The sequence below is a fragment of the Pongo abelii genome, chromosome 13 (assembly GCF_028885655.2).
Source record: "Pongo abelii isolate AG06213 chromosome 13, NHGRI_mPonAbe1-v2.0_pri, whole genome shotgun sequence".
NCBI lineage: Eukaryota > Metazoa > Chordata > Mammalia > Primates > Hominidae > Pongo > Pongo abelii.
In genome coordinates, this window is record NC_071998.2 from 128,153,065 (window position 1) to 128,367,716 (window position 214,652).

General features: G+C 56.6%; 13 protein-coding genes, 1 long non-coding RNA gene and 2 pseudogenes across 40 annotated transcripts in view; 11 read left to right on the forward strand and 5 right to left on the reverse strand.

Annotated features, from left to right (window-relative positions):
* LCN8 (lipocalin 8) overlaps positions 1–445 on the reverse strand; it is a 4,372-nt gene extending 3,927 nt beyond the window's left edge. Inside the window, exon 1 of one of the 2 annotated variants that reach the window (XM_063714128.1) lies at positions 322–445. In XM_063714128.1, the coding sequence (XP_063570198.1) occupies positions 322–408 (87 nt within the window). In that variant the 5' untranslated portion in view covers positions 409–445. Of the gene's footprint in view, positions 114–321 lie in introns of those variants that run through there. The other variant, XM_063714127.1, reaches the window with a different exon arrangement.
* A 912-nt stretch (positions 446–1,357) lies between these two features.
* On the reverse strand, positions 1,358–6,339 carry LCN15 (lipocalin 15). Its single transcript, XM_024252804.3, is given in 7 exon segments — positions 1,358–1,617; positions 3,634–3,700; positions 4,034–4,135; positions 5,189–5,299; positions 5,544–5,614; positions 5,687–5,826; positions 6,209–6,339. Coding segments are annotated over 6 exon segments (555 nt in total). The 5' UTR covers positions 6,305–6,339; the 3' UTR covers positions 1,358–1,617; positions 3,634–3,665.
* A 26,425-nt stretch (positions 6,340–32,764) lies between these two features.
* On the forward strand, positions 32,765–34,751 carry TMEM141 (transmembrane protein 141). 3 transcript variants are annotated; one of them, XM_063714553.1, is made up of 5 exons: positions 32,765–32,916; positions 33,118–33,269; positions 33,440–33,523; positions 33,744–33,851; positions 34,313–34,751. In XM_063714553.1, exons 1-5 carry the CDS (start codon positions 32,863–32,865, stop codon positions 34,422–34,424), a joined length of 510 nt encoding a protein of 169 aa, XP_063570623.1. In that variant the 5' UTR covers positions 32,765–32,862; the 3' UTR covers positions 34,425–34,751. The 3 variants fall into 3 exon arrangements, with proteins under 3 accessions (XP_063570623.1, XP_002820449.1, XP_063570622.1); XM_002820403.5 differs by having other exon boundaries at positions 32,769–32,916; positions 33,203–33,269; XM_063714552.1 differs by lacking the exon at positions 33,118–33,269 and having other exon boundaries at positions 32,818–32,916; positions 33,270–33,523.
* Positions 34,752–34,867: 116 nt separating this feature from the next.
* CCDC183 (coiled-coil domain containing 183) lies at positions 34,868–49,009 on the forward strand. 2 transcript variants are annotated; one of them, XM_063714548.1, is made up of 14 exons: positions 34,868–38,053; positions 40,677–40,798; positions 41,270–41,347; positions 41,562–41,729; positions 41,949–42,053; positions 44,227–44,349; positions 45,730–45,855; positions 45,979–46,033; positions 46,566–46,666; positions 47,346–47,506; positions 47,772–47,940; positions 48,025–48,135; positions 48,239–48,335; positions 48,840–49,009. In XM_063714548.1, exons 1-14 carry the CDS (start codon positions 37,984–37,986, stop codon positions 48,956–48,958), a joined length of 1,605 nt encoding a protein of 534 aa, XP_063570618.1. In that variant the 5' UTR covers positions 34,868–37,983; the 3' UTR covers positions 48,959–49,009. The 2 variants fall into 2 exon arrangements, with proteins under 2 accessions (XP_063570618.1, XP_063570619.1); XM_063714549.1 differs by lacking the exon at positions 48,840–49,009 and having other exon boundaries at positions 48,063–48,135; positions 48,239–48,340.
* A 127-nt stretch (positions 49,010–49,136) lies between these two features.
* RABL6 (RAB, member RAS oncogene family like 6) lies at positions 49,137–80,939 on the forward strand. 3 transcript variants are annotated; one of them, XM_024252793.3, is made up of 15 exons: positions 49,137–49,592; positions 63,517–63,651; positions 65,719–65,766; positions 68,436–68,488; positions 69,334–69,425; positions 71,656–71,796; positions 72,390–72,495; positions 75,552–75,655; positions 77,125–77,441; positions 77,638–77,791; positions 78,666–78,878; positions 78,979–79,243; positions 79,438–79,609; positions 79,898–79,956; positions 80,067–80,939. In XM_024252793.3, exons 1-15 carry the CDS (start codon positions 49,463–49,465, stop codon positions 80,265–80,267), a joined length of 2,190 nt encoding a protein of 729 aa, XP_024108561.2. In that variant the 5' UTR covers positions 49,137–49,462; the 3' UTR covers positions 80,268–80,939. The 3 variants fall into 3 exon arrangements, with proteins under 3 accessions (XP_024108561.2, XP_063570616.1, XP_063570617.1); XM_063714546.1 differs by having other exon boundaries at positions 49,191–49,592; positions 72,387–72,495; XM_063714547.1 differs by lacking the exons at positions 49,137–49,592; positions 63,517–63,651; positions 68,436–68,488 and having other exon boundaries at positions 72,387–72,495.
* Positions 50,516–63,602, forward strand: LOC112134983 (iron-sulfur cluster assembly 1 homolog, mitochondrial-like; annotated as a pseudogene).
* On the reverse strand, positions 53,941–62,483 carry LOC134759817 (nucleolin-like; annotated as a pseudogene).
* Positions 80,940–81,032: 93 nt separating the features above from the next.
* AJM1 (apical junction component 1 homolog) lies at positions 81,033–88,554 on the forward strand. The gene is made up of 3 exons (XM_024252794.3): positions 81,033–82,359; positions 83,964–84,047; positions 84,124–88,554. The coding sequence occupies exon 3, from the start codon at positions 84,183–84,185 to the stop codon at positions 87,111–87,113; it is 2,931 nt and encodes a 976-aa protein (XP_024108562.1). The 5' UTR covers positions 81,033–82,359; positions 83,964–84,047; positions 84,124–84,182; the 3' UTR covers positions 87,114–88,554.
* Positions 87,112–91,205, forward strand: PHPT1 (phosphohistidine phosphatase 1). Of its 3 annotated transcripts, none has more exons than XM_054519548.2 (4): positions 87,112–89,629; positions 90,189–90,313; positions 90,679–90,736; positions 90,931–91,205. In XM_054519548.2, exons 1-4 carry the CDS (start codon positions 89,470–89,472, stop codon positions 90,963–90,965), a joined length of 378 nt encoding a protein of 125 aa, XP_054375523.1. In that variant the 5' UTR covers positions 87,112–89,469; the 3' UTR covers positions 90,966–91,205. The 3 variants fall into 3 exon arrangements, with proteins under 3 accessions (XP_054375523.1, XP_024107577.2, NP_001127500.1); NM_001134028.1 differs by having other exon boundaries at positions 89,453–89,629; positions 90,682–90,736; positions 90,931–91,199; XM_024251809.3 differs by lacking the exon at positions 90,679–90,736.
* Positions 91,206–92,568: 1,363 nt separating this feature from the next.
* MAMDC4 (MAM domain containing 4) lies at positions 92,569–101,290 on the forward strand. The gene is made up of 23 exons (XM_063714109.1): positions 92,569–92,614; positions 93,234–93,449; positions 93,525–93,698; positions 93,785–93,910; positions 94,017–94,147; positions 94,232–94,577; positions 94,780–94,917; positions 95,003–95,343; positions 95,487–95,571; positions 95,664–95,852; positions 95,954–96,070; positions 96,240–96,371; positions 96,932–97,048; positions 97,200–97,591; positions 97,660–97,879; positions 97,952–98,089; positions 98,272–98,390; positions 98,473–98,833; positions 99,006–99,140; positions 99,292–99,419; positions 99,496–99,604; positions 100,200–100,378; positions 100,886–101,290. The coding sequence occupies exons 1-23, from the start codon at positions 92,569–92,571 to the stop codon at positions 100,925–100,927; spliced, it is 3,981 nt and encodes a 1,326-aa protein (XP_063570179.1). The 3' UTR covers positions 100,928–101,290.
* A 1,149-nt stretch (positions 101,291–102,439) lies between these two features.
* Positions 102,440–107,066, reverse strand: EDF1 (endothelial differentiation related factor 1). 2 transcript variants are annotated; one of them, XM_003777500.5, is made up of 5 exons: positions 106,660–107,066; positions 104,148–104,199; positions 103,616–103,776; positions 103,234–103,327; positions 102,440–102,672 (listed from the first exon to the last, which is right to left on the reverse strand). In XM_003777500.5, the coding sequence occupies exons 1-5, from the start codon at positions 106,840–106,842 to the stop codon at positions 102,611–102,613; spliced, it is 552 nt and encodes a 183-aa protein (XP_003777548.4). In that variant the 5' UTR covers positions 106,843–107,066; the 3' UTR covers positions 102,440–102,610. The 2 variants fall into 2 exon arrangements, with proteins under 2 accessions (XP_003777548.4, XP_063570620.1); XM_063714550.1 differs by having other exon boundaries at positions 102,440–103,327; positions 106,660–107,043.
* Positions 107,067–111,715: 4,649 nt separating this feature from the next.
* On the forward strand, positions 111,716–123,107 carry LOC134759810 (uncharacterized). The gene is made up of 3 exons (XR_010136628.1): positions 111,716–111,834; positions 114,222–114,331; positions 123,033–123,107. It is a non-coding gene; the product is annotated as an uncharacterized LOC134759810 (long non-coding RNA).
* Positions 123,108–126,888: 3,781 nt separating this feature from the next.
* TRAF2 (TNF receptor associated factor 2) lies at positions 126,889–165,730 on the forward strand. 3 transcript variants are annotated; one of them, XM_003777497.4, is made up of 11 exons: positions 126,889–126,953; positions 138,451–138,669; positions 139,354–139,432; positions 140,172–140,270; positions 147,840–148,001; positions 149,390–149,464; positions 156,012–156,086; positions 159,679–159,960; positions 160,477–160,654; positions 162,985–163,133; positions 164,818–165,730. In XM_003777497.4, the coding sequence occupies exons 2-11, from the start codon at positions 138,482–138,484 to the stop codon at positions 165,034–165,036; spliced, it is 1,506 nt and encodes a 501-aa protein (XP_003777545.2). In that variant the 5' UTR covers positions 126,889–126,953; positions 138,451–138,481; the 3' UTR covers positions 165,037–165,730. The 3 variants fall into 3 exon arrangements, with proteins under 3 accessions (XP_003777545.2, XP_054377216.1, XP_054377215.1); XM_054521240.2 differs by lacking the exon at positions 126,889–126,953 and adding an exon at positions 134,095–138,337; XM_054521241.2 differs by lacking the exons at positions 126,889–126,953; positions 140,172–140,270 and adding an exon at positions 134,094–138,337.
* A 13,877-nt stretch (positions 165,731–179,607) lies between these two features.
* FBXW5 (F-box and WD repeat domain containing 5) lies at positions 179,608–183,956 on the reverse strand. 2 transcript variants are annotated; one of them, XM_063714554.1, is made up of 9 exons: positions 183,785–183,956; positions 183,029–183,244; positions 182,498–182,655; positions 181,925–182,099; positions 181,703–181,851; positions 181,208–181,628; positions 180,707–180,854; positions 180,421–180,633; positions 179,608–180,341 (listed from the first exon to the last, which is right to left on the reverse strand). In XM_063714554.1, exons 2-9 carry the CDS (start codon positions 183,219–183,221, stop codon positions 180,101–180,103), a joined length of 1,698 nt encoding a protein of 565 aa, XP_063570624.1. In that variant the 5' UTR covers positions 183,222–183,244; positions 183,785–183,956; the 3' UTR covers positions 179,608–180,100. The 2 variants fall into 2 exon arrangements, with proteins under 2 accessions (XP_063570624.1, XP_024107689.3); XM_024251921.3 differs by having other exon boundaries at positions 183,732–183,877.
* Positions 183,939–186,309, forward strand: C8G (complement C8 gamma chain). 6 transcript variants are annotated; one of them, XM_054521245.2, is made up of 7 exons: positions 183,939–184,253; positions 184,458–184,619; positions 184,853–184,989; positions 185,147–185,217; positions 185,303–185,410; positions 185,683–185,784; positions 185,869–186,309. In XM_054521245.2, the coding sequence occupies exons 1-7, from the start codon at positions 184,221–184,223 to the stop codon at positions 185,997–185,999; spliced, it is 744 nt and encodes a 247-aa protein (XP_054377220.1). In that variant the 5' UTR covers positions 183,939–184,220; the 3' UTR covers positions 186,000–186,309. The 6 variants fall into 6 exon arrangements, 4 of the variants coding, with proteins under 4 accessions (XP_054377220.1, XP_054377217.1, XP_054377219.1 ...); XR_008510165.2 differs by having other exon boundaries at positions 183,941–184,619; positions 185,655–185,784; positions 185,869–185,907; positions 185,989–186,051; XR_008510164.2 differs by having other exon boundaries at positions 183,942–184,619; positions 185,655–185,784; positions 185,869–185,907; positions 185,986–186,080.
* Positions 186,310–189,516: 3,207 nt separating this feature from the next.
* On the forward strand, positions 189,517–196,675 carry LCN12 (lipocalin 12). 10 transcript variants are annotated; one of them, XM_024252502.3, is made up of 8 exons: positions 189,517–190,233; positions 191,745–191,944; positions 192,154–192,275; positions 192,710–192,846; positions 193,346–193,425; positions 193,494–193,610; positions 193,800–193,901; positions 195,195–196,675. In XM_024252502.3, exons 1-8 carry the CDS (start codon positions 190,217–190,219, stop codon positions 195,221–195,223), a joined length of 804 nt encoding a protein of 267 aa, XP_024108270.3. In that variant the 5' UTR covers positions 189,517–190,216; the 3' UTR covers positions 195,224–196,675. The 10 variants fall into 10 exon arrangements, with proteins under 10 accessions (XP_024108270.3, XP_063570625.1, XP_054377221.2 ...); XM_063714555.1 differs by having other exon boundaries at positions 191,093–191,944; positions 193,800–196,675; XM_054521246.2 differs by having other exon boundaries at positions 193,800–196,675.
* Positions 196,676–214,652: the final 17,977 nt, after the last annotated feature.

Below are 214,652 nucleotides of genomic sequence, written 5' to 3' on the forward strand. Positions count from 1 at the left end.
CTGCATAAGCGCCATCCGGCCCTGGTGACACCCACGCCCACCGCAGGGGTTAGCCTGGCCTAGACAGCAGCCTGCCCAGCCACCCTCCTGGTGTGTGGACAGCGGTGGACGCTGCTGGGGCCGTCTGGGGGCCTGAGAGGAAGAGGAGCTCCACCCACACTACCTGGGGCTTGGTGACCCCCACCCCACATAACACTTGTTCTTTTGGGCTCGTTCTGGCCTGCGCTGCAAGGGCTGTGGGCACTGATGGGCAACGGACCAGAGCCTCCAGCACTTTCCTGTGCCACCCCCACGCCCGGCCCTTTGAAATGTGTGCCAGACACAGTGGGCAGTCAGAGCTCCGGAGGCCAGAGGCACAGCGCCAGCGACCAGAGTGACAGTGGGGAGGGCCTCTGCTGCACCAGACATCACCACCCGCGGGCAGTGCGGAGCCCGGCCCTGGAGCCTGATCACCCAGGCTTGCAGCCAGCCTTGCCTCTTCCTGGCTGTGCAGCCTTGGATAAGTTACCCAACCCTTCTGTGCCTCGGTTTCTTGATTTTTTTTTTTTTGAGACAGAGTCTTGCTCCAGCGCCCGGGCTGGAGTGCAGTGGCACAATCTCGGCTCACTGCAGCCTCTGCCTCCTGCGTTCAAGCGATTCTCCTGCCTCAGCCTCCTGAGTAGCTGGGACTACAGGTGTGCGCCACCACGCCCAGCTAAGTCTTGTATTTTTAGTAGAGACAGGGTTTTGCCATGTTGGCCAGGCTGGTCTGGTACTTCTGACCTCAGGTGATCCGTCCGCCTCGGCCTCCCAAAGTGCTGGGATTACAGGCGTGAGCCACCGTGCCAGGCCAGTTTCCTGATCTTTGAAACGAGGAGTACACGGGGTACCTACCTATGTCTGTGGGTCTGCTGTGGAGCTCTCAAGCTGGCTGGCAGTCCCCTGGCCACAACGGTGACTCATTTTCAGGGGTGTAAACCAGGTGCCCACGATCATATCAGTGGGGGGGGGGAGTTAGGCCCCAAGTGGGCCTAACTCCCCAGGCTCCTGCAGCTCCCCCAGCTCCCCCCGCGCACCGGGCCTGTGTGCCCAGCAGAGCCCCAGCGGCCGGGCCGTCTTCACAGGGTGCCCAGTTCCCCACAGCACTGCAGACCCATAGGGACTGGGCCAGGATGCTCCATTCCTCCTGTGGGTGCAGCCCCCACACAGGCCAAGAGTGGCTGCTGCCTCCTGCCCCTCCCCAGGGCCCCTCACACCTGTCCCCTGCCTCTTCACCCAGGGATCCTCACCCCTGTCCCCTGCCCCCTCACCCAGGGCCCCTCACCCCTGCCCCCTGCCCCTCCCCAGGGCCTCTCACCCCTGCCTCCTGCTCCCTCGGCCAGGGCCCTCTCACACTTGCTTCCCTGCCTCAGTCTCCCCAGCAGTGCTGGGGTCAGGCAGGGGCCCGCTTTGCCCTCCCCCAGGGCATGTCCAAAGAGGTGAGGGCCATAAGCCTGCGGCATCTGTTTATTAAATAGAAAGCGGCATCCCACAAGGCATCCCACAGGTGGGGGGCGGAGGATGGAGAGGCTCCAGGTGGTCCCCGAGGGCTGTGGGTCTTGACTCCAGGGGCGAAGGCGCCTGCTGCTTTGGCTCCACCTGCGTAGAAAATGCACGCCTACTCCATCACCCACTCCCGCAACAAACATCCTTCCTGCTCCCCACAAGCTGGGCATCACTCTTCCAAAGCCACCACCGACAGGCCAGGGAGAGCTCATTCTGCTCCCAAAACTCCTGCAAACCTGGAAACACACACCAGCTACCACTGCTGCCCCACAGGCCCCAGGCGAGAGGCTGCCCCAGAGGCCGTCCCTGGCTCCAGCATTTCCCCACCTTCCCCGGCGGGGGAGGACCCAGCACCATGCCCCAGTCCCTAGCTGAGTGGCAGTGAGCCACGGCCTCTGCCTGCTCCTTGGTGAAGAGGGCTGCGTGGCAAGAAAGCCCCGGAATGTCCATGAAGCCACCACAGAACCCACAGCCTCCACGGTCACCCGTGGTGGCCCAGGCGGGGCACTCTACCCCGAAAGCTGCTTCTTCAAGATCATGGGGGGATGGGGCTACATGTTCTGCCCACAGAACCTTCTAGAGGAGGGTGATTTGGTGTTGACCCCCATGTTTCCCAACCCAGCGGGTGTGTGCAGGGAGACTTTGGTGCAGACTTGTGCAAAGCTGAACAGCCCGTGTCCCCAGACAGGACAGCGAGTCTCCAGGAAGAGGACCCTGGGAGTGGAGGCGAAGCTCATGGAGAGGCGCAGAGATGCAGGAAACGCAGCGGCAGTACAGCAGAAACACAGGAGAAACAGCCCTGCCTCAGAGCCCCCCACCTCCTCCCACCAAGCCAGGAAGGGCCAGTGTCCCTCCAGACGCCGGTGACTGTCATGTCCGACACGTGACGTGTGATTGTGTCCAAATTCTTGGCGGTGAGCCCCGGCGAGGGACGCGGCGGTCTTCCAGCGTCTGGTTTAGGGGGAAGGTCTCCCCAAGACCCCACCCGCACGTGGCTCCTGTGATGGGCACTGCGCGCGAAGGCTGTGGTCTGCCCACCTGGGCCCTGTGAGAGAGGACAAGGATCCCACAATTCCAAGGCAGGACGCTGCCCTGGGGAGGGAGCCAGGGGCATGTGGATACAGCGGGGACACAGAGCCGTGGATTGAATAGTGTCCCCAAAACTTCAGGCCCACCTGGAACCTCCGAACGTGGCCTTATTTGGAAACGGTCTTTGCAGATACCATTAGTTTAGAATCTGGAGATGAGATCGTGCTGCATTTACAGCGGGCCCTGAATCCAAGGACGGGCGTCCTCATAAGAAGAGGGCCGTGGGGTGCTTGCTTCAGCAGCACAGACACTAGGAGGGAAGTTTGGACACAGATGCACAGAAGGAAGGTGGCCGTGGGAGGACGGAGGCAGAGACAGGGCTGATGCTTCCACAGGCCAAGAAACGCCCAGGACAGCGGCAGCCGTGGGAGCTGGGGGGCGGTGTGGGAGGGAGTCTCCTTCAGAGCTTCCGGAGGAACCAGCCCTGTGGACATCTTGATTTTGGACTTCTGGCCTCCAGAACTGGGAGAGATAAACTTCTGCTGGTTTTGTTTGTTTGTTTGTTTGTTTTGAGATGGAGTTTCTCTCTTGTCACCCAGGCTGGACTGTAATTGTGCGATCTTGGCTCACCGCAACCTCCGCCTCCTGGGTTCAAGTGATTCTCCTGTCTCAGCCTCACAAGTAGCTGGGATTACAGGCATGCATCACCACGCCCAGCTAAGTTTTGTATTTTTAGTAGAGACGAGGTTTCTCCATGTTGATCAGGCTGGTCTCGAACTCCCGACCTCAGGTGATCCGCCTGCCTCGGCCTCCCAAAGTGCTGGGATGACAGGCATGAGCCACTGAACCTGGCCAAACTTCTGCTGTTTTAAGTCGCCCCATTTGTGGTACTCTGTGATGGGTACCTTAGGAAATCAAGGGAGGCTTACTGGGAGAGGTGATGTCTCAGCTGAGGTCTGAAGCATGTGGTCGCCAGGCAGAACAGCGGGGCGGGCATACGGCAGACACAACCAGACATCAAGCTGCGATAGGGAGGGGAGAGGCAACCAGGGCAGCCCGTGCAGGGCCTGGAGAACCCACCTGGGAAGGGCTGGGGTGGGGCTCCGGAGGTGTCAGGGCGCTTCCTTGCTCTCAGGGTTGCATGCATCTGTGGGGAGGAGACATCTATGAGATGCTGACAGCCAGGACTGCCCTCGCTTCCCGCAGCCCCCAACCCCTGGGTGCCAAGGGCCACTGGACAGCTCCACCATCCCCAGAGAATAGAGCCCAGAGCCTCCCTCCCAGCGCTGCCCAAAGCCTCTCCCATAGTCTGTTCTGGGGGAGATGGGATAGGGGCTGCAGGGGCTGCCAGCCCACCCCTAGAAGAGAAGACCACTTGCTGCTCGCACACTTCCTGTGCTGTGAGGGGAAGGAAGGGTGGGCTCATGGGAAGGGAGGGCGAGGCTGGAGGGCGTGGGACGGGCAGGGCTTGCCAGGGTACCTGACTTGGGCAGCATGACCATCATGTCCTCGGGGAGCCCCAGGGTCGGGTAGAAGTCCTGGAAGGCCTTCAGAGCCTGGGGACTCGCGTTCTGGGTCCGGCCTGGGCAGAGCAGAGGTCACTGTGAACCCAGCAGCTCACAGGAGTGCAGTAGGGGGTCTCCTGGCCTCACTCTACCTCCCTGAGGGCTGACAGCAAGGCCGCCACCCTGGGCTGGGCAGGTTGTGCACTGCATAAAGCTCCTGCCTGGCTGAAGGAAACTTGGGGCCCCATTCCCCAAATCACACCAAGATGTCCGGGAGGTTGGGGTGGTCTGGCTGTCCTCCTGGGCCCCACTCCCCCTTGAGCATCTTTCCCTGCAGCCTGGAAGCCTCCAGCCTCACTCCGTCGGCTCCACCCGGGGAGTCCCCAGGAGTTAAAGAACCTCAGCCCCAGCCGGGTGTAGAAGCTCTCGCCTGGAATCCCAGCACTTTGGGAGGCCGAGGCGGGCGGATCACGAGGTCAGGAGATCGAGACCATCCTGGCTAACGCGGTGAAACCCCGTCCCCACTAAAAATACAAAAAATTAGCTGGGCGTGGTGGTGGGCGCCTGTAGTCCCAGCTGCTTGGGAGGCTGAGGCAGGAGAATTGCTTGAACCGGGGAGTCGGAAGTTGCAGTGAGCCGAGATCGCGCCACTGCACTCCAGCCTGGGCGACAGAGTGAGACTCCGTCTCAAAAAAAAAAAAAAGAACCTCAGCCCCAGCCCCAGAACTCAGGCAGCGAGGCCAGGCAGGGAAGCGCGGGGCACCACTCTCAGGAGGCCAGAGAGGAGCATGCACCGCGGGCCCCACCCCGCCAGCCAACCTCCTCCACATCCAAAGCACCGCGGGTCCAGCTCCCACCCCACCTGGTCCTGGCCAGGCCAGGAGTGTGTGAGAAGGTCGCAGCAGGAGAGGGCACGGGGCAGCACCAGAAGCGGAGGGCCCGGGGATGAGGAGGCGGGGCCTAAACTCGGCCTAAAAGGCGGGGGGCGGAGGAGGTAGGGCGGGGCCTGTGAGGAGGTGCGGGGCCGGCAGGCGGGCGGGGGGGGGGGTGGAGGGGGGCAGAACGGGTGGGGGCGGGGCCTGTGGGAAGTGGGGGAGGGGCCAGTGCGGGGAGGTGGGACAGGCACTCAGTGTAGAGCTGCACCGTGGTGCTGCGGGCCCCCTCCAGCTCCTTGTAGATGTAAAGGACGGCGAAGGAGCTGTAGTCTGTGTCCACGATGCGCACGTCCAGGTAGCCCAAGGCTGCGGAGAGGCAGGCGGCCGATCAGGCTGGAGAAGTGGATGGGCCCGGGCACCGACCCCACCCATGCCTGCCCCTGCTGCTGGGCTGTGAGCCTGTTCCCCGAGGACAGAGGAGGGGCGGGGAGGGCGGGCAGGGGGCTGGAGACTGGGATGGACAGCTGGAACCCGGGTGGAAAGTCAGCCCCACGTCACCCCCAGAGAAGCGGCATCTAGCACCCCTGAAGGCGGATGAGGCAGGACCTACCCGGGCCTCTGAAGTGTCCCTCGGAGCCCACCTTCAGGTACTCGGCATCCACCTGGTTACAGCCGTCCGCCCTGGGGGTGCACAGCCGGCTCACTCATGGCACCCAGCTACCTCGGCTCCCCAGCCTAGCCCAGGCAGCTCACTCCAGGGACTCCATGTGGACGTGGAGGCCACCCTCCTCTGTGGGCCTGATGGCCCTGGTGGACATGGACAGGTGGTCCTTCTTGCCCAGGAAGACCTTTCAGTCAGATGCCATGGAGACCACGTACCAGAGGCCTGAGAACTGCCGGGGGCTTAGTCACCCTGAGGCCAGGACAACCAGCAGCAGGGCCCTCCTTGCCCAGGGACCCAGGGGACAACTCAGAAGTCACACAGCAAGGGGTCTCGGAGTGGCCATCTCTTGGGTGTGAGCTGAGCCCAGGTGGACAGGAACTCATCTCGGGCAGGTCACAGTGCAGCTGTGAGCCTCAGTTCCCAGCTGTGAAGTGGGTGCCGTAATAATCCATTCACAGGTTGGTTTAGGATTAAGCGCAGAGCGGGTCTATAGCACGTGCCTGGCCGGGCACAGAGCAAGCGCCCCAGGAAGGCAGTTATCACAATTATCACGTTGTCTCCGGCAGGGGCCCAGCTCCCACCCACCGCAGGACAGCAGAGGCCCCTGGTACCTTTTCAGCATTGAAGTCAGGCTGCAGCAGAACCTCAGCCTGAGCTGTGGGCGCCCAGAGCAGGGCCAGGATTGCGCTGAGCAGGAACGACATCATCCCCTCCCCTGCCCTCCAGCCCCTGGTGCTGAGTCCCCAAGCCCCAAGGGGCCAGCTTTATAGCCCAGGCCACCACCTGCGTGCACCTGCTTCTGGGCTGAGCAGATGGAAGCGGAAGGCACTTCGGCTCTGAGACTCCAGCCCCCTTGTCCATTGTTTGGCACAATCACTCGGATGTCCCCCAGCCTGGGGGGTCATTTCCTGGAGGGCTCCAGACAGCCAGGCTCTGGCCTGATGCACCCGGGCTGAGGATTTTTCCCCTAGGCCTGCCAGACATGTCATCAATCACGGGGCCACTGCCAACCCACAGCAGAGACTTGTCCTAGCTTTCCTGGACTCGCACCCAAGCCCCTCTGTCCACACTCTGTCTGGCTGGGCTGAGCCAGGGCCCTTGGGGTGCAGCTGCAGGCAGCTGGACTGGGGTTGGTCTGGCTAGGCCCCTTTCCTGGGGTCTGGCCACCCAGAAAGCCCCCTTCTCTCACTCCCAACATGGGGGTAGGGTCACACTGGCAGAGTGTCCAGGGCAGAGCTTGTGCCTCCACACTGTGAGAGAGGCCTGGGCACCCCTCACTCCAGACCCACACGACCCCCGATACAGCCCCCAGCTGGGCTCCCAGCAAGCAGGCCAGGGACCAGACGGGACCGGACAGGGCTGGGCTGGCCCTGGGGAGGATTACGGCATTGGATACTGCCTTATCACTGGTTGTATAAGCATGCAGGGGGCAATGACACCAGGAAGGCACTGCGGTCTGGCAGAGGCTGGAACCTCCCAAGTGACCTTTCTGTGTCCCTACAGAGCACCCAGGGACACTGGGCAAGGAGCAGCAGGTGGCCTCGGAGCATGCCACCCAGACCTCTCTGGACAGGGGCAGGAGTCCTGCCAGGGGGGCCAGCACTGCCAGTCCTCTGGAGTGAGAGTGAGGCAGGAGAAGAGGGTCTGGAGGCAGGGAGCCTAAGGGCGTCCTAGAACCAAATCAAATGGAAACACCAACGATGGCGGGAATGTGAATGGCTTGTACCTTCACTCCATCCTCTCCGTTTACATAGGGCTCATACCGAGTACATGACTTCGTTTTGTTCATTTGTTTGTTTTTTGAGATGGAGTTTTGCTCTTGTTGCCCAGGCTGGGGTGCAGTGGCGCGATCTTGGCTCTCTGCAGCCTCTGCTTCCCGGGTTTAAGCGATTTTCCTGCCTCAGCCTCCTGACTATCTGGGATTACAGGCATGTGCCACCACACCCGGCTAATTTTGTATTTTTAGTAGAGATGGGGTTTCTCCGTGTTCGTCAGGCTGGTCTTGAACTCCTGACCTCAGGTGATCCACCCGCTTCAGCCTCCCAAAGTACTGGGATTATAGGAGTGACACTGTGCTCAGCCGAGAAAATGACTTTGACTTCATCCTCTTCATTTACATAGGGCAAACACCAAGTAACCAATGGTAAACCGCCAGACGATATTGAAACACCAGAAAATTCTGTAACTGGGGCCCTTGAGCCACTTGCTTGGTCCGCTCCCACCCTGTAGAGAGTGCTTTCATTTTCAATAAATTTCTGCTTTTGTTGCTTCATTCTTTCCTTGGTTTGTTTGTGTGTTTTGTCCAATTCTTTGTTCCAAATGCCAAGAACCTGGACACCCTCCACTGGTAATGTGAGGGGGGACAGTGTCAGAGAAAGACCCTTGGCCCCCAGCATCGGGGAAGGGAAGGAGCCGAGGGCTTCTGCTTGTGGCCTCCACTGGTCTTCAGGAGGTTCCAGTTCCCAGCCACGCCCCTGCCAAGTTCACCTGAGTCAGCAGTTAGAATAGAGCAGGAAAACTGTGGGCAGCAAGCCACCCAGATGCCGAAGCAAGAGACCGAGGGCACGAGCTGTTCCAGTATAATAAAATATATAACATGAGTTATACTACATATAGATCATAGATATGATTATATATGAATATTATTAATCATTAGTTTGTAGCAATTACTCTTTATTCCAATATTATAATAATCCTCGCTCTACAATTATAACTTAGGAAATACCAGGCCATACAGAGATAGGAGCTGAGGGGACATAGTGAGAAGTGACCAGAAGACAAGAGTGCGAGCCTTCTGTTATGCCCGGATAGGGCCACCAGAGGGCTCCTTGGTCTAGCGGTAACGCCAGTGCCTGGGAAGACTGGGAGTCTCCCTTTCCCCGGGGGAGTTTAGAGAAGACTCTGCTCCTCCACCTCTTGTGGAGGGCCTGACATCAGTCAGACCCACCCGTAGTTATCCAGAGGCCTAACCGTCTCCCTGTGATGCTGTGCTTCAGTGGTCACGCTCCTAGTCTGCTTTCATCTTCCATCCTGTACACCCAGATAAGAGTAGCAAAATTAGTGAAAGTACTAGAAGTCTCTGATATGCAGAAATAATGGCGTAAGCTGTCTTTCTCTTTGTCTCCTCTCTCTCCGCCTCGGCTGCCAAACAGGGATGGGCCCCCCATCCGGTGGACACGTGACTCGTGTGACCTTATCAATCATTGGAGATGACTCACACTCCTTATCCTGCCCCTTTTGCTTTGTATCCAATAAATATCAGCGCAGCCAGACATTCAGGGCCACTACCAGTCTCCGCGTCTTGGTGGTAGTGGTCCCCGGGCCCAGCTGTCTTCTTTTATGTCTTTGTCTTGTGTCTTTATTTCTACGCTCTCTTGTCTCTGCACACAGGGAGAAACCCACCGACCCTGTGGGGCTGGTCCCTACAGAAAACGTCTACAAAACACATACACCTGAGACGAGACTGAAATCCAGCATCCATGAGGAACTCCCAAGACTTAGTAATAAGAAAACAAGCCACTCCATTAAAAATAAAGAAGCGGGGTGTGGCGTCTCACGCCTGTGATCCTTGCATTTTGGGAGGCCAAGGCGGGTGGATCACCTGAGGTCAGGAGTTCGAGACCAGCCTGGCCAACATGGTGAAACCCTATCTCTTCGAAAAATACAAAAATTAGCTGGGCATGGTGGCAGGCGCCTGTAGTCCCAGCTACTCGGGAGGCTGAGGCAGGAGAATCGCTTGAACCTGAAGCGAGGTGGGTGGGGGGAGGTTGCAGTGAGCCGAGATCATGCCATTGCACTCCAACCTAGGTGAAAGCAAAACTACATCTCAAAAAACATAAAATAAACAAATAAAAATAAAAAGACAGACAAGAGATCTGAAAAGATACTTCGCCAAAGAAAACATCCGAACGGGAGATGAGAACACGCTCAGCATCAGTCGGTGGGAAGACGCAACCTGGAAGCTTTTGGAGACCCCTCTGCACACCTCACAGACCATGGAAGGTGTTCCACAGAAACGCGCTCAATCCCTAGAGCCTGTGAGGGCCAGGAGTCAGCAGAACTACCACCCTCTGTGGGAAGAACAAGACGGGACCACACTGCAAAACTTCTTGGCAGACTCTCACGCAGTGAAACATTCCACCACCCTACCTACTAACGGAGGTCTCTACCCAGGAGAAATGAAAACTATGTTTACAGCAAACTTGAGCATGTCTGCGTGAGTAGCACGAGATGGACACTCGGGGGTAAAAGGAACAAAGGTGACTGAATCCCAGGTGCACCCTGCAGAGGGACAGAAGCCAGGCGGAAAAGGCTGCAATCTGCGACTCCTTTTATACGACGTTCTAGGACAGGCAAGCCCACAGGGCAGGGGGCTTCCCAGTGGCTCCAGGGGCTGAGGTGCGGGCAGTGATTGACCGCAAGGGACCTCGAGGAAGCTTTTTGGGCACCAGAGCTGCCCTGTCGCGCCTGCAGTGGTTCCGTGAACATTTACATTTGTCTAAACTCACACAACTGTGCCCCCAAAGGGGCGAATGCAGCTGTACATATATCATACCTCAGTTTTTATTTATTTGTGTTTTTTTCTTTTCTTTTCTTTTCTTTTTTCTTTTTGAGAAGAAGTCTCGATCTGTCACCCAGGCTGTAGTGCAGTGGTGCGATCTCGGCTCACTGCAAGCTCCGCCTCCTGGGTTCACGCCATTCTCCTGCCTCAGCCTCCCGAGTAGCTGGGACCACAGGCACCCACCACCACGCCCAGCTAATTCTTTGTATTTTTAGTAGAGACGGGGTTTCGCCGTGTTAGCCAGGATGGTCTCGATCTCCTGACCTTGTGATCCTCCTGCCTCGGCCTCCCAGAGTGCTGGGATTACAGGCGTGAGCCGCCGTGCCCGGCCTTGTTTTGTTTTTTAAGACAGGGTCTCACTGTCACTCAGGCCGGAGTGCAGTGGTGCAATCTCAGCTCACTGCAACCTCCACCTCCCGGGTTCAAGCGATTCTCCTGCCTCAGCCTCCCATGTAGCTGGGATAACAGTAGCCACCATGCCCGTCTAATTTTTTTTGCATTTTTAGTAGAAACAGGATTTCACCATGTTGGTCAGGCTGGTCTGAAACTCCTGACCTCAGGTGATCTGCCCGCCTTGGCCTCCCAAAGTGCTGAGATTACAGGTGTGAGCCACTGTGCTCTGCCTTTTTTTCCTTTTTGACATAGCGAACTGGGGTCCTTTCACAGAGCTCAGTCTCCTCCCACTCCGCCCCATGCACTGCCCCCCCCCGGCCACCCCGCCACCCCCCCACCCCTCCCATGCACTGCCCCCCCGCCCCCCCGCCACCCCCCCATGCACTGCCCCCCCGCCACCCCGCCACCCCCCCACCCCCCCATGCACTGCCCCCCCGCCACCCCCCCACCCCCATGCACTGCCCCCCCCCGCCACCCCGCCACCCCCCATGCACTGCCCCTCCCGCCACCCCGCCACCCCCCATGCACTGCCCCTCCCGCCACCCCGCCACCCCCCCATGCACTGCCCCCCGCCCCCCCCCCGCCACCCCTTCCCCTTGAGCTCTCGCTGGGCTCCTGGCTCCTGCCCTGAGAGCTGCTCCGGTCCCCACCTGCTTGTTCTCCAGCCTCTGCTAATCCTCTGAGCTCAGATATTTTTCCAATAAATTCCCAATGGCTTCGGTTAGCCAAGGCAGCCACTCATCTGTCTCCCCCACGCCAGGCCTCGCCCCCACCTCGAGTGGCCCAGGCCCCTGCCACTGCACCCTGCCCCTAAGAGCACTTCCTAACCCAAGACCTCTGCCCTCAGAGGAGGAGGAAAAACCTTCCTCTCTCTCTTTGCCCTGCTGAGGGGGCCTGACCTGCAGGACAACACCAGGGCCCCGAGCCCCCTCCCCTTCCCTGGACAGCATCATCTCTCCCGCAGCCTCATCTGCATGGCTCCCCTCCGCGTGCTGGTGGCGTCCCTCCATCCTTCCACCAGGGGGCAGTCTGCTCTGCTCTCTGGGCCCCGGGCTCCCCGCACCTCGCCTCCCCGCACCCCGCCTGCCCGCACCCCGCCAGCCTCTGGGTACATCGTTTCTTTGGGTTGGAGCTACCCCTCAGCGTCCCTCCTGAAAGTATGTCAGCGCTGAGCCAGGATTGGAAAAAGAGATCGTCAACGTTTTATTCTGGTGATAATCCTCAAAATAAAATCATTACGAAGTCACGAATTCTTCCTGAATCATCATCTATAAACTTTTTTATCTTTATTTATTTTTAAAATTTTTTTGGAGACAGAATCTCACTCTGTTTCCCAGGCTGGAGTGCAGTGGTGCGATCTCGACTCACTGCAACCTCCACCTCCCGGGTTCAAGGGATTCTCCTGCCTCAGCTTCCCTAGTAGCTAGGATTACAGGCGCGTGCCACCCGGCTAATTTTTGTATTTTTAGTAGAGACGGGGTTTCACCATGTTGCCCGGGCTGGTCTCCAACTCCTGACCTTAAGTGATCCGCCTGCCTCGGCCTCCCAAAGTGCTGAGATGACAGGCGTGAGTCACCGTGCCCAGCTTATTTCTTTACTTTCTTAATAAACTTGCTTTCACTTTATGGACTTGCCCCAACTTCTTTCTTGCACAAGGTCCAAGAACCCCTCTCCTAGCGTCTGGATCAGGACCCCAAGAATGAGAGAATGGGAAGGTGCAGGGCGTCCGACAGGACTATCCGAGAGCATGTTTGCCTGTCTCCAGGTGGGCCCTGTTGGAAGCTGGGTCAAAATGAAAGGCAGCTGCCAATTACTATCCATGTCCTGGCCACGGGGGCCATTGCTCCGGGCTTGCTGTGGGCTTCCCGCTGGCTGCTGGAATCAGAGCTCTGTCCTGGGAGGGTCTGCTCATTGTCCATTTGCATATTCCCATCTCTCACCATCTAGAAAACAATGTAACAGGAAGGGCACAGTGGCTGACGCCTGTAATCCCAGCACTTTGGGAGGCCAAGGTGGGCAGATCACCTGGGGTCAGGAGTTCGAGACCAGCCTGACCAACATGGAGAAATCCCGTCTCTACTAAAAAGATACAAAAAAAATTAGCCAGGCGTGGTGGCTCACACCTGTAATCCCAACACTTTGGGATCAGGAGTTCGAGACCAGCCTGACCAACATGGTGAAACCTCGTCTCTACTAAAAACATATAAAAAAATTAGCCGGACATTGTAGTGGGCGCCTGTAATCCCAGCTACTCGGGAGGCTGAGGCATGAGAATCACTTGAACCCGGGCGGCGGAGGTTGCAGTGAGCCAAGATAGTGCCACTGCACTCCAGCCTGGGTGACAGAGTGAGACTCCGTGTCAGAAAAAAAAAAAAAAGGAAACAGTGTAGCAGGCCAAGGGTTGATTTCCACACCGAAGCCTAACTCTGAGAACATGGTTTTCTTCCAGATTCTCTCTAAATACTAATTTCAGGGAAGACAGGCCCATTCCCAGCCCTCCTGGAAATCCTTCTCAACACAGATCTCGAGTCTGTGGTCCCTCCCATGGTCCTCCCCACCAGCACTCTGCTGTAGGTCTCAGGCTGCTCTGCCACCTCCTCTCCCCATCTACCTGCTCAGGGACTGGCCCGTTTGCTGTCTCGGATGGAAGGGGCAGTCCTGAGCTCTCGTCTTCAAAGTGACAGTTTAATTCTCCACCCCTTAAATCTTGGCGGGAGGGGCACCTTGTGACTGCTTTTGTAACCGAACACACGTTCAGCTGCTCAAAAGCCAAAACTCAAGAGACAGGAGTTGGTGGGAAGAAAGCAATTTATTCAGACAGCCGGCAAACCAAGAAGATGGTAGATTAGAGTCCTAATGTGGGTACAAATTTCAGGCTCTTTTTATGTTAAGGGCAGAGGAAGAGAAGGTGGTTAGGATCAAGAAGTGATCTACGGTCGGGTGCTGTGGCTCACGCCTGTAATCCCAACACTCCCACTTCGGGATGCTGAGGCGAGCAGATCACCTGAGGTCGGGAATTCAAGACCAGCCTGACCAACATGAAGAAACTCCGTCTCTACTAAAAATACAAAATTAGCCAGGTGTGGTGGCGCATGCCTGTATTCCCAGCTACTCTGGAGGCTGAGGCAGGAGTATCACTTGAACCCAGGAAGCAGAGGTTGCAGTGAGCTGAGATGACGCCATTGCACTCCAGCCTGGGCGACAGAGCAAGACTCCGTCTCAAAAAAAAAAAAAAAAGAGGTGACCTACATCTGGGTGGGATGGCTCAAACCTGTAATCCCAGCATTTTGGGAGGCCAGGGCAGGTGGACCACTTGAGCTCACGAGTTCAAGACCAGCCTGGGCAACATGGTGAAACCCTGTCTCTACAAAAAATACAAAAATTAGCCTAGCATGCTGGTGTGCACCTGTAGTCCCAGCTACTCAGAAGGCTGAGGTGGGAGGATGACTTGAGCCCAGGAGGTGGAGGTTGCAGTGAGCCGAGATGGCACCACTGCGCTCCAGCCTGGGTGATAGACCTTGTCAAAAAAAAAAAAAAAAAAGCGGTGACCTATGACCACAGACATCTGGGCACCAGCAAGAGTCTGAGGAGGTTGGGAACTTCTTTGTCCTTAGTCAGGTCACAATGCTCCTATACATATTTAATAAAATATTGTTAGTTGTTTATATACTTTCAACCTCAGAGTTAGTTTTTAAAACTACATGATTACTATTTTTGCATATTATCTCAGTGCTCCAAAATTATCCTAGCCTACGTGCAGGATGGGTAAAGGCCCCTTGAACACAAACGGAGTGAGTTATGTTTGTTGTACTGTTTCACTGTTATACTTTGGCCAATTGAATACGGTGGAAGGGATGCTGTGCCAGTTCGGGGAGTGGCCTGGAAACTGCTAAACTGGCCTGGAAACTGCTACTTCCTGTGTCTTCGAAGGCCACTGGCACATGAGAAGTACAACTGCTCAGAGGCAGCCATGTTGAAAGGAAGCCCAAGCAGCCACATGGACACCCTGGTTTACAGGCCAGCAGATCCCCCAGCAACAGCCGTCGTTAGCTGCCAGCTACTTCCTGCAACAATGTGATCCTAGATTCAGCAAAACAAAACAAATCCTGTTGCTGGTTTCTCCTGCTCAGGCCTGGAGGCATCCAGACCTCACCAGAACAGACACACAATATAGTGGAACTGATGTGTAGACCCAGTCAACACACAAGAACAACCATCACCCAGGGAGTCAACCCTGACCCCAGGGCTGAGGAGACCAGCAACTCTCTCCCATGTCCTCTCTCCCCTCAGCCTCAGGAGTGACCCACGTGGGCACTGGCATCCAGGATGAAGACTACACTTCCCAGCATCCCTTGCAGCAAGCAGTGGCCATGTGACCAGGCTGTGGCCAATAGGGAGGTGAGGCCTGTGCACAGCAGCTGCCTTTAGAGGAAGGAAGGTTTGTGCCCTCTTGTCCCCTTCTCCTCTCCCTGCTGGCTGGCAGGAGACAGGATGGACTCTCAGGGGGAAGCTACACCCTAAGGAAGTCAGAGCAGCAAGATGGAAGGAGGCTAAGATCCTAAAAACTGCACAGAGAAGAATCACCCGACTGACTTGGACTTTCATATGAAAGGAATGAACCTCTGTCTTAGTTAAGCCACCGTGATTCAGGGTCCTTGTCACATTCAGCGAGGCTGTAACCTAATTGGTAGAAAGAACAGGAGTGGGAGGGGAGATGGAGTCAGAGAGGCAGGCAGAGGTCAGATCACATCAGGCCTGCAGGTCAAGATGGAGGAAGAAACAGGCGACGTAGGACTCAAGGACCACACCTGCTCCCAGGCTAAGGGAGTTTGCCATGGGTGCCCTTCCCTGTCTGCTGGAGAAAGCTAATTTGACCCACTTCCCTTTAGGACTTTGCAAGATGCACATCACAGTCACAGGTACTTGTTTCCTAAGAGTCTTTTCAGGGGAGCTGCCCTGCCTATAATTAACTGAGCCTCGGGTATTCCTTTATAGCAATGCAGGTGGACTGACACATATCTTTAGTGTCGAGAGACTGTGACAAGAGCAGGAAAGAACCCTCGTGTGCATCCCTCTGAGCGTTGGGAGCTGTTGTTGTAGCGGCTGCTGTTACTCATCCTGACTGATAGACACCTCCAGTAGCCCTCTCTCCTGGAAACGCCATGTAAGTTAGGTGAGGCATGACCCAGGAAAGCTCTCAAGCTGACTTCTCTCTTACCCTTAGGGCTGCGGAGCAGGTCCCTCATTATCTAAGATCAGTTGGACACCTGTACACCTGCCATGGCCTGGAGTAGGTGCCAAGCACTGTGGAAGATGAATATGAGAACAGCATCATCCCTGACCTCCTGCAGGTGACTGGCCAGACCGTGGGATTCCTCCACAACCACCTCTGCACACACAGCTCATTCATGTTGAGCAGGAAGCAGAGCTTGGGATCACCTGACCCGCTTCCCTCACCTGGGAGCAGCTCATATAGAAGCACCAGTAGTTCACACAGGGCTGGTGGTTCCAGCTTCCAAGACGCCCCGAGGCCTCCTCGGCTGCTTGGTAATCAGACCAGGTACGTGCAAAGAGGCTTGACTCTTTATTTTCAGTCAACTGAAAAAACCACATCAGCAAAGAGAGCATCCAAGCTCAGTGGCCCTTTCTCCCCACAACAGTGACCATTAACATTTTAAAAGATGCCTTATGGGTCATTTGCCAAACCTCCTTCTTCAGGCCGAGGTGTGATGAGGCTCATAAATAGACCAGACTTGGGAGGGGACAAACGCGAGCAATGCCACCAATGAGAGGCCCAGGCGGAGCCGGTCTCGGGGCTGCCCAGCCACGTGTGCACCAAACACGGAGGCGTCAGTGGCCACGCCAGGAGTCAAGCTCTTGGCCAGGGGCCTCTGGGTGGCCAAGGCCAAGTCTTGTTCAAGAGGTGAGTTCAACTGAGCCAACCATGGCAGAAATACATAAGGGAGACCCCATGGCTCCTCTGGGTAAAATCCCCTGCCAATCCCACCTGGCTCAGAGGAGGAGCCACATCCTCACAGCAGCCTGCAGTCCCCGCCTGACTCGGCCTCCTCTCGGCTCTGATTCTCCATGCCCCTCTACCCCTCTCTGTCTCCTCTCCCACCACAGAAAGGGGGTCCTGCAGGTTCGTCCTGGTGGATTCAAACCCATCTTTGCCACACAGATAGTCATCAGAATGAATGGGCATAATCTATAAAGAGTCCCCTTGAAAAAGAAAAAGGCAGGCCAGGCACGGTGGCTCACATCTGTAATCCTGGCACTTTGGGAAGCTGAGGCAGGCAGGTCACCTGAGGTCAGGAGTTCCAGACCAGCCTGGCCAAATGGTGAAACCTTTACTAAAAATACAAAAATTAGCTGGGCATGGTGGCTCACGCCTGTAATCCCAGCTACTCTGGAGGTTGAGGCAGGAGAATCGCTTGAACCTGGAAGGTGGAGGCCGCAGTGAGCGGAGATTGTGCCATTGCTCTCCAGCCTGGATGACAGAATGAGACTCCATCTCAAATAATAATAATAATAAAAGAAAAAGGCGCCAGGCACAGTGACTCACGCCTGTAATCCCAGCACTTTGGGAGGCCGAGGTAGGCGAATCATGAAGTCAGGAGAGCAAGACTATCCTGGCTAACATGGTGAAACCCTGTCTCTACTAAAAATACAAAAAAAAAAAAAAAAAAAAAAATTAGCTGGGCATGGTGGCGGGCACCTGTAGTCCCAGCTACTCCGCAGGCTGAGGCAGGAGAATGGTGTGAACCCGGGAGGCAGAGCTTGCAGTGAGCCGAGATCGCGCCACTGCACTCCAGCCTGGGCGACAGAGCGAGACTCCATCCCAAAAAAAAAAAAAAAAAGAAAAAGAAAAAGGCAAAAATTCAGACAACTAAACAGAAACTGGGCAAAAGAGTTGAACCACCCCTGCCTGGGTGCAGTGACTCACACCTGTAATCCCAGCACTTTGGGAGGCCAAGATGGGCAGATCACGAGGTTAAGAGTTCGAGACCAGCCTGGCCAACATGGTGAAACCCTGTCTCTACTAAAAGTACAAAAAATTAGCCGGGTGTGGTGGTACATGCCTGTAGTCCCAGCTACTCAGGAGGCTGAGGAAGAAGAATTGCTTGAACCCAGAAGGTGGAGGTTGCAGTGAGCCGAGATTGTGCCACTGCACTCCAGCCTGGGTGACAGAGTGAGACTCCGTCTCAAAAAAAAAAAAAAGTTGAACCCTTCACAGAAAAGGAAATGTATAGGAAAGGACAACATGAAGAGGGTCTCGGGGTCTCAGCTAACACGGTGAGGTATCACGTGTCACCCGCCAGACAGCAAAAATCCCACAACCCAATCGATGCAAGGGCTGGGAAGAATGGAGAGCAGCAGGAACCCTCAGCCACTACTAAGAATGATTGTGAAATTGTTTTTGGTATCCTTGCCTATGAAAGGGTGTACTTTGTGGGTTATGAGGAAAATTACATTTCCTACCTGAGATGAAATTGTAAAAACTGAAAGCTACTGACTGACCAGAAGAAACAGGCACCTGTGTACAAAAGAAATGCCCAAAAGCGTTCCCAGCAGCACAGTCCTCAGGGCCCCTGCCTGGCTGAACCCTCATCCACAGGAAGATGAAGACGTTTCCCATGCTCCGCTCAGACGACTGGAGATCGTGCAGCAATGAAAAAGACTCATGTCAGTGTGGGTGGGTCTCAGGAAGAGAATGGAGACGGGAGATCACGCAGAATGAAAATGAACCACGTCAATGTGGGTGGGTCTCAGGAAGAGAATGGAGGACAAAAATAGACATCAAGCAGATGCTCAGACCCAACGCAGCGCAGGAGCAGCCACACAGGAGAATTCCTTCACATCAAAGTTCAAAACTACAGCCGAGGCAACAGAGCCCTGTCTCAAAAAGACAACAGAAAGTTGAAACAGAAACTAGAACAAGTCTGAGGGTTGTGGAGCTGGAGACCCGGGGAGGAGTCAGTGCTGCTGTTGTAGTTGGCGGGTCATGGATCTGGAGACCTAGGGTGGAGCTGGTGCTGCTGTTGTGGTTTGAAGGTTGTGGAGCTGGAGACCCAGGGAGGAGCCATTTGAACAGCAGCACTGGCACCTCCCTGGGTCTCAGGCTCCACGACCTTCAGACTTTAAAAGCTGTAATACCAGCTTCTCCCTGGGTTTCCAGCTATATAACCCTCAGACATGAACCGCAACAGCACTGGCTCCTCCCTGTCTCCAGTTCCATGACCCTCAAACTACAACAGCAGCACCAGCCTCTCCCCAGGTCTCCAGATCCACGACCCTCAAAATAGAACGGCATCACTGCCTCCTCCCTGGGTCTCCAGCTCCCAAACCCTCAAACTTCAACTGAAGCAGTGGATCCTCCCCACAGTTGAACAGCAGCATGGGCTCCTCCCCCAGAGCTCCAGATCCACAACCCTCTGACTTAAGTGGGGGTAGCACCGGCTCCTCCCTAGGTCTCCAGCTCCATGACCCTCAAGCTACACAGAAGCACCATCTCCTCCCTAGGTCTCCAGCTCCACGATCCTCACACTAGAACACCAGAACTCGCCCCTCCCCACTCTCCAGCTCCGTGACCCTCAGACTTGAACAGCAGCAGTGGCTTCTCCCTAGGCCTCCAGCTCCATGACCCTCAGACTTGAACAACAGCAGCACCAGCTCCTCTGCACAACTCGAGCCACATGACCCTCAGACTTGAACAACAGCAGCACCAGCTTCCCACAAAGTCTCCAGCTCCACAACCCTCAGCCTTAAACAACAGCAGCACCAGCTCCTCCCTGGCTCCATGATCCTCACACTAGAACAAAAGAACTGGCTCCGCCCCGAGTCTTCAGCTCCACGGGCCTCAAACTAGAACAGCAACACTGGCTCCTCCCTGGGTCTCCAGCTCCACCACCCTCAGAATTAAACAACAGAAGCACCAGCTCCTCATGGGTCTCCAGCTCCACCATCCTCACACTAGAAGAGCAGCACTGGCTCGTCCCCAGTTCTCCAGTTCCATAACCCTCAAATTTAAACAATAGCAAACTGGCTTCTCCTAAGTCTCCAGCTCCACGACCCTCAGACTAAAACAACAACGCTCCTGCCGAGGTCTCCACTCAATGAGACTCACACTAGAACAGCAGCACCAACTCATCCCTGGGTCTCCAGCTCCATGACCCTCAAACTAGAACAACACCAGCTCCTCCCTGGTCTCCAGCTCCACGACCCTGGAACTAGAACAACACTGGCTCCTCCCCATGTCCGCAGCTCCATGACCCTCAAACTAGAACAGCAGCACCAGCTCCTCCCTGGTCTCCAGCTCCACGACCCTAAAACTAGAACAACACTGGCTCCTCCATGGGTCTCCAACTCCAAGACCCTAAAACTAGAACAACACCTGCTCCTGCTCGGATCTCCAGCTCCATGACCCTTAAACTAGAAAACCACTGCTGCCCCTGGGTCTCCAGCTTCACGACTGTCAAACTAAAACAACACCGGCTCCTCCCTGGGTCTCCAGCTCCACCACCCTCAAACTAGAACAACACTGGCTCCTCCCCATGTCTGCAGCTCCATGACCCTCAAACTAGAACAGCAGCACCAGCTCCTCCCTGGTCTCCAGCTCCATGACCCTCAAACTAGAACAACACCAGCTCCTCCATCGGTCTCCAGCTCCACGACCCTAAAACTAGAACAACACCAGCTCCTCCATGGGTCTCCAGCTCCACGACCCTAAAACTAGAACAACACCAGCTCCTCCATGGGTCTCCAGCTCCACGACCCTGGAACTAGAACAACACTGGCTCCTCCCCATGTCTGCAGCTCCATGACCCTCAAACTAGAACAGCAGCACCAGCTCCTCCCTGGTCTCCAGCTCCATGACCCTCAAACTAGAACAACACTGGCTCCTCCATGGGTCTCCAACTCCATGACCCTAAAACTAGAACAACACCTGCTCCTGCTCAGATCTCCAGCTCCATGACCCTTAAACTAGAAAACCACTGCTGCCCCTGGGTCTCCAGCTTCATGACTCTCAAACTAAAACAACACCGGCTCCTCCCTGGGTCTCCAGCTCCACCACCCTCAAACTAGAATAACACTGGCTTCTCCCCAGGCCTCCAGCTCTTCGACCTTCAAACTAGAACAACACCACCATCTCCTCCCCATCTCTCCTACTTGCACGTCCATTTATAGGCTCTCTGCAAGAAGAAAAATATGGCTCTTTTTGCCCGACCCCACAGGCAGTCAGACCTTATGGTTGTCTTCCCTTGTTCCCTAAAAATTGCTGTTATTCTGTTCTTTTTCAAGGTGCACTGATTTCATATTATTCAAACACACATGTTTTACAATCAATTTGTACAGTTAACACAATTATCACAGTGGTCCTGAGGTGACTTACATTCTCAGTTTACAAAGATAACAGGATTAAGAGACTAAAGTAAAGACAGGCATAAGAAATTATAAAAGTATTATTTGGGAATTGATAAATGTCCATGAAATCTTCACAATTTATGTTCTTCTGCCACAGCTTCAGCTGGTCCCTCCATTCAGGGTCCCTGACTTCTTGCAACATGCTGGCATGCACCTGTAGTCCCAGCTACTCAGGAGGCTGAGGCAGAGAATTGTTTGAACCTGGGAGGTAGAGGTTGCAGTGAGCCAAGATCGCTGCCACTACACTCCAGCCTGGGCCACAGAGCGAGACTCCGTCTCAAAAAAAAAGAAAGAACTGGAGGCTGATGCAGGCCAAAGAAGCAGCTCAGGCTGAAATTGAACAGTACCACCTGCAGAGGGAGAAAGAGTTGAAGGCCAAGGAACCTGCGGCACTGGGATCCGCGGCACTGGGATCCATGGCACTGGCAGCACCGAAGTGGAGAAGGAGACCCAGAAGATGACCATCCTCCAGACCTACTTTCATCACAACGGGGATGAAGTCTGGGATAACCTCTTGGCTTTTCTCTGTGACATTCAGCCAGAAATCCACGAAAACTACTGCATAAATGGATAGAAGAAGAGAGAAGCACCTGTTCTTTGGATTGGCATTTTAGATGCCCTCATGACATATGAAGCTTTAGCACAGCTCTAGTTATACTCTTATGAAATGGTGAAAGGGGCCTGTCACTCCACACCTGCGGGTATTTCTCGCAAGGTGGAGATGAGAGACTGAGAAAAGAAATAAGACACAGAGACAAAGTATAGAGGAAGAAAAGTGGGCCCAGGGGACTGGCGCTCAGCAAGTGAGGACCTGCACTGGCGCTGGTCTCCGAGTTCCTCAGTATTTATTGATCACTATCTCTACTATCTCGGCGAGGGGGATGTGGCAGGACTATAGGGTAATGGTGGGGAGAGAGTCAGCAGGAAAACATGTGAGCAAAGGAATCTGTGTCATAAATAAGTTTAAGGAAAGGTACTGTGCCTGGATGTGCACATAGGCCAGATTTATGTTTAACTTGACACAAACATCTCAGTGCAGTAAAGAGCAGTATTGCCGCCAGCATGTCTCACCTTCAGCCACAGGGTGGTTTTCTCCTATCTCAGTAAATAGAATGTACGGTCGGGTTTTACACCAAGACATTCCATTCCCAGGGACAAGCAGGAGACAGATGCCTTCCTCTTATCTCAACTGCAAAGAAGCCTCCCTCTTTCACTTATCCTCCTCAGCACAGACCCTTTATGGGCTGGGGGACTGTAAGGTCTTTCCCTTCCCATGAGGCCATATCTCAGGCTGTCTTGGTGGGGGGAAACCTGGACAATACCCAGACTTTCTTGGGCAGAGGTCCCTGCGGCTTTGTGCAGTGCATTGTGTCCCTGGTTAATGGTGAATGGAGAATGGCATTGTCTTTTACCAAGCATACTGCCTGCAAGCACATTTTTAACAAAGCACACCCTGCACAGCCCTAAATCCATTAAACCTTGAGTCAACACAGCACATATTTCTGTGAGCACAGGGTTGGGGCTAAGGTTACAGATTAACAGCATGTCAAAGCAGAATAATTTTTCTTAGTACAGATCAAAATGGAGTTTCTTATGTCTTCCTTTTTCTACATAGACACAGTAACAGTCTGACCTCTCTTTCCCACACATTTCCCCCTTTTCTTTTTGACAAAACCGCCATCGTCATCATGGCCCATTCTCGATGGTCACTGTCTCTTTGGAGCTGTTGGGTACACCTGCAGACTAACAGACAGAACAGGCACACAAGGATTAACACGAAATTTACAATAGCGGAACTTCCAAAGGTTTTAACGCAAGTGACAGGGTTAAGACTTGCGAGGCCGGCTGGGCATGGTGGCTCATGCCTGTAATCCCAGCACTTTGGGAGGCCAAGGTGGGCAGATCACGAGGTCAGGGGATCGAGACCATCCTGGCTAACAGAGTGAAACCCCATCTCTACTGAAAAAATACAAAAAAATTAGCCAGGCGTGGTGGCAGGCGCCTGTAGTCCCAGCTACTCAGGAGGCTGAGGCAGGAGAATGGCATGAACCTGGGAGGTGGAGCTTGCAGTAAGCCGAGATAGTGCCACTGCACTCCAGCCTGGGTGACAAAGTGAGACTCCATCTAAAAAAAAAAGAGAGAGAGACTTGCGAGGCCATCAGCAACTCCCGCAATTGCCTCAGTTCCTGGTACCCAATTTCAATCGGCTTTTGATGCTTCAAAAATTTGTTCTTTTAATATCACCATTCTGTTCATCTGGTGAGTCAATGGAGCTCGATTGCGGTGTCTCCATCTCTATGGAGGTGCTTTTCTTTGCATCTCCGATGGGTTCATTGTAGAACTTTAAATGTCTAGTGAGAATCCAAACAGGAAGCTGATTTTCTCCTGGTGAAACACAAGCAAAACCTCTCCCCCACGTTACCACCTTCCCTATTTCTCATGTCTTATTTTTGTTGTCTTTCCACCAAATCAGTTTTCCTTCATGTGGGCTGTTTTTTTTACCAGTAAGATGTTGTTCTGCAGAGGTAGTAGTCTGATTTCTATAAAGGTTTAAAAAATTTAAAGTATAGAGTGCTAGGTTAAGTTGCATCTGAAGAGTGGTATACTCCTTACTGTCTCCCTCTTTTCTTTGTTTAACCGATTGAGTTTTTGGTGTTCTATTAGTTCTTTCAACTATGGCCTGTCATTGGGAATTATAGGGAATTCCTGTTGTATGTGTAATTTTCCACTGATTTAAGAATTTTTGGAAAGCTTTACAATATCCTGGTCCATTGTCAGTTTTAATTTTTTCTGGAACTCCCATGACAGCAAAACAAGATAATAAATGTCTTTTAACATAGGAAGTACTTTCTCCTGTCTGGCAGGTTGCCCATATGAAATGTGAATAAGGATCAACTGTCACATGGACACATGATAATTTTCCAAATGAAGGTACATGTGTGACATTCATTTGCCATAACGCATTAGGACACAGACCTCTGGGATTAACTCCTGCCTCCTGAGTGGACAGGTGTAGGGCTTGACACTGGGTGCAATGCTGTGCAATATTTTTTGCCTGTTTCCATGTGATATTAAATTTATTTTTTAATCCTACCACATTTACATGAGTCAAAGCATGAAGTTCTTGTGCCTCTACTAATGCAGATGATACTAGCAAGTCAGCTTGTTCATTTGCTTTAGTTAAAGGCCCTGGTAAATTAGTGTGTGCGCAAATTTGAGTAATATAAAATGGGAAATTTCTTTTTCTCACAGTTTGTTGTAATAAATTGAACAGCTGTTTTAACTGATCATCCATGCTATATTTGATTAGGGCTGTCTCAATATCCCTTGTAGCTTATACTACATATGCAGAATCTGATACAATATTAATAGGCTGATTAAAATCTTGTAACACTGTAATGACTGCAACCAACTCTGCTCTTTGAGCCGAATGATATTGAGTTTCAAGGACTCGTTCTTTTGGCCCAGTGTAAGCTGTTTTTCCATTGCTAGAACCATCAGTAAACACAGTCAGAGCATTTTCTAAAGGTTTATGTCTGGTAATTTTAGATAAAATCCAAGTAGTCAGTTTAAAAAACTGGAAGATGTTTGTTTTTGGGTAATGATTGTCAATAATTCCCACAAAATCAGCAAGACCAGTCTACCATGCACCAGCATTGATAAAGGCTTGTCTAACCTGTTCCTTGTTTAAAAGAACAATGATTTTATCTGGGTCACTTCCACACAGTTAGATTATTCATAATCTTGCCTGGCCAATTAATGTAGCCATTTGATCCAAGTACAATGTAAAAATCTTAACTGTACTGTGAGGAAGGAATGACCACTCCACAAGATCTGTATTTTGGAAAATGATGCTTGTTGGAGAATGTGCAGTAGCAAAAATCAAAAGTTGGAGTGGAGCCAAGGGATCTGTTCTATTTACTTGTGCTAACCAAATTTTTTCTTCAACTAATTCAATTTCTTTTGCTGCCTCTGGGGTTAATATTCTTTTACTATTTAAGTCCTGGTCCCCTCTTAAGAGAGAGAACAAATTTGACATGGCGTAAGTAGGAATGCCTACAGATGGCAGAATCCAATTAATATCTCCTAGCAATTTTTGAAAGTCATTTAATATTTTTTTTTTTGAGAGGAGTCTCGCTCTGTCACCCAGGCTGGAGTGCAGTGGTGCAATCTCAGCTCACTGCAAGCTCTGCCTCCTGGGTTCACACCATTCTCCTGTCTCAGCCTCCTGAGTAGCTGGGACTACAGGCTCCCGCCACCACGCCTGGCTAATTTTTGTATTTTTAGTAGAGACGGGGTTTCACCATGTTAGCAGGATGGTCTCCATCTCCTGACCTTGTGATCCACCCGCCTCAGCCTCCCAAAGTGGTGGGTGGCGTGAGCCACTGCGCCCAGCCTCATTTAATATTTTTAATGTATCTTTTCTTATTTCTATTTTTCTATTTTCTACCTATATCCCTAAATAATGAAAACGAGTTGTTGTTTGAATTTTATCAGACGCTATCATCAGTCCTGCATTGGCAACCTCTGTCTGCAGAAATATGTAACAGTCAGTTAATTTATCTCTCGTTTCTGCAGCACATAGAATATCATCTACATAATGAACAATATAACAGTCTGAAAACTTGTCTCTAACTGGTTGAAGAGCTCGACCTACGAAAGTCTGACAAATAGCTGGGCTGTTTAAAATTCCCTGAGGTAACGCTTTCCACTGAAACCTGGTGGCTGGTTCCTTATTATTTGTGGCTGGTATAGTATAAGCAAAATTTTCAAAATCCTGCTTCGCCAAAGGAATGGTAAAAAAGCAGTCCTTCAGATCAATTATAATTAAAGGCCAATCTTTGGGGATCATGGCCGGAGAGGGCAGCCCGGGTTGGAGAGGCCCCCATGGGTTCAATTACGGCATTAATGGCTCTTAAGTCATTTAGCATACACCATCTGCCAGGTTTTTTCTGAATTACAAACACAGGAGAATTCCAAGGCGAGAATGAAGGCTCAATATGTCCCTTTTCTAATTGTTCCTTTGCTAATAAATGTAAAGCCTCCAGTTTCTGTTTTGGTAGCAGCCACTGATTTACCCATACTGGTTTTTCTGTTTTCCAAGTTAATGGAATGGGTTTTGGAGGCTGTACAGTGGCCGCCCCTGAAAAGGATACCCTATTCCCTTTTTTTCCTTGATTTCCCTCAGCCTCAATTGGGACTTTAATGCCGTTTTCACTGTTTCTGGGTCCCTTTTCTGGTACACATCCCATTTTAGTCATGATTTTTTGACTCGTGGGGATGGATAATGGAGCGGGCATACTGATTTCCATACCCCATTCTTGTAATAAATCTTGACCCCACAGATTAACAGCAATTGGAGTAATCATTGGCTGAGCAGTACTTTTTTGATTATCTGGCCCTAAACAATGTAAAATCATAGTACTTTGATACACTTCTGAGGCAGTGCCTATGCCCACCAAACTTGCAGCCGTCTTTTGTTTTGGCCAATTTCTTGGCCACTGATGCAAAACAATGATAGAGACATCCACCCCAGTGTAGGGTCCAGCCCTACAAGGCCTTGTGAGTTTCCTCTTCATGTGCGGAGATGAGAGATTGTAGAAAAATAAGACACGAGACTAAGAGATAGTAGGAAGGACAGCTGGGCCCAAGGGCCACTACCACCAGTGCGCAGAGTCCGGTAGTGGCCCCGAAGGCCTGGACGCACTGCTATTTATTGTATACAAGGCAAGGGGGCAGGGTAAGGAGTGTGAGTCATCTCAAGTGATTGATAAGGTCAAGCAAGTCACGTGTCCACGTGACAAGGGGCCTTTCTCTTTGTGGTAGCTGAGGCAGAGAGGGAGGACAGCAGACGTCAGCATTTCTTCTATGCACTTATTGGAGAGATCAAAGACTCTAATGCTTTTGCTAATTCTGCTACTGCTATCTTCTAAGAACTTAAGAGAAGCAGCAGGTGTACAGGCGGAATATGAAAGTGGACAAGGAGCGTGACCACCAAAGCACAGCACCACAGGGAGACGTTGAAGCCTCCGGATGACTGCAGGCAGGCCTGGGGAATGTCAGGCCCCCCACAAGAGCTGGTGGAGCAGAGTGCTCGCTAATTCTCCCAGGGAAAGGGAGACTTCCTTTCCTGGTCTGCTAAGTAACAGGTGCCTTCCCAGGCACTGGCGCTACCGCTAGACCAAGGTCTGCTAAGTAACGGGTGCCTTCCAGGCACTGGCGCTACCGCTAGACCAAGGTCTGCTAAGTAACGGGTGCCTTCCCGGGCACTGGCGCTACCGCTAGACCAAGGTCTGCTAAGTAACGGGTGCCTTCCCAGCGCTACCGCTAGACCAAGGTCTGCTAAGTAATGGCTGCCTTCCAGGCACTGGCGCCACCACTAGACCAAGGAGCCCTCAAGTGGCCCTTATCTGGGCGTGACAGAGCTCACACTCTTGTCTTCTGGTCGCTTCTCACAATGTGCCTTCAGCTCCTAACTCTGTACGGCCTGGTTTTTCTTTGGTTATAATAATAATACAAAGGTTAATACAGAAAACTAATGATTGATAATATCCATATATAATCATCTCTATATCCTATTTCAAATATAACTTTCTCTTATCCTAACTATTTTCTTGATTATGTTGGAACAGCTTGTGCCTTCAGTCTCATGCCTCAGCACCTGGGTGGCTTTCCACCCACACCCCAGGGTCTACTAACCCTTCAAACTGTTTTTCTTGAATAATGGCCTTACACACAGGTCTGCTTTCTGAGACCTGACTTGCCCAACATGCAGCCTTTCCTGCCAGATCAGTGCTTCCAAACCCTCCTGTTCTTTTTGTCTCACTGTTTCCAACATTAATATAAGGTAGGAGTAATAATTGAGCAATTCCGTCTCCTGGACTGGCACTCCAAGGAATTGAGGAGCTAATAACCAATTGAATTTCACCTTTGTAATCTGAATCAACCACACTAGTATGAATTTAAACTCCCTTTAGATTTAGACTTGATCTTCATAAGACGGGTCCTACAGTCCCCTCGGGCAGTGGGCCATATACCCCTGTGGGGATTTTTTGTAGGGGCTCCCCTGGAAGCAGAGAAACTGCTTGTATAGTACATAAATCTACTGCTGCACTGCCGCTTGTGGTGGGGGACAATTGTTGTATTGTGGTAACTGGCCCATTCCCTGAGGCAGTTGTGACAATGGAGGTTGTTGTCCCTGAAAACCCTGAGGAACAAAAGGCTGAATCAGGAACGCCCCAGTTTGTTGCGAGGCCTGAGGCTGGCCCCTCTTCCAGTTTTCTGACAACGGTTGCCCATTTTTATCAAATTTAGAACGACATTGATTAGCCCAATGTTTTCCTTTTCCACATCTTGGACATAGGCCCGGTGGCTCTTTATTTTTTGCTGTAGTCGTTTGATTTGTTATATTTTGTTTATTTGAGACTGGGCAATTCTTTTTTAAATGACCGATTTGACCACAATTATAACATTTTCCCCCAAATGTTCTAACTTGTCCTCCTAAAGCGACCGCAGTTTTTGCTTGAGCCATAAGCATAGCTTTATGCATAGCTCCTCCAATTCCATCACAGGCTTTTATGTACTCTGAGACTACATCTGACCCTGCCGGGACCTTCCCTTTTAATGGCTTAATGGCTGATTGACACTCAGGATTGGCGTTTTCGTATGCCATCAACTCCACTATGACCTTACGGGCATTCTCATCGGTAATTGACTTTCGAGCAGCATCTTGGAGCCTTACCACCAAATCAGGGTACGGGCTCTTTAGAGCCTTGTCTTATTGTATTGAATGAGGGGCAGGCGGTTCCTGGATCTTGGATTTTTTTCCCAGGCTCTAAGGCAGATAGCTCTAACTTGCTCAATGGCCTCCTTTTGCATTATTGCTTGTTGATTAGTAGTGCTCCAGTTTTGACCTGTTCCTAATACTTGATCTGCATCTGTGTTAACTGGAGGATTGGCAGCCCTATTTTTTCGGACCTGTTCTTGTGCCCCATCAATCCACCAGCTCTTAAATTGTAAAAACTAAGAAGGTGAGAGTGATGATTTGGCCAAAATCTCCCAATCATAAGGAATGAGTCTACTTCCATGAGCAATGGAATCTAATAATGTTCTTATATAAGGGGAGTTGGGTCCATACTGTTTTACTCCCTCTTTCATGTCTTTCAGCATTTTCATAGAAAAGGACTCATTTCTGGCATCAGCTCGGGGAGGCGCTCCCTCTTGGGCCCCTTCTCCAGGTGGTATGGGTTCTAATATTACCGGGATCTGCCACGCCTCAGTATCTCCTTGTTTTGTCTTTTCAATATTTTTATGTAATGCATTGACCCTGTCCACTAGGTGGTGCTGTAGGATTAAGTCTCATAGTGGGCAGCTGCGGATACAGCGTCCTGCCCTGTGGTGCTGGAAACGTTCCTGGCTGTCCATACTGATATTCTGGGGGCGGCCGATACTGAAGTTCAGCTGGCGGCCAGTATTGATAGGCTACCGGCGGTTGGGTCTTATTTTCTACCAGCTGATATTGTGGATACTGTATCTGGATTGGCATTGCTGGGATGGAGACTCTTTCCTTTTCTATTTGATATTCTCTTGGGGTTTGTACTTGTCTAACCTGCGTTTGAGGTTGTAATGTTACGGGCATCTGAACCACGAGAGGAGAAGTTGATGGCCATCATGGTTTAGACTCTGATGGCCCCAATAATTCTGGACCTTTTCCCCCCAATTTTAATGGTTCAGAATATATTACCTCCTGTAATTGATTGTAGTCAACATTTTGCGCTGACCGAGCCGTTACAGACTCTGCTACATATTCACAATGTGAACTTTCCGTTCCTTTCTCGAATTCTGTCCCTGCCTCTTCTTCACAATCTATTACACAGCTTTCAGGGGCATCAGAAACTGAAACGCTATCTTCTCCTGTTTGAAACGATTCTAAAGCTACTTTAATAACGGCACAATCATTCCATACTGTAAGTGGGATTATTTTACCTTCCCTATTTGCTTGTTTTAATTCTTTGCCAATTTTTTCCCAGTCTTTTAGATCTAAAGTTCCTTGTTCTGGAAACCATGGGCAGAATTGCTCTATTGTTTGAAATAACGTAATTAGATTTTCTGTACAGGCTCTAACTCCCCCTCTTCTTAAAAGGATTTTAATGAAGCTGAGATAAGAGGCATATTTACTTTCAGTTTGTCCCATTGTTACCCTGGGTTCCTCCGAGCGCACAAGCTTACTGTGAAGCTGACTGCGGACGTACTCATTTTGTCTTCAACTATCACACCGTACCGTAACTTCACCTTAGAGAACGGAGCCCATGATGGGTGCCAGATGAAGGGGGCCTGCCCCTCCACGCCTGGGGGTATTTCTCACAAGGTAGAGACGAGAGACTGAGAGAAGGAAATAAGACACAAAGACAAAGTATAAAGGAAGAAAAGTGGGCCCAGGGGACCGGCGCTCAGCAAGTGAGGACCTGCACCGGCGCTGGTCTCCGAGTTCCTCAGTATTTATTGATCACTATCTCTACTATCTCGGCGAGGGGGATGTGGCAGGACTATAGTGTAATGGTGGGGAGAGGGTCAGCAGGAAAACATGTGAGCAAAGGAATCTGTGTCATAAATAAGTTTAAGGAAAGGTACTCTGCCTGGACGTGCACGTAGGCCAGATTTATGTTTAACTTGACACAAACATCTCAGTGCAGTAAAGAGCAGTATTGCCGCCAGCATGTCTCACCTCCAACCACAGGGTGGTTTTCTCCTACCTCAGTAAATAGAATGTACGGTCGGGTTTTACACCAAGACATTCCATTCCCAGGGACAAGCAGGAAACAATGCCTTCCTCTTATCTCAACCTTGAGGGGCCTCCCTCTTTCACTACTCCTCCTCAGCACAGACCCTTTACGGGTGTTGGGCTGGGGGACCATCAGGTCTTTCCCTTCCTACAAGGCCATATCTCAGGCTGTCTCAGTGGGGGGGAACCCGGACAATACTCAGGCTTTCTTGGGCAGAGGTCCTGTGGCTTTCCGCAGTGCACTGTGTCCCTGGGTAATTGAGGATGGAGAATGGCGATGACTTTTACCAAGCATACTGCCTGCAAACACATTTTTAACAAAGCACATCCTGCACAGCCCTAAATCCCTCATACCTTGATTCAATACACCACATGTTTCTGTGAGCACAGAGCTGGGGCTAAGGTTAGAGATTAACAGCATTTCAAAGCAGAATAATTTTTCTTAGTACAGATCAAAATGGAGTTTCTTATGTCTTCTTTTTTCTACATAGACACAGTAAGAGTCTGATCTCTCTTTTCCCCACAAATGGCATTAAATTATTTCCATATATTATAGAGTAGGTCCTTCCACTTTTTGGAGAGTAGCAAATCTAGCTTTTTTGTACAGACTTAGAAATTATCTAAGGACTTCAGCTTTTTTTTTTTTTAAACAGAGTCTCACTCTGTCGCCCAGGCTGGGGTGCAGTGGCACGATCTTGGCTCCCTGTAACCTCCGCCTCCCAGGTTCAAGTGATTCTCCTGCCTCAGCCTCCCCAGTAGCTGGGATTACAGGCACCTGCCACCACGCCCGGCTAATTTTCATATTTTTAGTAGAGACGCGGTTTCACCATCTTGGACAGGCTAGTATTGAACTCCTGACCTTGTGATCCACCCGCCTCGGCCTCCCAAAGTGCTGGGATTACAGGCGTTAAGCCACCACGCCTGGCCAAGATTTCATCTTTTTACCTCATATTTCTTAGGAATTTAATGGTTATATGTTGTCTTTTTTCCAACACCTTTTGGCTCAAGCAACATGTATATCACTGTTGACTTTTTCTTTCTTCGATCTAGTTAAAAAAAATACCAGATAATAATTCTTTGAAGAAAGGAAGGGGTTTTTTCCCCTAGCACTTTCTTGAAGATCAGGGACTTTATCGACGAAAAAGTAGTAAGTAGTTATTTGTAACCTGTGTGAAGCAGCAGCCTGCCTTGAAGTCGTCCGTTCTTGCTAATGGTTACACCAATGAATACTAGTGGGATTGTTTGGGCTGATTTTAGTTTCTCTTAATCAGAATTACTAGATGATAGAATTCAAGAACTTGTACATGTTATTACTTGGTGTATCTATAATTATTTAAAAGTAAAGACTCTGTCATGCAAAAAAAAAAAAAAAAGGGAGTTTGAGGCTCAGCTACTAAGCTGCTGGTTACAGAACCACTTTGCTAAACAGTAATTTTATACATCCCCACTCCGCCGTGGCTTATGAGAAATTCAATCCCTGATTGTAGTCCTCAAGCAAAATAACACTGACAATCATTAGGCCTCTCCAAGTGTGGGAGTGAGGCCCGGCCGTGGGGAGGAGCGCGCGCTCTCAGCCACACCCAGCCCAGTGCCCGCCTTCGCCCCGCCCAGTCGTCGCCGGAGGTCACAGGGCACAAGCTCCTAGAAGCGTGGCCAGGCCCCAGGCCCCACCCCTCTCCCCTGCGCTCTAGCAGGCTCCGCCCCCAATCCGAGGCCCTGGCCCCTCCGCCTGCGGGCAGGCCCCACCTCTTAGAACCCGACACCTCCGCCTGCGCAGGCCCGCTCCCAGGTCCTGTCTCTCAGGCCCCGCCCCCAGGCCGCGTCTCCAAAGTCCCGTCTCTCAGGCCCCGCCCTCAGATCACGTCTCCCAGGTCCCGCGCCCTCCGCCTGCTGCCCCGCAGGCCCGCCCTCAGTTCCCGTCTCCTAGGCCCCGCCCCCTCCGCCCTTTCCAGCGCGGGCCCGTCCCTAGGCCACGCCCCCAGACCCGGGCCCCCGCCCCTCCGCCCGCAACTGCGCAGGCCTGTCCTCTAGGCCACACCCCCAGGTCCCCCGCCCCGCCCTTCCGCCTGCGCCTGCGCAGGCCCGCTCCCCGAGCCCTGCCAACCATGGTGAACTTGGGTCTGTCCCGGGTGGACGACGCCGTGGCTGCCAAGCACCCGGTGAGAAGGCCGGTCTGGGACGCGGGCCTCAGACCCCAGAAGCTGACCTGAGCGAGGTGGGGGGCTGGGGCGTGGGGGTGCCCTCGTCAGGGAAGAGTGGCGGAGACTGGGGGCACTCTCTTGCTAAGGGGCTCAGGGCGTCCGGGCGGGCATAGGGGAGGTGGGACGTGTCCAAGCGCCCAGGGTCTCACTCCTCCACAGCCAGGGTGTGCCCAGAGGAGGGACAGGAGAGGCGGTGAAGGAAGAGGGCAGGGGATCGAGCCTTCACCCGCCTCTGCCACCCCAGGGACTCGGGGAGTATGCCGCATGCCAGTCACACGCCTTCATGAAGGGCGTTTTCACCTTCGTCACAGGTAGGCTGCGTCCAGGTGTCCTGCGGCTGGGAGAGAACGCACCCTCCTGCCCCGCCCTGGCTCCCCAGCAGGGGGCGCCAAGTCACCTTGCCCGCAGGTGCTGGGGGCCTGGCAAGGTGGGCCCCGGCCTGTCCCGGGTACAGGCTGATGGGGACCTCGGCTCTTTGCAGGCACCGGCATGGCCTTCGGCTTGCAGATGTTCATTCAGAGGAAGTTTCCATACCCTTTGCAGTGGAGCCTTCTAGTGGCCGTGGGTGGGTACTCCAGGGCCCGTGCCTGGGCTCTTTGAGGGGTGGGTTTCTGCTAGGGTTGGGGCTGTGGTTCTGCGTCCCTGACTCTGACATGGAGCCCCAGGTCTCGGCGGGATCCCCATCTGAGTCCACCCACCACGTCTGTCAGGAAGTAGCCTGTGCCCCGTTCTCTTAGCCTGAGAAGCACAGAGGCTGCAGCCCTCTTCCATTTCCTGCTCCACAGTTGCAGGCTCTGTGGCCAGCTACGGGGTGACAAGAGTGGAGTCAGAGAAATGCAGCAACCTCTGGCTCTTCCTGGAGACCGGGCAGCTCCCCAAAGACATGAGCACAGGTGAGAGAGCCTGGGGGTTAGCGAGAAGTGAATGCCACAGCTCCAGCGCCCAGAGTTTTGGGCAGCCAAGCCTGGGTGCCCCATGCGATAGGCTAGACAAGGTCCCTTCCTCTGGCCCGGCCTCCTCAGCATGTGACTCCCAGATGGGTTGGAGCTGGGGGTGGGCGCAGCAGACAGATCTTGGAGAGCTCCCTTTGCAGGAGAAAGAACCAAGAGGGGCTGGGGTGCCCCTGAGATTGAGAGGAGGGGTGCAGAGTGAAGGGTGTGGCAAGGCCACAGCAGCCACGTGGACACCCAAGAGGAGTAAGGCTGGACTGAGACGCCCTGCATTGGACTCAGGCCTGGCCCCCATGGCCTGTTGTCCTTGTTACGGAACCCAGTTTCTGCCATGATAAAATGGGCACAGGGATGCCAAGCCACGACGGATGTGGTTCGAGCTTGTCTCTCTTTGCCTCTTACAGATCAGCGAAGCTAGGAGAGCTCCAGCCGGGGCACGGAGGATTGGGGGCAGGAGGAGTCTGGAACACAGCCTTCATGCCCCCTGACCCCAGGCTGACCCTCCCCACACCCTAGGGTACCCCAGTCGTATCCTCTGTCCGCAGGCATAGCCAGGCCTGACAAACCCCTGCAGACGGCTGCTGCCGCAACCTGGGACCTGCCCAGGAGGTTGGAGCAGAAAGGGCTCTCCCTGGGGTGGTGGTTCTCCTCTAGGGTATCGGGACGCATGGTCTGCACTGCCAGCAGAGAGGGTGTGTCTGGGGGCCACCACCTATGGGACACGTGGTAGAAGGGGCCTGTGCACTCTGTCATTTCCTTTCTAGCTCCTGCATCTCCGATAAGTCCAAGGTGACAGCTGGTGCTAGGGGTGTGGGGTTAATAAATGGCTTATCCTTCTCTCCACCCAAGTTTCCACCTGACCAGGTGAAAAACAAATCAGAAGGGTAAGATGATGACAGGTCACATGACACCTTTATTACCCTACAGTTGATATATGAGGATCACATGCAAGTTACATACCGAAGGTGTACAGGGAAGTTCCCAACACTGAACCCCAGAATTAGACATTCGCACCAGCCCTGTAGGCCACGTGACACCACCACAGCCTCTCTGTATGGGGGTCTGCCTCTGTAGCACTTGGCACGTAGGGGCAGAGCAAAAGGGGCCAGGCTGGCCAGAGCCTGGCTGCTGGGAGAGGAGGGACTTGTGGGCCACGCCCACCTGCCTATCATTCCCCACTCATCTATTAGCCAAAGTCACTCCCCAGAGGCAGAGCTAGCCTGTTGTAGTCGTGTCTGTGTGGAAGGAAAGCTTCTGAGTGGGCAAGTCTACCCACAGCCCCGAGCCCCAAGAGGAAGAAGAGGTGGAGACCAGATGGAACCTCCACACGTCCATCACCGTTACAGCTGCCTTCCCTGCAGCACCGAAGACCCACAGCATGGGCCCTGCTGCCCCAGACCCAGCTCAGTTCCCACACCTCACCTTGCCAGACACTGGAAAGAAAGTTTATTGAGTACCTACTGGGCTTTCAGAGTGACAGGAAGCTCAAGGTGACAGTGGCTTCAGCAAGATGGAGCTTTATTTTTCTGTTTTTTGTGTTGTCGTTGTTTTGAGACAGAGTCTCGCTCTGTCACCCAGGCTGGAGGGCAGTGGCGCGATCTCAGCTCACTGCAACTTCCACCTCGCCAGTTCAAGCCATTCTCTTGCCTCAGCCTCCCAAGTAGCTGGGATTACAGGCACCCACCACCACACCTGGCTAATATTTATTTATATATTTAATTATTTATTTTGAGATGGAGTTTCACTCTTGTTGCCCAGGCTGGAGTGCAGTGGCGCAGTCTCAGCTCACCGCAACCTCTGCCGCCCGGGTTCAAGTGATTCTCCTGCCTCAGCCTCCCAAGTAGCTGGGATTACAGGTATGCGCCACCACGCCCAGCTAATTTTGTATTTTTAGTAGAGACGGGGTTTCTCCATGTTGGTCAGGATGGTCTTGAACTCCCAACCTCCGGTGATCTGCCCGCCTCGGCCTCCCAAAGTGCTGGGATTACAGGCGTGAGCCACTGCGCCCGGCAATTTTTATATTTTGAGTAGAGACAGGGTTTCGCTATGTTGGCCAGGCTGGTCTTAAACTCCTGACCTCATGTGATCTGCCCACCTCAGCCTCCCAAAGTGCTGGGATTATAGGCATGAGCCGCTGGGCACCGCGCCGGGCTGAGCTTTATTTTTCTTTCATGTAAAAGTCCAAGTGAGTGGTCCAGGGTTGACAGGGAATCAGGGACCAGGCTCCTTTCAGTCTGCCCCTTGCTGTAGTGGCCTCTGTTCCCAAATCTGCCTCATGGCCCCAGGTGGCTGCACCAGCTTCGGCGATTGTGTCTTTATCTCATTTATGAGGCAGGAGAGAGGGCAGCTTGCCTGCCACTGCTGCTCTCACTCTGTTGGCCTGAACGAAGTCATCAGGCACATCCAGTGCCAGGATGCTCAGGAAGGCAGAGTTGCTCTGGGCAGCCATGCGCCCACTAAAATTCAGGTGTTTTATATGTGAGGAAGAAGGACAGCAGGTAGGCTCTGCCTCAGCTAGATTCCAAGCCTGGCCCCCAAGAACAAGGGGGAGGTGAGCAGACCACACCCTTAGCAGGACATCCCAGCACCCTGAGGGTGAGGCCTGGGTGGGAGGGAGAGAAGGGAGAACCTGGAGTTTGCCTAGACTGGCTTTCCAAAAACAGTGACCAGAAAGGGAAGGGATCTATGTGACAGCACATGGGCGAAGGCCATTGTTGGGCTGGCTTGGGTCCCTGCAAATTCCTGTCCCCCAGGACCTCTGCGTGTCTCTGTATTTGAAGACAGGGGCTTTCCAGAGGTCATTAAGGTAAAATGAGGTCATTGAGGTGTCCTCGTAAGAAGAGGAAATTAGGACACAGACACACAGAGGGATGGCCACGTGAGGACACGGAGAAGACAGCATCTGCAAGCCAAGGAGAGGGGCCTCAGGAGACACCAGCCCTGCTGACCCATGAGCTCAGCCCCCAAGCCTCCAGGCTGCTGTTCACACCCCCAAGTCGGTGGCACCTTATATTTGTTTTTGTTTTTGTTTGAGATGGAGTCTTACTCTGTCATGCAGGCTGGAGTGCAGTGGTGCGATCTCAGCTCACCGCAACCTCCACCTCCTGGGTTCAAGCAATTCTGCCTCGGCTTCCCAAGTAGCTGGGATCACAGGCACTCACCACCACACTGGGCTAATTTTTGTATTTTTAGTAGAAATAGGGTTTCACCATGTTGACCAGACTGGTCTCGAACTCCTGACCTCAGGTGACCCACCCACCTCAGCCTCCCAAAGTGCTGGGATTACAGGCGTGAGCCTCTGCACCTGGCCAGTGGCACCTTGTTATGGCCGCCTGAGCCTACTAAGGGCAAGGCTGGGAAAAAGTATCCCATCTCGTGTGTACCCCATCTCGTGCATACCCCACAGAGTTCCAGGCTACCTGGTGCTCCAGGCACTCTCCTCTAAGGGAAGGGTGGAGAGGGTGCAGAGATGGAGAACTTACCCCTTCTGGAGTGACACATGAACCCAAGACCCAGTAATTCCCAAAGGAAAGTGGGGGTGAAGCAGGGTGGGCTCCAGGCAGCACAGAGAGGTCAGGGACAGAAGTCAGAAGAGATAAGGCGGGGGTGTCCCAAGAGCCAGGTTACCCAGGGCATGGAGTTCGGACTTGGGGCTGGAGGTGCGGGGTGAAGAGGGAGGTCCCGTAAGGCAGTATCAGAATAGTTTTGGGAGACTCGTCCTGCTGCTTTGTGGAGGACGGCTTGGGGCATGGGAGGGGCCAGGGAGGGAACCCAGTGCAGGTGTGATTGCTGCAGACCCATCACAAACCTCCCCGTCAAAGAAAGCACATCCGCCCGGCAGAGCTCCTAAGCCTCAAGCAGCTGCCAGGAGACTCACTGGAGGCCACCCCAAGGTGGCTGGGGGCAGAGTGGGGCAGGAGGCCCTGCAATTCCAGGGTTGCCCAGGCACTGAGAATCCTGGCTTTCATCATAATGGGCTGAGGTTCTGGGGACAATCTGAGCGGCGGCTCTGAGCAAGCTGTGCCCAGGGAGGCTTTGAGGTACACAGGGTCCCTCGGGGGGCCTGAGAGCAGCCATGAGGAGGCACAGTGAGACAGACGTGGAGGAGCAGACCCAGGAGCTGAAGACCATCACTCAGCTCCAGGGTGAGCCTGCACCGCTGTGACCAGTCTCCCTTTCCCGTCTGGGGGTTTCTGGGTGCACAACTTTTTGTGGGGAAAAGAGAGATCAGATTGTTACTGTCTGTGTAGAAAAGGAAGACATAAGAAACTCCATTTTGATCTGTACTAAGAAAAATTGTTTCTGCTTTGAGATGCTGTTAACCTGTAACTTTAGCCCCAACCCTGTGCTCACAGAAACATGTGCTGTATTGAATCAAAGTTTAATGCATTTAGGGCTGTGCAGGATGTGCCTTGTTAACAATTTATTTACAGGCAATATGCTTGGTAAAAGTCATCGCCATTCTCCATTAACCAGGGACACAGTGCATTGCAGAAAGCTGCAGGGACCTCTGCCCAAGAAAGCCTGGGTATTGTCCAAGGTTTCCCCCCACTGAGACAGCCTGAGATATGGCCTCGTGAGAAAGGAAAGATCTTACCATCCCCCAGCCCAACACCCATAAAGGGTCTGTGCTGAGAAGGAGTAGTGAAAGAGGGAGGCCTCTTTGCAGGTGAGATAAGAGGAAGGCTTCTGTCTCCTGCTCATCCCTGGGAATGGAATGTCTCAGTGTAAAGCCGACCATTCCCATTCGTTCTATTCTAAGATAGGAGAAAACCGCTCTGTGGCTAGAGGCAAGATATGCTGGCAGCAATACTGCTCTGTTACTCTTTGCTACACTGAGATGTTTGTGTAACGTGAAACATAAATCTGGCCTACGTGCACATCTGTCATAGTACCTTTCCTTGAACTTATTCATGATAAAAATTCCTTTGCTCACATGTTTCCCTGCTGACCTTCTCCCCACCTGTTGCCCTGCTACACTCCCCTCACCAAGATAGTAAAAATAATGATCAGTAAATACTGAGGGACTCAGAGACCAGGGCCGGTGCAGGTCCTCGCATGCTGAGTGTGCCAGTCCCTTGGGCCCACTGTTTTTCTCTATACTTTGTGTCTTTTCTTTTTTTTTTTTTATGAGATGGAGTCTCGCTCTGTCGCCCAGACTGGAGTGCAGTGGTGCGATCTCGGCTCACTGCAAGCTCCGCCTCCCGGGTTCACGCCATTCTCCTGCCTCAGCCTCCCGAGTAGCTGGGACTACAGGCACCCACCACCGTGCCCGGCTAATTTTTTGTATTTTCAGTAGAGACGGGGTTTCACCGTGTTAGCCAGGATGGTCCCGATCTCCTGACCTCGTGATCTGCCCACATCAGCCTCCCAAAGTGCTGGGATTACAGGCGTGAGCCATCATGCCCAGCCTCTGTGTCTTATTTCTTTTCTCAGTCTTCATCCCACCTGACGAGAAATACCTGCAGGTGTGGAGGGGCAGGCCCCCTTCACTTTTAGGGGATGTTTGTTTGGAGACGGAGTCTCGCTCTGTCATGCAGGCTGGAGTGCAGTGGCATGATCTCGGCTCACTGCAACCTCCACCTCCCGGGTTCGAGCGATTCTCCTGGCTCAGCCTCTTGATTAGCTGGGACATCAGGCATGCGCCACCACACTCAGCTGATTTTCGTATTTGTATTTTTATGTATTTATTTATTTTGAGATGGAGTCTCGCTCTGTCACCCAGGCTGGAGTGCAATGGTGCAATCTCAGCACACTGCAACCTCCACCTCCCGGGTTCAAGTGATTCTCCTGCCTCAGCCTCCCGAGTAGCTGGGATTACAGGTGCCCACGACCACGCCTGGCTAATTTTTGTATTTTTAGTAGAGACGGGGTTTCACCATCTTGGCCAGGCTGGTCTCAAACTCCTGACCTCAGGTGATCCACCCGCCTCGGCCTCCCAAAGTGCTGGGATTACAGGTGTGAGCCACTGCACCCGGCTTATTTATTTTTTTGAGACAGTCTCATTCTGTCGTCCAGGTGGAGTGCAGTGGTGCAATCTCAGCTCACTGCAACCTCCACCTCCTGGGTTCAAACAATTCTGCCTCAGCCTCCTGAGTAGCTGGGACTACAGGCACACACCAGCACGCCCAGCTAGTTTTGTATTTTTAGTAGAGATGAGGGTTCACCATGTTGGCCAGGCTGGTCTCGAACTCCTGACCACAGGTGATCCACCTACTTCGGCCTCCCAAAGTGCTGGGATTACAGGTGTGAGGCACTGCTCCCGACCTAGGACTTTTAGTTTTAATACCAGGACAATCCAGGACATGGAGGGGAAAACAGACCCCCCTAGTGCCCACTCCCTGACAGAGCTGGGAGAAGGGATCAAAGGGACCTGCATGGAGGGACTGAATCAGAGAGAGGGGCTTCAAGAAGACTTGTGAGCATAAGAGCAACACGGGCCCCAAAGCCAGAATGGACAGGAAAACACCCGCCTGCTTCCATGGGCAGCAGATCTGGAAGGGACCACAGGACCCTGCCATCCCTCTCCTTTGCCTCACCCTCCCCACCTGTCCACCTCCCCGCACCTGTCCACTGAGAGCCCTTCAGACAGCTGCTGCTGGGCAGTGGAGCGGTGTCCCCCAGGACAGGGCGGGAGGAGGGATCTTGGCCATGGAGGTGGCATCCCCCTGGACCCTGAGGCCTCCCTGATGCGAGCCTCCCCCAGGGGATTCCAGGCAAGGCCCTTGGCCCAATCCTGGCCACTGTGTCCCCTCCACCTGCCCACAGAGCAGTGTCGGGCACTCCAGATCCAAGGGATGAAAGAGAATACGGACCAGAACAAGGCCACGCTGGCCCTCTTGCGCAGCAACATCCGCGGTGGGGCCCAGGACTGGGCTTTGGCCAAGAAGGTGCACAAACGCCGCCCCTCCCCTCTGCCTGGGGAGCAGGGCAGGAGCTGAGTACACACACACTTGGAGGGCGGGCACCTCTTCTCCACCCCCACCCCAATCTTTCTGGATCCAGGGGGCATGTGAGGAGGGGCTCTGCTAGGACCTGTGCCCTGGGCTCCAGTCACCCCAGCATCCGGTGGGCAGGTTTCCCACCACCCAACCCGGAGGGCTTGGCATCTGTGAGCCCACATCCTGCAGCAGGGGCCCCCTCTGGCTCTCCGGCCAGCTAGGGGACACCCGGGCCCTCCTCTGCATACCCCCCCCCCACCACCACGTCGCCTCTGAACTTGGATGGCCATGATGGGGTCCCGCGGCTCTCTGCTCCTCGCGGGAGCAGGGATCTCGCTACTGGGCTAGCGTGGGATACAAGAGGCCCTGGGGAGAATGCCTGGAGGGTCCCGCTGTAGCTCAGCCGCCGCCGCTCCGCAGTATGACCAGTGGACCATCTCCAAGGCCTGCGGGAAAAACTTGCCTTTGCGACTGGCGCACTGCCGCAGCACCATGGAGGTAACCAGGCAGGAGGGGCCTCGAGACCCAACCCTCCCTACCCCTGCCAGCACCCCCCCCCCACTAGATGTTGCAGAGCCGACGAGGGACGGAGCAGGTGCCCAGCCCCAGGTTCCCTGTGGGGTTGCCACGAGCCTCCACCCGCCCGCCTGCTGGCGGGCTCCATGACGGCCCCTTACGCAACCACGAGCGGGCGGTGCCCTTCCCGACCCAGGTGGTGCGGGAGAAGCTGCGCAAGTACGTCTTCGACCGCGTGAACATGCACAACCTACTGATCCACCTGGTGCGGCGGCGCGGGAAGAAGCTGGAGAGCATGCAGCTGGAGCTGGCCAGCCTGCGGAGCCAGCCAGACGCCAGCAAGGAGGAGCTGCGGTTGCTGCAGGTGGAGAGGCGGGGCTGGGAGGGCGGGGCGGAGTCCACTGGGGCAGGACTCACGGGAGGGGCGGAGCCACCGGGGGGCGGGACTCGCGGGTCCACTGGGGAGGGCTCACGGGAGGGGCGGGGCTAAGAGAGCACGACCCCCCTCCGGAGAAAGCCCAGCCCCGACACCTCCGGGTGGCCGGTCCCCACGCCCTCTCACTGCGCCCTCGGTCCGCCCCAGATCATCCGCCAGCTGGAGAATAACATCGAGAAGACAATGGTCAAGATCATCACCAGCCAGAACATCCACCTGCTGTATCTGGATCTGCTGGATTATCTGAAGACAGTGAGCCCAGCGGTCCGGGAAGGGCGGGGGTCCGGGGCTGGGATCTGGGAGGGGCGGGAGCGTCCTGGGGCGGAGCCGCCCCGCACCCGCCAGGGAGAGGGAGCTCTGCCTGACCACCGGCTACGCAGGACGCCGAGGCATGTGGAAAACGTTTTTTTAAACTTCATTTTTGGCTATTCCAAAAAAGCATATCGCGAAGTATATCAGAATTCTTTGGACTTTCTTGCACGTATTAAATGATTTAGTATCGTTTGTATCTTCCCTGTCATTTTCCCATTGCCTGAGCCTCTGAGAGTCAGAGACAGGTCCTGCACCCTCAGAAAGTCCTTGCACCTTTGAGGGTCGGCTGGGCCTTGTAAGCAGGGCTTGCTGCCGTCCCAGCCAGCCCACCAGCCCTGCTCCCTGCAGACGAGGCCAAAGGCAGCCAGCAGTCCGATTGTGAGGAAAGACCCCTTCATGGAAGGCTGAGCACCGCCCCTCGGGCTGCCACAAAGCAGAATCTGCTCCAGATGGGCTGTAGATGGGGAGGGAGAGCACAGGAGGTGCTAAGAGGAGCAACCTGTGGATGGGGCGGAGAGCCAGCTGGAAACATCCTCACCCTAAGACTGGGCAAAGGGGAGTTCTGGAGAGCCATGCTCCGGGAAGGTGACAGCATGGAAGTGCTTTAGGAGAGTGGTGGACGGGGGCTGCATCGCAGCTCTTTCCTGCTGCGGTCCCAGCCCAGGTGGCTCTCAGCTCCGTCCTCTGCTTGTCCCTCTTGCCTTGGCCCCTGGTCCTATTGGCTCACCTGGAAGCCCTGCCCCTCTATCCTTCCTGGGCCCACCCCTCTCCCCACCCCTGTCCATGCCCCTCCTTCACTGGGTGCTTTCTGTCCGCCTGGTAGCACCTTCTTCTGTTTAGAACATACACACTTAAAAATCAATTATTCCCGGCATGGGCATGGTGGCTCACGCCTGTAATCCCAGCACTTTGGGAGGCCAAGGCAGGCAGATCACTTGAAATCAGGAGTTCTAGACCAGCCTGGCCAACATGGTGAAACCTCATCTCTACTAAAAATACAAAAATTAGCCTGGCATGGTGGTGCCTGCCTGTAATCGCAGCTACTCGGGAGGCTGAGGCACGAGAATCACTTGAACCCAGAAGGCGGACGTTGCTGTGAGCCGAGATCGCACCATTGCACTCCAGCCTGGGTGATAGAGCGAGATTCAATCTCAGAACAAAGGAAAAAACAAACAAACAATAATTCCCATAGTCATCCGTATTTTTTAAAATGAAGATTCTACACTTGTAGTTTTGTTTGTTTTGTTTTTTGAGATGGAGTTTCACACTGTTGCCCCAGCTGGTGTGCAGTGGTGAGATCTCGGCTCACTGCAATCTCCACCTCCCGGGATCAAGCGATTCTACTGCCTCAGCCTCCCGAGTAGCTAGAATTACAGGCGCCCACTACCACGCCCGGCTAATTTTTTTGTATTTTTAGTAGAGATAGGGTTTCACTATGTTGGCCAGGCTGGTCTCTTAACTCCTGACCTCATGATCTGCCTGCCTCCGGCCTCCCAGTGTTGGGATTACAGGCGTGAGCCACCGCGCCTGGCTTATACTTGTAGTTACTAAAAACAAACTACTATAGCAAAGCTATCCTGAGCACGTATGTACCTGGTTCTGGGCTAAATAATTCCTTTTACACTCTCAATTCATCCTCACGGCAACCTTCTGAACGAGCCATCATCCTACAAATGGGAACACTGAGAGAAGTTAGTAACTTTCCCAATGTCACACAGCCAAGCTAGCTGGCCAGAAGCTGCCTTGGCCTTGAATCCTGACTTTCTGACCCAAGCCCATGTCTTGAGCCCCTCTGTTTCACTTCAAAGTAAAGCTGCCCCCAAACCTCCCTGGGTTTCAGAGTCAGCCTTTTCTGCAGAGCATTTCATCACAAACTCTCTCAGTCTCTCTGGGTTGTTGGACCCTAGGTGGTGGAAGAGTCCACCAGGCCAGCACTGTCCACTCCCTGTGAAACACCTTTCATCAGCTTTGTGCCCAACAGGGAGTGGGCGAGGTGGTTTGGGCCACAGAGCAGAACCTATCACTGTTCTCAGGGCTCTTAGTCGGGGGACAAAAGCTGGGGACAACTGCAGCCCACTCTGTAGGCGCCACAAGAGAACCCCATTCAACACAGGTGCTGGCAGGATATCCCATCGAGCTGGACAAGCTGCAGAACCTCGTGGTCAACTACTGCTCAGAGCTGTCGGATATGAAGATCATGTCCCAAGACGCCATGATGATTACGGATGAGGTCAAGGTGAGCTCAGGGCCCAGGGCTGGGGGCCCTCCAAGGCCGGCCCTCCTGGATCTTCGGATGAGGTCAAGGTGAGCTCAGGGCCCAGGGCTGGGGGCCCTGCAGGGCTGGCTCTCTTGCATCTTCGGATGAGGTCAAGGTGAGCTCAGGGCCCAGGGCTGGGGGCCCTCCAGGGCTGGCTCTCTTGTGTCTTCCTGGCCAGGGTCTCTCAGGAGACCCCCATGCCCACACTGCCTACAATCCCTGGAAGGATCCAGTGGCCAGCCTGGCCAGTGTGCTCTGCTCGCCCACTGGACAGAGCGGGTCCCATCCAGCACAGGAGCCATGAAGTAGACGAGAGGGAGAGAATTGGCCGGGCCAGGGCAGGGGTCACCTATTCACCCAGTCTGTGCCAAGGTCCCTGCAAGGCTCTGGGGATACAGCAGGGACCAGGACAGGCAGACCCTGTCCTCCTGAAGTGGGTGGCACTCATCCAATAGTCCATGAAGAAATGCCACACAGCCCCTGAGCCAGCTTGGCAGAGAGAGGTGGGGTGGCAGATGGCTTTCCAGGAAGACAGTGCTTCAGCTGGGCTGAGGGAGTGAACCCACAAAGGTCAGGTGTGGCCAGGGCTAGGAAGGAGGAGCTACAACTTGGGAAAAGGCCCTGGGCCGGGAGGGCTGTGATACATGGAACACCGTGTGGCCAGGGCAGTGAAGGCTGCAGAGGCACAGGCCCCAGGAGTCCATGGAGGCGGCTGGGCTGGGGGCCCAAGGACTGACCTGGAGCCCTGGGATGAGGTGGAGGGAAGATGTGACCAGGTCTGTGCTTCAGAAAGGGTGTGCTCAGGCTGCGGGGACTGGAAGGTGCCAGGGCAGAAGCGCTGATCACCTGGGCATGCCCAGGGTGGAGAAGGGGTGACCATGAGCGATGGAGCCGAGAACTCCTCAAGAAGCAGCCCCACTAAGCGCTGGCAACGAGAGTGGCGAGGGTGAGAGCAGTGTCTGGGGTGTGTGAGCAGGGGTGGACAGATGATGGTTTTAGCTACCCAAGGGCACGCTGGAAGAGGCCAGGTTTTGGGGAAGAGGATGAATCTGTCTTCAGGCAGGCTGAATGCACTTCCGTGAGTTCTAGGTGGACCTGGCCAGGAGGCAGTTGGGGGCCAGGGGCTGGAGGGGAGCAGAGCGTCTGGGCTGGCAGATGCTCTGAGAGACATGGGCAAGGAGGGCCCTGAGCTGAGAGGGCATGGGCATGAGTGGTTTAGGAAAAGGGTGTGGCCAGTGGCCGGGGATGCAGTTCCAAAGTCTACTAAGGTGAACATGGCCAACTGCTCGCTGGCTTTAGTGCCATTAGGGGCCTTGTTGAGACAGCTCCCCAACTCTGTGCCCACCCACGTGTCCCCAGAGGAACATGAGGCAAAGGGAGGCGTCCTTCATCGAGGAGCGCCGGGCAAGGGAGAACCAGCTCAACCAGCAGAAGAAGCTGATCGACAAGATCCACACGAAAGAGACCAGCGAAAAGTACCGCCGGGTAAGCCCCAGGCCAGGGCCTGGCCAGCTGCCCGTCCCCACAACAGGTGGGTGGACACAGGCTCAGGGCCACCACTCCCTGCAAAGGATGTCTCATCCCTTCCCCGCCCCCACCTCCCATCAGGGCCAGATGGACTTGGACTTCCCCTCGAACCTGATGAGCATGGAGACCCTGAAATGTAAGCGCTCAGCTCCCCACCTGCCTCCCAGCCAGGGTCCCAAGGAGAGGTTGGCACTGGCTCGGGCCAACGGATCAGGTCACTCTGAGGCCAGGTGTGACATGCGGTCGCCAGGGGGAAGGGAAAGGCAGGTCCCTGCCTCTCCCTCCAGAGGCTGAGAGCCTGCAGCCTAATGTGGCCTCAGAGATGCTGGTCCCAGCACCCAAGGGCCCTGCACCAAGGGCCCAGTCCCCAGTGACTCTGCAGAGGATAAGCATCCTGACCCCTAAGCTGCCTCTGAGAAGCACCACCGGGCCCACTGTGCCGCGCCACTCACTCCGGGTCCACCTCTGCTCTGGGGCTGCCTGGGGCGTCCCTGCAGGGCTGGGCTGAGGAGGGAGCAGGTGGGCGGGGCGGCAGGCACCTCTGAAGGATGCCTGTGTCTTGGGTGGCCTCCCCAGCAGCTGGGCAGGTACAGAGGTGTCCGACAGCCTTACACAGAGCCCCTGAGCCATCCCTGCATGCTGACTGCCCCTCCCCTCTGCTCTGCCAGTGAGGAGAAAAGAGACCTCCACAGCAGAAATGGAATACCAGGCGGGTGTGACTGCTGTGGTGGAGAAGGTCAAGAGTGCTGTACGGTGCTCTCACGTCTGGGTAATGCCCCTGGCGCTCTGGGAGCATGGCAGGAGGGTGGCTGAGACTCTCACATCTGGGTAATGCCCCTGGTGCTCCCAGAGAATGGCAGGAGGGTGGCTGAGCCTCTCACGTCTGGGTAATGCTCCCTGGCACTCCCGGAGCATGGCAGGAGGGTGGCTGAGCTGGGCTGGGGTCTGAGGCGCTCTGAAATGGACACACAAAGTGGCAACTCCCTCGGCCGCCCCAAATCCTTTTATCTTAATCCCATCTGCTTATCTGCGTTTATTATTATTAGGCCTTGAGCTCCCAACCACTGCCCTGACACAAGCTTGTCCACTGTCAGACAAGTGACTCAAGTGACACAATGTCCTTCAGTGATGATCTCCTTATCTCTACATGGGGTTATCTACTCTCTCTGCCTGCCATTAGGGTCGTGTGCAATGACATCCACAAAGCGCTTCACCCCTGCTAAGTGTGGAAGTGCACACCTGTGGTCCCAGCTACTCAGGAGGCTGAGGTGGGAGGATGGCTTGAGTCTGGGAGGTTGAGGCTGCAGTGAGCTGTGATCGCACTTGTGAATGAGTGCAGAGAAAGTGCACTAGCCTCTGGGAGGGGCCCAGAAGAAACCAGTTCTGTGAAGCCCCCTCTGCCCACCTTCCTGGCCCACACCTGCTTCTCTCTCCCCCGGACTGGCCAGGACATCGCTGGCCGCTTCCTGGCCCAGAGGAACACGGAGGAGAACCTGGAGCTGCAGATGGAGGAGTGTGAGGAGCGGCGGGTGCAGCTGAAGGCCCTGGTGAAGCAGCTGGAGCTGGAGGAGGCCGTGCTCAAGTTCCGCCAGAAGCCTAGCTCCATCAGGTGCCCCGGGCTTCCGGGGCTGCGGGCCACCCACCCCAGTCTCACGAAGGCCCCGGGCTGCAGCCAGGCTGGGAGCTGGGAGTGTACCCACTGCCAACAAGCCTGTGTGTCCCACAGAGGGGCCAGGGGACTCCACTTGCACACATCTGAGCTTCTGAGTCCCTGATTCTAGCACAGCACCCGACTCAGGACTGGGCTCCTGGGTGGCCCACCATGGCCCTCGGGCCTGTGCCCCTCACTGCTGTGTCCCTATTGCCTTCTGCAGCTTCAAGTCCATTGAGAAGAAGATGACAGACATGCTAGAAGAGGAAGAAGAGAGGCTCCAGCTCGCGCACAGCAACATGACCAAGGGCCAGAAGCTGCTGCTGACCATCCAGATGGGCATCGACAACCTCTATGTCCGGCTGATGGGCATTACCTTGCCTGCGACCCAGGTACCGGGAGTGAGGCGGAGCTGTCACACACCAGGTCCCTGGGCAGGGCCAGAGGGGAGATGAGACCCTCCTCCCGGCTTACAGAGAGAAGTGGTGCTCTCCGACACCCTCGATTTGAACAGCAAGCTGGCGTATTGCGAGGGGAAGCTCACGTACCTGGCTGACAGAGTGCAGATGGTGTCCAGGACCGAAGAGGTAGCCCCGGGCTGGGAGGAACCTGCACAGCCCATGTCCCCTCAAAGCTGACAGACCCCCGGTTCAGAGTGTCTGCACGGCTGAAGGGGGCTTTGCCCTGCAGAGCTACACAAAGGTGAGGGACGCCCTGGAGTCCTCGACTCTGAAGGAGAAGTACAACACCAGGATCAGCTTTGAGGACCGGGAGGAGGATATGATCGGTACAGGCCCCGGAACTGGGACCCGGGCTGCAGGCGGGTGGCTGGAACAGAGGTCGGGGTGGCGCCGGCTCCCATCCCACCGGGACATCCTGGAGGGACAGCGGGGCTACAGGGTGCATCAGTTGTACCTGCAAGACTTTAATTGATGGAGGTGACTTAGTGATGCCATGGGGCGGCTAAAGCCACTGAAATACCTTGTTAATTTCTCCGAAAGAAGGAGGCATGCCATGCCAGACAGGCCCGGAGGAGAGGCACCAGGGCTGGAGCAGGGAGGAGCGCGGGGAAGGCCTGGGCCGGAGCTTCCACTGGGGTTTCTGCGGGAAAGGCTAGGCAGGGCAGCGTGAGCCGCTGAGGATGGGCTGGGCTGAGTCTCCCGGCACGCTGGGGCTGTCCCTGGGGCAAGGCACCTGGCCCGGGTCAGTGGAGGGCGGGGGTGAGAGGCGGGTCGGGCGGCTGCGCCTAGGTGGGCTGGCCCCGTGTGCTAGCCGCCGCCTCCGCCCGCAGACACCTTCCAGTTCGCCGACATGGACCACAGCTACGTCCCTTCGCGCGCCGAGATCAAGAGGCAGGCGCAGCGGCTAATCGAGGGGAAGCTCAAGGCGGCCAAGAAAAAGAAGAAGTAGCCCCGCCGCCCCGCTCCCTGCTTTGTTACACAAATAAACATTTTTCCAGGACTGCTGCGGACGCTGGGGCGACCGGGGTATCGGAGACAAGCACGGGGCACGCAGGATCGGGGGAGGTTCTGCGCAAGTAGGCAGCCAGGGCTGGAAACTGCGCGCCAGAGCCGCGTGCGCATGCGCCGGCCGCGCGCGCCGCGGCCCACGGCCCTCGCGGCGCCCCGTAGCCGCGCACCCCTCGCGTCCCGCCGAGCCGGCGCCAAGATGGCGGCACTGACGCCTAGAGAGCGGCCGCGCCGGAGGCAGCGGGGGTCGGAGCGGAGCAGTCGCGGCTGAGGTTCCCGAGTCGCCGCTCGAGGCTGCGCTCCGCCGCCGGGACCCCGGCCTCTGGCCGCGCCGGCTCCGGCCTCCGGGGGGCCGGGGCCGCCGGGACATGGTGCGAGTCGCACCCCTTCCCCGCCGCCGCTGAGCTCGCCGGCCGCGCCCGGGTTGGGACGTCCGAGCGAGAAGATGTTTTCCGCCCTGAAGAAGCTGGTGGGGTCGGACCAGGCCCCGGGCCGGGACAAGAACATCCCCGCCGGGCTGCAGTCCATGAACCAGGCGTTGCAGAGGCGTTTCGCCAAGGGGGTGCAGTACAACAGTGAGTGCGGCGGGCCGGGGGGGCGCGGGAGCGCCGCGCGGGTCTCGGAGCCCAGGCCCGGGGCGCCGCGCGGTGGTGGGTGTCGGTCTCGCCTGCTTGCCCGTTGTGGGGTGCGCTGGGCCCGCCGGGCGCTCCGGGAGCGGGGACGCGGGCCAGGGGACGCGAGGAGAGGCCGGGCCAGGCCCGAGTCCTCGCGGCCCCAGAGCCGCGGGTCGTTTCCCGGCCGCGCTCGCCTGCCGCGTGTCGCTTCCGCCGCGCTGTGCAGTGGAGCGGGTCGGCGGCGCCGGGGGTGATTACATAACGCCAAGCAGGGCCCGCCGGCCCGGGGCGCCGCGCCCCCGAGGCTCCACGGTGCCCAGCCCCGGGCACCACTCACCTGCAGGAGGTGCGGGGAACCCAGCCGGCCTTGGCGCTTTCAGCGGGATTTTTCTTTGTTGACTTCGTACTGAGTTTGAAGACAGAATATTAGCTACGCCACACATTCTCGCCTTTTTTTTTTTTTTTTTTTTTTTTTTTTTTAAGAAGCGTTTGTAAGAGACGTATCTAGAAAAGCTCCAGAAGGTACGGGCTGACTTGCGACTGTAGGAGACATCGCATTTCTCGTAGGAAGGAGGAGTCATTTACGGACTCCTGAGTGCCTGGGACGCTCCATTCCTTTGTTATAAGTTATGTAAATTGTCCTCGAGCTCTTATGAGTTTTTCCATTTTGCGGGCTCTTTCCCAGTAGTTTTTGAAAGCTTTTATGTGTTTCCCTGTTTTGACATTGCTTCCCTCTTAGCCATTTCCGTATGTTTCTATGAGGTTTTAGGACGCTACGCCTATCCAATTTTTTGGTCACTTTAAGGGGAGCCTTAGAGTCTCCGTGATATTTTCATGGTAATGTAGGATTTTAAGAACTAATGATCAGAAAGACTCTTGTGCAGGTTTAAAAACAAGTTCATGAATTCGCCTGCCGTGTGCACGGAGAGAAGCCGTAGTTCCTGGGGCTGGAGCTAGTCCAGGAGGACAGTGAAGATGTCGCCTTCCTTAGTCCCCCGGCCTGTGAGCAAGAGGAAGCTGCAGACCACTCGGGCCGCCCTCACCCTAACACCTTCAGCAGTAAGCAAGATAAAACAACTTCTTAAAGATAAGTCTGAGCATCTAGGTATGAAAGTTGGTGTCCAGGCCGGCCACGGTGGCTCATGCCTGTAATCCCAGCACTTTGGGAGGCCGAGGCGGGCAGATCACGAGGTCAGGAGTTCGAGACCAGCCTGGCCAACATAGTGAAACACCGTCTCTACTAAAAGTACAAAAAAAAATTTTTTTAAAAAGAAAGTTGATGTCCGAACCAAGGGCCGTATTGCCCTTTCTTATAGTCTAGAACATACGACGACAAAGAAGATTTTGATGAAGTTCAAATTGGAGTCAGAGTGCTCATCAGAAAGAAAGCGCAGCCAACACGTTTAGTTACAGAAACGGATTATGTTGAAGACAAATTATCCATTGCGTTTGTGTTCAGTAACCCAAGCATCAAAGGAACTTGTGGCTGGGGAGAAGGCTTGACTATTTGAAATCTTAGGACTCCTCTGGCCAGGAGCTCCCAGACTCCTGTGGAAGCCTGGGGGCTCGCTGAAGAAGTCACGTGACTGGAACGTGCTAAATGCGTGGCTATCTGGTAAGGAAAATAAAGTGGTGTATTTTGAATAAAAATAAAAGCTCATTTTAAATGTATTATAATTGAAACTTTATACATAGCTGGCATTCGGAGAAGAGAATATTGAGTCAAAATACTGAGTTTACGCAGGTTTTTAGACTCTGCATTTGGATCCTTTATTTAATTTTATTGCTTACAGTATTGGCTAAGCTCAGTATTAGTCCCTGGGAAATCAGGCCTGGACCTGGAAACTGTTCACCTTCTGAAAAGGCTCCCCGAGGGTCCTGGGCAAGGTCCATCTCATGCACCAGGACCACCCCTGTGTGGTCCTGGGCGAGTGTGACTAAAAACGGCAATGGGGTCCTTCCAGAGGAGAAAAGCCAGTCTCCAGTACTTGGAGAACAGGTTATGATCTCCTAGAACTGAATGAAAGGTGGTGAGACAGAGAAATTTGGATTTGTACCTAAATTACATTTTAGAAAGATGTTGTCTTTATAGCTGAATAACATGCAATTTTAAAACTTTTGAGTTTCTGTGTTAGAATAGAAAGTTTCTAGTATTTCTTTTCTTTTCTTTTTTTTTTTGAGACAGTTTTGCGTTTCGCCGTGTCGCCCAGGCTGGAGTGCAGTGGCATGATCTCGGCTCACTGCAAGCTCCTCCTTCCGGGTTCACACCATTCTCCTGCTTCAGCCTCCCGAGTAGCTGGGACTACAGGCACTGGCCACCACGCCTGGCTAATTTTTTGTATTTTTAGTAGAGACAGGATTTCACCGTGTTAGCCAGGATGGTCTCGATCTCCTGACCTCGTGATCTGCCCGCCTCAGCCTCTCAAAGTGCTGGGATTACAGGCATGAGCCACCATGCCCAGCTTTCTGGTATTTATTTTCTCAAATATTTTACAGAGCGTAACAGACCAGCAATGTGATCAAGACAGAGTAGAGGGTTTTGGGGGTGAGAGTTTCTGGGAACTGCTGCGGGTTTCCAGGAGTCTGGGCTCTCCTCCTGGGCCCTGCATTTGCCCGGAGTTGCTAGTGGTCCCGGCAGAGTCGCAGGACACCCATTGGTTTTAGAATAAAAACTCGAGTGAGACATTGGACCATAGTTGATGAAAAAGTCAAACTCTGTCAAATATTTGAAGAGATTTATTTTTGAGCTGAATATGAGTGACCATGGCCTGTGACACAGCCCTCAGGTGACCCTGAGGACATGTGCCCAAGGTGGAGGGCACAGCTTGGTTTTATACATTTTAGACATGAGACAGTAATCAAATACATTTAAGGTATATGTTGATTTGGTCCACAAAGGCGGGACAACTTGAAGTGGGGGCTTCCAGGTCAGAGGTAGTTTAAAAAAATTGTGGTTTTTTGCCGGGCGCGGTGGCTCATGCCTGTAATCTCAGCACATTGAGGGGCCGAGGCAGGTGGACAACCTGAGGTCAGGAGTTCAAGACCAGCCTGGCCAACATGTTGAAACCCCGTCTCTACTAAAACTATAAAAATTAACCGGGTGTGATGGTGGGTGCCTGTAATCCCAGCTACTCAGGAGGCTGAGGCGGGAGAATCGCTTGAGCCCAAGTGGCAGAAGTTACAGTGAGCCGAGATTGTGCCACTGCACTCCAGTCTGGGTGACAGAGTCAGACTCTGTCTCCAAAAAAAAAAAAAAAATTGCACCACCACACCCACCTAATTTTGGTATTTTTTAGAGAGACAGGGTTTCACCACGTTGCCCAGCTGGGCTCAAACCCCTCTACTCAAGCAGTCTGAACCCCTTGGCCTCCCAAAGTGCTGGGATTACAGGCGTGAGCCACCGCATCTGGCCAGATTATGTTTCTTATCAGACTTAAAGTCAGTGTTTATGTTAAATGCTGGTGAGCTTTTCCTGAATTCCAGAAGGGAGGAGGCCACAATGAGGCCTGTCTGACTCGCCTCTTTCCATAACGGCCTGAACCAGTCTTTCAGATGAAATTTGGACGGCCCTGGCCTAGAAGAGGAAGTCCATTCAGATGGTTGGCAGGCCTCGGGATTTTAATTTTGGTTTACACAATTTTGAAATTATTTGCATATAAAATTATTAGGAAAATTTTTTGAAATTATTTGGAAGAAAGACTGTTGCCTGAGTTGGTCTGTCCCTTTCTACTGTGATTGGACACAAGATATCAGTTGTATTTGGTGCAGAATTTTTCTGTGGAGTTGCTCCTGAGTGAGCATTATTGTGCAGCTCTGATACTGGCATGGCCCAGGAGCTCGGACAACCAGAGTCCTCTCCAGGTAGACATTGGTGCGAATTTAGAAATGGGACTTAGCAGGCCGGGCACGGTGGCTCACACCTGTAATCCCAGCACTTTGGGAGGCTGAGGTGGGCGGATTACATGAGGTCAGGAGTTCAAGACCAACCTGGCCAACATGATGAAACTCATCTCTACTAAAAATACGAAAATTGGCTGGGTGTGGTGGCGTATGCCTGTAATCCCAGCTACTCGGGAGGCTGAGGCAGGAGAATCGCTTGAACCCGGGAGGCAGAGGTTGCCGTGAGCCAAGATCACACCACTGCGCTCCAGTCTGGGCAACAGAGTGAGACTTCGTCTTAAAAAAAAAGAAAAGAAAGAAAAGTTTATATGAATATCCAGTCAAAACCAGCAAGGAAGGTATTACCCTTGAAATGGTGTCTACAAATTTCCAAGGAGACCACAGGACTGTAGACTGTCTTGGAATGTTCTCAGAAAGCTCTGTCATTGATCAGGTAATGGAATAAAAACCCCAGCATCCTTTCTTTCAAATGGGAGAGGGAAAGACAAAGGGACAGAAGCTGTTCAAACTTTGTCTTCTTTCCTTGTGGCTTGTGGTCACCTCTGCCTCCCCAGAAGCTGCCTCGCCCACCAAAGCCTTCCTGGCTTCTGCCACCGCCTCATCCTCCAAAGCTTCCTCTACCTCCATCACAACCCCAAAGCCACCTTCACCCTTAGGTTTGGCCCAGTCCAAGTTACCTTTGTTTCCCTCAATTTCACCATCTTCCGCCGCCGCCTTGGCGCCTTTGGCATCCTCCTCACTGTTGACATCGACAGAGCCAAAGCCTTTGGAGCATCCGGTTTCCTGGTTGGTGACTACCCTTGCCCAGCAAAGCTGTCGAATGACTAAAGTCTCTTCGGTGGTGTCCTCAGACAGGCCTTTGACAGACAGTTTTAGATGGCTGGCTCCTGGCATCAGGTGATCCTTGCAACTCCAGCCTGATCGCTCTGCCCCTAGTTTCCCTTTTATTACAGGAATTTAAAGCTTCTTTATCATCTTCAAATGAAGCAAACTGTAAGTGCATGCCCACCGTTTAGATTTGCCATTTTGGTTGTGGGGCACTTTGATAAAAGTTGCCTTGTCTCAGATCCTTTCTGAAGAGTTTCTTCTGTTGCACTGTAGGAGAGATTGCTTCAACCGGAGTTTTTGATTCACCACTCCAAGTGGTCTCTGTGGTCTTGATTTAGACCTCTCCATGATAGTGCAGGGAAATAGATCGGCCATCGATCTCTGTTCCCTGCGTTTCTTCAGAAGTTTTCTCTGCATTAGCTTCTGTCTTAACCTCAATATAAGCAGTCCCTTTACTCTTCCCATCCTTGCTGACTAATCCGATCTCCACAGCATCTTCAAACACTTTTTTTTGTTTTTTGAGCCAGAGTCTCGCTTTGTTGCCCAGGCTGGAGCGCAGTGGCGCGATCTCAGCTCACTGCAAGCTCCGCCTCCCAGATTTGCGCCATTTTCCTGCCTCAGCCTCCCGAGTAGCTGGGACTACAGGCGCCCGCCACCACACCCGGCTAATTTTTTGTATTTTTAGTAGAGACGGGGTTTCACTGTGTTAGCCAGGATGGTCTCGATCTCCTGACCTCATGATCCGCCCGCCCTGGCCTCCCAAAGTGCTGGGATTACAGGCATGAGCCACTGCACCCAGCCAAAACACTTGTAATTCATCCTGAGTGACTTTGTAAGGGAGATTTGTAGCCAAAAGTATTCTCACATCTTGCTCTTTCTTACTGTCTTTTCCTTTTGGTTTCTCTAGTTTAATTTCATTGCCAAAGTCTTTCAAACCAGCGAGTTCCAAGGCTCTTTGCAGGTCTTCAGCAGCTTCAAAATCCACATAGTCACATTTCCTTGTCATACCCATTCTGACATCCACAACAGCAAGATCATTTTTAGCAAAAATATCACAGATACTAGTTTTTGTTTTTGTTTCTTTTTTGAGACAGGGTCTTGCACTGTTACCCAGGCTAGAGTGCAATGGCGCTCACTGCAGCTTCCACCTCCCGGGTTCAAGTGATTCTCCTGCCTCAGCCTCCCCAGTAGCTGGGACTACAGGCATGCACCACTATGCCCGGCTAATTTTTGTATTTTTAGTAGAGATGGGGTTTCACTATGTTGGCCAGGCTGGTCTCAAACTCCTGACCTTGTGATCTGCCCACCTCAGCCTCCCAAAGTGCTGGGATTACAGGCGTGAGCCACCAGGCCTGGCCCATGGATACTAGTTTTTAACTCAGGAGCAGACTTGTTAAAGTTCAGGTTTCCAACAAAGATTGAAAGACGTTCCAGCCTGGCCAACATGGTGAAACCCCGTCTCTACTAAAAATACAAAAATTAGCCGGGTGGTAGTGGTACATGCCTGTAATCCCAGCTACTCAGGAGGCTGAGGCAGGAGAATCACTTGAGCCTGGGAGGTGAAGGTTGCAGTGAGCCGAGATCGCGCTGCTGCAGTGCAACCTGGGCGAGAGAGTGAGACCCTGTCTTAAAAAAAAAAAAAAAAAAGGCACAGTTAGTTCTGTGCTTCTCACTGTCTGCTGTTTCTTGGCTTCAGAAGCTGCTGTTTGGTCATTTCCTTCCTTTTCCAGGTGCTTCTTTGACAGACCCTTCCTCCTCTTCATCATCTTCATCACTTCATCCTCTTCATCATCGTCACCCTCGTCCTTGTCCTCATCATCCTCTTCATCTTCATTCTCAGCCATCCTCTTGGCTTTCACAGGACCAGCTTTTGTAGAAGCTTTCCTTCTTTTGGCTGATGCTGTTTCCATAGCTGCTGCTTCAGAGCCATCTTCCTCAGCATCATCCTCATCCCCTGAGGCAGGGGCACCCGCTGCTGCCTTCATCACTGTTGGTTCAGAGTCATCCTCCTCCTCATAGTTGTCTTCCTTCTTGGTGTTCTTGCCGTTCTTTGCCCCCTTGGCTGGGGTGCCCCCTTCTTGCCAGGAGCTGCTGCCAATGCTTCGCCTGGTATGGCTCCCTTCTTGGCAGGTGTGGCGACTGCTTTGCCTGGAGTGACAGACAGTTGCTTTCTTGGTGGGTGTGGCACCTGCAGCCTTTTTTGTTGGGGAAACTGCCACCTTCTTGGCTGGGGTTGCAGCAGCCTTCTTGCCTTTCTTAGGTGTGACAGCCTCTTCTCCACAACTGTCATCTTCTTCATCTTCTGACATTTCCTCCTCTTCACTTCCTCTTTCTGCCTCCTTTGGGGGAGCAGCCATTTTCTTGGGGTCACCTTGGTTTTTACCTGCCTCGACACCAAGTAGTCTGAAGCCGCTGAGGATGGGAAATCTTTGCAGGATGCAGAGTGGGAGAGGAGCAAGGTGTAGTTGACACCAGCTGCAACACAGGCTGTCGGGGTGGGGAGGCGGCTGGGCCCTTTAGTGGGCCCAGTAGGAGATGCTGCTGGCACCGTGAGAGGGCCTGGTTAGGAGTTAAACCTTCATGCATCTGAGATAAATCATAAGCTCTTCTTGGTATGAAAATGTAAGAAAATTATTCCATATTTTGCAGGAAAGCTGCAGGAATGTGAAGGAGTTAAATTGAATCAGGGTAAGAAAGGCTCAGGGCCTCAAATAGAGCTCTGTGTTTTCTGCATTGTATCTTCTAAAAGAAGCTTAGAACAGAGGTCGTGTTCACATCCCGTTTAGTAAAAGAGCAGGTTTACCATGAGGGTAAGTACAGGGCTTCTTAGCGTTTCTTGGATGAATCCTAAAGGTTTTCCAGGAGAATCACTTAGTCAGCTTATTTCAGCCAACATTTAAGATTCTGAAATTAAGCAGAAAAAAGAAAACAAAACCCAAGATAAGGGACCAGCAGGAGAAAAAAAAGATTCTGAAATTGATTTTATTTTTATTTTATTTTATTTTTTTGATATAGGGTCTTGCTCTTTCGCCTGAACTGGAGTGCAGTGGTGCAATCTTGACTCACTGCAGCCTTCACCTCCCTGGCTCAAGCAATTCTCCCACCTCAGCCTCCTGAGTAGCTGGGACTACAGGTGCACGCCGCCATGCCTGGCTGAGTTTTGTGGTTTTTGTAGAGACAGTGTTTCACCATGTTGTCCAGGCTGGTCTCAAACTCCTGGGCCCAAGCGATCCACCTGCCTTGGCCTCCCAAAGTGCTGGAATTACAGGAGAGAGCCACTGTGACCAGCCTAACTTTTTAACTTAAAAGTAGAGGTTAAGTTGGGCATGGTGCCTCACTCCTGTAATCCCAGCAGTTTGGGAGGCCGAGGTGGGTGGATCGCTTGAGGTCAGGAGTTTGAGACCAGCTTGGCCAACGTGGCAAAACCCTGTCTCTACTAAAAATAACAAAAATTAGCTGAGTGTGGTGGGCACATGCCTGTAATCCCAGCTACTCAGGAGGCGAAGGCAGGAGAATTGCTTTAGCCTGGGAGGTGGAGGTTGCAGTGGGTCGAGATTGCACCACTGCACTCCAGCCTGGGTGACAGAGTGAGACTCTGTCTCAAAAAAAAAAAAGGGGGGGGTGTTAATTTTTTAAAATAATTAAATCAGATTATTTTACTTGCCTTATTTTTGATGTTACAGGATTTCTTGTAATTAGCTTTTTTAAAAAAGAATTTGTGGCCATGTAGTAGGTGTGTATATGGGTAATTAGCTTTTAAAAGGAGTAAATTTCATTTCAAGGGAGAGAAAATAAGACTCTTCGTTCTCAAAATCTGAAAATAGAAAACAAACGTATGTTAAAATTGATAAAGTCGTAAAAGGAAGCAACCTTAAGACTAGTCAAGACTGTATGCCCATGATATGTGCAATTATTATGACAATTATAAATAAAACAATACAAAAAACCATGAGTAGACAATTCATGTTTGAAAAAGAAACAATGAAAACCTCTAGAAATGAAAAAACATAGTCATTAACAGTTAAATCAGTCAGCACACAGGAGAAGCAGCACTAACTTAGCTGAAGAGAGGAGCAGTGTCGGGAAGAGATGTGCGGCCCAGGGAGGAGGCGATGCCAGCCCATGTCCAGTACAAGTTCCAGAAGGAGAAGAGAGCAGGAAAGGAGAAAGGGAAGACTGAGGACTTTCCAGAGTTCATGAAATACAGGAAACTCCAAGAAGTCCAGAGTTTAAAAACATCCACAGCTAGATACATCATTGGAAATTTTCAAAACATTAAAAAGTAAACATCTTAGATGCAACCAGAACAAAACGACTTCCCTGAGAGGAACATGTGGTGAACCGGTGACCAGCTCACAGCAAACCTGTGGCTGTGGGGAGGCCGACGTGGGCTGTTGGGGGGGCGGGGGGGTGCCGACGTGGGCCGTGGGGGGGCCGACGTGAGCTGAGGTCTGTCTGATGAGCACTTGAGAGCCATGTGACTGGCTCCACTTCGGCCGAAGCTTGAGGCTCACTGTGCAAAGGTTCTTGTAGAAATAAATACTGAAGGTTATTCTTCAGAGAGGTGGAGTTGAGCTTGAAACACAGGAGTGGGATTCAAAAAGCAAAGGGGGCCGGGTGCTGGCTCACATTTCTAATCCCAGCACTTTGGGAGGCCGAGGCAGGCGGATCACTTGAGGTCCAGCCTGGCCAACATGATGAAACCCTGTCTCTACTGAAAATACAAAAATTAGCCGGGCGTGAAGGCAGGCGCCTGTAATCCCAGCTACTCAGGAGGGTGATGCACAAGAATCGCGTGAACCCAGGAGGCAGAAGTTGGAATGAGCTGAGATCACGCCACTGCACTCCAGCCTGGGCAACAGAGCAAGACTCCGTCTCAAAAAAAAAAAAAAAAAAAGGGCCAGGCGTGGTGGCTCACGCCTGTAATCCCAGCACTTTGGGAGGCCGAGGCGGGCGGATCATGAGGTCAGGAGATCTAGACCATCCTGGCTAACACGGTGAAACCCCGTCTCTACTAAAAATACAAAAAATTAGCTGGGGGAGGGGCGAGGGAACCAGAGCTGGAACTAAAAATCATAAAATAACATGGCAGCAGCAGTTGTCAGTAAACAGAACTCACCAGCTCGAAAGAATGTGAGATTCAAGGGATTTTTTTTTCTTTAATTTGGCTATGTGGTGTATAAGAGACACATCCAAAACATAATGGTGTCGAAAGGCTGAAAGTTAGGAGGTGGAAAGAAGACACTAGGTAAGCATTAACCACAAGAAAGCTGCTCTAGCCATAGTCTTCGTGTCACAGCTACAGTGATGCCATATGCAGAATATACTTCAAGATGAAAGAGAGCGGGTAGAAATGTGAAGGGTTACTGCAGGCTCAGAGAAAGTCTTTGGACCTGAAGGCTCGAGGAACATTGATTAAAGTGGACCATCCTCACGGGTGCTGTGGCTTACACCTGTAATCCCAGCACTTTGGGAGGCTGAGGCAGGAGGATTGCTTGAGCCCAGGAGGTCGAGACCAGCTTGGGCAAAAAGCAAGACTCCGTCTCTAAGAAAAAAGTAGTAAAAAAACTAGGCCTGGGGTGGTGGCTCACATCTGTAATCCTAGCACTTTGGGAGGCCAAGGTGGGCGGATTGCCTGAGTTCAGGAGTTTGAGACCAGCCCGGGCAAAATGGTGAACCCCCATCTCTACTGAAATACAGAAAATTAGGCATGGCGGCGTGCACCTGTAGTCCCAGCTACTTGGGAGGCTGAGACAGGAGAATCGTTTGAATCCAGTAGGTGGAGGTTGCAGTGAGCCGAGATCACACCACTGCACTCCAGCCTGTGCGACAGAGTGAGACTCCGTCTTCAAAAAAAAAAAAAAAAAAATTAGCTGGCAGATATCTGTAGTCTGAGCTACTTAGGAGGCTAAGGTGGGATCACTTGAGCCCAGGAGATTGAGGCTGCAGTGAGCTAGGATGGTGCCACTGTGCTGGCTCTAGCCTGGGTGACATTGAGAACCTGTTTGTAAAAATAATATATATATATTTTTTGAGATGGTTCTGCTCTGTTGCCCAGGCTGGAGTGCAGTGGTGTGATCTCGGCTCACTGCAACCTCCACCTCCTGGGGTTAAGCAATTCTCCTGCCTCAGCTTCCCGAGTAGCTGGGATTACAGGTGCCCACCACCACACCTGGCTAATTTTGTATTTTTAGTAGACACAGGGTTTCTCCATGTTGTCCAGGCTGGTCTCAAACTCCTGACCTCAGGTGATCCGCCCGCCTCGGCCTCCCAAAGTGCTGGGATTAGAGGCGTGAGCCACCGTGCCTGGCCAATAATAATTTTTAAAAAGCAAAAATAAAATCAAAGGAAGGTTTAGAAAATAAAGGGAAAACCTCACAGCAAAATGACAGGAGGTAAATGATAAGAAAAAAATAGAGGCTGAATGTGGGTGTTGCAGTATCCGAATAATATAAATTACGAAAAGAGAAAAATATCAATGGAAATTCAAGGAAAAGTGCGGCCAAGACGTCCTTCAGTAGATGAATGGATAAACTCCGTGCATCCAGATGGTGGAACATTATTTAGTCCTGAAAAGATGTTCTCAAGCCGTGGAGAGGCCTGCATGAGCCTTAAGTGCGTATCGCTGAGTGAGAGAAATTATTCTGTGTGACCCCAACTCTCCGACATTCTGCAGAAGCCAAACTGTGGCCAGATCCCTGGAATGAGCTCCCCACGTTCATGAGAGCAGGTTTCCGGCAGTGGCATTGGGAGGCTTCGTTAACATTGATTCTTGTGCTTGTCTACCTTGTTTAGGTTCCTTGCAAAGAGCATGTGCCATTTTTACAAAATGAAGTGAGTTCTGTCCCGTAGGGTTGAGGAGCCGAGATGCGGGGACCAAGGGACGTTAGCGCGTTTGTTCTGGCCGCGGGAAAACGGGCGGTCGCTGTGACCGTCTCTCCGCTCTCCGCGTTGCTAACGCCCCACCCCGGGAAAGACCCGGAGACGGGACCACCGCATGTGGAAGTCACCGGGAAGCACAGCCCGCGGGCCGCCTGAGCGGGGCCGGGGCGGGGAGGCGGGGCCGCCGCTCAGGCCGTGGGCCTCGGGGCCGCGGGACGGACGTGGATGGCGCCGCCGTTCTCTCGCGGGCCCGGCGAGGCTGTGCGTGCGCGGCCCGGGCAGTCCGTGCGAGTCCGGGCTGCTGCTCATCGAGGGGGACGGCGGCCGCCTGGCTGAGCCCAGAGCTGTGGGCGGCGCCCGGGTTCCCGCCTCGGGCCGGAGGAGGGAGGGCGCCGCGGCCCGTCTCTGGCCCTCCCGCCGCGCCGGGGCCTGGCTCCCTCCCGGCTGCGCTGAGCGCCTGCGGCTCCGCTTGGGGCTGCCGTGCTCTCCACAGGCCGGGCCGCCGGGCTGGAGGGCGCTGCAGGCGGCCTCTGTTCTCCAAGTTCTCCGCGGGAGAGGGAGGGGAACGAGGGCCCAGCCTTCCGCGGGGTGGGCTCGGCCGGGAGGAGTGCGGCCGCCACCGAGGCCGTGAGGGCTCCCGGGTCCCCTCTGGAGGTTTTGCCGCAGGGCTGGCCGGCACGAGATCTGACCAGAGGCGTCGAAAGTTGGCGCCTTGAGGTACCTAGGATGGGCGAGGAAAGGAATAAGCTTCAGGGGAGAAGAAATGATTGTGGAAACAGGTGCCTTGAGGTAGGAGGAGGCGGGGGGACTGGGCCCGGAGAGAGGAGCCGGGTGGGCGCAGAACAGCCCGGGGCCCCTCAGAGCTTCGAGGCCGGGCGCCCTCTGCGTTGGGAGCTTGGGGTCCCCCTGACAGAAAACCTGGGGGGGACGTTGCGGGAGTGAGAGGAGCCTGCAGACATGACACAAGATGGGGGAGCGGGCGGGAGACCTGAGACCCGGGGAAGCGGGAGGAGCCTGCAGACCTGCTCCTTGGTTTCCTCCGCTGCTCACCAACCCGGCTCCCTTCCCGACACCTTCCCTGGCTCTCCCCTCGTGGAAGCGCGGGGACGGCCAGGGCTTCTGCTCTCCCCCGTGCCTGTGGTGAGTTCACCGAGGCCTATGTGAGAAGCTCTCGGGGTCTGCGCAGGTCCGGGGGCAGCTGTCTCCGTGCTGTCTGCTGCCTCCGCACAGCTTCTCGGGCATTCTCGATCCTGTTCTCCTTCCAACACCTCCGCGGACTGTCTGTTCTTAGCCCAGTCTGGTACCGGGTCCATCCCCATCTCCACCCGTTCTCAGCCACCTCCCGCCTTTGCTAACCTCGTGCTCCCCTCCCAGCTGCCCTCCCTCCCCCGTCACCTTTTCAAAACAAGCTGGGCAGTGGCCTCTCCGACCCAGCCCCGGAGCAAGCAGGCCCAGGCCCGGGGCTACCCGGCACACACGAGTTGTGCGTGAGCTGGGATGCAGGCCCCGCGTTCTGCAGAATTGTGCACTGAAGACGCCAGGGCTCGCAGTGGCTCACGCCTGTAATCCTAGCACTTTGGGAGGCCAAGGCGGGCGGATCACGAGGTTAGGAGATCGAGACCATCCTGGCTAACACGGTGAAACCCCATCTGTACTAAAAATATGAAAAATTAGCCGGGCGTGGTGGCGGGTGCCTGTAGTCCCAGCTACTCGGGAGGCTGAGGCAAGAGAATGGCGTGAACCCGGGAGGCGGAGTTTGCAGTGAGCCGAGATAGCACCACTGCACTCCAGCCTGGGCGAAAGAGCGAGACTCCGTCTCAAAAAAAAAAAAAAAAACTCCAGGGCTGCAGAAAACCTGGTTAGGAGCAATCCGCAGAAGCCTGGGGTGCTGTGGAGAGCTCCTCAGGTGGCAGGCCCTGACCCTGAGGGTCACCAGGGGTCCCAGGGGTGGGCTCTAGGGCAGAACCACATCCTCCAAGTAGAAAGCCTGACCTGGCTTGTGGCCTCCAGCAGCCCAGGAGGACCCCCAGCTGCCCCTTGGGCCCCGGTCCCCGTTGATGCTCTGCGTGCCGTCAGGTGCCCTCCTGATGGGAGAGCTTGCCATGGTACCCACCCATCGTCTTCCTCCCCTACCTGCCGGTCACCTGGGTCTGATTCTAGCAAGAAAGATAAAACAGGTGGCAACAGAACCGGCTCTCTTTGTAGTTGCTCTTAAAGCTGCAGCTTGGATTCAGTTCGTTTAATTTGCCTTTTCTTTTTCTCTTCGCATCCCCAGTGAAGATAGTGATCCGGGGAGACAGGAACACGGGCAAGACAGCGCTGTGGCACCGCCTGCAGGGCCGGCCGTTCGTGGAGGAGTACATCCCCACGCAGGAGATCCAGGTCACCAGCATCCACTGGAGTTACAAGAGTAAGTGTGGTGGGCGCCCCAGGGGGTTCGGGCTCCAGGCTTCCCCTTCCTCGGCCCTGGTTCCTGGGAGATGCATTCCCCAGAGGGGGTCTCCCCAAAGAGTTTTTGTCTGTGAGGGACCCTGCTGGCGTGGGGGTCCTGGTGTGAACTGTGGGGCTCTTTTGGGGTGGATCACCCTGCTGCCTGAGTGAGCTTCATGAAGCCCCACTGACCTGGGAGGCTCAGCTTGGGGCAGTGTGGCCGCAGGTGAGTGGGCACGCGGGCGCCTGGGGGGCTGAAAGGAGGTGCATTCCGAGGAGCATTCCCTTGCCTGCACCCTCTTGGTGCACATGGTATTTTTTCTTGGGCCCCAGCCCAACATGTTCTCCACCACCAGAAACAGTAATAAGACCTTTGAGCCTTGCCCTTGCCGAAAGTTTGTGTCACTAAAAGGTTCAGTGAGGTGGGCTTGATGGTGGGATAGACTCCTCCCCGCCCAGGTCTCAATTGGGTGTGGATGGGCTGGGGCCTGGGTAGATGCGGGAAGGTTGGGGAGGTGACGGCTGTGGCAAGGCTCATGCTGTGGGAGGCAGAGCAGCTGCCCTGTGTGTTCAGAATCCTGATAGCAAAAAGCCTTGGGGCTGGTTTTTTTGTTTGTTCGTTTGTTTTTTGGTTTGGTGTTTTTTTTGTTTTTGTTTTTGTTTTTTTGAGACAGAGTCTCACTCTGTCGCCCAGGCTGGAGTGCAGTGGCGAGATCTCGGCTCACTGGAACCTCCGCCTCCCGGGTTCAAGCAGTTCTCTGCCTCAGCCTCCTGAGTAGCTGGGATTACAGGCGCCCGCCACCACACCCAGCTAATCTTTTGTATTTTTAGTAGAGACGGGGTTTCACCATCTTGGCCATTGGCCAGGCTAGCCTTGAACTCCTGACCACGTGATTCACCCACCTTGGGCTCCCAAAGTGCTGGGATTACAGGCGTGAGCCACTACTCCCAGCCAGGGCTGTTTTAAACACCATTCCTTTTCACTGCAAAAAAAAAAAAACCTAGTGGGTTACTAGTGGGAGGCAAAGATGAGTTTCAGCTACCATGTGGTGACAACTGACACTTGGACTGCTGTGCAGGAACAGCCGTGGAGTTGCTGGGCATCTGCTGCTCTCTAGGGCCTGGGAGGGTGGTGCTGGGCTGACAGGACACAGAGCCCACAGGGCCGGCGCACAGAAGCTCTACCTGCCACTGCACCCTCTTCCTGGTTTGGGGTGAGGCTGATGGCAGCGTTTATGCCCCTCTGCTCAGGTGACGTGGATGTGATTGGTGTGGGGGCAGATGCCTGGCGGTGTGAGGGGCCCGGGCGTGCCTCTCCCCTCTGGTTCTCCCTTCCCCTTGGAATCCTTGGGTCGGCGGGAGGCTCCATCCATCAGCTCCCCCGGTCCCCAGCACGCCCCAGAACAGAGCGCAGTCATGGGAGCTCAGGAGGAGCGGTCGGCACCAGCAGGCCCAGCTGTGATGGTGCGGTGTGGGGCAGGCCTGGGGCCTGTCAGGTGGCTCCGAAGGGAGGGTCCGGCCTCCGCCCTCAGTGGTTGCTTACATCCCACTCCCTCAAAGTGAACTAGAGGCCAGTCACTGGATGAAGAAACAGGGTCAGGAGAAGGTGACACAGGTGGGCCCGTTCATTCGCACCCATCAGCAGGAGCGTACCTGCTCTCATGGAGTCCATGGGCAAAAACACAGACATTGACCCAGCCAGGAGGGTCCCCTTCCAGTACGCTGAGGCCAGGAGGGGCCATGCCCAGGATCGGGGCCCAGGAGGGAAGGGCCCAGGTTTGGGGCCCGGGAGGGAGGGGGCCGTGCCCAGGATCGGGGCTGCAGAGGGAGATACTGTGCATTCAGTTTGTCACTAGCTGTGTGTGAGCGAAGGCCTGAAGGAGTCGCCGAGTGGTCGTCTGGGGAGGACACATCCCCTGCTTCTGGACACTTGGAAGTCCTGGTGGGAGCTGGTGCCTGCAGGGCACAGACAACCACACCAGCTGGACCGTTGTGCCACCTGGGAACTTCATGTTGGGCACTAATCTTAGGATTCTCCCTGTTTCAGCCACGGATGACATCGTGAAGGTTGAAGTCTGGGATGTGGTAGACAAAGGTGAGGCGTCTCTGTTCTGTGTCTGCTTCTCTCTGGGGCTGTGTGCTCTGCGCAGAGAGGCTTCCTTTCTTTCCCCCGGCACCCATGCATCACCCACCGTCCTCGTGGACGGTGCCCAGGGTCTTGCTGCTCTGCTCCCCTCCACATCCGGTGGTGACCCCGCAGCACGGCGCGGCCCCTCCTGTGGCACTGCATGCTTTGCTGCTTTAGCATCCTCCCCGCCTCTGAGTGACTGTGTGCACGGTGGTGGCAGGTGCAGCCGGGGGGTGTGCTTTGAGCCCCGAGGCCCAGGGTGCTATTTTGGGAGCCCGCCTCCTGCACTGCCTGGCGGAGCAGCCCAGCACCAGGCGGCCCCATGCCCATAGCTGACGACCCCGCTCCTGTCCCTGGCAGGGATCCCCAGCCACACAGATCCGTACTCTGGCGGCCATGGGAGGGCAGCAGCAGCCCCCGGGGTGTCCTTGACATCGTTGGTCTCCTCCTCAGCCACAAGGTCATGAGTTCCTCTAAGTCCTCAAGGTGGAGCTCACGGCCCTGCCTGGGGCCCATGGTCCGTGTGCATGTGTGGTGTGTGTAGGGCTGGCCACGTGCACGCCCCGGCGTCACAGGCCTAGCTATGGCCTCTTTACGAGGGTCTGCTGGAAAGGCGGCTGCCGCCTCTCTATGATAGTGTCTGTTTGGATGGCGCATGCTCCCCTCCCTCCACCTGTGCTTTGTTGGGGTGGGTTTGGCCATGGGGGGTTAGAGGCAGGTACTCACGCAGTTCCTGCAGGGGTGCTGGGCCCCTGCGGCTCCCACCACGTTGCGCTGGACTCTTGTGGCCCGTGCTGACCTGGTGTTCCAGGTGCTGTCTCTGCAGAGCTCTGCGTGGTCTCTGGTGTTAGAGAGGTGGCCACCCACTGCCCTATCATTGTCCCTGTCCCCACTGTGAGGAGAAGCTATCAGATCTGCCTGTGGTCCCCAGGTGGCTCAGGAAGGGCTGTCCTGACCCCCATCCTGGCCCCTTTCAGAGCTGCAGAGATTTCTTTTGCCTCCCTCCAGCTCTGGCTCCCTGGGTCTGCCCGTGTGTGGAGCGGGCACGGGCTTCCCGTAGACAGGGTTGCCCAGAGTGGGGTTCATAACTGGGCACTGTAACGGGTGTGGTCTCCATGGCTTAGGATGGGGCCCCCCTCCTGGTGGCCTGTTGTGCCCGGGGCTGGTGTGGAGGCCTGTGGGTGCAGAGGCCGCCCGGCCCTGGGCTTCCTCTGGGGTTACACGTGTACCCTTGCACCACCTACCTGTTAGCACCCACTGGGAGAGTCTCACTTAGCCTAAACCAGGGCCCCTCAGGAGGAAAAGGTCCCCAGCTCCATGACGGGGCTTGGTGTGCCTTCCATTCCCGCCCTGACTCAGTGCCCCCTGTGTGAGGTGTGAGCACTGTCCACAGCAGCCGGGGCGGCCAGTGGGGAGTGCAGTGGAGGGGGTTGAGGCCTCGTGGGCACCTGGTGAGTCCTCGAGGGTGAGAGGAAGGCGAGGCCTCAGGCTTAGCCGATGCTGCATGGGGCAGGCTGCCAAGAGGGAGGCTGAATGGAGCAGCCTCAGGGTGAGCCGACAACCCTCACCTCTGCCTGGTCAGCCAGGACCCGGCTCCCCTTCAGTCCCGCCTGCTTTCCCCAAAGCAGATCCGGCCAGCCTCAATGGCTCGCCCAGGGGGGTGCTGGTTAGGCTGTGGGCATCCTTCCTGGGTGCAGGCTCCCGACAGCCAGCAGTGCTGTGCTGTGTGTGTGTTGGGGACTCTGCTGAGCCCTTTGTGGCCAGACTGGGGAGGCTCCTCCGGGCTGGCTCTGTCCCCTGTACCTTGTGAGGGAGGGGCTGACCCCCCGACCAGGTTATATCGTGGTGAGCAGTTCAGAAACAAACTGTGGAATGAAGTGGAGGTGGCGTTTTAAACACATGAGCCCCATCTGTTCTTAGGGGTTTTGTTTGTTGTCCCAGTCCGTGACTCCAAGACTGGGACCCCCAGAGTTCCCAGGATGGTCTGGAGCCTTTCTCCTCAGGTCAGCATTGTGGAGATAAAGGGAGGGAGCCACGGCCCCTCATTGCTCAGGAGAGCCATGGTGACCTTGATGGTGGAGGCTCAGGGGGACCTGGACCGTAGACACCACACAGCTGACCTCCTCCCTCCCGAGGCCATTTCAGGGCTGGAATCCCTGCCCTCCTCTCCTTTCCTCCCGGGCTGGTTGTTGCCTTGAGAGTCCATGCGCTCATCTCCCCACTTTCACCCCAGGGGGAGGCCCCTCACCTTCCCACCATATCCCTTGAACTTCCTCCCACCCTGGACTTGGGGGAGCTGGGGAGGGGGCCCTTCCTTCAGCAGCAAACCCTCCTGGTGTAGGGCTGTGGACCATCCCACCACAGCCTGTCCAGCAGCTGCTGAGCTCGTCAGCCCCAACTAGCACCTTCTGTCCAGGCCCAGCCCAGCCCTGCCTTGCCTCCAGAGCCGACACAGGGGCCTCGCCCAGGTCCCGCTGCTCCAGAGCTCGTGGGTGCCCGTGCTGCAGGCTGTTTGGGGTGGTGGAGCAGGGCACCTGCCAGAGCTGGGGGCTGAGTGGCTGTGGGGGACCCATGCTCCTCCTGTGACCCGAGGCCCAGGGGTTCCACCTCGTAATTTTTGTTTGTTTTTAAATAAGGAAAATGCAAAAAGCGAGGCGACGGCTTAAAAATGGAGAACGACCCCCAGGAGGTGAGTGCCAGGTGCACAGTAGGTAGCAGTGGCTCAGGGCCCTGGGGTACGTGAGCCGGTGCCCAGCGCTTCACACGCCTTTGACCCCAAGCACCCCAGTTATGCTGTGGCCACGGGGGCCGCTGGCCTTCCCAAGTGCTCCGAAAACCCCACACTGCCATGGCTGCATCTGGGGGTGGCCGGCTCACCTGCACTCGACAGACATCACGTTGGACTGACCCGTTTGCGTTTCAGTGACTTGAGAGGTTTTTAAGTGAACTCGCCGAACTTTTATCCCAGTCACGGTGGGTTCGGCCCTTCAAAGCACAGGACACATCTCGCAGCGCCATGGGCGTGAGTTTCGCTCCCCGGAGACACCTGGGGGCAACCCAACCTGAGCCCGACACACCCAGGGCCTCGCACCCTCCGTGCAGTGCTACCCACTCCCTTTAGAGCATGGGGTGGAGTGACTCTCCCCACAGCACTGCAGCTAACCCTGTTTGTGGGCACTGGAACCTTCCGGAATGCACATCTAGCTGAGGGCGGCTGGTAGTCCAGCACCCGCTTCTATTTTCGAGTGGTGGTTTGGTTGTCCGTGAGGCCTGGGGCGGACGCTGCTGTGATTAGTAGGAGGTCCTGGGTAGGGGGCTTGTTCAGGGAGCCGCCAGCGAGGCTGGTGTTGACTGTCAGACCCTTTGGGGCAAACCTATGTTTAGCTATCCCATCTCTTCAGCATATCATTTCCAAATGGAAATGGCTGTTATCTTTTCAGATTAGAAGACTATCCAGCCTTTTCTAAAACTGTGGGCCACATGGGGTGGGGCCCAGCCTGGGCCAGTCTCACACCTGTTCCCTCCCGTCCCCAGGCGGAGTCCGAAATGGCCCTGGATGCTGAGTTCCTGGACGTGTACAAGAACTGCAACGGGGTGGTCATGATGTTCGATATCACCAAGCAGTGGTAAGAGGGAGCTGGCGGGGGCAGCTGCCTGTGACTCTCATTCCCCTAGCCCCTTGGGCGCCCTCTTTGTGCAGCAGATAATGGTTAGAGCGGCATCGTCCTGCAGGGCCAAGGGACTCTTGCTGGGCAGCTGTGGCGGCTCAGCCACGAGGGGCACTGGCCTGGATGTCGGGCTGGGCAACGACTATGCCTGTGCATATGGGGCGGGATGGCGCGGGCCGGCTACAAAAGGCATCTGGGGCAAGGCACGCACCTTCCATAGCCCCACTCTTCTTCCTGAAAAACCATCTGAGACTTGGCAGAAGCAAGTGGCTGCTTGTGTTGGGGGCTCCCCGAGACCTCTGTCTTCCATGACCTAGGAGGACCCACAGCTAAGATTCATTCTAGCAAGAAGATGACGCAGAATCAGCTAAGGGCAGTGGCACACAGAACGATCTCTGGGGGACCAGGCGCAAGCCTCCAGAGGCCACTGTGGAGCCGCATGGGATCCACTCAGCTCCTCAGGAGTGCAGTGTCCCCCAGGACGCACTGGAGCCCCAGCGTGGGGGTGCTGCGGACACACACTTGGCGCGAGGCTCCTAGAAGAACGAGGGCCGCATGAAGACCAGCCTGCTGGTGCGGGGCCCCTCCTACCCGCAGCCATTGCCTACCAGGATCAGCGTGCCCGACACGTCCAGGCATCTGCTATTCCCAGCAGTGGGTCTGGCCTGGGGGCCTAGTCAGCAGCTTTTCTTACTTGGGAAGACCCCCACACCACAGTTAAGCATACCGCCTGTCACAGGGCCGCACGCTCAGCACGCATCAGCAGCCCAGGCCTGAGGGCGGCTTGAAGCACCTGACCAGCCATGCTCTGGGCCTCTGCCAACCTTTGCCAATGCTGGGAACCGTGCCTGCCCTCCCAGCCTTCAGCACCATCGCCAAGGACTGACCACAGGCACCCTCAGGAGAGCCCTCGGTGTGGGTGTGGCACACAGCAGGAGAACCACACACGGGGCTGGCGGCCCCACCCCAGGGCACGAGTTCAGCTCGGGTGCACACACGCTGGCCTCACCTGGGCGAGCAGTGGTGCTCTTCTCCCTCCGGCCTCTCCTGTCTAGGCAGCAGGCCAGCTTGGTGGGTGGGAAGTGGCTTTTCCCAAGCGAAGTTGAGTGTGGACGCAGTGTGGCCTCCACGGCACTCCCACTGCTGCCACAGGAACGGCCTGGAGGGAGCTGCAGCTGCCTGGGCTGCTGTGCGAGGAGTGGACAGGAGGGACAGCGAGACTCGAGCCAGCCTGGGAAGACGCGGCAAAGGCGCTTACCTGTGGGCCCGGAGACCCTGTTGGCAGCACCAGCCTGGGCAGGCGATGCCTATGGTAGCAGTGCTCTGTCTGGAGCCCCTGGTGCCCAGCAGGAAGGATGGAAAACACTGGCTCAGACAGCAGCTTCAAGCGCCACGCAGGCCCTTGACAGCCATGAGAGGCAGGAGACACCAGAAGGCCACCTGCTTAGGAGGCCAGAGGTGCCCCTGGGCCGGCCTTGGTGAGGGACCAGTTTAAATGACTGCGTGCAAATGAAAGAAAATGAAGTTAGAAACAGGATGTTGCATTTTTTACTCACTTGTGTTGGCTTTCAGTCATGGGGAAGTTTTGTCACTTGAAGCGCTGGTTATTTCTTCACGAGCCATTTGGAAAACCATGCAGTTGGGAAACCGGCAGCTCTGCGCCAGGCAGACTCTGGAGACTTGCCGTCCGTGCCAGGAGATATCTGCTTAAGACAAGGCTCTCCAAACACCCCGCTTCACCAGCAGCAGCAGAGGCACCCCAGGGTGTCCTCGGCTGCCCCGGTGGGCAGGGAGCCTGGATGAGCAGCCACGGGGTTGACGCCAACGGGCAGAGAGGACAGTGCGGGATGAGGGTGGATGCAGGTGAAGCCAGAGGTGGTTTTGTAGGGATGTGGACACGGGGCGCTCTGAGGGAAGGCAGGGACAGGCAGGGGCGTTCTAGTGTGGGGTGCGGTCAAGTACCTGCCGTCAGGGAGAGGGACGGGCGGGGGCTGCAGGCTGAGAGGGGTGCGAAGGCCCTCGAGGCACTTCCCTCTAGCTCTGCATGCACGAGGTGTGCTTCTGGTGGGTCAGATGTTGGAAATGAGAAGCAGCCACCATCCTTGGGCCTGGGCGCACAGCAGCTTCCCAGGGAGGGACAGGGCGTCGCAGGGCTGAAACTAAGCCAGGTCCTCACCTGTTCTCCGAGGACCTTCAATTACATTCTCCGGGAGCTTCCGAAAGTGCCCACCCATGTGCCAGTGTGCGTGCTGGGGAACTACCGGGACATGGGCGAGCACCGAGTCATCCTGCCGGACGACGTGCGTGACTTCATCGACAACCTGGACAGGTGAGTGCAGTGGCCCTGCTCCCAAGGGACCCTGGTGCTCCCGAGGTGCTCCGGTGCGTGGGGGAGGGTGCTGAGGCAGAGGCCCAGGGAGGGGTTAACGTTAGCACGGGGCCCGGGGGATGTGGGTCGCGCAGCTGCGTGGGGCTCACTGAAGCCTGGGTCTCCCCGATGGCAGTGCCGGGAACTGTGTGCCGGGGACTGTGTGCCGGGGACTGTGTGTCGGGGACTGTGTGCCGGGGAACTGTGTGCCGGGGACTCTGTGCCGGGGACTGTGTGTCGGGGACTGTGTGCCGGGAACTGTGTGCCGGGGACTCTGTGTCGGGGACTGTGTGCCGGGGGACTGTGTGCCGGGGACTCTGTGTCGGGGACTGTGTGCCGGGGGACTGTGTGCCAGGGTGAAGTGCTGGCACTGTGGGGTCACCTGCAGAAGGGCACTCGGCTTAGCTGTTTAGCAGGGCTCAGCAGGGTCCTGTGGCCTCAGGAGCCTACAGGAGGAGGGAGGGCAGTGCAGACCCACAGCCGTGGGCCCAGGGGTGATCCTTGGCACCGGGCAAGGGTCTTTCTCCTGCATCTTTCTTCCTTTCTGAAAGCAGACCTCCAGGTTCCTCCTACTTCCGCTACGCGGAGTCTTCCATGAAGAACAGCTTCGGCCTAAAGTACCTTCATAAGTTCTTCAATATCCCATTTTTGCAGCTTCAGGTAAGCACTCACCGTGTGGGATGGAGTGGCTGCTGGTCTCTCACCTCTTTCCAGGCGTCTCCTGTGTAGCGACGGGCCTCCCTCCTAACCCCCGAGAAAGCTGTGGGCCTGCTCGGAGGTTGGCTGCTGGCAAGGGCCCAACGTTCTACTGCGCCTGCCTGCTCTGGGTGGCAGAGGGTACAGGGTCCTGAGGGCTAGACCCAGTCCCAGGAGCCCCTCCACCTCTGCGGGGACCCCTTGCTCAGTTTCCCCCAGTGTTTTTGGTTGTTTTTGTTTGTTGAGATAAAGTTTGGCTGTGTGGCCCAGGCTGGAGTGCAGTGGCGCAATCAGGGCTCACTGCAGCCTCAAACTCCTGGGCTCAGGCAATCCTCCCATCTGTCTCCCAAAGTGCTGGGATGCCAGGCGTGAGCCACCGAGGTACTCGCTGTTCACATCTCACATTTCCCTGGTGCTTGTGTCAAAACCAAGGAACCAACTTTGGTCTATGGACTAAACTCAATTTCCCTTGTGGAAACAAGGGCCAGGCCAGCTGTGGCTGCAAAGTAGCCCAGCAAACAATGAGGCTTGAACCTCCTCGCCCCAGGCTGCCCCACCTGGGCCTGGGGGACCCGAACCTCCTCGCCCTGGGCTGCCCTGACTGGGTCTGGGGGACCTGAACCTCCTCGCCCTGGGCTGCCCCGACTGGGTCTGGGGGACCTGAACCTCCTCACCCTGGGCTGCCCCAGCTGAGTCTGGGGGACCTGAACCTCCTCGCCCTGGGCTGCCCTGCCTGGGTCTGGGAGACCTGAACCTGCTCGCCCTGGGCTGTCCTGCCTGGGTCTGGGGGACCTGAACCTCCTCGCCCTGGGCTGCCCTGACTGGGTCTGGGGGACCTGAACCTCCTCGCGCTGGGCTGCCCCAGCTGGGTCTGGGGGACCTGAACCTCCTCACCCTGGGCTGCCCCGCCTGGGTCTGGGGGACCTGAACCTCCTCTCCCTGGGCTGCCCTGACTGGGTCTGGGGGACCTGGGGCCCAGCCGCAGCTGCAGCAGCCTTGGTCTTTCTCCAGAAGGATGTCAGGCTTGCCCAGGAAAGGGGCTGTGCTGTCCTCCTGGTGTCAGTAGAAGTGAGGATGCCTGCAGGCTGGGACTGCTGCTGGGGACGTTTCGGTTGGAAGGAAGGCGGCAGTCAGACTTGTCCTGTGCCAGCACTGCTGGGGAGGCCCCTCCTTCCTGCAGAGCTGTCCCCTCGTCACTGGGTTGATTACTCCTTAGAGAGCTCCCCACTGCTCAGCTGCTCCATTCCCTGATGGTTTGCCCTCCAAACCCTTCCACAGCCTCCCAGGGAGAGAACGGGACCCTGGACAGTCTTGAGCTGGAAGCGTAGGGCTGAGCTGTGTGTGACTATCATTTTGCTATGGATGTGTTGAAGCAGATCTGATGTCCTCACCTGTGTCAGCAGCGGGACCCCCGTTTCCTCTTTGTCTTGCCCCTGGATTGCCTGGAAGCAAATTTCAGGCCTTCTTTACGTCACCTAAAAATATTCCAAACGCATCTCTAAAAAAATCAGTTGTTTTTTTAACCTGACCATAGTACCTAATGTAATACTTCATGTTAAAGTCACAGAAGGTTTTTCTTGGAGAAATAAGCCACAATAACAAATTTAAAAAATAAAATTCCCAAAGAGTTCTTCCAATCGTCAGATATTTGGTCAGTATTCAGAGTAGGATCCAGAATTCACACATTACATTTGGTTGACAAATCTGTAGCTTTCTCTTTGTAAATCATTTTTTTGTTGTTATAGCCATTTTCGGGGACCTTATTGACTTTAATATCTTTTTTTTTTTTTTGGAGACGGAGTCTCGCTCTGTCCAGGCTGGAGTATGGTGGTGCGATCTCGCCTCACTGTAACCTCTGCCTCCTGGGTTCAAGCAATTCTCCTGCCTAAGCCTCCCAAGTAGCTGGGATTACAGGCGCCTGCCACCATGCCCGGCTAATTTTTGTATTTTTAGTAGAGACGGGGTTTCGCCATATTGGCCAGGATGGTCTCGATCTCTTGACCTCGTGATCTGCCCGCCTTGGCCCCAAAAAGTGCTGGGATTACAGGTGTGAGCCACCTCGCCCAGCCTCACATTTTTATTTTAAGAACCTCTCCAGGCTGGGCGCAGTGGCTCACGCCTATAATCCCAGCTCTTAGGGAGGCAGAGGTGGGAGGACAGCTCGAGCCCAGGAGTTCGAGATCTGCCTGGGCAATATAATATAGCACGACCCTGTTCTAAAAAAAAAAAATCTCTGAAAAAGCTGATTAAAAAAAAAAAAGGAGAGGCCCAGCAGGTAGCTCAGGCCTGTAATTTCAGCCTGATCATTTCATCAGGTGGGAGGATCATTTGAGCCCAGGAATTCAAGACCAGTCTGGGCAACATAGCGAGACCCCATCTCTATTAAAAAGAGCGAGAAGGGGCCGGGCGTGGTGGCTCACGCCTGTCATCCTAGCACTTTGGATGCTGAGGCAGGTGGATCACCTGAGGTCAGGAGTTTGTGAGGCTCCGGTGTTTGTATTTAATTTGAATCTAAAGTAAGCAGCCACATGGACCTGCAGCTCATCAGACCAGCCTGGGGTTCCAGGCCAGGAGGGCAGCGGTTTGCTCCAGAGCCAGCTGCTTGTGGGTGTGGGACGGTGGCGATGCGTGCACCGGGGCTGTGTCCTGCCGCCAGAGGAGGTGTGCGTGGTGGGGAGCAGAGGGGCTTTGTTTTCCAGGTGAAGGTGAGGCTCCTTCACCCTTGGAGGTGCGTGTGTGGGTGGGGGTGCTTTCTGTTGAGGTTTCTGCCTCTGACTGACAGCTATCCCCCAAGCCATGCTGGCAGCGTGTAGGTGTGCCGGCCACTGCAAAGGAATCCTCTGGGCTTCTGTGGTTCCAGTGAGGCGCAGCCCAGAGCTCCATGAGTTGCTGAGCATTCAGCCCTGCAGCATCTCCTGGTTTTGTCAGCAGGAGGCGTCCCCTGTGCACTCGGGCTGTCGGGCTGGGGCACTGGCAGCAGGAAGGACCCCTGCTCAGGCCTGTGTGCTCCCCTTCTGCAGAGGGAGACGCTGTTGCGGCAGCTGGAGACAAACCAGCTGGACATGGACGCCACACTGGAGGAGCTGTCAGTGCAGCAGGAGACGGAGGACCAGAACTACGGCATGTATGTGGCCGGACCCGCCCATGGGGGCGGTGTGGGGGCTGCACCAAGGAGACAGCAGAGGGGAGTGTCCCCTGTTTGGGGTAAATTAATCATCTTGGGGCACAGGTGGAGGAGGGCTCAGGCTTGCACTGCCCCCAGCAGCCCCCTCACAGTCACCCCTGGCATGGACTCCTCGTACAGGTCATGCTGTGCCTGCCGCTCTGAGCACCGCTGACCGTAGCCAGGTGCTGGTGCTGGTGGAGTCCTGCCAGGGCTGCCTGCCCATCAGGGGCTTGGCCTCCCAGATTGATGCCAGCATGGGATGCGCTTTCTGGGGAGCTGCTTGATTTTGGGAAGCTCCCTGTGCTGAAGAGGCATACAGGCCAGAACATGGAGGTCTCTGGTCCTCAATCGCAGAGGGCGGCTCAGAGCATCTTCCTGAGTGGGCCTGGGCAGCGCGTAGCCCCGGGGGTTGTGGCCAGTGGGACAGCTGGCCCATTCTCTGCCTCAGGCTCCTGCACAGCTAGGGGCTTGGTGCCTCCCCTGGGACCCAGGCACGGACCACGGAATCAGTGGCCCTCCTGAGGCCCCCCAGCAGGTCTCTGTTTCCAGAGGGAGAGCCCTGTGGGTCACCTTGGATCTGGCTGTTGGCTCAGACACAGCAAGAGACTGAGAGGGAAGGCAGTTTGATGCCTGGAGAGGGACCCGTGGCTTCCGGCTGCCAGGCCAGCCCCAGAATGGAGCCCCCCGCATGGGCGCTTCTCTGTTGAACCAATCCTGGCATTTCCTGGGCCTGAGAGTTGGGTCAGCTGGATGCTGCAATGGCCACACATGCTCCACCAAGCCCCAGCCCCCTCCTCTTCCCAGAAACCCCCCCTCATGGGAAGGTCCACTTGCTGCCATCTGGCCACCTCTGCATGGAGCCCCCAACAGCTGTGCCTCAGAACAGATGCCAGGTAACTTTCAGGGGAGCTGGACACACGCACGCTGGTGCCTGCTGTCCCCGCCCTTTGGCACTGCTGCTCTTTTTTTTTCTGAGACGGAGTCTCGCTCTGTTGCCCAGGCTGGAGCACAGTGGTGTGATCTCGGCTCACCGCAAGCTCCGCCTCCCGGGTTCATGCCGTTCTCCTGCCTCAGCCTCCCAAGTAGCTGGGGCTACAGGCACCTGCCACCACACCCGGCTAATTTTTTTTGTATTTTTAGTAGAGACGGGGTTTCACTGTGTTAGCCAGGACGGTCTCGATCTCCTGACCTCGTGATCTGCCTGCCTTGGCCTCCTACAGTGCTGGGATTACAGGCATGAGCCACCGTGCCTGGCCGGCGCTGCTGCCCTTGGAAGAGGATGGGGATGATGGCCCCTGTGGGGCGGGTGGCCCAGAACACAGCGTCTCTTCCCAGCCCTAGCAGCAGCAGCAGAGAGCCCCCCGTCACCTGAGGGCCTCAGGGAGAGGCAGGGGAGCCAGGCTTCTCACCCACCTTCTGCCTTCCAGCTTCCTGGAGATGATGGAGGCTCGCAGCCGCGGCCATGCATCCCCACTGGCGGCCAACGGGCAGAGCCCATCCTCGGGCTCCCAGTCACCAGTGGTGCCTCCAGGCGCCGTGTCCACGGGGAGCTCCAGCCCCGGCACACCCCAGCCCGCCCCACAGCTGCCCCTCAATGCCGCCCCACCATCCTCTGTGCCCCCTGTGCCACCCTCAGAGGCCCTGCCCCCACCTGCGTGCCCCTCAGCCCCCGCCCCACGGCGCAGCATCATCTCTAGGCTGTTTGGGACGTCACCTGCTGCCGAGGCAGCCCCTCCACCTCCAGGTAGGCCCTGGAGCTGCCCCTCCCAAACTGGTCCCAGCCCCCCAGGGCCCTCACAGGTGGGGCCCTGGATTTAGGAGTGCTCTGCACTTCTGCTTGTCCCAGTCCCGTGGGCACATCCCGGGTGGGCCTGGCTTGGGGTTGGGAGCAGTGAGGGTTCTGGTGACGAGTGAAGAGGACCCGGCATCACTGTTCACAGAGCCAGTCCCGGCCGCAGAGGCCCCAGCGACAGTCCAGTGTGTGGAGGACTTTGTTCCCGACGACCGCCTGGACCGCAGCTTCCTGGAAGACACGACCCCCGCCAGGGACGAGAAGAAGGTGGGGGCCAAGGCTGCCCAGCAGGACAGCGACAGGTGAGGAGTGGGCCTGGGCCTCTTCTCCCATTGCCCCCCAGCCTCCAGGGTGCCCGAGCAGCCGGTGGGGCTGGCTTCTTGGGGGTGCAGAAGGGGCCCCCCGCCGGCTGGTCACTGTTGGCTGAGGACAGAGCAGATCTGTGGCTGGAGCAGATGAGGGAAGGGCTTGGGCGGGGCTTCCAGACATCAGAAAGGCCTGGCCACCTGCTCTGCCCCACCCTGGAGCGGACAGGGGCACCTTGGGGTCTTCTGTGGGCAGATTCCACATGGAGGCCATTGGCGAGGCCACTCCAGGTCATATGGGAGGTTCAGGCCACCAGATGTGGTCTCCACAGGGCCAGGGCCCAGGTGCTGCAGAGACAGGGGCGGCTTCCTGCAGGTGCTAGAGCTGGGAGCTAGAGCCGCCTCCCCCATCCATCTGCCAGCCCCTCCCACCACTGTCTGCCAAGCTGCCCCAAATTTTGCCTGCAGCAAAGCCCTGCATTTGGTCCCAGGACAGCCCAGGACAGGCTCCACCCGCAGTGGCCTCAGCACCTCAGCCTCACTCATTGCTGTGGGGCAGCGGCTTCCTCCAGAAATACACAAAGGACAGAAAGCCCCGTGGCCCTGAGCTGGGCCCGCCTCCTCCATGAGCGCCCATTTGCGCGGCTCCACATCCTTCACCCACTGACCGGCCGCAAGGCAACAGTGTGTCCAACCTTGTGCCCCCGACCCCTTCCTGCTCAGAAGCCCTGTGACGGCCATGAGGGGCCTCTCCACCACAGCACAGCACCTGGGGCGTGCTGGATACCAGGGTGCTTGGAACCAAGGCCCGTGAGCCTGGCCGGCCATCCCTACCCCGTGGCCTCTGACCGCTTTGCCCCCTGCTTTGCAGTGATGGGGAGGCCCTGGGCGGCAACCCGATGGTGGCAGGGTTCCAGGACGACGTGGACCTCGAAGACCAGCCACGTGGGAGTCCCCCGCCGCCCGTGGGCCCCGTCCCTAGTCAAGACATCACTCTTTCGAGTGAGGAGGAAGCAGAAGTGGCGGATCGCCCCAAAGACCCTGCCCCGGCTCCCCAGCAGTGCTCAGAGCCAGAGACCAAGTGGTAAGGGCAGGTGTCCCCGCGGGTGCGGCCTGGAGACCGGGGTGGGGCAGTTCAGGACACCTCCAGAGGACCCTGACTGACCCTCTTCTTGTCCACAAAGGTCCTCCGTACCAGCTTCGAAGCCACAGAGGGGGACAGCTCCCACGAGGACCGCAGCACCCCCCTGGCCAGGCGGTGCCTCTGTTCGCACAGGTCCAGAGAAGCGCAGCAGCACCAGGCCCCCTGCTGAGATTGAGCCGGGGAAGGGTGAGCGGGCCTCTTCGTCGGAGAGTGACCCCGAGGGGCCCATCGCTGCACAAATGCTGTCCTTCGTCATGGATGACCCCGACTTTGAGAGCGAGGCATCAGACACACAGCACAGGGCGGTAAGACGAGTCCTCCCGGGGCAGAGGTCAGCCAGGAGGCCAGGGTCCCTCCCACAGGCCTGATCTGGGTGGGTGCAGTTGGAGGAGGCTTTTGGAAGAGGCATCTCATGTCCCCACACTTGGGCCTTGCCGGCCTGGTTTGAGACGGGGTGTGGGAGGGATGATGGCCTGACCAGCTGCTCTCCCTGCTCCAGGATGAGTTTCCCGTGCGAGATGACCCCTCCGACGTGACTGACGAGGATGAGGCCCCTGCCCAGCCGCCCCCACCCCCCAAGCTCCCTCTCCCTGCCTTCAGACTGAAGAATGACTCGGACCTCTTTGGGCTGGGGCTGGAGGAGGCCAGACCCAAGGAGAGCAGTGAAGAAGGTGGGTGGGGGCACCAGAGTGCGGTCAGCCTGCTGGAGTTTGGGTAGAACGTGGGCCTCCTCCCAGCTGCTGGCCGCTGGCCGGGGTCCTCTCCTGAGTCCAGGATGCTGTGCCATGCTCCTGGCAGCCCCCTGCAGGAGCTGATGTCTGGAGTGTGGTCCTGTCCATCAGCAGGGCCTCCTGGAGGGCTGGGGCTCACTGCTTTTTGAGTTTCTAGAGAAATCCTGTCACCCGGCTTGGGGTCCCCATTGGCCTGAGTTTGAGCCACCGTCTGTCCTGTCTGTGCAGGTAAGGAGGGCAAAACCCCCTCTAAGGAGAAGAAGAAGAAGAAGAAAAAAGGCAAAGAGGTACCAGCTACTCCCCTTCCTGGCAGGCCAGGGCTGGGCGGCATGCAGTCCTGGGACCAGGGCTTCTGGCTTCCTGTGACTCCATGGTGCCCCCTCCTTGTGCTCCCCAGGAGGAAGAAAAGGCTGCCAAGAAGAAGAGCAAACACAAGAAAAGCAAGGACAAGGAGGAGGGCAAGGAGGAGCGGCGGCGGCGGCAGCAGCGGCCCCCGCGCAGCAGGGAGAGGACGGCTGCCGATGAGCTGGAGGCTTTCCTGGGGGGCGGGGCCCCGGGTGGCCGCCACCCTGGGGGTGGTGACTACGAGGAGCTCTAGGCCGGAGCAGGCAGTGGCCGCCCTGGGGCGGGGGGCGTGCCTGTCACTGCCTGGGGAGGCGTTTGCCTCTGCACCATCGCCTTTGCCGCTGCCCGGTGGCTGCCGTGTGCACTTCTGAGCTGGAAGAGGCCAGGCATTGGTGGTCCCCGGGCTGGGCCCTGCAGGTGCTGGGCCTCCAGGCCCTGCGTGAGCCTGCTCTGCAAGAAGGGAGGGGACAGCTGGCTTCAGCCAGGCTCAGTGGACACCCTGGCTCTCGGGGCAGAGCCGCCTGTCCCCAGTGTTTCTCAGGGATGTGACTGAGGCCCAGGAGGGACCCGTGAGGGTCTGTTTACAGAGGCTGGGCAGGGGCCACTTGGCTGTGGGGTGCGCACTGCCCCGGCACCTGCTTGCCCTCCGTGCTCACCCGGGGCCGCAGCATGCCTATGGCTCCGCTTCCGGCCGGGAGCCCTGAACACGGGTGTGCACACGCACCCTAAAGGGCGGCCCAGGCCCCACGCTAGAAGGCTGGCGAGAGACCGAAGGCAGCATGTGAGGCCTCTCCTGGGAGTGGGGGTTGTGTTTCCCACAGTGGCCTCAGCTGGGCCCCCACTCAGGTGAGCCCACAGGCAGGAGCCGGGAGGCACTCCTCCCAAACACTCCACTCAGACCATAAAGCACTCCTGTTTCACTCTGTGTGTGTCTGTTCTTCTCCCTGCACTTCTGCTCCCGCTGCCCCGGGCCCAGGCTACCATGGGTTGGCAGGGAAGTCCCCTGAGGCAGGAGGCTGCCCAGCAGTGGTGTGAGGACATCCCACCAAGTCTGGCCACACCCTGGGTACATCCCAGCCCACCTGTGCCAGGGCTCAGCAGCTGCACCCAGCACGCTTGGGGTCCTCAGCCCCAGGAGGTGGAAGTCCACTCTGCAAGGTTCCCAGGCAGCCGCCTGCAGCCCTGCCCCCCGCCTTCAGGCCCCTGCCCCCTCCAGCTGTCAGCAGCGCCCAGCCTCCACCCCCACAGCTACTGTTGCCATGAGAACCCTGCAGGGCGGGCAGGAAGAGAGTGCTAGTGAAGGGGAGGAGGTGGCCAAGCTGGAGGCTCCTCTGCCTGGGAACTTTGTGGCCCCAGGCTGTGGGGCAATCACTGCAGTCCCTGAGCGGGTGCTGTGGCCCACAGCAAGCTTAGCCTGGCCCCTTAGCCCACAGCCCATGAGGTCAGGGCCGGGTTCAGGGGTTCCCCTGGTGTGGGGATGGGTCGACAGTACGTGAACTTGCCAGGATCGCACCATGGACGGCTATGTTGGGGTTTCAGTGGGCCCTGCTTTGAACAGTACAGAATGGGGTAGGTCCTGCCCTTCAGAGCCAAGGGCATCCGCTCCCCACCCCTCTGCCAAGCTAGACGGTTCCCAGGCTCAATGCCTTGGGGAGGGGCTGGCAGAGTGGGACGAGGACATTACCAGGCAGGTATGGTAGGTCACGTGCAGGCCTTCCCAGGCTGGCAGGAACACCGGATGCAGGAGTGGCCTCACCCAGAGAGGATGGCATCCTGGAGACACGAGAGGCTGCAGGGGCCATCTGGCCCCAGGTCCCCGCCAAGATTTTGGCATTGGCAGCCTTGAAGCAGATAGGGCCTGGGGAGAGCCAGTGGGGCAGAGAGTAGCCCATCTGCTCCTGCCTCGCCTGACAGGAGATGTGAATTCCAAGATGCCCCTGACCAATCTCTGCAACCCAGGCCAGGGCTCGGCCCCTCCTCTAAGGCAAGTATGTTGGGGTGACACTGACGGGACTGGCAGGCTGCTCCACGCCACAGGGCTCCTGTTTAGACAGTGAGGTCTGTGTCTTGGGGGTGCTGCAGGGACCCTGTGCTCTGCACAGCCCCAAATTGGAGCCAGTGCAGCTCACGATCCCCAGCTCCACAGTGCAGCCCCCACTGGGTGCGGCCCCTTTAAGCACAGCACCTTCAGCTGCCATCGGGGGCAGCACTGAGCAGCCAGGCCAGGATACGCGCTGCTGCCTGGAAGCTTCTGCCGGTGCCGGGGACGCAGCAGTGCCGGGGACACAGAGGAGCCGACCTGGGGGTGGCACAGCCCACCGGGGCACAGCCGGAGCAGCACCCAGGTAAGGGGCTAGGGGCCGAGTTGCTGAGTGTGTCACTGTCATGGGTCGGGGAGGCTGCCTTAGGGCAGCCGAAAGGATGGGGAGTCCCCGCCCCCAGGCAACACCGGCTGTATCCCTTGAAGGGCCGCTCCTAGCCAGGGCAAGGCAAGGCAAGGCTGGGCTGGGAGGTGGGGAAGGCCGCCAGCCATCTCCGTGGGTTCCAGAAGGCCTTGGGCCCAGGAGAGGGCCGACCCCACCCCCATCCCCACGGGAGGGGTTGTCACCAACAGCCGCAGCCAGCAAGGCTGACTGTCATCTCCCTGGGGTGGAGCCTCACACCCTGTCATCCGGCCGGATTCCGGCCTGGCCTTGAGCTTAGCATGAAAGAGGGAGCAGGAGGGTAGACAGTCCTGCCACGGGTGGGGTGGAGGAGGGAGATGGGGTGGGTGGGGGAGGCTGGGATAGGCACAAGGCCTGGGACTCGTGGCCCTGACCCAGAAAAACAACCCTGCCAGCAGGAAGCCCTTGCACACCTGGGACACAGAGGGGGGACCCGGCCAGACCCCGAGAGGCCCATCCACCTGAGGTTCTGCCCTGCAAGGGGCCTGGCCAGGTACCCGCTTTCCCCAGCTCACTCTGGGGTAGACCCCCCAGACCAGGTGTTGGGTGTGCAGAGGCCAGGCCTGTGGCCACTCTCTGACGCACCCCCAAGCTGGCTCTGGGACCACAGAGGGGTTGGCAGCCCACATCTGAACCCTGGCCAGCCTGCAGCGTGGGGCCCTAAGAAACGCAGGTTTCCATGGAACCTTCTGAGCGAAATGGGGAGGGCCCTCTCTTGCAAAACAGTGGGGCTTCCCCCACCCTCCACCCTGCCCACCCCCAGTGGGCAGCTTCCGGGCCTGGTGCGCAGCTCAGAGGAGAGGGGCTGCCACGAGCTCGTAGCTCGATGGCTTGGGACTGCCATGCAAACCCTAGAGGGATGTCCTGTGCGTTTACACAAAGCTGGGGCCTTGTTTCAACCACCCAAAGATACTTGGGGTCAGAAAAGGTGTCGGCAAAGGAAAGGGAGATTTAGGGCCCAGGTATGCTCTCTGGGGGCATTTTTCTGGCCTGGGGCTCACGGGAAGTTGAGGGCACCTAGGCGTGCGTCCTTGCAGTGCTGGGGGCGGGGCTCTGTGCTCGGCCTGGCCAGCAGGTGGGGTGGTTGGTGTCACCCACTTGGTGCAGAGATGGCTAAGTCTGAGACCCAGGGACTTGCCCTCGACTGTGCGCGATCGGAGGGGTCGCTCTGCAGTGGGCGCTGTGACGGGGGCGCAGTCACTGACGTCTCCTGGGTCAACACCTATAAATAAGGCCCAAATGCGGCCCGTCCTTCCAGCTGCGGACACCAGAGGGCGCAGCCCCAGGACCACGCCCCCACTCCCCTACCCCATCCGGAAAGGGGTCCACCCGAGCCGACCCCGCCGTCACTAGTCGGGGGAGGGGAGGCCCTGGAGTTTCACGCAGGAGCTCCCGCCGCGGGAACCACAGCCACGACTAAGCCTTTCTGGCCCGCCCGCCCCATCGCAGGGAGAGGACGGGGGAGGGGCAGGACGAGCACCTGGACAGCTGGGTTCCTCCCGCAGGTGCTTCTGACCCCGGCATGGAGGAAGCGCCCGCGTTCCCGGCCCAGGCCCGCAGCCAGGGCTGCTCCGCCCGCTGCGCCCCAGGTAAGCCGGGCCAGCGTGGGGGAGTAGCGGGGCCTGGGCTGCGGAGGGGGCCGCCCTGACCCGCGTCTCCCCCCAGGGCAAAAGCCCCGCAAGGCAGTGTGAGCTGGAGCCGCCAGCCTGGGGACCTCTTTTAAGATGACCCGTACGGACCCTCCGGACCTGCTGGTGTCGACCGTGTACCAGGACATCAAGGTGGCGACCCCGGGACCCGCGTCCAAGCGCTCGCCATGTGAGCGATCCGTGGCCCGGCCTGCTGAGCCCGCGCCTTTCAACAAGCGCCACTGCCGCAGCTTCGACTTCCTGGAGGCGCTGGACGGGCCGGCCATGGAGACCCTGCCGGAGCCACCGCCCCCGGAGTCCGCTGTGCCGCGCGCCCGGACCCGCGAGGCCGAGCCACGCCGCCGCGCCCGCTCCAAGAGCGCGCCCCGCGCGCCCCCGGGCCTGACGCCCGCGCCCGCCTCGCCGCCGGTGTTGCCCCGCCGAGGGCGGGAGGCCCAGCGTGCGGCGCGGGCCGAGGCATCGCCGCGCCGGGAGCCCGCGTACCCGGCGCTCCGCGCCCTTGCCAACGAGCTACATCCCATCAAGTTGCAGCCGCAGAGGGGCGGCCCCGGCCGCATCGCGCCCCTGTGCGCCGCCACGGGCCGCTGCGCACCGCCCGAGCCACCCGCGGGTCCCGCCCCCCACGTGCGCTGCCGCCTGGACATCAAGCCAGACGACGCAGTGCTCCAGCACGCCGCCCGGGGCTCGCGGTCCTGCGGGCCCGCCGAGGCCGCGCCCTGGGCCCGCCCCGCCCCGCAGTTCCACGGCCTCACGGTGCCCGGGCCCCGCCATATGGCGCTGTCGCGCACCCCGACGCCCAGCGACTCATACTGTGCGGATCCCCGGGCGTTCTACTGCGACGGGCCCCTGCCTGGGCCCCGGGACTACGCGGAGCGCCGCAGTCTGCCCTTCACCACCCCGCCGGGTCCTACCCAGTTCTTCTATACAGAGGAGCCCCAAGGCTTCCGGGGCAGCTTTGCAGCCAGTCCCGGCCCAACCTTCGACGCCTACTGCCCCAGGCCCTATCCGGCCGAGGAGCTCCCAGGGCCCAGTCCAAGGCGCATGGGCGGCTACTACGCAGGAGAGGTGCGCACCTTCCCAATCCAGGAACCGCCCTCCCGTTCCTACTATGGGGAGGCTCCCCGAGCCTACGGCCTGCCCTACGGGCCCCGCTATGTCCCCGAGGAGCCCCGGGCCCACTCCACTGCCCGCCCCTTTTACACGGAGGACTTCGGAAGGTACCGCGAGCGCGACGTCCTGGCTCGGACGTACCCGCACCCGCGCAGCAGCCCGGCCTGGGCTGACTGGGGCCCGCGACCCTACCGCACCCTGCAAGTGGTGCCGCCCTCTGACCCGGACCCGTTGCTCGCCTCCTGGCACGGCGGCACCGGCACCAGTCCGCCCCGGCTGGTCACCGACAGCCGCCACTACTCGCGCTCCTGGGACAACATTCTGGCCCCGGGGCCGCGCCGAGAAGACCCGTTGGGCCGCGGCCGCAGCTACGAGAACTTGCTGGGGCGCGAGGTGCGGGAGCCGCGAGGCGTGTCCCCCGAAGGCCGGCGCCCGCCCGTCGTCGTGAACCTGTCCACCTCGCCCAGACGCTACGCTGCACTGTCCCTGTCCGAGACGTCGCTGACGGAGAAGGGTCGCGCGGGCGAGGGCCTGGGCCGCAACTGGTACGTGACGCCCGAGATCACCATCACTGACAATGACCTGCGCGCCACCGAGCGCCCGAGCGCCAGGGCCTGGGAGTTGCCCGGGGGCCGCATGCGGCCACCTCCCCACGCGGCCCCCGACGGCCCCACCTCTGGCCGCCAGCGGAGCCTAGAGCAGCTGGACGAACTCATCACGGACCTGGTAATCGACTCGCGACCCCCCGCCGGCCAGGCCTCAGAGCCCGCGGCCGACTGCCTGGGCCCCCAACTGCGCCGACTGCTGGACTCGCGGCCCGCGGGCTCTGGAGCCCCCGCGCTGGCGCCGCCACGCTCGCCCCCCGCCTCGGCCGGCAGCGCCGAGGAGCCCGCGGCCCCGGGAGAGGCGGCCGACGCGTCCCCCGAACCCAGCGCCGACGAGGACGACCTGATGACCTGCTCCAATGCGCGCTGCCGGCGCACCGAGACCATGTTCAACGCCTGCCTCTACTTCAAGTCCTGCCACAGCTGCTACACCTACTACTGCTCGCGCCTGTGCCGCCGCGAGGACTGGGACGCCCACAAGGCGCGCTGCCTGTACGGCCGCGTGGGCAGCGTGTGCCGCCACGTGCTGCAGTTTTGCCGCGACAGCGGCCCGGTGCACCGCGCTTTCTCGCGCATCGCTCGTGTCGGCTTCCTGTCGCGCGGCCGCGGCGTGCTCTTCCTGGGCTTCCCAAGTCCAGGCTCGGCCGACAACTTCCTGCGATTTGGCCTGGAGGGGCTGCTGCTATCTCCCACCTACCTATCGCTGCGTGAGCTGGCCACACACGCGGCGCCCCTGGGCAGCTACGCGCGCGAGCTGGCGGCCGCTGGGCGCCTCTACGAGCCGGCAGAGTGCTTCCTGCTCAGCGTGTCCGTGGCCGTGGGACCCGGCACCGCGCCCCCGGGGACACCCGCCCTGCCCGCGCCCGCGCCACGCAGCCACGGGCCAACAGTGCGCAAGTTCGCCAAGGTAGCGCTGGCGGCCGGCAGCCCCGCGCGGCCGCCCCCGGCGCGGAGCCGCGAGCCCGACATGGAGACGCTGATCCTGACGCCACCGCCGGGCACGGCGGGCCTGGATCAGGACGGCGAGGCGGGCCGGCGCGCGCGCGAGGTGGCCTTCATCCACATCCAGCGCGAGCTGCGGCTGCGCGGCGTCTTCCTGCGCCACGAGTTCCCGCGCGTCTACGAGCAGCTTTGCGAGTTCGTCGAGGCCAACAGGCGCTTCACGCCCACCACCATCTACCCCACGGACCGGCGCACCGGCCGCCCCTTCATGTGCATGATCATGGCCGCCTCCGAGCCGCGCGCGCTCGACTGGGTGGCCAGCGCCAACCTGCTGGACGACATCATGTGAGGCGCTGGGCCCACCAGGCCTAGCCCAGGCGCTGGCCCGAACCCTGCCCTGCCCACTCAGGCCCCGCCCGGCCCATCCAGGGCCCCACCCCGACTTCTTCTAGGCCCCGCCTCTAATTCCCCAGCCCTCCAAGCTCCGCTCAGTACGGCCTCCAGCTCCGCCCAGGCCCCCACCCCCCGGCCCTTCGCCCCGTAGTGTTCCTCACGGACCCTTCGCCTTCCCGCCCCCAGCAACCCCTGTCCCTCCTCTGGGCCTCCTCCCTCTCCCAGCTCGCCCTCGAGGATCCCCAGAAGAAGTCGGTCCTCGCCCTCGGTGCTCCCCGCTGGGAGGCGGGGTGGGCCTGAGGACCGCCCAGCTCTGCCTTCACTCGGAGGGGTCACTACTGCACAGACCCCACCCGTACAGATCCGGTTCCCGTCGGTCCCTGGGGCTCCCGCTGGAGCCTCCCCGACTCCGGTTTCCCCTCGTCCAGGAGCCCGATGTAACCAAAGCCCAGTCTGTCACTTTAAACACGCCCCGCCCCGCCTCCCGCGGCTGTGTTGCCTCCTCTCTGGAGAACACCCTGGTCGACCTCTGTGCGTCCGTGTGAGCGAGCGCGTCCCGCCGAGGCGGTGGGCAGGGCGGACGGTGCGCGGTGCGTTCCCGCTGGTCGGAGCCAGCACACTAACCACGCCACGCGCCCTGCCGTCCCTTCGCCTCCAGCCGCTGCAGTCTGGGCCCTGCAGGAGCTGGGAAAAGCCGCAGGGAGGTCTTCAGGCCGATATGCAAGTCTCCCAGCCGAAGGAGCAAGGGACCCGAACAGGGGAAGCAGAGCACGTGGGCCTGGCCAGAGCTGACACCTGGCTAGGAGAGGAAGGACCAAGGGACAGGGGGTGTTCCCAGGTGGGAGCCTGGAGGGCAAAGCGTGGTGCGAGCAGGTGAGGGAGAGAGCTAGTTGGGAAGCGTGGAAGCCCACCCGAGGGGCTTGACCTGTCCCGAGAGGTCCCCGCACACCCGCTCTGGCCGCACCCCGTACTGCGGGCGTGGAGGCGCAAGCCCGGCGGCCCGGCCTCCACCTGTCCCCGAAGTGCACCCTGGTTCGCGCCCAGAGCTCTCTGGAGGGTGGGGTATCCGGGAGAGGGGTGGAGGCCAAACGCAAGGGCCCTCCTGGAGTCCCCAGCCCTACTTTGGAGCCAGGGGAGGGGGCACCAAGTGAGAGAAATTGGGCACCCCCGCCTCCGCTCCTGCTTTCGCACCCGGCGCACCCATCTCGTCCCCGCGCGTCTGCACCAGCCAGGCGTCCCGCTTGCCCACCCGCCGCCGCGCCCCGCGCCCCGCGCCCCCTACCCCGGGGCCTCTGCATTCGGCCCCACCCCTGAGGGCCGGCCAGGAACGCCCCTGGACCGAAATAATTTCCAGGGGGCAAGAGCTTTCGAACCAAGTAAAATAGAACTTGAATGTAGCGGCTGCTGTTGCCTCCTTGTACGGGTAGCGGGGTTGGGGACGGAAGCCTTCGGTCGGTGGAGAGGGGAGAGGGAGAGGCCTTCGGGCCGTGGAAGGGGGTAGAGGGCGAGGCCTTCGGGCGGTGGAGAGCGGGGAGGGGGAGGCCTTCGGGCGGTGGAGGGGGTAGAGAGGGAGGCCTTTGGGCGGTGGAAGGGGGTAGAGGGCGAGGCCTTCGGGCGGTGGAGAGCGGGGAGGGGGAGGCCTTCGGGCAGTGGAAGGGGGAAAAAGGGAGGCCTTCGGGCGGTGGAGGGGGAGAGGCGAGGCCTTTGGGCGGTGGAGGGGGTGGAGAGGGAGGCTTTTGGGCGGTGGAAGGGGGTAGAGGGCGAGGCCTTCGGGCGGTGGAGAGCGGGGAGGGGGAGGCCTTCGGGCAGTGGAAGGGGGAAAAAGGGAGGCCTTCGGGCGGTGGAGGGGGAGAGGCGAGGCCTTTGGGCGGTGGAGGGGGTAGAGAGGGAGGCTTTTGGGCGGCGGGGGCCACGGGGAGGGTGGTCTTCGGACTACGTGCGGGACAGGAGGTCAGGGCTGGCACGTCCCTCAGGCCTCTCTCGTTGCCCCAGCCTCGCGGGCCGCCTAACTGCCCCGTTCCGAGGGTGCCACCGGACCCCGCTGGAGAGGAACTTTTCCGTTGGCTGGATTTAATCACCACTCATTCCCGGTTCCACGTTTCCTTTAAGCGGGGCTGGCGGAGCCGCAAGGCGGCAAGGAACTGGATTGCGATTGGTCAGCACGTGTCTCGGTCGGTGGTACAATTGGCTGAGGCGCTGGGCCTTGGGAAGCATTCCCCGACGGGATTGGTCGTCGCTCTCGCAGAGCCCGCCTCCCGCAGTACAAGCGGCCACCGGGTCGGGTGGGAGGAGGGGACTCTGGGACGAGGAACATGGCGGCGGCGGACCTCGCTCACATTCCTGATGTGGACATCGACTCCGACGGCGTTTTCAAGTATGTGCTGATCCGAGTCCACTCGGCTTCCCGCTCCGGGGCTCCGGTTGCAGAGAGCAAGGAGATCGTGCGCGGCTACAAGTGGGCTGAGTATCACGGTGAGGGCGGGACCTGCCGGCGTGCCAGGGGCGCGCCTGGCGAGGCGGGGGCGGGACCGGGACGGTGCTGGCGAGGCGGGGGCGGAGCTTGGCGGGACGGAGATGGGGCTGACGAGGCGGGGGCGGGGCTGACGAGGCGGGGGCGGGGCTGACGAGGCGGGGGCGGGGCTGACGAGGCGGGGGCGGGGCTGGCGGGACGGAGACCGTGCTGGCGAGGCGGGGGCGGGGCTTGGCGAGGCGGGGGCGGGGCTTGGCGGGGCTGCGGGCCGTAGCGGACTGCGTTCTGCTCAGAGCCCTGCCCCTGCTAGGTTTGACCCAGGCTGAGGTCCTAGGCGGGAAGGGCGTGACACGGCCTGACATTCTCCCCAACAGTCCCAGTTCCCGTGCTCTCCCCGGTTCCACCCTCTTTCATTCATCCCTGTCCCAGCCTCAAGGGGCTTCGTCTCCCCTGGGGAAGGGGCTGTTCAGAGCTGGGATTTCAGACCCCTTCGGCTGGGAGTTCCTCCCGCGGCCTCCAAGGGCGGCCAAGGCACGTCCTGAGGCCGCCCTCCCATCCCAGCGGACATCTACGACAAAGTGTCGGGCGACATGCAGAAGCAGGGCTGTGACTGTGAGTGTCTGGGCGGCGGGCGCATCTCCCACCAGAGTCAGGACAAGAAGATTCACGTGTACGGCTACTCCATGGTGAGCCTCAGCCCCGTCCCGCCCTGCTGGAGGCCCCAGTACCAGCTTCGAGACCCACCTGAGCCTGCTGCCCTGACCCGTGGCCCCAGCTGAGCACACAGGCTTCCCAGGGTTCTCCCAGGGTCCGCGGCAGAGCCCTTCCTCCAGGGCCCATTGTGTTCCTGCATTCCCCCATGGAGCACACGCCAGACCTGAGGGGTGGGACGGAGACCCCCAGACATGGCCGGCCGTCTCCTCTCCCTGCCCTGGGAGGCCTTGCTGGGCTCTAGCTGTCCTCCAGCACTTTGGGCCCTGGGCCCCCAGAGGCGGTCGGTACCTGGGTGGAGCTCAGAGTCCCCGCCTGTGCTCTTCACAAAAACCACCAGCAGATGAGACCCACGTGCGTCCCTCTGGGCGCCTCAGGCCCCAGGATCCACCATCAAGGTTTGCTTGCCTGTGGAGGTCGCCTCTCCCCAGGGGAGCCCCCAAGGGCGGTCGGGATGGTGGGTTTGGCGTCCCCAGGCACTGCCTGTCCCTTTCCTACAGTCGCTTCTGATGTGGCTGGTGGCTGGATGCCCAGAGCCAGGGCATGGGGTTGAAGGGTCCAGGTGGTGCCAGCAGGCGTCTTCTCTCTCCAGGCCTATGGTCCTGCCCAACACGCCATTTCAACTGAGAAAATCAAAGCCAAGTACCCCGACTACGAGGTCACCTGGGCTAATGACGGCTACTGAGTACTCCCAGCCCGGGGCGTGCTGCCTCCGGCCGCCACTTCAAAGCCCCCGCCTTTGCCTGTGCTCCTCCTGCGGGGCTGGCCCTGCCTGCTCCTGCGGCAGCCCCTGGTGACGTGCTGTCCACCAGGCCTTGGAGACAGGCTAGCCTGACCACAGAATTAAACGTGTTGCCACACCTGCCAGTCTCTGAACTCTGTCCTTGGCTTCCCGCACCTTGCGTCACCACCTCCAGGGCCCCCCAGACCCTAACTAAAGCAGGTGTGTCGGGGAACACAGGAGTGGCCCCAGGGAGTGGCTGTGCACACTCAGCCCTTTGGGGTCTGATAAAGGGGCCCTGCTGATGGCCTAATTGCTCTTCCCACGGCCATCGTCCTCCAAGGCATCTTGGAGGAGGCCCGGCAAGCCCTTGCGAGAGGAATCAGGGCCTGGTCCCTCGGGCTGGCCAAGACCTGGGGCGCCCACCAGTGCTACCTCCTGTGAGCCCATCCCAGGGCTCCCCAGTGTCCTGTCTGCCCTGAGGCTCCTTCCATGACTAGCCCCATGGGGCCTGCCAGTATCCAGGGTCAGGTCGCACAGCTGCATCTACCCCACAGGCTCACATTGACTCTGGAGGCCCCTCCCAGGTCCCTCTTGCACCCGGCAGGGCTGTGGGCAGGACATGGGTTCAGGCCTTTCCCTGGGAAGCCCCATACACAGTGGGACTCCGTGGGGTGGTGCAGGGGCACCCTGGGGGCCAGGGCTGGTTATACACAGGGCACCCCCGCCTTTGTCAGCTCACTGGTCCTCCGGCCAGCCTCTCCAGACGGGCGCTGTCATGACCACATTTTACAGACCGGGACACTGAGGCTCAGTGACACAGGCTCCGAGGTCACACCGTGGGAAATCACAAACAGGGCCTGGCTCCAAATACCACACTCCTTCCCCAGCCCCAAAGACCCTGCCCCCACATGGGTCTGTTTCATAAGGAACCGAAGTTTCTGGGCTCCTAGGGACCCTGTGTCTGGCACCGGACAGCACCTGGCTGCTCAGGACGAATGAATGACAGCGTGATCCTCCACACCCTGACTTGCAGATTCCCCGAGGCTGAGAACGCAGGGACCAGCTCTGGTGCACGTGCTGGACTCCTGCAGCTACTGGGCTGGTTGAGTCCTGACCTTGGCGAGCACCAGGCTATTGCCAGAGGCACAGTGAGAGGCCACGGTGGCCTCTGCCCACCCCACACTGCCGAGCAGAGTCCTGGGGGGTGCCTGGGTACCTCCCCATTCCAGTGGGAACCTCCCCTTCACCAGGCAGGGCAGGGCAGGGTGGAAGAGCCTGACCTTGTGTCTGAGGGAGCCGGGCAGGTAGGAGCTGACCCTGGGTCAGAGGCCCCCTCCTGGGGCCGCTTTCACGGCCCATGCTTGGCACCGTCAGCACTGGGTGGGGCCGGGCCGAGGGGCCCTCCACTTAACAGCAGAGTTAGTGTGTGGGGCCAGTGCAGGCTGATAACCGCACAGAACTTCCCAGGCACCCTGTGGCTGCTGCACTGCTCCCTCTGGCCCAGCCATGCCTCTGCCCAGCCACCTGCTGCCCGCCTTGGTCCTGTTCCTGGGTAAGTAGTTGGCCCAGCCATGCCTCTGCCCAGCCACCTCCTGCCCGCCTTGGTCCTGTTCCTGGGTAAGTAGTCTGGTCCCACTCCTGAAGCAGGACCAGGGGCCCTGGCTTCTGAGCCTACCATCTGTGTGGCACTGACGGGCACCAGGGCTGACGCCTGAGCCCCAAAGGGAAGGAGGGTTGCAAGGTACTGCCTTGGCCGGCCTGCAAGGGGGGTGACCCGGAATCAGCCCATGGGGTCCTCAGGCCTGCCAAGCAAAGGAAGAGGCAAGACTCCCCTCCCAGTCTGGGACAAAAGGGCTCAAGAGGCACCCCCAGCTCTGCCAGCCTTCATCTGCCACCCTTGGACTGGGTGGAGCCTGTGGGGGGCCCTGGGCCGCCCATCGATGCCTCCCATTAGGGGTCGCCCTCCTAGTGCCCAGTTCCCTGCTGGGCACGCTGGGTTCCTGCTACCTTTCTTGGGGTGCCCCATGGTCAGGTCCTCACCCCCGAGCATGCCCAGGCCCCCTCCCCAGCCTCTTCAGGGCTGGAAACAGGAATGTGCTGTGCTTGGTCCTGAGCCGGGTGGGAGTTCTCAGTGGGTCCCGGCCCCTCCCTGCCCCATCTCCTGGTCTGAGGGGCTTCCCTGGACAAAAGATGTCCAGTGCTAAACCGGCTAGTCCTAGGCAGGCTGGGATGGCTGGTCACCCTGCCCCCAGGCCACCTGGCTGTCAACCTCCCAGCAGCAGGGTCCTCAGGCTGGGCCTGGGTCCCCAACCACTGCAGGAGCCCTGGCCAGGCCGTGTGCAACTTCGTGTGTGACTGCAGGGACTGCTCAGATGAGGCCCAGTGTGGTGAGCCAAGGCCAGATGGGCGGGCAGGGCCAGTGTGAGCAGGTCTGGCGCACACCTGACCACCCACTCTCCCAGGTTACCACGGGGCTTCGCCCACCCGGGGAGCCCCCTTCGCCTGTGACTTCGAGCAGGACCCCTGCGGCTGGCGGGACATTAGCACCTCAGGCTACAGCTGGCTCCGAGACAGGGCGGGGGCCGCACTGGAGGGTCCTGGGCCTCACTCAGACCACACACTGGGCACCGACTTGGGTGAGGTCAGGGCGAGTCTCTGTGCGCCCCTGTCCCAACACCCTCCTTGCTCCCTGCCCCGTCTCCTGACCTCTTTTCTGGGCCAGGCTGGTACATGGCTGTTGGAACCCACCAAGGGAAAGAGGCATCCACCGCAGTCCTGCGCTCGCCAACCCTGCGAGAGGCAGCCTCCTCCTGCAAGCTGAGGCTCTGGTACCACGCGGCCTCTGGAGGTGCACCCTGGACCCCCAAGGCTCATGGGGGGTGCCCAAGGGGAGGGCGGGTGGGCAGCTGGGGACGAGCAGGGCCGCAGCTGCCCTGGGACCCCTGACATTGCAGATGTGGCTGAGCTGCGGCTGGAGCTGACCCATGGCCCAGAGACCCTGACTCTGTGGCAGAGCACAGGGCCCTGGGGCCCTGGCTGGCAGGAGTTGGCAGTGACCACAGGCCGCATCCAGGGTGACTTCCGAGTGAGCTGGGAGGGTCTGGACGAGTGGGGGCCTTGAGGGGGGGTCTGGGCCCTGACTTAGGTCCTGAGGGCCTGTTCTCTTCAGGTGACCTTCTCTGCCACCCGAAATGCCACCCACAGGGGCGCTGTGGCTCTAGATGACCTAGAGTTCTGGGACTGTGGTCTACCCAGTAAGGCACTGGCTCTTCCTGTTCCACCCCCGGGAGGGCCCCCAGCTTGCCCACTCCCCTGCTCAGACCCTGTCTGCCCCCGAGAGCCCTCCCACTCCTGGGGCCTCAGTGAAGGGTTAACCCTGCCCCACCCAGCCCCCCAGGCCAGCTGTCCCCTGGGACACCACCACTGCCAGAACAAGGTCTGCGTGGAGCCCCAGCAGCTGTGCGACGGGGAAGACAATTGCGGGGACCTGTCTGATGAGAACCCACACACCTGTGGTGAGGCCAGGGTGGGGGCCCAGAGTGAGGCTGGGAGACTGGATGCCTCGGTGGGGGCCCTGGCACTCATCCAGGAGGGGGTACCTTGGATCCTTGGATGGTCCTTCTGGGGGTGTGGTTGCCAGGGCCACCCTGGAGCTGGGGCCATACGGCTTCAGGAAGCACTGCCTGGTGGCCCTGACACGCCCACCTCCTGCCCTAGGCCGCCACATAGCCACCGACTTTGAGACAGGCCTGGGCCCATGGAACCGCTCGGAAGGCTGGTCCCGGAACCACAGCGCTGGTGGTCCTGAGCGCCCCTCCTGGCCACGCCGTGACCACAGCCGGAACAGTGCACAGGGTGAGGCCCACAGAGGACCCGGCCCAGGCCCTGCCCACGTGGCCACAGCCCAGCGGCCCTGGCCCACTCCCGTCCTTTCCCGCAGGCTCCTTTCTGGTCTCCGTGGCCGAGCCTGGCACCCCTGCTATACTCTCCAGCCCCGAATTCCAAGCCTCAGGCACCTCTAAGTGCTCGGTGAGATGGGTGGGGCTCACAGGGCCTCCATGCTGGCTGCCCAGGTGCAGGGCCCCCAGCCAGCTCTTGGTTCCACAGCTGGTCTTCTATCACTACCTGCACGGGTCTGAGGCTGGCTGCCTCCAGCTGTTCCTGCAGACTCTAGGGCCCGGCGCCCCCCAGGCCCCCGTCCTGCTGCGGAGGCGCCGAGGGGAGCTGGGGACCGCCTGGGTCCGAGACCGTGTTGACATCCAGAGCACCCACCCCTTCCAGGTAGGGAACAGCAAGAGGGTGGGGTCTGGGGAGCCGCGCTGTGGGCAGGGGAGGGGAACCCACAAGGTACCCGCTGCGGGTGGACAGGGACCAGACCCCAGGGGGAAACAGGCTGGGCACCCCCTGAGCCCCTCTGCCCTCAGATCCTCCTGGCCGGGCAGACAGGCCCAGGGGGCGTCGTGGGTCTGGACGACCTCATCCTGTCTGACCACTGCAGACCAGTCTTGGGTGAGCCTGCTGACTCTGCCCTACCCTGCCTTGCCCTGGAGAGGCACAGCACTCCCCATCCCTGCCACCTGACACCAGTTCTGCCCCCACAGAGGTGTCCACCCTGCAGCCGCTGCCTCCTGGGCCCTGGGCCCCAGCCCCCCAGCCCCTGCTGCCCAGCTCGCGGCTCCAGGATTCCTGCAAGCAGGGGCATCTCGCCTGCGGGGACTTGTGTGTGCCCCCGGAACAACTGTGTGACTTCGAGGAGCAGTGCGCAGGGGGCGAGGACGAGCAGGCCTGCGGTAAAGGGGCTCAACCTCCTGCTGTGCAGCCAACGGGGTAGACGCGGGGGCAGGCTGAGGACTCTGAGGACTCTGCCATTCAGTGCCGGCTGCTGTTTCAGGCACCACAGACTTTGAGTCTCCTGAGGCCGGGGGCTGGGAGGACGCCAGCGTGGGGCGGCTGCAGTGGCGGCGTCTCTCAGCCCAGGAGAGCCAGGGGTCCAGTGCAGCTGCTGCTGGTGAGGCCCAAGGCCCAAGGCTCAAGCCCCCACCCGGGTGTGAGCAGCGTCCTCAGAGGGATCTCTGCTCTGCCTCTGCACTACAGAGGGTCTCTGGACTGGGGATCCCTGAGGGAGAGAGTGGGGCCCTGGAAGGGATGAGGCTCTGAGCACCTTGCTCTTCCCCTAGGGCACTTCCTGTCTCTGCAGAGGGCCTGGGGGCAGCTAAGTGCTGAGGCCCGGGTCCTTACACCCCTCCTTGGCCCTTCTGGCCCCAGATGTGAACTCCACCTGGCTTATTATTTACAGAGTCAGCTCCGAGGTACCGCCACCCTCTGCAAGCTCCCTGGCCAGCCCCTGGGTGCTCCCTGCACAGTGGGAGGGGTCTGAGGCCGGGTAACCCACAGTGCCCCCTGCCCCGCTGGCCAGGCTTCCTGGCACTAGTTGTGGTGGACAACGGCTCCCGGGAGCTGGCATGGCAGGCCCTGAGCAGCAGTGCAGGCAGCTGGAAGGTGGACAAGGTCCTTCTAGGGGCCCGCCGCCGGCCCTTCCGGGTGAGGAGGGCAGCCCAGAGTGGGAGCTCCACTGGAGCGGGCACTGACTTAACGGTCCTCCTCATCCCCCTACCCCATGAAGCTGGAGTTTGTCGGTTTGGCGGACTTGGATGGCCCTGACCAGCAGGGAGCTGGGGTGGACAACGTGACCCTGAGGGACTGTAGCCCCACAGTGACCACCGAGAGAGACAGAGGTTCCTGCTGCCTATCCTCACTCCCGCCTGGGTGCTCCCCTTACACTCCTCCAGGGACCCCGGAGCTTCCACCTTCTCAGGGCTCTGGAGGGGGAGGGGGGAAGGTGTGTGACGCCACCTGGCCCCACCCCCAGAGGTCTCCTGTAACTTTGAGCGGGACACATGCAGCTGGTACCCAGGCCACCTCTCAGACACACACTGGCGCTGGGTGGAGAGCCGCGGGCCTGACCACGACCACACCACAGGCCAAGGTACGACAGCACTCAGGCCGGGGGTGGCTTTCAGATGGGAGTGGGGCATCTCTGCAGCACAGCCCCATGTCCCCTGCAGGCCACTCAGGCCGGGGGTGGCTTTCAGACGGGAGTGGGGCATCTCTGCAGCACAGCTCCATGTCCCCTGCAGGCCACTTTGTGCTCCTGGACCCCACAGACCCCCTGGCCTGGGGCCACAGCGCCCACCTGCTCTCCAGGCCCCAGGTGCCAACAGCACCCACGGAGTGTCTCAGCTTCTGGTACCACCTCCATGGGCCCCAGATTGGTGAGTGGACCTGGGAGCAGGGCAGGGCCTGTGGGGAGGCCCCCGGGGGTTCAGAGTCCCCCGCTCTGACACCCATCAAGGCACAGGAGGAAGGTCAGTTATGGACTGGTCCCCTCCCTGCAGGGACTCTGCGCCTAGCCATGAGACGGGAAGGGGAGGAGACACACCTATGGTCACGGTCGGGCACCCAGGGCAACCGCTGGCATGAGGCCTGGGCCACCCTTTCCCACCAGCCTGGCTCCCGTGCCCAGTACCAGGTGAGGCCTGGCACCCGGGTGGGAGGACAGAGCAGGGCCCCTGGCCAGCTGACACCTTCCACCCCTAGCTGCTGTTCGAGGGCCTCCGGGACGGATACCATGGCACCATGGCGCTGGATGATGTGGCCGTGCGGCCGGGCCCCTGCTGGGCCCCTAATTACTGCTCCTTTGAGGACTCAGACTGCGGCTTCTCCCCTGGAGGCCAGGGTCTCTGGAGGCGGCAGGCCAGTGCCTCAGGCCATGCTGCCTGGGGCCCCCCAACAGACCATACCACTGAGACAGCCCAAGGTATGGGGGCCTGGCAGGGGCAGGGATTAAGGGGCTGGCCAGGGGCTGGCAGGCTGATGCTGGCACCTCCAGGGCACTACATGGTGGTGGACACAAGCCCAGACGCACTGCCCCGGGGTCAGACGGCCTCCCTGACCTCCAAGGAGCACAGGCCCCTGGCCCAGCCTGCTTGTCTGACCTTCTGGTACCACGGGAGCCTCCGCAGCCCAGGTGAGGGGCTTTGGGAGGGGGCCCCAATGGGCTCAGGGAAGCTTGGCCTGATGTCCCCACCAGCCTTGTGCTGAGGCCACTGAGGAGCCTCTTGCGCCCGCCAGGCCGGGAGCCTGGGAGCTCAGACCAGGGCCTGCAGGTGCTCTCCCCGCACTGCTGACCTGGGCCGCCCCTGCTGGCAGGCACCCTGCGGGTCTACCTGGAGGAGCGCGGGAGGCACCAGGTGCTCAACCTCAGTGCCCACGGCGGGCTTGCCTGGCGCCTGGGCAGCGTGGACGTGCAGGCCGAGCGAGCCTGGAGGGTGAGTGCAGGGTGGGGTGCCCCTCCCCCTCCCCCGAGGGCTGCCTGGACCCGCTGAGGCTGCCCTGCCCTGCACCCGCCAGGTGGTGTTTGAGGCAGTGGCCACAGACGTGGCACACTCCTACGTGGCTCTGGATGATCTGCTCCTCCAGGACGGGCCCTGCCCTCAGCCAGGTGGGAGCCCTGCTGTGGCCTCGGCCCTGCTCTGGGGCGACTGCCTAGCCCTTTCCCTTCGTAGTAGTGGTGCCCAGGGCTTGGGCCGTGTGGCAGCACCACTCACCCACCCATGTCCTGCAGGTTCCTGTGATTTTGAGTCTGGCCTGTGTGGCTGGAGCCACCTGGCCTGGCCCAGCCTGGGCGGATACAGCTGGGACTGGGGCGGGGGAGCCACCCCGTCTCGTTACCCCCAGCCCCCTGTGGACCACACCCTGGGTACAGAGGCAGGTATGTGCCCACTGGAGCCAGGTGGAGAGGCACACACAGCCACCTAGCCTCCTGCTGCCCACCCACAGAGTACATGCCCCATCCAGAGGAGGCCCTGCTCACCCAGCCTCTGCTCGGGCCCTGAGGGCTGGCTCTGCCCATCAGCTGGGCATCAGCCTCCTCTTGTTCCCAGGCCACTTTGCCTTCTTTGAAACTGGCGTGCTGGGCCCTGGGGGCCGGGCCGCCTGGCTGCGCAGCGAGCCTCTGCCGGCCACCCCAGCCTCCTGCCTCCGCTTCTGGTATCACATGGGCTTTCCTGAGCACTTCTGTGAGTCTGGCTGGGCCAATGGGTGCCTGGGCAATGGGGGCAGCAGGGGTCCAGGAGCAGAGGTGGGGAGGGGGCCTCCCCAGCCTGCCCCTGGTTAGGCGTGCAGGAGCCCCAGGACCTCAGGCCTGACACGCCCTGGCCCTGCTCTCAGACAAGGGGGAGCTGAAGGTGCTGCTGCACAGTGCCCAGGGCCAGCTGGCTGTGTGGGGCGCAGGCGGGCATCGGCGGCACCAGTGGCTGGAGGCCCAGGTGGAGGTAGCCAGTGCCAAGGAGTTCCAGGTGAGGCCGGCTGTGGGCCAGGAGCCTCCTCCTCCTCCACCCAGGGCCCATACAGACTCCTTTCCTTCCCTATCAGATCGTGTTTGAAGCCACTCTGGGCAGCCAGCCAGCCCTGGGGCCCATTGCCCTGGATGATGTGGAGTATCTGGCCGGGCAGCGTTGCCAGCAGCCTGCCCCCAGCCCGGGTGAGCCCTGGGCTGCAGTGGAGGCACGGAGGAGGGCCCAAGGGGCCAGCCCAGCTCGGGGTTTGCCAGGCTTACCAGCGTGTGGTCCCAGGAGCTGCGAGCATGCTGCACCCAGACAGGACAAGAGAGCTGCCAGGCCCAGGCCCTGTGCCCTCCCCACTCTGCCTTGCTCACCCCTGGGGCCGCTGCCCAGGCTGGGCTGTCCCTGGGGTGCAGCCTTTGGGGCCTGCCCTGCCTGGCTGTGGCCTCTGTGCTCCCTGTGCCCACACCCAGGGCAAGGTCCATCCTGGAGGAACCGCCAGCCGGGTCAGGGTAGCCACTGACTGCTCTCACTTGGTGAGGGAAAGAATCTCGCCTGGGGCCATGAGCCCCACCAAGTCTGCAGACAGCAGCTGCCTGCCTGCCAGGCCCCATCCTTGTGGTAGCAGAACCAATACCCTCTGCCTTTGAAATAGGGGTGAACCCCAGGAGCCAGCAGAGGCTGAGGGGACCAGGCAGCCCCAGGCTTCCTCCTTAGCCTCAGATGTGGGGGCTGGACCCGGACACCTGAACTGGGGGCTGCTTTGGAGGGCTCATGTGTCCCTACGGCCCACAGGGGACACAGCCACACCCGTGTCTGTGCCAGCTGCGGTTGGCAGTGCCCTCCTATTGCTCATGCTCCTGGTGCTGCTGGGACTTGGGGGACGGCGCTGGCTGCAGAAGAGGGGGAGCTGCCCCTTCCAGAGCAACAGAGAGGCCACAGCCCCCGGCTTTGACAACATCCTTTTCAATGTGGTAGGAGCCCCTGGGGATGGGTGGGCAGGAGCCTCTGTGCTCAGCTGTGACCCTAGAGGGCGGGCAGTGGTGGGACACAACCCCCCAGGGAGGAGCCCCCACCTGTGCAAGGCCCATCCTTGCCCTCCCTGCCCTGCCTCTCCCAGCCACCACTGTCAAAGCTCCTCCTCCTTGGCCGGGCGCGGTGGCTCACGCCTGTAATCCCAGCACTTTGGGAGGTTGAGGTGGGCGGATCACCTGAGGTCAGGAGTTTGAGACCAGCCTGCCTGACATGCTGAAACCCCGACTCTACTAAAAATACAAAAAATTAGCTGGGTATGGTGGCAGGAACCTGTAATCCCAACTACTCAGGAGGCTGAGGCAGGAGAATCGCTTGAACCAGGGAGGCAGGGGTTGCAGTGAGCCAAGATCGTGCCATTGCACTCCATCCTGGTTGACAAGAGCGAAACTCCGTCTCACGAAAGAAAGAAAGAAAGAAAAAAAAAAAGCTCCTCTTCCTCCTCCTAGGATGGTGTCAGCCTCCCGGCATCTGTCACCAGTGATCCGTAGACCACCCCAGACAAGGCCCCGCTTCCTCACGTGACATCCAGCACTTGGTCAGACCCTAGCCAGGGACCGGACACCTGCCCTGCCCAGGCTGGGACAGGCTGCAGGTCTCAGGACATGCCGAGGCCTGGGCGTTCCCTGCCCTGTGCTCTGTTGCTCTGTGAATAAACACCCTGGCCCATGAGGGCAGCCCAAGCTCCCAGGGTGAAGTCAGTGTGTCCACACTTTACCAGCCAGTGAGGGTGGGGGCTGCAGTGTTAAGTGACGTGCTAGGGGGCGCCTGCTTGCTTCTGGATGCAGCTCAGGAACCAGAGACAAGGGGACCCTCTCTCATCAGGACATAGACCCACCCAGGACAAGGGCCGGGGCAGGCCCTACCAGCTAGGGGCTCTGCATCTATTGAGGACAACAGTGAAACTGACCCACAGCATCAGGGGCATGCAGAGGAGATGACCCTTAGGGGACAGGGTGCATGGAGCATGCCCGGAGGGGAGAAGTGCCCCAGCTGGGCCCACTGCTGTGGTACAGGCCTGAGCTGCCCCAGGGGCTGTGGGTCACAGTGCCCAGGTCACCGGGTGCCCCAGGGCTGTGGGTCGCAGTGCCCAGCTAACCGGGTGCCTCAGGGCTGCGGCTGAGCCCTTCCCTTTGGCCACCATGCCTGGGCAGGAGGGTGACCCTGTGAAGCTGTCACCGGGCCTGGGGCACCAGCAGAGGACTGCTGTCCTAACGCAGGGTCAATGTCATTAACCTCAGCTCCCAGAGCTCTGCTCCTCCATGTGGGTGACTCAGGCACAGCCCATGGTGAGGGCCTGGTCTTGTGGCCTCTGAGGCCTGGCTGTGGGTGGCTGTTCCCAGGGAGGGTAGCGATACCCAGACCTGTGCAGCCAGGCCCCCTCCTGCCCACAGGAAAGCCCTACCCTGCCTCATGAACACACGTCTGCCCCCAGGAGCCATGCAGTGCTGGAGAGCACAGCACAGCACCCTTGCCAGCCGCTGGGCTCCCATCCGCCCTGGGGACTAGGTCCCAGCAGAGGGTGGCGGTCAGGCACGGCTAGCGCCGTCCCTCATCTTCAGGTGCCGTGGGGCTGACCAGTGCCCGCTAACTGTCCACGCAGATGGGCGAAGAGGAAATGGCCCTGCAGAGAGACCTTCAGAGCTCCCCCTGGCAGCCCACTCCCGGGCATCAGTCATGAAAATTCACCAGCTTTCCCCACAACTAGGGGCCTGGGAGCTGAGAGCAGGACTAGATGATCTGGCCCCAGCGCCAAGGGCAGGAACTTTTCCCAGCTTCTCTTTAGAGCTGCATCAGAGAAAGCAGCACCCAGTGACACCACTCCTCTTCCTTCCCCACCTTGGGCCTCCACCCTTCACCCTTGTATAAGGTGGTGCTCAGAGCTCCCCGAGGCCTCCGAGCCACAACCACTACTGGGCAGACACCCCAGGACAGGAAGGCGGAGTTCTGCACCCTGATCTGAGGAACATGACGTAGGGAGAAAAACAGTCAGCAGAACCCAACGCTTTGCAAGGTTTTGTTTGTTTGACAGCAAGAGTGGGCTGGGGAGGGTCCCCCACAAGCTGGACCCCTTGTTCCGTTCGGCCCGTGAGGAGACCCACGGCGGTGCTGGCGGCCAAGGGGAACCGGCGGAACGAGATCAGCTGGAGCGCACTGATTTCGAGGCTTTGTGTTCATTTCGCCCTAGGCCCCTTCTCGATGGGCTTTCCAATGTCCTTTCCCCGGAGCTTGAGGCCTGAAATGAGCCACAGCCACTGGCCACTGCAGCGTCAGCTCCCTCCCCACCCCCAACGCTGCCCCTCTTCAACATCTTCCCAGGGAAGGGGGGGCACACCGCTCCCGTGCCTCACTGGGCTCTCAGCACACAAGCACTCCTGGTTCTCACATCTAATTTTGAAGAGGATGAGTCTGATCATCTCAGACAACAGAGCATGAACACCCCTCTCCGGAAGACCCAGAGCCAGGGTCCTCTGCAGAACTGGCTTCCGGCCCCATGCTGACAGGGCCCGGACTCGCTGTGCTCAGGCTCAGAGAACCATGGCCAACAGCACAGGCTGACGGGAACTGGCAAGGGGAAGGGACTCAGACTCCACTTGCTCTTAGGGGTTTCCTGAGGCCTGCAGAGCCCCCACCATCCCTCAGTCTGTACTACCTGGAGAAGCAAAGCTCCAGAATTCAGAGAACAGGGGACCCCCTGGGCCATCTTCTTCCCCCGAATCCTGCTCTCACCAACCCCAGCTGGGAGCGGGTAGCCTCCCTGTCCCGTGGACCCAGTGAAGGGTGGAGGGACACTCACCAATGGCTCGCTCGATTTTGCCCAGCACCTGGTTATTGGGTATGGCCCGTCCGCTCTCATAGTCCGCGATCACCTGTGGCTTCTCATTGATTTTCTAAAGAGAAGATGAGATTTATACACATCAGCTCCACTAGGACTGCTGTGAAACCAGGCGCGGAGCGTCGCCTGAGAACAGCAGCTTCTGGGGCCCCTGGGGTATGCACCCACACGCAGCTGGGTTTTGTGCGACAGGCAGTGAGAGCCGGGCTGACCTGGCTTCCCGAGGCATTCCCTGCAGGGGCACCAGGGGGGTAGAGCCCACCCTCCCCATGCTATCTGAACACTGGCCATCCCCCTCCCCAAACCCACAACCCAGGAGGAGTGAGAGCCCGCGCAGCCTCACCGTGGCCAGGTCCTTCTGCGTAAGCCCCTTGCTCTGCCGACCCTGCTGGATCACCTTGCCCACCTCCAGGGTCACCCTGTCATGGTGCAGCTCCTCCGTCTCCCGGTCCAGCTTGGCCGTGTTCTTGGTGATAGAATGTTGTTTGTTCTGGCCAGCAGCCCCTGGAGTTGGTGTGAGGCAAAAGCAGAGGAGAGGGTTTGGAATTAACCTGAAGAAAAAACGTTTCAGAGCGGTAACCAGACCCCAGAGGCTGCCTGAGCCCAAGGGGACATGGGAACCCAGGCTGTCCCAAGTTCACACACCTCAGGGCATGGACTTCCAGAGTTTTCTCTCAGTTATGAGGACAGGCAGCTGTACTCATGCCAACCAGAGCTGCTCTGGGAAGATGGCTGCCTCCCAGGGCTCCAGCCAGCACCAGTGCAGGCAGGCACTCAGCTAACAACGTCCCTGGGGTCACCGTGCACACCACACCCACCAGCACATGGACCACACGGCACAGCCTTATGTTGCAAGCGGAAACACAAGTACCTACATTTCTTGGAAGTCTCTACGTCTTCTCCTCGTCTCTGTGCCGCTAAGATAGCCTAGAAAATTAGAAAACATCAGTGGATCAAAATTAGCTTTGACAGTGTCCAGCACACACCAATTCAGGCCTGCTGTTAGCCAGTTAGCACACTGCTAAGGACTAGTGGTGCCCAAAGACTGATATGCAGTGCTGGGTTCAATTATCCAAGCTCAACTAGGCACCGTGGCTTATGCCTGTAATCCCAGCACTTTGGGAAACCAAAGTAGCAGGATCACTTGAGGCCACGAGTTCGAGACCAGCCTGGGCAACACAGCAAGATCCTGTCTCTACAAAAAATAAAATAAAAAAATTATCAGGCATTGTGGTGCACGCCTGTAGAGGGAGGCTAGGGCAGGAGGATCACTTAAGCCCAGGAGTTTGAGGCTGTGGTGGGCTATGATAACGCCACTGCACTCCAACCTGGGAGACAGAGTGAGACACTGTCTAAAAAAACAAAACACAACAAAACCCCAAACTCATTATACAAAAGCCTCTACAATCAGATGTCTAAGAAACTCACAATTAACTGCTAAGAGAACACCACCTCCTTTGCTGTTGTGAAAGACACACTAGGGATTTTTTTTTTTTTTTAAGAGTTGAGGTCTTGCTACGTTGCCCAGGCTGGTCTGGAACTCCTGGGCTCAAGTGAGCCTCTGGCCTCAGCCTCCCTCCTGAATAGCTGGTATGCGTTAGTGGATTCTTTTTGAGAAATCATATTTAGCGTAGATTTACTTTTCTGCTGGACTCTACTGCAAAAGTAGGAAGGAACACCAAATGCTGGCCTGGTGTGGCCTTCCTCCCTGAATCTGGCTCCTAGTAACACAGAGATGACGCATCTCCTGCAGGCTCCCCAGAAACATCACCAATAACAGTGATGCTATCTCATCTACAGTTACTGAATATTAATATAACGTATTTCTTAACTTTTTTTTTTTTTGAGACAGAGTCTCACTCTGTCGCCTAGGCTGGAATGCAGTGGCATGATCTCGGCTCACTGCAACCTTTGCTCTCTGAGTTCAAGCAATTCTCCTGCCTCAGCCTCCCGAGTAGCTGGGATTACAGGCACCCGCCACTGTGCCTGGCTAATTTTTTGTATTTTTAGTAGAGATGGGGTTTCACCATCTTGGCCAGGCTGGTCTTGAACTCCTGACCTCATGATCCACCTGCCTTGGCCTCCCAGAGTGCTGGGATTACAGGCATCAGCCACCGTGCCCGGCCAACATTTCTACCACTTCAGAGAAGTGACTTGTGGAGCATCCTGAGTGTGATCTGCTCACAGATACTGCCACACAATTATTCCCATGACTCCTAGCTTGTGGCCATTAAGTTTCCTTTAAAAGAAAAGAAGAGTGAATTTGGTTTTGACTGTGCAACCAGTAAGGGTAGGGCAGACCAATGAATCCCTGTCACCAGAGCCCCAGCGCATCCTTGCCCAACTGGCCTCAAAGGCTTCAGCCCTAGGCCACCTGAGGGTACGAATGAGGCAGAGGCGGTGACTAAACTGTCCTCCCTATTACATCAGACTCACAACTGACTCTCAGATCCATCAGCCACATTGGTAATCTCCTTCCACAAGTACTGTTCAGGGCACGCCCATCTTCCACCCGTGCAACAGGGTCCACCTGCTCATGGGGTCCCCTGAGGCAGGCACTCTCTACAGCCTGTGATGCACCCAGGCAGGCTTCTTGGGCAGTATCTGACCAGTGGAGACCAGTAGAACCAAGCAGGCCCCAGGCAGAGAGAAAACTCTCAGGGAGGAGCCTACCCCCTGTCCCCAGCTCCTACTCAGGTCACTAACCTCTGCCCCGTACCCGGTCTCCCGCCCCAGGCCCTCAACTGCTGTCCAATGGCCCCCAGCCCTATCCCAACCCCAAGTCCCCACCCTCATCGCTGGTTCCTGCTGCTTTCCCCAGTCCCCACCCCCGTCCTAAGCCCTGTCCCCCACTCTAATCCCTGTTCTCCCAAGCCCTGTCCCCACCTCCATTCCTGCCCCCGTTCCCAGTGCCCACCCTGGTTCTCTGTCCCCTATCCTCACACAAGGCCCCCAGCCTTGTCCCCGCCCCCGTCTCCACCTCCCGCCTCTGTCCTCACACCTGTCCCCACCAACAGTCCCTGCCCCATCCCCTCCCCGCCCCACCCTGGCACTGGTCCCGGCCCTATCGCCTGCCCCTTGCCCCGTCCCGTTCCCTGCTCCTCTCCTCCTCCAGTCGCCCGCCCCCTGCCTCCTGGGTCCGTCCACCCCCACCTGGGTCCGCCCCCCACCTTCCCACCCCTATCCTTGCCCGGTCCTCCTACCCCTGCGATTCGCCCCGCCCCTCGAACTCCGCCGCCCTGCCCCCGGCACCCCAGCCTTGTCCCCGTCCCCTGCGCCCTGTCCCAGGCCCCGCCTGCCCTTCCCCGAGCCCCCTGCCCCGCGGTCCGTGGCCCCGGCCCAGCGTCCGCCCCGCCCGGCCCGGCCGCTCCTCAGTCAGCAAAGCACCTGCTTGGATTTGGCCTGGGCGGCCGTAGGGCCCTTCTTGCGCAGCACCGTCACCGTGTCCCAGTCGCTCTCGGCCATGGCGGGCGAAGACGAGCGTCCGTCTGGCGGCTCAGTGGCAGCTGCTAGAGACCTGGCGCGGCGACGCGACGTCGCCTCGGCGCCTCCCGGCTTCTGGCGTCCCATTGGCTGGCGGCACGCGGGGGGCGGGCACTTCCCGTGCTCGGGGCCATTCGGCGTTCGGCTAGTCTGAGGGTCGCCGTGGCCTGGCGCGGGCGACGTGGGAAGGACGACGTCGGGGCCTGGCCTGGCGAGGCGCGGCAGCCGCTGGGGGCGCAGGTCGGGAGGACCCCGGAGCCCGGGCCCCGCGGCCTCCGAGCACACGCGGGCGGCGGCTGCGCCCCGACACGCGGGCCCCGCACCCCGGCCGGGCCACGCGGGCGGAGGGGGCGCGGGGTCTCCGCTCTCGCCGCGCGGCCGCCCCCCTTTGTTTTGCCGCCTGCGCGGCTGGGACCTGCGCTCGAGGACCAGGGCCGTGGGGCCTGAAACGCAGCGTGGGGGTGGGACACTTTTTTTTTTTTTTTTATAACTGTTACTTTTTGAGATGGAGTCTTGCTCTGTCGCCCAGGCTGGGTGCCGTGGCGCGATCTCGGCTCACTCCGTCTCCCGGGTTCACGCCATTCTCCTGCCTCAGCCTCCCGAGTACCTGGGACTACAGGCGCCAACCACCACGCCCGGCTAATTTTTTATTTTTATTTTTATTTTTTATTTTTAGTAGAGACGTGCCAGGATGGTCTCGATCTCCTCACCTCCTGATCTGCAGGTGGGACTCTTTTTAAGAAAAAGAATGCAGGCCGGGCACGGTGGTTCACGCCTGTAGTCCCAGAACTTTGGGAGGCCGAGGCGGGCGGATCACCTGAGGTCGGGAGTTTGAGACCAGCCTGACCAACATGGAGAAACCCCGTCTCTACTAAAAATACAAAATTAGCCGGACGTGGTGGCGCGCACCTGTAATCTCAGCTACTCGGGGAGGCTGAGGCAGAAGAATCAGTTGAACCCGGGAGGCGGAGGTTGCGGTGAGCCGAGATCACGCTATTGCACTCCAGCCTGGGCAACAAGAACGAAACTGCGTTTCAAAAAAAAAGAAAAAGAAAAAGAATGGAAAACTGAAAACATCGGTTGCAAAAATGAACGGTTTTGCATGATGTTTATTTTCTGTAATGTATAAAGTGTATATGTTATATGACAATAATTCTATAATACCCTATTTTCCAGCTATTTTACAGTGGTTTTGTATAATGAGAAAGGTCATTATACGTTATTATTGAACAACTTTTTTAGGATTTTTATTTTTATAGACGGGTCTCACTCTGTGGCCCACGCTGGAGCACAGCATTGAGATCTCAGCTCACTGCAGCCTCGACGTCCTGCGCTCAAGCGATGGGACTATAGGCGCGGCCCCCACGCCTGGCTAATTTTTGTATTTTGTGGGGTAGAGATAAGGTCTCCGTGCCGCCCTGGCTTGTTGGTCTGGAACTCCTGAGCTCGCATGATCCTCCCGCCTGGGCCTCCCAAAGCCTGGGATTACAGGCTTGAGCCACCACTGGCCCTAATCATAGTATTGACTTCTGGGCTTTGAATAGATGCTCCACAAACAAGGAACCTGATAAATGCAGTCTCCATCCGAAAAGAAAACATACGTAAATGCTGTATGAAGTTGGAAATGCTGCATTACTAAATGCACTCCGTGGAGGAGACAACTGTAATTCTAACCAGGCAGTGGGAAGTTGAGTCTTCTGCTTACCGTTTTTCACACCGGATGATTGGAAGAACCTTGCGGACACACTGATGGTTCCGTCCATACAAACCTTGCTTCTCTGTTTCCCGCCGACTTCCAGCTCCAAGCTCCGTTCGGCTAAGGACTCAACAGCCTCAGACGGCCAGCAAGGATACGCTTCAACTGAATGAAAATAATCCCTTGTGGCTGGGGGCGGTGGCTCACTTCTGTAATCCCAGCACTTTGGGAGGCCGAGGCGGATGGATCACGAGGTTGAGGGATCGAGATCATCTTGGCCAACACGGTGAAACCCTGTCTCTATTAAAAATACAAAAATTAGCTGGGCGTGGTGGTGTGTGCCTGTAGTCTCAGCTACTGTGGAGGCTGAGGCAGGAGAATTGCTTGAACCAGGAGGCGGAGGTTGCAGTGAGCCGACACCTCGCCACTGCACTCCAGCCTAGGGACAGAGCAAGACTCTGCTATCTCAATTAAAAAAAAAAAAAAAAAAGAAAGAAAAAGAAAATATCCCATAAACTCTGACTGGATGTATCTCCACTCAAGTCCCCCTTCGTTGTGTGCCAAAAATGCTTATAGTCACTCCAGTGCCACCAGCCCCCAGGAAGAGTGTGATGAAGGCGGAGTTGTCCTGGAAAGAGGCAGCCTTGTTAACACTGCAGTTCAGGCCTCCTAACATGACAAACTTAGCCAACAGCTGATCTCATGAACACATTGGGAGGCCCTTTTCAGAGCCTCGGAGACCCATGCAAGTGGGGCTCAGCTAGCTCTGTAGTTAGCCTGGGCTGAGAGAGAGGGGACAGCTACATCTAGCTGTCCTCTGCAGGTGTCCACCAGGACAGCCGTTGTCCCATCTGGCCCACCATCAGGAGTCCAGGCCTGATGCCACAAGTCACTTGTGCCCTGTCCTTGGCACTCCCTGCACCAAGGCACGATGGATACAGGTGTCTGTGTGAGGCTGTCCTCACTGCCCACTCTGTCCCACCCTGGGGTCATTTGTATGCACTCCCTCCTATTCCTGGATTCTTCCAACTTAGGGCCCAGAGGAAAGCAGCTGGTACGGAGAAGCAGCTTTGGGGGGTCTGGTGAGCCTCTCATACCTCACTGGAGATGTCGCACCAGTCTGTCTACCAGATATCCATTTAGCTTCATGCATGGAGAAAAGACAATTCCAAAGACTTCTGGAGAAAAAAAGTCTCTTCATTTCCATCTGCAGATCTTAGTGTCTCTCTGGCATAATTTCCCTCCAGCCTTTCTTCAGTCCTTTTAGTACCATCTGCTGTAGTTTCATCTTTCATTTAACTGAAAATGTCTCTATTTTGCCCTTGTGTTTGAAGGATACACTATTGTATAAACGTCATCCCATTGTCTTCCAACTTCCATCATTGCCAGTGAGAATCAGTGATCAGTCATTTGTGTCCTGGTTCACAAGCAGGTTATGTGACAACGTGGCATGTCGTCTGGCTCTTTCAAGACTATCCCTTTGTCTTCAGTTTTCTTTTTCTTTTCTTTTCTTTTCTTTCCTTTTTTTTTTTTTTTTTTTTTTTTTTTTTGAGACAGGGCCTCACTCTGTTGCCCAGGCTGGAGTGCAGTGGCACAATCATGGCTCACTGCAGCCTCAACTTCCTGGGCTCAAGTGATCCTCCTACCTCAGCCTCCCAAAATACTGGAATTACAGGCACGTTCAGACACCCCCGGCCTGATCTTCAGTTTTCTTAGCATGTGCCCAAGCATATTTTCCTTTGTATTTACCTTGCTTGGGTTCACTGAGCTGCTTTTTTATTTTATTTTTTTGAGATGGAATCTTGCTCTGTCACCCAGGCTGGAGTGCAGTGGCACGATCTTGGCTTGCTACAACCTCCGCCTCCTGGGTTCATGCCCAGCTAATTTTCATTTTTTGTTTTTGTTTTTGTTTTTTTGAGATGGAGTTTCGCTCTTGTCATCCAGACTGGAGTGCAGTGACATGATCTAGGCTCACTGCAATCACTGCCTCCCAGGTTCAAGTGATTTTCCTGCCTCAGCCTCCCGAATAGCTGGGATTACAGGTGCCTGCCACCACGCCTGACTAATTTTTTGTATTTTTAGTAGAGACGGGTTTCATCATGTTGGCCAGGCTGGTCTCAAACTTTTGACCTCAGGCGATCCGCCCGCCTCGGCCTCCCAAAATGTTGGGACTATAGGCATGAGCCACCACGTCTGGCCCACTGAGCTTCTTAGGACTATATATACCACACATTCACGACATCGGAAATGTTTTCCTACTATTTATTTATTTAGAGACTAGGTCTCACTCTGGCATCCAGGCTGGAATGCAGTGGCGTGATCACAGCTCACTGCAGACCCAACCTCCCAGGCTTAAGCGATCGTCCCACCTCAGCCTCCCACAATGCAGCACTTTGGGAGGCCGAGGTGGGAAAATCGCTTGAGGCCAGGAGTTCGAGACCAGCCTGGGCAACATGGTAAAACCCTGTCTCTACCAAAACATACAAACAATTAGCTGGGTGTGGTGATGTGTGCCTGTGGTCCCAGCTACTCAGGAAGCTGCAGTAGGAGGATCACTTGAACCTGGAACGTCAAGCCTATGGTGAACCATGATCATGCCATCGCACTCCAGCCTGGACAACAGTAAGACCCTGTCTCAGTAAATAAATAAATAATAAAAGTCTCACAGGACAGCTTGGATTTTTAAAAAATCAGTGGTCACCCCCTGTCCCACTGCCCACCAGGTTCCCAATCCCCAGGGGTTACTGCTTCCAAGTCTCACAGCTGCTTTGTACTTTTGGGTGTTCGCTTCCACATGTTTAAGTGACACGCTTACTCCGCTCTCACTATGTCTTCTTTTTTTTGTTTTTGAGGCAGGGTCTCACACTGTTGCCTGGGCTGGAATGCAGTGGCGCGATCTTGGCTCACTGCAACCTCCGCCTCCTGGGTTCAAGCAATTCTCCTGCCTCAGCCTCCCAAGTAGCCAGGACTACAGGCACATGCCACCAAGCCCAGCTAATTTTTGTATTTTTAGTAGAGACGGGGTTTCACCATATTGCCCAGGATGGTCTCGAACTCTTGACCTCGTGATCTGCCCGATTCGGCCTCCCAAAGTGCTGGGATTACAGGTGTGCCCAGCCAATATCTCAGTTTTCATAACTAATCTAGGTAATCTGTTAAAAATAAGTATATTAGTACACACAATGCCAATGTGCCCAAAATAAATAAATAAATACATACATTACGTAAATGTAAATCGGATAAATTCTTTTTTTGCGACAGAGTCTCACTCCGTCTGTTGCCCAAGCTTGAGTGCATTGGCATGATGTCAGCTCACTGCAACCTTCACCTCCTGGGTTCAAGCGATTCTCCTGCCTCAGCCCCCCGAGTAGCCAGGACTACAGGTATGCCATCACACCTGGCTAAATTTTGTATTTTTAGTAGAGACGGTGTTTCACCATGTTGGCCAGGCTGGTCTCGAGCTCCTGACCTCAGGTAATCCACCACCTCAGCCTCCCAAAGTCACACCTGGGATTACAGGTGTGAGACACCAAGCCCAGCCAATTAATTCTTATAAATGAACTTTTCATGTACTTTAAATCTTAAAGTTGTGTTATGTTAAATAACAGATGTTCTTTAAGTGTGTGGATCATTTCCAAATAACATGTGCTTCTGATGAGAAAAAATATAAGAAAGGCATAAAATGTGATCTTTATTTTTTTAAAGAATAATTTTTTCTAATTTGGAGGTTATTTAAAGGTCATTTCCAAATATGAAATAAGATAGGAATAAGTAAGCAGGAAAGAGAAATGTGAAGTTATGGATGTGAAGATATATTTTGGTAAGTAAGTTTATAAAAAAGAAATGGCCAGGCACAGTGGCTCATGCCTGTAATCCCAACATTTTGGGAGGCCAGGGCAGGCGGATCACAAGGTCAGGAGTTTGAGGCCAGCCTGCCAATATGGTGAAACCCCATCTCTACTAAAAATACAAAACAGCCAGGCGTGGTGGCGGGTGCCTGTAGTCCCAGCTACTCAGGAAACTGAGGCAGGAGAATCGCTTGAACCTGGGAGGCGGAGTTTGCAGCAAGCCAAGGTTGTGCCACTGCACTCCAGCCTGGACAACAGAACGAGACTCTCTGTCACAAAAAAAAAAAAAAAAAGAAAGAAAGAAAAGAAAAGACAGAGATAATAATTTTAAATGAGAATCACATATGGTAAATGTTTGTCCTAAAATGACTGGTTATTTAAGAAAAAGAAACTGGCCAGGTGTGGTGGCTCATGCCTGTAATCCCAGCGCTTTGGAAGGCTGAGGCAAGGTGGATCACTTGAGCTCAAGAGTTCAAGACCAGCCTGGGCAACATGGTGATACCCCATCTCTACAAAAAATACAAAAATTAGCTGACCATGGTGGCGCACACTTGTAGTTCCAGCTAATTGGGAGGCTGAATTTGGAAGATCACCTGAGCCTGGGAGGTGGAGACTGCCGTGAGCCAAGATCGAGCCACTGCACTACAGCCTGGGCAACAGAGTCAGGCCCTGTCTCAAAAAAAAAAAAAAAGAAAGAGAAAGATAAGGAAAGAAAGCGGAACCATAGGACAAAACAGAAAGTCCAAGCATGTCATCAATTGTCTGAGTAAGTTCTTGTTTTTTGAGATGGAGTCTTGCTCTGTTGCCCAGGCTGGAGTATAGTGGCACAGTCTCAGCTCACTGCAACCTCCGCCTTCCAGGTTCAAGTGATTCTCCTGCCTCAGCCTCCTGAGTGGCTGGGATTATAGGCACACACCACTATTCCTGGCTAGTTTTTGTATTTTTAGTAGAGAAGGGTTTTGCCATGTTGGCCAGGCCGGTCTTGAACTCCTGACCTCAGGTGAGCCTCAGCCTCCCAAAGTGCTGGGATTACAGGCATGAGCCACCACGCCTGGTCTGGTCTGAGTAAGTTTTGATAAGACTTGTGAAAAGGGAATTTATGAAAGGTATTTTGTGTGTAAGTTAGCTATAATTAGAAGGAAATTATTCGTAAGTCTTTCTAAATATTGATCTTTTCTATTAAAAATACACTAATACAAAACTAAAAAAAATTGGTCACCTATGTCATACATTACTTTTGAAGTCTTTTTTTTTTTCCAGGGACAGAGTCTCCCTCTCTTGCCCAGGCTGGAGTGCAGTGGCACGACCTTGCAAACTCTGCCTCCTGGATTCAAGTGATTCTCCTGCCTCAGCCTCTCGAGTAGCTGGGACTACAGGTGCTCACCACCATGCCCAGCTAATTTTTGTATTTTTAGTAGAGACAGGGTTTCACCATATTGGCCAGGCCAGTGTCGAACTCCTGACCTTGTGATCCACCCACCTCAGCCTCTCAAAGTATTGGGATTACAGGCGTGAGCCTCCACACCTGATCAGAAGTTTTTTGATTATCACTCTGGTTACTATGATTCTATTTTTATTAAGTGTTTTGAATCTTTCGACATCTTTGACTGGCTTCCCCAGGATCAATATCCTAAGTTAAGTCTTTTTGACCTAAATTTAACTTTGCGATTTTCCATTTCGGTTAATGAAGAGCCTCAAAGAATATGTCTCATCTTGTAGAGATACTAAATGATAAGACTTATTTGATAAGTTGTCAAATGATAACACTAAATTTTTCAGTTATATTTATTAGTATTTATTGGTATAAATGTTCCACAAATAATAAAAATTCATGAAAATTTAATGTTAGTCATAATTTTGGTTATGTTGAACTTTTCCTAAAGTTATATTTGTATAGATATGTTTTTGTTTGTTTATTATAGACAGGGTCTCTGTTGCCCAGGCTGGATGGAGTGTACTGGCATGATTATGGCTCACTGCCGCCTCAAAATCTTAGACTCAAGAAATCCTCCCACCTCAGCCTCCCAAGCAGGTAGGACTATAAATGTGCCAACACCCAGGTAATTTATTTTATTTTTATTATAGGTGGGGTCTTGCTATATTGCCCAGCCTGGTCTCAAACTCTTGGCCAAAAGTGATCCTGTCACCTCAGCCTCCCAAGTTACTGGGATTACAGACATGATTCACCACACCTGGCTCTGGATATGTTATTAATATATTCTAAAAATTATATGAAATTTATAAAAGTCTGATGGCCCTGATGTGACACTGGTAGTCATCATTCTGGTTGCTATCTTAACATGCTGCATGTGGAAGTAACTAAGTTTCCTTGTCACTTGGGAACTGTCATCAGATTTTTAACTGTGGCTATTTTAAGTTTTTATCATTCACAATGGTTTTCTGAAAGCATTTGGAATAAGGTACAGTCCAAAATTGTTTTTCATGGAAAAGACTCTAACAGGTACTCTTGAACACAGATTTCTGATAACTTTTTTTCTCTGAGACAGAGTCTCGCTTTGTAGCCCAGGCTGGAGTGCAGTGGCGTGATCTCGGCTCACTGCAAGCTCCGCCTCCCGAGTTCACGCCATTCTCCTGCCTCAGCCTCCTGAGTAGCCGGGACTACAGGCGCCCGCCACCGTGCCCGGCTAATTTTTTTTGTATTTTTAGTAGAGATGGGGTTTCACCGTGGTCTCAATCTCCTGACCTCGTGATCCGCCCGCCTCAGCCTCCAAAAGTGCTGGGATTACAGGCGTGAGCCACCACGCCTGGCAGATTTCTGATAACTTTAAGGTCAATGAACTAAATTAAAACTTTCAGAACTGCAATAAAGAAACTGATGGGGCTGGGTGCAGTGGCTCAAGCCTGTAATCCAGACTGCCTGATGTCATGACCAGAGACATTCAAACTACAAATCAGGAGGAGAAGCTGATGCTTAAATGCTGTAGATGGCTTTCCCAAGACAAAGGAATGAGACTCCACATCATAACAAAACCTTTATCCCTCTTAATGGTACCTTTCCATTTTGCAGGGTAATGCTGTGAAATTTCACAATCAGTGCCTTCTGCTGGTAGCTTAATGGAACCTAAACTAAGCAATCCTTGAGTGGTCATTGGTTAAATAAGAAAATGTCTGTCACCGCCGATACTACATGCCGTACCTACATAAGTTCCTCTAAGAAAAGTTGAGACCCTGATACACAAAATAAGAAGAGCAGGCCACGTAACTGCACCAGGTTTCGCCTAATTTCCTAGGGCCATTCGACTTACTCAATTCACATCCTTCCCCACCATCTGTGTCAGCTGCTGCACCACCTGCAGTGAGAAGCACCCGTCAGGCCCCGGGACCCTCCCCGGCTCCGCCACAATGAAGACACATGGACATCACACCCACGGACAGTGCAGCCCTCTCTCTGGACATCTGTCCTTCCTACTTTTTGGCAGAAAATGTTCCCTCCTCTCTTATTACATATTGGCACCCAGTGTGATGGTAGCAGGTTCTGTTATTTTTATTTTTTATGTTTTTATTACTGTTTTTGAGACAAGGCCTTGCTCTGTTTCCCAGGTTGTGGCTCACTGCATCCTTTACCTCCTGGGCTCCAGTGATCCTCCTGCCTCAGCCTCCAAGTAGCTGGGACTACAATCACATGCCACCATGCCCAACCAATTTTTTTTTTTTGACACATAGTCTCGCTTTATCGCCCAGGCTGGAGTGCAGTGCACAATCTTGGCTCACTGCAAGCTCCTCCTCCCGGGTTTATGCGATTCTCCTGCCTCAGCCTCCCAAGTAGCTGGGACTACAATCACATGCCACCATGCCCAACCAATTTTTTTTTTTTTTGACACATAGTCTCGCTTTATCGCCCAGGCTGGAGTGCAGTGCGCAATCTTGGCTCACTGCAAGCTCCACCTCCTGGGTTTATGCGATTCTCCTGCCTCAGCCTCCCAAGTAGCTGGGATTATAGGCACCTGCCACCATGCCTGGCTAATTTTTTTGTATTTTTAGTAGAGACGAGGTTTCACCATGTTGGTCAGGCTCATCTCAAACTCCTGACCTCAGGTGATCTGCCCACCTCAGCCTCCCAAAGTGCTGGGATTACAGGCGTGAGCCACCATGCCTGGCCAGTCTTTCCTGTTTTTCAACTCATGTTCTTTCTGATTTTGGGAGATTTCCTCAATGTATAACCTTTCTACTTAACATTTTTCTTAACTTCAATATCACATTTTTTATTTATAAGAGCTCCCTCTTATATTCCTTCTTTCTTTCTCTTTCTTTTCCTTTCTTTCCTTTTTTCTCTCTTTCCTTTCTCTTTTTTTAAATACAGGATCTGGCTGTGTTGCCCAGTTGGTGTGCAGTGGTGCGATTTCGGCTCACTGAAGCCTCCACCTCCTGGGCTCCAGTGATCCTCCTGCCTCAGCCTCCCAGGTAGCTGGGATTATAGGCATGCACCACCACATCTGACTTCTCTTATATTCTCTTAAGTTCTTTTTATAGCATTGAATTTTATAGCATTCTATTTCACAAATTCTTCTCTTTTTTCTTCCATTACTAATTTGGTTCTTCTCACATTCTCCTCTGGTGCCTGTACCCTCCCTCTCCACTCTTTTGTTTGGTTCAGGGCTCTGTTTTCTCCCTGTGTCTGGCAATCCTTGCTGAGGCCAGCCCACATGCAGAGCAGCCTTCTGTGCCTGGCGGGACTTTCCAATATTAATTCCACTGCAGGATGATGGGGTGGGACAGGGCCATTTCTGCTGGGGTCCCAGAGGGCAACATGGTCCCAGCCATGGGGAAGTGGCCTCCCCACTGCCAGCCTCCAGTGAGCCAAGGGAGAAGAGCTGAGCCTGGTGCCACTGAGGCTGGAGAGCCCCCAGATCCACTGTCTCCTGCCTGCTGTGGGAGTGAGGATGGGAAAGTCGCCTGGCAGTGCTGGCTGATGGGGGGAAGTTCTGGGGGTCCCAGACAGTTCTGGAGGCTTAAGCTCCAGTAGGCAGCCCTGCTGTGCAGCAACTCCCAAGGCCTCTCTGTCCACTGTCAGCACAACTTGCCCTCTTTTTTTTTTTTTTTTCGAGGCGGAGTCTCGCTCTGTCTCCCAGGCTGGAGTGCAGTGCTGCCATCTCAGCTCACTGCAACCTCCTCCGCCTCCTGGGTTCAAGTGATTCTCGTGCCTCTGCCTTCCCAGTAGCTCCCTCTGTCACCCAGGCTGGAGTGCAATGGTACAATCTTGGCTCACTGCAACCCCCGCCTCCTGGGTTCAAGCAATTCTCCTGCCTCAGCCTCCCACATAGCTGGGATTACAGGTGCCCGCCAACACACTTGGGTAATTTTTGTATTTTTAGCAGAGACGGGGTTTCACCACATTGGCCAGGCTGGTCTTGAATTCCTGACCGCAGGTGATCCACACGCCTTGGCCTCCCAAAGTGCTGGGATAATAGGCGTGAGCCACCGTGCCCGGCCTGGCTCCTGTCTTCGACAGCAAAACGGGACATTGGTTGTATAATCATCACTGTGTGGGGCCACTTGGGAGTTTTCATTTGAATTTACAATTATTTTGACTGCAGAGAAATCTGAATGTCACTAGGATCACCTTAAAAAAAACAAAAAAAAAAAACAAAGACACAGACAGAATCACAATGTCTAGAATGTTCTGTGAAGTGGAAGTTTTATAAACCAAACATTATGTCCTGTGGTCGAGGTTCTCCCTAACTTTGTGTATCTGTGGCTTTAAGTGAAAGACAGTTTTCAAAATTCAAGTGAATAAGGTGTTTTCTGATTGACCACGAGGAAAAATAGGTGGATAAACACAGCTGGAGTATCATGACAACAAGAAAAAGATCAATTTTGACAAAGCTGTCCAACTTGCAGATGTTAAAACTCAAAGCCATGCCGGGCGCGGTGGCTCACACCTGTAATCCCAGCACTTTGGGAGACCAAGGCGGGTGGATCACGAGGTCAGGAGATAGAGACCATCCTGGCCAACACGGTAAAACCCCATCTCTACTAAAATATACAAAAAAAAAAAAAAAAAAATTAGCCGGGCGTGGTAGCGGGCGCCTGTAGTCCCAGCTACTTGGGAGGCTGAGGCAGGAGAATGGTGTGAACCCAGGAGGTGGAGCTTGCAGTGAGCCAAAATCCCGCCACTGCACTCCAGCCTGGGCAACAGAGCAAGACTCCGTCTCAAAAACAAAACAAAACAAAACAAAAAAAACAAAAAAAAAACAACCTCAAAGCCAGAAACTGGACTATAGTGTTATCATTAACACAAAAAAACAATAGGTTTGGCTCACGCCTATAATCCTGGCACTTTGGGAGGCTGAAGCAGGTGGATCACCTGAGGTCAGGAGTTCGAGACCACGAGACCAGCCTGACCAACACGGTGAAACCCCATCTCTACTAAAAATACAAAATTGCTGGGTGTGGTGGCAGGCGCCTGTAATCCCAGCTACTTGGGAGGTTGAGAGAGGAGAATCGCTTGAACCCAGGAGGCAGAGGTTGCAGTGAGCCAAGATCTCACCATTGCACTCCAGCCTAGGCAAAAAGAACAAAACTTCATCTCAAACAAACAAACAAAAAACCAACAAAAAACACCCAATATGTTGGCTAGGCAGTGGCTCACACCTGTAACCCAGGACTTTGGGAGGCCAAGGCAGGAGGACTGCTTAAGCTCAGGAGTTCAAGACCAGCCTGGGCAACACAGTAAGACTCCATCTCTAATGCAAACTTAAAAAAAAAAAAATTAGCTGAATGAGGTGGGGTTTGGTGGCTCATGTCTGTCATCCCAGCACTTTGGGAGGCTGAGGTGGGCAGATCACTTGAGGCCAGGAGTTTGAGACCAGCCTGGCCAACATGGCGAAAACCCGTCTCTACTAAAAATACAAAAAATTAGCCAGGCGTGATGGCTCACACCTGTAGTCCCAGCTACTCAGGAGGCTGAGGCTGGAGAATCGCTTGAACCTGGGAAGCAGAGGTTGCAGTGAGCCAAGATCACGCCACTGCACTCCAGCCTGGGCGACAGAGCAAGACTCCATCTCAGAAAAAAAAAAAAAAAAAAAAAAAAAATTCCATTACTTTTTTTTTTTTTTTTTTTTTTGTAGGGACAGAATATCGCTCTGTCACCCAGACTGGGGTACAGTGGCACAGTAATAGCTCACAGCAGCCTTGAACTCCTGGATTCAAGCCATCCTCCTGCCTCACCCTTCCAAGTAGCTGGGACTACAGGTGCATACCACTACATCTAGTTAGAAAACGTCCATTACAGCCGGGCACGGTGGCTCATGCCTGTAATCCCAGCACTTTGGGAGGCCCAGGTGGGAGGATCACTTCAGGTCAGGCGTTCGAGACCAGCCTGGCCAACATGGTGAAACCCTGTCTCTACTAAAAATACAAAACTTAGCTGGGCATGCTGCCATGTGCCTGTAATCCTAGCTATTTGGGAGGCTGAGGCAGGAGAATCACTTAAACCTGGGAGGTGGAAATTGCAGTGAGCTGAGATTGTGCCATTGCACTCCAGCCTGGGTGAAGAAGCGAGACTCTATCTCAAAAAACAACAACAACAAAAAATGTCCATTTCATTAATGTATTTTTCCAAAAGCAAAGGGGGAAGGGTACTTATACCATCATATTAGTTTTAATTAATTAATTAATTTATTTATTTTTTAAACAGAGTTTTGCTCGCCACCCAGGCTGGGGTGCTGTGGTGTGATCTTGGCCTACTGCAACCTCCGCCTCCCAGGTTCAAGTGATTCCTGTGCCTCAGCCTCCAGAGTAGCTGGGACTACAACGTGAGCCACCACGCCTGGCTAATTTTTTGTATTTTTAGTAGAGATGGGTTTTCGCCATGTTGGCCAGGCTGGTCTCAAACTCCTGGCCTCAAGTGATCCACCTGCCTCAGCCTCCCAAAGTGCTGGGATTACAGGTGTGAGCCGTGTCCACCGGTAATGGAAATTTTAATCCATCGCTTTTGTATTGTAGTTTATTTAGTGCATTTTTTTATTTTTGAGACAGGGTCTTGCTCTGTTGCCCAGGCTGGAGTGCAGTGGTGCACACACTGCAACCAGAGCTCACTGCAGCCTTGACCTCCCCAGGCTTAGGTGATCCTCTCACCTCAGCCTCCCCAGTAGCTTGGGCTACAGGAACATACCACCATTCTGGGCTAATTTTTGTATTGTTTGTAGAGATGGGGTTTTGCTATGTTGCCCAGGCTGGTCTCAGACTCCCGGGCTCAAGTGATCCTCCTGCCTCAGCTGAGTAGCTGGGATGACAGTTGCATGCTACCATGCCCGGCTAAATGTTGTATTTTTAGTAGACAGGATTTCACCACGTTGGTCAGGCTGGTCTCGAACTCCTGACCTCATGATCCGCCCGCCTTGGCCTCCCAAATTGCTGGGATGGCACCAGCTTTTTTTTTTTTAACTGGCATGTTGTGCAGATGTGGTTCAGGAGGGTGAGCCAGTGGCCCACGTCATCTCCAGGTTTCTCCGCCAGCAATGACACCCCACCTTGGGGAGCAACTTCCCTTAGGCCCAGCTAGCTGCAGAATGGGGTAGTTGGAGGGAACCTAGAAGGACCTAAGCGCAGGGCTCTGGCAGGTGAGCACAGCATGGGGAGGTGCCAGGTGGAGAGGCGGGCAGGGAAGCAGGGAACGATGGTGGAAACATGGCGGCCCAGGGGCAGAGGTTGCAGATAGTCCCAGTTGCCCTGGTCCTGAGACCAAGGGGCGAGAGCTAAAAAAGTGGGAGGCCCCCCTGGGGAGGGTGGCGGTAGGGCTGGGAGAATGCGGCTGTGGCAGGGTGGGCGGGGACCTTCCAGCCACCTGGAGCATCCTGGGTGGAGGGTTGGGTGGCCTTGGCCAGATGGTCACATTTGCTGGGACCAAGTGTGAGCACAGCCCTCTAGAGTTTGAGGGTGTGAAGTGCAACCGTGGTGACTGGTCCTGGCCGGTCAGGAGGTGGGGGCAGAGTCATGGCTCACTCCAGCCTAAACCTCCTGGGCTCAAGCAATTCTCCCACCTCAGCCACCCAGGTAGCTGGGGCTACAGGCGTGCACCATCGCGCCCAGCTATTTTTTTTTTTTTTTTTTTGAGACAGAGTTTGGCTCTTATTGCCCAGGCTGGAATGCAATGGTGCAATCTCAGCCACAACCTCTGCCTCCCAGGGTCAAGCGATTCTCCTGCCTCAGCCTCCCAAGTAGCTGGGATTACAGGTGTGCACCACCACGCCGGGCTAATTTTTGTATTTTTAGTAGAGACGGGGTTTCTCCATGTTGGTCAGGTTGGTCTCGAACTCCCAACCTCAGGTGATCCGCCTGCCTTGGCCTCCCAAAGTGCTGGGATTACAGGCGTGAGCCACCACACCCGGCCTAATTTTTGCATTTTTTGTAGAGACGGAGGTTTCACTATATTGCCCAGGCTGGTCTTGAACTCCTGAGCTCAAGTGATCCAGCCTTGGCCTCCCAAAGTGCTGGGATTACAGGTGTGAATCTTTTATTACTTTCTTGTGTGTCCTTCCCAAGTTCACAGAAAACACAAGCTGACAGAAATCCATTCTTTCCCATGGTTGCTGGCACGGATGCTGCTGTGTGACAGCACAAGTTCACGTGCTTGAGGGTCTCCTGGCTGCAGCCAGCTCCAGGCCTGCCCTGGACAGGCGGGCTTCAGATTCCCCCCAAGGTTCTATGCCATTGAGTTGGAGGACAAGAGCTTCCCCACTGTCTGGCGTCGAAGCAAACCTGCCTCCAGGTCCCACCCCTCCCCAGGCCTTTCTCCTTTTATCAGGGGTTGCCCTGGGGGAGCCCCCCTGGGGAGCTGATGAGAAGGGAGCCTCTGTGCCCTGTGCACTGGCCTGAGGGGGTGAGGCCAGGGCTGGGGCTGCTGCAGGGGACTCTGGCCCAGAGCTGCAGCTGCCTTCCTGGAAACACTCCTGTCAGATGACTGCAGAGTGAGAGTGAAACCAGCTTCCCTCGGCGGCTGCAGCACAGGGCTGACATGCAAACGTCTGAAAAAAAGAGGCAAGCTCTTGGTGTGAGCAAGTGGACTGCAGCTATTTGAGGTGGGCACTTCCCCTGGGGACAGCATCAGGCACACAAGGATGTCCCTTGTTCACGGTCCCGTGGGGGGTCCAGCTCGGACATTCTGCCTCCTGGCTCCATCTGCAAGTTGGGCTCTGTCATCCCAAGACCTGAATAAAAGGACATGAGGTGTGAGCCTTCGAGGGTGCCAACCACGCCCAAGGGAAGCCAGGCATCCACAGAGCCCTGCTGGGCACAGATGGCAGACACAGCCACTGGATTTCAGACGCATCCACAGAGCCCTGCTGGGCACAGAGGGCAGATGCAGCCACTGGATTTCAGACGCATCCACAGAGCCCTGCTGGGCACAGGGCAGATGCCAGTGGCACGGCGGCCCCTCACCCCCCGTGCTCTGCAGGCCCAGTGGGTAGCTGTGGGGTCCTCCCTGGCCAGGTCAGTGAGTGGCTGGCACCCACGGCAGCATCTGCTGTGGTCCATGGTCATGCCGCCCCTCCAGGGACACTGGCACCCTCCAGTCAGGACACGGAGCCCAGGACAGCAGCTGCATGTGTCCATCTCCAGGTTCCAACTGCTGCCCTCCTTCCTGCTCCTGCAACCCCCGTCCTCAGGCAGTGGGAAGGCGCTGGGGCTTCTCCTGAGACTGCCCGGGGACGTCCCCTCCCCCTGCCCCTGCTGGAGGCCTGGGTGGCTGACTTTTGCTTTCTTTTCGGCAGGAAGGAGCCCACGTGGGAATCCCCTGAGCTGCGCCATGGCCAGAGTGAGTCACCCCTTTCCAGCCAGCAAACAAGGCGAGTCCCCAGGTCAAGGTGTCACAGCTTCCAAGCTGGTGGGCGGGGTGGGGAGGCCGCTTCCCAATCAGTGTGTGCCTCTGCCTCTCATCAGGCTGGTATCAACTTGCTAGGCCTTGCAGGCCTGTCATCACAATCAACATTATTATTATTATTATTATTATTATTATTATTTAGACAGAGTCTTGCTCTGTCGCCCAGGATGGAGTGCAGTGGCGCAATCCTGGCTCACTGCAACCTCTGCCTCCCAGGTTCAAGCAATTCTCCTGCCTCAGCCTCCCGAGTAGCTGGGATTACAGGCATGCCACTATGTCCAGATAATTTTTGTATTTTAGTAGAGACGGGGTTTCACCACCTTGGCCAGGCTGGTCTTGAACTCCTGACCTCAGATGATCTGCCCACTTCAGCCTCCCAAAGTGCTGGGATTACAGGCATGAGCCACCACACCCAGCGAGTTTTTTTTTTTTTAAGTGTGTGTGCCAATCTTCTGGAAACAGAGCAGTATAAATTAAACAAAGGCATTTTCATGAGAGCAGCACTGGGGCAAGTCCTCTGAGACTGGGTGGCATGGGACAGTCATCCTGGCCACTGCCTGCTCTCGAGGGCTGTTGCCAAGCTTGGGAAACCTTTTCTGGACTTGGGGTGGGGCTGAGGTGGTCTCAGACTCAGCCCTTCAACACTGTCATCATCCAGGACCAGTGAGGTGTGTCACCCCAAGTTGGAGGTCACTGTCTGAAAGCTGTTAGAATGACTTTCCCGTTACCCTGAAGGAAGTAGAGTGTCCCAAAACAGGTGAACCCCTCCCAAAAAACAGGTGAACCCCTTCTTTTTTCTTTGAGATGGAGTCTTGCTCTGTCACCCAGGGTGGAGTGCAGTGGCACAATCTCGGCTCACTGCAACCTCTGCCTCCCTGGTTCAAGCGATTTTCCTGCCTCAGTCTCCTGAGTAGTTGGGATTACAGGCACCTGCCACCATGCCCGGCTAATTTTTGTATTTTTAGTAGAGACGGGGTTTCACCACGTTGGCCAGGCTGGTCTTGAACCCCTGACCTCAGGTGATCCACTCACCTCAGCCTCCCAAAGTGCTGGGATTACAAACATGAGCCACTGTGCCGGGCCTTTTTTTATTTTTATTTTTTGAGATGGAGTCACGCTCTGTTGCCAGGCTGGAGTGCAGTGGCGCAATCTCGGCTCACTGCTACCTACGCCTCCTGGGTTCAAGTGAATCTCCTGCCTCAGCCTCCCAAGTAGCTGGGAGTACAGGCGTGCACCACCATGCCCAGCTAATTTTTGTACTTTTAGTAGAGACGGGGTTTCAACATGTTGGCCAGAATGGTCTCGATCTCTTGACCTCATGATCTGCCCACCTTGGCCTCCCAAAGTGCTGGGGTGAGCCACCGCACCCAGCCTTTTGTATTTTAGTAGAGACAGGGTTTCACCATGTTGGCCGGGCTGGTCTCAAACTCCTGACCTCAGGTGATCTGCTCACCTCGGCCTCCCAAAGTGCTGGGATTACAGGCATGAGCCGCTGTGCCTGGCTGTTTTTTCTTTTTTAAAAGAGACAGGGTCAGCCAGGTGCAGTGGCTCATGCCTGTAATCCTAGCACTTTGGGAGGCCGAGGCAGGCAATTGCCTGAGCTCAGGAGTTCCAGACCAGCCTGGGCAACACGGTGAAACCCTGTCTCTACTAAAATACAAAAAAAAAAAAAAATAGCAGGGCATGGCGGTGTGCGCCTGTAGTCCCAGCTACTCCGGAGGCTTAGGCAGGAGAAATTCTTGAACCCGGGAGGCAGAGGTTGCAGTGAACTGAGATCGCACCACTGCACTCCAGCCTGGGTGACAGAGCAAGACACCGTATCAAAAAAAAAAAAAAAAAGAAAGAGACAGGGTCTCACTCTATGGCGCAGGCTGGAGTGCAGTGGTGCAACCGCAGCTCACTGCAACCTCCACCTCCTGAGCTTTAGTCATCTTCCTGCCTCAGCCTTCCAAGTAGTTGGGACTACAGGTGTGCAGCACCACACCCAGCTTATTTTTTTTCCTTTTTTCAGTAGAGATGGGATTCCACCATGCTGCCCATGCTGGTTTTGAACTCATGGGCTCAAGCAGTCCTCCCGCCTCAGCCTCCCAAAGTGCTGGGATTATAGGCATGAACTGCCACGGGAACCCTTTTTCATCCCGAGCTGGGTGCTGCAGACTCAGGACAGCTTTGAGCCTCCCAGATGCAGCCAGGAGGAGACGCCTCCTTACATCTGAGAGCTCAGTTAGTTACTGGGCTTGAGCAACTTCACTGAGCCTGTAGGTGCGGACTTGGAACATTTCCATGGCTGCTTGCAGCAAACTCAGGGGTGATGACGTTGATGGAATCCGATGGCTTCCTGAGTTCCATCTCAAGGCCTTGCTGTCCCAGGAATGTGGGTTTGGGGCGGAGGGGAATTCCAACTGCAAACCAAGTAACATATATGAAATGTGGCATTGGCGCCTGGGGACAGCGTGGCCCGTGTAAATTATGTAACTTCAAAGCCTGCCCTGTTTTGCAGTGTATTCCATCCTTGAGGAGTCCCGTGGTCTCAGGGTCTGAATGCTTGGAGGAGACTTACCTCCGTGAACGTTTCCTTCTCTGCAAAGCGGGGGGGAAAGGTCTCCATTTCACCAAACGCTAGCTGGAGAGGAGGTGGTGTGTCCAGTGCTAGCCCGTGCACCGCCAGAGAGAACCTGCTGCAGCTCCCGTTCTCTTGGGCAGATGACGGTGCTGCCTCCCCCATGCAGCCCACAGGACTCCTAGGGCAGCCCCTGTTTTGGTCGCCAAGGCCACTGTTTTCGTTTGAGTGTCTGGAGGCCATAGGTTGTGTTTTCACTTGAGGTCGGGAGTTCAAGACCAGCCTGGCCAACATGGTGAAACCTCGTCTCTACCAAAAATACAAATATTAGCCGGGCGTGGTGGTGGGCGCCTGTAATCCCAGCTACTCGGGAGGCTGAGGCAGGAGAATCGCTTGAACTCGGGAGGCGGAGGTTGCGGTGAGTCGAGATCGCGCCACTGCTCTCCAGCCTGGGCGACAGAGTGAGCCTCCGTCTCAAAAAAATAAATAAATAAATAAAGTGCACAACCCAGTAGATTAGCACACCGGCCATGTCGGGCGGCCGTCACCACTGTCTGGTTGCAGAGCATTACCTCACCCCAAAAGGAGACCCCATATCCTTAATACCTTACTTAAGTGTGCAGTATTCTTTTAGTCCTGTTTCTCATAAATGTAACTCAAATTGAGGCCCCGCTCTGCGCCCGGCACCGGGGGAGGCGGAGGGACCCGCAGGTGTCGGGCAGGTGCGGCCGCCCCGCCAGGGCCCCGCGTCCCACGCGCGACGCGCGCCTCGTGGGAACCGGTGTCGCCCGGCCTGGGCTCCCGGCTCACCTCTCGGGTGTGCGGCAGGGGTCTCCGCACCGGGGCCACGGGAGGGGAAGCAAGGGCCTCGCTGTCTCGCGGCACCTGGCGAAGGGACCCAATTGACGCGGACCCTATAGCGCAGCTCCGCACCAGCTCCCCGCACCAGCGCCCCGGAGCGCTCTTTCAGGAAAAATCAGAGGGCGACTTAGGTACCCGGGCCGTCTCAGCGCCGACCAATCGGCGCCCGCTGCGGCTCCTGCGGGCTCGCTGGTTGGCTCCGGCGTCAGTCCGTCAGGCGCGCTCGGAGCCGGGCGTATCTGGCCAATGGCGCTCGCTACGGCTTCCTGAGGGCTCGCTGGTTGGCTCCCATATCCGTCTGTCAGGCGCCCTCGGCGGAGCGGCGGCGGCGGCGGCGCTGGGGGCGGTGGCTGGGCGGGCCTTTAGTTCCGGGCGCGCTGTGACCGTTGGGTGAGGCGGGCGCGGGGTTGGGTGCGGGGTCGGGCGCGGGGTCGGGCGCGGGGTCGGGTGCGGGGTCGAGCGCAGGCGCGGGCACCTCTCAGGGAGACTCCGGGCAGGAGCGGGAGTGGGGGCAACGGAGGCCGCGGGGCGGGGGCGGGGCCCGCCCGAGGGGATTTCTCTGAGCTGCTGGGCCGGAAACCAAGTCCGAACGTGGCTGGCGCGGGAAAGTTCGGGAACGCGCGCGGCCGTGCTCGGAGCAGCGCCGGGACACGGTCCGGGGTTTTGCGCGGGGTCGCGGCTCCCAGTACCGCCTGAGGCCCGTGGGCGGCCTACCCGGCCCTGCCCCGCCCCGGGTCAGCCGCTCCCCCGCGCCCTGTCGCCCCTCCACTCTCAGTTGTGGGCCCCTCTTGTCCCCGAAGCCCCGCACCCTCACCCGGCTGCGTGCTCGGGCGGGTCAGGGGCGCCTCCGACCCCTGAGGCTGCCAGCGCCCCCCAGCCAGGGGTCGGGGAAGACCAGTGAGCCTGGGGGCGGAGCCGACTCTGCTGCCTTCCTGCTGAGTGGCTGGGGAGACCCAGCCTGAGCCTGGGTGAAAAGTCCCTGTGGCTGCTGGGAGGGTCGGGGGCAGCAAGGAGCCAGTGCGAGGATGGGCTGCGGTGGCCGGGGCCGGGGCCGGGGCCTGGCAGTAGCAGGGGATGTTTGTGGAAGGTAGAGCCGAGAAAAAGAGGAGTTGGAATGTCTGCAAGAATCTGGCGTGAGCAGCTGAAGGCTGGTGCTTCCTAGGCCAAGATGAAGGAGTCACAGCGCCCATGGCCTCTCGGGAGGCGGCCAGATGTGCAGCCTGGGGTCAGGGGAACGGTCAGGGCCGGAGCTGGGTATTTTGGAGTTGTCATTTTGAGGCCCTGAGGGCTGAGGGTCAGTGCAGAAGAGCACCAAGCCCCCACTCGGTGTAGGGCCGACAGGGGGTAGGGTGTCTGGCAGCCAGTGAAGACGGGGCTCGGAGGAGGAGGGAGTCTTGTCTGGGTCAAGTGCCATATGATCTTGAAGGGACGGAATTACTGCCCTGTAACTCAATCTCTCTCCCTGATAATAGCCCTAGTTTTTAATAAGAGGAACTAAATGTATTAATGGGTGGACACTTGTAAGGTTCAAGAGCTCTTCTTCTGCAACGCTTGCTTCTGATACTTTTGTATGAACAATTGTTAGGAGTTTAGGTTGTTATCAGGCTTCTATTTGGTATTCTTTTGAGCCTGAAAAAGATGGGGTTACATATAAAATTATAATTTTATTTATTTATTTTTTGAGATAGTTTTGGTCTTGTTGCCCAGGCTGGAGTGCAGTGGCTCGATCTCGGCTCACTGCAGCCTCCGCCTCCTGGGTTCAAGCGATTTTCCTGCCTCAGCCTCCCGAGCAGCTGGGATTACAGGCGTGCACCACCACGCCCGGCTAATTTTTTGTATTTTTAGTAGAGATGGGGTTTCATCATGTTGGCCAGGCTGGTTTCAAACTCTTGACCTTAGGTGATCCACCCGCCTCGGCCTCCCCAAGTACCAGGATTACAGGCATGAGCCACCGCACCTGGCCATGAAATTACAATTTTAAAGTTAACTTCTAGTATTTGGAGGGCCTCATATTCGTGGCTGCATGCAGATAAATGTTCCTGAATATTACTCAGATGGGCTTTTATAGAAGTAGGTTAGAATCGGGTGCCATGACGCCTGAAGCCCCAGCTACTCCGGAGGCTGAGGCGTGAACCCGGGAGGCGGAGCTTGCAATGAGCCGAGATCGCGCCACTGCACTCCAGCCTGGGTGACAGAGCGAGACTCCATCTCAAAAAGAATCGGGTGCCACCCAGTGAACTCTTACGTGGAGTCCAGTATTGTATGAAGCAGTTATACGCTGTTGGTGGAGACATGAATTGAGGAAGTTTGAATCTCCAGCATTTGGGGCATCTTGGAGTCTGCTTGTGAGAAGGGCAAGGCCTGGGTTGAACCCAAACGTTTGCGGCAACTAGGTGACCCCTCCAGCAGCCAGGCTGCACCCATATCTGATTTGATGTCATGGTTTGGGCAGTGTTTGACTTTTGTAACAATACAGCTTGTCCTTTTGAGAGTCACCGATGCCACCAAACCGTGTTCACACACCAGAGTCAGGATGTCAGGTCTCAGCTGCATGATGACTCCAGCTTAGTGAAGGCCTCTGATTTCTTGTGGGGGTGTCCCGTTGTGAAGGGAACACACAGCTCAGCCCTACCAGCAACAAGGGTGCCAGATGCCTCCCACTGTCCCGTGGAGGGGAGTCTTGCCCTGTCACCCGGCTGGAGTGCAGTGGCACGATCTCGGCTCACTGCAACCTCTGCCTTCTGGGTTCACTGCCTTCTGGGTTCTGCTGCCTCAGCCTCCCGAGTAGCTGGACTACAGGCGCCCGCCACCACGCCCAGCTAATTTTTTGTATTTCTAATGGAGACGGGGTTTCACTGTGTTAGCCAGGATGGTCTCTATCTCCTGATCTCGTGATCCGCCCGCCTCGGCCTCCCAGAGTGCTGGGATTACAGGTGTGAGCCACCGCGGAGGGGCTTTTTTACATTAAAACTTGTTTGTTTTTTTTTCTTTTTTTGTTTGTGTGTTTTTTTTGTTTTATTTTTTGAGACGGAGTCTCGCTCTGTTGCCCGGTGTGAGCCACCACGCCTGGCCTTTTTTTTTTTCTTTTTTGATACAGAGTTTCGCTCTTGTTGCCCAGGCTGGAGTGCAATGGCACGGTCTTGCCTTGCTGCAACCTCTGCCTCCCAGGTTCAAGCGATTCTCCTGCCTCAGCCTCCAGAGTAGGTGGGATTACAGGCACCCACCACCATGCCCGGCTAATTTTTGTGTTTTTAGTAGAGACAGGGTTTCTCCACTTTGGTCAGGCTCGTCTCGAACTCCTGACCTCAGGTGATCCACCTGCCTTGGCCTCCCAAAGTGCTGGGATTACAGGTATGAGCCACCACGCCTGGCCTTAAAACCTGTTCTTGACATTTCTTTGCCATTTTAACTTTTTTGTTATTTTATTTTTATACCTGAGGTCTTGTTATGTTTCCCAGGCTGGTCTCGAACTCCTGGCCTCAAGTGATCTTCCAATCTCAGCCTCCCAAGTAGCTGGGATTACAGGTGCAAGCCACTGTGTCAGTTGGTCACCACATGTGTGAGAGTTCCCCCCACCCCGGACACTTATTCAGTCGGTCACCGCATGTGTGAGAGTCCCCCCCGCATGCTCGTTCAATCGGTCACCACGGGGGTGGCACTTTTGTTTTTAGCCGACTTACCTGATAGAATTGGGAGTTTTAAAGTAAAACTGATGTGGAAGCCTGAAAAAACCAGCAGCACATTGTTCGTTTTCAGATTGAATCGCTCCTAGCTGACCCCTCACATCTCTTATGATACGTGCAGAAAGCAAGAGCAGCCCATGCCGTCCGGCCACGTACCAGGTCTCAGTCTGTGTGTCTGGTTCAGGTGACCATGGTGTTCAGTTCACTCCCTCCTGCCTCCTGTGTAGGCCATTGAGAGCTCCCTAGTCTAAGCCGGAGGAGGTTCTGGTAAGTGCTAGGCACAGTGGAAGTTGGATTCCAACGTGTGAGCAAATTGGGGCACTGTCAGAAGTGTGCTAAAATCTTGTTGTAGCACTTTTGAGCCTTCCGGGTGGTTTTCATTAGTTCTTAAAATGTATTTATGAATGAGATTCAAATAAAATGTTTAAGGAATCTCTAAGCACAAAGAACCCCAGAGTGTAGTGTGGGCATCAGTGGGACCTCAGGGTCCCTCGACCGGGCTGCCTGCCGTAGCCTGGCTGTCTGGGGTTGTGTTTTCATTTGGAAGCAGGAATAATGACCCCCGACCTTCCAGCTGTGTCAGGACATCACGATGGCCACGTGAGGCCGTGTCTGTGAGGAGTGTCTGCCGGTGGTGGAGGCCATGCTCTTTGTTGTGAATCTCGGCTCACTGCACCCTCCTCCTCCTGCGCTCAGGTGATCCTCCCACGTTAGCCTCCTGAGTAGCTGGGACCACAGATGCATGCCATCACACCTGGCTCATTTTTTGTATTTTTTAGATTTGCTTTTTTTGTGTGTGTTTTGTTTTTGAGACAGAGGGTCACTCTTGCTCAGGCTGGAGTGCAGTGGCACAATCTCAGCTTACTGCAACCTCCGCCTCTCAGGTTCAAGCGATTCTTCTGCCTCAGCCTCTGGAGTAGCTGGGCTTACAGGCTTGCACCACCATGCCTGGCTAATTTTTTGTATTTTTAGTGGAGACAGGATCTCACCATGTTGGCCAGCCTGGTCCTGAACTCCTGACCTCAGGTGATCCACCGACCTCGGCACTCCCAAAGTGCTGGGATTACAAGTGTGAGCCACCGCACCCAGCCAATTTTTTGTGTTTTTGGTAGAGACAGAGTTTCATCATGTTCCCCAGGCTGGTCTTGAACTCCTGAGCTCAAGCAGTCTGCCTACCTCGGCCTCCCAAAGTGCTGGGATTACAGGTGTGAGCCACCATGCCTGGCCCATTTTCGTGGTTCTTTTATGTCTGACAGGCATGCCTAGGGCAGGGAGGGCGCACCTCTGTCTCTCCACCTTCAAGAGCGCATTTAGGAGGAATGTCGATATGAAAAGAATAAAGCTTTGTCTGAAAGATGCACCAGGACACTCTTCAGTGACATTGGGAAAAAAGAAGGCTCACCCTGAATCTTTTTTTTTTTTTTTTTTGAGACGAAGTTACGCTCTTTTTGCCCAAGCTGGAGTGCAGTGGTGCGATCTTGGCTCATTGCAACCTCTGCCTCCCAGGTTGAAGCGATTCTCCTGCCTCAGCCCCCCGAGTAGCTGGAATTACAGGCGTGAGCCACTGCGCCCGGCTAATTTTGTATTTTAAGTAGAGACGGGTTTCTCCATGTTGGTCAGGCTGGTCTCGAACATCAGACCTCAGGTGATCCACCCACCTCAGCCTCCTAAAGTGCCGGGATTACAGGCATGAGCCACCGTGCCCGGCCCATTCTGAATCTGTCTACCCTAGCAAAACGATCCTTTATTTTACCTTCTTACCCCATTCATACACTGGCATGACTGCACTCATAGGGTTCTTCACATTTTATATCCTATTTAACATCTTATAACAAGTATAAAATAGGATTTTGTCCTAAAGAATGTGGTTTAAGGCCGGGCACAGTGGCTCACGCCTGTAATCCCAGCACTTTGGGAGACCGAGGTGGGCAGATCATGAGGTCAGGAGATCGAGACCATCCTGGCTAACATGGTGAAACCCTGTCTCTACTAAAAAATACAAAAAATTAGCTGGACGTGGTGGCCGGTGCCTGTAGTCCCAGCTACTCGGGAGGCTGAGGCAGGAGAATGGCGTGAACCTGGACGGTGGAGGTTGCAGTGAGCCAAGATCGCGCCACTGCACTCCAGCCTGGGCGACAGCAAGACTCCGTCTCAAAAAAAATAAAAAGAATGTGGCTTAAAAACCAATAATATTTAAAAGTAGAAAATTTCTTTGTCCAAAGTGGGTTAGAAGCCACTTTGTTCTAAAACCATTAAACCTTTTTAAACTGTTAGTGGCTCAGCCAGGCACAGTGGCTCATGCCTATAATCTCAGCACTTTGGGAGATTGAGGTGGGCAGATTATCTGAGGTCAGGAGTTTGAGACCAGCCTGGCCAACATGGTGAAACCCTGTCTCTACTAAAAATACAAAAATTAGCCAGGCGTGGTGACAGGCGTCTGTAGTTCCAGCTACTCGGGAGGCTGAGACCAGAGAATCGCTTGAATTAGCCAGGCATGGTGACAGGCGTCTGTAGTCCCAGCTACTCGGGAGGCTGAGGCAGGAGAATCGCTTGAACCTGGGAGGTGGAGGTTGCACCTTAGATCACACCGTTGCACTCCAGCCTGAGCGACAGAGTGAGACTCTGTCTCAAATAAATAAATAAATAAACCATTAGTGGCTCATGAAATCAATGGGATAGCTTCTGACCAGAACAAAAGAAATAGAACACTCAGAATGCCTCTCATGAAGACTAAGTGTAGTTCTGTGAACCTTTTAGTGATGTACGTGTATGTAGCACGTCTCCACATGTCATGATAAATGTGCACTGAGGGTGCAGTCCTGGTGAGCAGGCTCCCACCTCAGTTTGCCACGGCTGGTGTGCATCTGTGAGCTCCGGAACATCCGCATAGCTCTGCTGCCCCCAGGAGCAGGTGCACCCACCTTCGAGAAAGAGGGAGAAACAGGTGTGGCCTCCCCACTGAGGGACCTTGAGCACTGGGCAGGCAGAGCCCCAGCGTCCCTTCTGTTGGGTGGTTGGAGGAGTAAGTTTAGGTTATAAGCATGTTTTCTGAACTCTGAAGTGCCACACGAATGCAAGGTCTCACTAAATTACAGATTCAGAAGCTGGGATTGAAAGCACACCACTGCTGGCTTTGGGGGGCAGACAGGTGACTGACAGTCTCGTCACAGTTTCTCAAGAGTCAGCCCTATTCAGGCCAGTGAGCGCAGGTCAGGGATGAGGTTGCTGCCTTCTGCATTCCCCAGTCCTGTACGCGGCGTCAGTTTTGGCAGTCCATGTGTCTCTCCTGTAGAGGATTAGAGGGGCCGGCCCCATGGGTCTGCAGGGTTGGTGCACCGTCTGGGGAAGACACTTGGAATGTGCTTCCGTTGGTGAGCCAGGTCAAGGAAACTTCGGGGAATGTTTGCAGAAGGAATGTTTGCAGAAGGAGCTGAGGGTGGTTGTCTTGGGGCCTAAGTTTTTCTGACTTAAAAAGCACCTCCTATTCGGGGTCTGTGTGGTAGTGACCCTTTTTCTTTTTTACTTTTTCTTTTTTCGAGACGGAGTCTCGCTGCAATGCGCAGGCTGGAGTCCAGTGGTGCGATACTGGCTCACTGCAACCTCTCCTTCCCGGGTTCAAGCGATTCTCCTGCCTCAGCCTCCTGAGTAGCTGGGATTACAGACGTGCGCCACCACGCCCGGCTAATTTTTGTATTTTTAGTAGAGATGGGGTTTCACCATGTTGGTCGGGCTGGTCTCAAACTCCTGACCTCATGATTCTCCTGCCTTGGCCTCCCAAAGTGCTGGGATTGCAGGTGTGAGCCACTGCGCCTGGCCTTTTTTTTTTTTTTTTTTGAAATGGAGTCTTGCCGCATCGCCCAGGCTGGAGTGAAGAAGTGGTATGATCTCAGCTCACTGCAACCTCTGCTTCTTGGGTTCAAGCAATTCTCCTGCTTCAGCCTCCACAGTAGCTGGGATTACAGGCACACACCACAATGCCCAGCTAATTTTTGTATTTTTAGTAGAGATGGGGTTTCACCATGTTGGCCAGGATGGTCTCGATCTCTTGACCTCATGATCTGCCTGCTTCAGCCTCCCAAAGTGCTGGGATTACAGGCGTGAGCCACCACGCCCGGCTGGTAGTGGCCCTTTTTCAGGGGTTTACAGGTAAACTTTCCTTCCACTTTTTGAGATCTGGGGACATTACATGGGAGTTGGAGGCAAGTCTCGGAAGGCTGCTAGGCCTTGTCCTGGGTGCAGGCTTCTTAGGCCAACCTCGGGGTTGCCAAGGGGCAGGTGTGCAGATCCATAGGGACCAGCACCGGGGCTCTTCCAAACAGGGCAAAGGTGTTAAGGGAACAGAGGAGAGCAGGGGGATTAGGGGCATCATGAGGATGGTGGGGGACAAGGCCAGATGGGGCTAAACCCAGTGGCTGGGTTTCCTTCTGAGTGCCCAGGATGTTCCTGGGGAGCCCTCAGTGAGGGGTGCCCTATTGTGGGTATGAAGGAGGAGCAGAGAGCAGGGTCGGGGCCAGAGAAGGGGCTAGTGCTGGCAGCATGGAGGCAGAGCCAGTGGGATTGGCCTGTGATTGGACAAGGAATGGGCTCAGAAAGCCTCCTGGATAGCTGGGCATGGAGGTGCACTCACCTGTAGTCCCAGCCACTGGAGAAACTGGCGGGAGGATCGCTTGAGCCCAGGACGTCCAACCTGTAGTGTGCAATGATCACACCTGTGAATAGACAGCGTACTCCAGCTAGGGCAACATAGTGAGACCCCTGTTTCTAAAGAAAAATGAAAGCCTCCTGGGTTTGGCTGAGTCCCTGGTGAATGGTGGAGCGGTCCTGAGAGCTGGGAAGACCTCTTTCTGGCACAGCAACCAGGGCAGAGGTGAGAGGAGGAGAGAAGGGCCTCAGCAGTGCTCTGGCCTCTTGGGTCCATCCAAGACTTGCCGGTCCTGGGCCTGCTGGGAGAGGTCAGCCCCTTTCAGGCGAGCAGCCCTGGGGCCAGGTGACCCACGCCGCCATGTCAGGGGCACACAGTGGCGCTTCGTTTTCCTCACTGCTGGGGCCACAGCCTTCCTGCTGCCGTTCTGCCTGGTGGGTGGGTCCATGCTGCTTTGAGGAGGCAAGTGACCCAAGGCTTCCGGGACACTCTTTTGGCAACTTGGGCCTTGGAAGGACAGCAGAGCAGGTGTGCAGTGTTAGGACCTGTGGCTGAGCTGACCTAACAGCCTGCCTGGAGGCATCAGTCAGGCTCAAGTAGGACAGCAAGGCCCCCATCTTGGGGCTGTTGTCCAGGCACAGAGCAGTCAGCATCTACTGTCCTTCCTGGAGAAGAAAGGGAAATGCATTTGTCATTTAAATGTTGGAATGGGCCAGGCACGGTGGCTCCTACCTGGAATCCCAGCACATTGGGAGGGCAAGGTTGGTGGATCACATGAGGCCAGGAGTTCAAGACCATCCTGGCCAACATGGTGAAACCCCATCTGAAAAATACAAAAAATTAGCCGGCTGTGGTGGCGTGTATCTGTGGTCCCAGTTACTTGGGAGGCTGAGGCATGAGAATTGCTTGAACCCAGGAGGTGGAGGTTGCAGTGACAGATTGCTCCACTGCACTCCAGCCTAGGTGACAGATCGTAAGACTGTGTTTAAGGGAAAAAAAAAAAAAAAGGAATGGTTCTGAGAAGTCATTGCTTAAGTAAATAAAATGCCACCCCAGGTTGCCCTCTTGGGAGAGGACTCTGGAGGCTGCCCTCCACCCTTAGGCCAGGGCCTGCCTGTCAGTCCCTGCCTCCCTGGGCTGCCTCCTGGGGATCTGAGCCGACACCATGCCCCTGTCCTTCCTCCACCTCTTTCCCAGGTTGCTCTGCCTGGAGTCCACCTTCTAGGAATGAGCCCCCCCACCCCCAGTGGAAGTCCCTCTCTAGCTGTCCCCAGTTCCCTGAATCAAGACTGCTTCCCTGCTAGAGAGATGATCCCAATTCCCACCTCCTCTCCCTGGCTCTCAGGGGCTGGGACTGGGGTCAGAGCATACTTAGAGCTAGCCCTGGCCCTCAGGCTGCTTTTGGAAGGGGGAGCATGGCAGGTGAGCATCAGGTGACACGTGCCCCCATGGGGACCGCAAGAAGGCGCTGGAGGCTGTTGCGAAGGAGCGGTGTGTTTCGGGTCCTCATGCCTGGCCCTGGTTCTGGGTGTGAGGCTGTGGAGATGCATGGGTCTGCCTTTCTAATCTGCAGCTACCTGTTGCTACTTGGGGAGCTCCATTGGTTGCTGTCCGGTTGTGTTTCGAGTCTGTTCTCTTGGGTGTCTGTGCCGTGGAAGTTCCTGGTGCTTGATGGGGCCAGCATGTGTGAACAAACTTCACTTCAGCCAGAAGCTTTGAAGTCTTTGGACTCAAGCTTTACCCAAACCGCTTACAGGGTTGTGGGGCACCGAGTGCCTGTCTCCCCCCTTTTTTTTTTTTTTGAGCGGAGTCTCGCTCTGTCACCCAGGCTGGAGCGCAGTGGCGCGATCTTGGCTCACTGCAACCTCAGCCTCCTGAGTAGCTGGGACTACAGGCGCCTGCCACCACGCCCGACTAATTTTTTGTGTTTTTAATAGAGACGGGGTTTCACCGTGTTAGGCAGGATGGTCCCGAACTCCTGACCTCATGATCCTCCCACCTCAGCCTCCCAAAGTGCTGAGATTACAGGCGTGAGAGTTGTAGTTCGTTGAGAGAGAGAGAGACCTCAAGGAAATGCTTGGTGTGCCAGGTGACTGCTCGCTCTCCTTGTCTGCTCACTCTGCCCAGTGAATGGTTCTAGGCATCCTCATTGTTCCCTTCCTCTGTCCTCAGCATCAGCCCAACCCTGACCAGGCCCCTTCCTGAGGTTCCTGCACAACAGGGGCTCCATGATGGGAAGGGGTGAGAGAAACCCAGCTGGGGATGCTCTGTAAGGAGAGCAGAGCCCAGTGGAGTCTCTGCACGGGACGCTGAGGGAGGAAGAGCTGCAGTTAATCCAAAAGGAAGGGTGAGGTGCAGGGATTGGCTGGACGATGCTCAGAGAGGCAGGAAGAGTGGGCATGGCACTGAGTGGCTGAGGCCATCGGTGGTGGCCTTGGTGCTTAGAGAGGCGGAAGGAGAGGACATGGTGCAGGGCGCTGAGGCCATCTGTGGCTGCCTTGGTGGGGCTTACTGAGTTCTAGTGGACAGCAAGGTGCCAGGGCAGGGCTGGTACATGGAGGGCTCTGAAGGCCATGTGCATTGTCTGAAGTGAGGGGAAACCCGTGGTAGCTAAAGGGAGTGCACTAGCCAGCCCCAGGTGCGCCACATTCCTGCTCTAGGGGCTGGAGGGGAACCCGTGGTAGCTACAGGGAGTGCACTAGCCAGCCCCAGGTGCGCCACATTCCTGCTCTAGGGGCTGGAGGGGAACCCGTGGTAGCTAAAGGGAGTGCACTAGCCAGCCCCAGGTGTGCCACATTCGTGCTCTAGGGGCTGGAGGGGAACCCGTGGTAGCTAAAGGGAGTGCACTAGCCAGCCCCAGGTGTGCTACATTCCTGCTCTAGGGGCTGGAGGGGAACCCGTGGTAGCTAAAGGGAGTGCACTAGCCAGCCCCAGGTGTGCTACATTCCTGCTCTAGGGGCTGGAGGGGAACCCGTGGTAGCTAAAGGGAGTGCACTAGCCAGCCCCAGGTGTGCTACATTCCTGCTCTAGGGGCTGGTCTGGCGGCATGGCTCTCTCCTGAGTGCCTTTAGGGCCTGAGTGCCGGCAGGCAGGCGTTTCCTGCCCAGTGGGTTTGGTAAGATGTATTTCAGAAGGCATCCACCACTCTAAAACATGCTTATTGCAGGAACCATGGGGGATACCGAAGGGCCTAGAGCCTTGAGAACCTCTGACCGTTAGTGTTAACAGGAAGGTAGCCTGTTCCCCTAGCTGGGGAGGTGGGTGTGCGTGGCAAGAAGCCCATGCATCTGTGCCTCTTCGGAGCTGTGGGTTGGGTGTGTGGATGCCAGCCGTGTGGTCCCCACCCTCACTGAGCCTGAGTTTCCATACTAGTGGCGGGAGATGGGACTAGAGGGTCTCCAAGGCTCCCTGAAGCTCTGCGATTCTGCTTTTCTGAGTCTTGACCACAGGTCAGTGGGGACCCGGCCCCTCACTATCGCCTGCTACTGATCACCATTGGTTTGGTTTTCTCTCGAGGACTGTTCTGGAATTGAGGTGTAACGTGCTGTGTGTTCTTCCTTAGGGCTTTGTCGTTCTCGGGGGTCACAGCTCTCATGGCTGCAGCTAGCGTGACCCCCCCTGGCTCCCTGGAGTTGCTACAGCCCGGCTTCTCCAAGACCCTCCTGGGGACCAAGCTGGAAGCCAAGTACCTGTGCTCCGCCTGCAGAAACGTCCTCCGCAGGCCCTTCCAGGCGCAGTGTGGCCACCGGTACTGCTCCTTCTGCTTGGCCAGCATCCTCAGGTACATGGGGCCCACAGGCTGGGAGGAGAGGCAGGTAGGCTAGGCTGGTTTTAGAGCCACGCTGCCCAGCCTGGTAGCTCCTGGCAGAGCTGGGTCCAGCCTAGATGTGCTCCAGTTATCGATACTCCCTGGATTTCAGAGGTTTACCACAAAGAATGTAAAATTAATAATTTTAAAATAGCAATTTGAAATACTATTTTGGATACATGGGGTTAAATATAGTACATCGTTACAGTTAATTTCACCTTTTTATTATTTTTAATGTGAGTACTGGAAAGTTTAAAGTGCCGCCTACTGCTCACTTTTTGGCTGCTCTAGGCAGCTAAGACAGCCGCCTTCCTTGCAGTGAGTGGTCTGAGAGGTGTGGCCTCTGCATATCGGCAGCAGCTCGGCCTGTCGGGAGAGCTGGCAATACCTGAGTTACTGCAGTAGGTGTCCTTGGCGGTTCAGGCGCACCTTCCTCACAAACAGGGAATGATGAAAACAGTGTACTGTGAATACTGGGGTTTAAAATATGTCCTGTTAACATTTGCCTGCTGTTGGTTTCACTAAAGATGAGAAAGTTTAAAGAAACTGTGGTGTGGAGGTAGGTTTTTGAACTGAAGCAAATGGTGTTCGTTTATTTTTTGCATTAGGTTTCACAGTGGGGTTTTTTTTTTTTTTTTTGCCTTTTTTCCCCACTAGCTCTGGGCCTCAGAACTGTGCTGCCTGTGTTCACGAGGGCATATATGAAGAAGGCATTTCTATTTTAGAAAGCAGTTCGGTAAGTAAAATGTCTTGAAGCTAAAAATGTTGAACAGAAAATGTCTTAATTTCCTTTAACAACATGGGTGGGGCTGGGCACAGTGGATCACACCTGTAATCCCAGCACTTTGGGAGGCCCAGGCAGGAGGATTGCTTGAGTCCAGGAGTTTGAGACCAGCCTGGGCAACATAGTGAGACCCTGTCTCTACAAAAAGCAAAAAACTTAGCAGGGGCCGGGCTCAGTGTCTCACACCTGTAATCCCAGCACTTTGCGGGGCCAGAGTGGGTGGATCACCTGAGGTCAGGAGATCGAGACCAGCCTGGCCCACGTGGTGAAACCCCATCTCTACCAGAAATACAAGAAATTAGCTGGGTGTGGTGGCGCACACCTATAGTCCCAGCCACTTGGGAGGCTGAAGTGGGAGGATTGCTTGAGGCTGGGAGGCGGAGGTTGCAGTGAGCCAAGATCATGCCACTGCACTCCAACCTGGGTTACAAAGTGAGACCCCTCCTTTAAAAGAAAAAAGGGCAGCCAGAGGTTGTCCCTTAGCAGACTCCGGAAGTTTAGGGTCTGGAAACTTTGGCATCAAGGTGAGTCCAAAAATAAAAAGGAATCAGAGAGTCATCCTCTGCTCCTGGAGTGGCCTGGAAAGGCGACGTGAGGCAGTGTTGGTTGGTTTGGACGCGTGGTCTGTGTTCCTCGGTTGTAGCAGGGAGGCTGGGAGGAGGTTTAACCCGAGGGATGTTCCTCTCCCCAGGCCTTCCCAGATAATGCTGCCCGCAGGGAGGTGGAGAGCCTGCCGGCCGTCTGTCCCAGTGATGGGTGCACCTGGAAGGGGACCCTGAAAGAATACGAGGTAAAGACGCCTGCGTGTGGCATGGCGACAGAAGCCCACGCTCCCCAAGCAGTTACGACCTTGTCCTGCACGTTCCTCTCACTGGGGCTGAAGCCTGTCTGATGTCTGTGGAGGAAGAGACGGAGCTGCTCCTTAGAGTATGTCCATTTAGAAACTCAAGTAGTGCAGAGCACAGACCTGCACCACGGAGCTTGGGCTGTGTGACCTTGGGCGAGGTACTTACCCTCTCTGTGCCTCAGGTTTCTTGTCTGTCGATGGGGGTGCAGGATCCCACCATTGTGGGGTGGCTATGAGGGTTGGAGGTGCCTGTGTGGGCCCTGGGAATGCCATGGTTATCTAAGCAGTAGTGTTTCCTGGGAATGAAGGGGAGATCGCTGTGCACCAGGACCTGCAGCTTTCAAGTTTGGTGGGGGTTTTTGTTGTGTCTCTTGTGTCCACAAAGGATTGCTTATTTTGAATTGCGTTGACACTGGAAATTGCAGAAATAATGGACACCCTTGTCCTGTGGTCATAGCAACATAGGCAGTGGCCCGCACTTCACTTGGCCGTGGTTTGTCCCTGTGTGCTGGGCAAGGTGGGCTTGCCTTCCTGCACTGGCACACTGGGGATTTCAGTGTGATTCTCACATCACCTTTTAGGTATTTGGAAACTTCACTTGTAGTGTAGAGGCCAGGAGGTGCCGAGAGAGCTAGTCGAGGCCTCTACGGCTCGCCAAGTTATGCAGTCTTCCTTCTTGTCGTAATGAATGCCTTTTAAGAGGTTTCTCTCTGGGATCCTTGTACAGGATTCCCAGAGTAACACTGTCCACAGAGCCCAAAGGTAGAGGCAGCCCAGTGTCCACGGATGAATGGATAAACACGGGAAGTGTGATCTGTGCACACAGTGGGATATGATTCAGCCTTAAAAAGGAAGGCGATTCGGACACACACTCCCCAGGGATGAACTCTGAGGACAGTTTGCTGAGTGACATGAGCCAGTTACCAAAGGACAGATCCTCTGATTCCACTTAGGTGACACCCCTAGAGTCATCAAATCCATGGGTACAGGAAGTAGAATGGAGGGGGCAGGGGTCATTGTTCAGTGAGTACTGAGTCATACATTGGAATCTCAAAGTGAGGCAGTACCTTGATGCCATCCAGTCCAGCCCCAGGTTGGTGAGGCTGTGAGGGCTGTTTGCTCGGAATCCTGGCTTTCTGCACTTAGGGGAGCTTCCTGCCCAGGCTGGGGCTGCGATCTCCTGCTCAGCTGGACCCTGGGGTGTTGCCGGCTGGGTTGGAATTGGACCTGCATTACTGTGGGTTTCTCCTCTCCCGCTCCCTGCCATGTGAGCCTAGCCACGCCTCCCTCGATCTTTTGACAGACTCTGCTTTGTGGTCTTTGGGCTCCAAGTTTCGTTTTTTCAGAAGAACCGCCCCAGCTGTATCTGGGGTGAACAAGATGTGCTTTCCTCCCTAGCACGGGGATTGCATCCTGGAAGTGGAGCGGTAGCTCCAGGGCACTGCCCTAGAGTGAGACTCCTACCTCTGTGGGCAGAGATGCCAGACGGCCCCCAGCCACGACGTGCGATGCAAAGCTTTCTAGGCTCCTGTGTGGCTCTGCTGCACAAACAGCTGTGGTGCATGGCGTCGTACACCCCACTCCCTGCTCCTCGAAAGAGACGCAGCTTGGTCATTGCCCAGTGCTGTCTGCAAGAGAGATGGCTCCCTGGGGAGGTGGCCCAGGGTCAGGGTCTCCCTGGGAGGGTTGGGGTACCAGCTGGCTGCAGGGAGTTAGGGGTGCTATGCGCCATGCCACCCTTTGAGAGGACTGAGGAGTGCCTGGGGGACAGGTGGGATAATAGTTCCCAGCTCTGCACTGGACCCTGAGTCCTCTGGGGTCTCTGCCACCTCCAGGCTCATGGGATGCAACATTGACAATTATGAGGGCCTCCGGCTGAGGGCCAGGGACTATAGCCAGCCCTGGCCTGGGGCGCCACGCGGTCCTGCAGGCACGCAGGGTGGAAAGTCCCTGGCTGCACCTTTGAGAGCTCTGGAAAGTCCCTGAGAGGAGCCGGGTTTCGTCATGTGGGAGGGGCGGGCACTGCTCTGGAATAGCTTGGCTGTGGCCTTTGATTTTATTGATCAAACCTCTCACTGGCTGTAAATGTCACACATGGGGACAGAAATCAACCCCTGTCTGTACAGTTGGGAGCCAGCTCTGCAGGCGTAGCTCTGCCCCTCAGAGCCACCTCTCTTTGCTCTCTGGTTGCTCGGAGTGTGCTGCTAGTTGGGGCCTTATTGTGAACACATTTCTGAGGCTAAGGCTGCCTTTCCTCCTTGATGCTCAGAACTTTATTGGAAAAGGGGAAAATCCTGCTTAGCTTTTGAATGTTTGTCGTTTGCAATGATGCCTTTCTAGGAACTGAATGATTTCATTTATTTATTTATTTTTTTTTTTGAGACAGGGTCTTGCTCTGTTGTCCAGGTTAGAGTGCAGTGGCGTGACCTCGGCTCACTGCAACCTCCACCTCCCAGGTTCAAGCGATTCTTCTGCCTCAGCCTACAGGTGCCTGCCACCACACCTGGCTAATTTTTTGTATTTCTAGTAGAGATGGGGTTTTACCATGTTGGCCAGGCTGGTCTTGAACTCCTGACCTCAAGTGATCCATCCACCTTGGCCTCCCAAAGTGCTGAGGTTCCTGGCATAAGCCACTGCACCTGGCCAAATCGAATGATTTTAAAACTTTAGGTAAATGTTAATGGAGTGCTTGCCGAGTGCTAATAGCAGAACTGAATTCCCCAGCGGGCCCCTGAGCTACTCGTTCTGGCAGCTGGGTGCGGGGGTGCGGGGAGACTTTCCAGAGAGGACATAGGCTGGCTGCACAAGCAGCGGAAAGGCCAGGAAAAGCCAAGTATGCTCGGCCTCATGGACATTCTAGTGACATTCAGAGGGATGACGACTGTATTTGCGTCAAATGTTTAGTTTGAATTCTGGCTGAATAAATATTGATTTTTTTTTTTTTTTTTTTTTAACTGTGTCCACTGTGGGTGGGGAGAAGACTGAGACAGATGGTGCTGGTGTAGATGTATCTGCTGCAGGACAACCCTGGTCCCACTGGGGATTTCAAGTACCGAGTGCCAAGAGAAAGGTTTTGTTTGTTTGTTGTTTTTTGAGAGAGTCTCACTCTGTCGCCCAGACTGGAGTGCAGTGGTGCGATCTCAGCTCACTGTAAGCTCCGCCTCCCGGGTTCACAGCATTCTTCCTGGCTCGGCCTCCTGAGTAGCTGGGACTACAGGCGCCCCCCACCAGTCCTGGCTAGTTTTTTTGTATTTGTAGTAGAGATGGGGTTTCACCGTGTTAGCCAGGATGGTCTTGATCTCCTGACCTTGTGATCCGCCTGCCTTGGCCTCCCAAAGTGCTGGGATTACAGGTGTGAGCCACCGCGCCCAGCCAAGAAAGGTTTTATTTTTGACATTTCGCGCATGCAGCGCATCTGAGCAGTGAGGCTGAGAGTAGAGGCGTGCCGCTGCCCCACAAGCCTGCATGCTGCCCCGCAGCACCTGCACACTGCCCCACAGCACCAGCCAGCCTTCGCCAGCCTGCTTTCAGCCCTTCAACCCCCCACACGTATTTTTTCTTTTCTGGCTTATTTTAAAGCAAATGAAGGTGTCATATCATTTCACCTATGAGCATTTTATTATTATTACTGTTTTTAAAAATAGAGTCTTGCTCTGTTGCCCAGGCTAGCGTGTAGTGGTGGGATCATAGCTCACTGCAGCCTCGAACTCCTGGGCTCAAGTGATCCTCCCACCTTGGTTTCTTAAAGTGCTGGGATTACAGGTGGGAACCCACTGTGCCCGGCCATTTTATTAAGTTTTAAAGAACAGTCTTTTTTATTTTTATTTTTTATTTTTTTGAGATGGAGTCTCTCTCTGTCGCCCAGGCTGGAGTGCAGTGGCACGATCCCGGCTCACTGCAAGCTCCACCTCCCACGTTCACGCCATTCTTCTGCCTCAGCCTGCCGAGTAGCTGGGACTACAGGTGCCCACCACCACTCCCGGCTAATTTTTTTTGTATTTTTAGTAGAGATGGGGTTTCACCGTGTTAGCCAGGATGGTCTCAATCTCCTGACCTCGTGATCCACCCGCCTCGGCCTCCCAAAGTGCTGGGATTACAAGGCGTTAGCCACCGCGCCTGGCCTAAAGAACAGTCTTTTAATTAAATCTAAGAACATTGACTATTTGTGCTTTCGTTTTTGTTTCATAAGCCAGAATAGTTGCTTCATAAAAGCCATAATAGTTGCTGAGGCTCCTCTTTGATTCAGCTTGACACTGGCTTGTTACACACTAGTGTGGCCAAGGGCTGGGACCCGTCCCATCAGTGGGTAGCAGAGTGCAAGGCTGTTGGGTTCAGGGAATTGGTTCCTTTAGCAGGTTCAGCTTGGGCCAGTGCCGCTGGAGGTCTTGGAGGGCTGGGCCTGTGTGCCCTGGGGCGCCTCTAAGGAGTAGTTGCTGTGCCTTTATGAAGGTTTGGGAGGAACACTCCCCGGGGAGGTTGAATGGAAGCCAGCCCAAGTGCCTGTGCTGTGCAGAGCAGGGTCTCCTCTCTCGGGGGGGAAGTAGCATTAACCTTTCCTGAGTCACTTGGGGCTCCTGAGCTGTAGCCAGCTCTCAGCTGCTGACCCCCCACTCCCCACTCCCCACCCCTTGAACGGCCCGCAGCCAGGTCCTCTGCTGCCCTGGCCTCTCAGGAACCTTCCTGTCAGCATGTTGTCCTCCTCTCTCCAGGTTGTGCCCATTGGTACAGAATATGCTCTAGTCTCTCTTGTCTCAAAACTTAGTGTTGTGCTCAATGAGCTAAGCTAGGCACAAGAAGATAAATACTGCATGAATTCACTGACAGAGTTCCCGGAGTGATCAAATTGAGAGCCAGTAGATGGTGCTGGGGGCTGGAGGAGGGGAATGGGGAGTTAAGGTTTAACAGGGACAGGGTTTCAGGTTTCTACAATGGAAAGCGTTATGGAGGTAGATGGTGGTGATGGTTACATAACATCAATGAAATGTACTTAATACCACAGAACTGTGCACTTAAAAATGGTTAAGATGATACATTTTATGTTTATCATGATTCAAGAAACTTAGCGGATTTTCAACTCCGTGTTCCTTTGACTTCCATTCCCTTTCTCTGTTCCCAGTCATAGCAGACTTCTCCCAAAAGAAATGTTTAACTCTGGCCAGGCACAGGGGCTCATGCCTGTAATCTCAGTACTTTGGGAGGCTTAGGTGGGCAGATTGCTTGAGCTCAGGAGTTCAAGACCAGCCTGGGCAAAATGGCCCTACCGCCGGGCACGGCGGCTCACACCTGCAATCCCAGCACTTTGGGAGGCCAAGGCAGGTGGATCACGAGGTCAGGAGATCGAGACCATCCTGGCTAACACAGTGAAACCCTGTCTGTACTAAAAATACAAAAAAATTAGCCGGGTGTGGTGGAGGGCGCCCGTAGTCCCAGCTACTCGGGAGGCTGAGGCAGAAGAACGGCGTGAACCCAGGAGGCGGAGGTTGCAGGTTGCAGTGAGCCAAGGTCGCACCACTGCACTCCAGCCTGGGCGACAGAGCAAGATTCCATCTCAAAAAAAAAAAAAAGAAGATGGCTCTGCCAAAAATACAAAGAAATTTAGCTGGGAGTGGTGGTGCGTGCCTGTATACCTGTAGTCCCAGCTATGTGGGCGCTGAGGTCAAGGCTGCAGTGACCTGTATTCTCACTCCTGCACTCCAGCCTAGGTAACTGCATCAGTCCATTTTCATACTACTGTGAAGAAATACTGGAGACTGGGTAGTTTATAAAGAAAAAGAATGGACTCATAGTTCCACATGCCTGGCGAGGCCTCACAATCATGGAGGAAGGCAAAGGAGGAGAAAGGAGTCTCACATGGCGGCAGGCAAGAGAGCGTGTGCAGGGGAACTGCCCTTTATCAAACCATCAGATCCCATGAGACTGACTATCATGAGAACAGGACAGGAAAAACCCACCCCATGATTCAATGACCTCCCACCGGGCTCCTCCCACAACACATGGGGATTATGGGAGCTGCAATTGAAGATGAGATTTGGTTGGGGACACAGCCAAACCATATCAGTGACAAAGTGAGACCCTGTCTCAAAAAACGAGCCTTGTTTAGTTTTATTTCTGCACCTCACCGGCCCCCTGTAGAGGCGAGTGGGACCTCCTGTGGCTTGGGCCAGAGGCCTGAGAGTCCTCCTTGACTTCTCTGTGTCCCTGTAAGCGGTACATTCAGTCTGCCAGCAGGGCCACGTGGCTCCCCAGACACATCCTGAATCCGGTCCTCTCTCCCGTTCCGCTAGCACCTTTGTAGTGCCTGCCACCCCGTTGTTCTTCCTATGACTTGCGGCTTCCCAACCTTAGAGTCTGTGAGAAGCGCAGCTGCCAGGCAGTCCTGGAAGGGTTCAGCCATGTCCCATCACCTTGCTGTCCCGACCCCTCACATTCGGGCAGAGCCCTCAAGACAGACCGGGAAGCCCTGCCTGGGGCAGCAGTGGGCTGGAGAGGTGGCTGGGTTCTGCATCCTACATTCTTGATTCTTCCTGGCCTGGGTGTGGCAAGGAGCCGGCACCGCCTCCTTTCCCTCTGTGTCCTTTTCCCTTGCCACTCTGGCCATCTGTGGACGTCCACAGTCCTCTGCCTCGCCTGACGCTTAGCCTGCAGCAACGGCTCCCACTTCCCTAGTCTGCAGTCTGCATCTCGTGGCACCTTCCCCAGCCCTGCCTCTACTGCCTGCCTTCCCTGGTGTTCTGGCACCGGTGGTCACTCTACCAGGTTGTCAGCTCCAGGAGGGCAGGGCTTCTGCCCAGCTCATGGGTGGCTCAGTGTGTGGGAACGTGTAGGTGCCTGAGTGACCTTCCTGTGTGTCACTGGCCCTCGCCTGTCTTCTTCGCAGCTTAGGCCCTTTCCAATGCATGTGCTATGCAGCTAGAACCAGCCTGCCCCAGGCCCAGCTCCTGGCACCTTGGCCTGGTGGGCTTGTGTCTCAGGCCTTTGCTGGCTTCCTGGTGCTGGAGGCAGAGGCCAGCCGCCCTCATGCTATCTCCTGTGCGTGTTCCCTGCCTCTTCACGCCTCCCACCTGCAATGAGGATGGGGCCGGGACTGGCAAGACTCAGCCTGGACCGCGTTGTGCTTGGTCATCAGAGCAAGAGCGTGGCCTGCTTTCTCGGTTAGGAGCCAGTGTGTGTGGCAGGGACCCGCTGGCGCAGAGCAGGGACTGTGCACTTGGCTGTTTCAGGGGGCAGATCGGGGAGCCTGGTGGTGGCAAGGCACCCACACAGAGACCCCCATGACAGAGCATCCCCTCAGCTCAGTGTGCGGTGAAGAGAGTGGAGACGAGGACACACCGATCCGATCTCCTCCTGCCCTCCCACCTGTGGGAGCCCTGAGAGCTACCTGCAGAGGGCGGCTCCCAGGACCAGCATGCGGACACCAAGCCAGTGCTACATCGCCTGGTGTCCCCGGGTGAAGCTGTGGCTGCCCGAATGTCCCACGCGAGTTCTCCTGACGCTTCCTCCTTTTGTTGCCAGAGCTGCCACGAAGGCCGCTGCCCACTCATGCTGACCGAATGTCCCGCGTGCAAAGGCCTGGTCCGCCTTGGTGAAAAGGAGCGCCACCTGGAGCACGAGTGCCCAGAGAGAAGCCTGAGCTGCCGGCATTGCCGGGCGCCCTGCTGCGGAGCGGACGTGAAGGTGCGTGGGGTGGAGCGGCAGCCTGTGTGGCTGCAGCCGTGCGGGGCTGAGCTGGGGAGCTGCATGCTGGCCGCTGGGGCCACGTCAGCCCCTTGGCACTCCTTCCACCGCCTTAGCCCTTTCCCTGGAGACACGCGGGGGATGTTTCTCGGCAGAACTGGAAGTGGGAGTCAAGTTAATGCTGAGGCCTTTCAAAAGCATTTTTGTAAGCTGGGCGTGGTGGCTTACGCCTGTAATCCCAGCTCTTTGGGAGGCTGAGGCGGGCAGATCACGAGGTCAGGAGTTGAAGACCAGCCTGGGCAACGTAGTGAAACCCCGTCTCTATTAAAAATACAAAAACAAAATTAGCTGGGCGTGGTGGCAGGCGCCTGCAGTCCCAGCTACTCAGGAGGCTGAGGCGGGAGAATGGCGTGAACCCAGGAGGCAGAGGTTGCAGTGAGCTGAGACTGTACCACTGCACAGTAGTCTGTGCAACAGAGCGAGACTCTGTCTCAAAGAAAATAAAAAAATTTTAAAAAAGCATTTTTGTCTTAGAAAAGTCTAAATGCATCAGGTAGAGAGTGCAGTGGTGGGTGTGCGTCCGTCCTCGCCAGGCCTGGGCTTTGCCCCCGAGACAGTTGCTCAAGTCTGACTTCGTCTTCCCCGAAGCGTTGGTGAGAACGCATTTCTGCGGTGCACAGAGCTACAGTTGCTAACGCCATGTCTGAGATGTAGCTGTGACTGTTCACACGGCCTGCAGCCTGTGTCTGTGTCCCTATTGTCTGTCTTTGCCTTGGTGTTTCTGAATCACGATCTGTACAGGGTTTCTGCCTTTGGTGGAAATGTCTCTGGGTCTCTCTCTGCCTCTGGGGCCCATGGCATCTTTTTTCCTGGGCTCTTGTCCTTCAGGAGCCCCACTTCACTGACCCGTCCGCACTTCCCTGTAAACTGTCAGATGGATGGGCCTGACCAGAGCACATCTGGGGCACCAAGCCCTCTGCAGCAACATATCAGGGTCTGTCTTGGAGACGTCCCGCACACAGCCAGCCCTGCCCATCCGCCAGGCCCTCCCACCGGCCTCCCCTCCCAGCGGGAGCAGTGTTTCCCCATCTTCACTGGGGCCGTTATTTCACTGGCTTCCAAATCTTCTCTGGTGGCTTGGGTCTCCCTCGCATTGCCCTGGAGCTGGCAGAACAAACAAAGCGTTAAGATCTCCGAGGCTCCTAGGTGGTGCTGGCAGGATCCTGCCTGGGAGGAGCACCGTCCTGCAAGGCTCGAGGGTGACCACGTGCTCCTGCGGCCCCTCGGTGCTGCCCAGCCTGAGCACTGTGTGCCACCCTCCACCCCCGCTTGCCACCCGTGCCTGGCATTGGTGTCCACCCTCACGCTCCCGATCGCTTCTTTTGAAGGCGCACCACGAGGTCTGCCCTAAGTTCCCCTTGACTTGTGACGGCTGCGGCAAGAAGAAGATCCCCCGGGAGAAGGTGAGTGTCCTTCACCTCCTTGGAGGACCACAGGGTGGGGCCCATGTGTTGGACATGAGGGTCCCGTGGGTGGGGGTGGGGCAGGTTATGACCTTTGTACCCAAAGGAACAGCAGTGCAAAGCCCCCGTAACGTTGGGTCATGGATGCGTTCAGGGTGGCGGCCGCTCTCCTGAGTGGGCCGGGGACCAGGTGGCTGAGTCCCGAGCCCTCTTCCTCGTCCTCCAGGGTACACAAGCTGCTTACTTTTCGGCAAGTCACTTCCCAGTTATCCTGAAAATGAAACATTAAAGTTCTCATCACCCTCCATGTGCTGCTTATGAGAAATGTTGGTGCTGACTTTGAAGCTGAGTGTTTGCAGCAAGCGGTCGGGGTGGAGACTGGGCGCCCTAGTCTGGTCTGCCGCCACAGCCGTGAAACGTTGGTGGCTCGCCTGGCAGAACTTCGTCCCTGGCGTCCTTACTTCTTTCAGGAAAATGGCTTCTTTCCCAGTTGAGAGTTAACTGCTGCAGATGACACCTTTAGGAAAGGAAGCTGGGAAATAATATGCGTGGAGACATTTTCCCAAACTGCCTCCCTTGTTGGAGGTGAGGGTAGCTCGTCCAGAGAGGCTGAATCTCTGGAAGGGGAGGTGGCACCTGCTCCGTGTGTCAGAGGTCAGATGTGGAGGCTTCCGCAGGTGGCAGTCCCCATCTGGGCAGCTACAGGAGGGGTCAGGCTGGCTGAGCCCACCCGCGAGCTCAGCCTGACAGGTGTATGTCTGTCTTTCTGGTTTGCTTCTGTTTAAATATAGGTCACAGCCCAAGTCCTGAAACGGGTCGGGCTGGGGGACGGGACAGGGCTGTCTCCTCACCTCTTTCCACTTGTCTGTCCCGCACTGTGAGCTTGGCCGAGTGCTGTCTGAAAGCGTCCTTTCCCTTCACCTGGAGACTGGAGCGCCATAGAGGCTGTGGCTGCTGCCATGCCCCCTTCAGAGGCTAGGACGCCTGCCTGGGGCCCGTGTCTGCGAGGCTGTGTCCCCTGCTGGTGGGGCCTGGAGGTGCCCCCGAGAGGTGCCCTCTGCATGTGCCCCAGTCTGCGTCAGCCCTTGTCTGTCCTGAGGGGGTTGTACAGAGGAGTTAGGAGGTGATTCTTTCCTTGAGACTTTGTTTCCAGAGTGAAAGACGAAGACGGGTGCCCATGCAGCGCAGTGGTGTCTGGTGGGCTTTGTCCCCACCCATCACTGTGAACACGGGGCTTTCTCTGTGCATGGGGTACATTTTCATCCATCCCATCTTTTTTTTTTTTTTTTTTTTGAGACGGAGTTTCGCTCTTGTTGCCCAGGCTGGAGTGCAATGTGCAATGGCGTGATCTCGGTTCACTGCAGCCTGCAACCTCTGCCTCCTGGGTTCAAGCGATTCTCCTGCCTCAGCTTCCTGAGTAGCTGGGATTGCAGGTATGCGCCACCACACCCAGCTAATTTTGTATTTTCAGTAGAGATGGGGTTTCTCCATGTTGGTCCGGCTGGTTCTTGAACTCCCAACTTTAGGTGATCCACCTGCCTCAGCCTCCCAAAGTGCTGGGATTACAGGCGTGAGCCACTGCCCCGGCCCATTGCCTCTTTATTTTGATGTTCACAGGGCCTCATCTTCAGACTGAGGGGCCTTTCAGGCTCTCCGAGAATGAATCTCCTGGGCCCCACCTGCTTCCTCAGGGCAGTCTTGTCTAGGCGTGGAGCTCTGGCCCTTCAGTGCAGGCTGACATATAGGGTCTGCATCTATGTGCAGGGTTTCCTGGGGCTGTCTGTGCCCCCTGGCCGGTTCCAGAGGAGAATGCTGAGAGTGCGCTCAGGTGTTTCTAATGTGTGTGGCGTGCTTGGGATTTTCTCTTATCTCTTTTTGAGACAGAGTCTTGCTCTGTCACCCAGGCTGGAGGGCAGTGGTGAGATTTCTGTTCACTGCAAGCTCCGCCTCCCGGGTTCACGCCATTCTCCTGCCTCAGCCTCCTGAGTAGCTGGGGCTACAGGCACCTGCCACCACGCCCAGCTAATTTTGTTTTTGTATTTTTAGTACAGACGGGGTTTCACCGTGTTGGCCAGGATGGTCTCGATCTCCTGACCTCATGATCCACCCGCCTCGGTTCCCAAAGTGCTGGGATTACAGGCGTGAGCCACTGCGTCTGGCCCTTTTTTTTTTTTTTTTTTTCCTTGAAACGGAGTCTCGCTCTGTTGTCAGGGTGGAAGTGCAGTGGCACAATCTCGGCTCATTGCAACTTCTGCCTCCTGGGTTCAGCAGTTCTCTGCCTCAGCCTCCTGAGTATCTGGGATTACCGGCACCTGCCACTCCACCTAGCTAATTTTTGTATTTTTAGTAGAGACAGGGTTTCACCATCTTGGCCAGGCTGGTCTTGAACTCCTGACCTCGTGATCCACCCATCTCGGCCTCCCAAAGTGCTGGGATTACAGGCGTGAGCCACTGTGCCTGGCCTCTCTTACCTTTTTTTAATGTTGCAAATCTTGGTTCCTAACACTGGTAACATATTTCTTTTATGTTATATATAGAGTAGGTTTAAAATTAAAAATACCTGCTGAGCGTGGTGGCTCGCGCCTGTAATCCCAGCATTTTGGGAGGCCGAGGCAGGAGGATCACTTGAGGCCAGTTTGAGACCAGCCTGGCCAACGTGGTGAAACTCCGTCTCTACTGAAAATACAAAAATTAGCTCTGGGCATGGTGGTGCACACCTGTAGTCCCAGCTCCTTGAGAGGCTGAGGTGCGAAAATTGCTTGAACCCAGGAGGTGGAGGTTGCAGTGAGCTGAGATCGTAGCACTGCACTCCAGCCTGGGTTACAGAGTGAAGAGCCTGTCTGAAAAAAAAAAAAAGTCAAGGCCGGGCGTGGTGGCTCACGCCTGCAATCCCAGCACTTTGGGAGACCAAGGCAGGTGGATCACCTGAGGTCAGGAGATCAAAACCAGCCTGGCCAACATGGCAAAACCCCTTCTCTACTAAAAATACAAAAATTAGCCAGGTGTGGCGGCACAGGCACTCCTGTAATCCCAGCTACTTGGGAAGCTGAGACAGAGGAGAATCACTTGAACCCGGGAGGCACAGGTTGCAGTAAGCCAAGATCGCACCACTGCACTCCAGCCTGGGCCACAGAGTAAGACTCCATCTCAAAAAAAAAAACAATAAACAAAAACCAGCAACATGGCTTCTGATGGTGAGGCCACCTGTTTCTTCGAAGCTCTTTTTGTTCTTGGAAGTACATCTTACAAAGAGGTAGGATCCATATACCATGTTATTATAAAGGATTTTTATTTATTTATTTATTTTTTTGAGATGGAGTCTCACTCTGCTGCCCAGGCTGGAGTGCAGTGGCGCAATCTTGGCTCACTGCAACCTCTGCCTCCCGGATTCAAGTGATTCTCCTGCCTCAGCATCCCAAGTAGCTGGGATTACAGGGGCCCACCACCACACCCGGCTAATTTTTCTATTTTTAGTAGATATGGGGTTTCACTATGTTGGCCAGGCTGGTCTCAAACTCCTGACCTCGTGATCCACCCCCCTCAGCCTCCCAAAGTGCTGGGATTACAGGCATGAGCCACCATGCCTGGCTACATACCATGTTCTCAGGTGAACTGGAATACATTTTTTCTTTGAGTTTATGTCAGATGTGCTATATAGTTCATTTGCTTCTGGTTCTTTTAAAATGTGAGGTTTTTAAAGATTTACTTTTGTTCTTTGACGATGTAAACTATTGGCCTGCTGTCTATCAGTCAGAGCTGTGCAGAGGCACCAGAGCTGCCTCCTTTCAGGCCCTGTCTCATCCTCCCAGCCCCTCCTCTCCATCTTTGCTGGTTTTGCTGGAGCCTTTCTCAGTGACCATGCTCCCAGGGATTGGTCAGGTTCCTCACCGCTGCCTGGGACATGTGCAGGGCTGAGCCGAGCATGGGACAGCATATGTTGGGACCTGGTCCCTTGGAGGCTGGCCTGTGGGGCTCGCTGGACAGGAGAAGTGGGCCTGGGCCTCATGGCCAAACAGCCCAGAAGCCTCGGCGGTCACAGACACCTCGTGTTTGATAAGGTGTTTGCCCTTCATGATGATGCTGGCAGGAACCACAGATGGGCGGTGTTTAGCGTTTCCTGGGGGCCTGGGGGTTGCCCTCCCGCCCTCACAGGAACCCTAGGGCACCCTTTATCAGATGAGGAAATTGAGGCTTACAGAGGCCAGGCGCCCAGCTGGCTTCCAGCTCCATGGATGGCCCTGCCATGGACAGCCTGGGGGACTTGTCTCTCGTTTCCAGCAGTGCCTTCTCCCACACCTACCCTTCCTGGGCGATCACACCCCCATTCCCAGCATGCTGCCCACACGCCAGGTTCCTGGCCTCTTCTCCTTCAGCTTCCTGTGGTGGAAATTTCTGAGCCTGGACAGAGGAGAGAGAGCACATTAGAACTTGGGGCCCTGCTGCGGCTCAAGATGGGGGGGTGCCCAGTGACAGTTGTATTTCATTCCTGCCTCCGCTTCTTCCCGCAGCCCAGTGTTTCGTCCAAAAATACTTCAGTGACAGCAGAGGGATCCTTGCTTTATTTTAAGAGAAAATACATTGTGGGTTCACACTGATGTTTGCGTTTCAGATTCTTACCCAACTTCCATGTTGTTGTCTCCTTTCTACAGAAAGTCGTGGTTCCTGTTGACATTGCTGTACATAAGAACAGTGTCAGTAGCACTGAGTCTGATCCATGGCAAATTATGTGATGACGAAGTTCTCTTTCTAGTTCTCTTTGCTTTTAGAGTCTGTATTGAGTTGCTGTGTCATAAATCATTCAAAGCAGCGTCTCTGGGCAGGCAGCTGTCTCAGTATGCCACAGAGGCACATTTGTTTCATTTTACTTTTGAGTTTTAAAGATTGCTCTTTTAAAAAAAAAAAAAAAGGCTGGGCGCGGTGGCTCATGCCTGTTATCCCAGCACTTTGAAAGGCGGAGGTGAGCAGATCACCTGAGCTCAGGAGTTTGAGACCAGCCTGACCAAAATGCAGAAACCCCGTCTCTACTAAAAATACAAAATTAGCTGGGTGTGGTGGCGCATGCCTTGTAATCCCAGCTACTCGGGAGGCTGAGGCAGGAGAATCACTTGAACCTGGGAGGCAGAAGTTACGGTGAGCTGAAATCATGCCATTGTACTCCAGCCTGGGCAACAAGAGAGAAACTCCATCTCAAAAAAAAAAAAAGTTTTATAATTTTGTAAAATGGTTACATGGCACCAAAGCGAAAACTACAAAAAAGGTGCATTCTGAGACATCAGAGGGAAATGCGTCAGGCTCCCTGTCCGCAGCGCTGTGCGGTAGTTCAGAAATTTGCATTCCCATAAGCATTGTGGGAGCACCGTCTCCCGAGACTTGCTAGCAGAGTGTGGTGTGAAGGTTGGACGTTGCCACTGTGATGTGTGAGAAACACATCAGTCCTCTGTATCGGGGGTCCACGCTGTGGATCCAGCCAACCGTAGATTGGAAATGTTTAGGTAGAAATGCACTGAACGCGCGCGGACGTTTTTTATTGACGCAGTGTTCATGTTGTATTGGTCATGAGTCACCCCGAGAGCTGATTTAAGGTATGAGGGAGGGTGTGCTTAGGCTCTGCAAATGCTGCCATCTTCCATCAGGGACTCGAGCATCCTTGGGTTTCAGGGACCCTGAGACCAACCTCCTATGGGTGGCAAGGGACAGCAGAGTCTCCAGGCAGTTCTGACGGGCGTTTCCCAAGCTCATCTGTGCTTCTCTTGCTGTTCATGACTCCTGCCCACTGAGTGGTGTTTTTGGTTTTTTGTTTTGGGGGGAATTGTGCAAGGTTCTTATGTGACTGTTTCTGGAAACTGATTCACAGTTACGGCCATTTCCTTCCTTCCGGGTATGAAATCCTGTGTTGTGTCTGGTGTTTGTGGGTTTGGTTTTCTCACACTCAGAGCCGCAACACACCCGCCGTGTCACCTGGGAAATGGAGGAGGGACTTGGGGTTCATGTTTTCCCTCGGGCTGTTCCTGCATCCTTAGACCCACGTCAGATACCACAGTGTTAGTCTCTGTTTCTTCGCTGGTTCGATGCTCCTGTTGTATGTGAGTGTCTGTGTGCACTTGGCCCCTTTCTGGATTTTACGTTTTGCTTCATGTTGTGTCTGTGTCGTCCTGCACCACCGTGCACCAGGTGAGCAGTGGGCGTTTGACTCTGGGTTTTGAACCCAGGCCCTGGGGCCTTAGCACCGCATGTCCTGTGGACTGTGATAGAGGGACAGGCGTGCCATGTGACACACAGGCTGGGGTCTCCACAGGTGTCCCAAAACGCTTGCCCATCTCAGTTACTGGCACAGTGTGCATGTTTGCACGTGTGTATGCACAGGTGTGTGAGCGTGTCGCTTTGGAAATGGGCTGTTGGGTTTCATTCAGTGTGAGAGTGAAGAGGCCAACGGGGCATGTAGTGTAACCCTCTGTGTGAGTCACTGTGGTCCATGTGGAAGTGTTGAAATGCATCAGGACAGGGAAAGACGGCTCCGTGACAGCTCTATGATGCCATTCCCTTGTAGTTTCAGGACCACGTCAAGACTTGTGGCAAGTGTCGAGTCCCTTGCAGATTCCACGCCATCGGCTGCCTCGAGACGGTGAGTCTGGGGGTCTGAGGTTGGGGGCCACCCCTCATCCTGGGTGTGGTCTTCACTGCCTCCAGCCCAGTGCTTCCTGGTTTCCTTCCAGCTGCTCCTCAACCTCCTCTGCAGCGCTGCCTCCTCCTGCCCCGGCTGTCTGAGTGTCCCCAGCTTGATCTCTGGGTTGGCAGCCCTGTCCACTCCCATCTTCCTGGTGGCATTGTAGTGCCCAGCTTTGACTGCCACCTGTCTCTGAGGATGCCCAATGCGTGTGCCCACCTGTCGCCTTGAGCCTCCCTGGGTGTTGAATGCACATCTCAGACGTACCCGGCCGGCTCGCCACGACCACTCCTTGGCCGCTATCTCCCTGCCCCGATCTCACACAGAAAAGGGCAGCACTCTAACCCAGTGGCTGTCGCTGAGCCCTCCACCACCAGCAGGCACTCGGGCCCCTCCTCTCGCCTCACGCTTCATGTTCGGGCTGACAGAGGTCTCGTCTGCCCTCAAATGGTCCCCCCAGCCGTCACTGTCCTTTCCACATCGTCCTCATCTCTCACTGGGACCCAGGCTCAGGCGCTTATGAGACCCCCATTCTTTGCTGCTCTGGCCTGTTCACAAATGGAAATCGATCACAGCTCTTCCTCATGGCTTCTCATTCAGAGTGGCCTGCTCTTGTGATCTTTCCCTCCCATCAGCTATCTCCTCTGCCCTGCTCGCTGGCCTGAGCTCCCTTGGGCACACCCACTTGTGCCCACCCCAGGCACTTGGGCACTGGCACAATGGCCAGGCACCTGGGTCTCTCCAGGTGGACCCCCCTGCTCCACCCCTGCAGACTCTGCCCCTCTGTCGCCAGCACCTCATGTCTTTGTCTTTTGTCCGTCTTGCCCTATACAACAGGAGCCCCTTGAGGTCAGGACCCTCGAGGAGTACTGGGCCCAGAGGTGGCCCCAAGCTGAGGTGTATGCCTGATGGATGGAGAGGGGGCAGGCCGTGGGTGCAGACCCTCCCCTGGCCAGCTCGCTGGGCAGGCACCTTCCTTGCTTGAAGACAGGGATGCCTTGACAGCATTTGTGGTAGAGTCAGTTGCTGACTTGATTCTGTGTGGCCTTAGGTATTGTATTTTTTTCCTAATAACGATGAAAAGGACCGTGGCTGCCTCCATTTTCTTTGTCTGCGTTGGATAGTCTTCTGCTCTCCATGTTCTTGTCTATTTCCCGCTCCGACCTGGCATCTGCCATCTCCAGGAAGCCCGGGCTTCCCGTGCGGGAGGTTGTGTAGAGACCACCCGGGCCTCAGTGCTGCTCGCTGCCGCCACTGTGCTCCTTGTTTCTGGGCCTCCTGGTGTTGAGAAATGAGAGAGAACACAGTGTGAGTCTGTGGCGATGCTCGCTTCCCGTTTGCACAAAGGGTCTCCCCCTGCTGGCACACCCACCCCAGGCTCAGCCAGGGCCTGCTTTTTCCATTCCGCACATGGCATGGTCCCAGCAGTACCGCCCTCTGAGAAGATGCAGGGCAAGCTCTCGTCCAGCTGTTTGTGTCTTTTGAGTGCCCTTCTGCTCTCTGGGTGGTCGTGCCTCTAGCTGGGTACACATGTAGGTCCATTTGTTCTTTTACTGTAATTTTTTTTAGCGTGTTTTATTTATATATATATATATATTTATTTATTTATTTATTTTTGAGGCTGAGTCTTGCTTTGTTGACCAGGCTGGAGTGCAGTGGCATGATCTCAGCTCACTGCAACCTCTGCCTCCCAGGTTCAAACAATTCTTGTGCCTCAGCCTCCCAAGTAGGTGATGAAAGGCCCAAGTAGCTGTGATCACAGCTGTGTGCCACCACATCCGGCTAATTTTTGTATTTTTAGTAGAGATGAGGTTTCACCATGTTGCCCAGGCTGGTCTCGAACTTCTGACCTCAAGTGATCCTTCTGCCTCGGCCTCCTAAAGTGCTGGGATTACAGGCATGACTGCGCCTGGCCTCATTTTTAAATTTTGTTGTGGAAATTTGAAAATAATTTAATTGCAAAGTCAGGTCTATAAAATGAGGTATGTTTAAGGAGGCTTAGCTTCCACCCCTGTGTTTTCACCTTCCCCCTGTAGGTGGCTTTTTATTTTTTATTTTATTTTGTTTTGTTTTATTTCATTTCATTTTGAGACAGAGTCTCGCTCTGTCTCCCAGGCTGGAGTGCGGTGGCACCATCTCGGCTCACTGCAGCCTCCACCTCCTGGGTTCAAGTACTCTCCTGCCTCAGCCTTCCAGGAAGCTGGGATTGCAAGCACACACCACCAGGCCCAGCTAATTTTTGTATTTTTAGTAGTGATGGGGTTTCGCCATGTTGGCCAGGCTGGTCTCAAACTCCTGACCTCAGGTGATCCGCCCACTCAGCCTCCCAAAGTACTGGGATTACAGGTGTGAGCCACTGCACCTGGCCTATTTTTATATTTATTTGTTTATTTTTGAAACAGAGTCTCGCTCTGTTGGCCAGGCTGGAAGTGCAGTGGCACCATCTCAGCTCACTACAGCCTCCCCCTCCTGGGTTCAAACTATTCTCATGTCTCAGTCTCCTGAGTAGCTGGAATTACAGACATGTACCACCATGCCCAGCTAATTTTTGTATCTTTAGTAGAGACAGGGTTTCACCATGTTGCCCAGGCTTGTCTGGAACTTGTGGGTGGCTTTTTTTTTTTTTTTTTCTGAGACAAGAGTTTCGATCTTGTTGCCCAGGCTAGAGTACAATGGCGTGATCTCGGCTCACCGCAACCTCCACCTCCCGGGTTCAAACAATTCTGCCTCAGTCTCCCGAGTAGCTAGGATTACAGGCGTGCACCATCACGCCCAGCTAATTTTGTATTTTTAGTAGAGACAGGGTTTCTCCATGTTGGTCAGGCTAGTCTCGAACTCCCGACCTCAGGTGATCCACCCGCCTCGGCCTCCCAAAGTGCTGGGATTACAGGTGTGAGCCACCATGCCTAGTCATGAGTAGCTTTTTTTAAATAGTGTGTTGCTTTTATTTTTCTTTTCTCTTGCTTTCTGTCCCTCCCCCTCCCTCTTCCCCTCCCCTTCTCCCCTTCTTCCCGTCCTGTCCCGTCCCTTTTTTCTTTTCTTCCAAACAGGGTTTTGCTGTGTCAGCCAGGCAGGGATGCAGTGGTATGATCTCGGCTCACTGCAGCCTCAACCTCCTGGGCTCAAGTGATCCTCCCACCTCAGCCTCCTGAGTAGCTGGAACCACTGGCACACACCACCATGCCCGGCTAATTTTTAAAAATTTTTTGTAGACGTGGGGTTTCGCCGTGTTGCCCCAGCTAGTCTCCAACTCCTGGGCCCCAAATGATCCTCCTGCTTCGGCCTTCTGAAGTGCTGGAATCACAGTTGCTGGCTACTGTGCCTGGCTGCAACTAAGTTCTATAGCAAGCTTCATATTCTTTAAACATACTTGACTTTCAGTCTGTCATACACAAGAAGGATCAGCCATGACCAGGCCACCCAGGCATCCCTATCTCTGACTCTGGCCTGTGTCTCCTCAGCTCAGCTGAGGCCCACGTCTTGGTGGCTGTCCCCGGGTGGGAGCCGAATGGTGGATGGAGCCAGCAGCCTCCCTGCCCTGTGTCCGCAGGTAGAGGGTGAGAAACAGCAGGAGCATGAGGCGCAGTGGCTGCGGGAGCACCTGGCCATGCTACTGAGCTCGGTGCTGGAGGCAAAGCCCCTCTCGGGAGACCAGAGCCACACGGGGTCAGAGCTCCTGCAGAGGTGCGAGAGCCTGGAGAACAAGACGGCCACTTTTGAGAACATTGTCTGCGTCCTGAACCGGGAGGTGGAGAGGGTGGCCATGACTGCCGAGGCCTGCAGCCGGCAGCACCGGCTGGACCAAGACAAGATTGAAGCCCTGAGTAGCAAGGTTTGTGCCTGCTGGGTGGCCAGCCATGAGAAGGACAGTGTAAAGGGGGATAGTGTCTGCGCCCCAGCAGGTTTCAGCAGGTCCTGGAGCTTTAGAGCCCAGACAGTGTAGAACTCCATCCGCAAACCCTAGTCCAGCGTGGTTTAGGAGAGGCTCTGGCCCCCTTCATTTCTGAGTCCTGTCATCTAAGGGACCCAAACCCTGGAAGGTCATAGAGGCCAGGCCGTGGGCGGGAGCCTCTTCTCTCTGATGGGAGGGCAGTCAGCCATGGGGATGTGCATGGCCTGGTGTGGCTTCTGAGCACGCTTGCTGGCCGGGAGCTTCTGTGTGGACTTGGAGCCACCACCTCTTGGCGAGGGTGGGGTTGGGTTCTTGTGTGCAGGGAGTGGACATGAGAAACATGGAGCCCAGGGGTGCCCAAGAGCACTGTCCTCCTGGAGATCGGTGGGTGTGGGAGGCAGGGGCTTGTGCCCACACCGCTCTTGTAAGAGGGAAGGTGGTCTTGGCTCCCGGCAGGTGCAGCAGCTAGAGAGGAGCATCGGCCTCAAGGACCTGGCGATGGCCGACCTGGAGCAGAAGGTCTTGGAGATGGAGGCATCCACCTACGATGGGGTCTTCATCTGGAAGATCTCAGACTTTGCCAGGAAGCGCCAGGAAGCTGTGGCTGGCCGCACACCCGCCATCTTCTCCCCAGGTGTGGTTCTAGGACCCCCACCTCACTGCAGCTGCTGTTTACTTGGCACCTGGGTCCCCTCACCCCTGTGACCACATGGGATGGCTCCCAAGGGGTGGGGCTTGGGGATACGACCCCCCAGTGATACCGGGAGCGGCTACGCCTCCCTGAGTGGCAAGTGGGGCAGCTGAATATGGGCTGGCCGGTGGGTGCCCTTGGGCAGGGGTTGGGGTGGGAGGGTTGGGCTGGCTGCCCTCCTGCCGTGCCGGCCCTCGAGGTGTGCCCCTTGTCACCCACAGCCTGGTCCTCTGGCACACGGCCCTAAAGCGGATATTACATCAACAGGCTCTCCTGCCTGATCACAGCTCCCAGGAAGACAGGGCGGGTGGGGGTGGCTGTGGGGGTGGGACATGGCTCCCAGGGCCTTGGGGCTGAGCTAGTCTGACCCTTCCCAGGTTCATTTTCCACACGGAGCTCAGGGAGGGTGTTTCTCACAGTCCCCCACCTTTTTTTTTTTTTTTTTTTTTTTTTTAAAACCCCTACTATGGGGTCTCTTGAGAGGGTGCTCGTGGGATCTCCCCTGGAGGGCATTGCTGGAGAGAGGGTGGGGTGGTGGCTGCCCAGCCGCAGGCTCCTGCCAGGATTGTACTTCTGGGCGCTGGAGTCCAGAGGCGACGCCCCTGTCCCTCGAGGCCCCGGCTGACCTCGTGGCGGCCCCAGCCATCATCTCGGCCCCAACTCAGGCACTCCCTTCGTGGGCTTTGTTGCCATGGCTCAGAACACGCCTTCGTGCGGACTTTATTTTTAGCTGACTTGGTGAACCTGCTGATAAGATCTTAGGTTCTAGGATCAAGGCTGAGACTCTGTAGGCACCTTTCCGCTTGAATTTAGCCTGGCACTGCTGGTGAAACTCCATGAGCACCGGGGGCCATGGCAGTCCAGTGCTCCGGCGCCCTTGAGGCTGAAAGAGACCCAGGCATCATCTGGAGGGGCCGCCATGTTCTGTGTGGTGCCTCCTGCCAAGGCCTTCAGCAGGGACCAGAAACAAAACTCACACTCTTTCTTCTCTGAGTTGAGACTGGAAAAATGAAAGATTATTTTGGGGGAAACTCAAGGGAACAGTCTGGGCAGCCTGCAGGGCATGGCCCTGTTCCTCCAGGGCTGGGAAAGTCAGCACTGCTTTCTGGTGGCGACCTTCCCTCTGCAGCTGCTGGCTCAGCCGATTGTATATGCTGGGAGCTCTGTACTAAGCGTGGGGTGAAGGGTCAGCATTGTGGAGGCCCTGCCACGGAGGTGGTCTTCTTGGGAGCTGCACTCAGGCAAGAGGACCTGTTTGTGTGCAACATCTGCTTTAAGCAATGCTGGTGAACACAGCTTGTGTGCGGCACGCGTGGAGGACGAGGACGGGCAGAATGTGCCTGGGCGCGCGGTGGAGGACTAGGACGGGGAGGATGGGCCTGGGGGCGCGGTGGAGGGGAGGATGGGAGGGTGGTCCTGGTTCCACCACAGTGGGGCCCCTGTGTGCAGACCTTTGCCCACGGTGTTCTGTTATGTGACTTGGAAAGCAGCCTCTGCCGGGTTCTGGCTGTCATCACGTCTGTGTCTTGTTGCGGGGGAAGGAAGTCGACTCTGCTTGTTTCGGGGTTCACTCTAGCCAGCGCCTCTTCTGAGGCAGGCTTGGGGCCCACCCTAAGCCCTGGGCCAGTCAGGGCTCCCTCTGCAGCTCTGCCGAGGTCCCAACCACTGCGTTTGGTGGATCTCGCCATGTGGCTCTGCTCATCTTCTTTAAGTTTTGGGGGGTTACATTTGGGATTCTTAGAAATGCTTTTTCTGGCCGGGCGCAGTGGCTCACACTTGTAATCCCAGCACTTTGTGAGGCCAACATGCTGCGTGGATCACCTGAGGTCAGGAGTTTGAGACCAGCCTGGCCAACATGGTGGAACCCCATCTCTACTAAAAATACAAAAATTAGCCGGGTGTGGTGGCAAGCGTCTGTGATCTCAGCTACTCAGGAGGGGGAGGCAGGAGAACCGCTTGATCCCAGCAGATGGAGGTTGCAGTGAGCCGAGATTTTGCACCACTGCACTCAGTCTGTGCAACAAGCGTGAGACTCTTATCTTTAAAAAAAAAAAAAAAAAAAAAACTTTTTCTAATTACTTTTTTTTTTAATGAAACTTGTTTTCACTGGAAACTAACTGCATAGTTTGAGGGAAAAAAACTTCTTTGCACCCCACAACCTGAATGTTTCTTTGTGGGTGTTTCTGTCCCTGGGGGAGGGCAGCCAGGCAGGAAGAACCCTGCCCCGCCCTTGCTGAGTGTCAGCTCACCAGGCGCCCCTCCTGCCTCCCCAGCCTTCTACACCAGCAGGTACGGCTACAAGATGTGTCTGCGTATCTACCTGAATGGCGACGGCACCGGGCGAGGAACACACCTGTCCCTCTTCTTTGTGGTGATGAAGGGCCCGAATGACGCCCTGCTGCGGTGGCCCTTCAACCAGAAGGTGAGGCCGTCTCTGCAGGCTTCGCTAGGGCTGCACCTGGGAGTCCCTCTGGGCAGTGCAGCTTCTGTGGTGCAGGGTTGTGCGGGACAGAGTGGCTTGGGCTCACTGGACCAGGGGTCTGCAGCAGGCACGTCACCCTGTGATGCTGTGTCACGCGGCGGAGAGCTCTGGCAGTTTCTGTCGTTTCCATGATTTCTGAGCACTGGTCCGTGACACAAACAACTGGCTTCCTGACCTGTTAGATAAATATAAATATGACTAAGAAAAAGCACAAGGCCGAATGTGGGGGATTATGTATCCCTGTGATCCCAGCATTTTAGGAGGCTGAGGTGGGAGGATTGCTTGAACCCAGGAGTTTGAGATCAGCCTGGGCAACATAGTGAGACCCCATGTCTACAAAAAAAAATAGAAAAATTAGCCGGGCTTGGTGGTGCGCACCTGTATTCCCAGCTATTCGGGAGGCTGAGACAGGAGCATTGCTTGAGCCCAGTAGGTTGAGGCTGCAGTGAGCCGAGATCACGCTACTGCACTGCAGCCTGGGCAACAGAGCAAGAATGGGCTCTAAATAAATGAACAAAAGGACAAAGTACAAAATAATGCAAGTTCGGGGGTACCCAGCTTTAGCCCAGGACTCCAGATGTTGATGGGCGTCTGGACCAGTAGTTTGAAAACCCTGCCCTGGAGAGAGTGTGCAGAGGAAGGAACACAGCTTCGGAGCCCTCTTCGTCGGAGGTGTCATTTATTTATTTACTTATTTTTAAGACGGAGTCTTGCTCTGTCGCCCAGGCTGGAGTGCAGCGGCATGATCTCGGCTTACTACAACCTTCACCTCCCGGGTTCAAGTGATTCTCCTGCCTCAGCCTCCTGAGTAGCTGGGACTACAGGCATGCACCACCATGCCCAGCTAATTTTTGTATTTTTAGTAGAGATGGGGTTTCACCATGTTGGTCAGGCTGGTCTCGAACTCCTGACCTTGTGATCCGCCCACCTTGGCCTCCCAGAGTGCTGGGATTGTAGGCGTGAGCCACTGTGCCTGGCCTGTTTTGAAAATCAGAATCTACTATTTTGTGGAATTGAAGATCCAGAGACTAGACTGGAATGAGAAGGTCCCTTCCTTTTGCCACAGTTGGCCCAGACTTGGTACTTCCCTATAGCTAGTGGAGTAGGCAGAGCAGAGTTGGGCGGGGGAGGGAGTGTGGAGGGCCCACAGGCCCTTGTCTGTCCTGGGGTGTCCAGGTTCACAGTCCCGACAGAGGCAGACTCAGGTTCTCCCTGAATAGTGCTCTTCATGGGTGGGCAGTGAGTGCTTCATGATCTCTTTGGCAAGAAAATGTCTTTGCCAGACGTGTTATTTTTTGCATTTTCCTAGTAATAATTCAAGTTCAGGAGTGGTAAGCTTTAGTCTACACTCCAGATGTCAGTGGACAGGAAAGGCCAGAATGGACACAGGTTCCCCAGAGAGAAGTGGAATGCAGGTGGCTGGGGAGGGCTGGGGAGCCCGGGCGCTGCGGTAGGAGAAAGGCCACCCACCACGTGGTCTTGGCCAGGCCTCAGCCTCTGGCCTGGGTCCTGGGATGGGCGCCTGTGGCCTCCTGCTAGCGGCCCTGCTGGTGTCCAGACCCTCGGGAGCCAGAGCGAGACAGCCCACAGACCTGTGTCCCCTCCCTGGGGCTCTCTCCTCCAGGTGACCTTAATGCTGCTTGACCAGAATAACCGGGAGCACGTGATTGACGCCTTCAGGCCGGATGTGACCTCGTCCTCTTTTCAGAGGCCAGTCAACGACATGAACATCGCAAGCGGCTGCCCTCTCTTCTGCCCCGTCTCCAAGATGGAGGCCAAGAATTCCTACGTGCGGGACGATGCCATCTTCATCAAGGCCATTGTGGACCTGACAGGGCTCTAACTGCCCCCTACTGGTGTCTGGGGGTTGGGGGCAGCCAGGCACAGCTGGCTCACTGAGGGGCCACCACGCTGGGCTAGGGCCTCACTGTACAAGTGGGCAGGGGCCGCGCTTGGGCGCTTGGGAGGGTGTCGGCCAAGTTCACTGTCATGGGGGAAGGAGCCACCAGCCAGTCCTCAGATTCCAGAGACTGTGGAGGGGCCTGGGAGACGGGCTTAGCCCAGGGCTGTGGTGGCATTGGCCGAGGGTCTTCAGGTGCTTCCCCGCACAAGCTGCCCTTGCTGTCCTGTTCAGTGAAGGGAGAGGCCCTGGGTGGGGACACTTGGAGTGGGAACACATCCCAGCAGTGCCCACGTAGCAGGAGTGCAGTGGATGGCCTTGTGTCCCTCTGGCATGACAGGCAGAAAGGAGGGCTGCTCCAGGAGAAGGGCCTCCTGCTGGCCAGAGCAAGGAAGGCCGAGCAGCTTGGTTCTCCCCTCTGGCCCCTGGAGAGAAGGGAGCATTCCTAGACCCCTGGGTGCTTGTCTGCACAGAGCTCTGGTCTGTGCCACCTTGGCCAGGCTGGCTGTGGGAGAGGGTCTGGTCCCATGCTGCCTCTGCTCAGACCACTGCGTGGGGGTGCACAGCACAGCCTGCGGGCAAAGTGTGAGAGCTTGCCATCCAGCTCACGAGACAGTTATTAAACCATTCAAATCTCTGTGGTCAGTGGCATCCATTTGATTCCAGGTTGCCTGCGGCTTCCAGCCTTGGCAGTGGTGACCCTCTGCGGGTCCTCCTGGTCTCTCCTCTCACAGACCCCTCCCCACGGGGTGCCTGGCCCCTGCCTGCTTCTCTAGCTAGCCAGGCTGTTCTCTCTGTTCCTTAGCTGCTATAAGCTCTCTCTTCTCAAGCCTTGGTGAAGCCCAGTGTTCCCTCTTTTGGAATGTTCTTCCCTGTCCAGCTCCTCTCCTGGGCCTCCCCAGGGACTCCTGTGAGAGCAGGATGAGGATGAGCCAGCCCTGGTCTTGCCTTTCTGTGCACAGGCTCCACCGAGCATCCTGGCTGCACCGACCGTCCTGGCTGCACCACCCCTGTGGTGTGTTTTTGGGACAGTGCAGGCAGGCGTAGGCACGGCTTCGCTCTCGGTGTCAGGGCAGCCGTGCTGGGACCTACTGGGCATCTGTATCGGGGTCCAGGATAAAGTGCTGTCCCCTCTCGACATCTTCACGCACTGTTGTAGTTTGAGAAGTTAAGACCATAGAAAAGTACAGAAAATAACTCAGGCACGGAACTGACCAACGGGTATTGTGTCTGTTCCATGAGTGTGTACTGGGCCTAAAGAGCAAGCATTGCAGAGCCCTGCTGTTGGTTCCCTTTCCCGGCCTCACCTCAGCTCCCCAGGCCACGTGGCAGGAATTGAGGCGTTCCGGTTTTCCTTGGGCTTTAGAATTTTGCATCTGTATGTTTCTGTATTCACAAATAAGAGTATTGCATTGAAAATGCAGAAACCATCCACTGGGTCAGCTGCAGGTAGCTGGGCTTTTTACTCAGCCTGGCTACTTTCATTGTGTCTTGTGCTGGGCACTCTGCATGGTGGATTCTGACTGCCGTGTGTAAGTTCCCTAGAGAGCACCTTTCAGTCTCTTCCCATGTGTCTTCAGGGTTTGGTGACTGGAGACAGCCAGACCTGCCCTCGTGGGTCTCCTGTCAACCTGGAAGGAGGGTTGGTGGTTTCTGGGCCTCCCCTTTTTAGCAGTTGCCAGCTTGCTTTGCAGAGGGGCTGCATCCGGTCATTCTACCAGCACCAGGGGAGGGTTCCCATCGCTCCCATCCCTGCCCGCACTTCGTGGTGTTGGAATTGAGGAAATGCTGCAGCCTGCTGTGTGTGAAGTGGCATCGCTGTCACGCGTTTCTCTGATGACTCGGCGGAGTCGGGCATCTTTACCATGCTTACCTCTCCCTTGGATTCTCTCCCGTGCGAATTGCATGTTGATGTCTTTTTCTCATTTTTCTTCTGGTTGTTGGTCTGGGTCTTGTTCTCCTGGTTGGTAGGAGTTCCTGATATTCCTGGTTACAGATTCTCGGTTGTGTCTTTGAACCGTGTTTCTATTCCTGATGTGCAGAAGCTTAAACCTTACACATGATCAGCTGATCTTATCCTTTATGAATGGTGCTATTTCCGACCGACTCAGAACATCCTGACCTTCCCTGAGGCTGAAAACCACTGTCATGTTTTCATCTAATGATTCTGAAGTTTCATCTTTAATATACTGGGCTTCTATATTTGGGGATTTATTTGTATGTGACAGGTTTTGCTGGGTCATTGCAGTTTGTTAAAACAGATCAATTGAGGTCATCTCTTCTCACTTAAAACGAAATGGAACTGTGAAATGAGAGGAATGGACCAAAAAAAATCCTCCCACAGGGACAAAGACGGGGAAGAAGCCAACATCCCACAAAGGATTTGAACGCATTTTGGAAGGTGGGAAGTGGGTTGGTGGGTGGCTGCTGAGCAGAAGAGGGCTGAGGGGGAAGCTGGCCACACCGGGAGGCCCTGGCATGGAGCAGAGTCTAAAAGTGGATCAGCTGAAAGACCGGGCAAAGCAGCTACCTCGGGCAGAGCAGCTACCTTGCAGGTCCTTTGCCAGCCAGAGCAGCCGGATGGTCCTCCTGGTCCTCACCTCCCTGCAGTGGAGATGGAGGTCTGGAGAACCTGGGGGAGGAGCTGAGGACCGCACCCCCCATGCAGAGCAGCTTCGGGCTCCAGGCTGAAGAAGGGGCAGAGTTCTGCACTCGGAACAATTCCCTAGGCGCGCACTGGCTGCCGCACGAAGAGGCTCCCGCAAAGCAGACTGAGGCCCTGGAGGGACAAAATGCTCTGGAGCGGCCCCGTGGGCAGGCCTGGCCCAGCCGCCTCGTGGCCTTCTGGGGAAGTGACAGGCTCTGTGCAAACCCACAGAGGTACCATCATCACTACCTAATTTTGGGACATTTCATCACTCTGCAGAGAAACCTTCCCTTAGCAGTCACTCTGTTCCCTCCCGCTCAACCCCTGACAGCCAGCCACAAACCTACCTTCTGTCTCTAGATTTGCCTACTCAGGACATTCGTATCAATGTGGCCTTTGCTTTTATTCAGCAAGATATTTTCCTGGTTCCTGTGTGTTGCAGCGTGTGTTGGAGTTTCATTCCTTCTAATGGCTGAATAATCTTCTCTTGTATGGATGCACCACACCTTATTTATCCATTCACCCGTTGCTGGACATTTGGGCAGTTTCTACTTTTTGGCTACTCTGAAAATGCTGCTGTGAACATTTGTGAACAAGTTTTTGTGGGGACGCGTATTTGTTTTCATTTCTCTTGAATATTTATACCGAGGAGTAGAGCTGCTGGGCCACTTGTTCAGCTCTTGGAGGAATTGCCGAACTTTTGTGTCACCTTACATCTCCCTCAGGAAGTGGTGTTTTTTTTTTGTTTTGTTTTGTTTTTGTTTATTTTGAGACGGAATCTCGTTCTGTCTTCCAGGCTGGAGTATAGTGGCACAATCTTGGCTCATTGCAACCTCCACCTCCCAGGTTCAACCAGTTCTCCTGCCTCAGCTTCCTGAGTAGCTGGGATTACAGCTGTGAGCCACCACGCCCAGCTAATTTTTGTATTTTTAGTAGAGACGGCGTTTTACCACGTTGGCCAGGCTGGTCTCGAACTCCTGACCTCAGGTGATCCGCCCACCTCAGCCTCCCAAAGTGCTGGGATTGCAGGCGTTGCACCTGGCCCTAATAACATTTTTAAATTTCACATAGTAAAATTGATTTGTTCTTTTGTTTTGTTCATGGAACCTTCAATTCCATGGATGTTCACACCTGTGCAGATTTGGGTAAGCACCATACCTGGGAGACAGGCGAGCCCTGTCGTCTCAGAAGACTGTTCTACTTTCCCCATAGTCACCACCCCGACCCGTGGCAGCCACGCACCTGTCCTCCACCACTGTAGTTATTTCTTTCCAAGAAGGTCCCATAATGGAGTCCTACAATGCGTGGCTGGGAACAGCGGGATCTGCAGAACGCCACTGAGATTGATCAGGATGCGTGCATCAGCATTTGTTTTCTCTTTCTTTTTTTTTTTGGAATAGTGCTCTATGGATGGATCAGTTTGTCTTGTCACCTGTTGAAGGGTGTTTGGGTTGTTTCTAATGTTTTGCAGGTCTGAATAGGGCTGCTATAAACATTTGTGTACAGGTTGTTGAGCAAGTTATTTCATTAAGGTAGTTAGCAGTGGGGCTGCTGGATCACACAGTAAGTGTATTTTTAAATTCAAAAGAAACTGCCAAGCATTTTCCAGAATAGCTGTAGCCTGTTGTGGAATGCCAGTATGAGCCACAGTTTCCGCTGCTCCACATCCTTGTGGGCACTTTGTGTTGTCAGCATTCTTTCTTTTTAAGATATAGGGTCTTGCTCTGTCACCCAGGCTGGAGCACAATGGCGCAGCCCTACGTCACTGCTGCCTCAAACCCCTGAGCTCCAGTGATCCTCCCACCTGGACCTCCCAAGTAGCTGGGACTACAGGTTCACACCATCGCGCTCAGCTTATTTTCTTTAATTTTTGTAGAGACAGAATCTCACTATGTTGCCCAGGGTGGTCTCAGACTCCTGGTCTCACACTGTCCTGTCTTGGACTCCCAAAGTGCTGGGATTATAGGCATGTGTCACTGTACCTGGCCAAACTTTATTCTTGTTTTTCTTTTTCTTTTTTTCCTTTTTCCTCCCTCCCTCCTTCCTTTTTTCTTTTCCCCTGCCCTGCCCTCTCTCCCTTTTTTTTTTTTTTTTTAAAGACAGTCACAGTCTCGTTCTGTTGCCTAGGCTGGAGTGCAGTGGTACAAATCCTACCTCACTGCACCCTCGAGACCTCAGGCTCAAGCAGGTCTTTCCCACCTCAAGCCTCCCAAGTAGCTGGGACCATAGGCACACCACCACACTCGGTTAATTTTTTAAATTTTTAATAGAGACAAAGTCTCCCTTTTTTTTTTTTTTTTTTTTTTTTTTTTTTGAGACAGAGTCTCGCTCTGTCACCAGACTGTAGTACAGTGACCCATCTTGGCTCACTGCAACCTCTGACTCTTTGGTTCAAGCGATTCTCCTGCCCCAGCCTTCCAAGTATTTGGGATTGCAGGTGCATGCCACCACACCCAGGTAATTTTTTTGTATTTTTAGTAGAGTCGGGGTTTCACCATGTTGGCCAGTATGGTCTCGATCTTTTGACTTCATGATCTGCCTACCTCGGCCTCCCAGAGTGCTGGGATTACAGGCATGAGCCACTGCACCCGGCCGGAGGCAGGGTCTCTCTATGTTGTCCAGGCTGGCCTGAAACTCCTGGGCTCAAGTGATCAGCCTGCCTCAGCTTCCCAAAGTAATGGGATTACAGGCATGAGCCACCATGCCCAGCCCGTTCTTGTTTTTCAGAATTGTTTTCCCTATTTTTGTTCGTTTGACAGTACATATATATTTTACAGTCAACTACAAAAAAATTCTGGGATTTTGATTGGAATTGCGTTAAATCTACACATCAGTTTGGGGAGAAATGACATCTGTGTTGAGTCAGACAATCCATGAACATAGTCTGTCTCTATTCTTTATCAGCGTTTTGTAGTATTTCATATGTATGTTGAACTGGCTGGAATGCAGTGGCACAATCACAGCTCACTGTGGCTTTGACCTCTGGGCTCAATGGATCTTCCCACTTCAGCCTCCTAAGTAGCTGGGACTACAAGTGTGTGCCACCACGCCTGGCTAATTTTTGTATTTTTTGTAGAGATAGGGTTTTGCCATGTTGCCTGGCTGGTGTCCTGGACTCAAGTGATCCGCCCACCTCTGCCTTCCAAAGTGCTGGGATTATAGGCATAAAAGCCACCACGCCCAGCCAGTATACATATCTTTTACATGTTTTAGTAGGTTTATGCTTCAGTGTTTCTTTTACTTATTTATTTATTGCTTCCTATCCCAAGCTTACTTTGTTTCTTGAGCTGTTGTAAGAGGTGGTTTTTTGAATTTTGGTTTCTGACTGTATATTTCCAGTGTTTAAAAACCTGATTTTTATGTGTTCTTATACCTCGTAACCTTGATGAATTCACTTACTGGTTGTAGGAGATTGGGATTTTGTTTTTATAGATTTGGGGGGATTTTATGCGTGAACAATATGTCATCCGTGAATAAGGACAGTTTTATTTCATTTTATTCAATCTCTATGCCTTTTATTTCTTTTGCTTGCCTTGTTCCACTGGCTGACTTCCCGTTTATAAAGTTGAATAGTAATGGTAAGAGTCTATAGCCTTTCCTCATTCCCACTCTCGGGGAAAGCTTTCTTGCTTTCACAATTATGTATCATGTTACCCACGGGGATTTTTGGTGATGCTGTTTTATCAGGTTGAGCAAGTTCCCTTCTACTTCTAGTTTGCTTCGAGAGTTTTTTTTTTTTTTTTTTTTTAAATATTATGACTAGACATTTTATCAAGATGCTTTTTCAATGGCTGCGTTTGGTGGCTCATGCCTGTAATCCCAGCACCTGGGGAGGCCAAGGCAGGCGGATCACCTTAGGTCAGGAGTTTGAGACCAGCTTGGCCAATATGGTGAAAACCCACCTCTATTAAAAACAAAAATTAGCTGGGCGTGGTGGTGTGCTCCTGTAATCCCAGCTACTTGGGAGGCTGAGGCAGGAGAATCGCTTGAACCTGGGAGATGGAGGTGACAGTGAGCTGAGATGGTGTCATTGCACTCCAGCCTGGGCAACAAGGAAACTCTGTCTTCAAAAAAAAAAATGCTTTTTTATACCAAGTGATATATTCATATGGTTTTTCTCCTGTACAGTTAATATGGTGACTTACGTTGATCTTCAAATATGGGCCAACCTTGCATTCCTGGAATAAACCCTACCTGGTTATGGTGCACTATCACTTTTATATATTGCTGGATTTGATTTAAATTTTTTTGAGGATTTTGCATCTCTGTTCATGAGGGACATTTGTCTATAATTGTCTTTTGTATTGTCTTTGTCTGGTTTTGGTATCAGGGTGCTGTGGGCAGAAAATCGAGACCAGGAGTGGGTTTGTTGTCATCACAAATGCTCAAAAAATGTGGAAGCAGCTTTGGAACTGGGTAGTAGGCAGAGGCCAGAAGAGTTTGGAGGAGCGAGAAGCAGCTTAGATGCCATTGGTGGAGTGTAAAGGGTGATTTTGTTGAGGCTCAGAAGAGAACTGTAGGGAAAGTCTGAAGCTTCTTTGAGAATACTTAAGTGGCCATGGTCAGAATGTTGGTAGAAATCTGGACAGCAAAGGCCATTCTGATAAGATCTCAGACAGAAATGAAGAACAAGGTGTCAGAAGCTGGAGGAATGACCATCCTAGTTATAAAGTGGCAGAGAACGCGGCTGAATGGTGTCCATGCCCAGTCCTTCCTTTGTGGAAGGAACTGGGATATCTGGCTGAAGAAATACTCAGGGTGTAGCATGTCATCTTCTAACTGCAGAGAGTAAGATGTGAGAAGAGAAATGAATTAAAGATGGAATTTATAATTAACAAGGAAAGAATAGGGATCGTAAGGATTTTCAGCCTGCCCATTTAGGGTGTAATAAGATGTCTTTAGGAGAACAGACCGAGTGTGTGGCCAAGCAACTTAGTGTGGACAGAACGAAGCCAGAGGCTGCTCATCAGGACAGTAGGAAAATGGCCCCAGAGGCATTTCAGATTCCTGGTGCTGCCCCTCCCACCACAGGCCCAGAGTGCCAAGGCCTTTGGGAAGGAAATATGTCAAAAGAGAGGTGTAGAGTGTGGACCTTAGAGCCTGCTGGCCGGGGCCACCCCAAGTCTTTGCTGTCTGCATTCCAGTGCAGACCCCCTAAGCCACTCCAGCCTGTCTCACGTGGACCCAGGGAAGGTACAAGTCATAAGCCTTGGTGGTGTCGATTCTGCAGCCTTGCAGGAGCAGCGGGGATATGGCTTCAGCCACTGGGTGTCACATAGGATGTCACAAGTCTCCAGGCCAGAGCCATGGCAGAGAGCCCACACTAGGGCAGTATGTGGTAGAGCCTTGGGGATAAGGCCACCCCTGAGACCCCAGAACTAGAGAGCCCCTAGTGTTCATTGCCATCCTGGGAGAGCTGTGAAGGCACGAGACTCCAACCTAAGAGAGCTGTGTGAGGGCTGGGCCCAGCAAAGTTATAGGGGTGAGGTTCCCAAGAGCCTGAGGACCCAGCCGCACCCCACGGCGTGCAGAAGGCAGGATTTGGAGTCAAGATGATTCTCAAGCCTTAGGATTTAGTAGTATTCTCCCTGTTGGACTTTGGACATGCTCAAGGCTGTTATTCCTTTCCTCTTTACAATTTATCCTTTTGGAGTGGAAATGTGTGTTCTATGCCTGCCCTACCATTGTATTTTGGAAGCATGTAACCTGTTTAATTTCACAGGCTCACAGTGGAAGGAAAGTTGCCTCGGATGAATCATGCCTTGAATCTCACCCATGTTTGATTTAGATGAGACTCTGGGCTTTGGACTTTTGAATGGGGCCATTGGGATGGAATTGAGTATATTTTGTGAAAAGAACATGAATTGGTGTAGGGCAGGGATGGAATGCTACGGTTTGAATGTTTGTGTCTCCCAAACTCATGTTAATATTTGTCATTGTAACAGTGTTAAGAGGTGGGATCCTTAAAGGGTGATTAGGTCAGAGGGAGGATAGGCTGGAATTGGTGCTGGTATAATAAGGAGAGCTTGGCCCTCTTCTTACCCTTCCACCTGCCACAGTGACACAACAAGAAGGGTTGCACCAGACACTGGCACCTTACTCTGGGACTTCCCAGCCCCCAGAACTGTGAGCCAATAAATTTCTATTCCTTATAAATTATCTGGTCTCAGGTATTCTGTTATAGCAGCAAAAACAGACTTAAGACAATGTTTGTGCCCCCCTACCCAGTTTCCTGTGTTGAAACATAATCCCCAATGTGACGGTACTTGGAGGCGGGACTTTTTAGATCATGAGGTGCAACACTTGTGGGTGGGATTAGTGCCCTTAAAAAGAGGCTCCAGCCCAGCATGGTGGCCCATGCCTGTAATCCCAGCACTTATGGAAGTTGAGACAGGCGGATCACTTCAGCCTAGGAGTTCAAAACCAGCCTGGACAACATGGCAAAACCCCATCTCTACAAAAAATATAAAAATTAGCTGGGTGTGGTGGCGCATGCCTGTGGTCCCAGCTACTTGAGAGGCTGAGGTGGGAGGATCACTTGAGCCAGAAGGTTGAGGCTGCAGTAAGTCATGACTATACCAGTGCCAGTGACTCAAGGCTGGGCAACAGAGTGGGAACCTGTCTTTTTTTTTTTTTTTTTTGAGATGGAGTCTCGCTCTGTCGCCCAGGCTGGAGTGCAGTGGCGCGATCTCGGCTCACTGCAAGCTCCACCTCCTGGGTTCACGCCATTCTCCTGCCTCAGCCTCCCGAGTAGCTGGGACTTGGTCTCGATGTCCTGACCTCGTGATCCGCCCACCTCGGCCTCCCAAAGTGCTGGGATTACAAGCGTGAGCCACCGTGCCCGGCCTTTTTTTTTTGTATTTTTAGTAGAGACGGGATTTTACCATGTTGGCCAGGCTGGTCTTGAACTCCTGACCTCAGGTGATCTGCCTGCCTTGGCCTCCCAAAATGTTAGGGTTACAGGCGTGAGCCGCCGTGCCCAGCCTTCTTCCTTCTCTTTTTATAGATATCTAATCTTGGTATGAATGGTCCTTTTTACATCTATTTTTTTGCTGAGACTCATATTTTTACATCCATTGCAAAATGTTTGTGATTGCTTGCTCTGGCATATTTATAGTAGCTACTTTAAAGTCCTTGTCAGATAATTTCAGCATCTGTGTCTGTCACTTCCTCCCAAGCCTGGCGTTTGGTTGGTGAGGACCATGCAGGTTCCACCTGCATATCGAGAAGTGTTAGTTTTTGTTCAGGGTCCATCTACCCAGGGCCATGGCATAATGTTCATCTGCAATGATTGTAAGGGGTTCAGATTTTGTAAATCCAAGTGTCATAAAACTGTTTTAAAGAGCGCAATCCTCAGCCGGGCGCGGTGGCTCACGCCTGGAATCCCAGCACTTTGGGAGGCCGAGGTGGGCGGATCACGAGGTCAGGAGATTGAGACCATCCTGGCCAACACAGTGAAACCCCGTCTCCACTAAAATAATACAAAAAAATTAGTCAGGTGTGGTGGCGGGTGCCTGTAGTCCCAGCTATTCGGGAGGCTGAGGCAGGAGAATGGCAAGAACCTGGTAGACGCAGCTTGCAGTGAGCCGAGATCGCGCCACTGCACTCCAGCCTGGGCGACAGAGCAAGACTCCGTCTCAAAAAAAAAAAAAAAAAAAAAAATCTCTCTCCTACATTGCTGTCTGCAAAACGCTGGAGGTTATGGATGTTAGATTGCATCTCGATGTTAAACCTTTGCTAATGTACTTATGGAAGTCACAAAGATTCTGTTTGTAAACAAGTGAATTGTAGACATAAAATGGTTGTGCCGTGTGGATAATGGCAGGCACTAAGCGACATTTATGTAGTAACTAATGACAAATTAATGGCTAGTGGCATATAAAATACTCCTTGCAGTAAGATATTTCCTTTATTAATGTTATAGAAGGGGGACATAACAAGGAACTAACAATTGGTGTGGCAGCTAGCCTCAAAGACTGTCTTTCATTTTGGTTTCAGCACCTCCTGTTTGGGGTCATTAGCATCTTAGCACAATGGCCTCGTCCGATGAAGCCGAATTGTGCTGGTCTGTTCCGAGCTGGTTTAACTGTTCTGATAGGCAGCTTGGATGTTGGGGTTCAGAGCTTAATCATCGTTGCCTGAAATGGCACTAGACTCTACAATTTCTGCCTTGGAGAACACTCAGTTCTTACTTGTGATTTCTGGTAGAACAAGCTTTATTTTTCTAGCCTAGCAAAGATCTTGAGGCAGAGGAATCCCAGTGCCTTTTAAGAATTGTGTTGGCCGGCGCGGTGGCTCACGCCTGTAGTCTCAGCACTTAGGGAGGCCGAGGCTGGAAGATCACGTGAGCCCAGGAGTTTGAGACCAGCCTGGGCAACATAGTGAGACCTCATTTCTATAAAAATTAAAAAATAATAAAAATTTGTTGTGTGGTTTTTTAAAAAAGCTACTAATTGTTTTTGGGAAATAGAATTTATGGGTCTTTACCTTTGCACATTGAATTTTTTATTTTATTTTTTTTTAGAAACAGGGTCTCCGTCACCCAGGCTGGAGTACAGCGGCCCAGTCATTGCTCCCTGCAGCCGTGGCCTCCCAGGGGACTAAGGTTACAGGTGTGAGCCGCGGTGCCCAGCTGAAGTTGAAATGTTGTGGTTCTTCGTGTGTCAAGTAATTTTGGGCTATATTCTAGACATTTTGAATATGACTTTATGAGATCTGGGTCATGTTTGAATCCTGTGGGAAATGTTGAAGTCTGGTTAGCAGGCACTTGGTCCCGTGAGGGTCGGGCCCACATTGTTCCCGCCTGCGTGGGTGTCTTTGGTTAGCAGGCACTTGGTCCTGTGAGGGTCGGGCCCACACTGCTCCCACCTGCGTGGACTCCTGTCTTCAGAGCTGCTGGTCTTTGGTCTGGGACCCGAGGCTGGTCCACAGTTCCCCAAGTCTGTGGTGTGATCATTAGACCCATGTGTCTGCATGTGAGCTGAGCCCGGCATCCACAGCCACCCCATGTGGGTGCTTCCCAGGCTCCCCACGCTGGGTTTGGTGGCTGGGCTCATTCACTGTCCATTCAGACAGTGGCGTGCCCTTGACTGGGCCACTGTGGAGTCTGTGGCAGGACGGCAGAGGAGGAAAGCTAACGGGGCTGGTCCTACCCTCAATACAGCCGCACCGAGCTGTGAGGGACTTCCTGGCCCCAAGTTTGGCTCCGATGGGTTCCTGTAGCCACCACTCCCACTGTCATCAGGGTCGCAAAAGAATGGAGAAGAGGGTAAACCCAGGGCATTGCCTCACTGACCCCTGCGCATCAGCGTCGGTTCCTTTCCCTGGCCCTTAGGGCTGCTCTGGGCTTTGTGCCTGGCCCCAGCACTCACGTCCAGTGTCGCGGCTGCGTGGAGTTCGGGTCATGGATGTTAGGTCAAGCACCAGTTCTGCGAAACTTGGGATCTTGCTGCTGCTCCCTGACCCAGCTCTCCAGCAGCTGCTCCGGCCCCGTGCGCAAGTTTCATAGCTGCAGTTTCACAGAGTTCACTCTGTCGCCCAGGCTGGAGTGCGGTGGCGCAGTCTCAGCTCATTCCCGGGTTCAATCAGTTCTCCTGCCTCAGTCCCCTGAGTAGCTGGGATTAGAGGCGTGTGCCACCACGCTCGGCTAATTTTTTTTTTTTTTTTTTTTAAAGTACAAAAGGGGTTTCACCATGTTGGCCAGGCTGGTCTTGATCTCCTGACCTCAAGTGATCCGCCCGCCTCAGCCTCCCAAAGTGCTGGGATTACAGGCATGAACCACCGCGCCCGGCCTGACCTCAGCATATGTTTTCTGAGGACTTCTGTTCTTTTTGTCATTCAGTCATTTTCTCTTTAAACACTGGGTCTCCATCGCTGCCCCGTAGATGGGGTGGGGGCATGCATGCCGCTCCATTCCCCTCCCAGGGCTCTGTTTCTTTCGCCATCTGCTGCTGCCTGGTCCTCTCGTCGAGTCTGTCTGGTCCAGTGCTTTCCACATATCAAGCTTTTTTTTTTTTTTTTTTCTTTTTTGAGACAGAGTCTCGCTCTGTCACCCAGGCTGGAGTGCAGTGATGCAATCTCGGCTCACTGCAAGCTCCGCTTCCCAGGTTCACGCCATTCTCCTGCCTCAGCTGGGACTACAGGCGCCTGCCACCACACCCGGCTAATTTTTTGTATTTTTAGTAGAGATGGGGTTTCACCATGTTAGCCAGGATGGTCTCGATCTCCTGACCTTGTGATCCGCCCGCCTCGGCCTCCCAAAGTGCTGGGAGTGCTGGGATTACAGGAGTGAGCCATCGCGCCCGGCCTCACGTATCAAGCTTTTTTTTTTTTTTTTTTTTTTTTTTTCTTGAGACGGAGTCTCGCTCTTTCACCCGGGCCAGACTGCAGTGGTGCTATCTCTGCTCACTGCAAGCTCCGCCTCCCGGGTTCACGCCATTCTCCTGCCTCAGCCTCTCGAGTAGCTGAGACTACAGGTGTCCACCACCACGCCTGGCTAATTTTTCGTATTTTTAGTAGAGACGGGGTTTCACCATGTTAGCCAGGATGGTTTCGATCTCCTGACCTTGTGATCCACCCGCCTCGGCCTCCCAAAGTCCTGGGATTACAGGCCTGAGCCACTGTGCCTGGCCTACGTATCAAGCTTTTGATGCAGTCACTCGCCCTGTCATTTTCCACAGTGTTTAATTGGCTCCCTTTTTATTTTGAAATGTCCAAGTCCTCTTGATTTGTCCCCGCTTTTGTTTTATGGTGCATAGGGGTGTTTTTGTTAGTCTCCTTGAATGTGAACGTAGCTAAGTCCTTTTCAGGAAATTGCTCAATTCTTTGGAGCCTGCCCGTGTGTGTGTGCGTTTACAGAATCTGTCAGCTCCTTTCTGAGGGTCTCAGTCTCAGGGCAGCTCATCTTGTCTGGGGGTCTTTGGTGTGTCTTCCTTCCTTTCCTTGTTCTCGCCCACGTTGGGGGTTTTATTATGAACTGCAGCGGTCCCCAGGGCTTCCCAGCTGGAGACCAGGAGTTAGCAGGGCAGAGACTCCGTCCCTCTGGGTGGTGCAGCCTCTGTTGGTGGTGCTGTCCCTGACCCCGTCGGTGCTCGAGCTCGGCCCCAGGGTCTCTACCTGCAGCCCACGTGGCTCGGGGGAACCATCACGTCGATACTAGTCTCTGCGTCCTTTCTCTGTACGGGGTTGCTTGCTGCCATGTTTGGAGCCACAAACTCCGTGTGCTTCCTACAATGGGCAGCTGACCCGAGTGCCAGGCTCTACTCGTGCCATCTTCCTTGTCACCACCATCGCCCCAGGCCCCCTGAGCTCCCGGTGCAGTTCCGACAAAGCTTGTGGGGTCCAGCTGGAGCTGCGCCCCTGGTCCCATTCTTGCCGGCCTGAACTGTGAGGAGCTCTGCCCAACACCCTCCCTGCCCCCAGCAGCTGAGGCACTTCCTCAAGGACGGGACTGACTGTGGAGACCGCCCTGGCACTGGGAGCGACATGGCCTGCCGACCCTGGACCCAGCAGCCGAGGCACTCCCTCAAGGACAGGACTGACTGTGGGGGCCGCCCTGGCACTGGGAGTGACGTGGTCTACTGACCCTGGACCCACGCAGCAGGCCCTGCATGCTGCCAGCCCCGGCAGATGTGCCAGGCATCTCCCTGGAGGTCACAGAGGGAGGACAGGGCGGTGTGACAAAGTCTGGCACCAGCACATGACCTCAGATGCACATGTCACCTGTCAGCAGTGACCGCAACATTCACTCCAGTAGGACCACTGTGCCAGCGGTAACGTCACCCGTCAGCAGGGACCATGAGGTCCACTCCACTGTGCCAGCAGTGCCCACAGTCTCCCTCCCTGCAGACAGAGACTGGACAACAATGTGCTGTTGCCAACTGTTTATTCAGGGCCCTGAACGGGTGGTGCGTGGACATGCAACACACTCGGGCCCACAGCAGCATGACCGGCCGCTCCCAAGCCCCGGACGCACAACCACAGCCAGGAACAGCCCCTGCCACCACTGGGCTGCCGTCCAGGGCCCCACAGGGCCAGCCGAAGGTGCCCCGGGCCGAGGCCAGCTGGGGCGGGTGAACCCCTAGCCTGGGGATGAGCGAGGAGCAGCACCCCCAGTATCCTGTGTACCCCAAGCTGGCCAGGAGGCCGAGGGGTCCTTGGGCTCCATCCGCACTGGCCACCCTGTGCTGAGCATCCCAGCTGCGTGAGCAGGTTTGCGTGTGAGCGCGTGATGGGGCCTGGTTGTCCCCTTCCTAAGGCGTAACTGCTACAAGCATCTCCACCTCTCCTGCTCGGGAAAGAGCCACAGAGCCTGGCGATGTCCTCAAGGGGTCCCGGTGGCTCCGGTGCACCCAGCACCCCTCAGCGCCTCTGGCTGGCAAGCCAGAAGAAGGCGCGAGGCCGTGGGCGAGGTGCCTGGAGGATGCGCACGGTGCGTGGGGAGCGCCAGGCTTTGATGGTGGCGTCGTCGCTGGCTGTGAGCAGCAGCTCCTGCTCCTGGGGACTGAAGACCACTGAGTTGACCACGTCCTCGTGCCGCAGCTTGGCCAGGCAGATGTTGTAGTGGCGGTCCCAGATGTAGCCATGCCGGTCCTCGGCCCCGCTGCAGAACAGCGCCTGGATGAGCCGGCCGCCCGCCCGCTGCTGCCCACGCCCGCCCTGTACCACGCCGCGCCCTGCACCTGGCCACGAAGTCCCTGCTGACGTCCAGGAAGATGAAGAAGCACTCGTCGTTGGGCGTGTAGGCGCGGTGCGCACGCAGAGCCCGCCTCACCTCCCGCATGGTCTTGAGGTCGAACACCAGCAGGTCAATCTCCTCTGCAATGGGTGGCGGCTGCATGGGGTCGGCCACCACCGCACCACTGGGCCAGGCGCGGCTGTTCACGTACAGGTACCTGGGCGAGGGGCACTGTGCTAGGTATGGGCCGCCTGCGGGCACCCCGCCTGGGACACTGGCAAGAGGCCCACCTGTTGTCGGGCGACAGGCCCATGCCAATGATGTGCCCGTGCACGTCTATGACGTGGTCCAGCGCATCGAAGAAGGCATCGGAGCCCCGGCCCTCACCCAGCACGGGCCCCGCCGTGGTCATCTGGTGTGGCAGGATCTGCTTGATGCCTGCGGGGAGGGTTACAGTGAGGGTCCCTGTCCAATGCCCCGGGACGTCACTCCAGGGCAGCTCCCTACCCCAGTGGTGTCTCTGGGGCTGTGAGCACCACAGAGGTCTGTGGGCGCTGCCTGCTCTGGGGGCCCCAGACCTGAATCAGGCCCATCAGTTGCTTGCTGGCCAGCGGCCCTGCCTGCGTTTGTTTTCACTGCTCATCCCACAGGTCTGGGCTTGTGACCCCAGGGGCGAGTGAATGATCCCAGCTTTGCCTGTGGACTTGCTTGCCGTCTGCCCCCCAGGACCCCTGCCCGGCCTCCCCCAAGCTCCTAGGACCGAGGCGGGCAGCATGGCGGCAGGGGTGTACCGATCTGGTGTGGGGAGTAGGTGAGGCAGCCAGTGGTGAAGATGAGGTACTTGCTCCTGGCGCCTGTGGCACTGCGCTCGGGGGGCTTGGTGTGGCCCTGGGCCAGCAGCTCGGCCACCTTGGTCTCTAGCACGCGCTCCGACAGCTGTGGCTGTGCCCGCCCCTCCAGCACACGGTCCAGAAAGTGCCGGAAGCCCTCCTTGGCATGGGCGGGGGCCGGGCCAGCCACCACCTCCTCGTTGTCGCTGCCCAGGTCAAAGATGCGGCAGGGGGACGTGGCCGGGTCGCCGGCTTCCAGCAGGAGGTCAGGGCTGTCAAAACGGCTGCAGTCGGCCACCATCACCGTGCGGATGGTGCTGGCGTTGAGGTTCTGGATCTTGAACAGCCGCTTCACCACATTGACGTTCTCTGACTCCACGTCCTGGGGGCGGGGGCACATGCCAGGTGGGCGCCAGGCCCTGGGGAGGGCAGCCCCGCCCCTAGCCCCGCACGCACCTGGAAGGCGTTGTTGAGCCACAGCACCGAGCAGGAGGTGATATCTCCGATGCGGTGCAGGTTCCCCGAGATGAGGCTGGTCTCAGTGAGCCAACAGCCAAACACGTCGTAGGGCTTGTTCCGCACGCGGGACAGCAGCGCGAAGGAGTCTGTGGGGAGGTCGGGGCTGGACAGGCTGTCGGCGTGGGGCGGGGGCAGGGTCCACCCGGCGCCCGTGCTCACCTAGGCTGATGACAGCAATCTCGCCGGATGAGGAGTTGTGCGGCCCCAGGAACACCCCCGAGGCCAGGAGCAGCGAGTCGTCCTTGTTGAACTGGGAGAACTGGGTGTAGCTCCAGTTGTAGGGCCGCATGTCCGCGCTGTGCAGCAGTGAGATGGTCAGGTCGTTGCTCCAGATCTGCAAGGCAGGGGTGGCTGTGGTGATCGCCCGGCCAGGTCGCAGGGCAGGGGCCTGCTACCACAGGGCCGTGAGGCCCCAGCTCTGCCAGCCCTACTCAGAGGCCACCACGGGGCAGGGACCCCTTCCAGCCACTGTCATCCACTCTGGGGGCACTGGTATAGAGGGGAGAGGACTGCCCCTGGAGCAGGCGGCTTTGTGTGGGACCCTCTCCTCAGCACTCAGGGCCACCCTGCACTGCTCCTGATCCTCTGTGGTCCCTCCGCTGGATGCAGGGAGGCTACTGTGTCACCTCTGGCCTGACCCACCCTCCCCACCTGGCTGGAACGCCTGGGTCCTGGGACCTCCGTGCTGCGGCAGAGCTGGGTGGGGTGTGCAGGACACCTGGCCATCCTCACCTTCACAGTGCAGTCCTTGGAGCAGGACGCGAACTGGTACCCGGAATGGGAGAAGCTGAGGTGCAGGACCTGGTCTGTGTGTTCCCGCAGTGTCTGCACCTCCACGCAGGGCACCGTGTCATACAGCCGCTGGAACTCCTCGTACCAGGACGTGGCCGCTGCGGGTGGGCAGTTGTCAGTCCTGGGCCCGGGCTTTCCTCCTCCCAGTCAAGGCCATGAGCTGAGTGTGGCTCCAGCAGTCCTGGCAGGCCCCGTGGTGCCCCTGGAGCCCACTAGTCATGGCATAGGCCTCGGCTGGGGGATACAACCCTGTAGCTCACAGAGACCCCTGTACCCCCCACCCCCACCCCCCAAGTGACCCAATGAACCCTCTGGCCTCCAAGCTCTGAGGGGAGCCTGTGCTGTGTCCGGACAGGCCTCCATCAGGGTGAGGGTGTGAGGCTGGCAGGCCCCCAGCCAGGCTGACCCCCAAGCGCAGGGGCCCGGGACCCTGGCTGCGGAACGTGGGTAGGGGCCCCACACGCCACTGACCTGGGTGTCGGGGCACGTCGCGGGCCACCTGGTAGTAGCGGTAGAACTGCTCCCTCCACAGGAACTCGTCCCGCGACACGGCCTGCCATTGGCGGCACACCAGCCCGGCGGCCAGCACGTCGGCCGGGCCCAGGCTCAGGAAGATCTGGTAGACCAGGCTGTCGGGGAGCAGGGGCGTGCCGCCCTCGTCCATCGTGACATTCTGCCCAGGCGGCCCTGAAACCCACCAACGGCTGCCCTCAGCCCAGGCCCGGGAAGGGAGGCCGAGAGCGGACGCCCTGTTCCTCCAGCCCCAACCGTCCCGCCGGGAGTTCCACGGGGCTGGGTGTCCGCAGGGGACGCCCGGGCACCGCCGCCCAACCAAGGACCCGGCAGCTCCGGGCGGGCCGGGCCGGCCCCGCTCCGCCGCGTCATCCCCCGGCTTCCAGCGGCCGGCAGCGGGCGCCCCTCAGCCCGCCGGGGCCCGGACAGCCGCACGCGAGGCACGGGGACACCAGGCGCCGTCCGGGGACGGGCTTCCGCCGAGGGGAAGCTCGGGGCGGCCGGGCAGTGGCCTCCGCCCTGCGGCCCTGGAGAAGCTCTGCCCGGCGGGCTCGGGGCGGACGGCGGGGATGCGCGCACGGGCGGCCTCGGGGCTCCTGCACTCGCCCAAGGCGGGCGGAGCCGACGAGGCGGGACCCCCGAGGGCCGCAGGCGCACTCACCACGGCCGCCTCCGCCCGCTGCGCCGCCCCCGCCCTGCGCGACCCAGACCCACTTCCGCCGCCGCAGCCGCTCGGACCGCCGCCCCCGCCCAACGGGGAGCCCGCCAGGCCCGACGCCACGAGCCCCGAGGCATCGATGGCCGAGGAAAGCAGAGCGCGCGGGCAGCCCGCATCCGCCCCTCGTGCGCCTGCGCCTCGGGCTCCGGCGGCCTGGCCGGCTTTTCTTTGTGCGCCTGCGCGCACTCGGGCGCGTTGGGAACAGCGCCCCTTGTGGCCAGCGGGCGGCCGTCGTGGGCAAGGCTGCAGGCGAGGCTCAACGACCGCTGGTTCGGGACCCGCCTCCGGCGCTCTCTGTTTCCGGGCCCTGAGCAAGTGGCTTCATGAACCCCGTGACGTTGGCCATGGAGATAAGACCACTGGGTGATGGTTTAAGGAAGATAATGTGCAAAGGGCTAAGGACTGTCAGTGGAAATCAGGGGTGCAGGGGAAATGGATAAACAGCCAGAGGTCAACTCGGACTTTGTACGTAGGACATGTTGCCAGGGCCCTGCCGGGAAGTGCAGATCGAAGCTAGGCTCACGAGGAGGCTGGAGGTGGGGGATGGGGCTGGCCCAGGGCTGGGGTTGGGGAGGCAAGGGATGGACACAGACTTCCTGGGCTGGGCTCTGTGACTGCAGAGTAGACTCTGTCCTGGGACTTGGTGGTGCTACCCTTGGCCTCCCACAGTCCTGCCACCCTGCCGCTGCCACCATGCTGCCCCCTGGGACTGCAATCCTCTTGACTCTGCTCCTGGCAGCTGGCTCGCTGGGCCAGAGGCCTCAGAGGCCACCCCGGCCCCCATCCCCCATCAGCACCATCCAGCCCAAGGCCAATTTTGATGCTCAGCAGGTAGAAGTTGTGGGGGGTAGAGGGAGGAACGTGAAGTTGTTGGGCCGGGGGAGGGGGTAGAGGGAGGCAGGTAGAAGTTGTGTGTTGGGGGGAGAGGGTGAAGTTGTGGGGGGGTAGAAGGAGACAGGTAGTAGTTGTTGGGGGGGAAGCAGGTGAAGTTGTGGGAAGTGTAGAGGGAAGCAGGTGAGGGGCCTCCCCCAGTGCCCTCGAGTCCTCCCATGGTCTGCCCCCAGTTTGCAGGGACTTGGCTCCTTGTGGCTGTGGGCTCCGCCTGCCGTTTCCTGCAGGAGCAGGGCCACCGGGCCGAGGCCACCACACTGCATGTGGCTCCCCAGGGCAAAGCCATGGCTGTCAGTACCTTCCGAAAGCTGTGAGTCCCAGAGCAGCCCTGCACCCTAACCCCAACCCACCTCTCAGCCCCCAGACTTCAGCCCTGCCCTGGCCCCTGACCCCACCCGGGCTGTGGCCTGGACTAGGATTCCTGGTTGGGGTCTCCCAGCCTGTGGTGCCTCCTCCCCGCCCCCCAGGGATGGGATCTGCTGGCAGGTGCGCCAGCTCTATGGAGACACAGGGGTTCTCGGCCGCTTCCTGCTTCAAGGTGAGGCAGGGGCTGCAGGGCCTGTGGGTGGGGGGTGACGCAGCCACTGTGGCTCTCTGACGTGGCTACCGTGGCTCTGCCCCAGCCCGAGGCGCCCGAGGGGCTGTGCACGTGGTTGTCGCTGAGACCGACTACCAGAGTTTCGCTGTCCTATACCTGGAGCAGGCGGGGCAGCTGTCAGTGAAGCTCTACGGTATGTGGGGGCCAGCCTCTGACTGGGCAGGTGCTCAAGCTCTGCACACTCACTGGGCCACCCCGGGGGGCTGGGTGAGCCCATGGGGACACACCCTTCCTCTCTCCCATCTTGACCCTCCTGCTAAGCAGGGGCCCAGGGAGTAGTGACAGACAGGCCTGGTGTGGGAGCAGGGAGAGGGCCCCGAGGGGGCAGGGGACACACAGACCCTGTTCCCAGAGCCCTCCACGCCGCCTGGTGCCAGGACCCCAGGAGCCCTGTCTGCCCTGCAGCCCGCTCGCTCCCTGTGAGCGACTCGGTCCTGAATGGGTTTGAGCAGCGGGTCCGGGAGGCCCACCTGACTGAGGACCAGATCTTCTACTTTCCCAAGTATGGTGAGTGGCCCCAGCAGGTCCCCGGCTCAGCCACCCCCACTCTCTGGGCTGACATCCAGCCTGACCCCTGCCTTGGGCCCCCAGGCTTCTGCGAGTCTGCAGACCAGTTCCACGTCCTGGATGGTGAGTGCACAGCGGGGCAAGCATGGCGGCGTGGTGAGGGGGGCCACTGCCACCGGCTGAGTCTCGTCTCTGCTGCAGAAGTGAGGAGGTGAGGGGGGCCACTGCCACTGGCTGAGTCTCATCCCTGCTGCAGAAGTGAGGAGGTGAGGCCGGCACGCAGCTCCAGTGCTGAGTAGTCAGTGCCCCGAGAGACGACCCCACCAGTGGGGTGCCCGCTGCCTGTCCTCTGTGAAACCAGCCTCAGATCAGGGCCCTGCCACCCGGGGCAGGGGATCTTCTGCTGGCTGACCCAGAGGACAGTGGGTGGAGTGGTACCTTCTTATTAAATGTCTCAGACCCCTCTCTGACTCTTTTCTGTCCACTCTGGACCGGCGCCAGTACCACCAAGGCCCTCTCCGCCCCCACCCCGCCTCTTTAAAAGCCCGAGGCTCCCTGTTGGCTGGAGTCCATGCAGTGGGCACTGGGCCGATTTCAGCGGCTCTTGGGATTTGGGAGGGGAGATCCTCTCTCGCATATGCCCACCTTGTGCCCTGCTGGGACCTGGGGGCGTCCAGCCTCACTCCAAGGCTGCTCTTGCCTGGGCCATTGTCCTGCAGCCCCCAGGCTGCTCCTCCGCCCCCGTGGGAGGCCAGCTGTCTCCCGTCACTGCCCATTTTGGCCTCTTCTGAGCCGAGCTGACACCAGCTGGCCTGTGTTGGTGGCAGCAGTTGGTGCTGTCCACCCACAGCCACTGCACTCTCTGCACACCTCATCCACTCCCACTTCCCCCTCCCACTTCCCCCATGAAACCAGGAAGCAGAGCAGAATGTAGGGGTGGGCAGCTCTGCCCTCGGGGCAGCCCCTGGGCTAGGGCCGGAGAGTCAGGAACCTGGCATGGCTTGGCCACGCTGGGCCTGGACCTGGCCGCTGAGCTGCTCCTCTCAGGCCCTGCCTGCGGCCACTGGCATTTGTTTGATAAGCATTTCTGAAGGCCCACTGTGTGCTGGGCCCTGGGACCACCAGGTGGGCTGGTCCCTCCCCCTAGGAACTCAAAGTCCGGGGATCAGCCACCAATCGGCCACAGTGGGCAGGGATGGGAGAAGGCACCTTGGAGTTGGTCCCAAAGCACATGGCCTGGGTGGGGGCAGGGAGGAGCCAGCAGCTGCTCCAGGGGGGACCCCATCCCATGGGCGGGGCTCACCCTGCCGTGCCCACCTGTTTACTCAGCTGCTAGACCCCAGGAGGGCAGGCAAGTCAGGTGGTGGGAAGGGGAGACGGGGCCCTGACTGCCGGGACCTGGGAAGGAGAAGGGCCCAGGAGGTCATACCCTTGCATCGCCTTCCCCCACTCCAGCTCCATGTCCCAGAGACCCACGAGATAGAGAGCAGGGCGCAGCAGAAGGGCTCAGGGTTCAGAGCTGGCAATGCCAGGAAGACTCCAGGCCTGAGCCCCAGGAGAGCCTCCTCCATGTCTGGCCCCACATCCCCCAAACAGAAAGTGAGGGTCTCATCTGGGGGCACGAGGAGTCGGGTAGCTGACCACGGTCACGAGCTTCAGGGAGGGCTGAATGTCCGAGGGGTGGCGCCAGAGACCCGCCCGATGACCTCGGGTGCTGTGGTTGGTGGTAGAGTGGCCCAGCCTGACCCTCCACGCCTCTGACTGCAGGGCTGGGTGGGTTCCCGCACTGAGTGAAGTGCGTGGCCACTTGGCTGTGTGCTCTGGGACCAGAGGATGTGGAGCACAAGGATTACAAGGCATTTCATTTTCACAGAAGCATTAAATGAGCTCTAGTTAAATTTCAAACACTACATAAAATCACGATAGCTCTGGGTGAATCATTGTTCTTTAAAATAGTTTGCATAATTTGGCTGGGTATGGTGGCTCACGCCTATAATCCCAGCACTTTGGGAGGCTGAGGCGGGTGGATCACTTGAGGCCAGGAGTTCAAGACCAGCCTGTCCAACATGGTGAAACCTTGTCTCTAGTAAAAATACAAAAATTAGCTGGTCATGGTGGCAGGCACCTGTAATCCCAGCTACTCCGGAGGCTGAGGCAGGAGAATTGCTTGAACCCAGGAGGCAGAGGTTGTGGTGACCTGGGATCATGCCACTGCCTCCAGCCTAGGCGACAGCGAGGCTCCGTCTCAAAAAAAATGAAGAAAAAAAAAAATCTATGGAAATGGCCGGGTGCAGTGGCTCACGCCCGTAATTCTAGCACTTTGGGAGGCTGAGGCGGGCAGATCACTTGAGGTCAGGAGTTTGAAACCAGCCTGGCCAACATGGTGAAACCCCGTCTCTGCTAAAAATACAAAAAAATTAGCTGGGCATGGTGGTGGGTGCCTGTAATCCCAGCTACCCAGGAGGCTCAGGCAGGAGAATCGCTTGAATCCAGGAGACAGAGGTTGCAGTGAGCTGAGATCGCGCCATTGCACTCCAGCCTGGATGACAGAGCGAGACTCCGTCTCAATTTATTTAAAAAACAACAACAAACAAACAACAACAAAAAAAACTACGCAAACTGGCTGGGCACAGTGGCTCACACCTTTAATCTCAGCACTTTGAGAGGCTGAGGCAGGAGGATCGCTTGAGGCCAGGAGTTCAAGATCTGACTGGGCAACATAGTGAGACCTCATCTCTATTGTAAAAAAAAGTTTTTTAATCTATAGAAACCAACATTTAATTGTTAGCAGTCTTCCCCAAGACCTGCGGGGTCAGGAGTCCAGGACTGTCCTGGGTGCCCCCGCCTTGCCTGGACGTGAGAGTGCCGTGTGGGGCCCCCAGAGCCCCTGGTCCCACAGGCAGGGCCGACAGTCCGGTGCCGTGCCCGTCCTCCCTGCCCACGCAGGTGCTCAGAGGGACAGGTGGGCCAGGACTCCTCCATGTGGGAACGAGGCACCCTCCTCCCTTCCCTGCCACGCCCCAACCACCCCTGGCCCCTCACCCCACCTCCAAGGGGCCTCCCAGCGCCCAGGACCGTGTCTGGGAAAAGGTCTTTGCCCGGGGAGTGGGAAGAGAGAGGGGAGGGTGAGCAGAGGACAGGCCGGGAGTTTTCCGGGGAACGGAGGAAAGAGCAGTGGAGGGGAAGTCTGTCCTTGTTGCTGTGGGGGAGGCAGAGATGAAGGAGATGGGTTGGGGGTGGATGCCGGGGAGCGAAGCAGAGGGAAGAGAGGACCTGATGGGAGGGGTCAGTGGGAGAGGCCCCAGGGACCGGTCCCCACGGTGGGGTCCAGGGTGCTGGGTGGAAGCGGCGGTTTCCCTCCCGCCTCTCAAGGACGCCCTGCAGAAGGCGCGGCTGCTCCTCCCCGTGGCACGCAAGCTCCCGGGCACCGCCTCCCGCCTCGGCCTCCCAAGGCGCTGGGCTCACTGGCGTGTGCCGCCGCGCCCGGCCCTCCCACCCCAGGCGGTGTGGAAGGCCGAGGTCAGAGCCAGGACTCCCCCCGGAGCACGGCAGGTGCCTCAAAGCCCGCGTCCTGCACTGCCCGTTCCAGCGCCGCCGGCCCAGCCAGGCAAAGGCACCTGCAGGACCCTGATTGGGCGGCGGAGGTCACGTGCCCGCCCTCCACCAATCACGTTAGACGGGAGGAGCAGCACCTGCGTCTGCCCCGCGGTGGGGGGAGGAGGCGCGCCGAACCCATTGTCATGTCCAGGAGGCTCCTGCAGGGGACGTGGGGGGCACGGAGGTTAAAGGCAGCAGCCAGTGGCTACCTGGAGGCACACACAGACCCCCAGGGCGGCAGGAGTGGGTCTGGGGGAGGGAGCATGGGGCCTGAGGCGCTGCTTGGAGCCGAGGGACCCTCCTCTGTGTCGAGGACTCGGCCCACCCGACCTCTGCTGCTCAGTCTCTGTGGGTCTCGGGCTGGCCAGGGAAGGCCCGGTTTTCCTCCCGCAAGGCCCTACATGGGCGGGGTCCGTAGCGGGGACTGTCCTGTACATGGGCTGTGTGCTGTGATCCCAAATCTCCCCAGTGCCCTGCGATAAGAGGGGCTCCGGGAGGGGTGCCTGCTGAGCTGAGAGCAGGACCCTGGGGCTGCTGACAGGCGCTCCTAGGCTGGCTTGGGCCAGGGGGATGGTGGAGAGTCGAAGGCGCCCTCTGGGGAGCTCAGGGGAATGAACAGATTATTTCCAACTTTTCTTTTCCTGGGCCAGCCTCCTGAAACGCTAGCGTTGTGCTGGTGAGGCAAGGCACAGCAAGCTGCCCTTCTACGTGGGCAGTGAGGCCTGGGACAGAGCCCAGCCCTGGAGCCCTGAAGTCCTGGTGGCTGGGCTCTTTGAGTGGCCAGGCTGGGGCTGCCACCCAGGGCAGGCTGCCAAGGCCCAGGGCACCTCCTGGGATGAGCCCAAGTCCCTTGTAAGCAGGGCTGGGTGAGGGGAGGAGATGGCCAGGAAAGGGAATCTGGGGTGGGAGGGGGTGGCCAGGACAGGGAATCTGGGGGGGGAGGGGGCGGCCAGGACAGGGACCTGGGGGAAGGAGGTGGCCAGGACAGGGAATCTGGGGTGGGAGGAGGTGGCCTGGACAGGGAATCTGGAGTGGGAGGGGGCGGCCAGGACAGGGAATCTGGGGTGGGAGGGGGCGGCCAGGACAGGGAATCTGGGGGGGGAGGGGGCGGCCAGGACAGGGACCTGGGAGGAGGAGGTGGCCAGGACAGGGAATCTGGGGGGGGAGGGGGCGGCCAGGACGGGGAATCTGGGGTGGGAGGGGGCGGCCAGGATAGGGACCTGGGGGGAGGAGGTGGCCTGGACAGGGAATCTGGGGTGGGAGGAGGTGGCCTGGACAGGGAATCTGGAGTGGGAGGGGGCGGCCAGGACAGGGAATCTGGGGTGGGAGGGGGCGGCCAGGACAGGGAATCTGGGGTGGGAGGGGGCGGCCAGGACAGGGAATCTGGGGTGGGAGGGGGCGGCCAGGACAGGGAATCTGGGGGGAGGAGGTGGCCAGGACAGGGACCTGGGGGGAGGAGGTGGCCTGGACAGTGGCTCACAGGCCAGGCACACCGGGAGTGGGAGGCACCTGGCTCACCCTTGGTGGCCCCGCAACACGGAGCCCGGCACCCAGAGGCTTCCGCTACCTGTGGGGATGGGAGGAGGGGACAGGAAGGGGACTCCACTCCCTAGCCCCATTGTCCAAGGGGTGCCAGGGCAGCTAGAAGCCCCAAGCCTGCCAATGCCCTCCCTGCCAGGCCTCTTTTTACATTTTATTTTTATATTTTTAGAGATGAGATCTCACTCTGTTGCCCAGGCTGGAGTCCGGTGGCACAATCATAGGTTACTGCAGGTCAAACTCCTGGGCTAAAGCAGTCCTCCCACCTCAGCCTCTCAAGTAGCTGGGACCACAGGTGTGCACCACCACCCCCAGCTAACTTTTACATTTTTCTGTAGAGATGGAGTCTCGCTATGTTGTCCGGGGTGATGTCAAACTCCTGGGCTTGAGCGATCTTCCCGCCTTGGCCCCCCAAAGTGCTGGGATTATAGGCATGAGCCTCTGTGCCTGGCCTACTAACCCTTTCTTTTAGGCAGGACCAGCATGGGGTGCCCACTCCCATTAGTGGGGCTTCCCAGCCCTGCCCCTCCCTCTGGGCAGAGACTGCGTTTAAAATGCCCCAGCCGTCCTCACCAGGGTGCCTGAGTGCTCTGCAGGCCCCAGCCTCCCTCCTCACCTGCTCGGGCCACCTCCACCCCGGCCTCATGGCCACAGGGCCCCTCCCTGGTCCTGTTCTTGCTCCAGGGCCACGGCCCACGCTGCGGTTCAGGCATGTGCGGAGCCAGGCAGGGCGGGGGTGGGGGGGTGGCTGGCAGGCCCAGGCCCTGCAGGGGGAATGCCCAGGTTTGGCCACAGCTGGGCCCTGTCCCTTATGGCTGCGGCAGGTCACGCTCTCTGCCTGGGATGCAACATTCTGTGACAGGGAGGAAGGCTGAGGCAGGCTGCGTGGGGCCTCTGAACCCCCAGCATGGAGCACTCGGAAGGGGGCTGAAGGGGGGCAGGGCCTCAGAAATGAGAAGACGAGGTGGAAGGTGGACCTGGGGGCCCCTCCTACCCCACCTGTCTGGAACCCAAGAGACCGAAGGTGGGTGGGTGGGACCTGAGGAGAGCCCGCACCACCCAGCCCACCCCAAGCCTGCCCTGGGCACCACCTCTCCTGCCAGTCCTGAGGAGGGAGGCAGAGGGGCACACCCCCTTGGGAGGGGCACCTGCTGGGTACGTGCATGAAGAGGTGGGTCTCTGGGTCACCTGCCCATGGCCACTTCCTTCTCTCTGTCCCTGTGGGCCCAGCAGCTGCCAGGATGAGGCTGCTGTGTGGCCTGTGGCTGTGGCTCTCCTTGCTGACAGTCCTGCAGGGTCAGACCTCAACCCCCCCGCCACTCCCGCCCCCGATGCAGAGCTTCCAAGGAAACCAGGTACAGGGGTTTTGATGGAAGGAGAAGCAGCCGGCTGGGTCTGAGTGCAGGGAGAGGCTGGTGGCTGAGCAGGCCTGGGGATGCTGCCCAGAGAGCCAGGACCAGCCCTGCTTCCGGGAGCCCCCAGGCGGGCCCCCGACCTCCCGCAGAGGAGGGCCCAGCGCAGACCTTCCTGGCACCCATTCCCTGCCGTCACCCCAGCCCATCGCTCCCTCTGTGCATGAGGGGAAACAGGCTCGGGAAGGCCGCACAGCCACTGGCCAGGGTCACCATGTCCCTGCCAGACCCAGAGTAGGTTCCGGTTCTTGCCAGTGTCCCTGGCGCTGGCCCAGCCGGGAGCACTGCTCTGTGAGGGGTCCAGAAGCTGCCAGGGAGGGCGGGAGGGGGCTCCTGACCCTGCCCCCCGCCACCCCTGGCCACCACCGCCTCTGCAGTTCCAGGGGGAATGGTTTGTCCTGGGCCTGGCGGGCAACAGCTTCAGGCCGGAGCACAGGGCGCTGCTGAACCCTTTCACCGCAACTTTCGAGCTAAGTGACGCTGGTGGCTTTGAGGTGTGGAATGCCATGACTCGGTGAGTGGCTGTCCCTGCCGTTCCAAGCGGGTGAGGAGGATCCCGGGCCTGGGTCCCAGCTGCCAGTGGGTCAGGTGCGCCATGGGCCCTGTCCCAGCACCGGCAGCTTCATGACCCTGGCTGCCAATGACCAAACCCAGCTGGGGAGTATACAAAAAAGTGTGGGCAGCTGGGCGCGCTGGCGCACACCTGTAATCCCAGCACGTCGGGGGCCGGGCGCGCTGGCGCACACCTGTAATCCCAGCACGTCGGGGGCCAGGCGCGCTGGCGCACACCTGTAATCCCAGCACTTCGGGAGGCAGAGGCAGAAGGATCACTTGAACTCAGGAGTTTGAGACCAGCCTGAGCAACATAGTTAGACACCATCTCCACTCATGACGCTTGGCCACTCCCGCCGTGGGTCCCCCTGAATAAGCGGCTGAAATCTCCTGAGGGGCCCACCTTGGCATGGACCTGCCAGCTTCCGGAGCCTTCCGCCTCCACCCGTCCCCTCCTACAGAGGCCAGCACTGTGACACGTGGTCTTATGTGCTGATACCAGCAGCCCAGCCCGGGCAGTTCACTGTGGACCATGGTGTGGGTAAGCTGGTCACGGGAGGGAGGGATGGGGTGCTGGCCCACAGGGACGTGACGTCTGTGCCCCCTCAGAGCCCGGGGCAGACAGAGAGGAGACCCGGGTGGTGGACAGCGACTACACCCAGTTCGCCCTGATGCTGTCCCGCAGACACACGAGCAGGCTGGCCGTCCTCAGGATCAGCCTGCTGGGTGAGCCCCCCATCCTGCCCTGGGCCTGTGTGTGGCCCTGGAGGCACCTCCTTCCAGGCTTCGGGTCAGACCCTGCCTCCCCACCCCACCTGGAGTGACTTGGGGGTACAGATAGTTCAATCTCCCACCTACCCAGCCCCCAACCCCCTGCCAAGTGCACAGACCTACGCTGGGCTCCCTGGGCTGCAGGCAGGAGCTGGTTGCTGCCTCCCGGGACGCTGGACCAGTTCATCTGCCTGGGCAGAGCTCAGGGCCTCTCGGATGACAACATTGTCTTCCCAGATGTGACCGGTAACATAGCTCACCTGCAGGCATGCTGGGCAGTAGGCACGGGGCCCGCAGGAATGAGTTTGGTTGACCCTAGAGGAGCTGGACCCAGTGTCTTCCCAGGGAGCTCAGCCCCAGCCTGCACTCAGGTGTCTCCAGGCTCCTGGGTCCCTGCGCTTAACCCAGGCTCTGAGCCACCTCCTGCCGCCCCGGGTCCCCTGTCCCGGGCCACCTCCTCCCACCCCGGGTCTCCTGTCCTGGGCCACCTCCTTCCACCCCGCGTCCCCTGTCCCGGGCCACCTCCTCCCTCTGGGTCCCCTGTCCCAGGCCACCTCCTCCTGCCCCTCCCACACCAGGTCCCCTGTCCTGGCCCACCTCCTCCCACCCAGGTCCCCTGTCCCAGGCCACCTCCTCCCTCTGGGTCCCCTGTCCCGGGCCACCTCCTCCCACCCCGGGTCTCCTGTCCTGGGCCACCTCCTCCCACCCCAGGTCCCCTGTCCCAGGCCACCTCCTTCCACCCCGCGTCCCCTGTCCCGGGCCACCTCCTCCTGCCCCTCCCGCCCCAGGTCCCCTGTCCCAGGCCACCTCCTCCCTCTGGGTCCCCTGTCCTGGGCCACCTCCTCCCCTCACCCATCCCTGCTCACAAGGAGCTTGGACTCATCCCAGGAGGTGCCCTGGACCTTAGCAGCCTGCCCTGGGTGGCAGCCCCAGCCTTACTACTCAGAGAGCCCCGGCCCCCAAGGCCTGACTCTTCTTGTGGGAGGGCGAGGTCAGCCAGAGCCCCTCCTCTTCCTGGAGGGATGCCCACCGTGCCCCTCTGATTCCTGCCTCTGGTGCTTTACATGTGCATAACCACATGCACACACACTCACGCATGAGCAAACGTGTACAGACTGGCACATGCCTCCACATGCGAACACCCACTTACACACACGCCACTCACACTGGCATACATGCTGTCTACCCATGCACAGGCACACGTGCTGGTCTGCACACACCTGTACACACCTGCACGCTCCCTATGCCAGGCCTCCTGGGTCTGCAGTGAGTCTGGGGGCCCACGGGGACAGGGACAGGTGAGGGGCTTCCTGAGGACCTGGGGCTGTTGGCAGGGCAGCCGCTGTGGGTCACATCTTCCGCCCCTTCTCAGCCTCCCTCACCCCAGCCCCTTCCCCTAGACCCACTGCTGGTCCCCTTTCTCCCTCCTGCTCCTCACCCGAAGCCACCTGCCCCTCCTTGTACCCTCGCTTGCTTTCTCCTGGGCTCTGTCCCCTGCTCCCCCTTTGTCCTCCATCCCGACTCCATCTCCCCCACCAGGCTGGTCACCCCAGGCCAGTGTCTGTTGAAGGATGAAGCAGCTCCTGTCCGGCCCAGCCCTGCCTCACAGCTGCGCGAGCTCTGCCCTCCTCAGCTCTCAAACCTGAATAAATGCACCAAGCCCAGAGCCCCAGAGTGTGACTGCTGTGACCTTGGGTTGGGCAAAGAGACGGGAGCAAGGCGACCGCTGACCCTGCAGGGCTGCAACAGCTCCTTCTCTGGGCACGCTACAGCCCCCCAGCCGGCTTTCTCTGGCCAGTGTGTATGACTGTGTCAGTGAGGGTGTGCACATGTGTGTTCATGCGTGAGCTTTTGCCCATGGTTGCAGGTTGTACAAGGTCGTTCCCAGGCCAAGGCCCCTCCATCCCTGCCCCTTGGGCCCTCGGCTGTGGGAGTTCGCAGGCCCTTCTCCACCTCCACCCTGGTCAGCACTTGGGGCTGCCATGCCAGATGCAGGCGGGCTGGAGCTTGCCCCGGAAACGCTCAGACCCCGAGCTGTCCCAGGCAGCGGCCGCTCTGTCAGGGAAGCTGGCCTGGAGCTACCAAGGTCCCAGAACAGGAGGAGGCCCTGGTGCAGATGCCCCAGGCCTGGGAGAGGGGATGCGGTGACAAGCAGCCTCAGGCTGGAGCCTGCTGGGCACAGAGACACAAAGGGTCTGAGGTCACAACCCAGACACCCACTCCCAGCCTGAGCCCCCCAACCCTGACTGTACACCCTTGCAAGATGGCTGCACTCGGACGCCAACCCCCACCGGCCAGCCAGAGCAACCCAATTCTCAGCCCTCCGATGTCTGTGTCCATCTCGGCCCCTACTGTCCTCCACGCAGGGAGAGGAGGACACCACCCAGGGTGGCCATGGACCCTAGTGGTCTCTGGCCTTGCTAGAGAGCAAAGAGCATCCAGAGACCCCCAACTTGGTGCCTAACCTTCACCCACCAGGAGCACCCTGCTGCTCAGGAGCATGGCCCTCGTTTAGAATCCTGCCATCATGTGCACCTCCTGCTGGGCAGGCTGTACAGGATCCAAGCAGATTCTGGAATTGGAAGATGGACAGAGACAGCAGACAGACTGGAATTCCTCCCTGCCCTGACGGCCCCACCTAGATGGACCCCCATGATCAACTCAGATGACACCAGCTGTGGTGCTTACTGCAGCCACAATTCAACCTTTTCTGTGTGTCTGACTCCCCAACATACAACCCCCACAAGGGCAGACACAGGCCTGCTTTGTCCATCACTCTATCCCACATTCCAACATGGCGCCTGACACAGAGAAAGCTGCTGAATGATGGATGGATGGATGGATGGATAGACGGATGGATGGATGGATGGTTGGATGATGGGTGCATGGATGGATGGATGGATGGATGGTTGGATAATGATTGGGTAGGTGGATGGATGGACAGATGAGTGGATAAATGGATAAATGGAAGGATGGATGGATGGATGGGTAGATGTTTGGATGATGGATGGGTGGATAGACGGTTAGATGGATGGATGGTTGGATGACAGGTGGGGGGATGGATGGTTGGATGATGGATGGATGGATGGATGGTTGGATGATGGGTGGGTGGATGGATGGTTGGATGATGGGTGGGTGGATGGATGGATGGTTGGATGGTGGGTGGATGGATGGATGGCTGGATGATGGGTGGATGGATGGTTGGATTGTGGGTAGGTAGGTGGTTGGATGGATGGGTAGACGGATGGATGATGGGTAGGTGGATGGATGGGTAGATGGATGGATGGTTGGATGATGGGTAGATGGTGGATGGTTGGATATTGGGTGGGTGGGTGGATGGATGGTTGGATGATGGGTGGGTGGATAGATGGTTGGATGAAGGGTGGGTGGATGGACGGTTGGATGAAGGGTGGGTGGATGGATGGATGGTTGGATGATGGGTGGGTGGGTGGATGGATGGTTGGATGATGGGTGGGTGGATGGATGGTTGGATGATGGGTGGGTGGATGGATGGTTGGATGATGGGTGGGTGGGTGGATGGATGGTTGGATGATTGGATGATGGGTGGGTGGATGGATGGATGATTGGATGATGGGTGGGTGGATGGATGGTTGGATGATGGGTGGATGGATGGATGGATGGTTGGATGATGGGTGGGTGGATGGATGGTTGGATGGTGGGTGGATGGATGGATGGTTGGATGGTGGGTGGATGGATGGATGGTTGGATGATGGGTGGGTGGGTGGATGGATGGTTGGATGATGGGTGGGTGGGTGGATGGATGGTTGGATGATGGGTGGGTGGGTGGATGGATGGTTGGATGATGGGTGGGTGGATGGATGGTTGGATGGTGGGTGGATGGATGGATGGTTGGATGGTGGGTGGGTGGCTGGATGGTTGGATGATGGGTGGGTGGATGGTTGGATTGTGGGTAGGTAGGTGGATGGATGGATGGGTAGATGGATGGATGATGGGTAGGTGGATGGATGGGTAGATGGATGGATGGTTGGATGATGGGTAGATGGTGGATGGTTGGATATTGGGTGGGTGGGTGGATGGATGGTTGGATGATGGGTGGATGGATGGTTGGATTGTGGGTAGGTAGGTGGATGGATGGATGGTTGTATATTGGCTGGGTGGATGGATGGATGGTTGGATGATGGGTGGGTGGATGGATGGTTGGATGATGGGTGGATGGATGGATGGTTGGATGATGGGTGGGTGGGTGGATGGATGGTTGGATGATGGGTGGGTGGATGGATGGTTGGATGATGGGTGGATGGATGGATGGTTGGATGATGGGTGGGTGGATGGATGATTGGATGATGGGTGGGTGGATGGATGGATGGATGGTTGGATGATGGGTGGATGGATGGATGGATGGTTGGATGATGGGTGGGTGGATGGATGATTGGATGATGGGTGGGTGGATGGATGGTTGGATGATGGGTGGATGGATGGATGGATGGTTGGATGATGGGTGGGTGGATGGATGGTTGGATGGTGGGTGGATGGATGGATGGTTGGATGGTGGGTGGATGGATGGATGGTTGGATGATGGGTGGGTGGGTGGATGGATGGTTGGATGATGGGTGGGTGGATGGATGATTGGATGATGGGTGGGTGGATGGACGGTTGGATGAAGGGTGGGTGGATGGATGGATGGTTGGATGATGGGTGGGTGGGTGGATGGATGGTTGGATGATGGGTGGGTGGATGGATGGTTGGATGATGGGTGGGTGGATGGATGGTTGGATGATGGGTGGGTGGGTGGATGGATGGTTGGATGATTGGATGATGGGTGGGTGGATGGATGGATGATTGGATGATGGGTGGGTGGATGGATGGTTGGATGATGGGTGGATGGATGGATGGATGGTTGGATGATGGGTGGGTGGATGGATGGTTGGATGGTGGGTGGATGGATGGATGGTTGGATGGTGGGTGGATGGATGGATGGTTGGATGATGGGTGGGTGGGTGGATGGATGGTTGAATGATGGGTGGGTGGGTGGATGGATGGTTGGATGATGGGTGGGTGGATGGATGGTTGGATGATGGGTGGGTGGATGGATAGATGGTTGGTTGATGGGTGGGTGGGTGGATGGATGGTTGAATGATGGGTGGGTGGGTGGATGGATGGTTGGATGATGGGTGGGTGGGTGGATGGTTGGATGATGGGTGGGTGGATGGATGGTTGGATGGTGGGTGGATGGATGGATGGTTGGATGGTGGGTGGGTGGATGGATGGTTGGATGATGGGTGGGTGGATGGTTGGATTGTGGGTAGGTAGGTGGATGGATGGATGGGTAGATGGATGGATGATGGGTAGGTGGATGGATGTGTAGATGGATGGATGGTTGGATGATGGGTAGATGGTGGATGGTTGGATATTGGGTGGGTGGGTGGATGGATGGTTGGATGATGGGTGGGTGGATAGATGGTTGGATGAAGGGTGGGTGGATGGACGGTTGGATGAAGGGTGGGTGGATGGATGGATGGTTGGATGATGGGTGGGTGGGTGGATGGATGGTTGGATGATGGGTGGGTGGATGGATGGTTGGATGATGGGTGGGTGGATGGATGGTTGGATGATGGGTGGGTGGGTGGATGGATGGTTGGATGATTGGATGATGGGTGGGTGGATGGATGGATGATTGGATGATGGGTGGGTGGATGGATGGATGGTTGGATGATGGGTGGGTGGATGGATGGTTGGATGGTGGGTGGATGGATGGATGGTTGGATGGTGGGTGGATGGATGGATGGTTGGATGATGGGTGGGTGGGTGGATGGATGGTTGGATGATGGGTGGGTGGGTGGATGGATGGTTGGATGATGGGTGGGTGGATGGATGGTTGGATGATGGGTGGGTGGATGGATGGATGGTTGGTTGATGGGTGGGTGGGTGGATGGATGGTTGAATGATGGGTGGGTGGGTGGATGGATGGTTGGATGATGGGTGGGTGGATGGATGGTTGGATGATGGGTGGGTGGATGGATGGTTGGATGGTGGGTGGATGGATGGATGGTTGGATGGTGGGTGGGTGGATGGATGGTTGGATGATGGGTGGGTGGATGGTTGGATTGTGGGTAGGTAGGTGGATGGATGGATGGGTAGATGGATGGATGATGGGTAGGTGGATGGATGGGTAGATGGATGGATGGTTGGATGATGGGTAGATGGTGGATGGTTGGATATTGGGTGGGTGGGTGGATGGATGGTTGGATGATGGGTGGGTGGATGGATGGTTGGATGATGGGTGGGTGGATGGATGGTTGGATGATGGGTGGGTGGGTGGATGGATGGATGGATGGTTGTATATTGGCTGGGTGGATGGATGGATGGTTGGATGATGGGTGGGTGGATGGATGGTTGGATGAAGGGTGGGTGGATGGATGGTTGGATGATGGGTGGATGGATGGATGGTTGGATGATGGGTGGGTGGGTGGATGGATGGTTGGATGATGGGTGGGTGGATGGATGGTTGGATGATGGGTGGATGGATGGATGGTTGGATGATGGGTGGGTGGATGGATGGTTGGATGATGGGTGGGTGGATGGATGGATGGATGGTTGGATGATGGGTGGATGGATGGATGGATGGTTGGATGATGGGTGGGTGGATGGATGATTGGATGATGGGTGGGTGGATGGATGGTTGGATGATGGGTGGATGGATGGATGGATGGTTGGATGATGGGTGGGTGGATGGATGGATGGTTGGATGGTGGGTGGATGGATGGATGGTTGGATGGTGGGTGGATGGATGGATGGTTGGATGGTGGGTGGATGGATGGATGGTTGGATGATGGGTGGGTGGGTGGATGGATGGTTGGATGATGGGTGGGTGGGTGGATGGATGGTTGGATGATGGGTGGGTGGATGGATGGTTGGATGATGGGTGGGTGGGTGGATGGATGGTTGGATGATGGGTGGGTGGATGGATGGTTGGATGATGGGTGGGTGGATGGATGGTTGGTTGATGGGTTGGTGGGTGGATGGATGGTTGGATGATGGGTGGGTGGGTGGATGGATGGTTGGATGATGGGTGGGTGGATGGATGGTTGGATGATGGGTGGGTGGATGGATGGATGGTTGGTTGATGGGTGGGTGGGTGGATGGATGGTTGAATGATGGGTGGGTGGGTGGATGGATGGTTGGATGATGGGTGGGTGGGTGGATGGTTGGATGATGGGTGGGTGGATGGATGGTTGGATGATGGATGGGTGGATGGATGGTTGGATGGTGGGTGGATGGATGGATGGTTGGATGGTGGGTGGGTGGATGGATGGATTGTGGGTAGATAGGTGGATGGATGGATGGTTGTATATTGGCTGGGTGGATGGATGGTTGTATATTGGCTGGGTGGATGGATGGTTGTATATTGGCTGGGTGGATGGATGGATGGTTGGATGATGGGTGGGTGGATGGATGGTTGGATGAAGGGTGGGTGGATGGATGGTTGGATGGTGGGTGGATGGATGGATGGTTGAATAATGGGTGGGTGGGTGGATGGATGGTTGGATGATGGGTGGGTGGGTGGATGGGTAGATTAGTGGATAAATGGATGGAGGGGTGGATGGACGGATAGTTGGATGGATGATGCTTTTTTGCTGTTTTTTTTTCTTGTGCCCTGGATGGGGAGGCTGAGGTTAAAAGCAGCAAGTTTGGTTGTGTCTGGATTGGGAGACATTCTATACTGTGTGGTCATGAGGACACAAGCCTGAGTGTCAGAAATCCTGGACCACAGCCTGGCATGTATTGGATTTAACCCTGGGAGGGTTGAGAGTGAAGGTGGCTATTTTTTGGCAGAAAGGGCTTGTTGGGTGTTCTTTCCTGAACATGTCAAGGAGGGGTCCCTCCACCCTGGGGTGGGGGTCAGACACAAGGTCCCCCAGAGCAATGGCCTCACTCTCTACTCTCTTACTCCTTCCCCTCATCCCTCCTCCTGCTGGGCCACGGTGTCCCCATGGGTGAGACTCACTCTGCAGGGCCAGGACCTGGGCCACGCCCTCACCCAATGCCTGGCTGCAGCAGAGGATGGCTTCTGCATGGGGTCCAGGCACAGGACCTAGGCCAAAAGAGAGGAGTGGCCTAGAGAGGCTCAGCTTGAGAAGAGAGCCCTGCCCTGCCCCTGACAACCTGAGGGAGACCCCGCAGGCCACCTTCTCCCTCTTGACCTGGCACAGCCTTCACCAGCAGAAATCCTTTTCGGTCCCTCTGCACAGATGGGGAAACTGTGAGGTTCAGGAAGGCTGGCTGGTCACTTGGCAGGGTCACCCTGCCCCTGCCAGCTTCCCTCCTCCAAGGCAGGGAACATAACCCCGGCTGCAAGATCATGACCACCATGTGCTGGTGGGAGCCACCGCCTTCCTGGCACCCAACTGTACCCTCCAGTGGTGGCCAGCTCCCCGGACAAAGGCACAAGCAGAGAATAAGACTCCCTGACGGTACCCTCCTCCTCCCTGGTGGTGCCTCTGCAAAGCCCAGCGCACTCCCCTTCCCTCCACATCAACTCCTGGCTGGGGAGACAGGAGATGCTGCCTAGGCCTGCGTTCCCTCCCAGCTCCTATGGGGAGGGCGGACTTCAGGCCTGGCTGGATCCAGGGCCCCAGCCACCCCCTTGTGCGTCACTGGCCCTGGCCGGAGTGGCTGTGCAGTCCCATTGGCCCACTTCGCTCCTGCCTGGGTTGCAGATGGTCTCTCTCCCAGAAGTCCTCAATCCTGGGTGGAGGCTGTGTCCCCCCATCAGTGGTCAGGGGGCCTCTCCACACAGCCCTCCCTCTGTCTTGGACTTGGACAGCCCCCCTCATCCCATCTTTCCTGGGGTGATACAACTCTCTCTGGCCCTGGTGGTAGTGGGCCCTGTGTGAACCTCCTTCCCTCAAGTCCCCCAGGGGCACCAGCCCTTTCTGGCTGAAGGCCCTTTCCCCATGTCTGCACGAGGGGACGGGGCTGGGAGCTGGCGGCGTGGAGCCAAGGCCAGGCAGGTGGTCCAGGAATGTCTGCTGACATGTCAGCCCAGAGGCCTGGAGCGGGACACAGACCAGAGAGGGAGCCCGCCTGCCCACCTGTCTGCTTGCTGGAGTCAAGCCAGGCTGGCGCAGTGGGGTGGGGTGTCCTGCTGGCCCCTACCCCCATGCCCCAAGCACAGCAGCCCAGGCCCCTGTGGGTGGCCAGATTGAATCTCTTTACCCTGGCCTGAGTGGAGCCGCTCGCAGGTCACCATCTGGACCTGCTGGGCCTGGGGAACAGCCTGTGCCTGCCCCTCCCACACAACAGGGTCAGTGGCGTTGGGGAGCAGGTAAGTTCTGGTGGGTGGAGGGGCTGGAGCCAGGGCTGGCTTCCGTCCCTCCAGTGGCCACCACCACCTCCTGGATCAGCCCCTGCGGTGGCAGAGGGGGCCTTTCCCCGAAGGCCAGCTGTGGTCCCTCTCAGCCTTGTCCAGGGCCCGCCACAGCCACACGGAGCCTGTGCCTGCGATGGTGACCACAGGATCCCATGACGGTGACCACAGACAGGCCACCCAGGGCTCGGGCTGGGTATGGTGGGCTCTGGTGGGAAGCAGCTCCTGCACGGCTCACGGTGGGGAGGGTCCCCTCCGGTCCTCACCCCACGATACCCCTTCCAAGAGCTCATGCCCCCTTGGGGCACTCTACCCACCAGGTACCTTCCCTGGGCTGCCCCACAGGACAAGCGCTCCACCCACACCCACTCAGACACCAAGAGGGCGCCCAGGAGGGGCTGGGCAGGTGGGAATGGAATTTTCGGGTCTGGGCCAGGCTGTCCACAGGCCCAAGAGGGGGACCGGGCCCAGCTCCTCTTCACACTGCTCAGACCTGGGGCGACCGGGGGCTCCTGGGTATCCACCCCAGCACCCCAGACCAGGAAAGTGAGGCACAGATGGTAGAAGACCTGCCAGAGCCGCCCAGCACCTGGGCCCACACTGCTTTCCCGGAATCAGGCTGCAGAGCCCCTGGGCGGAGTGGGAAGAACGGAATCCCCTTAGTGCTGCTCTGTCTTTGTAGGTCCTGGGCCTGCTCTTGTGCAGACCTTCATCTGAGGGTGTGTGGTGTGCGGTGGGGAGGTGGACACAGCTGTGCCCTGACCTCAAGAGTTGCCTGACCTGGGTGTGGGGCTGGGTCTCTGTCCGAAAACAGACACAAAAGGCCACACACTATGTGACTCCATTTACGAAGTTCTAGAACCGGCCAAGCTCCTCTCCACTGTTAGAAATCAGGTCTGCGGCTGCTGCGTCTGGGGTGGGGACACTGTGGGGTGGGGTGGAATGTTCTGTGGCCAGGGGTGAGGGTACAGCCTGCAGCTGCGGGGGTGTGGAATGTTGGAATGTTCTGTGTTGGGGATCGGAGCGCTGCCTGCAGCTGGCAGGAGGTGGAGGGAGTCTGGAATGTTCCGCATCAGGATCAGGTTTTGCTCACGTGGGTGTTCATCGAGGTGTGCGACTCAGGTGCCCGTATTGCTGTGAGACGGCTCCCACAGTGGGACATGGTGATGCCACGCTGGATGCCCCCATGTGCACTCCTCCCGTAGAGAGCTGGGCTCCCGGGTCTGGGTCTGGGGGTGCAGCACACGTTCATGTTCGCATTTTCAGAACACCCACTGACTCCCTCCTACCAGGCAGAGCCCACCCTCCCTGCCTTCATGTCTGCAGGGCCTGGCACGGAGCATGAGGCCGCTAAGCACTGACTATGGAGCTCAGAGCTGTGTTGGTGGACCAGGCATCCCGTGAGGCCACAGATGGTGGACGTGGATCTGCCCTGCCTGGCCCACTTCTCCTCCACACTCCCCTTCACAGCGCATGACTAGGCAGCCAGGGCCCTGAGCCCTGCAGGAGGAGTTGAGGGGTACACACCAGGACTGGAAAGCCTGGGGCTGCTGCACAGAGATGAGGGAGGAGGCCAGGCTCCTCAGGAACTCGAGTGGAAGCCCCACCCACCAGGGCCTGCAGGGACAGGGCTGCGAAGGGACTGCATGCAGGGCTGCTGGGAATGGGATCTGGAGCCTTGACTGAGTGGGGCGGGGGCTCCTGCTGGCCCCTGAGCCCCGGGCCGCCCAGCTCAGCTGGGCCCAGCACTCCCTGTCCCTCAGGCCCTGCCCGATCCGGTCTCTTTATCTTGGCCGAGAGCAGCGCCCTCCCGGCCACCATCTGGGCCTGCTGGGCCGGGACCAGCTGCCTGAGGCTTTCCAGCGCTGCCTCTGCATGTTTTCTGCATGAGGAAGAAGGAGGGTTGGGGGCAGAGTCATCCAGGGACTGAGTGGGCGGCAGTGGCGGCCAGACCTGTGGTGCAGAGCTGAGCTGGAGACCCCCTCAGACCCTAGGCCCTGCTACCTTTCCCCCGGTCCCTGGGAAGCACGTTTTCCCAGTAACCCCCTGGCCTGAGAAACTTGGCCCTGGCTCGCCGATTCCCCGAGACGCACCCCACGCGCCCCATACATACAATGCGGGGACTTGGGGCTCCTGGCAGGACGGCCCACAGGGTCAGGACAGCCACCAGGGCCCCCACACAGGGGGACGGGTGGGCTGAGGGGCCCCTCTCTAATCCTAGGGTGTGGGGAGGATCTGGCCTCCCAGTCCCCAGAGCTTCCTGTGTGTTGGAGGCCCCTCTGCTGGAAACGGGGTGCTATGATATGAACGTGTCCTTAGATTTCATGTGTTGACATTTCATCCCCAAATCCACTTTTTTTTGTTTTTAAGACAAGGTCTTGCTCAGTCGCCCAGGCTGGAGCGGAGTGGCGCAACCTCTGCTCACTGCAGCCTCGACCTCCCTGGCTCAAGCAATCCTCCCACTTCAGCCTCTCAAGTAGCTGGGACCGAAGGTGCGCCACCACGTCTGGCTAATTTTTCAGTTTTTTTGTAGAGATGGGGTTTCTCCATGTTGGCCAGGCTGGTCTCAAACTCCTGGGCTCAAGTGATCCTCCTGCCTTGGCCTCCCAAACTGCTAGGATTACAGGTGTGAACCACCTTGCCCGGCCCTCAAATTCACATGTTGGTTGGAGGTGGGGCCTCTGGGAGGTGATTAGGGTTAGATAAGGTCCTCAGGGTTGGGCCCATGGTGGACTTGGTGGCTTTATGAGAAGAGAGAGACCTCAGCTGGCAGCTCTTGCCCTCTGCCACACTGCAACTTGGCCCCTCGACATTGGACTTCTCAGCCTCCTGAACTGTAAGAAATAAATTTACTTTCTTTGCATATTTCCAATGTCAGGTATTCAGTTATAGCCACAGAAAGCTAAGACGAAGGGGGTGAAGTTTGTGGGGGGCCTTGTGCAGGGGCAGCCCAGGGTCCTCAGAGCCAACCCCAGGCAGCTCTGCCCACCCCAGGGACTCTCCTGAGGTGGGCCATTGGGGGAGCCACCTCCTAGTGTCCTCTTGGCAAACCAGAAATAGGAGTGGGCTGGGGCCGTGGGATCTCAAAGAAGGAGTGGCTGTGGGTACAGTCACCATGGTGAGGGAGCAGCAGCTGCCCAGGATATATCAGGGAGGCTGAAACATTGTCTCCATCTCTGTGTGCACCGCCTGCCTAGGTGTACACATGCCAGGCAGGCACACACACACAGACACATGTGAACACACAGAGGCACACGTGTGTACACAGGCATGTGTACACACACAGGCACTCACGGGCACACACATGCACACAGGCACACATGTGTACACACACGGACAGGCATGCACACACATGCACAGGCACAGTTGTGCACACAGGCACACCCATGCACGCACACACGCACACACGTGCACAGGCACACACAGGCACATATACGCACGCACACGCGCATGCATACAGGGCCTTTGCTCTGTGATGCAGTCTCCCTTGTTTCTTCTGAAACATCTCCCAAGGAATGTGGACGTGTGGGCCCTGTTGGAGAGGAATGCTGGTGGAAAAACCTATTTTGTTTTGCAGGAAATTGTCTTATTTCTTAGGTTTGTGTGGATTAACTGGGATTTGGGTTTTTTCCACCCAGCCAGCAACTGTGCACTTCAGTGGTGATCAGAGCGGGTCCCTGGCTCTGTCCCCACGGGGACTCTGCCCTGGGAGGGGGCTTAGGGTTGTAGGGATCCTCAGGCCGGACCCCGAGTTGGCTGGGAGGGTGCCAATGAGCGTCTTGCCCCATCCCTGCCTGATCGGGGCACAGAGCCCAGGGCCTGGGAGTGCTCAGGGCAGGAGACGCGGCAGATGCCAGCATGAGGACGGCCCAGTCTGGCAGACAGATGTCAGACAGAGGAAGAGGAGGCAGTCCACAAGCCAGTGGGGCCAGAGGCCAGCACAGAGCACCCTTCCCATGGGGTCTGAGTCCTTGTGGGATGAGAGAACCCCACACTGGATGGTGAAGCCAACGGGCCCTTCCACATTCAAGGCAGGCGTCCTCTTTCTGTCGATGGGGCCCCAGGCCTGCCCTGGAGGCATCGCTGACCTCCAAAACTAGGAAAGGCCACGAGCCCAGGAGATGGGGCCGGCTGGGGGCAGGGAGGAGGAGAGGGGTGGGCTTTAAGGCCGGGCTGAGGATGTTGGCCCCGGGGTCTGGGAGTTGCTGTTCCGGAGCCAGTGGAAGCCCCTGGATGAGGGGAGAACAGACTCCACCGCTGGGCGGCAAGGCGAGGCACGGGGTGGGTGGGCTGCAGGGCTGGGGCTGGGGGTCAGCTCAGGGAGCAGCATGCAGGCTCGGGGAACCCCTTCAGAGGCGCCTGGGAGTTGGGGGAGGGGGCCTACCTCATACCCACACTGTCCTGTGACCCATCCAGGGGGGACCACCCCCAGCCTGGCAGGGGAGAGGGAGCACTGTACCCACCCTGGCCCTGGAGGTGGTTCTGGGGCTTGGGGTAGTTTCTCTTCTGCTCTCCCCCTCCCCTCAGGCTGGAGAGCGCTGGGGTTCAGCCCCCTGTGACCGTGGGGCACCCTGGGCAGATGCTCTCGCTGATGAGGGGCCCTGCAGGCCTGGCGCTGACCTCAGACAGGCAGGGGGTCCGTGAACCCATCAATTGCTGCCTTGGGCAGCTGTGGGCGTGGCAGCGCCCCAGGGTTCAGCACCTGCCTGACCGCCTGGCGTCAAAGCGGCCTGTCCTCCCCAGCCCCCGCACTACCTGCCACTCCCTGCTCAGCAGAGGAAGGAGACTCCTCGGGCCACACCCAGGGAGGGACCTGCTCTGGCTCGACATGGAAACCTAGGTTGTAGCCGCCTGCTTCCCCGGCCGTCTTTGTGTGGCCCGGTGGCTGAATCTGCACAGAGAGTAGGACTCCAGGTGTGCTCCCAGGAAGCTGTCCTAGAGAGGGGCCAGGCCGCACACCTGGTGCTGGAAGGCTCTGTGACTGGATTTTTGCAAGAAACAGAAAGAAGCTTCTGTCCAGTCTCAGCCACAGGCACGCCAGGTCCTCTGCTGCCTTGCCGCAAGCTCGGGGGTTTCAGTGAGACCCTCTCCCACTCCCACAGCCTCGAGTGGACCAGGGAGCCCTGGTGTTGCTCCCTGGGTGCTCTTGACCTCCCCAAAGTGGCTACAGGAAGGAGAAAGACCTATCTTGAAAGGACTGGAAAACAGTGCGTCAGTATTTCAAAAATTAAGCTACACCATCATAGGACCTGGCTATTGCCTTCCTGGGTATTTACCCAAAAGAGATACAGCACACACCCACGCACGATGCGTGTGCCCACGACGGCTTTATCTGTAATGGCCCCAAACTGGAAACACCCCCAGGTCCACCCACAGGTGAAGGAGAACAAATCGTGATGTGTCTGCACAATGCGACGCTGCCCAGCAGTGAACGAAGGAGCTACTGATGCTCTCAACAACCTGCAAGCCCCAAAATAACCGCGCGGGGCGGGGGGGGGTCAGGCAGCGAGAACGGTGGTGCACGCGGACTGGCTCCACGCAGGCGAAGCCCCAGAAACGCAAGCTCATCTCCAGCGACGGAAACACAGCAGTGGCCTGGGGGCAGGGGAGGTGGTAGAAAGAGGAGGGAAGGAGGGACTCCAGGGGGGCTCAGGGAATCTTTAGGGCGACCAACACAGTTGCCCCCTGATTGCAATGATAGTTCCGTGGGTGTGTGCATCAAAACATATCGCAGAGGTCGGGCGCGGTGGCTCATGCCTGTAATCCCAGCACTTTGGGAGGCTGAGGCGGGCGGATCACCTGAGGTCAGAGTTCAAGACCAGCCTGACCAACATGGAGAAACCCCGTCTCTACTAAAAAATACAAAAATTAGCCACGTGTGGTGGCGGGCATCTATAGTCCCAGCTACTCAGGAGGCTGAGGCAGGAGAATCGCTTGAACCCAGGAGGCGGAGGTTGCAGTGAGCTCAGATCGCACCACTGCACTCCAGCCTGGCGACGAGAGTGAAACTCCGTCTCAAAAAAAAAAAAAAAAACCGTTTCCCAGAGAAGGACGCAGAAGCCAATGGAAAAGCTGCCAGTAGCTGAAGCTGGGCCAGTGTGAGACACGAAACAGGATGTGACACTAGGGTGTGAGCCAAAGTGTAAAATACCTGAGGTCCACACGGATGTCAGTGAAGGGCTGTGCCCACCCATGGGAGAGCAGAGACAAATGATCTCGGTGCAGCAAAGTTGCAAATGTGTGTGGATTCCCCTTCCCGGGGAGGTGAGGGCCGCACACAGGGACTTTATCCAGAGAGGACAGTTCAAAAAGAAAAAGACGGAGAGGCGCAGGGTTAGGGTGGAGGAACCTCAGCCAGGTGACCAAGGTCAACATGGGCAGTGAAGGTCGCGCTGATGGGGTCCCCCGTGTGATGTGGTGGGAGGACGCCCCGCCCCCATTCTCTTCCTCCCGACCATCACCGGATTCAGCGTGAGAAACTCAGCAGACGGAGCCCAAATGAGGGACGCCCCACAAACACCTGAGCAGCGCCCCCCAAGGCTGCCGAGGACATGAGGGACCAGGAAAGGCTGAGAAACATCACTCAGGAGGAGCCGGTGGAAGAGACATGTCACGTGGTGGCCTGGAGAGAAAGGGACCTTCGGTAACTAAGGGAAACTGGAGAAAGCCTGGATGTCAGCTGACTCGAGGTCCCAACACTGGCTCACTGATTGTGACAAAGGGACCATGAGAATTAGGACGCCAGCAAGCGGGAAATTGGGGGAGGGGCACGCAGGAACTCCCTGATCTGTCTTCACATTTTTTTTTTCTGTAAATATAAAAGATTCTACACCAGGCGCAGTGGCTCACGCCTGTCATCCCAGCACTTTGGGAGGCTGAGGCAGGCGGATCACCTGAGGTCAGGAGTTCGAGACCATCCTGGCCAACATAGAGAAACCATGTCTCTACTTAAAATACAAAAATTAGCCAGGCATTGTGGCGGGTGCCTGTAATCCTAGCTACTCGAGAGGCTGAGGCAGGGGAATCACTTGAACCCAGGAGGGGAGGTTGCAGTGAGCTGAGATGGTGCCACTGCGCTCCAGCCTGGGCAACACAGCAAGACTCTGTCTCAAAATCTATCTATCTATCTATCTATCTATCTATCTATCTATCTATCTATCTAAAATTCTAAAGTAACCGTTTTTTTTTAATTTTTTTAATTTATTTATTTTTGAGACAGAGTTTTGCTCTTGTTGCCCAGGCTGGAGTGATCTCGGCGCACTGCAACCTCTGCCTCCTGGGTTCAAGCGATTCTCCTGCCTCAGCCTCCCAAGTAGCTGGGATTACAGGCACCCGCCATCTATGCCCGGATAATTTGTGTATTTTAGTAGAGAAGGGGTTTCACCATGTTGGCCAGGCTGGTCTTGAACTCCTGACCTCAGGTGATCCATCTGCCTTGGCTTCCCAAAGTGCTGGTATTACAGGCGTGAACCACTGCGCCCGGCCCTATGTTAGTTTTTTATAGTTTTAAACTATATTAGTTTTTTCCAAGAGTCAGCTTTTGACTTGGATCTTCCTATTACATCTTTGTTTCTATTTGTTTTTTTGTTTGTTTGTTTGGTTTTTGAGACAGAATCTCACTCTGTCGCCCAAGCTGGAGTGCAGTGGCTCGATCTCAGCTCACTGCAAGCTCCACCTCCCGGGTTCACGCCATTCTCCTGCCTTAGCCTCCCGAGTAGCTGGGACTACAGGCATCTACCACCCTTGAACCCGGAAGTTGCAGTGAGCCAAGATCATGCCACTGCACTCCAGCCTGGGCAACAGAGGAAGATACTATATCCAAAAATAATAATAATAATAAAAGTTTACATTCAATAAATAAAATTTTTAAAAGGATATTTACATCAGTGTAGTATGTGAAGTAAACAAGAAAAAGATAAAACTCACTTTTTAAGTAAAAACAATGAGTCATGTTCTTGAAGTATGTTGTAATCTTCAAATATCAGAAAAGTATGGGAAGTTAATTTTTATTATTATTATTTTTTTTTTGAGACAGAGTCTTGCTGTCGCCTAGGCTGGAGTGCAGTGGTACGATCTCCGCTCACTGCAAGCTCCGCCTCCCAGGTTTGTGCCATTCTGCTGCCTCAGCCTCCCGAGTAGCTGGGACAACAGGTGCCCACCACCACGCCCAGCTAATTTTTTGTATTTTTAGTAGAGACGGGGTTTCACCGTGTTAGCCAGGACGGTCTCGATCTCCTGACCTTGTGATTCACCCACCTCGGCCTCCCAAAGTGCTGGGATTACAGGCATGAGCCACCGCACCCGGCCCCTATTACATCTTTGTTTCTATTTGTTTAATTCTTGGTCTGGTGAGGGTCAGCCCCGACCAAGGGTAGTGGCAGGTCCCTTCTAGGCTCGCCCCTCCCCTGCCCACGCCCTGGTAGCCCTTGCCCCAGCGTGGCTGGGCGGGTCGGGGAGCGGCTTCTTCCTGGGAGGAAGGGGCCCCATCTGTGACCTCTTTGCTGCAGCTGTAATACCGCTCGCTTGCTCAGAGGGCACATGGTGCGGGGGTACTTGGGAGTCTGTGCAAAGCCTTAGTCACACGGAGGGACCTAAGGGAGGCTGGATGTGGAGGAGACAGCGAGAGAAGGTGAGGTCCCCATGTCATGTCACCCATCACCCGCCGGCCACCAGGTCCCTGCCTGGGACAGAGCTGAGCCTTGACAGCCCTCGGCGAGGAGGCCCGGGCTCTCTAGCAGCCTGGCTGCAGCTCCCAACACAGGCTGGGCTGCCCTTGGCCCAGGGCCCTCCAGAGATAACCCAAGTGCCCTGTGAGCAGGCCTGGGGGAGGGTGGGTAGCCCAGGACAGGGCACCTGGGGGTGAGGCAGAGACCAAGGACCCACAAGATGCTCCCCAACCCAGGCTGAGCTCCAGGGAACTGCTGGGATCCTGGAAGAGGACAGAGGCCCCCCAAGGCCTTAGGGGAACCCGGAGACTGCTGGGCCCAGAGGGAGGTGTCTAGACCCTCCAGCCTGCGCCCACGTCCTCTGACCCACCTGCCCATCATGCCTCTGCCAACCCCCACAGCCCAGTGTCCGGGTCACCAAGCCCTGAACTCAGAAATGCACATGTTCCCTGGGACCCCTGAGAATTGGGCTTTGGCCAGGCCAGGGCCAAAGTCCTCTGGGGAAGCCCCAGCCTAGGTCAGCAGTGGCCTCCCAGGGTCAGCCATCCCAGGGGCTTCATCACAGGACCAGGGTGATAAGAAGTCTGCAGCTGCCCCACACACAGCTGTCGAGGGGAGGCAGGTGGGCTGGGGGCCCTGGGGGAGTGGGGCCAAGACCTGATGCAGGAGACCCAGGAGAGAGGAGGCTTGGAGGACGGGGGTGGAGCTGCATCGGGGAGGTCCTGGCCCAGACTGGACCTGTGGGCAGAGCAGGATGGGTGCCAGCAGCCTCAGCACAGACACACTCCGTCCCATCCACCACCAGCGCTCTGCAGCCTGCCCCGGGCCAGAGGACAGCTTGGCCTGATCCTGCTGACGCCTCAGGGCAGGACAGGGCAGGGAGGCTCCAGGCGGCCACTCATGCTGGGCACACAGTGGACCCTCGCACGGTGTCTTCTGCCATCACACCCAGACCCAGGGCTGGCCGGGAGCCTTCGGGGCGACAGCTCTGAGGATGGACTTAGGGGTACGAGGGCAGGGACCCAGGCTTTGGGAATCAGAGGTGAGGCCTGGGGCCTCCCTGGGAGCTGGTGGTCTCTATGGGTGCCCACCCCCGGCCTACGTGTCCCCTCCCGTTCCCCTCCCAAGGTTGAGACCAGGAAACAGTGGGCGCCAGTGGAAGGCACGCTCCTCAATCTTTGCTGGGCTGAGTCCAAGGAGGGCCCCTTGCCTCCCCAGCCCAGCCTCCCTCTGCCCTGCCTCTTCTTAGCCCCGCTGCTGAGGAGGGAGAGGGGCTTCCTGCACTTGGAGAAAAAGAGGTTGCTTGTCCTGGGGTGGGGGCCGGCAGGGGACCTCGTTACTAGGGGGTCCCAGCCCAGACCCTCACCCACCCCCTTCCCCACCCCCACCCTCACCCCCTTCCAGGCCGGCTGCTACCCCGGAGTCCTGCCCCCTGCCTCCCTGCGTGGAGCCCTGGGACTCCTGTGGGTGGGCCTCACCCTGCTGGGGATGGTCCAGCCACAGCACCAGGGCCCCCAGAGGGGCCCGAACTTGCTTTTCCACAAGATCTGTCTCCAGCCCGGCCTCAGGAAGGAGCAGGTGAGTGGCCTCCAGGATGGGGAAGGAGGAAGGAGGGTGCAGCTGAGCCGATGGGCCTGACTGCCACAGTGAGCATGGCCCCCATGGCCCTGGAGAACCCTGCCAGGTGGGAAGAGCTCACACCTTCTGTGCAAGTGCAGAAAGTGAGGCTCAGGAAGGCTGCCCACCCACTGGCCAGGGTCACCCATCCCTGTCAGACCCAGACTCCCGCCAGAGGCACGGGTGCCAGCCCAGCCTGGGACCCCCGCCTGGGGAGGGGGTCCTGGCCCTGCCCACTGCCAGCCCCTGCAGTTCTGGGGGAGTGGTGCGTCCTGGGGCTGGTGGTCAACACTTTCAGGCCGGAGTGCAGGTCCCAATTCAGGATGTTGGTGGCAGCCGTGGTCACGTCCAACCTGCTCAGCTGAAGCTGGGAGCCCAGAGCCCCTGCCAGGTGATGGGACTGCCCGGGGAGGGGAGACGGAGGGCTGTGGGGTGGAGACCCTTCATACAAACAGGCAGATGGGCGGACCCCGTGGGCGGAAGGAGGCAGCGCCTGCCTTGAGGGAGCTCACCCACACCCTCAGCACAGCTGTGGGTCCCCTGCTCCTCTCCCAGGGCCTGCAGTTTGGAGGAGGAGCCTGTCCTGAGACCCAGGGACATGGTCAGAGGTGGGGACAGGCAGGCTGCCAGGAAGAGCAGCTTCAGGAAGAGTGGGGAGCAGGACCCTCCGGGAGGCCAGGAAGCCTCCCCTCCCCAGCTCACCCGACCTGCCCCTTCCCAAAGCCTTCACCCCAGCCTCTCCCCACCACAACCTCCTCCTACAGGGACCCACCCTGCAAACGCTGGGCCAGGACCCCTGTCCCTGAGAAGCAGCCAGATCAGAACCTCCTTGGAGGCCAGGAGGGTGAGTCTTCCCTGCCTGACACCCCAAGAAAGGCCCAGAACTGCCCCAGGTTAAGGACACTCCACATCTGTAATCCCAGCACTTAGGGAGGCCGAGGCAGGAGGATCAACTGGGGCCAAGAGTTTGGGACCAGGCTGGGCAACATAGTGAGAGCCCGTCTCTACAAATATAAAATTGAAAAATTAGCTGGGTGTGGTGGTGCATGCCTGTAGTCCCAGCTACTTGGGAGGCCAAGGAGGGAGGATTGCTTGGGCCCAGGAGGCTGCATTGAGCTGTGATCGTGCCATTGCACTCCAGCCTGGGCGACAAAGCAAGACCCTGACTCGAAAAACATAAATAAATTAAAATGGACACTCCAGGGAAGGTCTTGGTGTGGCCCCAGAGGGGGCATGATCAGCAGCCTGTCCCCAGCAGTAGGGTCCTGACCCCTGCCTGCTCCGTGCAGAAGTGGGGTTGGAAAATGACGAGATGGAGGCTACGCCGAGACCAAGCGCCAGGAGAAGGGACCCAGGCCAAACTGC

Bases quoted from the DNA above. Each gene is read 5' to 3' on its own strand.
- FBXW5 (XM_063714554.1), bottom strand. From the start codon at position 183,221: ATGGACGAGGGCGGCACGCCCCTGCTCCCCGACAGCCTGGTCTACCAG. The intron at 180,634-180,706 runs GTGGGCCTCTTG...CCCCTCGCCCAG, and splicing joins GGCCTGTCGCCCGACAACAG to GTACCTGTACGTGAACAGCC. The intron at 180,342-180,420 runs GTGCAGGGCGCG...GCTGTTCTGCAG, and splicing joins AGCAGGGACTTCGTGGCCAG to CGGGGCCGAGGACCGGCATG.
- EDF1 (XM_063714550.1), bottom strand. From the start codon at position 106,842: ATGGGACGCCAGAAGCCGGGAGGCGCCGAGGCGACGTCGCGTCGCCGC. The intron at 104,200-106,659 runs GTGCTTTGCTGA...CTAATTTTCTAG, and splicing joins CCCAGGCCAAATCCAAGCAG to GCTATCTTAGCGGCACAGAG. The intron at 103,328-103,615 runs GTGAGGCTGCGC...TCTTCTCTTTAG, and splicing joins CGCAGAAGGACCTGGCCACG to AAAATCAATGAGAAGCCACA.
- AJM1 (XM_024252794.3), top strand. From the start codon at position 84,183: ATGACCCGTACGGACCCTCCGGACCTGCTGGTGTCGACCGTGTACCAG.
- LCN12 (XM_063714555.1), top strand. From the start codon at position 191,632: ATGTGCGGAGCCAGGCAGGGCGGGGGTGGGGGGGTGGCTGGCAGGCCC. The intron at 191,945-192,153 runs GTGGGTGGGTGG...TGGGCCCAGCAG, and splicing joins TGGAACCCAAGAGACCGAAG to CTGCCAGGATGAGGCTGCTG. The intron at 193,611-193,799 runs GTGAGCCCCCCA...CCTGGGCTGCAG, and splicing joins CCTCAGGATCAGCCTGCTGG to GCAGGAGCTGGTTGCTGCCT.
- TMEM141 (XM_063714552.1), top strand. From the start codon at position 32,863: ATGGTGAACTTGGGTCTGTCCCGGGTGGACGACGCCGTGGCTGCCAAG. The intron at 32,917-33,269 runs GTGAGAAGGCCG...CCTTCGTCACAG, and splicing joins CCGTGGCTGCCAAGCACCCG to GTAGGCTGCGTCCAGGTGTC. The intron at 33,852-34,312 runs GTGAGAGAGCCT...TGCCTCTTACAG, and splicing joins CCCCAAAGACATGAGCACAG to ATCAGCGAAGCTAGGAGAGC.
- CCDC183 (XM_063714548.1), top strand. From the start codon at position 37,984: ATGAGGAGGCACAGTGAGACAGACGTGGAGGAGCAGACCCAGGAGCTG. The intron at 41,348-41,561 runs GTAACCAGGCAG...TTCCCGACCCAG, and splicing joins ACTGCCGCAGCACCATGGAG to GTGGTGCGGGAGAAGCTGCG. The intron at 41,730-41,948 runs GTGGAGAGGCGG...GGTCCGCCCCAG, and splicing joins AGGAGCTGCGGTTGCTGCAG to ATCATCCGCCAGCTGGAGAA.
- MAMDC4 (XM_063714109.1), top strand. From the start codon at position 92,569: ATGCCTCTGCCCAGCCACCTGCTGCCCGCCTTGGTCCTGTTCCTGG. The intron at 92,615-93,233 runs GTAAGTAGTTGG...TCCTGGTCTGAG, and splicing joins CGCCTTGGTCCTGTTCCTGG to GGGCTTCCCTGGACAAAAGA. The intron at 97,880-97,951 runs GTATGGGGGCCT...TGGCACCTCCAG, and splicing joins TACCACTGAGACAGCCCAAG to GGCACTACATGGTGGTGGAC.
- PHPT1 (XM_054519548.2), top strand. From the start codon at position 89,470: ATGGCGGCGGCGGACCTCGCTCACATTCCTGATGTGGACATCGACTCC. The intron at 89,630-90,188 runs GTGAGGGCGGGA...CTCCCATCCCAG, and splicing joins CAAGTGGGCTGAGTATCACG to CGGACATCTACGACAAAGTG. The intron at 90,737-90,930 runs GTTTGCTTGCCT...TTCTCTCTCCAG, and splicing joins CCCCAGGATCCACCATCAAG to GCCTATGGTCCTGCCCAACA.
- RABL6 (XM_063714546.1), top strand. From the start codon at position 49,463: ATGTTTTCCGCCCTGAAGAAGCTGGTGGGGTCGGACCAGGCCCCGGGC. The intron at 75,656-77,124 runs GTATGTGGCCGG...TCTGCCTTCCAG, and splicing joins GAGGACCAGAACTACGGCAT to CTTCCTGGAGATGATGGAGG. The intron at 78,879-78,978 runs GTAAGGGCAGGT...TTGTCCACAAAG, and splicing joins TCAGAGCCAGAGACCAAGTG to GTCCTCCGTACCAGCTTCGA.
- C8G (XM_054521242.2), top strand. From the start codon at position 184,221: ATGGATAAACAGCCAGAGGTCAACTCGGACTTTGTACGTAGGACATGT. The intron at 185,218-185,302 runs GTGAGGCAGGGG...GCTCTGCCCCAG, and splicing joins CGGCCGCTTCCTGCTTCAAG to CCCGAGGCGCCCGAGGGGCT. The intron at 185,785-185,868 runs GTGAGTGGCCCC...TTGGGCCCCCAG, and splicing joins CTTCTACTTTCCCAAGTATG to GCTTCTGCGAGTCTGCAGAC.
- TRAF2 (XM_054521240.2), top strand. From the start codon at position 138,270: ATGGGACTAGAGGGTCTCCAAGGCTCCCTGAAGCTCTGCGATTCTGCT. The intron at 149,465-156,011 runs GTGAGTGTCCTT...ATTCCCTTGTAG, and splicing joins AGAAGATCCCCCGGGAGAAG to TTTCAGGACCACGTCAAGAC. The intron at 163,134-164,817 runs GTGAGGCCGTCT...TCTCTCCTCCAG, and splicing joins GGTGGCCCTTCAACCAGAAG to GTGACCTTAATGCTGCTTGA.